This window comes from Salvelinus fontinalis, chromosome 15, assembly GCF_029448725.1.
Source record: "Salvelinus fontinalis isolate EN_2023a chromosome 15, ASM2944872v1, whole genome shotgun sequence".
Lineage (NCBI taxonomy): Eukaryota > Metazoa > Chordata > Actinopteri > Salmoniformes > Salmonidae > Salvelinus > Salvelinus fontinalis.
Genome location: NC_074679.1, coordinates 38,875,578 through 39,119,370, shown reverse-complemented (window position 1 = coordinate 39,119,370; position 243,793 = coordinate 38,875,578). Strand labels below are relative to the sequence as shown.

At 42.4% G+C, this 243,793-nt stretch overlaps 8 protein-coding genes, 2 long non-coding RNA genes and 1 other non-coding gene across 27 annotated transcripts in view; 6 read left to right on the top strand and 5 right to left on the bottom strand.

Annotated features, from left to right (window-relative positions):
* Window positions 1–11,169: 11,169 nt before the first annotated feature.
* LOC129811950 (syntaxin-binding protein 5-like) lies at window positions 11,170–58,619 on the top strand. 7 transcript variants are annotated; one of them, XM_055863750.1, is made up of 29 exons: window positions 11,170–11,640; window positions 12,362–12,459; window positions 19,855–19,936; window positions 21,587–21,687; window positions 22,702–22,836; window positions 25,404–25,467; window positions 25,569–25,652; window positions 26,059–26,182; window positions 27,734–27,812; window positions 27,962–28,116; window positions 34,893–34,965; window positions 35,190–35,337; window positions 35,536–35,603; window positions 35,798–35,838; window positions 36,008–36,234; window positions 38,300–38,472; window positions 38,743–38,868; window positions 39,287–39,438; window positions 43,153–43,242; window positions 46,871–46,936; window positions 47,116–47,175; window positions 47,289–47,336; window positions 48,226–48,276; window positions 50,036–50,275; window positions 52,502–52,859; window positions 53,047–53,212; window positions 53,318–53,429; window positions 53,676–53,896; window positions 55,804–58,619. In XM_055863750.1, the coding sequence occupies exons 1-29, from the start codon at window positions 11,506–11,508 to the stop codon at window positions 55,843–55,845; spliced, it is 3,519 nt and encodes a 1,172-aa protein (XP_055719725.1). In that variant the 5' UTR covers window positions 11,170–11,505; the 3' UTR covers window positions 55,846–58,619. The 7 variants fall into 7 exon arrangements, with proteins under 7 accessions (XP_055719725.1, XP_055719719.1, XP_055719721.1 ...); XM_055863744.1 differs by lacking the exon at window positions 43,153–43,242 and adding an exon at window positions 48,625–48,744 and having other exon boundaries at window positions 11,173–11,640; XM_055863747.1 differs by lacking the exon at window positions 43,153–43,242 and adding an exon at window positions 48,625–48,744 and having other exon boundaries at window positions 11,548–11,635.
* Window positions 58,620–61,024: 2,405 nt separating this feature from the next.
* LOC129811949 (SAM and SH3 domain-containing protein 1-like) lies at window positions 61,025–148,528 on the top strand. 3 transcript variants are annotated; one of them, XM_055863740.1, is made up of 21 exons: window positions 61,025–62,270; window positions 126,361–126,495; window positions 126,763–126,813; window positions 127,233–127,288; window positions 131,218–131,258; window positions 131,601–131,690; window positions 137,787–137,899; window positions 138,157–138,258; window positions 139,879–140,011; window positions 140,484–140,762; window positions 140,969–141,159; window positions 141,599–141,673; window positions 141,771–141,917; window positions 142,100–142,238; window positions 142,457–142,626; window positions 142,732–142,938; window positions 144,685–144,835; window positions 145,014–145,145; window positions 146,625–147,631; window positions 148,021–148,152; window positions 148,279–148,528. In XM_055863740.1, the coding sequence occupies exons 1-21, from the start codon at window positions 61,749–61,751 to the stop codon at window positions 148,333–148,335; spliced, it is 3,930 nt and encodes a 1,309-aa protein (XP_055719715.1). In that variant the 5' UTR covers window positions 61,025–61,748; the 3' UTR covers window positions 148,336–148,528. The 3 variants fall into 3 exon arrangements, with proteins under 3 accessions (XP_055719715.1, XP_055719716.1, XP_055719717.1); XM_055863742.1 differs by lacking the exon at window positions 61,025–62,270 and adding an exon at window positions 113,571–113,738; XM_055863741.1 differs by lacking the exon at window positions 126,763–126,813.
* Window positions 148,529–166,111: 17,583 nt separating this feature from the next.
* Window positions 166,112–173,146, top strand: zbtb24 (zinc finger and BTB domain containing 24). 2 transcript variants are annotated; one of them, XM_055863739.1, is made up of 9 exons: window positions 166,112–166,154; window positions 166,785–167,130; window positions 168,737–169,436; window positions 169,637–169,804; window positions 169,997–170,164; window positions 170,242–170,323; window positions 170,600–170,864; window positions 171,055–171,312; window positions 171,658–173,146. In XM_055863739.1, the coding sequence occupies exons 2-9, from the start codon at window positions 166,834–166,836 to the stop codon at window positions 172,135–172,137; spliced, it is 2,418 nt and encodes an 805-aa protein (XP_055719714.1). In that variant the 5' UTR covers window positions 166,112–166,154; window positions 166,785–166,833; the 3' UTR covers window positions 172,138–173,146. The 2 variants fall into 2 exon arrangements, with proteins under 2 accessions (XP_055719714.1, XP_055719713.1); XM_055863738.1 differs by lacking the exon at window positions 166,112–166,154 and adding an exon at window positions 166,161–166,641.
* Window positions 173,147–177,281: 4,135 nt separating this feature from the next.
* On the top strand, window positions 177,282–179,690 carry LOC129811946 (uncharacterized). The gene is made up of 2 exons (XR_008752960.1): window positions 177,282–177,586; window positions 178,927–179,690. It is a non-coding gene; the product is annotated as an uncharacterized LOC129811946 (long non-coding RNA).
* Window positions 177,450–177,532, bottom strand: trnal-uaa (transfer RNA leucine (anticodon UAA)). Its single transcript has one exon. It is a non-coding gene; the product is annotated as a tRNA-Leu (tRNA).
* On the bottom strand, window positions 178,806–184,755 carry LOC129811945 (syntaxin-11-like). Its single transcript, XM_055863737.1, has 2 exons — window positions 184,586–184,755; window positions 178,806–181,436 (listed from the first exon to the last, which is right to left on the bottom strand). The coding sequence occupies exon 2, from the start codon at window positions 181,429–181,431 to the stop codon at window positions 180,556–180,558; it is 876 nt and encodes a 291-aa protein (XP_055719712.1). The 5' UTR covers window positions 181,432–181,436; window positions 184,586–184,755; the 3' UTR covers window positions 178,806–180,555.
* An 11,836-nt stretch (window positions 184,756–196,591) lies between these two features.
* Window positions 196,592–199,278, bottom strand: LOC129811944 (syntaxin-11-like). Its single transcript, XM_055863736.1, has one exon. The coding sequence runs from the start codon at window positions 199,276–199,278 to the stop codon at window positions 198,373–198,375; it is 906 nt and encodes a 301-aa protein (XP_055719711.1). The 3' UTR covers window positions 196,592–198,372.
* Window positions 199,279–212,349: 13,071 nt separating this feature from the next.
* Window positions 212,350–226,287, top strand: LOC129811940 (A-kinase anchor protein 12-like). Its single transcript, XM_055863732.1, has 4 exons — window positions 212,350–212,642; window positions 217,885–217,984; window positions 218,238–224,341; window positions 224,449–226,287. The coding sequence occupies exon 3, from the start codon at window positions 218,930–218,932 to the stop codon at window positions 224,297–224,299; it is 5,370 nt and encodes a 1,789-aa protein (XP_055719707.1). The 5' UTR covers window positions 212,350–212,642; window positions 217,885–217,984; window positions 218,238–218,929; the 3' UTR covers window positions 224,300–224,341; window positions 224,449–226,287.
* A 99-nt stretch (window positions 226,288–226,386) lies between these two features.
* LOC129811943 (uncharacterized) lies at window positions 226,387–228,273 on the bottom strand. The gene is made up of 2 exons (XR_008752958.1): window positions 228,038–228,273; window positions 226,387–227,479 (listed from the first exon to the last, which is right to left on the bottom strand). It is a non-coding gene; the product is annotated as an uncharacterized LOC129811943 (long non-coding RNA).
* On the top strand, window positions 228,239–234,346 carry ccdc170 (coiled-coil domain containing 170). 3 transcript variants are annotated; one of them, XM_055863734.1, is made up of 10 exons: window positions 228,239–228,425; window positions 229,216–229,398; window positions 229,648–229,833; window positions 229,911–230,036; window positions 230,284–230,484; window positions 232,213–232,386; window positions 232,687–232,836; window positions 233,155–233,244; window positions 233,496–233,699; window positions 233,835–234,346. In XM_055863734.1, exons 1-10 carry the CDS (start codon window positions 228,381–228,383, stop codon window positions 234,090–234,092), a joined length of 1,617 nt encoding a protein of 538 aa, XP_055719709.1. In that variant the 5' UTR covers window positions 228,239–228,380; the 3' UTR covers window positions 234,093–234,346. The 3 variants fall into 3 exon arrangements, with proteins under 3 accessions (XP_055719709.1, XP_055719708.1, XP_055719710.1); XM_055863733.1 differs by having other exon boundaries at window positions 228,241–228,425; window positions 233,152–233,244; XM_055863735.1 differs by lacking the exon at window positions 233,155–233,244 and having other exon boundaries at window positions 228,241–228,425.
* Window positions 234,341–243,793, bottom strand: part of syne1b (spectrin repeat containing, nuclear envelope 1b) — a 145,967-nt gene continuing 136,514 nt past the window's right edge. For all 6 annotated transcript variants that reach the window (XM_055863726.1, XM_055863731.1, XM_055863727.1 and 3 more), the window contains 7 exons: window positions 242,814–243,025; window positions 242,288–242,488; window positions 239,327–239,455; window positions 238,819–239,031; window positions 238,473–238,568; window positions 237,353–237,423; window positions 234,341–235,640 (listed from right to left, as the gene is read on the bottom strand). In XM_055863726.1, coding sequence (XP_055719701.1) covers window positions 235,400–235,640; window positions 237,353–237,423; window positions 238,473–238,568; window positions 238,819–239,031; window positions 239,327–239,455; window positions 242,288–242,488; window positions 242,814–243,025 — 1,163 coding nt within the window. In that variant the 3' untranslated portion in view covers window positions 234,341–235,399. The remainder of the gene's footprint in view (window positions 235,641–237,352; window positions 237,424–238,472; window positions 238,569–238,818; window positions 239,032–239,326; window positions 239,456–242,287; window positions 242,489–242,813; window positions 243,026–243,793) is intronic.

Sequence of the window (243,793 nt, the reverse complement as noted above, 5' to 3'; positions counted from 1 at the left end):
TGGGATGAGGAGAGAGGGGTGGGATAAGGAGAGAGGGATGGGATGAGGAGAGGGGTGGGATGAGGAGAGAGGGGTGGAAAGAGGAGAGAGGGGTGGGATGAGGAGAGGGGTGGGATGAGGAGAGAGGGGTGGGATGAGGAGAGAGGGGTGGGAAGGGGAGAGAGGGAAGGCAGAGGAGAGAAGGATGAGAAGAGGAGAGAGGGATGTGAAGGGGAGAGAAGGAATGAAAGGGGAGAGAGGGAGGAGAAAGGGATGGGATGAGGAGAGAGAGATGGAAAGAGGAGAGAGGGATGGGATGAGGGGAGAGGGGTGGGATGAGGAGAGATGGATGGGAAGGGGAGAGAGGGAAGGCGATGTGGTCAAATGCAGCTGAAAGTGTAAGAACTATTGCTATGAAGAGCTAAATTAAAAGGGTCACTCGGGTGGGAGGGGTAAGATGGGGTGGGTTTTATTTAGGGTTTATTTTCATATTGTTTTTGGTTTTACTTGTAATGGTGAATCAATTAGCATAGCATACAGTTTTACTTGGTAGTAGGTCTGTGCATGTACATGAATTATCATGTGATATGCACATGCACTGACAATGCATTTGTCATTTGTCCAATGCTGTTTATTAGGCCTATTGATTGTACCACATAATATTAATAATAATAATAATCAAAAAAGAAAGGGAGAAAGGAGGAGAAACTGTAAATGACATGTTATAGCACTCGTCTAACATAATACATCTGTAACTCTATTGAACCACCATGTTGAATATTTCTGATGGATATTTCCAATTCCCATCAACATCACCGATGTCTCCTCTTCAGTTTCATTTGATCATTTCTATTTTATACATCACTGGAGCCGAGCTCCCTGCCAACCAGGACCTCTATATCAGGCGGTGTCAGAGAAACCCGAAAAATTGGCAAAGACTTCAGCCACCAAAGCCATAGAGTGTTCACTTTGTGACCATACGGCAAACGGTACCGGGGCATCGGCTCTCGGACCAACAGGCTCAGAGAGCAGCTTCTACCCACAAGCCGCTAAATAGCCATAAGGCTGTTAAATAGTTAATGAAATGGTTACCCGGAGTATCTGCATTGACCCTATCTTGAACTGATTCTATGCATAATCACAAGACTATACTGTATGTACACTCACTTACACACACTACACTGACACTCTCACACAAAACCTACATACATTCACATACACTACATACGCATACACACACATAACACAAACACACATACAGAGACATTACACACACGTACCCCTGCACATTGATCTACATTGATCTGGTACTGGCACTCCCTGTATATAGCTTCATTCTTACGTATTTCATTCCTCGTGTTATTATTTTTTATTACTCTTTTTAAATCTGCATCGTTGTGAAGCAAGCATTTCACGGTAAAGTCTACGCCGTTGTATTCAGCTCAAAACATTTGATTTGATTTGTCCCTTCCTAGTGTATGACTGAGAGTGACTGCTGGGTAGCAATGTTGATAAATTGTGCCATCTAGTGTCTCTTTTTCACAGCCTATCATGCCAACTCCTTGTCCCTCATTTTCATGTTAAACATTTGCGTGAGCAATGGAGTTGGCAAGAGCACATACAGATCTGGGCCAGGTTATCTTTTTCATACTCTCTGAGTAGCTATATTTGACCAATGCATTTAAAAAGTCTCGAATGAATTCCTTGGTGTGTAATTCTTTGTTTTTATATGAAATAGTGTTTCATATGTATGAACAACGCACATAAGAATGAAACAGTACTTAATCAACATATCTGTAACAATGAACATACTTCCACTGCATGCCTCTGAACATCAGTGAAATGGTCTATTGGTCATGCGATAAATGATTTCACAGATAAAAAGTGATGGTCAAGTGGCCACATACAGTGCTTTGCAAAATATTAATCCTCCTTGGCGTTTTTCCTATTTTGTTGCATTACAACCTGCAATTTAAATAGATTTTTATTTGGATTTCATGTAATGGACATACACAAAATAGTTGAAATTGGTGAAGTGAAATGAAAAAAATTACTTGTTTCAAAAAATGCTAAAAAAATAAATAACAGAAAATTGGTGTGTGCATATATATTCACCCCCTTTGCTATGAAATCCCAAAATAAGATCTGGTTCAACCAATTACCTAAAGAAGTCACATAATTAGATAAATAAAGTCCACCTGTGTGCGCTCTAAGTGTCACATGATCTCAGTATATTACATCTGTTCTGAAAGGCCCCAGAGTTTGCAACACCACTAAGCAAGGGGCACCACCAAGCAACGGATTTAATTGTGCTCCATGGGATGTCACCATGGAGACCAAGGAGCTCTCCAAACAGGTCAGGGACAAAGTTGTGGAGAATTACAGATCAGGGTTGGGTTATAAAAAAGATCCAAAACTTTGAACATCCCATGGAGCACAATTAAAACCGTTATAAAAAAATGGAAAGAATATGGCACCACAACAAACCTGCCAAGAGAGGGCTGCCCACCAAAACTCACAGACCAGGCAAGGAGGGCATTAATCAGAGAGGCAACAAAGAGACCAAAGATAACCCAGACGGAGCTGCAAAGCTCCACAGCGGAAATTGGAGTATCTGTCCATAGGACCACTTTAAGCCGTACACACCATAGAACTGGGCTTTATGGAAGAGTGTCCAGAAAAAAGCCATTGCTTAAAGAAAAGAACAAGCAAACACGTTTGGTGTTCGCCAAAAGGCATGTGGGAGACTCCCCAAACATATGGAAGAAGGTACTCTGGTCAGATGAGGCTAAAATTGAGCTTTTTGGCAATCATGGAAAACGCTATGTCTGGCGCAATCCCAACACCTCTCATCACCCCGAGAACACCACCCCACCATCGGTAGTGAGTGTTGCAACCGAGGACAGACGATTTGTACACGCTACCCGCCGCGGCACTCGGCGATCCAGTTCTGTGAGCTTGTGTGGCGTACCACTTTGCAGCTGAGGCATTGTTGCTCCTAGACGTTTCCACATCACAATAACAGCACTAACAGTTGACCACTTTGCAGCTGAGGCATTGTTGCTCCTAGACGTTTTTATTTATTTCACCTTTATTTAACCAGGTAGGCAAGTTGAGAACAAGTTCTCATTTACAATTGCGACCTGGCCAAGATAAAGCAAAGCAGTTCGACACATACAACAACACAGAGTTACACATGGAGTAAAACAAACATACAGTCAATAATACAGTAGAAAAATAAGTCTATATACAATGTGAGCAAGTGAGGTGAGATAAGGGAGGTGAAGGCAAAAAAAAAAAAAACAGCCATAGTGGCGAAGTAAATACAATATAGCAAGTAAAACACTGGAATGGTAGATTTGCAGTGGAAGAATGTGCAAATTAGAGATAGAAATAATGGGGTGCAAGGGAGCAAAATAAATAAATAAATACAGTAGTGAAAGAGGTAGTTGTTTGGGCTAAATTATAGATGGGCTATGTACAGGTGCAGGTGTTTCCACATCACAATATCAGCACTACCAGCTCTAGCAGGGCAGAAATTTGATGAACTGACTTGTTGGAAAGGTAGCATCCTATGATGGTGCCAAGTTGAAAGTCACTGAGCACTTTAGTAAGGCCATTCTACTGCCAATGTTCTCCTATGGAGATTGCATGGCTGTGTGCTCGATTTTATACACCTGTCAGCAACGTGTGTGACTGAAATATCCAAATCCAATCATTTGAAGGGGTCTCCACATACTTTTGTATACAGTTGAAGTCGGAAGTTTACATACACTTAGGTTGGAGTCATTAAAACTTGTGTTTCAACCACTCCACTAATTTCTTGTTAACAAACTATAGTTTTGGCAAGTCGGTTAGGACATCTACTTTGTGCATGACAAAAGTAATTTTTCCAACAATTGTTTAAAGAAAGATTATTTCACTTGTAATTCACTGTATCACAATTCCGCTGGGTCAGAAGTTTACATACACTAAGTTGTCTGTCCCTTTAAACAGCTTGGAAAATTCCAGAAAATTATGTCATGGCTTTAGAAACTCTGATAGGCTAATTGACATCATTTGAGTCAATTGGAGGTGTACTTGTGGATGTATTTCAAGGCCTACCTTCAAACTCAGTGCCTCTTTAATTGACGTAATGGGAAAATCAAAAGAAGTCAACCAAGACCTCAGAAAAACAATTGTAGACCTCCACAAGTCTGGTTCATCCTTGGGAGAAATTTCCAAACGCCTGAAGGTACCACGTTCATCTGTACAAACAATAGTACGCAAGTATAAACACCATGGGACCACGCAGCCATCATACCACTCAGGAAGGAGACGCGTTCTGTCTCCTAGAGATGAACGTACTTTAGTGTGAAAAGTGCAAATCAATCCCAGAACAACAGCAAAGGACCTTGTGAAGATGCTGGAGGAAACAGGTACAAAAGTATCTATATCCACAGTAAAACGAGTCCTATATCGACATAACCTGAAAGGCCGCTCAGCAAGGAATAATCCACTGCTCTAAAACCACCATAAAAAAAAACAGACTACAGTTTGCAACTGAACATGGGGACAAAGATTGTACAAAAATAGAACTGTTTGACCATAATGACCATCGTTATGCTTGGAGGAAAAAAGGGGATGCTTGCAAGCGGAAGAACACCATCCCAACCATGAAGTACGGGGATGGCAGCATCATGTTGTGGGGTTGCTTTGCTGCAGGAAGGACTGGTGCACTTCACAAAATAGATGGCATCATGAGGGAGGAGAACTATGTGGATATATTGAAGCAACATCTCAAGACATCCGTCAGGAAGTTAAAGCATGGTGGCAAATGAGTCTTCCAAATGGACAATGACCCCAAGCATACTTCCAAAGTTGTGGAAAAATGTCTTAAGGACAACAAAGTCAAGGTATTGGAGTGGCCATCACAAAGCCCTGACCTCAATCCCATAGAAAGTTGGTGGGCAGAACTGAAACAGCTTGTGCGAGCAAGGAGGCCTACAAACCTGACACAGTTATACCATCTCTGTCAGGAGGAATGGGCCAAAATTCACTCAGCTTATTGTGGGAAGCTTGTGGAAGGCTACCCAAGATTTTTGACCCAAGTTAAAACCTCTACCGAGCACCTACCCCGGGTCCGGGAGCACCCCCCACCCCCCCCACACTGATTAGCATCGCTAGCATAGCGTCACAATTAAATAGTAGCATCTAAATATCATTAAATCACAAGTCCAAGACACCTAATGAAAGATACAGATCCTGTGAATAAAGCCACCATTTCAGATTTTTATAATGTTTTACAGGGAAGACACAATATGTAAATCTATTAGCTAGACACGTTAGCAAAAGACACAATTTTTTTACTCCAACAGTTTTTTCCTGCGTCAGTAGCTATCACTAATTCGACTAAATAAAAATATATATAGCCACTAACCAAGAAACAACTTCATAAGATGACAGTCTGATAACATATTTATGGTATAGCATAGTTTTTTTTTGAAAAATGTGCATTTTTCAGGTATAAATCACAGTTCTACATTGCAGCTGCAATCTGAAATAGTGCCGACGCAGCCAGAACAATTACAGAGACCAACGTCATATAACTAATTACTTGTCTTAAAACATTTCAGAAAAAATACACAGCGTACAGATATTGAAAGCCCAACATCTGGTGAATCCAAACAATATTTCAGATTTATTAAATGTTTTATAGCGAAAACAAAATGTAGCGCTAAATTAGCATAGCCACGCCAGCCAGAACCAGCTGGGCGCCCCCGACCAGTTCACATGCACGACAGATATATGAAATAACATCGTAAATTGGGTCTTACTATTGCTGATCTTTCATCAGAATGTTGATCAAGGTGTCCTTAGTCCTGATGAGTCGTTCAATCCATTCATAATGGCAACTTTCCCTCTTCATTTAGCATAGGTACTGGTCGACTAGCACGGTTCTGTCCAAAGTAAAAAAACTCACAGAACGGAACACGGCAAAACTCCCGAAAAAATTCAAATAATCTGATTAAACTATATTGAAAAAACATACATTAAGATGATATGGTCACATGTATCAAACAAACTTCGAGACGGAGATAGTTTTCATCCGTAACGGCAGCAAAACAGTAGACAATCGCACCTCCAAAACGCGCGATTCAGAGAACCGGAAGTTGTCGGTCACGCCAAAGAAATAGGTCTTATTTCACGTCAGTACAAGATAAACAAAAAATTTCTCCTCTGACGTCCTCTTGACACCCAGAGGAAGACGAATGAAGTGTGTTTTGGGTCATAGGTGGCGTGACCATATATAGGCAGAGCGTTGAAGCGAGCATACACATCTTGCATTCTTCTTCTTGGTCAGGGAAAGTGCTGTCAAATGACTTCTGTTTCACTCAGAGACAAAATTGAAACGGTTTTAGAAACTATAGATTGTTTTCTATCCAATGGTATTAATTATATGCATATAGTAAGAGCAATAATTGAATAAGAGGCAGTTTAATCTGTAGAGGAAAATATGCTAATGCGAAAACAGCACCCCCTGTATTCTCAAGAAGTTAAACAATTTAAAGGCAATGCTACCAAATATTAATTGAGTGTATGTAAACTTCTGGCCCATTGGGAATGTGATGAAAGAAATAAAAGCTGAAATAAATGATTCTCTCTACTATTATTCTGACATTTCACATTCTTAAAATAAAGTGGTGATCCTAACTGATTTAAGCCGGGGAATTTTTACTAGGATTAAATGTCAGGAATTGTGAAAAACGGAGTTTAAATGTATTTGGCTAAGGTGTATGTAAACTTCCGACTTCAACTGTACATACGGTCTTTGTGGGGACGCCGTTGTCGATGCACTGATGAAGCCGGTGACTGAGGTGGTATACTCCTCAATGCCATTGGATGAATCCCGGAACATATTTCAGTCTGTGCTAGCAAAACAGTCCCATAGCGTAGCAGCTGCGTCATCTGACCACTTCTGTATTGAGCGAGTTACTGGTACTTCCTACTTTCATTGTTGCTTGTAAGCAGAAACCAGGAGGATGGATTTTTGTTCAGATTTTCTAAATGGAGGGCGAGGGAAAGCTTTGTATGAGTCTCTGTGTGTGGAGTAAAGGTGGTCTAAAGTTTGGTTGCACATGTGATGTATATGTAAACTCAGCAAAAAAAGAAACATCCTCTCACATCAACTGCGTTTATTTTCAGAAAACTTAACATGTGTAAATATTTGTATGACCATAACAAGATTCAACAACAGAGACATAAACTATAAATCCACTATAATTGAGAATTTCAATAAGCATTTTTCTACGGCTGGCCATGCTTTCCACCTGGCTGCCCCTACCCCGGTCAACAGCACTGCCCTCCCCTCTGCTACTCGCCCAAGCCTTCCCCATTTCTCTTTCTCCCAAATACAGTCAGCTGATGTTCTGAAAGAGCTGCAAAATCTGGACCCTTACAAATCAGCCGGGCTAGATAATCTGGACCCTTTCTTTCTAAAACTATCTGCTGAAATTGTTGCCACCCCTATTACTAGCCTTTTCAACCTCTCTTTCGTGTCGTCTGAGATTCCCAAAGATTGGAAAGCAGCTGCGGTTATCCCCCTCTTCAAAGGGGGGGACACTCTTGACCCTAACAGCTACAGACCTATATCTATCCTACCCTGCCTTTCTAAGGTCTTCGAAAGCCAAGTCAACAAACAGATTACCGACCATTTCGAATCCCACCATACCTTCTCCACTATGCAATCTGGTTTCAGAGCTGGCCATGGGTGCACCTCAGCCACGCTCAAGGTCATAAACGATATCTTAACCGCCATCGATAGGAAACAATACTGTGCAGCCGTATTCATTGACCTGGCCAAGGCTTTTGACTCTGTCAATCACCACATCCTCATCGGCAGACTCGACAGCCTTGGTTTCTCTAATGATTGCCTCGCCTGGTTCACCAACTACTTCTCTGATCGAGTTCAGTGTGTCAAATCGGAGGGTCTGTTGTCCGGGCCTCTGGCAGTCTCTATGGGGGTGCCACAGGGTTCAATTCTTGGACCGACTCTCTTCTCTGTATAAATCAATGATGTCGCTCTTGCTGCTGGTGATTCTCTGATCCATCTCTACGCAGACGACACTATTCTGTATACTTCTGGCCCTTCTTTTGACACTGTGTTAACAACCCTCCAGGCGAGCTTCAATGCCATACAACTCTCCTTCCGTGGCCTCCATTTGCTCTTAAATACAAGTAAAACTAAATGCATGCTCTTCAACCGATCGCTGCCTGCACCTGCCCGCCTGTCCAACATCACTACTCTGGACGGCTCTGACTTAGAATATGTGGACAACTACAAATACCTAGGTGTCTGGTTAGACTGTAAACTCTCCTTCCAGACTCACATCAAACATCTCCAATCCAAAGTTAAATCTAGAATTGGCTTCCTATTCCGCAACAAAGCATCCTTCACTCATGCTGCCAAACATACCCTTGTAAAACTGACCATCCTACCAATCCTCGACTTCGGTGATGTCATTTACAAAATAGCCTCCAAAACCCTACTCAATAAATTGGATGCAGTCTATCACAGTGCCATCCGTTTTGTCACCAAAGCCCCATATACTACCCACCACTGCGACCTGTACACTCTCGTTGGCTGGCCCTCGCTTCATACTCGTCGTCAAACCCACTGGCTCCAGGTCATCTACAAGACCCTGCTAGGTAAAGTCCCCCCTTATCTCAGCTCGCTGGTCACCATAGCAGCACCTACCTGTAGCACGCGCTCCAGCAGGTATATCTCTCTGGTCACCCCCAAAACCAATTCTTCCTTTGGCCGCCTCTCCTTCCAGTTCTCCTGCCAATGACTGGAACGAACTACAAAAATCTCTGAAACTGGAAACACTTATCTCCCTCACTAGCTTTAAGCACCAGCTGTCAGAGCAGCTCATAGATTACTGCACCTGTACATAGCCCATCTATAATTTAGCCCAAACAACTACCTCTTTACCCACTGTATTTATTTATTTATTTATTTTGCTCCTTTGCACCCCATTATTTCTATCTCTACTTTTTTCTATCTCTACTATCTCTACTTTTTTTAAACTTTTTTTTACTTGCTATATTGTATTTACTTCGCCACCATGGCCTTTTTATATTTTTATTTATTTATATATATATTTTGTTTGCCTTCACCTCCCTTATCTCACCTCACTTGCTCATATTGTATATAGACTTATTTTTCACTGTATTATTGACTGTATGTTTGTTTTACTCCATGTGTAACTATGTGTTGTTGTATGTGTCGAACTGCTTTGCTTTATCTTGGCCAGGTCGCAATTGTAAATGAGAACGTGTTCTCAATTTGCCTACCTGGTTAAATAAAGGTGAAATAAATAAAAACTGAACAGGTTCCACAGACATGTGACTAACATAAATGGAATTATGTGTCCCTGAACAAAATCAAAAGTAACAGTCAGTATCTGGTGTGGCCACCAGTTGCATTAAGTACTGCAGTGCATCTCCTCCTCATGGACTGCACCAGATTTGCCAGTTCTTGCTGTGAGATGTTACCCCACTCTTCCACCAAGGTACCTGCAAGTTCCCAGACATTTCTGGGGGGAATGGCCCTAGCCCTCACCCTCCGATCCAACAGGTTCCAGACCTGCTCAATGGGATTGAGATCCGGGCTCTTTGCTGGCCATGGCAGAACACTGACATTCCTGTCTTGCAGGAAATCACGCACAGAACGAGCAGTATGGCTGGTGGCATTGCCATGCTGGAGGGTCATGTTAGGATGATCCTGCAGGACGGGTACCACATGAGGGAGGAGGATGTCTTCCCTGTAATGCACAGCGTTGAGATTGCCTCCAATGACAACAAGCTCAGTCCGATGATGCTGTGACACACCGCCCCAGACCACAACGGACCCTCCACCTCCAAATCGATCCCGCTCCAGAGTACAGGCCTCGGTGTAACGCTGATTCCTTCGACGATAAACGCAAATCCAACCATCACCCCTGGTGAGACAAAACCACGACTCGTCAGTGAAGAGCAGTTTTTGCCAGTCCTGTCTGGTCCAGCGACGGTGGGTTTGTGCCCATAGGCGACTTTGTTGCCGGTGATGTCTGGTGAGGACCTGCCTTACAACAGGCTTACAAGCCCTCAGTCCAGCCTCTCTCAGCCTATTGCCGTCAGTCTGAGCACTGATTTAGTGATTGTGCATTCCTGGTGTAACTCGGACAGTTGTTGTTGCCATCCTGTACCTGTCCCGCAGGTGTGATGTTCGGATGTACCGATCCTGTGCAGGTGTTGTTACACGTAGTCTGCCACTGCGAGGACAATCATCTGTCCGCCTTGTCTCCCAGTAGCGCTGCCTTAGGCGTCTCACAGTACGGACATAGCAATTTATTGCCCTGGCCACATCTGCAGTCCTCATGCTTCTTTGCAGCATGCCTAAGGCACGTTCACGCAGATGAGCAGGGACCCTGGGCATCTTTCTTTTGGTGTTTTTCAGAGTCAGTAGAAAGGCCTCTTTAGTGTTCTAAGTTATCATAACTGTGACCTTAATTGCCTACCCTCTGTAAGCTGTTAGTGTCTTAACGACCGTTCCACAGGTGCATGCATGGTCATTAATTGTTTATGGTTCATTGAACAATGGGAAACAGTATTTAAATCCTTTATAATGAAGATCTGTGAAGTTATTTGGATTTTTACGAAATATATTTGAAAGACAGGGTCCTGAAAAAGGGATGTTTCTTTTTTTGCTGAGTTTATATAACGTTTTTTTAATTGTTTTTTATCAAAGTTGCCCGGATGTCACGTGTTCTACTTATATCAGTACACTCGTAACAACGTAAGCATTACGAACCTCACATTTAACAAATAAGCCATTACATGTTTTTGTTGACCAAATTCGACACTTTTGTTGACCTTCATACAAAACTCCTCGCTTTGTGAGTGGAAAAAGAACCGAAACAACCCCACCTGCTGGAGAAAACATATTATTGGTCCAGTTGTCCATGTAGCTTCGCCTCTATTTTCAATGAGTGCTAGCATTGTGACTAAGTCAACTCGCTGGATAGGAAAATTAATGTATAGTGCATAATGTGGAAGGTTCTTATCTTATTCAGTGATTCGTAATTTGTTTAACAACAGTTTCCAAAAAGAATGATTGAACGTTATTTACGTTTACATACTGGATCCAATGTGTAACTTTACATCCGGCGTGTTGCTGCCTCTACCGCGCAGACTCGTCTCTGCGTTTCCGTGTTAGCTAGGCTGGCTAACAGTAGCCTAGCTAGCTGGCTGCCGTCGACTCCAACTGGATACATGCAATATCGATGGATACAAATAGATTTTCGACATGCTTAAACTGTGTACATGTGAAGTGTACTGTTGAGAGTGCAGTGACAAAACAGTCCGTAACATGCGAGCGAGATTAAGAACAAGATATTAGCAAAGTGTGCGTCTTTAACATCAAGCTAGGAAGTGCACTATCCAATTTATGGTGGCTTTGTTGATCCATTTAGTGTGTTTCGTCCTCGTCTGTATTGAGGGAAAATGAAGAAGTTCAATATCAGAAAGGTGCTGGACGGCTTGGGTGCTTCATTTTCCGCTGCATCTCCACAACCGGGAACTAGTCAAAACGATGTGATCCAAGAGACACTACAGTCGGAGCATTTTCAGCTCTGTAAGGTGGGCTACTAACTAGTTAGTTGTTTTGCTGGGAATTATTGAAGTTTACCGCGAGTTAGCAGGAGCTGTGTTGACATATTGACAGCGCGTTATTTTTAAATCTTTAGTGTCTAAGTTATTTGTGTCTATGCTGACATTGCATTGATGCGGGTCTTGTAACTAGCTATAGAATTGCTAGTTGTCAAGATAATCAACTGACTGCCTCTCACAGTCCCAATTTCTGGTATTGCCATTGGCCAAAGCATCACGTAAGCAAGGTTATATCATTTTTGTCTTTAATGTCCTCAACCAAACAGTCATAAATGAAATCTGAATAATCCTCTGGATTATGTAGTGGACTAAACTGCACTCCATGGTCAAGGAATTCTATTCTATAATAAAGTGATAATGTCATTCAGTGTTGGCTAACTAGCAAGCTACAGCAGCTATCCAATGATCTGACAGGGAACACCTGGCTTGTCAAATGGGATAGCTACTTTCCTAGAAATATTTTTGAAATATTTTCTTCTGTGGAAAAGACACTCATCTAGATATGGATTTAAACTGATCATACATCTTTTGTATTTAGACGAAAACAAATGCCTCTGAAATAATGTCACACAGTTTCCTGGATACAACAAAACATGAGATGACATAAGAGTACTTGATTGTATGTCTGTAAAATGTTGAATCTGGATGTGATCTAACAGCTAATGCAGAATGTGTTCTTTGGCTCCTTCAGACTGTGCGACATGGCTTCCCTTACCAGCCCTCCTCCATGGCCTTTGACCCTGTGCAGAAGATTCTGGCTGTCGGGACTCAGAGCGGAGCTGTGAGACTGTATCTTTTTTGTCTTTAAATAGGGACCTCAACAAACAGTATTAGCAATCCCAGTGCAATTAGACCTATCTCTGAGATTATTCATTTATGACCAGTTTCCCAGACAGGGTTAAGCCTTGTCCAGGATTAAAAAGCATGCTCAATGGAGATTCTCTGTTGATAGTTATATGGGACCTTATATTGGCGTCAGTATAAGATCCTCAAGTACAGTAAATTAGGAAATCGTGGTTATAAAGGATTACCCAGTAGTATCACGTGTTTCTCTGAGCAGCAGAGTCAGGTTCACTATATAGGGAATAGGATGCCGTTTGGGATGCACCCTCAGACTCATTAGTAATATCTCTACCATGACATGATGAGCTGTTCAGCTCTGCTCTGCTGCCATATCCTGGGGAGCCAACCTGGCCCAAGTTCCTCCACTGTGCTGCCTGGTGTGTGCCAGCATGCCAGCCCAGTTCCACCTCGTGGCCTAGGCTATGTGCTTTGAACATCACTGGTCCTGCTGTGCATGTCTGTCAGACCATGTGAGAGCGCACACAGCCAAGCTGCTGGCTACATTCTGCAGGCCAGGCAGGGTCCCAGTCCTCATTGGTGAAACATACGCCTGGAGAATAAAATAGCTGTTGGATTTGTACAACTCCCTAAAGGCTCAGTCAGTTAAACTCGGCTTGGGTAAACATATTGCTTTGAAGGTCATTCAATGGCATGGCACCAGTTTATATTGTTCTCAGAGAGTCTTTTTTTTTGGCATCATGTCATGCTCTAGTTTAGAGAATGTTTGCTTTGCGCAGCCCAAAGTAACACAATCTAATGTATGTCATCAGGAGCATCTCATTGCTCCTTGGTCAGGTCGTTATTGTAAAAGATAACGTGTTCTCAATGACTTACCTGATTTAAACAAAGCCAATATATGAGCAGCCATTTACCATATGTTTGTTATTTATAGAGATGGGTCGCTCTATTCCTTTATCAATCCCAGTCTGTATCCTAGGACCATTGTTTGGTTATAATCCACCTCCTAAAGAACGTAAACACACACTCCTCCATGTCTTAGTGGTCTAAAATGGTCTACATTTTATAGATCTGTCTCTACTACCACAGTGTTTTTATCTCTATATTTTATGGACATTTACACTACTTATGTAATACCTTTATTTCTATGGCTCTTGGCGACAGGTAGCCTAGAGGTTAGAGTTTTGGGCCGGTAACCGAAAGGCTGCGGGTGTCAATAGCCAAACCGACAAGGTGACAAATCTGTCGACGTGTCCTTGAGGAAGACACTTAACCCTAATTTTCTCCAGGGGCACCTTACTACTGTGTGTGTGTGTGTATGTATGAAAACTGCAGTAGTAGTCTAATTAAGAAATAAGGCCCAAGGTGGTGTGGTACAGTGCATTCAGAAAGTATTAAGACCCCCTTGACTTTTTCCACATTTTGTTATGTTAGCCTTATTCTAAAATAGTTTTTTCCCCTTCAATCTACACACAGTACCCCATAATGACAAAGCAAAAACAGGTTTAGTCATTTTTTGCAAATGTATTAAAAATAAAAAACTGAAATAAACTTTACGTAAGTATTCAGACCCTTTACTCAGTACTTGGTTGAAACACCTTTGCCAGCGATTACAGCCCCGAGTCTTCTTTGGTATGACGCTACAAGCTTGGCACACCTGTATTTGGGGAGTTTCTCCCATTGTTATCTGCAGATCCTCTCAAGCTCTGCCAGGTTGGATGGGAAGTGTCGCTACACGGCTATTTTCAGGTCTCCCCAGAGATGTTTGATCGGGTTCAAGTCCGGGCTCTGGCTGGGCCACTCAAGGACATTCAGAGACTCGTCCCAAAGCCACTCCTGCGTTGTCTTGACTGTGTGCTTAGGGTTGTTGTCCTGCTGGAAGGTGAACCTTCGCCCCAGTCTGAGGTCCTGAGCGCGGGTGCATGTGCAGGTTTTCATCAAGTATCTCTCTATTTTGCTCCGTTCATCTTTCCCTCTATCCTGAATCTTCTCCCAGTCCCTGCCGCTGAAAAACATTCCCACAGCATGATGCTGCCACCACCATGCTTCACCGTAGGGATGGTGCCAGGTTTCCTCCAGACATGATGCTTGGCATTCAGGCCAATGAGTTCAATCTTTTTTTCTCCTGGTCTGAGAGTCCTTTAGGTGCCTTTTGGCAAACTTCAAGTGTGCTGTCATGTGCCTTTTACTGAGGAGTGTGTTCTGTCTGGCCACTCTACCATAAAGGCCTGATTGGTGAAGTGCTGCAGAGATAGCTGTCCTTCTGGAAGGTTCTCCCGTCTTCACAGAGGAACTGTGGAGCTCTGTCAGTGACCATCTGGTTCTTGGTCACTTGCCTGACCAAGGCCTTCTCCCCCGATTGCTCAGTTTGGCGGCCAGCTCTAGGAAGAGTCTTGGTGGTTCCAAGCTTCTTCCATTTAAGACTGATGGAGGCCACTGTGTTCTTGGGGGACCTTCAATGGTGCAGACATTTTTTGGTCCCCGTCCCCAGATCTGTGCCTCGACACAATCCTATCTCGGCGCTCTACGGACAATTCCTTCAACCTCATGGCTTGGTTTTTGCTCTGACATGCACTGTCAACTGTGGGACATTATATCGACAGGTGTGTGCCTTTCCAAATCATGTCCAATCAATTGAATTTACCACAGGTAGACTCCAATCAAGTTGTAGAAACATCTCAAGGATGATCAATGGAAACAGGATGCACCTGAGCTCAATTTTGAATCTCATAGGAAAGGGTCAGAATACTTATTTAATTAATTAATTTTATTTTGTATACATTTTCCCCAAAAATCTAAACCTGTTTTCGCTTTGTCACTATGGGGTATTGTGTACATTGATGATGAAAATGTTGTATTTAATAAATTACAGTAAGGCTGTAACGAAACAAGATGTGGAAAAAGTCAAGAGGTCTGAATACTATACGAATGCACTGTATATGGCCAATATACCATGGCCAAGGGCTGTTCTTGGGCACGCTGTTGCGGCGCGATATAATGGCCGTATATCAAAAACTCCTGAGGTGCCTTATTGCCTTATAAACTGGTTACCAACGTAAATGAAGCACAAAAAAGACATGTTTTGTCATGTCCATTATCAGGCAATCAGCATTCAGGGCTCAAACCACCCAGTTTATAATACAGTAGTGTTACCGGTTACAGAATCTGAGGCGTTTGACACTAGTTCCTACTTCACAAATGTCAAATAGCAGAAGAGCAAGTTATTTGCGTGTTGTGTTATATTGTAAGCTGTTTGGTTTTCTCTTGAAACACATTGTCTGTACATTTCCATGTGATTGAGATATGCAGGTTCTTGTCTTATGATGATTGTCATCATGTTGTCATCTGATATGAACCCTCTTGCTGTTGTGAAATGCTGCAAGGCGAACCACTGCGGTTTACCAATGAGGAAGTGTCTCTATCTGTCAGTTGGTGGAATAGCCTTTCTCTCTCTGTGGTGTAGTTGTGCTTAGCATACCTGGGTTAAAATATACTGAACAAAAAATATAAACACAACATGTAAAGTGTTGGTTTCATGAGCTAAAATAAATCCAATAAAGCTCATTTGCATGCTCTTCGTCCTCACCAGGGTCTGACTGCAGTTTGGCGTCGTAACTGACTTCAGTGGGCAAATGCTCACCTTTGCTGGCATGCTGGAGAAGTGTGCTCTTCACGGATTAACCCCGGTTTCAACTGTACAGGGCAGACCGCATGTGTGTTGTGAAAAGAGTTCCCCATTGTGGAATTGATGGCAATTTTATTGATGGCAATTTGAATGCACAGAGATACCGTGACGAGATCCTGAAGCGTATTGTCGTGCCATTCATCCACCGCCATCAACTTATGTTTCAGCATGAAAATGCACGGCCCCATGGCGCAAGGATCTGTACGCAATTCCTGGAAGCTGAAATGTCCCAGTTCTTCCATGGCCTGCATACTCACCGCCCATTGAGCATATTTGGGATGCTCTGAATCAACGTGTACGTCAGCGTGTTCCAGTTCCTGCCAATATCCAGAAACTTTGCACAGCCATTGAAGAGGTGTGAGACAACATGCCACAATCAACAGCCTGATCAACTCTATACGAAGGAGATGTGCTGTGCTGCATGATGCTGATGCTGGTCACACCAGGTACTGACTGGTTCTCTGATCTACGCCCTTACCTTTTTTTGTAAGGTGTCTGTGACCAACAGATGCATATCTGTATTCCCAGTCAAGTGAAATCCATAGATTAGGGCCTAATGAATTTATTTCAAATGACTGATTTCCTTATATGAACTGTAACTCAGTAAAATCTTTGAAATTGTTCCACATTGCGTTTTTATATTTTTGTTCAGTGTACTATTTGAAATCTTAAATACTTTGAGAGTTTGTTCGAGCCTACCTGAAGTGTCAGATGGGTGGGGTTTACAGTTTTGGGACTATTCTATTGGTCTAATTGAGCCGGGCAGACTCAATCAATTACAGATCAAGTATTTGAACTGATATCAAATAGTATTGGAACCCAAGTCTGCTACTAAGAACAGTGCCTCTCAACTAGAAAGGAGATGCTGATGTTATCATAGGGACCACATGTGACTACTTCCTGTGCCATGACATTCCAAAAGCATGTGTATTGGCTTTTCATGAGAAGTGGAAAACGTTAGCGCTACAATATTCTTGTAATTGATTGCGTGGTGGTGATTAGTGAATCCTGTACTCTGTCAGTAGCCTAGCAGCAGCTATGTAAAACTGTAGGAGTCTTGGTGTTAAGGCTGCTGCACAATCAACATGAACTCAACTGCTTTTTGGACTTGGGAGAAAGAGCTCTACTCACTTGATCACAGTCATTGTTCAGATGACGTATGCGGAGTGATCACTGACATTACACTCATCGTCAAGTGACTCTTTATAGCCCTCTGATCAGATGATATTGTGATGCCTACAGTGGAGGCTGCCTGGTTAATGGCACTCTGTTGGGCTGTAGTGTAACCCCACCTTAGTTTGTTCAAGGCATTCAGGGGTTGTTTGATTATAGCTGTTGTTAATCCTGTTCAAACAGACATTATTTCAGTGTGTCTGTCAGATCCAAGCTAATGACACAGTAGCAAGTACATTGAGTGTACAAAACATTAGGAACAGCATCCTTATGTTGCGTTGCACTCCCCTTTGCCCGCAGAACAGCCTCAATTCGTTGGTGTCGAAAGCATTCCTCAGGGATGCTGGCCCATGTTGACTCCAGTGCTTCCCACAGTTGTGTCAAGTTGGCCTGTTAGTGGCATTATCTTGCTGAAAATATAAATTCTGCAGATCGATACACTGCTGCCATGAACGGATGCACATGATTGGCAATGATGTCCGGTGGCATTCAAAACGTTGCTCCACTTTTATCAAGGGGCCCAATGTCTGCCATGAAAACAGACCCCACACCACCACCAGCCTGCAATGTTGACACGCAGCATGTTGGATGTATGTACTCATGGTTTTCTCCATAGCCTAGTCCTCCCATTGGCGTGAAACAGCAGGAACCGGGATTCATCAGACCAGGCAATGTTTTCCCACTTCAGTGTTTTAGTTCCTTAGCCCACCGCAACCACAGTTTCTTGTTTTTTGCTGAAATAAATGGAACTCTAAGGTCGTCGGCTGCCATACCACATTCATGTCAAGGTACGATGAGTTGTGCATTGCATTCTTTTCTGGGGCTTTGGACACCAATGTTGTACTGGACTGTCAGTTGACTAACTGGCACGTAAATCTTTTGTCTTGCCCATCCACCCTCTGAATGGCACACATGCACAGTCTATGTCTTAATTGTCTTAAGGCTTGAAAATTGCTATTTAACCTGAATTCCTCCGCTTCATCTACACTGATTTAACAGGTGACATCATTAAGGGATCATAGCTTTCACCTGGAATCACGTGGTCAGTCTGTCATACACTCAGTGTATACAGTACAGCAGGCCTTATCTCTGAGCATGTCTGTCATCTGGTGCTCTTTTCATTTTCACGACCAGGTACATTAAGGAGGCTGGCAGTTGCCCCCCCCCCCCCACACACATACACACACACACGTGTTGCGAGCAAAACATTTTAGTGGCCCTCCTCTAGACAGCGGCCGGCCTGTAATTCGACCATGATAACAAGTTTAGTGGCCAGCTAACTTAGCAATCAATCGAAGAAATGTTAGCTAACATGGGTGAATTGACTATCGGTGACTGACATAACAAGAGAGAAACAACCAAATTTCGAAATTGCACCTTGTGTATTCTAACTCGCAACAAACAGTAAGTTGAGACTCTGACTGAGTTTCAATGCTTTTTGTATTTTTTATGATCCGAGGATCATGGAAAGAGCAGGTGTTCCTGATGTTTTGTACACTCAGTTTATTTCCATTGATTCTTGAAGAATATAACTTATAAATGCCGCCCTAGCTTTCTAACCCCATTAGAAATTAACATATAAGCTTGTTTTATCCCTTTGTTTGTAGACAATGTAATTGTCAACAAACTACAGATTGGCCCTAAGTATTTTTAAGCTAAATCTAATTTAATCTACACTCATTTTAAGACTGCTATTGGCTCAATTCCACTGTGAATTATTTCTCACATGACTGTTCCCATGGTTGCTTGGCAGTTATGTACAGTATATCCGTGGCCTTGGGGTCATAGTTTCACAGTGTCAGCAGACAGGAAACCTCTGACTTGAATTACCCCACAGGATGCATCCCAAATGGCACCTTATTCCCTATATAGTGTACTACTTTTGACCAGAGCCCTAGTCATAGGTAGTGCATTAGGGAATAGGGTGCCATTTGGGACACAGAGAGAGAGCTGAGACTCCGCAGTAGCCCTGTGCTGCCTGTCTAATTGGCTTCCATACTGATTGATGCATAGAGTTATGAATAAGTAACACTGTCATGGTCTACTGGTTTTTATTTATAACTCCCTCACTTGTATTTAGTCAGTCATATGAACAGATATAGTTGTTGTGTGGAGCGGAGTCAGTCAGTGTTGTTTTAAAAGCGAAGGGAGGGAAGCAAAGAGTCTTGACTTTCTGTGGTTGGGATCTCCAAGCTCATTCAACTGCTCTTGGGCTCAGGGAAAATACATCATACAGACCAGACCCATTGCTGAAGTTGAATGCAACATGGTCTAAGCATAGGAGGATCCCCATGTGCCAGTCGGATACAGTACTACCATGCCTCCCTTTTTAATTACTATACATCTGTATTGTTTTCCTCATTGTTTCCTTGAACCCTGCAAATATGTACATGATGTCTGGTGCTGTATGTGTCTTGCTGGTGACATATCTAATTTCCCCTGGGGATGTCTATGAACCCAGATGCTGATGATGAATACATAGTCCATCTCTCCTGTATGGTCTGTTCCTTGACTGAGCTGTTTAGTTTTGGCCGTGCGGGCGTGGAGTGTTACTGTCAACATGAGAGTGGTGCAGCTGTCATTCAGCTCCAGTTCCTGGTCAACGAGGTGAGTCCCGCTCATAGAGTTGGGTACAGGGCACATCTTTGCATTTTTGTTCCCCCTCCATCCAACTCTATTGTCCCGCTCCCCAGCAGCACTCCCTAGGGCTCTGTCTCAATTCCTTGTGTCCTCTCTGCTCTCACCTTCTCGAAATACATTTGAGAAGAAGGTCCGAGGGACAGAACCTCCAATGCCTTTTGAGAAGGAATAGAGGAGGAAGGACATTATGGAATCGACGAAATGCTATTGATAAAGTCCTGGATTGAATCATTGCCTTATCCCTTCAGCCCTAGTTAGTCATCCATTCAGCCCCATTCCTCTCCCATTATATAATCTGTTTTATCTGCTCATTAGCGTGCACTAGTCAGTTAGACAGTATGTAACTAGCCTAGTGGTTCTTACCCAATGTTTAAAGGATAGGGAGCATAAACGTAACCACATTTAACACATGGATTTGTGTCAAAAGTCCCAATGCAAAGTTACAGCTCACTTTTCTATTTTGGGATTTATTACTAAAACCAATCAAAATTTTGGAAGGACCCGACAGGCCAGCCTATTCCCTATAATGTAAACTCCAACAGAAAATAACATACAATGTATCACTTCAAGTTAAATCAAAGCGGTTTCACTCATGACTACCGGTTTCAATTAAATGTCCGGCCAACTTACAAACAAATACTTTTTGAATGTATTCTTACAAATCGACTTCCAAACTTGCTAGCCAACTAGCCTGCTAACGTTAGCCCTAGCAGCCTGCTAACGTTACATTAGCACTGAATGAGTCAGCCAGTTGCTATCAACACCTAGCTTGGTTACATTAAAGTAAGCACATTGGAAATAATGCCATCTAACTAAACATCAAAGCATGTTAGCTATATGCAGTTATCTTAGACAGCAAGCTAGCCAGCCAGCCAGCAAAAAGGAGAACAGATGAGGTACCACCGTTACACAATTAGAGCAAGCCGGTATGATTTTCTTTTTCGTTTTGAGCCCACAGCAAGAAGGCACCGGAGCCTGCAGTGCTAACGGGTTCCACCTAGATAACACAGCCACAAAGTCTGTGGAGCGCATGAGGTGTGGCTTACGTTAGCCTGCTTGAGTTAGCTGCCGTGCTAGTATACGAGCTCGGTAGCACAGAGTAGATCCTCCATATGACGTTGAGAAATAGTGTATTGTGGGTAGTTCCGGAAATAAGTTAATAAATGTTAAAACCCGAAAACATAACTATGTTTGTAGTTATAGGTAACCAGACCGTGACTACAACTAAGTTACTAAATCTTTGACCACACTGTGTTGTTACTTTGGTGACTCATGCTTCCTACCCTTTAATGGACCATGAATCTTTACTAGTGAACACATTAAGTAAACAGTAATGTAGGCTTTGTGGAGGCAAAACTCTATAATGGGTTCTTTATTGTATGGACAAGATATTATCTTATTCAGCCCTACCTCTGACTCAGCCCTGTCCTGTTAGCATGTTCACTGAAGTTGTGTTCAGTAGGCAGGCAAAAACGAAGGAAAATGTGTACTTGTCGAATAAGAAACACACATTTTTGTCAAACTTTTTGCAACCATGTGCCATTATGAACATGAACCTGTTGGTTCTTTATTAGATGTGTGGAGGTATTATAACCCCTTTATAACCACTATCAACAGGGGGCGCTAGTCAGTGCCTTAGCTGATGACAGCGTTCATCTGTGGAACCTGAGGCAGAAGCAGCCAGCTATCTTGCACACTCTCAAATTCAACAGGGAGAGGTACGTAGGTATATCATGAACAGTGGTCATATTTGAATAGAGCTAAAGATGTAGCTACATTCAAGTAGGCTAACTTAGACCCATGAGTCATCATATGAAATATTCCCTTTTTAAGTCTTTTCTCTTGTCTTGATTCACCCTCATTGTGTCTACGTCCAAAATGGCACCCTATTCCCAATATAGTGCACTATGTTTGACCAAGGCCCATCAAAAGTAGTGTGCAATCTAGGAAATAGGGTGCAAAGCTGGGATGTACTGTGTGTCCAAAATTACTCCTGCTGCTTGTTGAATCTCCCGCTTTTCTGTCTGGCCAATAGCCCCTGAACCTGCTTGATACCATAGTAACCAATTTCCGTCTACTTTTAGTGATATATCATGTTTTGTTCTAATGAAAGACTTCTCAAGGCCCAGTGGGTGTGTCTGAAATGGCACCGTCTTCATTTTATAGTGCACTACTTTTGACCAGGGCCCATAGGGCAATAGTGTATCATTTTGGACACAGCCAGTCAGTTGCTTGCTACCAGATAGGAATTCACGCTGCTGTCTGTATGTAAATATTACACTGTGTATTTATTATGGACCCTTTTTGTCACATGAGAGTGTAGGTTCACCTGTTAAATACTGTAGATTATTTGATATGACCCTTGCTAAGATAGGTTATTAGGTCCCCCTTTCCAATGTGTTTTAATGTGTATATTTTATTGCTTCAGAGAAAGCTATCAGATTGACAGTATTTGACAGGTGAACCTACACTTGATGTAGTTATGTTTGTTGAAGTAACTAAGAAATAATATACTCTTTCTCATTCACCTTTTTACATTATTCTCTCCCATTTTGACAGGATCATGATCAAATAATCATAATGTCTGCATCCGAAATGACACCCTATTCCATATATAGTGCACTACTTTTGACCAGAACCTTATGGGCCCAGGTCAAAATTAGTACACTATATACGGAATAGCATGCCATTTGCGATTCACCTCTTGATTAGTTTTGCCTTTGCCACTACAGGATCACATTTTGTCACCTGCCCTTCCAGAGTAAATGGCTGTACATTGGCACAGAGAAAGGAAACATCCACATCGTCAACATTGAGTCCTTCACACTCTCAGGCTACGTTATCATGTGGAACAAAGCCATCGAACTGTGAGTTTGTCTGTGTATTATGCTGTTATCTGCTTAGGTTTCTACGTCCCAAATGACATCCTATTCCCTACGTGCTCTAATCAAAAATAGTACACCATACAGGAAATATGGTGCCATTTGGGACGCAACCTGTGTGTTAGTTAGAAGTCTGTCAAAGACTGTGTTTATTCTTTTGCGCCATTTCTGCCGTGTTTTTTGTACTTAGACCAAGGGTTTGAAACCAAGGATCCGTAGCCCCTAGGGGTACGCGGAGGTAGTGCAGCGGGACCATAAAAATGTATATTTAAAAAATATATCTTCTTTCTAATGATGTCAACTTTATTTTTCAACTCCTAATATTGAGCAAATTACACTCTTTGGAGCCAATCACACTCACTGGAGTATCTGACATATGCTTTGAAAAAGTACCTGCAAATACTGTAGGCTACCAGTGCGGCAAGTGCTGCTGGTAAGCTTTTTTGACTTGGACATACTTTTTTGCCAACACATGGCTAACCTGTGTTAAACCAACTAAACAGATGCTCTTAGCGAAAATGTGTTAGTAGTTACCTTTCTACCGCATAGGCTAAGTTAGAGTTTACACGTACTCTTTCAAAATAATGTAAAACGACCTACCAAATGTCCAAAAGGACTAATTCGAGGCAGAAATGAGTTGGAACACTCAAGAAAAAAAGCAGAGAGTAATAACTTTGTTCAGGATGAGTACAGTTGACTGACATTTCGACGTCAAGCTGACGTGCTCTTTAGTGTCAAAGTCAGTCACCTGTACTCATCAAATCAAATCAAGTTTATTTTATATAGCCCTTCGTACATCAGCTAATATCTCGAAGTGCTGTACAGAAACCCAGCCTAAAACCCCAAACAGCAAGCAATGCAGGTGTAGAAGCACGGTGGCTAGGAAAAACTCCCTAGAAAGGCCAAAACCTAGGAAGAAACCTAGAGAGGAACCAGGCTATGAGGGGTAGCCAGTCCTCTTCTGGCTGTGCCGGGTGGAGATTATAACAGAACATGGCCAAGATGTTCAAAATGTTCATAAGTGACAAGCATAGTCAAATAATAATCAGGAATAAATGTCAGTTGGCTTTTCATAGCCGATCATTAAGAGTTGAAAACAGCAGGTCTGGGACAGGAAGGGGTTCCATAACCGCAGGCAGAACAGTTGAAACTGGAATAGCAGCAAGGCCAGGTGGACTGGGGACAGCAAGGAGTCATCATGCCCGGTAGTCCTGACGTATGGTCCTAGGGCTCAGGTCCTCCGAGAGAGAGAAAGAAAGAGAGAAGGAGAGAATTAGAGAGAGCCAAGATTTTCAAAATGTTCATAAATGACAAGCATGGTCAAATAATAATCAGGAATAAATGTCAGTTGGCTTTTCATAGCCGATCATTAAGAGTTGAAAGCAGCAGGTCTGGGACAGGTAGGGGTTCCATAACCGCAGGCAGAACAGTTGAAACTGGAACAGCAGCAAGGTCAGGTGGACTGGGGACAGCAAGGAGTCATCATGCCCGGTAGTCCTGACGTATGGTCCTAGGGCTCAGGTTCTCCGAGAGAGAGAAAGAAAGAGAGAAGGAGAGAATTAGAGAGAGCATACTTAAATTCACACAGGACTCTGGATAAGACAGGAGAAGTACTCCAGATATAACCAACTGACCCTAGCCCCCCGACACATAAACTACTGCAGCATAAATACTGGAGGCTGAGACAGGAGGGGTAGGAGACAGTGGCCCCATCCGATGATACCCCCGGACAGGGCCAAACAGGAAGGATATAACCCCACCCACTTTGCCAAAGCACAGCCCCCGCACCACTAGAGGGATATCTTCAACCACCAACTTACAATCTTGAGACAAGGCCGAGTATAGCCCACAAAGATCTCCACCACAGCACAACCCAAGGGGGGGCGCCAACCCAGACAGGAAGATCACGTCAGTAACTCAACCCACTCAAGTGACGCACCCCTCCTAGGGACGGCATGAAAGAGCACCAGTAAGCCAGTGACTCAGCCCCTGTAATAGGGTTAGAGGCAGAGAATCACAGTGGAGAGAGGGGAACCGGCCAGGCAAAGACAGCAAGGGCGGTCATCCTGAACAATGGATTAAAGTGAGTTAAAGTTAATTATTCTCTGCCTTTTTTTCTTGACTGCTCCAACTCCTTTCTGCCTCGAATTAGTCATTTTGGAAGTTTTTCTTGGTAAGCCCTTTTCATGATTTTGGTCATTGTTGTCGAGCACCCCTCTTTGTTTGGTGAGGTGTGAAAGCCCACCTGAACTCTTATCTCCCAAATCTATTCATTTTAAAATGTTGTCATTCACCTGATGGTAAGACAAGACGTGGTATTTTTCCCCCCACTAACGTACAATGGGGGTCCCTGGGTTTGCCTGGGAGGGGGTTGAAGACCCCTGACTTAGACTATTAATTTCCTTGACGGCCTGGGAAGTTGGAATGTAAACCAGGAAGAAGAATTTAATTGGATAAGAATGTTACATTCATCGTTTGAATCAAACAGACAGTATAAGCCAAGCATGTTAGGAGTGAGCATGTTCCTTCCATCTCCCCTTGTTCCTCCTTAGGTCCTCCAAGTCACACCCTGGGCCTGTGGTCCACATCAGTGATAACCCTATAGACGAGGGAAAGGTAGGAACTTTCCAAAGAACATTAATTTATTCATTCCAGAGATTCATTCATCAACATTCTACTAAAAATCTAATTTTCTAAATGCTTTGATGTTTTGGCAGATTTTGATTGGATTTGAATGTGGGAGTGTTGTGTTGTGGGACCTGAAATGCAAAAAAGCTGACTACCGCTACAATTATGATGAGGTAAGGCATCTTCCTGTGGCTGTTGGTTCCTGTGGGAACTGACTGGGGAGAGGGGAAGTTCCATTTAAATATGAAATACACAGTGAACAATGTTGTTCATGATTTGTCGTACTACATTATTGGTCTTCATTGCTTAAGTTTGTATTGGGGCTTTATGTTGATGCTCAATTCAACATAATTATTGGAAAGTATCAATGGATTTGTAAGAAATGTATATTTTTGTGGATTCTGACTGATTATGTAACAATATTTTGGAAAAATAGCATGTTAGATATAGCCTTTTCTAAAAGTCATGAGTCATCCACACCACAACATGCTGTTATTATTTCCCTCAAAGTTAATATACACTATGAAGCAGCCACTCTGTGTGTTTATTCCTCTCTCTATATTTTCTCTTCTCCTCCAGGCTATCCACTCAGTAGCCTGGCACCATGAGGGCAAACAGTTCACCTGCAGCCACTCAGATGGAACTCTGACTACATGGAACGTACGCGTCCCTGCCAAGCCTACAATCACCATCACACCACACGGTACGTTCTGTTGTACACACAGACATACCACCAAGGGTATCAATGCACCTTAGGGGGGGGGGGGGGGGGGAGATGGATGGAAACAGCACAACATAGGGAAGCCGATGTGCGTTAGACCTTTAAACAAGTTAGCATTCACAAGGCTGCAGGGCCAGACGGATTGCCAGGACGCATACTCCGAGCGTGTGCTGACCAGCCAGTGTCTACACTGACATTTTCAACCTCTCCCTGACCCAGTCCGTAATATCTACATGTTTCATGCAGACCACCATAGTTCCTGTGCACAAGAACGCCAGGGTAACCTGCCTAAATGACTACAGCCCCATAGTACTCACATCTGTAGCCATGAAATGCTTTGAAAGGCTGGTCATGGCTCGCATCAATACCATCATCCCAGAAACCCTGGACCCACTTCTATTCACAGAGCTCCCCAACAGATCCACAGTTGACGCAATCTCTATTGCACTTTTACACTGCCCTTTTCCACCTGGACAAACGAAGCATCTACATGAGAATGCTGTTCTTTGACTGCAGCTCAGCATTCAACACCATAGTGCCCTCCAAGCTCATCACTAAGCTAATTACCCTGGGACTGAACATCTCCCTCTGCAACTGGATCCTGGACTACCTGACAGGCAGCCCCCAGGTGGTGAGGGTAGGCAACAACATATCCGCCACGCTGACCCTCAAAACGGGGGCCCCTCAGGGCTGCGTGCTTAGTTCCCTCCTGTACTCCCTGTTCATCCACGACTGTGTGGCCATGCACGACTCCAACGCCATCATTAAATTTGCCGACGACACAATGGCGCTAGGCCTGATCACTGAAGACGATGAGACTGCCTATAGGGTGGAGGTCAGCGACCTGACAGTGTGGTGCCATGACAACAACCTCTCCCTCAACGTGAGCAAGAAAACGGAGCTGATCGTGGACTACAGGAAAGGGAGGGCCGAGCACACTCACATTGACAGCGCAAGTAGTGGAGCAGGTCGAGAGCTTTAAGTTCCTTGGTGTCCACATCACTAGGAACCTATCATGGTCCAAACACACCAACACAGTTGTGAAGAGGGCATGATAACGCATATTCCCCCTCAGGAGAATGAAAAGGTTTGGCATGGAACCTCAGATCCTCAAAAAGCGCTACAGCTGCACCATCGAGAGTATTCGGCTTCTGATCGCAAGGCGCTATAGAGAGTAGTGCGTATGGCCCAGTACATGACTCAGTACCGGTACCTCTTGTATATAGCCTTGTTAAAATTATTTTGTGTTACTATTTTTTCTTTAGTTTATTTAGCAACTTTTAACTTTTCATCTTTGCAATGTTGGTTAAGGGCTTGTAAGTAAGTATTTCACGGTGAGGTCTACACCTGTTGTATTCAGCGCATGTGACAAACACATTTTCCAGCGCGTGTGACAAATACAATTTCATTTGAGCACGCCTAAATGAGTTATGATAGACTATATGTTTATGTGGGCATTTAAATACATGTTTACTAGTTCTATTAATCAGTGTACAGAAAAAAAAACATTTTGTGTGCAAAATGACATCTCAGGTAAGCAGCCCAAGGATGGAAAGAAGCCAGAACCATGCAAACCTATCCTTAAAGTGGAGTACAAAACGACAAGAGCTGGGTGAGTGATTGGTTGTCCTAATAAGCAATAATAAATATAAGCTAGACCAGGGACCCACCCGTGGTGCCATCTGGGGCCCTGTCCTGCGACACACTTAACCATGTGATAGGTCTTGTATTGTTTATTTAATTGACTTGTTTATTATCTAGGAATGCCTTCGTGATCATGTCTGGAGGCCTGTCCTATGACACAGGGTGCAGGAGAGCCTGTCTGACAGTGATGCATGGGAAGAGTACTGCCCTCCTGGAGATGGACTATCCCATCGTGGACTTCCTCACGCTCTGCGAAACACCATATCCAAATGGTGAGTTCGAGTTTTATACTACGGAAGCATATAGCTGTACAAAATCCTTTTGAAATTGGATAATGATACATTTTGAGACCCACCGTGTCTTCGGAAAGTATTTATAACCGTTGACTTATTCCACATTTTGTTGTGTTACAGCCTGAATTCAAAATAGATTCGATTTTTTTTTCTCTCACCCATGTACACACAATACCCCATAATGACAAAGGGAAAAGTTATTTTTTGACATTTTTTGAAAATTAAATTGAAATATCTCATTTACTTAAGTATTTGCACCCCTGAGACCATACTTTATAGATTACAGCTGTGAGTCTCTAAGAGCTTTCCACACCTGGATTCTGCAACATTTGCCAATTTATTATTTTCAAAATTCTTCAAGCTCTGTCAAATTGGTTGTTGATCATTGCTAGACAACCATTTTCAGTTCTTGCCATATATTTTCAAGTAAATTTAAGTCAAAGCTGTAATTCGGCCACTCCGGAACATTCACTTTCTTCTCGGTAAGCAACTCCAGTGTATATTTGGCCTTGTGTTTTAGGTTATTTTCCTGCTGAAAGGTGAATTCATCTCCCAGTGTCTGGTGGAAAGCTAGTTTTTTTCCTGTGCTTAACTCCATTTTGTTTCTTTTTTTTTATCCTGAAAAACTTCCCAGTCCTTAACGATTGCCCATAGCATGATGCAGCCACCACTATGCTTGAAAATATAAGGAGAGGTAATCAGTAACGTGTTGTATTAGATTTGCCCCAAACATAACACTTTTTGTTCCGGACTAAAAGTGAATTGCTTTGCCACATTTTTTTTTGTATTATTTTAGTGCCTTGCTGAAAACAGGATGCATGTTTTGGATAATTTTTATTCTGTACAGGCTTCCTTCTTTTCACTCTGTCAATTAGATTAGTATTGTGGAGTAACTTCAATGTTGTTGATCCAGCCTCAGTTTTCTCCTATCACAGCCATTAACCTCTGTAACCATTTTAAAGTCACTGTTGGCCTCATGGTGAAATCCCTGAGTGATTTCCTTCCTCTCCGACCACTGAGTTATGAAGGATGCCTGTATCTTTGTAGTGACTTCACCGTGCTCAAAGGGATATTCCATTTTTTTTTTTTCCCCCATCTACAAATAGGTGCCCATCTTTGCGAGGCATTGATTAACCTCCCTGGTCTTTTTTATTGAATTTGTGTTTGAAATTCACTGCTTGACTGAGGGACCTTACAGATAATTGTATGTGTGGGGTGCAAAGATGAGGTAGTCATTCATAAATCATGTTCAACACAATTATTGCACACACAGTCCATTCAACTTATGTGACTTGTTAAGCACATTTTTACTCCTAAACTTATTTAGGTTTGCAATAATAAAGGGGTTAAATACTTATTGACTCAAGACATTTCAGGACATTTTTTTTTTTTTTTTAAACATTGTGGTGGTGTCGGGGTCCAAGTGTTTTTTTTTTCAACCTCTCCAGAGTGCCTGAACGTTTAGCCTAGGCATATCCAATGTATTGGTCCCACATACAAATGAACTGTTTACAAAAAAACAATATAAAAGCAACAGATATACATAAAATATATATAAAAATGTTTTATCAAACACAGACTTGGTTAGACATGTGTCCTTCACTAAAAAAAGGTGCAAAAATATAAATAAGCTGAACTATTTACAAATGGCATTCGTGTTGGTTTTACATCCCAGGTGTAGGTGATTAGATTTCACTTTCACCGTAGCTTGTGCATGTCATGATAGTCTTTGAAGCAGTCCCTCTGCCAGGAAACAAAAAGCAAACTGGCATTTCAGACAGAAGATCTGGCATTTCCCCCTTTTTCCCACTGTGTTTTTTTGCAATGCTTGCAGTTCTTCCTTTTGTCTTTTGGCATGTGTGTTGGATAGTGGCGTTCACCTTGAGTGGGGGTCTTGTGATGGTTGTGAGGTTGCTTTTGGCCCCCAATTCGGCCATTTCAAACACCAGCTGCTCTCGAAGGCCAACTGGGAGAGAGGGGTTTGACCTTTTGCTTTGGCCATTTGCTTGTGGAGAATGAAAGCGTTTACTGTAGCAAACCTCTCTTATACCACTTCCTGGTCTTGTGGAGGACCTGGTAGTAGCCTATCAGAGCATCAGATAAGTCGACACCACCCATGCTGGCATTGTAGTCCTTCACAGGAATGAGGACTTTCTTCCTTTTTCACCCTCCTTGAGACATGGTTGTTATTGAATGCCTTATGCTGTGTGGTGAGTATGGTTACTTCCCTAGTGTCTTTCTATTTCACAAAACGCACCTTGTTCCAATCAAATTCTATTGGTTACATACACGTATTTAGCAGATGTTATTGAGGGTCTAGCGAAATGCTTGTGTTTCTAGCTCCAACAATGCAGTACTATCTAACAATTTCACAACATACACACAAGTCTAAGTTAAGGAATGGAATTATGAATATATAAATATATTGGCGAGCAATGTCAGAGCGGCATAGACTAAGATACAGTACACTCCCAGGGCCCTCACCTCCTCCCTGTAGGCTGTCTCGTCATTGTTGGTAATTAAGCCTACTACTGTTGTCGTCTGCAAACTTAATGAGTTGGAGGCGTCCGTGGCCACGCAGTCATGGGTGAACAGGGAGTACAGCAGGAGGCTGAGCACACACCCTTGTGGGGCCCCAGTGTTGAGGATCAGTGAAGTGGAGGTGGTGTTTCCTACCTTCACCACCTGGGGGCGGCCCGTCAGGAAGTCCAGGACCCAGTTGCACAGGGCAGGGTTCAGACCCAGGGCCTCAAGCTGAATGATGCGCTTGGATGCGACAATTGTGTTGAAGGCTGAGCTATAGTCAATGAACAGCATTCTTACATAGGTATTCCTCTTGTCCAGATGGGATAGGGCAGTGTGATTGCGATTGCATCGTCTGTGGACCTGTTGGGGCGGAAAGCAAATTGAAGTGGGTCTAGGGTGACAGGTAAGGTAGAGGTGATATGATCCTTGACTAGTCTCTCAAAGCACTTCATGATGACAGAAGTGATTGCTACAGGGCGATAGGCAGTTCATTTCCCTTTGCTTTCTTGGGTACAGGAACAAAGGTGGCCATCTTGAAGCATGTGGGGACAGCAGACTGGGATAGGGAGAGATTGAATATGCCCGTAAACACACCAGCCAGTTGGTCTGCGCATGCTCTGAGGACGCAGCTAAGGATGCCGTCTGGGCCAGTAGCCTTGCGAGGGTTAACACGCTTAAATGTCTTACTCACGTCGGCCACGGAGAAGGAGAGCCCACAGTCCTTCGTAGTGTGCCTCGTTGGTGGCACTGTTATCCTCAAAGCGGGCAAAGAAGGTGTTTAACTTGTCCAGAAGCAATATGTCGGTGTCCGCGACGTGGCTGGTTTTCCTTTTGTAGTCCGTGATTGTCTGTAGACCCTACCACATACGTCTTGAGTTGGTAAATTGTGACTCCACTTTGTCTCTATACTGATGTTTTGCCTGTTTGATTGCCTTACGAAGGGAATAACTACAATCTTTGTATTCTGCCATATTCCCAGTCATCTTGCCATGGTTAAATTCGGTGGTACGCGCTTTCAGTTTCGCGCGAATGCTGCCATCTATCCACGGTTTCTGGTTAGGGTAGGTTTTAATTGTCACCGTGGGTACAACATCTCCTATAGACTTCCTGATAAACTCAGTCACCGTATCAGTATATTCGTTAATATTATTCTCGGAGGCTACCCGGAACATATCCAGGTCCGTGTGTGAAAAACAATCTTGAAGCGTGGATTCCGATTGGTCAGACAAGCGTTGAATTGTCCTTAGCACGGGTACTTCCTGTTTGAGTTTCTGCCTATAGCAATGGAGGAGCAAACTGGAGTCATGGTCAGATTTGCTGACAGGAGGGCGCGGGAGGGCATTGTAGGCATCCCGTAAGTTGGACTAACAGTGGTCCAGTGTTTTAGCAGCGTGAGTACAAGAGTCAATGTGTTGATAGAGCTTCGGCAGGCTTGATCTCAAATTTGCTTTGTTAAAATCCCCAGCTGCAATAAATGCTGCCTCGGGATATGTAGTTTCTAGTTTGCATGGAGTCCAGGGAAGTTCCTTGAGGGCCGTCGTGGTATCGGCTTGAGGGGGGATATACACGACTGTGACTATAACCGAATAGAATTCTCTTGGGAGATTATATGGTCTGCGTTTGATTGTGAGGTATTCTTGGTCGGGTGAACAAAAGGACTTGTTCCTGTATGTTATCACAATCACACCATTAGTCATTAATCATGAAATATACACCCCCTTCTTCTTCTTGCCGGAGAGGTATTTATTTCTGTCTGTGCGATGAGCTGAGAATCCAACTGGCTAGATGGACTCAGACAGTATATCCCGAGAGAGCTGTTTGAAACAGAGTATGTTACAATCCCTGATGTCTCTCTGGAAAGAAATCCCCACCCTGAGTTTGAACTTTATTATCCAGAGACTGAACATTAGCGAGTAATATACTCAGAAGCGGTGGGTGGTGTGTGTGCCTCCTAAGTCGGACTAGAAGTCCACTCAGAGTACCACTCCTCCGCCGGCGGTGTTTTTGGGTCAGCCTCTGGAATCAGTTAAATTGCCATGGGGGGTACGAACAAAGGATCCGATTCGGGAAAGTCGTGTTCCTGGTCGTAATGCTGGTAGTGCTGGTGAGTTACAGCCACTCTGATATCCAATAGTTCTTCCCGGCTGTATGTAATAACACCATAAAAATTCTGGGCTACTAATGTAAGAAATAATACATAAAAAAACAAAATACTGCAAAGTTCCCTAAGAGCTAGAAGCACAGCTGCCCGTCAGACGGGGTGATTGACATATCTGTGGGGGGTGAAGACCTTGACCGGTGGGGGCAATTGCTGGGGAGGGGTGGCTCTCAAATGTTATCATCATAATCTCGGCATCCTACCACTTTGGTGAATGAAATAAATGGATATATTGTTCTAAGACCCACAGAATTACAGTTGACTAAATTTAGAAAATGACATTAGTGTAGGATGCTGATGTCAAGCCTAAACTTTATCTGTAAAGTGACTCACATAGAAGGTGTGACGAGCACACACACAATGCAACCAGTAACACTTTGGGGACAAAGGAATAGGTGAGAACCACAAATTAACAATGGCCATGAGAGTTTAGTGATTTCTCCAAAGGATGAAACTTAGAACAGCAAACAGTGAACTAATATGAATCATAGACAATAACTACTTTGGAATTATATAACATTGAAATGACTTTTTACATAGTCTTATGTAAACTAAACCCAATGCACAAAAAGCAGACAACTTATAATAAACTAAATAGATATAGTAAATTATCTATGTCAAGTCATGAAAATAATTTACTTACAGATCTAAAAGTGGATCCAATCCTTCTAGAAAGCAATCTTTGTCGGCCGAGTCGAAATCCTCGCTGTCCAAATCGCTCCCCTGATCCGAGTCCGACTAGTATTTTATTAAAAGCTTCTGTTTTGGTATGCTTATTTATAGCTGCCTTCTTTTTAGCTTCCTGTTTGATATTCTTCGTTTTTACCTTTCTTTCCCCCTTAAGAAGCCATCTTTTATTCTAAACGATGAAATCTGTTTACAATGTAATGTAGCGTGCTTTGTGCGTCTTGTCTCTGGGCCAGGTAGCAATAGTTCGCAATATACATAAAAGGTTCTAGGCCTTGCTTTCTCCCACCCAGGTCAACTGCATATCCCTAGAAAATGTATCTCATTGGCTACAGGACTATCAAGGTGCCATAGTAGCCATCCCCTGTGTAATAATGGATGCCTACGGCACATAAGCAGCAGACGTCATATTTTTGATGCGCAAAGATATAGTCACTCGGTGGACATTCACATGTTGCCATTAAGTCATACATCACCAGACAACATTGGCAATAGGCTAGATTTGTTCCTACCAACCTAAGGATTCATTTCCTACCCCCCATGTATCTATAATTCAAACACAAACCAAATGGAAGCTTACTTTGTAAGATGTTTGGTGAAAACGTTGTGTAAAGTAAACATTTTGACTCTCGGGGGGTGGTGGTCAATAACGGTAGGTCACAGGCAGCCAAATAAGACATCTTCATTTTATTTTTTGATTTAACCGTTATTTAACTAGGCAAGACAGTCAAATTCTTATTTTACAAAGACGGCCTACCCCGGCCAAACCCTCCCCTAACCCGGACGACACTGGGCCAATTGTGCCCCGCCCTATGGGACTCCCGATCACGGCCGGGTTGTGATACCTGATCAAACCAGGGTCTATAGCGACGCCTCTAGCACTGAGATGCAGTGCCTTAGACCGTTGCGCCACTCGGGAGTCCCGGATTTCAGTGTGTATTGACGTGTTCTGTGTTTATTTAGTTTATGCTTCACAACGCTAACCGGAATGTAGGTAGCAGCCATCTTGAAATTAGGTTTTCGGCACAGCCTGCCCTTATACATTCGTATGCCCATATATGATAGTAAGTCACACCAAAGATTTTAAGGCACAGATCAATAGCCAAGATACTCAGCATTCCGCAGACACCCTGCTTTTGCAGATAAGTGCTACCGTCCTCATACCAGACTGAATTGAATAAAAAAAATATTTACATTTTAAGAGATTAAACAACAAAATGTGGAAAAAGTCAAGGGGTGTGAATAATTTATGAAGGCACTGCATATTAAACTTCAATATCTAACGCTGTGATTATGATTTCTTTATCAATACTTTTCTGTCGTTTTCCTCACGGTTTAACTCTATTTAACATGTTTTATCTTTTTTTTTCCTGCGTCCTCACAGATTTCCAGGATCCTTATGCCGTAGTTGTCCTTTTGGAAAAGGATTTAGTTGTCATCGACCTTAGACAAATTGGGTGAGTTTTGTAGTTACAGTAGGCTACTGTGTGCTTACTTGCATGTTTACCTATGGTGGCACGATACATGGAACGATGGCCTGCTGTTTGAAGACTTGACATATAGTAGGGGGGGAGGGGCTGGAATGAAAGCAGACGACAAGTTTCCATTGGACACTAAAGTAATATTCTTCTTTTAGTCTTAGTGTCTTACAACCACAGCCTTTTCCCTTTTTGATTGACAGATACCCAATATTTGAGAACCCATACTCTCTGTCGATCCACAAGTCTCCAGTGACGTGCGTAGAATATTTTGCTGACTGCCCTCCTGAACTCATACCTGCACTTTACTCTGTTGCCTCCTGGCAAAAGAGACCGGGTTACAGTAAGAAGGTAACTTAAAAAATAAATTAATTTTTTTTTAGAAAATAGGCTTTATCCCACTTAAGAAATGTGTTATGTGCTTACAATTTTTTTTAAATATTGGAACAGAACTTACAGAATTGTTTTATATTGGAATAGGGCTTTGACTGTATTTATGTGGTCACAAGGTTATATTTGTGTAATAAATGCCTTTTTTTGTATTTCCAGGAATGGCCCATAAGTGGTGGTAACTGGGGCCAAGGCACACTAAGCTACCCTGAGATCATTGTCACTGGGTGAGTACCTACCGAACACCTGAAGGCTGAGACAGAAACACAACCATAGAGATCCTATAATTCCCCTCTATAAGTAATTCTTTATACTTCTATGTGCGCAACACTTACCTAACACAAACTGGATTTCGATTATGTATTTACGGTATGTATTTACAAACAAAACTGTTCTCATTTTCCTTCTTTGCAATGAACAGACATGCTGATGGATCAATCAATTTTTGGGATGCTTCTGCAAGTGAGTGGCGATTCATTTGATTCCTTCGATTATGTAATTGGATGAAATAAGAATACCACAGTGGTTCGTCCCTTTTGTAAAGCAATAAAATACATTTGTATGTAGTCCCAATGACACCTGTAGGTCATTGCTCATAGCTCATTATAATATCCCCCATCCTTTGTCCTAGTAATGCTCCAAGTACTGTACAAGCTGAAGACTGCCAAGGTGTTTGAGAAGGCTCTAAAGGGCGGTAAGGAGGAGAAGCCGAGCACGGAGATAGTGGATGAGGATCCCTACGCCATCCAGACCTTGTCGTGGTGCCCAGAGAGCAGGATGCTGTGTGTGGCTGGAGTCTCCGCCCACGTCATCATCTATAGGTTCAGCAAACAGGAAATAACCACTGAGGTGGTGCAGGTAACTGTAGCAACCAGTTTCTCAATATCATACCAATGCAGCGTTTTGAATATACAGTTGAAGTCGGAAGTTTACGTACACATTCGCCAAATACATTTAAACTCAGTTTTTCACAATTCCTGACATTTAATCAAAGTAAAAATTCCCTGTCTTAGGTCAGTTAGGATCACCACTTTATTGTAAGAATGTGAAATGTCAGAATAATAGTAGAGAGAAAGATATATTTCAGCTTTTATTTCTTTCATCACATTCCCAGTGGGTCAGAAGTTGGGTGAATTTTGGCCCATTCCTCCCGACAGAGCTGGTGTAACTGAGTCAGGTTTGTAGGCCTCCTTGCTCGCACACGCTGTTTCAGTTCTGCCTACATATTCTCTATAGGATTGAGGTCAGGGCTTTGTGCTGACCACTCCAATACCTTGAATTTGTTGTCCTTAAGCCATTTTGCTATAACTTTGGAAGTATGCTTGGGGTCATTGTCCATTTGGAAGACCCATTTGCAACCAAGTTTTAACTTCCTGACTAATACCTTGATGTTGCTTCAACATATCCACACATCCACATATATCCACACTCCTCATGATGTTATCTATTTTGTGAAGTGCACCAGTCCCTCCTGCAGCAAAGCACCCCCACAACATGATGCTGCCACCCCCGTGCTTCACGGTTGGGATGGTGTTCTTCAGCTTGCAAGCATCCCCCTTTTTCCTCCAAACATAACGATGGTCATTATGGCCAAACAGTTCTATTTTTATTTCATCAGACCAGAGGACATTTCTCCAAAAAGTACGATCTTTGTCCCCATGTGCAGTTGCAAACCGCAGTCTGGCTTTTTTATGGCGGTTTTGGAGCAGTGGCTTCTTCCTTGCTGAGCTTCCTTTCAGGTTATGTCAATATAGGACTCATTTTACTGTGGATATAGCTACTTTTGTACCGGTTCCCTCCAGCATCTTCACAAGGTCCTTTGCTGTTGTTCTAGGATTGATTTGCACTTTTCGCACCAAAGTACGTTCACCTCTAGGAGACAGAACGCGTCTCTTTCCTGAGCGGTATGACGGCTGGGTGGTCCCATGGTGTTTATACTTGCGTACTATTGTTTGTACAGATGAACGTGGTACCTTCAGGCATTTGGAAATTGCTCCCAAGGATGAACCAGACTTGTGAAGGTCTACAATTTTCTTTCCGAAGTCTTGGCTGATTTCTTTTGATTTTCCCATGATGTCAAGCAAAGAGGCACTGAGTTTGAAGGTAGGCCTTGAAATATATCCATACGTACATCTCCAATTGACTCGAATGATGTCAATTCGCCTATCAGAAGCTTCTAAAGCCATGATATAATTTTCTGGAGTTTTCCAAGCTGTTTAAAGGCACAGTCAACTGTGTGTAAACTTCTGACCCAGTGGAATTGTGATACAGTGAATTATAAATTAAATAATCTGTCTGTAAACAATTGTTGGAAAAATGACTTGTGTCATGCACAAAGTAGATGTCCTAACCGACTTGCCAAAACTATAGTTTGTTAACAAGAACTTTGTGGAGTGGTTGAGCAACGAGTTTTAATGACTCCAACCTAAGTGTATGTAAACTTCCGACTTCAACTTTATATTAGGATGTGTGAGTGTATTACAGGGATGTTTTTTTTTACCTGACTAATCTGGAATTCCTGCTTTTCTGACATAATTCTCCATTCATAAAATCGTTGAACTTGACCTATTTCCAAAATCAGTATTTCCCCCTGATTTCCCATTCCACCTGCTATCAGTGTTCATGTTTATGACTAGATATTATCACTAGGGCCCTGTGTTTTGGGCATTCATGTCACATGACCTGGATTTTAACCTTTTAAATAAAGCTTTTCCATCAAACTTTCCCCTTTTTTTATTTTAATATCAGATGGTCCAGCACCCTCCTCAATTGCTTTCATTTTTGGTTTTCTTCTCATTTTTAAACTCTGGGTCATGTGATATGATACTCCAAAACATAGGGCCCTCATGACTGTAAATAGCTCTGGATAAGAGTGTCTGCTAAATTACTAAAATAAAAAAAAAAGTAACATTTGTTGACTCAGCTGTTGGAGGTGCGTATGCAGTGTGAGCTGGATGTTGTGGATTCTCCAGACACTGCAGGAGAGCGTCCTCCTACCCCAGTACACTACTCCTGCCCAACCCAGGAGGGAGACCCCCCTGAGACTCAGCCCTCCACAACTGATGACGGGCCCCGGGATAATGTACCATGCCTCAAGTACGAACCAAACAGTTCAGTTTTCCTGCTTAGCATTGACATTTTACAAAATTTACGCCAAAAGCGTTTTACAAAAAGCGCCATCCAATTTACAAAAAGCGCCATCCATGAAGATAAGATAATAATAAGTAGGCTATTTGCATATAGGATTAATGCAGATACAAATGCATGTGAACAATAAGTGGTAGTGTAGATGTGTAGCTAGGTACACCACAGTATGCACTTTTAACACCACAAGGCATCTAATCCTGGTGTGGTGTTTCACTGCAGGGTCCGGAGCTCCCCTCTGAAGCAGTCTCCTGGTTACCAGGTGGAGCTGGTCATTCAGCTGGTCTGGGTTTGTGGGGAGCCGCCCCAGCAGATCACCAGCCTGGCTGTCAACTCCTTATACGGACTGTAAGTCTACGTCTGCCTGCCTGTCTGGCTGTGTCAGCACGAACCACTGCACTCTTGATGGTCAAGATGTACATTAGACACATCACCTGCAGTTGTATTCATGCAGAGATCATACACAAAGGGCTTTATTGGTTGCCTTAGGGCACATGTGTCAAACTCATTCCGTGGAGGGCTGAGTGTCTGCGGGTTTGCGCTCCTCCCTTTTACTTGATTGATGAATTAAGGTCACTAATTAGTAAGGAACTCCCCACACCTGGTTGTCTAAGTTTTTTAAAATTGAAATTAAAAAACTAAAACCTGCAGACAGTAGGCCCTCCATGGAATGAGTTTGACACCCCTGCCTTAGGGGCTGAAAACCTTTGTGTTGTTTATAAAACTGCAGATGACATCAGTTAAAAAATGACCGCATTCCCCTCAGTGTGGTGTTTGGCAACAGCAATGGTCTGGCTGTAGTGGACTACCTTCAGAAGAGCCTCCTCCTGAACATGGGCACGTCAGAGCTGTACAGTCCCTCAGACCCCTACCAGAGACAGCCTCGGTCGCCTCGCAAGAAACGACATCCATCTGGAGGTGAGGGGCTCCCTGAATGTTGACTAGGCTAAGGCATGTATGTTCCCAGAAATGAGAAATGGAGTATATTTCTGGACAAAAAGTAGAATCAGAAAGACTACAATATCTTCCTTTTGCGATTTTAGTTTTTCATGCAGCAGCAGGGGATAATCACTTAAGTATGTTCCCTAGAGCCCCCGCCTGATGGTGTCATGAAAGGGATTAGTATAGTGATGGATGTCAAGTGAGTTGTAGTCCGGACTGAAAGGTATTGATAGTCAAAGCCAGGGGATCGAATGAGAACACAACTACTGTATATTCAGTGAGGTCCAAAGGAATTTGGACCGTGGCAATTTCTGTTGTTGTTTTGGCTCTCTACTCCAGCACTTTGAAATGACACAATGGCTGAGGTTAACCTGTGGCCCAGTGCAATCAAAAATAGGTTTTCCTGTGTTTAAATATATTTCCACTGTATAAGGTTAGAATAATATTGTGAAAATGATAATGCCCTTTTAGTGTATGAGCTTTTTGAAAAGAATGCCTGAATTTTCTGCCTGTTTTGGGGGGATAGAGTTTTGGCCTGTCTGGTGACACCACCAGGTAAATTTTTTTATAGAGCAATAAGAAAGAGTTCCAAGCCTCTCTGCCAATAACAGCTAGTTTTCAGATTTCCCCTCCCCACTCAGACCCCTCCCAGACATTCCTAGCAGATTTCTTGCTTGAGAAATTGCTCTTGTTTGTTTTCAATTCAAATGGTCAAAAACAATCACAGTTAGGTACTTACTTGTTACATAAAAATGGCCACATTGGGCCTTTTATTTTAATTTGAGGGTATTTTCCTCCATATCGGGTGAACCATTTAGAAATTACAGCACTTTCTGTATATAGTCTTTTCATTTTAGAGGACCAAAGGTGTTGGGACAATTTACTTGTGTATTAACTTACTGTAGTCAAAAGTTTAGTATTTGGTCCTATATTCCTAGCACGCAATGACTACATCACGCTTGTGACTCTACAAACTTGTTGGAAGCATTTGCAGTTTGTTTTGGTTGTGTTTCTGATTTTATTTGGTGCCCAATTTAGAAATTAATGGTTAATAATGTGTTGTGTAATTTGAGTCACTTTTATTGTAAATAAGAATAGAATTTGTTTCTGAACACTTTTATATGCATGTGGATGCTAGTTTGTAGCCAGAAGTTTGATGTAGTCATTGCATGCTAGGAATATTGAACCAAATACTAAACTTGACTACTTTAATACACATAAGTGAATTTGTACAAATACTTTTGGTTCCCTAAAAATGGGCTGGCTATGTAGAAAAAGTGCTGTAACTTCGAAACGGTTCACCCGACATGGATGACAATACCCTCAAATTAAAACTTAAACCACATTTTAACCTCATAGTCATTGTATCATTTCAATTCCAAAGTGCTGAGTACAGAGCCAAAACAACCAAACACGTCACTGTTCAAATACTTTTGGGCTCGTCTGTCTATGACTCTTAAAGCCAGTCACTGAGCTGGCTAGAGGTGCAGGCCTCACACTCTTGGCAGCCAGTTTGGCTTCACACCCTAAGTGCTCCACCCCCTGCAGTAGCATCTCTCTGTCATCACTGGTGGACTGTCCCATCTGTTCAGTGGCTCAGTAGAAACTCGGAGAAACATGCTCATCATGAGTGGGATCTGTCTGTGCCGCGGAGGTAATGCAGGGGGTCCGCGGAGAGAGAAAAATATATATATATATATCTCTTTTCTTTTTTTATTACTAACAACAGATTCAACAAATTTTGGCCAAGGGATCCGTGGCATAAGTTTAAAACTTTTAATGCAATACAATGTAATAATGTTAAAGGTGCTATATGTAATATTTTTCCATTGTAATTTCAGAAAATGTCTTTAAAATATCTACAATAATAGTGTAATGATATTGTTTCGCAATATTTTTCCCCCCAAAATGTTTTATTTTGCACACACAAAATTGCATTTAATGGTGCAGCCTTCTTATTGGTCAACAAGAGACGCACCATCTCTATTCCACACCACCATGAGAGCCATGAGAAAACTAGTGATCAGTCGTGGAAATAAAAGTGCTGAAAACAACTCGGCTTCCTATTTTTAAAAAGAAGATTAATAAGCTATGAAATAAAAATACTGGAGTTTTGGTGCAAAAACGATATATCCTAAAAAAAGAATATCCCTATGTAAATATCATTATTTAAAATAAATTGTATCACTATTTTACATGTGATAAGGCCGCACAGAAGGTCAGAGATAATCACAGACCGTTGTAAAAATCTGAAGGAACCAAAAAGGCCGCTAGATTTCTTGTGATACCAATATTTTAAGATACCAAAATTCTGGTACTGTAGTTTATTGGTGAACTTATAAAGTTTCTAGTAGTATACCCTCTCTTTGCAACCCTAGTCCTGTCATTCCCCCACTCATGTTCTCTTGCTTTCTCTCCCCTCTCTCTGTCCTCTCTGTCTGTCTCTGTCCTCCTTCCACTCGTGCTCTTCTATATACGTTCATTCATCTTCTGCTCAGTTCGGCTTCAGAGGTTCAGCACTGGATTCAACACTCTGTATTACACCTTTATTGACTACAGTCGGATCCGTAACTTTCAATTTCATTCACAAATCTATTCTAACGTCTTGATTGGATTTATAGAAAAAGACCATTTACAAATCTATAAACGGTGCCATTGTTTGAAAACAGTCAATTTAATTAGGGAATGCAGATGGGTCATTCCACGAAAGAGTGCCTTTTGCGTCCCTTTTGATATTTTAAGTAGACACTGTGCACCAATATAGCATTTTAAAAGCCTGTTATATTTAATGACGTGCCCTTCGATATAGACCACATCGTGAATTCAATAAATCTGCAAAATTCTGCGTTTTGACATGTTCCTCCGTGCACTTCTGACTTCTAGGAAGATTTTAACCCACTTAACCTCCAAATGTCTCCAAGTTATATCATCATTGTAAAGCCCTGGTTATTTTGTTGCTTCGACAAATAAATTTCTTCAGATTATTATTTATTTCGTGTAATTAGTGATTCATTTACGTCTCTCCCTCATTTCGAGATCAACCCTGTTACGTGAGGTGAACTCTTGTTTAAATATGGTGAAGCTATTCCTTTGAAAAAATATTTTCTTCAGAAGAAACATTGAACATCTTCTGGCCAAATCACAAAGCAGGTGAGCTGGTTCTACTCTTGTTGGCCATGTTCTCTTTTGTGGTGGAAAATTGAGCGGGTCGAGCATAACCCATAGATAGACAGGCTAGACGTGTTTTAACAATTTACATTTTGCTGGGGAAGCTTTCATTCAATTGCCACTTGCTGTTGCACACAACAAGCTTCCATTTCCCCCTGTCAAAAAAGGGGATTTATGGCTGATTTAAGATGAAATCGTCAACCCTGTCACTTTTTATTTGGCACTTAGTAGGCACTTACGATAGTATATTTTATTTATTTAACCTCTTGATAGAAAAACATGTTTTTTAGGAAATTGAACATGTGCTCTTTATGATTATTTTTATTTTTTTGTGGAAATCAAACGTTTTTTTGGGACAAAGTTATACTTATCAAACGGTACCAAATTGGTGGAACGACCAGTTGCTAGCCTCTGAGTTCCTTGGATTTGTTCTATTCTTATGATTTTTTTATCAATGTTTTGTCTTACCTTTTTCTTACTGTTGTTCTCCCTCTGTTGCTCTCTCTCTTTGGCCTTGTAAAGACAAAGGCATTCCGCCTGTGACGTCTTGCATGGCCCGCCTTTATATCTTTTATAAGTCTGTGAAACAGACTTATCGTTCTTCTAACGCCCGTAAGTCATCTCATGTTTATCATACTCGGTTGTCTTCTCTCTCCATCTCTCTCTTTCTCTTCAATCAGTTTCAATCACCATTTGTTTTCATGCACTCAGACAACTTATTTTAGCTGACACTTATGTAAAAGTGTATGGATAAGTAGCTTAACTGGACAGGGAATATGATTTTCATACGATAGTCACATGGAGGAATGGGGAAGATATTGCAATTACTTAGTCTTTGTTTATCTATCAGCTCAGTTAAAAAGCTCCTAACATAGTTACTTGCCTCCGATTTTTCCCAACTATGAACATCTTAAGCCCACTTTGAAGCTAGTTGATGGTCAGCAGCAGTCTTCACTGTAGAGAACACGTTGGTCTTTGTCATGTCTGTTCTCCACAGCTCTCAGTGATAACACCACGTTGGTCTAAGACATGTCTGTTCTCCACAGCTCTGTGATAACAACACATGTCTGTTCTCCACAGCTCTCAGTGATAACAACACATGTCTGTTCTCCACAGCTCTGTTGGTCTAAGACATGTCCGTTCTCCACAGCTCTCAGTGATAACAACACATGTCTGTTCTCCACAGCTCTCAGTGATAACAACATGTTGTTCTAAGACATGTCTGTTCTCCACAGCTCTCAGTGATAACAACATGTTGTTCTAAGACATGTCTGTTCTCCACAGCTCTCAGTGATAACAACACATGTCTGTTCTCCACAGCTCTCAGTGATAACAACATGTTGTTCTAAGACATGTCTGTTCTCCACAGCTCTCAGTGATAACAACATGTTGGTCTAAGACATGTCTGTTCTCCACAGCTCTCAGTGATAACAACATGTTGGTCTAAGACATGTCTGTTCTCCACAGCTCTGTGATAACAACACATGTCTGTTCTCCACAGCTCTGTGATAATACGTTGGTCTAAGACATGTCCGTTCTCCACAGCTCTCAGTGATAACAACATGTTGGTCTAAGACATGTCTGTTCTCCACAGCTCTGTGATTACAACACATGTCTGTTCTCCACAGCTCTGTGATAATACGTTGGTCTAAGACATGTCCGTTCTCCACAGCTCTCAGTGATAACAACATGTTGGTCTAAGACATGTCTGTTCTCCACAGCTCTGTGATAACAACACATGTCTGTTCTCCACAGCTCTGTGATAATACGTTGGTCTAAGACATGTCCGTTCTCCACAGCTCTCAGTGATAACAACACATGTCTGTTCTCCACAGCTCTCAGTGATAACAACACGTTGGTCTAAGACATGTCTGTTCTCCACAGCTCCGTTGGTCAAAGACATGTCTGTTCTCCACAGCTCTGTGATAACAACACGTTGGTCTAAGACATGTCTGTTCTCCACAGCTCCGTTGGTCAAAGACATGTCTGTTCTCCACAGCTCTGTGATAACAACACGTTGGTCTAAGACATGTCTGTTCTCCACAGCTCCGTTGGTCAAAGACATGTCTGTTCTCTACAGCTCTGTGATAACAACACGTTGGTCTAAGACATGTCTGTTCTCCACAGCTCTCAGTGATAACAACACATGTCTGTTCTCCACAGCTCCGTTGGTCAAAGACATGTCTGTTCTCCACAGCTCTGTGATAACAACACATTGGTCTAAGACATGTCTGTTCTCCACAGCTCTCAGTGATAACAACACATGTCTGTTCTCCACAGTTCTGTTGGTCTAAGACATGTCTGTTCTCCACAGCTCTGTTGGTCTAAGACATGTCTGTTCTCCACAGCTCTGTGATAACAACACATGTCTGTTCTCCACAACTCTGTGATAATACGTTGGTCTAAGACATGTCCGTTCTCCACAGCTCTCAGTGATAACAACATGTTGTTCTAAGACATGTCTGTTCTCCACAGCTCTGTGATAACAACACATGTCTGTTCTCCACAGCTCTCAGTGATAACATGTTGTTCTAAGACATGTCTGTTCTACACAGCTCTGTGATAACAACACATGTCTGTTCTCCACAGCTCTGTGATAATACGTTGGTCTAAGACATGTCTGTTCTCCACAGCTCTGTGATAATACGTTGGTCTAAGACATGTCCGTTCTCCACAGCTCTCAGTGATAACAACATGTTGTTCTAAGACATGTCTGTTCTCCACAGCTCTGTGATAACAACACATGTCTGTTCTCCACAGCTCTCAGTGATAACAACACATGTCTGTTCTCCACAGCTCTCAGTGATAACAACACATGTCTGTTCTCCACAGCTCTGTGATAATACGTTGGTCTAAGACATGTCCGTTCTCCACAGCTCTCAGTGATAACAACACATGTCTGTTCTCCACAGCTCTCAGTGATAACAACACATGTCTGTTCTCCACAGCTCTGTGATAATACGTTGGTCTAAGACATGTCCGTTCTCCACAGCTCTCGGTGATAACAACACATGTCTGTTCTCCACAGCTCTCAGTGATAACAACACGTTGGTCTAAGACATGTCTGTTCTCCACAGCTCTCAGTGATAACAACACGTTGGTCTTTGTCATGTCCGTTCTCCACAGCTCTCAGTGATAACAACACGTTGGTCTAAGACATGTCTGTTCTCCACAGCTCTGTGATAACAACACATGTCTGTTCTCCACAGCTCTCAGTGATAACAACACATGTCTGTTCTCCACAGCTCTCAGTGATAACAACACATGTCTGTTCTCCACAGCTCTCAGTGATAACAACACATGTCTGTTCTCCACAGCTCTGTGATAACAACACATGTCTGTTCTCCACAGCTCTGTGATAATACGTTGGTCTAAGACATGTCCGTTCTCCACAGCTCTCAGTGATAACAACACATGTCTGTTCTCCACAGCTCTCAGTGATAACAACACGTTGGTCTAAGACATGTCTGTTCTCCACAGCTCTGTGATAACAACACGTTGGTCTAAGACATGTCTGTTCTCCACAGCTCTCAGTGATAACAACACATGTCTGTTCTCCACAGCTCTGTTGGTCTAAGACATGTCTGTTCTCCACAGCTCTCAGTGATAACACCACGTTGTTCTAAGACATGTCTGTTCTCCACAGCTCTGTTGGTCTAAGACATGTCTGTTCTCCACAGCTCTCAGTGATAACAACACGTTGTTCTAAGACATGTCTGTTCTCCACAGCTCTGTGATAACAACACATGTCTGTTCTCCACAGCTCTCAGTGATAACAACACGTTGGTCGAAGACATGTCTGTTCTCCACAGCTCTCAGTGATAACAACACGTTGGTCTAACACATGTCTGTTCTCCACAGCTCAGTGATAACAACACGTTGGTCAAAGACATGTCTGTTCTCCACAGCTCAGTGATAACAACACGTTGGTCTAAGACATGTCTGTTCTCCACAGCTCTGTTGGTCTAAGACATGTCTGTTCTCCACAGCTCTGTGATAACACCACATGTCTGTTCTCCACAGCTCTCGGTGATAACAACACATGTCTGTTCTCCACAGCTCTCGGTGATAACAACACGTTGGTCTAAGACATGTCTGTTCTCCACAGCTCTCGGTGATAACAACACGTTGGTCTAAGACATGTCTGTTCTCCACAGCTCTCAGTGATAACAACACGTTGGTCTAAGACATGTCTGTTCTCTACAGCTCTGTTGGTCTAAGACATGTCTGTTCTCCACAGCTCTCAGTGATAACAACAATGGAAACAACGCTTTGGAAGAGAAAAGCAACAAATCACCAACGTCAGGTAAAATGTCATTCTCAATTACTGTATAATACAAAACGCAATCTACCTTTTTCTTGAAGACGTACAAATTACACATGTTTGACATGTCTATTTACTAGCTGCTTTTGGGTTTCGACTCAGTAAGGGAGTGTTAAAAGGGTTGATGTCCACTGAAGTGTTGTTGTCGCCGTATACATTAGGCTCTACGTCACCCACCAATTCAGACGATGAACACAAACAGAAAAGGTTCATACAGAAGGGTACTGTATTACATTGATGAATCAACAACATCTACTGAGCTTCATTCTTCCCGTATGTTCTGGCCATCGGCGATTTTACATTTGCCTTTTGTCTTTTTAAAACACATTTGCAGTGAAGTCCAAAAGCAGGCGGTTTTCCAAGACGGTTGCCAATGACTTTGGTAGTGTATGATCCCTGTGTTTATAAACTCTACTGCTTTCTCTCTTACCAACTTCACTGGGCTTCTAACCAAGGCTGTGCCTTAATCCAACGTGCTGATGATGATGATGATGATGAAGATGCATGCACTCAATCTGCGGGTTGATCTATCGAAGTGATCCGCTGCACTTTGTCAAGTGCATGACAGATACAGGGGCCTCCACATTTCTCTCTAAGGATGAAATGTACTATGCTTTTTGCACTGGAGTAAAATCATTGTAGCACATGTTCTCTCTAAAGAGGATAGAATGTGAAATAAAGATCACAAAAACTTTACAAAATCACTCAAATCTAAAAGCGTTGCAATTTTTCGCTGGTTCAAACGTATAGTAATTCTGTAATCTCTTACTAATTTCTAACTAATTTGAGGTATTGGGAATGTTCATCAATAGAATAACTGAAGTTTTGGTTTGACAAAAATATATAAATATTTATATTACAGGACCTTGGTACTTGATTATTCCCTTGAATGATTTTTCCTCTCTCTCCTTTCCAGTCTTCCATTGTAACAATAACCAGAATTCAATCTCTTTTTCTTGTCTACCTCTTGCTTTTTTTGACGTTACAGGCTGTGTGTGTGTAATAATGCTAGGCTCGCGTTGACTGTGTGAGAGAGGGTACTTCTCCTCATAGCCTGGCTGTTCGGCATGATGCACTCAATAACCAGCTGCCTCTGAGGATCATTGCTAATTCTACATTCTCCTCTCATGCTTTTTGCCAATGAATGGCGGATGACAAATTTGCCAAGAGTGATCAAAACAAGCGTCATTTTATATGGCCAGTTAAAAATGTTTTATTCGTTTGTTAAGAGGGTATGTTTTATTGTATTTATACTTTTTTTTTTCTTGCAGCCAAGATGTCAAGGAAAATTTGCTCACCTACAGAGCAAAAGACAGACCTGGGTAAGCCCTTATAACTTTGTGTTGTTTACATTCCCTAGTAGCTCTTCTACTTTTCAGGTGCTGTTCCATTCCCACTTCTTAAGTACCCCAAACGTTCCTTACATTTTCAATGTTCATAAATGTTGTTTTGTGAGAGTGTAGCCCTAGCCTGGTGGAACCAGCCTGACGGCTGCGTTTACCATTTCAACAGAGTTGTGTGCTGTCGCACGATCAGGCTGGTTCCACCAGGCTAAGCTTAGCCTAACCTGTAAGAAAGACACTAATGTGCAAAATTCAAATGCTGTTATCTTGTAATCTGGTAAACTGAGACACGTACTCTCTGTTTGCCCTCGTCCTCTCTGTGAGCAGAGAAGAGGGTACGACGCCAGCACTCTCTCCCGTATAAGAAGCGCTTTTGTTGTGTGAAGGAGGGCAAGGAGCCCAGGAAGTCTCTCTCCCAACAAAGGACTCTCTCAGTCCCTTACCTCAGTGAGTGGACCAGGCATGTGGTCTGCATCTGAAATGGCACCCTATTCCCTATATAGTGCACTACTTTTGACCAGGTCCCACATAGGGCTCAGGTCAAACGTAGTGCACTGTATAGGGAATAGGGTGCCATTGACTTGGGCTGCAGTGGGATAACTGGTACTAACCCCCACCACTTCTGCTAAGGCCTACTGTTAGCTGGTTCTGAACTTTGAACTTTAATACTAACTCTCTCACTGACTGGCTTGTTGGTTCCCTTGTTTTGTTTTTGAGGACGTTCTTCAGTTACCGTCTGCATTGTGTTGAAAATCCTTCTTTTCTTGTTTACTTCTCTGAAACACGTGTGTTGATTGCAGCGATGTGTTTGACACAGAGATGGATAGTGATCACTAATTGGAAATAACCTGTTTTTGCATGGACATTGCCATTGAGGGCTTTCACCATTTTGAAGCAGTCAACTGGGTGAGACTTCCTATGGGTTAAGGAAGGATCACATAATTCCATCCGGGGTCACCAGAAGGGATGAGCCATTATACTCGTGAGCAAACATTCTATAACCAGCACGTGGCAGTAAATCACCAACCTTGGCTTCATATCTGTTTAAACAACGCACTCCAGGTGGCACAGTATACCACATTTTAGCCAGACAGCCAGTTGGTTTACCAACTCCTAGAAGTAATAGAAGAGAATGGACTACTTCAAGATGGAGATGGCCTCAATGGGGCTGCCCCTGCTCTCACAGGCACCATCATGGTACAGACACAAAGATGAGCCATCTATGTTTTTCCCATGCTATTCAAACTGCCACTCATATTGTAGTAAAGTAATCCCCTTGTCTCAAGTGTGGTACTGCATGAGGTAGTTTTTTGGGGGGGGACATTCCACATTGAGAATAGACTTTATTTGGGCAAATGGCCAGGGTGTTACTGTAGGTGAATTAGGAACTGAACTTATTTGTCAAAAATGGTTTTTAACATATTTGTCGTTTTGGAAAATTAACAATTAACACGATCTCCGGTCATCTCTCTATGATGAAAGGCCATGTGGATTCTCTGGAATTGCCTTTATTTTGAGCTACTGTAGTTGGGTGGGTGTTTCATGCGCTGTTCCTTGTGTGCACTGTGAAGAAATGTGATGTTTTCTTCTCATTCTCTCTAGCTTGGATGTACCTCTGTCCCTGGGTTAATAACCACTCCTATTTTCCTATTCCTACTAAATCAAAGTATCCACTTTCATATTATCCCTCGCTTCCCCTCTCTCTCTCTCTATTTGTCCTCTGTGGGCCACCATCCAGATGCCAAGGACAGTTTGTTCAGCCGCTCGAGGAGCTCCAGTGTGACCAGTATAGAGCGGGAGTCCCGCGAGGCCATCTCCTCCTTCCACTTCAGTGAGAGTTTCCCCAGGAAGACAGACAGCAGTGGCAGCCCCAGCCTGTGGGTGGGCACTACCCAGGGCACTGTTCTGGGTCTGGCTCTAAGCCTGCCACCCACAGGGGACCTGAGGCTTCAGCAACCTGTCAGAGTATCATCTTGTGGTCAGTGTGTTTTCACCCTATTCCATGTAGTGCACTACTTTTGACCATGGCCTATAGGGCAGCCACGGTACGTTTTAATGACAAAGACGATGAATGCTACTCAGGGAGCCAGTCCAACTTTTCAGTTCTCAGAGAAGGTTAGTTAGTCACACGAGCCGGTTCACTGAACCATCTCTGTGGCAGAAGCATTACCACCACCGTCATTGTGGTGGCCGAATCTGGATGTAACCGGAAGGAATAGCTTGCGGCCACAAATGTTTCTTTGCATTAAAGCAGTGGTTCCCATACTGTGGTTTGGGGCCAATTAGTGGTGTACAAGGTTACTGCAGATTGTCAGCAAACTATATATTAGCACAAATATATACAGTGCATTCGGAAAGTATTCAGACCCCTTCTACATTTTGTTACATTACAGCCTTATTCTAAAATGGATTAAATAAAACATTTTCCTCATCGATCTACACACAATACCCATAATGACAAAGCGAAAAAAGGTTTTTAGAAATGTTTGCAAATGTATTAAATATAAAAACATACCTTATTTACGTAAATATTCATACTGCTTGCTATGAGACTAGAAACTGAGCACAGGTGCATCCTGTTTCCATTGATCATACTTGAGATGTTTCTACAACTTTGATTGGAGTCCACCTATGGTAAATTCAATTGATTGGACATGATTTGGAAAGGCACAATCCTGTCTATGTAAGGTCCCACAGTTGACAGTGCATGTCAGAGCAAAACCCAAGCCATGAGGACGAAGGAATTGTTCGTAGAACTCCGAGACAGGATTGTGTCGAGGCACAGATCTGGGGAAGGGTACCAAAAAATGTCTGCAGCGTTGAAGGGCCCCAAGAACACAGTGGCCTCCGTCATTCTTAAATGGAAGAAGTTTGGAATCACCAAGACTCTTCCTAGAGCTGGCCGCCTGGCCAAACTGAGCAATCGAGGGAGTAGGGCCTTGGTCAGGAAGGTGACCAAGAACCTGATGGTCACTCTGACAGAGCTCCAGAGTTCCTCTGTGTTCCTCAATCATGCTTTTATGGTAGAGTGGCCAGCCCGCTTGGAGTTTGACTAAAGGCACCTAAAGGACTCTCAGACCATGAGAAACAACATTCTCTGGTCTGATGAAACCAAGAATGAAATCTTTGGCCTGAATGCCAAGCATCATGTCTGGAGGAAACCTGGCACCATCCCTACGGTGAAGCATGGTGGTGGCAGCATCATGCTGTGGGGATGTTTTTCAGCGGCAGGGACTGGGAGACTACTCAGGATCGAGGGAAAGATGAACGGAGCAGAGTGCAGAGAGATCCTTGATGAAAACCTGCTCCAGAGCGTTCAGGATCTCAGACTGGGGCGACGGTTCACCTTCCAACAGCACACAGCCAAGACAATGCAGGAGTGGCTTCAGGACAAGTCTCAGAATGTGCTTGAGTAGCCCAGCCAGAGCCCGGACTTGAACCCGATCGAACATCTCTGGAGAGACCTGAAAATAGCTGTGTAGCGACGCTCCCCATCCAACCTGACAGAGCTTGAGAGGATCTGCAGGGAAGACTGAGAGAAACTCCCCAAATACAGGTGTGCCATGCTTGTAGCGTCATACTCAAGAAGACTCGAGGCTGTAATCGCTCCCAACGGTGCTTCAACAAAGTACTGAGTAGGGTGTCTGAATACTTATTTAAATGTGAAATATATTTTTTAATGAATTTATAAAAACCCGTTTTTGCTTTGTCATTATGGGATATTGTGTGTAGATTGAGCGGAGAAAAATGTAATACGTTTTAGAATAAGGCTGTAACGTAACAAAATGTGTAAAAAGTCAAGGGGTCTGAATACCGTACTTTCCGAATATACTGTAATATATTTACATTTACATTTAAGTTATTTAGCAGACGCTCTTATCCAGAGCGACTTACAAATTGGAAAGTTCATACATATTCATCCTGGTCACCCCGTGGGAATTGAACCCTGGTCCCCCTGTGGGAATTGAACCCACAACCCTGGCGTTGCAAGCGCCATGCTCTACCAACTGAGCCACACGGGACCATATGTCTTTTGCATTTGTTTGTTTGCATTAGAGAAGGAGGGAGTGAGAAACTTCCTCAGAGGTCTAACCTGTCTCTATTTTCCAGGTTCAGACTATGGCGCAGCATAGCTCATAAAGCATTATAAATGTGCTTGTAATGCATTATGAATGGAAATATATAACTTGCCTCTCTATCCCAGGTACTCTGGTCAGACTTAAAGGAGGTATCCTGACCATGGCTTTCCTTGACTCCCTTGGGGCGGTCCTCCCCCCTTCCTACGAGCCGTGGTCGGAGCCCAACCCTCCGGACGAGGAGAAGGAGAAGGCGAGGCGGCGCAGGCCGGCCTCTCCACCCCCCACCCAGGAGGGTCAGGACAGCCAGTACGCTGTGGTGTGCTCAGAGAAACAGGCCAAGGTGGTGGGCCTGCCCTCCCAGTCCTGCTTCTTCAAACACAACATCACAGAGAGCTCCTTTGTGCTGAGAGCTGACGTGGTGCAGATGGCTGCAGGACTCTGCCTCGCCTGCTTCTGTGCTAACGGACACATCATGGCTCTGAGGTACTCTTAAAGGCCCAGTCTGTGTGTATGTACTCTGAGGTACTCTTACTGTAACACAGACCTCTGGTGCTGATTGTGGCAGATGTTGTATACTACAATGCCTACTTCAGTGCATTCATACTGTTTGTGTCTCTTGCTCAATCTTTGCCTTTCTCCCTGTCTTTCTCGCTCCTTCTCTCCCTTCCAGTCTACCCAGTCTCAGACCACTCCTGGATGTGAACTACCTTCCCCTGACAGACATGAGGATAGCCCGGACCTTCTGCTTCTCCAACCTGGGCCAGGCCATGTACCTCACCTCCCCCACCGAGATACAGAGAATCACATACAGCCAGGAGACCTGCGACAATCTACAGGTACGTGTGTGTGAGTGACGGAGAGATATCACGTTTTGTGTTTGTGGGTATGATAAATACTGAGGTTCTCTTTGACACGTACTGTTACATCGGCATCTTCTCTAGGAAATGATGGGAGAGTTGTTTACACCGATCGAGACACCTGAGGCTCCTAACAGAGGTTTCTTCAAGGGCTTGTTTGGGGGAGGAGCTCAGTCCCTGGATAGAGAAGACCTGTGTAAGTATCATCCCCACAGTACACTTCACCGTCAATATAAAACTGGCTTCTCATTTAACTGTGACTGACATTCTAGAGCATTTTGATTGATTGATCGGATTGATTTGGACATAGATTATGCCATACAATATGTTTGGCATGTGTTTATTAATGGCACATTCTTATTGGACATAGAGCTAATGGCATTGCAATGATGAAGCCTGTTTTGTTGGCACACCTTGTTTTCTCTCCTTTTCTCCTCGACAGTTGGTGAGACGGCGGCGGGTAAGGCGTCTCGTAGCCTGGCACAGCACATTCCTGGGCCCCAGGGCATGGAGGGTATGAAGGGAGCAGCCTCTGGGGTGGTGGGGGACCTGGCCCGTGCCCGGATAGCCCTGGACGAGAGGGGGCAGAAACTGGGAGAGCTGGAGGACAGAACCGCAGCCATGATGTCCAGCGCGGACTCCTTCTCTAAACACGCTCACGATGTAGGGAATATCCACCTGGTCATCTGTGAGGTGCAAACCTGGTGTCAGCTAGTATTTGTTCTCTTTCAAATACTTTGAGCGTTTTGATTGATTCTGCCTGGAGTGCAGGATGGACAGGGTTTTCACTTTCGAGAACAATGAAGCTCAGCTAAAATATTTGAAAGAAAATGAATACTACCTGAACCCAGGTTTGATTAGAAGCCTGCCTTCTGTGACAGTGTTGTCAATATATATATATATACACTGCTCAAAAAATAAAGGGAACACTTAAACAACACAATGTAACTCCAAGTCAATCACACTTCTGTGAAATCAAACTGTCCACTTAGGAAGCAACACCGATTGACAATAAATGTCACATGCTGTTGTGCAAATGGAATAGACAACAGGTGGAAATTATAGGCAATTAGCAAGACACCCCCTATAAAGGAGTGGTTCTGCAGGTGGTGACCACAGACCACTTCTCAGTTCCTATGCTTCCTGGCTGATGTTTTGGTCACTTTTGAATGCTGGTGGTGCTCTCACTCTAGTGGTAGCATGAGACGGAGTCTACAACCCACACAAGTGGCTCAGGTAGTGCAGCTCATCCAGGATGGCACATCAATGCGAGCTGTGGCAAGAAGGTTTGCTGTGTCTGTCAGCGTAGTGTCCAGAGCATGGAGGCGCTACCAGGAGACAGGCCAGTACATCAGGAGACGTGGAGGAGGCCGTAGGAGGGCAACAACCCAGCAGCAGGACCGCTACCTCCGCCTTTGTGCAAGGAGGAGCAGGAGGAGCACTGCCAGAGCCCTGCAAAATGACCTCCAGCAGGCCACAAATGTGCATGTGTCTGCTCAAACGGTCAGAAACAGACTCCATGAGGGTGGTATGAGGGCCCGACGTCCACAGGTGGGGGTTGTGCTTACAGCCCAACACCGTGCAGGACGTTTGGCATTTGCCAGAGAACACCAAGATTGGCAAATTCGCCACTGGCGCCCTGTGCTCTTCACAGATGAAAGCAGGTTCACACTGAGCACATGTGACAGACGTGACAGTCTGGAGACGCCGTGGAGAACGTTCTGCTGCCTGCAACATCCTCCAGCATGACCGGTTTGGCGGTGGGTCAGTCATGGTGTGGGGTGGCATTTCTTTCGGGGGCCGCACAGCCCTCCATGGGCTCGCCAGAGGTAGCCTGACTGCCATTAGGTACCGAGATGAGATCCTCAGACCCCTTGTGAGACCATATGCTGGTGCGGTTGGCCCTGGGTTCCTCCTAATGTAAGACAATGCTAGACCTCATGTGGCTGGAGTGTGTCAGCAGTTCCTGCAGGAGGAAGGCATTGATGCTATGGACTGGCCCGCCCGTTCCCCAGACCTGAATCCAATTGAGCACATCTGGGACATCATGTCTCGCTCCATCCACCAACGCCACGTTGCACCACAGACTGTCCAGGAGTTGGCGGATGCTTTAGTCCAGGTCTGGGAGGAGATCCCTCAGGAGACCATCCGCCACCTCATCAGGAGCATGCCCAGGCGTTGTAGGGAGGTCATACAGGCACGTGGAGGCCACACACACTACTGAGCCTCATTTTGACTTGTTTTAAGGACATTACATCAAAGTTGGATCAGCCTGTAGTGTGGTTTTCCACTTTAATTTTGAGTGTGACTCCAAATCCAGACCTCCATGGGTTGATAAATTTGATTTCCATTTATAATTTTGGTGTGATTTTGTTGTCAGCACATTCAACTATGTAAAGAAAAAAGTATTTAATAAGAATATTTCATTCATTCAGATCTAGGATGTGTTATTTTAGTGTTCCCTTTATTTTTTTTGACCAGTGTGTATATATATATATATATATATATATATATATTTACCTTTTATTTTATGAGTCTCGTACTCTCTCATCCTCTTCTTTTTCTCTCAGATGAAGCTGAAGTACAAAGATAAGAAGTGGTATCAGCTCTGATTGCAGCGAGAGGAGAGAGTGGGACTCAGTTGTCTGCTCGCACCACTTCATCTACAGGAGATGCAGCTCCTCCTCTTCTTCATCTCTCTGCAGGAGGAAGTGTTATCTAACAGACTGATGCCTTCCTCCTAGCAGCACAATAAAACACTCTGCATTACCTCAGTCACCTGGTTACCAATGAGGAGGAGTAGACTAACAGACAGACTTAGAAGGAACAGAGGAGGAAAGTTATTCTGAATGTTTCTATGTCATCTGAAAGAGATCATGTTCATTTCCTTAACACACCAGAGGAGACTAAATGTATGGGGGCTGCTCCTGTGTTTTATCAGTCATGTTCTCAGCTGCTTTGTTGTCCATGAGGTAAGATAATTCTACTCAAAATGAGCACCGTTAGGTTGCCTGTGATTACCTGTGCAGTGTCCAGGTGAGGTGATGCCTGCTCTTCAGTGTCAACCAATCGCAATGGACCTCTAAGGGGATTCTCCTGTGTGTGGAGGAAGCTCCATGGAAACCACAGTCAGTGGAGCCAGCTCTGCTCTTGAAGTCTCAATATCTATAGCAATGGTTATGAAAGGATGAATCAGTGATTGATTCACCCCCTCTGTGTTTCGTCTCAAGTCCTCTTTTTCTACTGATTTGTGTCGTCTTTCATGCAAGTCTTCATTTGTCATCTTTATTTGAGACTGTTTTTGTTTTTCAGGAGTCCATCCAAGCACTTAATTAACCATGAGTTTATTGACCAATTTATTTACCATGAGTTCTTATCACACCATCATTATAACTTATCTTTTCTCCTACTTACAGTAGGCCTGGTTATACGTTATTATCACGGTTAGTTTTCCAATCAGATTTGTTTTGAAGCAGGAAGTAATACTATACAGTTCCCATGTTTGTTTGCTGAAAGGTAAAAGTTGAACTGGTTATCATGGAGAGTAAGTTATCAGCTGTTGCGTGTGCCTAGTGAAAATATTACAGGCTCTTACTGAACCCACTAGACAAAATTAAGTCGACATTAATATGACCAAAACGGGAAGGATTAGTATGTTGAAAACACTTTGCAGCTGATACTGTATATAGTATGATATAACTAATAGAGGTATGGCCATAGAATGATGTCAGTGCCAGCTTTGTATTTTTGTTCTGGACTCATGATTGGCTGAGACAGAGTTGAGGTTAATGTTCTGGGCTTTTGATTGGCTGAGAGATAGAGTTGAGAGTAATGTACAACGGAATAGGGTGAAGTTGCACCTAGATGCTGATCTTGGGTCAGTTTAGCATTTTCCTCACTAATGGTTAGGATTGGGGGAGGGGTTCTAGCTGATCCTAAGTCTGTACCTAGGGGAAAACTAAAGGCCTACAACTCTTCCTCAGCATACTAAACAATGTGGTGATATTGCAGTACTGTATACAGGTTGGATTACTCTCTGAGTCGTCTCACAATCCTTTGAGATACTGATTCTAAATCTGACAATTTGATTCATTCCACTCATGGCTTATTCATTTTAAATAGTTTTCCATGTTTAGAAAAGAAAGCATGTCTGTTCCATCCCAAGGATACAGATATAAGATGGCTGTCTTTGTATTCGTAGCGTCAGTTGAAGAAGTGACCAAGTACCACTTGATGTGTGGTCAAACATTCATTGGTCATTATTCTCTGAATCAACCGCTATCTTACAGACAACTCTCTTCCGCCTTTGCTTATCATGACGCGTATATGCTAACCTCTACCTATGTATGTGTATATCTGTGTTTGTGAACGTACATATATACAGATATGTGTATGGGCACATATTTATACTTACAGTATATATTTTTCCATAATGGTGTTTTTCAGCGCGATTTTTTTTTTGCCCCGTGCAAGGAGATGCTGCCATTTGAGTTGAGGTAGACGCGTTTATCTTATGTTCTTTATTTTCCAAATGATTTTCCAAATAAAAGACTACAGATTGTTTTCACAACAGCCAAAAGCTGTAAATAAATGAGTAGTGCGACAAGACAACTGGAGACACATCTGATAGTGTTGGTTCGGGGAAAATGACACAACATCTGTCCCAAATGGCACCCTATTCAAAAGTAGTGCACTACATAGGGAAAAGGGTGCCATTTGGGACTCAAAGACAGGTCAGCAGCCATTTTATTTTCTGACGCCAAAGAGTTGCTTAATTATACACTGTTGTCTTGTTTGTCCAAACTCCAACAGTCTGTCTGGATGTGTTAAGTCTATAGACCATACTGTTTGGAAAATGGTGGAGCAGCTTCTCCATGCTTGCCACTCCCTAACCTTGTAACTTGCCACATTACATCATGTACCTGTGTGCAAAAGACCCAGGAAAAGTAGATTTTCATTTGACCGGATGTGTTATTTCTCGTACTACTGAGCTACATATATTGTAAAGAGCTGTTGTGTGGTTTTGCACTGTTTCGTACCTTGAACCACTTGTTTGTTTGTTTGTTTTGTTTATATTTTTCCTTTTTCTTGTTTATTTCTCTGAGGGACCAAAACATGATGGAAACGTTAACCGTGTCATTTCCAAGTAATATACAGACTTGCTTCACTTTCGGATTTGTTTTCATTGCCAGTTAATGATGTTCTAATAGATTTATATATTTGAAAAAATATTATTTTAATTTCAATATTCCATATTAATACTTTTAATATAATTTAAGAAGAATAGAATGGTGCATTTTAAGACGACACATTTTTCTCAAACAATGGTTGTACATATTGCCCAATATTCAAACATGAAAATAAACATTTCTGTTGATCTATTAAATGTGTGCATCTCAGAATCTGATAGATCCAGTTTTTGGAAGATTGTCTGAGGGTGATTTCTCTGGATGGGTTCCCAGTATATTTTAATCCACTAAAAGCCATTCAGTCAGGTCACAATATATTTGAGGTCCTTGTTCTCTTGCACTTAGGAGGATGCATGAACTTTTAATGTTTACAGACTTGAAAGAACCATGTATTCGATCTACGGTCTATTGCAACCTATCTTGATTGACCACAAATTCATGAAGTTTCTTATCAGAAATATCCATCAGTTGAGTTGAGTGTGGTAAATGTTTGTTTTTCCTCTGGAGTGTGAAAGACTATATTTATTTGCTCCTTGATATCTGTGATCCTTGGGACATCCCTACCCCATTTGAAGTTGACATTTTAAAATGGTAGGGGTTAGGGTTTAGGTTAGGGATGTCCCAATGATTCCAGATAGCAATAATCCTATTTATTTGATGAGATCCATGATTTTGTTTTCCTGTGTTCCCCATACTCCCTTGTCTTACCTAACAGATCTATTGCAACTGGAACAATACTGTACACAAACGGCAACCAGGAGAGGCCAAAAGGTTTCTCAACTAACCAACCGCCATACTCGTATGGGATAAAATAGCTGTGTAGTTACAATTTATTGTACAGTTTTATAAAGCTGCAATTTCACATGGATGTCTGAGTCTGAATTCATCTGCTGCCACAAATGATGTAGGAAGTATGTAGCTATATAGATATTTTTGGCCATGTAGTGTATGTAGACACCCCTTCTAATTTCAGCTACCGAGACACGCAATCTCCAAAGACAAACATTGGCAGTAGAATGGCCCGTACTGAAGAGCTCTGTGACTTTCAACGTGGCACCGTCATAGGATGCCACCTTTCCAACAAGTCAGTTTGTCAAATTTCTGCACTGCTAGAGATGCCCTGGGCAACTGTAAGTGCTGTTATTGTGAAGTGGAAACGTCTATGAGCAACAACGGCTCAGACGCAAAGTGGTAGACCACACAAGCTCACAGAACGGGACCGCCGAATGCTGAAGCTCGTAAAAATAATCTGTCCTCGGTTGCAACACTCACTACCAAGTTCCAAACTGCCTCCGGAAGACACATCAACACAAGAACTGTTCGTCAGTAGCTTCATGAAATGGGTTTCCATGGCCAAGCAGCTGCACACAAGCCTAAGATCACCATGCGCAATGCCAAGTGTCGGCTGGAGCGATGTAAAGCTCACCGCCATTGGAGTCTGGAGCAGTGGAAACACTTTCTCTGGACTGATGAATCACCCTTCCAACATCTGGCAGTCCGACGGACGAATCTGGGTTTTTGGCGGATGCCAGGAGAACGATACCTTCCCCAATGCATAGTCCCAACTGTAAAGTTTGGTGGAGGAGGATTAATGGTCTGGGGCTGTTTATCATGGTTTGGGCTAAGCCCCTTAGTTCCAGTGAAGGGAAATCTTAATGCTACAGCATACAATGACATTCTAGATGTTTCTGTGCTTCCAACATTGTGGTAATAGTTTGGGGAAGACCCTTTCCTGTTTCAACATGACAATACCCCCGTGCACAAAGCGAGGTCCATACAGAAATGGTTTGTCAAGATCTGTGTGGAAGAACTTGACTGGCCTGCTCAGAGCCCTGACCTCAACCCCATCGAAAACCTTCGGGATGACTTGGAACGCCGACTGCAATCCAGGCCTATTCACCCCAAATCATTGCCCGACCTCATTAATGCTCTTGTGGCTGAATGGAAGCAAGTCCCCCAGCAAAGTTTAAACATATAGTGGAAATTCTTCCCAGAAGAGTATAGGCTGTTACAGCAGCAAAGGGGAACCAACTCTATATTAATGCCCATTATTTTGGAATGAGATGTGTGATGAGCCACACACATTTGGCCATGTAGTGTATTATTGTGTAATTGAAAAATAAATGGAAAACAAATCCTACGAACCCATTTGTCTCAAGTTGTCTTTGTGGCTGTTAACTGATTGAAAATAAATGCCAAATATTTATGCAAGCTGGAATCAAATGTTAAATAACATGAAGGCTATAATTGGTGGGTCAAGTAAATCAAAACAAATTATAAGTTGATGGTTTCAATCAGGTGTGTCATCAGAGCAGTGCTGGAGCGAATGCCTGCACCCGTATGCTCATTAAAAGTTATGGGAAGATAAAACGTCTCTTGACAGGAATCATAAATCAGGCGTGGTACAACTTATAAAAAAATATATATTTGTAGCCTACTGATTTACCTCGACAATTATTGCCTTAATTTTGGGTAATTGATCCCAACTTGCATACAATACTGCTAGGCTATGATTTACTTATATTCAATCAGTCAACGGTGTGTGTCGGACAGGGGCCGCTAGAGTACAGATAATTCTCACTGGTCATAAAACAACACAGGCAGGCGCAAAGCGTATGCGTTTTGATTGAATGGAACTTTGGAGTCGAAAGCATACTTGACCGAAGAGAAAGTTCAATCGGGAGAGAGGATGCATTGAGCCATGTGCTACAACAAATGTATTGGTATCTGTTGATAAGAAGCAGTGATAAATGAAAACCTTTTTAGCTCACATTTAGGTTACCGTCTCGGATCCTCCTGAAGTATAACTATGTCGCGACTGCCATTGGAAACTGATGCAAAGAAACGAACATAAGGTTGAGGAATAGAAACCGACTGAAATTCAGCCTGTGTAGGCGTTTGCACAATTCCTTTATTTGTCCTTTGAAACCCATTGTGTTTTGCTTGGATATCATGCCACGCTTTCTCGTTCTCGCTTGCTTGGATTAATTGATAACCACATGCACCTGCTTGGTTGGATTTTTGGAACCTGCACAACATGTAGGCCTATGAAACATTTAGGCAAAAATGTGTCTATTCTGAATCGTGAATGCACACGTCTCGGTCATTATTGTAACACTAGTTGACTTGATTTCTTGGATCTTTCATAAGTGGAATCATCTTTGCATGAGCCTGGAACGTTGGACCACTGATGGCGATGACACAGCGGCCGCGGCATATGTAATGTCTCAAGGATACCGCGCGCCCCTGAAGTTTACGTTTTGGAGATAATACTATTTCTAACAGCATATGCATGGCATACATTGCTCATCATATCGAATATCAAAATGATGCGCACCGGCCCAGGCCTTGTCTACGAGTGGCTACAGACTTTTCAGCTGCCTCAATACTTGGAGGCGTTTGTGGACAATGGATACGATGATCTGGAAGTTTGTAAACAAATTGGGGACCCCGATCTTGACGCCATAGGGGTACACTCGCAGCACCACCGACAAAAAGTACTCAACGCGGTGAAGAAGTTAAGAGAGGAGGACAAGAAAAAAGCTCCCGGTCTTTACTTCACCCTCGAGCCTCTGAACCCCTCTCCCCTTAGCCCCTTGTTGGGCACCAGCACCACGCTCATCACAGATGGCGAGAATGATTTCCAGTGGTCAAGGTCATGGACAGAATCCAATCAGGAGGAAGTTGGAAATGGAGGTCACCAACAATCACCTTGTCCAACAAACCACAATCTAAGTTTAACTGATGATTGTAAAGAGTTGGTGACCAATCCCAAACTGAAGGTCTTGATCAGGGATAAACTTGTGAAAGATAGCGTCAACCTCAATGAGTCGCCATGCACCTATAAGGTAGGCTCCTATTTCTCATTCATGATGTTGATTACTATAAGGATTTGTTCAGAGACTGTCACATACAATTACACACTCTTCACTCTGGGCTTGCTGTGATGAATAGTATGGCCAATTTCTTTGATGGTGCTGTCGACCATCAATTCTGCTCATTCTTTCAGTCAGGATGACTCTCACTTGTTTGAGGTCTGTGACAGGCTGTCAGAGGACTTAAATATGCATATATTTAAAAATATATTTACTCAGAAATTATCTTGGTCCTATAGGTCTGACCGACACCTGCTAAAGCAACCGTCCGTTGTCTGAGTGCATTTCATTTAAGTCCTACGGTAAAACGGTATTGCCCTGGCCGGGATAATAAGCTCATACCCTTCAGACTCTGACAGCTGTCAATGTTACCTAACAGTATTTTACTGTGGGTGGAACTAATGGCTTCCATTGTGGAGGAGTCTGCCTCCATAGAGAAATGCAATGCCTAAAGACTTTTTCCACATTTTGATGTTACAGCCTAAATTTAAAATGTAATACATGTAGATTTTTTTTGTCACTGGCCTACACACAATAACCCAGCATTTGTTTTTGAAATGTATACAAATGAATTACAAATGATAAACTGAAATGTCTTTAGTCAATAAGTATTCAACCCCTTTTGTTATGGCAAGCCTAAATAAGTTCAGGAGTAAGAAAGTGCTTAACAAGTCACATAAGTAGCATGGACTCACTCTGTGTGCAATAATAGAGTTTAACATTATTTATGAATGACTACCTCATCTCTGCACCCCACACATACAATTATCTGTAAGGTCCCTCAGTCGAGCACTGAATTTCAAACAGATACAACCACAAAGACCAGGGAGGTTTTGCAATGCCTCGCAAAGAAGGGCACCTATTGGTTGATGGGTAAAAAATAAAATAGCAGACATTGAATATCTCTTTGAGCATGGTGAAGTTATTAATTACTTTTTGAATGGTGTATCGATACACCCAGTCACTACAAAGATACAGGAGTCCTTCCTAACTTGGTTGTCGGAGAGGAAGGAACCCGATCAGGGATTTCACCATGAGGCCAATAATGACTTTAAAACAGTTACTGAGTTTAATGGCTGTGATAGAAAACTGAGGATGGATCAACATTGTAGTTGCTCCACAATCATAATGTAATTGACAGAGTGAAAAGGAAGCCTGTTCAGAATAAAAATATTTCAAAACATGCATCCTGTTTGAGATAAGGCACTGAAGTAAAACTACAAAAAAATATAACGAGTGTGATTTCCTGGATCGGTGAGCCAGGCACGGCTGTCCAATGTCTCTTCTCCTCCAAAAAGTCCTATTGGAGCTGAGCTGTGTCACAACAGATTAAGAAGACATGCTTAGACTACAGTCTCAGGCAGCATTCTATAGAATGTTGAGAGAACACAAAGCATCAGCTACTTTGTTGGTTTATTTTTTTACTGTCTTTAGCTCCTCTCTGAAAAGATTACTTTTTTTTATTAAAAAAAAAAACTTATTTACTATGGCTCAGAGTTTTCACATTGCAATCTGTATTATGTAACATGTTATAACGCCACCACACGCAAGTAAAATTAAAGTCCTTCCAAATCCGACTTGGATCATCAGTGTTTTCCAAGCTACAGTGCCACTGATAAGTGACTTGATTATTATCCATAGAATGAGTAGATGCGATGCATGCAGAACTGTGCAGAGCTCTCATGGCTGCTCTGCACGCATTTTAAGACAATGTTGTACTTTTGTGCTCCGATTCTCTGCTACATGGCCATAATGTTCATGAAAGATTCAGGGCCTACAAACTGCTAAGTGCAGAGAGGCACTTTGTGACTCACTACTGACCTTTTGTATGGAAGCACAGGCAAACAGATTCAGGTTTATCTGACTGAAAATATACTGAGCAAAAATATAAACGCAACATGTAAAGTGTTGGTCCCATGATTCATGAGCTGAAATGAAAGAGCCCCGAAATGTTCTATACACACAAAAAGCTTATTTCTCAACTTTTTCACAAATTTGTTTACATTCCTGTTCGTGATAATTTCCCCTTTGCCATTGTAACAGTATAACTTTAGACAGCTAACTAGCTAGCCATTTCACATCCGTTACACTATGATAATCCATCCACCAGACAGGTGTGGCATATCAAGAAACGGATTAAACGGCATGATCATTATACAGGTGCACTTTGTGCTGTGGACAATGAAAGGCCACTGTAAAATGTGCAGTTTTGTCACAACACAATACCGCAATTGGCATGCTGACTGCAGGAATGTCCACCTGAGCTGTTGCCAGAGAATTGAATGTTAATTTCTCTACCATAAGCCATCTGAACGTCGTTTTAGAGAATTTGGCAGTATGTCCAACCGGCCTCACAACTGCAGACCACGTGTGACTAGATCAGGACCTCCACATCCCTTTTGTGGGGAATAACTCATTCTGATTGGCTGGGCCTGGCTCCCCAGTGGCTGGGCCTATGCCCTCCTAGGTCCACCCATGTCTGCGTGCCTGCCCAGTCATGTGAAATCCATAGATTAGGGCCTAATGAATTTACTGTACTATAACTCAGTAAAATTGTTGCATGTTGCGTTTCATATTTTTGTTCAATATAGTTATTTTTGGTCCTTTAGTCGTTTCAAAGCAGCACAGACAGTTTAGTTAGACTAATCATTGGTTGACCTGATCACTTCCGCAGAGGGTTTTATAACAATACATTAAAAGGGAGCAAACAGGAAAATAGTGGAGAAATGGAAGAGCCAGAGATGATAGGAACCAGAGGCTATGGCAAAAATATGTTTTCCATGTCTGCCATAATCACAGCATCTGTGGGAATTTGATTGTGATACCCTAATTGATTAGATTGAACAGTGGTGTGCTATACAATGTTTGTTTTTGACCTACAGTATTTACATTGCTGATATAACCATTAACTCTGGCATTGTTTGCTCTTTCATATATCTGCCGATGTCAAACTGGGTTTTGGAAAAGGACAACCACAGCCAGATGTTTCAAATGGGCTGTTGATAGCTTTTTGGAACCGAGTCCTTTCAGGTCAGCAGTTTAATACCATTAAGTTGAATGATGCCGATATAGGCTATAGGCCAGTTAGAATGATTCATGCTTTCTACAACCAGAGGAGGAACCTTAGCATTGTAGAAATAGAATCATTCTATGTAAGGGGCTGTGTTAGGGATAAAGGGATCAATCAGAACTGTTTTACCTGAGTAATAGCACATGCGATTAGTGTTATAGTTATGCATGGTAATAGCGTTGTTATTACAGTGAGAATGGATCTTATTACAAGCCGATCTGACAGCATTATAAAGTAAATGCTGCTGATTTGGACACTGTCCTAATTTGATCATGGAAAAATGGGTCTGTATGCTGTAATTGCCTAAAACCTTGGCCTTGTTTCGATGCATGTTCCATAGCAGCACTGCACGATCAATCCTAACTGAGCCCTACAGTTTTTTTGCCTGCCTGGCTATGTTCCAAATGGCACCCTATTCCCTTTTTCTAGTGCACAAATTTTGACCAACGCGTCTGGGGGGGGGGGACAATTTAATACAATTAGGCCCTCATTAACGACTTAACTACTGCCTGGGGCCTGGAATAGACACTGTGTCTTTATAGAAAATGACAAGCATTAGAGGCTATTTAAAGGATAGCTGTAATCTATGTCCATATAATACAATTGCAGCCTCAGGCTCGACTTTCTCACAGCGAAGTTAAACTATGCTGGAATACTTAGCTGCTGTAGGTATTTCTCTCTTACTATATTGACAAAGACAAGATTTAGAGAAATAAGAACTCATGAGTCATGAAATGTAGCTCGCACAGTTGAGGTTTGAGCAGAACTGTATAATGTGGCCTAGTTGGTTAAGTCTGTTTTTAACTGATTTTCTTCTTTGTTTTTCGGCTGGTGTTTTACAAGGATCCAACAAAGTACATCATGAGATTTCTTTGAGTTCACGTAGAAAAATGTGCCTTTTGTCATTCTAATGTGAGGCAGCATATGGTAAGTTTTGTCCCACCAGACTCCTGGTGGGACATATTCCCCCTTTCTCTCTGTCACAACAATGGGGCACATTACCCCAGAACCCCTCTGCTCCACTGGACTAGCAGTCTGACACATTCTTAGAACAGAATGGCTAACAACAGTTCTACTACCATAGAATTAGAATGAGTTCTATAACTTCTAAAGCCCTGCTCCGGAAGGGTTGGCCTGGTTTGCCCTTTGAGGCTCGCAGGACAAGCAGAACCAGCAGGCTCTTTTGGGCAGTCTGGCCCAAGATAAAGCCAAGCTGAATAGGACCTCAAACGGACAAAGCTCTATAGAAACAGACAGATGTCTCTGTCTTTGTTACAGAAAATACAGTATTAAATGGACTGTTTGTCTTTCATGCGTTTCTTAAAACAATTGACTACTTGGCAATACTGTGCTAAATGTGAGAGTTGGGCGGTATCCAGATTTCCATAACTTCATACAGTGCCTGCGCCATCCCAGGCTATACACTGGGGTCACTTAGAAATGTCCTTGTTTTTGAAAGAAAAGCACATTTTTTGTCTATTTTAAAATGACATCAAATTGATCAGAAATACAGTGTAGACATGGTTAATGTTGTAAATGGCTATTGTAGCTTGAAACGGCTGATTTTAATGGAATATCTTCTTGCAATTATGTTAGCACAGCTGAAAATGGTTGTTCCGATTTTAAAGAAGCAATAAAACTGGCCTCCTTTAGACTAGTTGAGTATCTGGAGCATCAGCATTTGTCGGTTCGATTACAGGCTCCAAATGGCCAGAAACAAAGAACTTTCTTCTGAAACTCGTCAGTTTAGTCTTCTTCTGAGAAATTAAGGCTATTCCATGTGAGAAATTGCCTCTTCACTGCTGATGTTGAGACGGGTGTTTTGCGGGTACTATTTCATGAAGCTGCCAGTTGAGGACTTGTGGGGCGTCTGTTTCTCAAACTAGACACTCTAATGTAGTTGTCCTCTTGCTCAGTTGTGCACCGGGGCCTCCCACTCCTCTTTCTATTCTGGTTAGAGACAGTTTGAGCTGTTCTGTGATGGGAGTAGTACACAGCGTTGTACGAGATCTTCAGTTTCTTGGTAATTTCTCCAATGCAATAGCCTTCACCCCAAGTGGGTCTTGGAGTCTACAGCACAATAAGCTTCCCGCTGGGTCTCTAATGCAGTAACGTTAAGGAAATGTATAAATAAAGACTTTTCACCTGTTAAGTCCACGGATACATTGGTCCCTTCCCTCTGCAAGCGATGTTTTGAATTACAGCGTATGTGTTTTAAAAGCCCAAATACTTTAAGAACTGTACATTCATGTCTGCTTTAATCCTCTAGAGTGGTCGCCTGGTCAGTCTGTAACATTGCCTCACTACCCTGCAGACACATCAGTGCAATAAATCTTGATCTTAATGGCCTTGCACAGGGACTGACTGGTATTTAGTATCCCTAGTAGTACTTCACTCTCCCTTTACTGACATTAACAGCTATAAATAGACCTACTGTATATGATAAATACAAATACATTAATGCATATTTCTGTCAGACTAGAGTACACTGAAGGTCAGGTCAACTATATAATGTAGGTCATAGTCAGTGCCTTATGGAAGTCAGGTGTTCAATAGACTACTATCTGTCTAAATATAACTTAGCTCAGTCTTGTTAATTGCAATCCACTTTTCTGAATCGGTAGTGAACAATTTAGGGAATAGGGTGCCATTTGAGATGCAGTCTTTGTTTTCAGTTAGTTGTATGCTCCTGCTGGCTGTTAAGTCTACCCATAGTTGGCAACCTGTTGGCCACCAGCTGTTTAGTCCCAAAGAGCTATCCCCCTGTCTTCACATCCTCTCCTCCTATAGTTGAGGGTTATACCCAGGCTGGTCCCAAGGAGCTAGACCCTCCCCTCTTCACATCCTCCTCTCCTTCTCTTATAGGTGAGGGTCATAGCTAGCCACCCTCTTCACCTCCCTCTCTATAGTCTAGTCTCCAAGGCCCAGACTACAACCTATTGCCCACCAGCTGCCAGCCCCAGTGTGGTTCCAGGGATGTTGCTCTCCTTACTTCTCCCTCTATAGTGGAGGGTCACAGCCAGGCCACCGCTGTAATAGTGCATTTGAAGCCTGCTACAATGACCTTGCTTAAGTTACACAACTGACTTACAGTTTTTCTCTCCCTCCCCCAAAACAATTTGTACTAGATTTTAAGATTGGACATTTTCAGGGCGGGTTAGAGTTAATTTATTTTATTTAATCAGGGAGTCACCGTTGAGACCAGTGTCTCTCTTACGAAGGAGCCCTGCATAAACAATTTCATAAAATACATAAAAAATCTAATACAATATAACACAAGTCAAATACAGTACAACAAAAATAAATGTACACAACAGTCAACTAAAGTTCATATAGAGGGAATTACTTTTTTTCAGTCAGTGGAGCAGAGGCGAACAGCCTCTACTGCAGCCTAGAGTCCACACTGCAGACCAAGCACCATTACTCTAGCGCCGACTGCACTCATTCGTTTCCACACATTAGTCTTGTTTTCATTTATACTGTGCATATTTTGTAAGGTTTTACATTATTGGGGAGTTGGCGTGCATTTTTTTTTATAATGTATAACAAAAATAGAAGGTTTAAGTGGATAGATGAGTCACGGAATGTATATGTAGGAAGTAACAAAAATGTAAACGTTTTACTGGGATAGCCTGGGATGGCTTACTTGACACTTCACCCATTCTTCTTGAACCTTATCCAGTGGTCTCCATCTGTTTCTGTTCAAGCCCCTGGGAAGATGGTGATTTCCAATGTGCAAATTTAATTTGCACTTCTAAATTAACTTCCGAGTTGTCTTTGCATGCATCCCTCTATGCTTCTAGTTACCCACCCAAGGTGAAATGGAATTATGCTGTTACCGTGTGTGTACTATATTGGTGGAAAAGAAAATGGGGAAAGTCGGAAGTAACCCTGTCACACACAAGACAAGATCATCCGTACCTATGTTTCCTTCCAATTGGCTACATATTCTCATGCGAATATTCTATCATCCGCATAAAGAAAATATGCGAATATTCCCACCAGTGGTGTTTCCGCCAAACTCACTTAGGATAAAAATCAGTGCGTGGTGAAATAGAGTGCGCAAAATGTACTTTTTTTGCTTAAGTTTTCATTTACCGAATAGATGGGTTTTCCGCACTTTTTCAACTCTACGGAAAGTTTTGTCACATACTGTTAAATTAATAAATAGCAAATGTGCATACTCTGGTCTTGGCATGCGCGCTCTAACCAACAGCTTGCAGATGCAGTGCGGGTATACAAGTCTCAAAAGGATGTCTTACTTTCAGGATTATCTGCATGTCTTCGGGTTATGATATTTGTGCGTCTAACTTTCTCACTCATCATTACTCACAATTCATTCAGTATCATCTGTAATCATGGTAACATCCACATAGTGTAGAAGGGATTAGAAACACGTTACATTCTTATTTACAATAAAAGTGACTCAAATGACAGAATACATTATTTACCATTCATTTCTATTGTGCACAAAATAATGAAACGCAACCAAAACAAACAGCAAATGCATCCAACAATTTTGTAAAGCTCAGAAGCTTGCTATGAATGAGACAAATGCTTAACTTTGTATTACTTTAATACACAAGTAAATTTATCCCAATACTTTTGGTCCCCCAAAATGGGGGAGGGGAGGACTATGTACATAAAGTGGTGTAATTTCTAAATGGTTCACCTAATACGGATAAAAATACCCTCTCACTAAAATACGACAGTCTGCACTTCAACTTCAGTCATTGTGTCATTTCAAACCCAAAGTGCTAGATTTTAAGTCTTCTCCAACTTTTTGTTTTTTATTGCCTCTTCACTGTTTAACAGGGAAAATCCATATTTATGAACAGAACACAAATATTTTTCTGAGGTTTGCCATAGTACATTATATTGAAAACGTGTTTTAATGACTAGAATACTAATCTACTACCTTCCCGGAAAATCCCACCCACAATAATTAATTGACCCTACCAACTCTGACTAATTCATCCAAAAGTGAAAATGTCACCCCCCTATCCTAGAGAAGTTAAACCTCTCCCTGACTGAGTCTGTAATACCTACATGTTTCAAGCAGACCACCATAGTCCCTGTGCCCAAGGATGCAAAGGTAACCTGCCTAAATGATTACCACCCCGTAGCACTCACGTCGGTAGCCATGAAGTGCTATGAAAGGTTGGTCATGGCTCACATCAACAGCATCCTCCCGTATACCCTAGACCCACTCCAAATCGCATACTGCCCCAACAGATCCACAGATGGCACAATCTCAATCGCACTCCACACTGCCCTTTCCCACCTGGACAAAAGGAACGCCTATGTGAGAATGCTGTTCATTGACTACAGCTCAGCGTTCAACATCATCGTGCACACAAAGCTCATCACTAAGCTAAGGACCCTGTGACTAAACACCTTCTGCAACTGGATCCTGGACTTCCTGACGGGCCGCCCCCAAGTGTTGTTGCCTACCCTTACCACATCTGCCATGCTGAATCTCAAAGCTGGGACCCCTCAGGGGTGTGTACTTAGTCCCCTCCTGTACTCTCGGTTCACCCATGACTGCGTGGCCAAACAACTCCAACACCATCATTAAGTTTGCTGACGACACAACAGTGGTAGGCCTGATCACCAACAACGATGAGATGGCCTATAAGGACGAGGTCAGAGAACTGGCAGTGTGGTGCCAGGACAAGAACCTCTCCCTCAATGTGAGCAAGACAAAGGAGCTGATCGTGGACTACAGGAAAAGTAGGGCCGAACAGGCCCCCATTTAACATCAACGGGCTGTAGTGGAGGGGGTTGAGTTTCAAGTTCCTTGGTGTCCAGATCGTTGGTGATGTGATCATGGTCCAAACTCACCAAGAGTCGTGAAGACGGCACGACAAAACCTTTTTGCATGGGTCCCCAGATCCTCAAAGTTTTACAGCTGCACCATTGAGCGCATCCTGACCGGTCGCATCACCGCCTGGTAATGCAACTGCTCAGCATCTGGCCGTAAGGCGCTACAGAGGGTAGTGCGTACGGCCCAGTACATCACTGGGGCCAAGCTTCCTGCAATCCAGCTTCTTGAAATGTTCCTCATTGACTGACCTTTATGCCATAAACCAGTGGTTCAAACTTTTTTATAGTCCCGTACCACTTCAAACATCAACCTCCAGCTGCGTACCCCCTCAAGCACCAGGGTCAGCACACTTTCAAATGTTGTTTTTTGCCATTATTATAAGCCTGCCACAACATTTACATTTACATTTAAGTCATTTAGCAGACGCTCTTATCCAGAGCGACTTACAAATTGGTGCATTCACCTAATGACATCCAGTGGAACAGCCACTTTACAATAGTGCATCTAAATCTTTTAAGGGGGGGGGGGGGGGGCAGAAGGATTGCTTTATCCTAGGTATTCCTTGAAGAGGTGGGGTTTCAGGTGTCTCCGGAAGGTGGTGATTGACTCCGCTGTCCTGGCGTCGTGAGGGAGTTTGTTCCACCATTGGGGTGCCAGAGCAGCGAACAGTTTTGACTGGGCTGAGCGGGAACTGTACTTCCTCAGTGGTAGGGAGGCGAGCAGGCCAGAGGTGGATGAACGCAGTGCCCTTGTTTGGGTGTAGGGCCTGATCAGAGCCTGAAGGTACTGAGGTGCCGTTCCCCTCACAGCTCCGTAGGCAAGCACCATGGTCTTGTAGCGGATGCGAGCTTCAACTGGAAGCCAGTGGAGAGAGCGGAGGAGCGGGGTGACGTGAGAGAACTTGGGAAGGTTGAACACCAGACGGGCTGCGGCGTTCTGGATGAGTTGTAGGGGTTTAATGGCACAGGCAGGGAGCCCAGCCAACAGCGAGTTGCAGTAATCCAGACGGGAGATGACAAGTGCCTGGATTAGGACCTGCGCCGCTTCCTGTGTGAGGCAGGGTCGTACTCTGCGGATGTTGTAGAGCATGAACCTACAGGAACGGGCCACCGCCTTGATGTTAGTTGAGAACGACAGGGTGTTGTCCAGGATCACGCCAAGGTTCTTAGCGCTCTGGGAGGAGGACACAATGGAGTTGTCAACCGTGATGGCGAGATCATGGAACGGGCAGTCCTTCCCCGGGAGGAAGAGCAGCTCTGTCTTGCCGAGGTTCAGCTTGAGGTGGTGATCCGTCATCCACACTGATATGTCTGCCAGACATGCAGAGATGCGATTCGCCACCTGGTCATCAGAAGGGGGAAAGGAGAAGATTAATTGTGTGTCGTCTGCATAGCAGTGATAGGAGAGACCATGTGAGGTTATGACAGAGCCAAGTGACTTGGTGTATAGCGAGAATAGGAGAGGGCCTAGAACAGAGCCCTGGGGGACACCAGTGGTGAGAGCGCGTGGTGAGGAGACAGATTCTCGCCACACCACCTGGTAGGAGCGACCTGTCAGGTAGGACGCAATCCAAGCGTGGGCCGCGCCGGAGATGCCCAACTCGGAGAGGGTGGAGAGGAGGATCTGATGGTTCACAGTATCGAAGGCAGCCGATGGGTCTAGAAGGATGAGAGCAGAGGAGAGAGAGTTAGCTTTAGCAGTGCGGAGCGCCTCCGTGATACAGAGAAGAGCAGTCTCAGTTGAGTGACTAGTCTTGAAACCTGACTGATTTGGATCAAGAAGGTCATTCTGAGAGAGATAGCAGGAGAGCTGGCCAAGGACGGCACGTTCAAGAGTTTTGGAGAGAAAAGAAAGAAGGGATACTGGTCTGTAGTTGTTGACATCGGAGGGATCGAGTGTAGGTTTTTTCAGAAGGGGTGCAACTCTCGCTCTCTTGAAGACGGAAGGGACGTAGCCAGCGGTCAAGGATGAGTTGATGAGCGAGGTGAGGTAAGGGAGAAGGTCTCCGGAAATGGTCTGGAGAAGAGAGGAGGGGATAGGGTCAAGCGGGCAGGTTGTTGGGCGGCCGGCCGTCACAAGACGCGAGATTTCATCTGGAGAGAGAGGGGAGAAAGAGGTCAAAGCACAGGGTAGGGCAGTGTGAGCAGAACCAGCGGTGTCGTTTGACTTAGCAAACGAGGATCGGATGTCGTCGACCTTCTTTTCAAAATGGTTGACGAAGTCGTCTGCAGAGAGGGAGGAGGGGGGGGGGAGGGGGAGGAGGATTCAGGAGGGAGGAGAAGGTGGCAAAGAGCTTCCTAGGGTTAGAGGCAGATGCTTGGAATTTAGAGTGGTAGAAAGTGGCTTTAGCAGCAGAGACAGAAGAGGAAAATGTAGAGAGGAGGGAGTGAAAGGATGCCAGGTCCGCAGGGAGGCGAGTTTTCCTCCATTTCCGCTCGGCTGCCCGGAGCCCTGTTCTGTGAGCTCGCAATGAGTCGTCGAGCCACGGAGCGGGAGGGGAGGACCGAGCCGGCCTGGAGGATAGGGGACATAGAGAGTCAAAGGATGCAGAAAGGGAGGAGAGGAGGGTTGAGGAGGCAGAATCAGGAGATAGGTTGGAGAAGGTTTGGGCAGAGGGAAGAGATGATAGGATGGAAGAGGAGAGAGTAGCGGGGGAGAGAGAGCGAAGGTTGGGACGGCGCGATACCATCCGAGTAGGGGCAGTGTGGGAAGTGTTGGATGAGAGCGAGAGGGAAAAGGATACAAGGTAGTGGTCGGAGACTTGGAGGGGAGTTGCAATGAGGTTAGTGGAAGAACAGCATCTAGTAAAGATGAGGTCAAGCGTATTGCCTGCCTTGTGAGTAGGGGGGGAAGGTGAGAGGGTGAGGTCAAAAGAGGAGAGGAGTGGAAAGAAGGAGGCAGAGAGGAATGAGTCAAAGGTAGACGTGGGGAGGTTAAAGTCACCCAGAACTGTGAGAGGTGAGCCGTCCTCAGGAAAGGAGCTTATCAAGGCATCAAGCTCATTGATGAACTCTCCAAGGGAACCTGGAGGGCGATAAAAGATAAGGATGTTAAGCTTGAAAGGGCTGGTAACTGTGACAGCATGGAATTCAAAGGAGGCGATAGACAGATGGGTAAGGGGAGAAAGAGAGAATGACCACTTGGGAGAGATGAGGATCCCGGTGCCACCACCCCGCTGACCAGAAGCTCTCGGGGTGTGCGAGAACACGTGGGCAGACGAAGAGAGAGCAGTAGGAGTAGCAGTGTTATCTGTGGTGAGCCATGTTTCCGTCAGTGCCAAGAAGTCGAGGGACTGGAGGGACGCATAGGCTGAGATGAGCTCTGCCTTGTTGGCCGCGGATCGGCAGTTCCAGAGGCTACCGGAGACCTGGAACTCCACGTGGGTCGTGCGGGCTGGGACCACCAGGTTAGGGTGGGCGCGGCCACGCGGTGTGAAGCGTTTGTATGGTCTGTGCAGAGAGGAGAGAACAGGGATAGACAGACACATAGTTGACAGGCTACAGAAGAGGCTACGCTAAAGCAAAGGAGATTAGAATGACAAGTGGGCTACACGTCTCGAATGTTCAGAAAGTTAAGCTTACGTTGCAAAAAATAAAAGTAAAATAAAAGATCTGATTGACTAAAATGATATAGTACTGCTGGCTGGTGAAGTAGCCTGGCTAGCAGTGGCTGCGTTGTTGAAAGTGAAGCTGGCTAGGTGACCTCGACAATTTCTCTAAATTTCTCTAAACTACACAATTATCATGGATACAAGGACAGCAAAGACAACTAGCTAACACTACGCTAATCAAGTCGTTCCGTTGTAATGTACGTTTCTACAGTGCTGCTATTCGGTAGAAGTTGGCTAGCTAGCAGTGTTAGCTAGCAGTGTTGGCTAGGTAGGAGGACGGCAGCGCGGCAGGCGAAAATAGCTGGCTAGCTAACCGATAATTACTCAAAGCTACACAATTATCTTAGATACAAAAATAGCAAAGAAAACTATGTAGCTAGCTAACACTACACAAATCAAGTCGTTCCGTTGTAATGTAATCGTTTCTACAGTGCTGCTAATCGGTGGCTAGCTGGCTAGCTAGCAGGGTTGACTACGTTACGTTACGTTAGGACGAGAATACCTGGCTAGCGAACCTCAGCGAACCTCGATAACTACACAATTATCTTTGATACAAAGACGGCTATGTAGCCAGCTAAGTAGCTAGCTAAGATCAAACAAATCAAAGATAGCAAAGACAACTGTGTAGCCAGCCAACACTACACTAATCAAGTCGTTCCGTTGTAATGCACTCGTTTCTACAATGCTGCTATTCGGTGGCAAGCTGGCTAGCTAGCAGTGTTGGCTACGCTGCGTTACGTTAGGACGAAAATAGCTGGCTAGCGAACCTCAATAACTACACAATTATGTTTGATACAAAGACGGCTATGTAGCTAGCTAAGATCAAACAAATCAAACCGTTGTACTGTAATGAAATGACACAACATGAAACAACATGATACGACACATAAGAATGAGTGTGAGTTCGTCCCAACCTGACTCGTGGGAAGTGACAAAGAGCTCTTATAGGACCAGGGCACAAATAATAAAATACATCATTTTGCTCTGTATTTAGCAATCTTACATAAAACCTTATTCATAATTTTTGATTTACAAATAACTCGCCACAGGCTAATGCAATGTTGTATTGGTGAGTCTGTCTTAAATCATTTTCCACACACAGTCTGTGCTTTCACTCTAGTGGTAGCATGAGACGGAGTCTACAACCCACACAAGTGGCTCAGGTAGTGCAGCTCATCCAGGATGGCACATCAATGCGAGCTGTGGCAAGAAGGTTTGCTGTGTCTGTCAGCGTAGTGTCCAGAGCATGGAGGCGCTACCAGGAGACAGGCCAGTACATCAGGAGACGTGGAGGAGGCCGTAGGAGGGCAACAACCCAGCAGCAGGACCGCTACCTCCGCCTTTGTGCAAGGAGGTGCACTGCCAGCGCCCTGCAAAATGACCTCCAGCAGGCCACAAATGTGCACAATGCACTAAGTTAAACAAGTGGTTACGAGATTTAAAAAATATCTAAAAGTACTCTACTAATGAGCTGAGTGGATGTTTTATCTCCCGAGAGAGGACAAGGTCACAAAGTGACGGATGTTGTCTTCCCGAGGAGGAGAGCGAACGGATCCGAGCGAGAGGTAAACTCGCTAGCAATGAACGTCACGGCCGCAACGAGTAGATAGGGAAATCGAGTAATGGCTGGATACATTGGGAAAATGTATGCATTTGATGGCACTACAGAAGATTGGAATATGCACTGTGAATGGATTGAGATGTACTTTGAAGCCAATGGCTAGCCAGAAATGATTTGTTTTAAAAGTTGGATCATCTTATCCTTTTGAGGCTTTCAAAGTGTTCTTACACTATGATTTTGAACATTCACAGCAACTAGGGAACGTCCATGGCAGGCAATATCGCCATGGCATGCTTGCTACGTAACTTCTGAGCGAGAGCACACGCCCAGTGTTACTATGACAACTAGTGTAGCCGTGTCAGCAAATGACTGTTTGAACACACACATCCGATTTCGTCACTTGTAACATGCTGTTTGGGCAGTCCAAAACGAATATGAGAAACACAACTGATTTGAGCATTACGGCATGCGGTGTGAACCAGGCTTAAGTGTATAATCCCTTCCATCTCTCCCACAACACATAGCCATACTCTACTAACCCATACATCCCACCCCCACAACATTCATACAGTATTAACCCTTCCATCCCATCAACATACCTTCATACAGTATAAACCCTTCCACCCCATCAACATACCTTCATACAGTATACACCCTTCCATACCATCAACATACCTTCATACAGTATAAACCCTTCCACCCCATCAATATACCTTCATACAGTATAAACCCTTCCACCCCATCAATATACCTTCATACAGTATAAACCCTTCCACCCCATCAACATACCTTCATACAGTATTAACCCTTCCACCCCATCAACATACCTTCATACAGTATAAACCCTTCCACCCCATCAACATACCTTCATACAGTATAAACCCTTCCACCCCATCAACATACCTTCATACAGTATAAACCCTTCCATCCCATCAACATACCTTCATACAGTATTAACCCTTCCACCCCATCAATATACCTTCATACAGTATTAACCCTTCCACCCCATCAACATACCTTCATACAGTATAAACCCTTCCACCCCATCAACATACCTTCATACAGTATAAACCCTTCCACCCCATCAACATACCTTCATACAGTATAAACCCTTCCACCCCATCAACATACCTTCATACAGTATAAACCCTTCCATCCCATCTTTTACACATCTCCATTCTCTACCCAGCTGTATCTGGTAGTTTTGGATACTGGCTGAATAATGAATGACTACTGTATGTTACCTCTCGCCTCACAGAGACTGTATATAAGATGACCCCTCTCAAAGAGCTTCTAGGGTACAGGCTGAGCCAATTGGGGCCAGTAGATGTGAATCTGTGTTGGAGATGCTGGGAGTAGTGCTATGGTACCATCTATATCCCAAAGGCTAACAGGGAAGTGCAACTTCGGGATCGTGTAAGTGAACTGTTAATGCTGTACATCAGATTAGATGGGAAAGGTCAACAGAGGTTTACTGATGCACTTAGTGGAGTCAGACCGTATGGGGAAATCCACAGGAAACTGGCTTGCCCAGACTGCCTGCTGTCTGTATATACCTAAGTCACTCTCTGCTCCATTCAACTCTGCAGTTGATCCATAGCCGTTAAACTTTAATGGTTTAAACTATACAATAGAGCAAACGGGAAAAGTATACATTCGTCACTGCATGCTTTATATTTCCTTAAATTGTATTTTTTTCACCGGGGGGGTTAGATGGGTAAAAAATAATATTTATTTAAATGGTTTACAATACTTCGACAAAATCATACAAAGCTGATCTAAGAACTTGTCAGTCCATTTCTATACATCTGACAGCATGTATATTGTGCACCATCTCCCATCCTCTTTATTAGTCTGCCTGACAACAGGGAAGAACAATCTTTTTAGCTTTGTCCTGGACAGCTGGAAAAGGGACTGGTACGATTTGATTTAAGTTGGAGCTGTAACTGAACACTCAGGAAACTGAACACTGTCAGTCAATGAGCATTAACTTACAAATGGCTGAAACATTGCACAGCTGGAAGGACAATTAGGTGTGTGGGGTATGGATGAGTGCATGCTGAGCCAAGTACACCTAAACATGCTATCCAGTCCTTAGGAGAATCATGCAATTGCCATCTTAGAAAACCACTACTGTCTTGGCAAGACATTCAACCTTATCCAAGCAAGTAAGAGCATTTATTTCACTGCGCCAACTCTCCATACTCACTCTGGTGTCAAATCTATTGGTGATTCCCCAGATACTGCAATACGAGGTAGCATATGGAGGTGGGAAGGGGAAACTTTGCTCCGTCCCAGCACAGATGGACAGACTGGATAATGTAGTCACAAACGCCAAACGCAGAGTGTCTGTCTATTGACAGACATTGAAGTGGAATGCAGCCTATGGCTGTGTCCCAAAATAGCTCCCTATATAGTACACTCCTTTTGACCAGAGCTCTATGGATCCTGGTTAAATGTAGTGTGCCATATAGTAAATAGGGTGCCATTTAGGACACACGCTATGTTTTAAAGTATAGGGCTGGAACCACTTGACCTTTCCTTCTTAAGTGGCCATGGCTCGCCTCTTTAATGCTTCTATATCTCCGCTGCCAACACTGTTCCGCTGTGGAATGATAATGTATTAGTAGTCAATATGCAATGAAAGTATTCATACCCCTTAACTTATTCCAAATGTTTTAGACAGTTTTACAAATGCATTGAAAATGAAATGCAGAAATATCTCATGGACATACAGTACCAATTGAGTTTGGATGCACCTACTCATTCAAGGGATTTTCTTTATTTTTACTATTTTCTACGTTGTAGAATAAGTGAAGACATCAAAACTATGAAATGTATTAGTGGCCAGTGATTTGGGTCTGTATGTTGGCAGCAGCCTCTCTCTTAGTGATGGCTGTTTAACAGTCTGATGGCCTTGAGATAGAAGCGTTTTTTCAGTCTCTCGGTCACAGCTTTGTTGCACCTGTACTAACCTCGTCTTCTGAATGATAGCGGGGTGAACAGGCAGTGGCTCGGGTGGTTGTTGTCCTTGATGATCTTTTTGGCTTTCCTGTGACATTGGGTGCTGTAGGTGTCCTGAAGGGCAGATAGTTTGCCTCCGGCAATGCATTGTGCAGACCGCACCACCCTCTGGAGAGCCTTGCAGTTGAGGGCAGTGCAGTTGCTGTACCAGGCGGTGATACAGCCCGACAGGATGCTCTCGATTGTGCATCTGTAAAAGTTTGAGGTGACAAGCCAAATTTGTTAATTGCCTCGAAGCGAGCATAGAAGTAATTTAGCTTGTCTTGTAGGCTTGTGTCACTGGGCAGCTCGCAGCTGTGCATCCCTTTTGTAGTCTAATAGTTTGCAAGCCCTGCCACATCCGACTAACGTTGGAGCCGGTGTAGTACGATTCGATCTTAGTCCTGTATTGATGCTTTGCCTGTTGATGGTTCGTCGATGGGCATAGCGGGATTTCTGACAAGCTTCCGGGTTAGTCCTGCTCCTTGAAAGCGGCAGCTTTAGTCTTTAGTTCAGTGCGAATGTTGTCTGTAATCCCTGGCTTCTGGTTGGGGTATGTACGTACGGTCACTGTGGACGATGTCATCGACGCACTTATTGATGACGCCAGTGACTGATGTGGTGTACTCCTCAATGCCATCGGAAGAATCCCGGAACATATTCCAGTCTGTGCTAGCAAAACAGTCCTGTAGCTTTAGCATCTGCTTCATCTGACCACTTTCTTATTGTTTTTGCTTGTAAGCAGGAATAAGGATAGAATTATGGTCAGATTTGCCAAATGGAGGGCGAGCGAGAGCTTTGTATGCGTCTCTGTGTGTGGAATAAAGGTGGTCTAAAGGTGTGTGTCCCCCTCCCCCCCCCTCCCCTTCTGGTTGCATATTTAACATGGTCATAGAAATGAGTTAAACAGATTTGTTTCCCTGCATTAAAGTCCCCGGCCACTAGGAGCGCCGCCTCTGGATGAGCATTTTCCTGTTTGTTTATGGCCGTATACAGCTCATTGAGTGCGGTCTTAGTGCCAGCATCGGTTTGTGGTGGTAAATAGACGGCTACATTTACACAGGTCACATAAGGTTAGCTAACAAGCCAGCCAGCTAATGTTAGCTAGTTAACAACAATGAACACAGTGCCAAATCATGTTACTACCCTGCATGAATACGGCTATGGGATACAAATAATGTCAGCTAGGGAGCCAGCCAGCTAACGTTAGCTAGCTAGGTAACTACACTTTAGCTTGAAATGAGACCACTTTCTGTCAAAATCAGAAATGTGTAATATCTGAAAATGTAGCTAGCTATCTTACCTGTGTGCATCATCATGCGTCTCCTTGTCAGGAATGCCATACCACGGTTTCACTTAGTTTGAAGATGTAATCCGGAGACAGGTGTTTTCTCCATCTCTTTACCTATCATACTCTAATTCCACTGATTTCAAAATTTGATCCTCCAGAAATTGGAGAGCAACTCTTATGCAGCTCCACTACACAATAAAAAAAATTAAAAGCTGCGTTCGACAGGATTACCAACACAGACTGATGAGCTCAAATAGACAGAAGCCTTCTGTATGGCAGACCAATCGAAACTCATCTCTCGGCATGTCCAGCCCACTCATTATCTCAGCCAATCATGGCTAGTGGGAAGGTTTACTTTTTCTGTGGCTTAATCAACAGGGCTCAAAATTTAACAATTATATTTACAGATGACATAAAAGTTTGTTATTAAGGCACATGAAAGTTCACATGTTTGAGAAGGCATTTCTGCCCCAAAACGCATTTTGATAAACAACATTTTTTTTACGTTTGAAGGGCTCTCCTGTGAGGTCGTGACTTGCGACCATATGCCTATTTTCCTGAATCGGGTCACAAATTAACTTTTAAAAAGGCAAACCTGTTAATTGAAATGCATTCCAAGTGACTACCTCCATGAATCTGGTTGAGAGAATGCCAAGAGTGTGCAAAGCTGTCATCAAAGCTACTTTGAAGAATCTCAAATACAAAATAATCTGAAACACAACCAAAACAAAAAGCAAATGCATCCAAGAAATGTGTAGTTACAAGCTTGACGTAGCTATTACATGCTATGAATATGGGAGCAAATACTTTTTTTACTACTTTCATACCAGTGGCGGTCGGTACCATTTTAAGTTGAGGGAGGACCGTTTTATTTTTATGAGCATGGCCTTATTTCTATTAATATTCCATTCACCCAGCTCAATGTAAAATCAATAGGTTAAGGCTACTACATGATACTCAAATTTTCGCTATACCCATCATGAAGTTGCTACAACTTAGCCTACGAATTAAAGTTTACAACGTAAGTGCACAGGTAGAGAGAAATTTGAGTAAGGTGATAGTGACTCATTCAATACCGACTTGCACACTCTTGCAAACAAGACTCATTAAATTCTATCCGCATATCGGTTGTGCAACCAGAGCTGGTAAAACCCTAGACCACTTCCGCGACGCATATAAGGCCCTCCCCTGCCCTCCTTTCAGAAAAGCTGACCACGACTCCATTTTGTTGCTCCCTGCTTATAGACAGAAACTAAAACGGGAAGCACCCGCGCTCAGGTCTGTTCAACGCTGGTACGACCAATCTGATTCCACGCTTCAAGATTGCTTCGATCACGTGGACTGGGATATGTTCCGCATTGCGTCAAACAACATTTTGACGAATACGCTGATTCGGTGAGCGAGTTTATTAGCAAGTGCATCGGCGACGTCGTAACTGACGCATCGGCGACGACGGACAAACTGAATTGGTCCACCCACATAGACAGCGTGGTGAAGAAGGCGCAGCAGCGCCTCTTCAACCTCAGGAGGAAATGAAGAAATCCGGCTTGTCACCAAAAGCACTCACAAACTTTTACAGATGCACAATTGAGAGCATCCTGTCGGGCTGTATCAACGCCTGGTACGGCAACTGCTCCGCCCACAACCGTAAGGCTCTCCAGAGGATAGTGAGGTCTGCACAACGCATCACTGGGGGCAAACTACCTGCGATCCAGGACACCAATAGGACCCGATGTCACAGGAAGGCCATAAAGATCATCAAGGACAATAACTACCCGAGCCACTGCCTGTTCACCCCGCTATCATTCAGAAGGCGGGGATCAGTACAGGTGCATCAAAGCAGGGACCGAGAGACTGAAAAACAGCTTCTATCTCAAGGCCATCAGACTGTTAAACAGCCACCACTAAAATTGAGTGGCTGCTGCCAACATACTGACTCAACTCCAGCCACTTTAATAATGTAAAAATGTATGAAAAATGTATCATTAGCCCCTTTAAACAATGCCACTTCATATAATGTTTACATACCCTACATTACTCATCTCATATGTATATACTGTACTCGATACCATCTACTGCATCTTGCCTATGCTGTTCTGTACCATCACTCATTCATATATTTTTATGTACATATTACTGCATTGTCGGAACTAGAAGCACAAGCATTTCGCTACACTTGCATTAACATCTGCTAACCATGTGTATGTGACAAATAAAAATTGATTTGAAGTTTCTGTTGGACAAATTCAAGTATGTTTATCCCCATTTTGTTCAGTTCGCTACTGTTTTAAGAAATATTTTTCAACAAAATGAATACACGCCTGATCACCGCAAACAGTTCACTTTCATGGCAGCCACATACAAACAGCATGATCAGCCACCTTAGTCATAGACTGTTCTCTCTGCTACCGCACGGCAAGCAGTACCGGAGCGCCAAGTCTAGGTCCAAAAGGCTTCTAAACAGCTGCTACCCCCAAGCCATAAGACTCCTGAACATCTAATCAAATGGCTATTTGCATTGCCCAACCCTCCCCTCTTTCACGCTGATGCTACTCTGTTTATTATCTATGAATATTCACTTTAACTCTACTCTACCTCCAGAGGGGCAGCAGATAGCCTAGTGGTTAGTGTTGGGCCAGTAACTGAAAGGTTGCAGGATCGAATCCCCGAGCTGACAAGGTAAAAATATGTACCCCCTGTATATAGCCTCGCTAGTGTTATTTTAATTTAGATTTTTTTACTTAACCAACAATGTAGTTAAGAAAAATAAGTGTTAAGGGCTTGTAAGTAAGCATTTCACTAAGGTTGTATTCGTTGTATCTGTTGTATTCGGCGCATGTGACAAATTAAAATTTGATTTGATCATTTGCTTGTATTATTCCTTCTCACATTTACACGCTGTCCTCCTCTTACTTTTTCCTCTCACCTTTTCCTTTCGCTTGTGGACAATGCAACAGCTATCTGTGACCAGGCAAAATCTTTCCAAGCCAAACCTTCAAACCGTAACCGCTACACACAGCCTACATTGTTGTCACCATGTTAGCTGACATCAGTCGACATAGCTACTAGAACTAATTTGTTAATAAACCCGCTACAGTCATGCAGTACAGTGTACAACAAGCAGTTTAGGAGATACACCGACGGGCCCCGGTGGCAATAAATTAATGAAACTAACAGCTTACCTTGACTTGGAAGAGTGCCAGTGTTGGATAGCCAGGTACCTAACACAGTATCCCTCTCTGTTTGAGTAGGCCAAACTAACCACTAGCTAGGTAAGTGAAAGTGAAAAAAATACTACAAAATCTCTGCTTCTACATTTAAAAAAAATATATATATTTGTTCAACTGTTGTCGTTCTCATACTTTGAGTCAACTACTCACCACATTTTGTACACTGCAGTGCTAGCTTAGCTGTAGCTTTTGCTTTCAGTACTATATTCATTTTCTGATCCCTTGATTGAGTCAACATGTCAGTCACATACTGCAAGAGGTCTGATTGGTTGGAGGATGTCCTCTCGAAGTTGTCATAATTACTGTGTAAGTCTATGGAAGGGGGTGAGAACCATGAGCCTCCTAGGTTTTGTATTGAAGTCCATGTACCCATTTGAGGACGGAAACTAGCTGACCTCCGATTACACCATGGTGCTACCCCAGAGAGTGCTGTTGAGGCTACTGTTGACCTTCATTGCAACCGTGCGTTTTAATCGTTTTATTTGATGACGTGAGTATATTTAGTAGTTTAATCAAAAACAATTATTTTATATTTCACAATTTTTCTGAAATTCACTGAGGAGGATGGTCCTCCCCTTCCTTCTCTTTCAATGTTTAATACACGTGCATTTGTCCCAATACTTTTGGTCCCTTAAAATGGGGGGACTATGAACAAAGCGTGCAATTTCTAAACAGTTCACCCGATATGGATTTACCCTCCAATTAAAGCTCAGTCTGCACTTTAACCACTGTCCCAATAAGTACAGAGTGCACTGGACATCATTTACACACAGAAACAGAAGTCAGCCTGGAGAGGCCCAGCTCATGAGATCCATCAGCAGCAGATTTTCATTTCAAATGGAAAATGAATGTGCAACATTTTAATGTATCAACTTAAACCAAATTGCATCGATTTGTTCTCTAATCAAATTGAATCGCACCAAATTGTATCTTTATGCATATTGAATCGTCTTGAATGGGAATGATGCACATCCCTAAATAATATTGATGGCTAGTCTCTCTGGTTAGATTCTGAAGCATTGAGTAGTATTCTGAAACCCACTTCACTGCTCCTCTGGTGTGTGACTGATGCATTGTTGGTAGTCATTAGCTCAGCGACACAGCGGGGAGGTGCTGTGGGTTGAGCCGGCAGACCCCGGGCTCTGGGCCCCGTGCTGTGTCCTTTCACTCTCCTGTCACCAGGAGGCAGGAGCAGCTATGTGTGGCCAGGCTGACACTGGCCTCAATGGACCGTGCTACTGGTTGCCTACTGGGCTGAGATGTTAGCGACTTGTCTGGCCTGAACCTGACAGCTGCTGTAGCCAGGGCTGCCTGCCTGGTTTAACCCTAACCCGGCCTGGGGCTTACCTCTTCACCAGCAGTTAAGGGTTGGTACACCCAGGGCTCACACTGTACTGTAATTAGTCTAGATGAGCAGACAAACTCCATATTGCACAATGAGGCCGACGTGCTGAGACATTACCCACGTGGTGCCTCCTATACAGGCTGAATCTCCTGTGTGAGGCCTCCAACACACACCGACGTCTCTAGCCTCATATATGGGCTAACAGACTCACTTGTCCAAGCGCCTTTAGCTCAGGCACCAGCCAGTCTCCTTTTGAGGTAAAGTGAAGTGAATGTTGGGGTTTATAAATATTCCATTGGCATGTTATGGGTTCAGAGGTTAAACAGGGACTGACTCATCCATGTCGTTTTTGGTGCTACAGTGAAAAGTACACCCGTGAACGTCATTAAACTGGAAGGCTTCTTTCTCACAGGGAATTTCTTAAATGTCACAGAATGAAAAGAGCACTGTTATCATTTCAGCATCAGTCTAGGAGCTTTGGTGGTGAAGGTTGGAGCTAACACTTAATTCTTTCTCCACTCTGGCAATTATATGATTTTCGACTGGATAGACAGCCTTGGTTTTTAATGAGCTTTTTTTCCATGGGATAACGGCAGACCTGAGTTCAAACACTATTTGAAATCATTTTCAATGATTGAGCTTGCCTGGCATAGTGGAACCAATTGAATAGAATAGTCTCAAAACAGCTGGGGTCTCACAACTGTTGTGTAAATTGCACATTTCTGCGTGGGCCATTTCTGAAGTCATACATACGCATGTTTCCCGTTATAAATCAGACCTGTCATAAAACTGCGGGCGTAAACGAACATTTAAAACTCAGCCTGGAAAACGCCTTTAATGGTGACAGCACCATTTTATTTTCTGTATAATTTGGAACCATTTGCATTATGCCGTGGCATGCAGAAGACAAATTGTTCAATATTTTGATTATTGGGTTTCTATGTCCGGCCTTGGAATAGGCTCTGAGATTAAATGGGCAATGATGTCGCGCTCCTATCACACAGTAATACTGTAGCCCACTCATAATGTCAAATATTGTATATAAGCTACTGGTCTATGTGAATTTTGTTGCATTTCTGAAGGAGAAAACAATGGCACATTTTGTTGTGGACCTGTCAGCAGGACATTTTGAATTCGACAAGGTTTTGCATCGGCTTTTCCCCCAACCTAAATAAGATGCACTGCCTGCAAATGCGGAAGCATTGTCTAAGGCAGGCTACTCAAAATATGCAATTACAGTAGCATACACTGGCCTACTTCAATGAAAAATATTAACTGTTCAACAGTTAAATTCGACTGGATATTATAAACCGTGCTGCCTATTGGATTGCAAAACTTACATTTACATTTTAGTCATTTAGCAGACGCTCTTATCCAGAGCGACTTACAGTAGAGTGCATACATTTTATTACATTTTACATACTGAGACAAGATTATCCCTACCGGCCAAACCCTCCCTAACCCGGACGACGCTATGCCAATTGTGCGTCGCCCCACGGACCTCCCGGTTGCGGCCGGCTGCGACAGAGCCTGGGCGAGAACCCAGCCCAGCCTGGGCGCGAACCCAGAGACTCTGGTGGCGCAGCTAGCACTGTGATGCAGTGCCCTAGACCACTGCGCCACCCGGGAGGCATAGCGGGAGGCATAGAACATCTCATTCCAATATCATGGGCATTAATATGTCATTGTTCCCCCATTTGCTGCTACAACAGCCTGCACTCTTCTGGGAAGGTTTTCCACTAGATGTTGGAACTGCAGGGACTTGCTTCCATTTCAGCCACAAAAGCATTAGTGGGGTCAGCGTTCCAATTCATCCCAGGACTCTGTGCAGGCCAGTTAAGTTCTTCCACACCGATCTCGACAAACCATTTCTCTATGGACCTCGCTTTGTGCAAAAGGGGAGCAATGTAATGCTGAAACAGGAAAGGCCTTCCCCAAACTATTGACACAATGTTGGAAGCACAGAATCATCTAGAATGTCATTGTATGCTGTAGCGTTAAGATTTCCCTTCACTGGAACTAAGGGGCCCGAACCATGAAAAAACATGATTCCTCCTCCACCAAACTTTACACTATGCATTTGGGCAGGTACCATGGAAACCCATTTCATGAAGCTCCCGATGAACAGTTCTTGTGCTGACGTTGCTTCCAGAGGCAGTTTGGAACTCGGTAGTGAGTGTTGCAACCGAGGACAGACAATGTGTACACACTATGCACTTCAGCAGTCCCATTCTGTGGACTTGTGGCCTAACACTTCCCAGGTGTCACTGAACTCGCAGAATCCAGTCATTTGAAGGGGTGTCCACATACTTTTGTATATATAATGTACATGATTACATTGTGAATGTTTTATTTATATAGTAATTCATAGTCAACATGTCCTCACTCCTTGAAATACTTGAAACTTGAAATACAAATACGTGGCCTATCAATTTTCTAGGTCATTTTTGTGTTTCTTAAAGGAGCATGAGAACCCATCACCACCAGGAAAAAGTGAGGGATTTATTCGGCAAGAGTTATGACAATCACATAAATAGGAAAAAGACTAAGTCTATTTTAGATTCTAGGAAAAAAAACGCATACATTTTTGCTCTTCTCACAAACGGAAAATTCTTGTTAATGTTTTCCTCCCATTTTATTTTTATGAATAAGCTTTATCATGTCTCCCATTTTCACAAAATACTTACTTACCCACTTTCAATGCAATATTTCAACCACCAGCAGAGAGATGCGTACGCAAAACTAAAGTTTGCTGGGAGGTGAGCACATTCTCCAGTTAAGTTACATTTACAGTGCATTTGGAAAGTATTCAGACCCCTTGACTTTTTCCACATTTGTTACGTTACAGCCTTATTCTAAAATGATGAGAAACTAATTGTATCCAGTCTACACAATACTCCATAATGACAAAGCAAAAACATATTTTATAAAAAATATATAACTGATATCACATTTAGATAAGTGTTCAGACCCTTGACTCAGTACTTTGTTGAAGCAACTTTGGCAGCTATTATAGTCTTCTTGCCTTGTCTTCTTGGGTATGACTTAACAAGTTTGACAGCTGTATTTGGGGAGTTTCTCCCATTCGGTTCTGGCTGGGCCACTCAGAGACTTGTCCCGAAGCCACTGCGTTGTCTTGGTTGTTGGAAGGTGAACCTTCACCCCAGTCTGAGGTCCTGAGCACTCTGGAGCAAGTTTTCATCAAGGGTTTCTGTACTTTTCTCCATTCATCTTTCCCTCGATCCTGACTAGTCACCCAGTCACTGCTGCTGAAAACATCCCCACAGCATGATGCTGCCACCCATGCTTCACCATAAGGATAGTTCCTCCAGACATGACCCTTGGCATTGAGAGTTCAGTCTTGGTTGCATCAGACCCGAGAATCTTGTTTCTCATGGACTGAGTCCTTTAGGTGCCTTTTGGCAAACTCCAAGTGAGCTGTCATGTTCCTTTTACTGAAGAGTGGCTTCTATCTGGCCACTCTACCATAAAGGCCTGATTGGTAGAGTGCTGCAGAGATGGTTGTCCTTCCGGAAGGTTCTCCATCTCCACAGAGGAACTTTGGAGCTCTGTCAGAGTGAACATCGGGTTCTTGGTCACCACCCTTCTCCTCCGATTGCTCAGTTTGGCCAGGCGGCCAGCTCTTGGAAGAGTCTTGGTGGTTCCAAACTTCTTTCATTTTTGAATAATGGAGGCCACTGTGTTCTAGGGGACCTTCAATACTGCAGACATTTTTTAGTACCCTTCCCCAGATCTGTGCCTCGACACAAGCTTGTCTTGGAGCTCTACGGACAATTCCTTCGACCTCGTGGCTTGGTTTTTGCTCTGACGTGCTCTGTAAACTGTGAGACCTTATATAGACAGGTGTGTGCCTTTCCAAATCATGTCCAATCAATTGGATTTACCACAGGTGAAGCATCTCAAGGATGATCAGTGGGAACAGGATGCGCCTGAGCTCAATTTCAAGTCTCATAGCGAAGGGTCTGAATACTTATTTACATAAGGTTTTCACTTTTTCATTATGGGGTATTGTGTGTAGATTTATGCAATGTTTTATTTAATCCATTTTAGAATAAGGCTGTAACGTAACAAAATGTGGGAAAATGTAAGGGGTCTGAATACTTCTAAATGCCAACTTTGCGCGTGAACTGCCACATGCACCTTTTGGGGAATATTGTGTACGTACGCACGGTTTGTAAATGAGGCCCCTGAGAACAATGTAGCATCCTCTTGTATTTGTCAGGAGTTCTTTCTACCGTGTGTGACATTGTTAAACATCCATATCGAAATTCTTAATGCGCTTTAAAATCAGTCGGAGAGCAGAGATTCCTTGAACAGCTGATGTTTACTGGAGCGTTGTTTGTCATCATGCCCAATGATTCCCATGTAAGTGACTCGCTCGATCTCTTTCTCGCGTGTTCTCCTTTTCTCTCTCGCCCCCCCCCCCCCCCTCTCCTTCTCGCTCTCCGTCTATATTTCCGTCTATATTTCCGTCTATATTTCCGTCTATATTTCCGTCTTTATTTCCGTCTTTATTTCCGTCTTTATTTCCGTCTTTATTTCCGTCTCTATTTCCGTCTCTCTTTATTTCCATCTCTGTCTCTTTTCCATCTCGCTCTCTCGGCAGGTTGTGTCACCCCCTGGCTGCTCCACATACAACATGTTAATATGCATGGCACAGATGGGAATATAATGTAAATTAGAATACTGTATAATGTATTGGTGTCCCTGGTCTCTGAGTATGTTAGTGGTGTTAAGAGAGAGACAGGTCTGTATAATCCTGTGAAATGTTTTTGACATTTGTGCCTAAAACATTTATCAGGACACAATTAATTGAAAAATAGTTTTATGAAATTGTTGGCCTTTGCATTATACCTCGGGAAGAAATTTGGAAAACGGATACAGAACATTCTTCTTTCAACAACAACAACATAAGTCTACCGTGAATAAGGGGGAGCCCTGAAGAGGATAGCAGATCCGTTGACATTTAGCTTTTTAAAGTTCCTGTCACTAGATTCAACCATGCAAAAACATTGATACAAAGGATACGGGTGGAGGGCATTTACAGGGTAGACAGTTAATTGATTCAAACATGAGAGTTAGAGATTTCTACACTGGTTTTGTTACGGTACAAATGTTCAAGCATTCTAGACAGTTTTAGGATGTACTTCTTTCAAAACTCTGCAAAAGAGGATGACTTTCTTCATGAGACGATCAATCATTTATACCCACTATGCTACATCAGTTGGGTTACAGGTGATAATGCTTCCTTCTAATAGTATACCTGAAAGTATGGATCATGCATAGGCTAAATTCATTGTCCAATATGTTATAATCAGTGCCTTCCGAAAGTATTCATTCCCCTCAACGTATTACACAATTTGTTACAACCTGAATACAAAATTGATAAAATGTCTTTTTTTCTTACCCATCTACACACAATACCCCCATAATTACAAAGTGAAAACATGTTTTTGGAATATTTTACAAGTGTATAGCTTTGCACACCTGGATTCTACAATTTCTTTCACATTCTTTTAATATTTCTTTAAGCTCTGTCAAGTTGTTTGTTGATCACTGCTAGACAGCCATTTTCATGTCTCGCCATAGATTTTCAAGCCGATTTATGTCAAAACTGTAGCTAGGCCACTCAGGAACATTCAATGTTATCTTGGTAACATTGTCCTGCTGGATGGTGAATTTGTCTCCGTCTGTTGGAAAGCATACTGAACCAGGTTTTTGTCTTAAGATTTTGCCTGTGTAAACTATCACAGCCATTAAAATAAGAATTTCTTATCTGACTTGCCTAGTTAAATAACTAAAACAATTAAACTCTGTTAGTCACCACTGGCCTCGTGAGGAAATCCCTGAGGGGTTTATTTCCTCTCCGACAACAGAGTTAGGAAGGATGCCTGTACCTTTTTGTAGTGACTTGTTGTATTGATACACCATCCAAAGTGCAATTAATAACTTCAACATACTCAAAAGGATATTCAATGTCTGCTTTTTACATTTCTACCCATCTATCAATAGGTGCCCTTCTTAGTGAGGCATTGGAAAACCTGCCTGGTCTTTGTGGTTGAATCTGTGTTTGGGATTCATTGCTTGAACGAGGGATCTTGCAGATATTTGTAGGTTCAAGAGATGATGTAGTCATTCAAATTATGTTAAGCACTTACTGCATACACTGAGTCCATAGAAATTAGTATGTGACTTGGTAAGCACATTTGTATTCCTTAACTTATTTAGGCTCGCCATAACACAAGAGATGAATACTTATTGACTTATGACATTTCAGCATTTCATTTTCTAAATGAATTTGTAAAAGATTATGTAAGCATAATTACACTTTGAAGTTATGGGGTCTTGTGTGGAGGCCAGTGACACACAATCTCAATTGAATCCATTTAGGGGTGGATGGTGGACTGTGATGTCAGGTTTAGTACGCCGTGGAGTGTGTGTGGTAGATCACGAAGATCCTGTGAATGAACACAATCCAAACTCGTGCTCTACTACTCGTGCTATACTGTACAAGCAACCAGCTCTTGCTGTTTTCAAACATATGGAGTACCATAGAAGAGCCTGTGCGTCTCTTGTGGAATTTTTTTCCTGAAGTGGCATTCAGTAGGCTGTTTCTAGGTGAAGTAATCTCTATGTGGTGTTTTTGTGTTTCAGTATGTGTGGGTTAGGTGCTCATCATACATCACTGAAGTCATCGGAGCGGAAAAAAAAGTCCAAATAACAAAGCTGTGTCCACTTTCCTCAAATGGAGTCTCTCCGGTTTTGTGATCATTGTGCCCGAACCTGATTCTGCTCTCCTGTATCTAACCTAATTTGTATCTTCCTTAGGACTCTGTCATCAAGCTTGCCTTGCCAGTGAGTGTCAATTGGGTTCCCATGCTAGAGTTGGTCAATTTAGATGTATGGGAGTAGTGTTAATCCCAATCTGCTGCTTTGATGGCTTTCGGTCAGTGAGTGAGATGCCTTCCCACATGTTCTGTGATATATGTCCTCTATGGGAGCAGTGGAGCGCAGCTGTGTCCTTGTCTGGCTCATTCACATGTTGCATGTGCACTCTCCCCATGTGCACTCTCCCCATGTGCACTCTCCCCAGAATGTAAAGCTCTACTAATCATACACCGGTTAACAAAAACTGTACTTCTTTTTTTTAGTGATTCCTTTGCTTTGGCCTCAGTAGTTTGTCCATTGAACATGTTACAGGATTTGGTTTTTCCATTTAAATGTTGAGGTTGGACTTGAGCACGTGGGGCGCACCAACGCGTCACCTCTTAAGTAGGTGTTACACCTGTGCTGGTTGGTCATCTCGTTAGTGGGATGGTGTTTCACCTGTGCTGGCCCAGGTGCTATTTAAGAGTGGCAGGCTCCAGTTGGTCTTGAGATGTGGAGGGTTAACACCTTTTTTTAGTTGACTCTCCCTATTTGATTTCTAGACACACAATCTGATCTTCCCTGTTTGTTCATTTTGCTCTAATATTTTGGTTTGCTTCCTTTTTACTTTTGGTGTGGGTTTTTCTTTTGTTTGCCTCTTAGTGGACAAATTTAGTGGGTGCTCATGGTGGGTGTCTTTTTAGTCCTAGTTGTTGTTAAGCAACCTTCAGTGGCCACCCCAATGAGTGTCTTTTTAGAAACCCTCCTAAACCCCAGCTGTTTAGTTTTGGTTGTTGTCACTGACTTTGTTAGTTCCCCCTTCTGTTTGAGTGACATTTCTTGCTGGGGAACGTAACAATCAGCATAAGGACTATCTACCTTTATCTCAATCCTCTCACCATTGTTTTTATTTCTATACTTATTAGAACTACAAAGCCACAATCAGCCAGTCAGCAAATAGGCCTAAACAGGAAGCAGTAGGTGGGTGTCGTGGCGATAGCTCAGATAGAAATAATGCACATTTGGCATTTCCTGTATGAGGAATGAGAAGAAGCAGGTTGACAGGTACAGTGTTAACCTCAATAACATGTCCTTCCCTGCAGAATGGGGCACCACTCATAAATCCTTAAATTCCTCCTTTAATCTGTTCTGGGCAATTCCACGGTAGAGTGATGCGAAGATAGATTTTTCACTTTAAAATGTATAGCATAATTCAGTTACCAAACTTTGCGTCTGCACTGTTCAAGTAAATGTGTTTTTGTAAAATGTTCAGTGGAAATTGTTGACCGTAGTCCTTGTGCATGGTTTGTTTTAACTTTGCAATCATTGGTTTTTGTTTGACATTTGAAAGTGAATAATCTCGAGTCTCAGCGTCACTTTAGTGGAATTGCCAGTGTCCTTTAAAGCTACAGTCTGTGACTTTGTTTTTAGAGAAACTGTATCCCTGTCACTTTCTTTGCTGTAAACCTGAGTGATATTGCAGATTGCACCTTTACGGCTAGAGCACAGGGATTTCTCCTGTCTGCTCCTCTCCTGCATGTTCCTTTACAGGATGGGGCACAGCAAATAAATCTGCAGTTTCTTTTAATCTGGTGTGCTTTGATAAAACTGGGGGGATTTGTACCTGACCCTCTAAATGTATGTCACTGAATGAAGTAGGCCTAATCAGAAATTGTAAATCTTGAAATGTGTAATAACCTCCAATAAGTGTTTTAAAATAATTGTCCTGTCTCTGACTTGCATATACCTGGGCCTCTATTTCTCTCTCTGTGGTCCTGTTTGGTTCAGTTGGTAAGACCATGGCTCTAGCTATGTGAAGGATGTAGATTCAATTTCTGCAGAGATCACCTGCTCATAACGAAAATGTGTACACTCACCGTACCTTGATCTAAATTCTTTCTGACGGAGATACTTTTGGTCAAATGTTGCCATATCTCTTAAGACATAATCTCCACATTTAGACGCACTAAATTTAGAATAGAGGAGTTATTCATGCATCCCATTTTTTTTGTATGTGGCTTGTGTTTCCAGATATAATGGACTTTTTGTGTACAATTTATATGCTTCCTGTTCAAGTTATGTTTTTGCGTCTTTTACCAGCTTCAAACAGCTGAAAACACAATATTTTTGGTTATAGCAAAGATATTTCACAGCGGTTTAAATGGCTCTGTACACTATACTTGCTTGTTTTGTCACACCAACTGAAATTAGGCAAACTATTAGAATTTTTGCATACAGGAAATGGCAGAGCGATATCTGCGTAGTGCATCTTTAAAGGCCCAGTGCAGTCAAACAAACAAAATTGTTGCCTGAGAATTTGCTCTTTGTTAAGAAACAATTTTTGTTTCTTTTGACCATTTTATTCAAAACAATCACAGTAAGGTACTTAATTGTTACCCAGAAATGATAAAACCTCTTAAGGATCCACCCCTTCTTTCAATTTTCACATAAAATGACATACCCAAATCTAACTGCCTGTAGCTCAGGACCTGAAGCAAGGATATGCATATTCTTGATACAGTTTGAAAGGAAACACTTTGAAGTTTGTGGAAATGTTAAATGTGGGAGAATATGACACAGATCTGGTAACAGCTAATACAAATATAAAAACATGCAGATTTTTTTTAGCATCTTTGAAATGCAAGAGAAATGCCATAATGTATTATTCCAACCCAGGTGCAATTTAGATTTTGGCCATTTAAATGGCAGCAGTGTACAGTTGAAGTCGGAAGTTTACATACACTTAGGTTGGAGTCACAGACTCCTTTTTCAACCACTCTACAAATTTCTTGTTAACAAACTATCGTTTTGGCAAGTCGGTTAGGACATCTACTTTGTGCATGACACACGTAATTTTTCCAACAATTGTTTACAGACAGATTTATTTAACTTGTCATTCACTGTATCACAATTCCAGTGGGTCAGAAGTTTACATACACTAAGTTGACTGTGTCTTTAAACAGCTTGGAAAATTCCAGAAAATTGTCATGGCTTTAGAAGCTTCTGATAGGTTACTTGACATCATTTGAGTCAATTGGAGGTGTACCTGTGGATGTATTTCAAGACCTACCTTCAAACTCAGTGCCTCTTTGCTTGACATCATGGGAAAATCAAAAGAAATCAGCCAAGACCTCAGAAAAAAATTGTAGACCTCCACAAGACTGGTTCATCCTTGGGAGCAATTTCCAAATGCCTGAAGGTACCACGTTCATTTGTACAATAGTACGCAAGTATAAACACCATGGGACCATGCAGCTGTCATACCGCTCAGGAAGGACAGGCGTTCTGTCTCCTAGAGATGAACGTACTTTGGTGCGAAAAGTGCAAATCAATCCCAGAACAACAGCAAAGGACCTTGTGAAGATGCTGGAGGAAACAGGTACAAAAGTATCTATATCCACAGTAAAACGAGTCCTATATCAACATAATCTGAAAGGCTGCTCAGCAAGGACCGCCACACAAAAAGACAGACTACGGTTTGCAACTCCACATGGGGACAAAGATTGTACTTTTTGGAGAAATGTCCTCTGGTCTGATGAACCAAAAATAGAACTGTTTGGCCATAATGACCATCGTTATGTTTGGAGGAAAAAGGGTGAGGCTTGCAAATCGAAGAACAACATCCCGACCGTGAAGCACGAGGGTGGCAGCATCATGTTGTGGGGGTGCTTTGCTGCAAGAGGGATTGGTGCACTTCACAAAGTAGATGGCATCATGAGGATATATCGAAGCAACATCTCAAGACATCAGTCAGGAAGTTAAAGCTTGGTCGCAAATGGGTCTTCCAAATGGACAATGACCTCAAGCATACTTCCAAAGTTGTGGCAAAATGGCTTAAGGACAACAAACTCAAAGTATTGGAGTGGCCATCACAAAGCCCTGACCTCAATCCTATAGAAAATGTGTAGGCAGAACTGAAAAAGCGTGCGCGAGCAAGGAGGCCTACAACCCTGACTCAGTTACACCAGCTCTGTCAGGTGGAATGGGCCAAAATTCACCCAACTTATTGTGGGAAGCTTGTGGAAGGCTACTCAAAACGTTTGACCAAAGTTAAGCAATTTTAAAGGCAATGCTACCAAATACTAATTAAGTGTATGTAGACTTCTGGCCCACTGGGAATGTGATGAAAGAAGTAAAAGCTGAAAAATCATTCTCTCTACTATTATTCTGACATTTCACATTCTTAAAATAAAGTGGTGATCCTAACTGACCTAAGACAGGGAATTTGTACTAGGATTAAATGTCAGGAATTGTGAAAAACTGAGTTTAAATGTATTTGGCTAAGGTGTATGTACGCTTCCGACTTACACTGTATGTGCAAAATTTTATACTGATCCAATGAACCATTGCATACAAATGTTGTATCAATACTAGAGGTCAACCGTTTATGATTTTAACACCGATACCGATTATTGATGTGTGTGTGTGTGTGTGTGTGTATATATATATATATATATATATATATATACACTGCTCAAAAAAATTAAGGGAACACTTAAACAACACAATGTAACTCCAAGTCAATCACACTTCTGTGAAATCAAACTGTCCACTTAGGAAGCAACACTGATTGACAATAAATTTCACATGCTGTTGTGCAAATGGAATAGACAACAGGTGGAAATTATAGACAATTAGCAAGACACCCCCAATAAAGGAATGGTTCTGCAGGTGGTGACCACAGACCACGTCTCAGTTCCTATGCTTGCTGGCTGATGTTTTGGTCACTTTTGAATGCTGGCGGTGCTTTTTTTTTTTTTTTGGATCAGCTTAATATTGCGGAAAGAATGTTGCTTCCAATGTAATTGTCTGCATCATTTCCAATCCCCCATATGTTTTTGGGTAAATATATATATCCATTCACGTATGCATACATATACACATATATACATACACATACCTACATAGACATACATACTTTTTTTAAAGAGTATACCTTTATTATTATTCCCCGCAAACCCTACCACCGATCCCCCAATTGGAGTAAACTGATAAACATTTCTGTTTTTACCTTCAATTTATACATCTTATACACATTTTACAGACACAGTCTACTTTATAATAGTTCTCTCTTGTTTGTTCTTAGTCCTTCCTCTTTCTGTTGTCCATCCAGTTTAATTTCCACTTGTAACTGTGCTATTTCACAATAGCTCCGCACCTATACACATTTCACAGATCCCGTATGCCCTACATTGTTTATCTTGTTATTAGTCCCACCCTTCAGCTCCACTCAACCTTTCCCATCTATCTTCCAACATCATCCATTTCGGATTTTTATTTGCCATATATTTTTCAACTGTGCTGTGAAGCTTCACAAAGGATTTGAATCTTCCTATTCTCATAGCTTCCACGGATTGTAAATTAAAAATAAAAATTTTTGCTAAAATAATTATTATATTATTGATTGACTATGGCTTTTCAAATCCCCCAGTATTGCGATCTGTAGCGTTAGTTCTACACAAATGTTGCAATTCTTCAACCATTCCTGGACCTGTGACCAAAAACGAGCTACATGCGGACAATACCAAAATAAATGGTCTAATGACTCTGCCTCCTCACAGCAGAATCTACAGAGCTGGGAAGATTGTATCCCCCATATATATAACATTCTATTAGTTGCAAGAATTTTGTACAATAATTGAAATTGAAAAATTCGAAGTTTTGAATCCGGCGTTGTATTGCGTATCAATTCATAAACCATGTGCCATGGAATGGGTACATCGAAAATCTCTTCCCAACTATTTTGCAATTTATATGGCACAGCTGTAAGTTTTTTGGTCCTTAAATGAAATTGGTATATGTTTTTATTTATCACACTTTTCTTTAACCATTTATGTTCTTTAATATAAGGCCGACATACAAGTTCCTTACTTTTATCCCCTTCCACCTGCCTCTTCCATTTTTGTGGTAATGCTGCAATTAATTGGTTGTAATTTTGGGTAGAGCAGACATTTCCATATGTCTGTGTTAGCTGCATGTGTGACAATGCCGGCGGTGCTTTCACTCTAGTGGTAGCATGAGACGGAGTCTACAACCCACACAAGTGGCTCAGGTAGTGCAGCTCACCCAGGATGGCACATCAATGCGAGCTGTGGCAAGAAGGTTTGCTGTGTCTATCAGCGTAGTGTCCAGAGCATGGAGGCGCTACCAGGAGACAGGCCAGTACATCAGGAGACGTGGAGGAGGCCGTAGGAGGGCAACAACCCAGCAGCAGGACCGCTACCTCCGCCTTTGTGCAAGGAGGAGCAGGAGGAGCACTGCCAGAGCCCTGCAAAATGACCTCCAGCAGACCACAAATGTGCATGTGTCTGCTCAAACGGTCAGAAACAGACTCCATGAGGGTGGTATGAGGGCCCGACGTCCACAGGTGGGGGTTGTGCTTACAGCCCAACACAGTGCAGGACGTTTGGCATTTGCCAGAGAACACCAAGATTGGCAAATTCGCCACTGGCGCCCTGTGCTCTTCACAGATGAAAGCGGGTTCACACTGAGCACATGTGACAGTCTGGAGACGCCGTGGAGAACGTTCTGCTGCCTGCAACATCCTCCAGCATGACCGGTTTGGCGGTGGGTCAGTCATGGTGTGGGGTGGCATTTCTTTGGGGGGCCGCACAGCCCTCCATGGGCTCGCCAGAGGTAGCCTGGCTGCTATTAGGTACCGAGATGAGATTCTCAGACCCCTTGTGAGACCATATGCTGGTGCGGTTGGCCCTGGGTTCCTCCTAATGCAAGACAATGCTAGACCTCATGTGGCTGGAGTGTGTCAGCAGTTCCTGCAAGAGGGAGGCATTGATGCTATGGACTGGCCCGCCCGTTCCCCAGACCGGAATCCAATTGAGCACATCTGGGACATCATGTCTCGCTCCATCCACCAACGCCACGTTGCACCACAGACTGTCCAGGAGTTGGAGGATGCTTTAGTCCAGGTCTGGGAGGAGATCCCTCAGGAGACCATCCGCCACCTCATCAGGAGCATGCCCAGGCGTTGTAGGGAGGTCATACAGGCACGTGGAGGCCACACACACTACTGAGCCTCATTTTGACTTGTTTTAAGGACATTACATCAAAGTTGGATCAGCCTGTAGTGTGGTTTTCCACTTTAATTTTGAGTGTGACTCCAAATCCAGACCTCCATGGGTTGATAAATTTGATTTCCATTGATAATTTTGGTGTGATTTTGTTGTCAGCACATTCAACTATGTAAAGAAAAAAGTATTTAATAAGAATATTTCATTCATTCAGATCTAGGATGTGTTATTTTAGTGTTCCCTTTATTTTTTTTGAGCAGTGTATATACATACATACATACATACATACATACATACATACATACATACATACATACATACAAATTGTAATAATGACAATTACAACAATACTGAATGAACACTTATTTTACCTTAATATAATACATAAATAATCTATTTAGTTTCAAATAAATAATTAAACATGTTCAATTTGGTTTAAATAATGCAAAACCACAGTGTTGGAGAAGAAAGTAAAAGTGCAATAGGTGCCATGTAAAAAAAAAAAAAACTACTAGCATTTAAGTTCCTTGCTCATAACATAGAACATATGAAAGCTGGTGGTTCAATATACCCAGTTAAGAAGTTTTAGGTTGTAGTTATTATAGGAATTATGACCCGTCTACTATTTCTCTCTATAACATTTGTATTTCATATACATTTGACTATTGGTTGTTCTTATATGCACTGTAGTATTGCCAGCCTAATCTCGGGAGTTGATGGGCTTGAAGTCATAAACCGCACTGTGCACCAAGCATTGTTAAGAGCTGCTCGCAAACGCAGTAAAGTGCTGTTTGAATGAATGCCTACGAGCCTGCTGCTGCCTACCACCGCTCAACCTGCTCTATCAAATCATAGACCTAATTATAATGATCACCGAAATACGAGCCTTTGGTCATTAACATGGTCAAATCCAGTAACTATAATTTCGAAAACAAAACGTTTAATCTTTCAGTGAAATATGGAACCATTCCGTATTTTGTCGAACGGGTGGCAACCTTAAGTGTAAATATTGCTGTTACATTGAAGGTTGTGCAATGTTATGTTATAATTATGTAACATTCTGGCAAATGAATTACGGTCTTTGTTAGGAAGAAACACAGTTCGCAATGAGCCAGGCGGCCCAAACTGTTGCATATACCCGGACTCTGCTTGTACTGAACGCAAGAGAAGTGACACAATTTCCCTAGTTAATATTGCCAAGCTAACATGCATTTATTTTAACTAAATATGCAGGTTTTAAAAAATATACTTGTGTGTATTGATTTTAAGAAAGGCATTGATGTTTATGGTTAGGTACATTTGTGAATCGAATGTGCTCTTTTCGCAAATGCGCTTTTGTTAAATCATCACCCGTTTGGTGAAGTTGAAGTAGGCTGTGATTCGATGATAAATGAACAGGCAGCGCATTGATTATATGCAACGCAGGACAAGCTAGTTAACCTAGTAATATCATCAACCATGTGTAGTTAACTAGTGATTATGTGAAGATTGATAATTTTTTAATGATAGCTAGCAATTTACCTTGACTCCCTGCAGCCACAAGGTCCTTTTGGTCAGCCTGCCACGCAGTTTCCTCTTGGATTGCAATGTAATCGGCGTCGAAAAATGCAGATTACCGATTTATGGAAACTTGAAATCGGCCCTAATTAATCGGCCATGCCAATTCATCTGTCAACATCTAATCAAGACTGCCCAAATGTGCCTAATTGGTTTATTCATACATTTAAGTTAAAAATTGTGCACTCTCCTCACACAATAGCATGGTATTATTTAACTGTAATAGCTACTGTAAATTGGACAGTGCAGTTGGTTTAACAAGAATTTAAGCTTTCTGTCAATATCAGATATGTCTATGTCCTGGGAAATGTTCTTGTTACTTACAACCTCATGCTAATCGCATTAGCCTACGTTAGCTCAACCATCCCGCGGGGGATTAAAATCTTGTAGAGGTTTTAATAGAGCCCCACAGTGGAGGTGTCATAAAATCTAGTGGTCAAATAACCGTGTAAATCTCTTGGACAAGGTAATTAGCTTTTATCAATATCTGGCTCTGATTCAAAAATGCAAATTAGCATCAAAGTAGACGACATGCAAAACTACAAATCCCTGCAAGCTCAATTTTAAAACTTGCACAAGACAAATTGACAATTATGTGAACTAAGGAAATGTAGCCAATTTAGCTAACATTCGATAGTTCATCCAGATATTTGTAACTTTGCCTTGATTCGCTAGCCTCGTCCAGATCATCATGGTATTTGTAGTTCTTTGATAGCCACATTAGCAGCTAATTAGCATTTCATTTTGGGGGGGTAAATACAGCTGTGAATGCATGCACGCATATACACATACGTCACCTTGTCCTAGAGAGATTTAATCGGTTATCAAAACATCAGGCCAGGGGAGGCCTAAACAAAACACAGCCCTCATTTTAAAATGTTTCTAAAATCCCTTAAGGGGAAAACTAATGGTGGAAAACGATTTGAAACATTTCCCTGTTTTAACCGCTAGCGTTTATGGGTATTATGACTTATACTGTGGTACTCTGTTGGACCTTTTTAAGAGACACGGTAGCACACGAAGACAAACTGGCTGGTGTGCAGTGATTGAGATAATGAAGATCTCAATCTAGATGAGATTAAAAACTGTGGCCCATTTTGAGGCTCTGGTCAAAAGTATTGCAATATTTTTGGGAATTGGGTGTCATTTGTGACGCAGCTAATGTGCTGAGAACTAGAGGCTCTGTTTGAAAGGCTCACGGCACCAGAGACTAAAGGACTTTAATTTCAACAGAGCCCTCGTCACTAAAATAAGTATCATCGAACTGACTGAAGTAGAAGAATGTGAACTCGATGCTTTTGGCTGTGCTGTGAAAGAGAATGAGCAAGCATGGCGCTCGTAGTTATTGAAAAGGAGCTCATTCACATTAAGACTCTCTCTCTCTCTCCTCTTTCTGTCCCTCTTTCACAGTCACTCATTCTCTCTTCTGTGGTAGTGTTCTTAGCTGTTGTAGAGTCCTAAGTGAAAGCCTGTCTCTTCCCTCTGGGAGATATATTTTTCAGGAGATGGAACCTAACGCCCCGCTAATGTACTTAAAATGTTCCTACATACCCTTTCTACACACACTTTTTTGACAACTACAAGCTCCCACAGACCTCACTACAGCGCTGGTAACATTGTCTCCTAAGTGTGTGTGTGGTAGTGACGTCGAACGTTCAGGCTGCTGCTCAGACACTGTGGGAGCTCTAGCCTAGAGTGCCTGGTTAAATTGAGTGCATTTTTAAACTCTCTAAATTATTAAATAGAATTAGATGTAATTGTTGCAATAGCTTGTGAGTGGGCAACCTATTATCCTAAATCGACATGTTAAATTATTTTGCCATATTAAATTATTTTATATTGCACCAATTTTCCTAATGTGGACACTGTGTTACTACCTATACACAAGCTTGCATTTTCACCACAGAGTGGAATTACACATACTTTTTACCTGATTGGTGATGTAAATATAAACATTTAGTCATCAAGATTATACTAAATTGACGCTTTAAAACCTCTACCGCTTCTCTCTCCCGGATCCGAGATCCTCCTCATCAAAAATTCTGACTAGCATAGCCTAGCGCGACAGGGATATCATATAGTATAATTTTCATGAAATCACAAGTCCAATACAGCAAATGAAAGATAAACATTTTGTGAATCCAGCCATCATTTCAGATTTAAAATGTTTTACAGCGAAAACGCTATGTATTTCTATTAGCTAACCACAATAGCAAAAGACTCAACCGCATATTTTCACCATTTTTCTACCGCATAGGTAGCTATCATAAAACCGACCAAATAGAGATATAATTAGTCACTAACCAAGAAACAACTTCATCAGATGACAGTCTTATAACATGTTATACAAAACATAAATTTATTGTTAGAAAATGTGCATATTTGAGGTATAAATCATAGTTTTACATTGCAGCTAACATCAAAAATATCACCAAAGCAGCCAGATTAATTAGAGAGCAACGTGAAATACCTAAATACTCATCATAAAACATTTATGAAAAATACATGGTGTACAGCAAATGAAAGATTAACATCTTGTGAATCCAGCCAATATTTCCAATTTTTTTTGTTTGTGTTTTACAGCGAAAACACAATATAGCATTATATTAGCTTACCACAATAGCCAAACACACAACCGCATTTATTCACCGCATAGATACCATTCGCAAAAACCAGCAAAAGATATAAAATGAATCACTAACCTTGACCAACTTCATCAGATGACAGTCTTATAACATCAGGTTATACAATACACTTATGTTTTGTTCGAAAATGTGCATATTTAGAGCTGCAAACCGTGGTTATACATTGTGAATATGTAGCATCGATTCACCAAATTGTCCGGAGATATTTTGGACACTCACCTAATCTGACCAAAGAACTCATCATAAACTTTACTAAAAAATACATGTTGGACAGCAAATGAAAGATACACTAGTTCTTAATGCAACCGCCGTGTTAGATTTTTAAAAATAACTTTACCATAACAAACAGCTTACGTTATAGCGAGACAGCGTCCGCAAAAAGGGCGAATAATAGGACTCAACATTTTCCACAGAAATACGAAATAACATCATAAATTGTTCTTACTTTTGCTGAGCTTCCATCAGAATCTTGTACAAGGAGACCTAGGTCCAGAATAAATTGTTGTTTGGTTTTAGAATGTCCTTCTCTCCTGTCGAATTCGCTCCACAAGGCTAGCCAATGTTGATGACGTTCCCAATTTCTCTCGACGCAGAGAACGGAAAACTCCAAAAGTCCCATTAAACGTTGAATAAACTGATGAAACTCGGTTGAAAAAAACTACTTTATGATGTTTTTCTAATATCTATCAAATAAAAACAGAGCCGGAGATATTAGCCGTGTAACCGAACGCTTATCATAAGACAACATGGAGGCACTGCCCGCGCCTAGGTAGAGAAAGGAAATTCTGGTCACGTCATTCCAAGAGCTCTTGTTCGACCTCAGATCAAGCTAGACACCCCATTCCACCTTCCACTGCCTGTTGACATCTAGTGGAAGGCGTATGCAGTGCATGCATATTCATAAATATTAGGCAATTGAATAGGCATTTGGAACAGAGCATCGTTTTCAGATTTTTCACTTCCTGTCTGGAAGTTTGCTGCAAAATGAGTTCTGTTTTACTCACAGATATAATTCAAACAGTTTTAGAAACTTGAGTGTTTTCTATCCAATAGTAATAATAATATGCATATTGTACGATCTAGAATAGAGTACGAAGCCGTTTAAATTGGGCACGATTTTTTTCCCAAAGTGAAAACAGCGCCCCCTATTCACAAGAAGTTTTAAACCGATTATTTTGTTGAGTTTCGTTGCTTTTATCATAAGTGCCTGTGTGTCCCAGGACTTAGAAAGCAGTTGTCATTTTCAAACTCAAATGGCACAGATAATTGAGTGCTCTTTGTATAAAAGTCGCTGGTCACAAACAGACAGATTTGACGGTCAAGCTACTGTATCACTTAAATGAAAGCCAACCCCTGTCGCTATATAGAATTACCTGTGAGGTGATAAGTCATAAAAAATGATCCAGTTAATTGTTGCGTTTCCTTTTTTCGTGTTGGCCATCTACCGTAAACATTGTGGGCACAAGGAGATGAGTTGATAAATGGCTACTACAGGTTCTCATCAATCGACAGGTACGGCGCCTTCAGGAAGTATTCATACCCCTTGACTTATTCCACATTTTGTTACAGCCTGAATACAAATGTTCGTGCATCTACATACAATACCCCATAATGACAAAGTGAAAACATGTTTTTAGAAAGTTTAGCAAATTTGTTGAAAATGAAATACTTCTCATTTTATAGAAGTATTCACACCCCTGAGTCAGATTTTCTCAAGCTCTTAAATTAGATGGGGAGCGGCGGTGAACAGCAACCTTCAAGTCTTTCCACAGATTTTCCATGGGATTCAAGTCTGGGCTGTGGCTGGGCTACTTTGAAGGACTTTCACATTCTTGTTCTGAAGCTATTCCAGTGTTGCTTTGGCTGTATGCTTGGGGTCGTTGTCCTGGTGAAATGGAAATCTCAGTCTAAGTTTGTTTGCACTCTGAAGCAGGTTCTTATCAAGGATTTGCAAAAGAAATGGAGAGCCGTACACTAGGAGCTCAGATGCAATAATTTAATAATCTAATATCCAACGTTTCGACAGGCAAGCTGTCTTCATCAGGGTATAATGACAAACACCGCAGGTCACTAGTTTTATAGTGTCAAAGGACACACACAGGTGTCTGTAATCATGGCCGGGTGTGGCCTGATATCATTGGTTAATTCTCAGATATAAAAAATAACATACAAAAAACATGAATGATGGCATATGATCATAGATACAATTTGGCTACATAGGCCTACAAAACATAAAAAATTAATAGTTAAAGATATAGATAAAGATAGACAAAATATATGTTGAGACCGAAGGGATCAAGGGTCTTTTTAAAATGAAAGATCCAGGCAGCCTCTCGTTTTAACAATAAATTGTCAAGGTCCCCCCCTCTCCTAGGGAGGGTGACATGTTCAATGCCGACGGGACGAAATCGAGTGGTTCGCTTCCAAAAAGTGGGCCGCAACTGGCTTAAGTCACCCCGGTGTCCTGGCTAAATTCCCAATCTGGCCCTCAAACCATCATGGTCACCTAATAATCCCCAGTTTACAATTGGCTCATTCATCCCCCTCCTCTCCCCTGTAACTATTCCCCAGGTCGTTGCTGCAAATGAGAATGTGTTCTCAGTCAACTTACCTGGTAAAATAACGGTAAAATAAAAAAATAAAAAGTCGAGTTCCTGCACCTAATGGTGCTACATTGCTCCGAGGTTCGCACTTTTAATTCGCGCTTTGTTTTATCCACGTACGGAAAAGTTAAGACAAATACCTTAGTGGAGCACGTGATAACACCATTTGATTGGGATCGGTGTCCTTTTTTTGAAGGATCTACATTTGTAAGTGCCATTGCATTGAAAGCAGCCATTACACTTGTAGTTTCCATTCGGTAGAGGCACAAATAAATGTTGTGCAGGGATATTTTGGGGCGCTAAATCAGAGTTGACCAAATGAGCTCCGATTTCTGCCCAGTGAGAATACGACCAAGGGAGGGTCCGAAAACACATTACCGATAGTGTCATCGGATCTTAGAATGTGTCAATGTTTGAACTATTCCCTTAATTTGTTCAGAGCACTTTGAATAGCGGGTAGTTAGAACGCAAGAATGCTTATTTTTGCGAGACTGTCCTTGAAAGAGATCATGTCTAGATTTGTTTTGAATGGTCTCAATGGCAGTATTAATTTGACAATTTTTGTACCCCCTCCTTATTTTCTTTGTTTCTCAGACATATTTCTGTCAATCTGAATGGTTTTTGCTAATTCTTTTGATTAGACAGAATTGGCTGTAGGCCAAACTGTTTTTCAAGGGAAGTGGGTGACCACTATCAGCCCTCAAACTGTTACGATCAGTAGGTTTCCTGTAAAGGTCAGTGAATAGAACATTATCCTCACCCAAAATCAGAAGATCAAGGAAACTGATTTGACGTGTGTCAGACTACATAGTAAATCTCAGGTGCTCAGAACAAGAGTTAAGAAAAGCATGGAATTCCTGGAGCTGTTTTGCATCACCCTTCCATAGAACAAAACATATAATCAATGTACCTTTTCCAAATGTTAGGCAAGAAAACGTTTGAGAGGGTTGAATGTACTGTTTCTCAATGTAACCCACATACAAATGAGCATAGTTAAGAGCCATAGGGGATCCCATAGCAGTACCCTTCGTCTGAATAAAGAAATCATTTAGAAACATGAAGTAGTGTGAGTACTATTTCAGCCAATGTTATAATGCATCACGTTACAGGGTCACGTTGCAGAACAAAATGTTCCATGGCTTCAATAATGCCCTTGTGTGGAATATTCGTGTAGAACGACTCAACGTCATCAAAAGTAACTAACAAGGTATCATCCGGGAGAGGATCAAGAGATTCAATAATGGAGATCATACTGCTGGTGTCCTTTACAAAGGAGGAGAGCTGTTCTGCGAGGGGTCTAGGGAAGTCAACGAAAGCCGATAAAGGGGTCATTACTGCATCAATGCCCGCTACAATAGGGCGCCCTGGAGGTTTTGCTTCTTTCGCCTCCAGATCTCAAAGGATTTGCCTGTATTTGGTTCCATGAATTGTTCACTCTATCCTTCCCAGTCTCTCAGTCCCTGCCGCTGAAAAGCATCCCCATAGCATGATGCTTCACGGTAGGTATGGTGTTAGACGGGTGATGAGCCTTTTTTCTCAGGACAGGCTTCCATCTGGCCACTTCCATAAAGCCCAGATTGGTGAGGTGCTGTAGATACTATTGTCCTTCTGGCAGGTTCTCCCATCTCAGCCAAGGACCTCTGTAGTTCAGTCAGTGGTAATTGGGTTCTTGGTCACCTTCTTAACCGGTTTCTCAGTTTGGTCTGGGTAGTTCCATATTTTCTTCAATTTCCCAGTGATGGAGACCACTGTGCTCTTGGAAACTTTCAACACTCTTGAAATTGTTCTATACCCTTCCCCAGATATGTCCCATCACAATTCTCTCTCGGAGATCTACGGACAGTTCCTTGGACTTCATGGTATAGTGTCTGCTTTGGCATGCACTGTCAACTGTGGGATCTTCTGTAAACGGGTGTGTTTCTTTTCTAAATCATGTCCAAACAATTGAATTGGCCACAGGTGGACTCCAAGTTGTAGTGACGTCTCAAGGATGATCGAAGGAAGTTGGATGCACCTGAGCTCAATTTTGAGTGTCGTATCAAAAGGGTGTGAATACTTATTTCAATGAGATATTTCTGTGTTTCTTTTACAAGTAATGTGCGAACGTTTTCACTTTCATTGTAAGGTATAGTGTGCGTGTAGATGGTTGAAAATGTATATTTAGGGCCTCCCGGGTGGCGCAGTGGTCTAGGGCACTGCATCGCAGTGCTAACTGCGCCACCAGAGTCTCTGGGTTCGCGCCCAGGCTCTGTCGCAGCCGGCCGCGACCGGGAGGTCCATGGGGCGACGCACAATTGGCATAGCGTCGTCCGGGGTAGGGAGGGTTTGGCCGGTAGGGATATCCTTGTCTCATCGCGCTCCAGCGACTCCTGTGGCGGGCCGGGCGCAGTGCGCGCCAACCAAGGGGGGCCAGGTACACGGTGTTTCCTCCGACACATTGGTGCGGCTGGCTTCCGGGTTGGAGGCGCGCTGTGTTAAGAAGCAGTACGGCTGGTTGGGTTGTGCTTCGGAGGACGCATGGCTTTCGACCTTCGTCTCTCCCGTGCCCGTACGGGAGTTGTAGCGATGAGACAGGGTAGTAATTACTAGCGATTGGATACCACGAGAAATTGGGGAGAAAATGGGATAAAATTAAAAATAAAAATAAAATAAAAATGTATATTTAATCCATTTTGAATTCAGGCTGTAACACGTGGAATAATTTAAGGGGTATGAATACTTGCTGAAGGCATGTAGTATACTCAAGTACATTGTGGTTTGTCTTTGAGAAGAGTGCAAACGGTACATGTCGCAGAAGTTGTCCTAGTCACATAAATATTGTATGAAAAATATATTTGAGTGAATTAATTTGCACGGGCTATTGATTTATAGTAGAACAAGCTAATGAATTCCAAGTTTGGAGTGGCCACTTTGTGAATGTTGGTGAGTGTGCTGTTTTTAAGGTTCTAATTTAGCCCGATTTTAAGTCACATTATCACACTTGTGTTCAGATATGTGTAGGGAGTCATTTTTATGTTTTGGTCTTTAAAATATCACAATCTATTTCAGCATTTGATTATGAATTTGGACATTTTAAAACCGGTGTTTTTGACTCCTGGCTAGAAATCAAATATTTGACAAGAGCAAGCAGCAACAGTATAAATTTCAATATATGTTTTAGGAATATAAATTATACTTAAAGAAAAAAATATATATATTAAACCCGGTTTCTGCTTAATCAGGTGAAAACGTGCTTTGATTTAATGATTTTGATAAAATAACTAATGGTTGAAATAAGTTTCGCGCCTAGGACTCTTCGTATAGATCTTCAGTAGACTGACTCTCAGCCTTCCCATCTCCGTTTTCCGTCTGTCCTCCCAAGGACGACATCCTCCACAGCTACACTGAACAAAAAATATAAACGCCACACGCCACAATTTTAAAGATTTGACTAATTTACAGTTCATATAAGGAAATCAGTCAATTGAACTAAATTAATTTAGGCTCTAATCTATGGATGTCACATGACTGGGAATACAGCTGGATAAGATCTATGACCAGGTTACTAAAAAAACAATTATTTTATTCAATATCTAGCATAGGCCTCTGTGTGAGCGACTCACATTTGGCTGGTTTAAACCTGTCAATGTGTGTTCAGTCACTTCAATGCATAGACCACCAGTCACCACCAGTCTCCTGCTATGTTTCCGGCTAGTGTTGGTTGAGATTGTGAGGCTGAAAGAAAGATACAGTAACATGCATTCCATTTCATATTTCCAATCAAATGAGACCGTTTCCAATCGAAATGGATAAGATCCAACTGAGTGACAAACTAATGAAAATATCATCTCATCCTGAATAATGTAGAATAGTTCAACCAAAAGGATTCACGCAGAAAAGATGGGGAAATGAACAATTAATGGTTGTGAATTCTAAATATTTCTCTAAGTGGAACCTCAGGTCGTATTAAACACACTTTTAATAGCTCTAAAATGAAAGTAAGGTCTTGATGAGAAATGGTCAATGTCATATTTCAACGTTTGAGGATTTATGAGCAATATCTCTGAGTCTTTGTAGCTAATAGATAAACTATGAAATTATAAACTGTGAAATTGTACACCGGCCAAATACACTCTGCATCATTTCAGGAAGGTAGAAATCTTTTCACTGGATTGTAATCACAATGTAGGCACATTTTTACAACAGAAAAAGGGAACAAATGTACAACATGTTGATTGTAGGTTTCATTGAATCTTAATGAATGTTTTATTTTCTGTTCCATTGGTTTGCAGCCTTATCTAGCATGTTATAACAAGATTGACAGATTCCCTGTCTCTCCTGGGAGCTCTTTCTTTGCCTCTCCCAAGGTGTGTTGGTCTAGTAGAGAAGTTAATTCCCACAAATATTAACACTGCGAACCAAAGTGTTGTGCATGGCCTGCTGAAATCTCAGGGGACTCACTGGATTTGTCCCAAATGGGAATAGGGTACCATTTGGGACACAGACACCATGTGGGTTGATTACCATTGCATGAAGCCAGATGAAATGATTTCTGCACCTCTGAATTTAACATTGTTTAGGGCCAGGAACAATCCACTGGCAGGCTCCTTAACCATACAGTGGGACAACTACCCCCTCTATTTCTGTGTGTCTCTCGCTCTCTCTCGTTGAATTTTTTTGCCTCGCTCTCTTGTCTGTGGAGATATTTTTGGGACATTCTGTCCGCTTGTTAGAAATGCTCAGCGTTTGTTCCACTTATTCCCCATCTTCTTTTAGGGTTTCGTTCAGGCCCTTTTCAACAGTTCTGATTTATCCGTGATTCTTTTAAAGAAATTATATTAGATAATAAATGTATTAGCAGCCACCCGCTGTGGGCTGTTCTTCCAGGGGCATCAGTGGCTGATATGCATAACATTATGACAATGACTAACGTACTTGATTTTTCTGTGTGGTAATGCTGGTCTATTGTCTCTTATTGTATTGTAAACAGTCCATGTCTGTGTGGATGGGAGAATGGTGATGTTAAGAGAGAGGGAAGGAAGGGAAGATAGAGGGAAACTGTTAATGTGATTTCAGACGAGGTCAGAATGAATAAGCACTCTTTTCAAAATGCAGTATGTTGCTGTGACTGAGTGACAGCGTGTCACAGTGGTCCCTCATCGGCCTCATTTGGGTCAAAATCCACTTAGAGCAGCTAGCCTCTACAGGTTCTCCTGTTCTCTTGTTGGGGGGGCCATCCACATACTGTGCACCTCTCTCTCACACTAAAACGGTTAACGTGGAAGTCTTCTTGCTCTCAATCTGCATCTTTCAGTCTTTTCAAATGTATTTAATAGACGTTTTAAGACATTCTTGTACCCCTTTACAGACAGACTGAGCTCCTAAGGCTTCGTCGCTAAGGTAAACAGACACCTACCAACCCGGTGCAGATGAAGTCAGGGGAGTTTATGATCATATTCAGTGGGAACTGGCAGACCCAGACAGACAGCATACCTCCGCCTGTCCATCCCCGGTCCCCTGGTGCACTGAGGTGACACCCTGCGCTGTGTATCCAGGCGGAAAACTGCCCTCTGGCACAAGCTGCCTAGCGTTGCCGTGTGCGTATGTGTGTGGTGGGGGGTGTAGGCAGCTTGTACCTGCCTCACCCCATCTGCCCCTGCACTATAGTCTCTGGTACCAATCTAATGACTGTGTTCCTGGCTACCCTGCCATAGCTCCTGAGTGGCGCAGCGGTCTAAGGCACTGCAACTCAGTGCTAGAGGTGTCACTACAGACACCCTGGTTTGAATCCAGGCTGTATCACAACCGGCCATGATTGGGAGTCCCAAAGGGCAGTGGCCAGCGTCGTCCGGTTTTGGCCGGTGTAGGCCATCATTGTAAATAAGAATTTGTTCTTAACTGACTTGCCTAGTTAAATAAAGGTTCAATAATGTTTATTTTTTATTTTTTAAATAGCTATGATGTACGCTGGAGATACTGGGGTTAATATTAGAAGACAGACACAGGATTTTCCCACCCTTTGTCTCATACAGTAGGCGTAAGTAGGCTTATATTGGGGCCAGTCACAGAAGGTCAAACAAAGATATGCATATTTGTTGTGGATATCAAAAATTTTGAATTTAGTCCTTGAGGGGGGAAAGGCATCATACTGTTAATCTCCAGAGTCTTACTGTGGTGATTTTATTAGTGTTCTATACCTGTAAATCGGACTTTGTTGATTTTACCTGTAGATGTTTATTGATTGTGATTTGATTTTTGTTTTATGAGGATTAAGAGATTCTCACCACAGGCTGTTGAGATTGGCACCCTTTGTCCATAAATAGTTGTTCGATCTCATAAATACGTTATGCTTTGTCATCTTGAATAGTATGTATTTCTTTAGAATACTTTTTAGAAAGGCTTCCCACTGATGGCCGACCGTTGTTTTCAAGGTAATCTACTCGCGTTCACGTACACCGTTCCGGTGGTCGTTGACATCTGCTTTACAGAGACGATAACGCTTTGCGCACTATCAGCCACGATTTAAAGTCATCCAGAAGCATGGCAGACATTGGATGATCATATAAAATGTTAATACCTTCGGCTGTCCGTGATGGAGAAAGAAAATCGGCCTCGAAGACAATTACTGGAAAAATGATATGACCAAGGTGTCTTTTTAGGATTTTTTTTATTGAACTTCTCTATGTGAATGATACTTTTTGGGCTCAACCAGCTAAACCGCAGTACCAAAAGTACTCTGAGCACAGTGGAACACGTCCTACCCGACCAGAAGCCTGGCCCCCTGATCTCTCCTCAGTTTCCTTCACCCTCTGTGAACCAAGAAGGGGAGAATCTCTGGATGGGTTAGTTGTTGCCTTTTGCTGCCCTCTGCTGGTGGTCAGTGAGACGTTGAGTTGAATGAGCATCACTAAATCTTGTCCCTTTTCTGCTTGTTTCTAAGTTCATTTTGCACCATACTCATTTAGCGTCAAATATTTATTGTAGGAAGTCCTCATCCGTGCTTGAATAACCTTTTTGTGGTTAAAACTCGTAAAACGGCAGGAGTTTGTTGGGAGGATACATGTGTTACACACAGCAGGCAGGTCACTCCAGATCCAATGCAATATTCAACATTCGTCCAGGTATTCAGTACTGGCCTCTAGGGGCAAAGGTGAGCACTTGCTAGGGATGGTGGATGGGTGTAAGCCACGAGCTCCGTCTCCGAGGATCACGGGTTCAATCCCAGTGCCTGGCACTCTTTATTTTTTTTACCCGAGCCTTAACCCTTACCTTAATCATTTGGAATGAATGCCTAAACTTAGCGGTCGAGTTGTTTCTGTTTTAACCCTATCCTAAAACGTAACCCTTAACCAATCGGAATGAATGCCTACATATAATTTGACCCCCCCCCCCCCGACAAACGTTGAATAATGAAGTCAGACAGTGTCAAACCGTGAGATCTTGTTACACACCGAAGATATCCTAACACTCAGAGAGTGGTGTATGTTATCGAGCAGTGAGTCAGTGTGCATGGTAGTGTGCTGTCCTTGCAGCTGGGGCAGCGAGCTCCACCCCGTTCCTTACAGCAGCCACACACACAGAGCCACACACGGAGCCCCACCCTCACTGCAGCTCCAGCGTCATTCTGAGGTCGTCCCCTGGCTATATTTCATGTGTGCTGGACACTGCTCTGAGTTGCATTGTTCTCCCCCTGACTGTTCTGAGTGGTGACTCAGTCAAGTTTGAAAAGAGAAAGAGGAGACTGACTGTCGTTCCAGCTGTGTAGCACAACTGGAGAACATAACAAACAGGCTGCCAACTTGTGGTGAGTTTAGAATTTAAGGATCCCTTTTCTTTTCCCATTACTCTCTCTTTCTCTCAGCTGGAAAATAAGTTTTAATTTTTGTTAGGTTTTTGCAGATAACTTCCAATTGTAAGTTAAACTAAGGCTGTTCATTTAGTGTTGGTTTGCCGATGGTAGCCTTAAGAGTCATGAAGTTCTTTAATGATGTAAACTTCTTTCGTGGCTGTGGAGAAGTTTGAGCTAACCTCTTATTTGCTGTATCTGTGGTTCCTTCCCTTAGTTGTGTCCTGTTTCGCCAAGTTGTGTATGGTGTGTATGACCCTGCTTAAAGACTGTGTTGTGGTATACATGATAGCTATGATGTATGGTATGACCCAGTCCCCTGTTATTAGACTGTGTTGATACATGACACAAAGGGATATGGAGAATTATACGGTATCAGAGGGACTGCGGTAAAATGTATGCCAAACAAAAAAAACAATGATTGCTAAGTTAAACTATACAAGTCTGTGCACAAGTGCGACTTTTAACAATTTTCCACAGAATTTTTTTACAAAAACACGTTTTCTTGAACAATGCAGATGCGAAGTTTGGTAACAGAATGACAGCGGCACAAACCGCCATTCTGTTTCCAAACGTTGCATCTGCACTGCTCTTCAAGTAAATGTTTTTGTAAAATGTTCTGTTGAAATTAAATTTGCCCTTGTGCATCGGGTCATTTTCCATCTGAAAGGACCCATGAGCACCAACATGGGAAGTTCATAGGCGCTTGTCAAATCTGGAGTCAAACGAGAGCGAAGAATCTGTTTTTGAGAAATTTAAGGCACACACTACCGGTCAAAAGTTTTAGGACACCTACTACACTCATTAAAGGGTTTTTCTTAATTTCTTACTATTTTCTACATTGTAGCATAATAATGAAGACATCAACACTATGAAATAACACATATGGAGTCATGTAGTAACCAAAAACGTTTTAAACAAATCAAAATATATTTCAGATTCTTCAAATAGCCACCCTTTGCCTTGATGACAGATTTGCACACTCTTGGCATTTTCTCAACCAGCTTCATGAGGTAGTCACCCGGAATGCTTTTCAATTAACAGGCGTGCCTTGTTAATTTGTGGAATTTCTTTCCTCCTTAATGCGTTTGAGCCAATCAGTTGTGTTGTGACAAGGTAGAGGTGGTATACAGAAGATAGCCCTATTTGGTAAAAGACCAAACTATATTATGTCAAGAACAGCTCAAATAAGCAGGCGTTCTAAAACTTTTGACCGGCAGTGTGTGTATATACATTTGTCAACCATTGTATAGCCTAAATATTAGAGAAACGCAAAGGCTTTGATTTCTGTTCAGATGAAAAAGGGGTCTTTTTAGAAAACATCAACCAAAAAAAGTCTAAAGGAATTAGAAATTCATCAAAACACAGAAATGTTGAAGTAAAGACCCCTGCCAACTAATATCAACACTTATAAATTATTAAGTGATTAAAACATGAAATTCTGTTACCAAATTGTTAACAACATTTCAGAAAATCAGTAGCAGAATTACTGCAATTGATTTGGCTACAATTCACAGTTGGGTCACCTGCTACAGTCCTCCCTTCCACTGGCGTACTGTTACGTTCAACTCATAACTGTTCTTTCTCTTTCTGTCGTCTGGACAACCCCTCCCTTTCTCTCTCTGCCTCGATCTCGTTAAAATATCACCTATCCCGGCTCTTACCGACATCTACCATAACACCTACCCTCAGGACACGAGTCAAGGAAGATCGTTTTGTCTTCACAGAGATGTTCCATACCCAATCGTTGTCAGCCGGTAACGTGACACCCAATACTCTCCTTTTAACTCCTCTGATCTGACGAGACCCTGTTACAAGGGGCTGCCTCAATTACTGCTTTGTTATAAAGAGAGTTAGTTTAGAGATGTAAGGAAGCCCTGATGCTTTTGTTAAGTAGGTTCTATTGGGTTTCCACCTGTCAGGACATGCACAGGGCATTTGCAACCCATCCATACTGTGGCCTACTGTTTGTCTGAGTGTCATAACAAAGGTGCCAGGTGATGGCTTTCCCTCTACTCTCTGGACTGACAAGCGTCAGACTGTTGTATACACAACAAAGTATTGAGCATGATCTTGAATGAGAGATCTAACCATGAACGTTACATTCACAAGAGCATAATGTAAGAAGTGAAGACAACTAGACAGTTATTTTTTTAGATACATTTTAGTAGACACTCTTATCCAGAGCAACATACATTTTCATACTGGTCCCCTGTGGGGATCGAACTCACAACCCTGGCATTGCAAGTGCCGTTCTCTACTAACAGCCACATGGGACCATATAGTACAGTACCAGTCAAAAGTTTGGACAGACTCATTCAAGGGTTTTTCTTTACTTTTTATCTATTTTCTACATCGTAGAATAATAGTGAAGACATCAAAACTATGAAATAACACATATGGAATCATGTAGTAACCAAAAAAGTGTTAAACATATCAAAATATATTTGAGATTCTTCAAAGTAGCCACCCTTTGCCTTGACAGCTTTGCACACTCTTGGCATTCTCTCAACCAGCTTCATGAGGAATGCTTTTCCAACAGACTTGAAGGAGTTCCCACATATGCTGAGCACTTGATGGCTGCTTTTCTCTGCGGTCACTCTGCGGTCCAACTTATCCCAAATCATCTCAATTGAGTTGGTCGGGGGATTCTGACGGCCAGGTCATCTGATGCAGCACTCCATCACCCTCCTTCTTGGTCAAATAGCCCTTACACAGCCAGGAGGTGTGTTGAGTCATTGTCCAGTTGAAAAACAAATGATAGTCCCACTAAGCGCAAACCAGATGGGATGGCGTAGCACTGCTGGTTAAGTGTGCCTTGAATTCGAAATAAATCACAACAGTGTCACCAGCAAAGCACCATCACACCTCCATGCTTCACAGTGGGAACTACACATGCAGAGCTCACACATTTAACATACTCTGCGTCTCAAATTTGGACTCATCTGACCAAAGGACAGATTTCCCGAAAGCCTATGTCCATTGCTCGGGTTTCTTGGCCCAAGCAAGTCTCTTCTTTTTCTTATTGGTGTCCTTTTAAGTAGTGGTTTCTTTGCAGCAATTTGACCATGAAGGCCTGATTCACACAGTCTCTGAACAGTTGTTGAGATGTGTGTGTTACTTGAACTCTGAAGAATTTATTTGGCCTGCGTTTTCTGAGGCTGATTACTCAAATGAACTTATCCTCTGCAGCAGAGGTAACTCTGGGTTTTCCTTTCTTGTGGTGGTCCTCATGAGAGCCAGTTTCATCATATCGCTTGATGGTTTTTGCGACTGCACTTGAATAAACTTTCAAAGTTCTAGACATTTTCCGCATTGACTGACCTTCATGTCTTAAAGTAATGATGAACTGTCGTTTTATTATTTGAGCTGTTCTTGCCATAATATGGACTTAGCCTTATTTGGTATAATACCATCTTCTGTCTACCACCCCTACCTTGTCACAACACAACTGATTGGCTCAAACGCATTAAGAAGGAAAGAAATTCCACAAATGAACTTTTACCAAGGCACACCTGTTAATTGAAATGCATTCCAGGTGACTACCTCAAGACGCTTGTTGAGAGACTGCCAAGTGTGCGCAAAGCTGTCATCAAGGCAAACGGTGGCTACTTTGAAGAATCTCAAATATAAAATGTAATTTGATTTGTTTAACACTTTCTTTTGGTTACTACATGATTCCATGTGTTATTTCACAGTGTTGATGTCTTCACTGTTATTCTACAATGTAGTAAAATGGTACAAATAAAGAAAAACCCTGGTGTGTCAACTTTTGACTGGTACTGTATACTAGCTATGATGATGTAGGACATGTTGTTTTGAACAGAAACATGCATACCGTGCCAAATAAGCACTGGGGGACATGAGATATAAAGTGGTCAGACCACAATGGACTGGTTATGAGAAGCATGCAGTGGCGATCTGTCTGGGATCTAACAGTACTATGCCTCTCGCTGGACCACAGCCTATTCATTCATTCCTCAACTCAACTGTTGAAAAGAAAAGCCCTGCGTCCCAAATGGCACCTTATTCCCTATATTAGACCAGAGCCTTATGGGCCATTATAGGGTCTCATTTGGTATGCAGCTGGATTACAGGCTGTTTCTGACCTCATGGCATCATGTCATTTAAGCAAATCAATGAATGGTTCTCTTTTCTGGACAGTTGAGCCAGTCAGTCACACAGTACCATACCACGAGAAGGAGACAAGTCAGCCTACAGTATTGGTAGTCACAACACAGGACTGTTCGGGAGGGTTTTGAATTACCAAGGCCCTCACGATACAATATTATTACGATACTTAGGTGCCGATATATGTATTGCGATTCTCACAATTCTATATGTATTGCGATTCCTTGTTCCAAACATATTGCTCACCATATGTCTGCTGCAGAGGTACAAGAGAGCCATGAGAACACATTCAGTAAAAGTGCTGAAAACAAATTGGCTCCCTGTTTAGAAAGATGGAGAACAAGCTATGAAGGGGTTTTGTCAATACAATATATCATCAAAACTAATATCCCGATGTATAACTATATATTTTTTTCACCCATCACTACTGTTTGTGGCAAACTATTAGCATGCGAACCCCTTGAAATTCCCCCTTTTTTTTAAATGAAAATAAACAGATTAATCTTTTCTGAGTTTACACCTTGCCACAACCTCAGATCTAGACACATTTGCATACACACAAGGGAGTGGTGTGAGGGATGAATACCCTTTTTAAATGTACTCATAAGATTTCATAAACAGATTTTAATATTTCAGATGTATTCATGTCGTCTTTATACTTTTATCTAGTTGTAGGTAAATTCCATTTCAATTCAGGAATTTAAAACGGATGAATTGGAATGGAATTGACCCCAATCATGTGTTTTAAATCACCCCTTAAATGTGTCTGCATGCTTTATGTGGTTGGGGTTGGGGTGAATTCCATTTGAACTTTGTCAGTTCAGTTGACTGCCTGTGTGTTTGTACTGGAAGCCTGTAGTCTGACGAGACGGGGCATATAATGAGGTAGTGTTTATTTCTCTGTTCTGACTGATGACAGTAATAGCCTCATTCGAGTGCTCACAACAACCCCTGTCATGTGCTGTATCAGGCTAAAGAGGACATACTGTAGCCTACGTACAGTGCAGTTAGGAACCACAGCTAACGGCATGAAATATTAAATCGAAGGGCATTTTGAGCTACAGTTTGAATCCGAGTTCGATTATTTGATACATCCAACGTTTACTGGACAAAAATGCTCAAGTTAAATCCATTTCTGATTATCATGAAGCATCACTTGTGTGTACAAATCATCATATTATTTACGCTTTGGTCTTCTTACATGCGAGAGGAAACAATAGCCGCTCTAACTGCGACGTGAATAGGCTATATTCAGTAGCCTATATCCCTCCCCTAATCTACATTTGGATGAGCTCATACATGCGCTGCTACTCACAATTTTTCAAAGATATAAAATTGTATTTGTCACATGCTTCATAAACAACCGGCGTAGACCGACGGTGAAATGCTTACGTGTGTCCTTTTTCAACAATGCAGAGCTAAAGATTGAAGCAACTATATAAAAAAATTGTGATACGAGGAATAAATACACAGTGAATAACAATAATGAATAAAAATAAAATTGTATTAGCTATAGATATAGCTATTTAGATATAGCTATTTACAGAGTACCAGTACCGAGTCGATGTGCAGGGGTATGAGGTAATTGAGGCAGCTAAGTACATATAAGCAGGGGTAAAGTGACTAGGTAACAGGATAGATATTAGACTGAGCTGTAGCAGCAACGTATGTGGAGCAGTAGGCGCAGCGTATGTGGTGAGTGTAAAAGTGTGTGTGTGTGGCGTCAGATGCATGTGTGCGCATGTTATGTGTGTATGGGCAGACAGAGTGTTGTGAGTGTGTGGGTTGAGTCCTTTGTGTGTGCATAGTCAGTGCAAGAGTTAGTTGAAAAAATGGGTTGATGCAGGTAGTCCAGGTAGCCATTTGATTAGTCATTTAGCAGTCTTGTTTAGCATTCGGAAAGTATTCAGACCACTTACCCTTTTCCACATTTTGTTACTTTAGACTCATTCTAAAATTGATTTTTAAAAAAAATTCTTCGATCTGCACGCAATACCTCATAATGACAAAGCAAATACAGATTTCTAGAAATGTTTGCAAATGTAAACAAATAAAACCTTATTTACACAAGTATTCAGACCCTTTACTGTGAGACTTAAAATTTTAGTTAACATCCTGTTTCCATTGATAATCTGCAGCAAGGTCCCTAAGAATACAATGGCCTCCATCATTCTGAACAGGAAGAAGTTTGGAACCTCCAAGACTCTTCCTAGAGCTGGCCGCCCAGCCAAATTGGTCAGGGAGGTGACCAAGAACTCGTTGGTTCCTCTGTGGAGATGAGAGAACCTTCCAGAAGGACAACCATCTCTGCAGCACTCCACCAATCAGGCCTTTATGGTAGAGTTGCCAGAAGGAACCCACTCCTCAGTAAAAGGAACATGGCAAACTCCAAGTGGGCTGTCAAAGGGCACCTAAAAGTCTCTGACCATGAGAAACAAGATTCTCTGGTCTGATGAAACCAAGATTGAACTATTTGGCCTGAATGCCAAGTGTCACATCTGGAGGAAACATGGCACCATCCCTACGGTGAAGGCTGGCTGTGGCAGCATCATGCTGTGGGGATGTTTTTCAGCAGCAGGGACTGGGAGACTGGTCAGGATTCAGGGAAAGATGAACGGAGCAAAGTACAGAGATCCTTGATGAAAACCTGCTCCAGAGCGCTCAGTACCTCAGACTGGGGTGAAGGTTCACCTTCCATCAAGACAACAACCCTAAGCACACAGCCAAGACAATGCAGGAGTGGCTTCGGGACAAGTCTCTGAATGTCCTTGAGTGGCCCAGCCAGAGCCCGGACTTGAACCCGATCGAACATCTCTGGAGAGACCTGAAAATAGCTGTGCAGCGACGCTCCCCATCCAACCTGACGGAGCGTGGGAGGATCTGCAGAGAAGAATAGGGGAAACTCCACAAATACAGGTGTGCCAAGCTTGTAGCGTCATACCCAAGAACACCCGGCTGTAAATGCGGCCAAAGGTGCTTCAACAAAGTACTGAGTAAAGGGTCTGAATACTTATTTAAATGTGTTTTTTTTATTTTTTTTATACATCGTTGCTTTTTCGTTATGGTATAATGTGCGTAGATTGAGGGGGAAAAAACAGCTTTAAGCAATTTTAAGAATAATGCTGTAATGTAACAAAATGTGGAAAGTCAAGGGGTCTGAATACTTTCAGATTGCACTATAGCTTTGGGGTAAAAGCTGTTCAGGGTCCTGTTGTTTCCAGACTTGGTACACTGGTACTGCTTGCCTTGAGGTAGCGGAGAGTACAGTATGGTTTGGGTGGCTGGAATCTTTGACAATTTTTGGGGGGCTTCCTCTGACACCGCCTGGTATAGATGTCCTGGATGGCAGGGAGCTTGGCCCCAGTGACGTACTGTGCCGTACTCACCACTTTCTGTAGCGCCTTGCGGTCGGTTGCTTTACAGTCAAGATGCTCTCAATGGTCCAGCTGTAGAACAGCTTCATACTATTTGTCAAACATAGAGAATTGATACTGTATACTGGTTGTTGTGGTTGGATTAGCATGAGGTGTGGGGAGTCCGTGGGTGGCTTGACTTTTTCTGTGTCTTACTCATTCATAGAAAAAGGTTATGTCCAAATCGGATGTTGGGTACTATATTTATTGAATATTATCTGAATCCTATGACTTAAAATGGCCAATTTAGGTGCAATCAATTAGCTTAATTTCTCAGAGATTATGAAATGTTTCAGGAATGCCAGTCTTACCCGTTTCTAACAACAGAAACCATTTCAGAACAATTTGAGATGGTGGGTGTCATGAGTAACAACTTAAACATGAACTCATAAAAACAGCAGCACTTTGCTGTATTCATTGAGTGTCTCTCTAGTTATGGTTTTAAACGTTTTGAAATCTCACAAATAAACTTTGCTGTAGCTTTCTTTTATGCCTGCTACATTACTGCAGACACGGTTATCTGAGCCATCCGATTGGCTAGTGGTAGGTCTATAGTGCACTCTCCGGGCCCACTGGGAAGGCAAAATTTGTACCTTAAGACATATGAAATAGTTAAAAATGGCAAAATGTGTCTACCCGGCACGCAGGGCAGCTGAATTGGTTGCACCTACCGTCAACAGCCCAAGACTAATATATATATATATTTATTTATTTATTTATTTAGAACCCAAATAGCACGCAGCTTAGAGGGCACATTGGTGTGGAGTGCAATAGATTGCGTCATTGTGGATCTGTTGGTGGTATGCGAATTGGAGTGGGTCCAGGGGTGGCTGCGACAGTGTTGTGAGCCATGACCAGCCTTTAAAAGCATTTCATGGCTATAGAAATGAGCACTACAGGCTGGTAGTCATTTAGGCAGGTTACCTTGGCATTCTTGGGCACGAGGACTATGGTGGTCTGCTTGAAACAAGTTTTGGTATTACAGACCTTGTCTGTTGAAAATATCAATGAAGACACTTGCCAGCTGGTCAGCGCATGCTCTGAGTATGTGTCCTGGTATTCCACCTGGCCCCGCGGCCTTGCTAATGTTAACCAGTTTAAAGGTCTTACTCGCATCAGCTACGGAGAGCGAGATCACACAGTTCGGAACAGCAGGTGCTCTCATGCATGGTTCAGTGTTGCTCGCCTCGAAGCGAGACTAGAAGGCCTTTAGCTCGTCTGGTAGGCTTGCATTGCTGGGCAGCTCACGTTGCTTGGTTTCCCTTTGTAATCCTTGATAGTTTGCAAGCCCTGCCACATCCGTCAAGCGTCAGAGCCAGCGTAGTGGGATTTGATTTTGGTCCAATATTGACGCTTTTCCCGTTTGATGGCTTGTCGGAGGTCGTATTGGGATTTCTTATAAGCGTCTGTGAAAGTGTCAACTCTAGCGTTTAGCTCAGTGTGGATGTTACCTGTAATCCATGGCTTCTGGTTGGGGTAATTCCTACTGACAGAGCTAGTGTAACTGAGTCAGGTTTGTAGGCCCCCTTGCTCGCACACGCTTTTTCAGTTCTGCCTACAAATTTTCTATGAGATTGAGGTCAGGACTTTATGATGGCCACTCCAATACCTTGACTTTTTTGTCCTTAAGCCATTTTGCCACAACTTTGGAAGTATGCTTGGGTCATTGTCCAGTTGGAAGACCCATTTGCGACCCAAGCTTTAACTTCCTGACTGATACCTTGAGAGGTTTCTCCGATATATCCACATAATTTTCCATCCTCATTTCCATGTCATCTATTTTGTGAAGTGCACCAGTCCCTCCTGCAGCAAACGACCCTCACAACCTGATGCTGCCACCCCTGTGCTTCACGGTTGGGATGGTGTTCTTCGGGCTTGCAAGCGTCCCCTTTTTCCTCCAAACATAACGATGGTCATTATGGTCAAACAGTTCTATTTTTCTTTCATCAGACCAGAGAACATTTCTCCAGAAAGTACAATCTTTGTCCCCATGTGCAGTTGCAAACGGAATTTTTTTTAGGGCGGTTTTGGAGCAGTGGCTTCTTCCTTGCTGAGAGGCCTTTCAGGTTATGTCGATTATATAGGACTCGTTTTACTGTGGATATAGATACTTTTGTACCTGTTTCCTCCAGCATCTTCACAAGGTAAGGATGTTCTGTTCTGGGATTGATTTGCACTTTTCTCGCCCAAGTACGTTTATCTCTAGGAGACAGAACGCGTCTCCTTCCTGAGCGGTATGATGGCTGCGTGGTCCGATGGTGTTTGTACTTGCATACTATTGTTTGTACAGATGAACGTGCTACCTTCAGGCGTTTGGAAATTGCTCCCAAGGATGAACCAGACTTGTGGAGGTCTACAATTCTTTTTCTGAGGTCGTGGCTGATTTCTTTTGATTTTTCCCATGATGTCAAGCAAAGAGGCACTGCGTTTGAAGGTAGGCCTTGAAATACATCCACAGGTACACATCCAATTGACTCAAATGATGTCAATTAGCCTATCAGAAGCTTCTAAAGCCATGACATTTTCTATAATTTTCCAAGCTGTCAATTTTCCTAGCTGTCCAAGCACAGTCAACTTAGTGTATGGTAACTTCTGACCCACTGGAATTGTGATACAGTGAATTCTAAGTGAAATGATCTGTCTGTAAACAATTGTTGGGAAAATGATTTGTGTCATGCACAAAGTAGATGTCCTAACCGACTTGCCAAAACTATAGTTTGTTAACAAGAAATTTGTGGTGGTTGAAAAAGGAGTTTTAATGACTCCAACCTAAGTGTTCGTCAACTTCCGACTTCAACTGTATTAAGGGAATAGGGTGCCATTTGGAAGAAGTTGCAGTATCAATATGGGGATATCAAACTGTGATTCAGCAGTATAGTCTCTGTCAATTATGCCATCTCCTAGTCTCTGTTATGCAGTGTAAGCTTAACGATAGAATACAATGCCAATTCGACTACAAAGACATTGACACATGGTTATTCCACTGAACAAAAATTTTAACACAACATGCAACAATTTCAAAGATTTTACTGAGTCGTTAACTACGGTTAATATGGAAATCAGTCAGTTGAAATAAATTCAACAGGCCCTAATCTATGGATTTCACATGACTGGGAATACAAATATGCATCTATTAATCACAGATACCTTAAAATAAATGGTAGGCGCGTGGATCAGAAAACCTGTCAGTATTTGGTGTGATGCCATATGCGCTATCTGTCCGGTATAGTTGAAACGGCGATTCATCTGAGAAGTGCACACTTCTGTAGCGTGCCAGTGGCCGTCGAAGATGAGCATTTGCCCACCTGAAGTTGATTACGACGCCAAACTGCAGTCAGGTTAAGACCCTGGTGAGGACGATGAGCATGCAGATGTGCTTCCCTGAGATGGTTTCTGACAGTTTTTGCAGAAATTATTTGGTTGCGCAAACCCACAGTTTAATCAGCTGTCTGGGTGGCTGGTCTCAGACGATCTCGCAGGTGAAGAAGCCGGATGTGGTCCTGGGCTGGCATGGTTACACGTGGTCTGTGATTGTGAGCCCGGTTGGTCATACTCCCAAATTCTCTGAAACAACGTTGGAGGCGGCTTATGGTAGAGAAATTCTGGCAACAGCCCTAGTGGAAATTCCTGCAGTCAGCATGCCAATTGCATGCCTGCTTAACTTGAGACATCTGTGGCATTGTGTTGTAACAAAACTGCACATTTTAGTGGCCTTTTATCGCCCCCAGCACAAGGTGCACCTGTGTAATGATCATGCTGTTTATTCAGCTTCTTGATATGCGCCACAGTAACAAGGACGTATGCAAATTTGTTTACAAAATTTGAGAGAGATAATATTTTTGTGCATATTGAAAATGTCTGGGATCTTTTCTTTCAGCTCATGAAACTTGGGACCAACACTGTGTTGCGTTTTTTTTTGTGTTTTTTTTTTCAGTGTATATACTGTACATTAAGGCCGGGCTGTTTTATCTTAATCATATCACAATCAACTTTGACCAGTTGATTGTAGACACAAATACAATATTTTTTTGTATACTTAAAAAAAACAATATTTTATAAAAATATGCAAATTAGGTGCTATCTGATAAATGCACATCTTATGCATATTTTTCCGGTATAGTGAAGACATCAAAACTATGAAATAACACACATGGAATCATGTAGTAACCAAAAAAGTGTTAAACAAATCTAAATATATTTGAGATTCTTCAAAGTAGCCACCCTTTGCCTTGACGACAGCGTTGCACACTTGGCATTCTCTCAACCAGCTTCATGAGGTAGATGCAAAAATGTAATTTCAGCCTGTGGTGCCTGGCCTTAAATGATTTCAGCCAGGCTCTGTTGGACAGTGAACCGATATCACTATATTATTAATTTTATAAATCCATTTTGGGAGATGAAAATCCCAAAAGACATTTGCAGGAGATGAGTCTGCAAAAGTCCTAAAATTTCCCCCATCTTTTTCTTCAGCCAATACAACAAAGGGCACTAAGGAACACAATAGTAGGAAGTCTCTGCAGAGTCATGTGTAGGTCTGGAGGTCCTGGGTTTCTGTCAAGGAAAAGTCGCTTCTACTGTTCCTGATAATTTATGGTACACTGAGACGTGTCTATGATCCCGCAGCGGCTCAACTTGATCCTGTTGACTGTGGTGAGGTCAAAGAGAACTGTAGCTGCGTCACAATGCTTCTCCCCCCTCGCTATGCCTCTGGGGTCACAGCTGAGGAGGTCTGGAGAGTGTAGGGGTCATGGGCAACTGGGGAGAGGCAAGGACAGTAGCTCAGAGACGCACACGTTCGCTCTGGCCGCTGGTCACAAACACACTTTGCTGGTTCTCTACCACTGCACATTCCTATGGCTTCTGATGTTGATGTTGAGGAAAACAATGGTCAGTTTACGTGTCTTCTGTTGTACTGAATGCACTGAATGTGAGTAATGTGATGGCTTGTGCTGACTCTCTGTAACATGTAGATCCTTACTATGTGGCGAGGTAGGACTTCCTCGCTGCTCTTACGGACTATGTCTTCTCTGTTTTAGGATGGCTCCTTTGGAACCTTTGAGGACTTGGCTCAGGAGTACTCAGAGTATTACAGCACTTCTCTCACTGACGTCCAAGACAGAATGGAGGAGATCTGCAAACGCAAACTTGTACAAGTTGCAGAATCAGAGATGGTACGATCATATATTACATGTTCAGTGTGATACAGAATACGTTTTTTCTCCATCTGTGGATACCCGCTTTGCACAGACTTCATTCGAATTAAAAGGATGTGGAGGAAGCCTTTAGAAATGTGGTTTTCTTTTAAATCCTCTAATATGTGTGTGAGTTTAGGGTGACATGTTACAATTTTGTCCGTTTCATTTATCAAGATATTTATGTTTTGAAATGCTGATTGAATCAGATGTTGTCATTCCTTAATTTGCCTCTGTGCGTTTCAGGAAAAGGTTGAGTTAGTGCCCACATCACTGCAGCTTCGCTCACCAATCCAGGTGACGGACTCCTATTCCCCCTATTGGTTTTGACCCTATTGTATGTTAACCCTCTGGGAGGAGGGATTTCCTCAGCCCTGATCCTGCAGACATAAGAGCTGCTATGAACCAGATCACAGCCCTGTCATTGTAGCATTATAACATCTTGGTTTTCCTCGATCACAAATTCCCGTTTCACTGTCTATAATGGAAACTCTGTGGCTTTGTTTTTTGTAATGCATACTGTTAATGTGTCCGGAAATAACGTTTAAAAAAATGTACCCGAGGAATGTGCACTGTAGCCTTTTTGTGGCCAATGAGATACACATTAAGAGTTCCAAACCAATATTCCGGCCAGTGAGCTAGACTGTGGTTCCTCTAAGTTTGTCAGTTTCCATTGCCTGTCTGCCTGTCTGACTGCAGTGTTCTGTTCTCTACAGGATTCGCTAGGGCTGAGTAGCATTAGCGCTGTGTACACTCCCGAGACAGAGAGAAGGTAAGACCATAGAGATACTGAAGCTGTTATTCTGTGGTCGTCAACGGTATTGTCTCCCCTTTGTGTGGAGTGTATCGTGCGTTATATTGTGATGTCCTTATACTGTATGTTGTTAAATTGGTGTTGTTGATCAGTGAAGTAGGAAAGTCTTTCTATAAATTGACAAACTCCAGGGAGGTATTTGGGCGACTCTACAGAAGTGGTGTATATTGCAGACCCACCCCAAAGAAACTAAAATGGTTAAGTCTCCAGACTTACTTCATGATATATGTTCTAATTAATTCCAAGGCAATAACAAACATATTTTTAAATGAATATAGTACAAAGTCATTGTTTATACACCCATTTCTATTGAGGTGGAGGTCCCAAACCCTGATTTCCTAAACACAATTCATGATTTTAGACGTAAAAGTAATTACACTAATTTCAATAGAACATCTTGAATTGTTATTTTATTACATTTGAAAGAAAACTGACCTAATAATAATTTGTTTTGTATATTTTTAAGCATGTGAAAAGAAAAAAGATATGCTATCCTACCTTTTTGATGGCACTACCAAAACACACCCATTAAAACACTGCATAATCAATGTGCCTTAAGCCACACCCATACAAATATCACCAGGTGATGGGATTGCACCACTCTCCAGCATGGCCACATGGTGAGTAGTCTTACCTGCAAACATTGTGGAGAGAATTTGTGAGCAAGTTGCTAAATCTTCATGTCTTTGTAAGAGGTGTCCCCACCGAACATCTAATATTTCAAGAAATATGTAAAGTACGTTTTTGAGATACACATCCCAGCAAACATATTTTTATCTGATACATTTAAAGCTAGCCAGGCATATGCTCGCTATGGGGATTCATTAAATGGATGCTTCAGGATTTTGGCAATGAAGCCCTTTTATTTAAGAAACGTGTTGGAAATTCCAAATGGTTTGCATAGTCAACTTACACACAGCACTGACACACACCCTTACCCCACCAGACATGCCACCAGGGGTCTTTTCACAGTCCCCAGGCCCAGAACACATTCACGTAAACGTACAGTATTATTCAGAGCCATGAGTGCATGGAACTCCCTTACATCTTATATAGCAACGTGAACAGCAAACCTGGTTTCAAAACAATAAAGCAACACCTCACGGCACAACGCCTCTCCCCCACGTGACTTACGTGTGTGTGTGTGTGTGTGTGTCCTGACGTGTGTTAACTGATAGATGCGCACACACACTACATCTTGATGTTTTTAAATGTATGCAAATTGTAAAGTCTTTTGTCAATGTCTTTTTGGTTATATGTCTGACCCCAGTAAGAATAGCTGTCACTAATGGGGATCCTAATAAATCCAAATCCAATCTACTTCCCCTGAGAAAGACCAACTTGTGGATACGATTTTTATGTCTCTGCGTACAGTTTGAAGGAAGTTGCTAGTTTTTTTGTTTTTTTTAGGTACATGGGAATTTAACCGCAAAAGGTATTTTTGTGTACTATGTCATCATGCATATCCTTTTATCTGCAACAAGTGAATTTGATGGAAACACAGCTATGGTGGAAAAATGCGCATATTGTTTTTATGCAGATTTGAGAATATTTTCATTAAAATCTGTCGCCAATTGGATGGAAACCTAGCTTATGATTGACTCTTGTTAGTCCACTGTATTATTTTACATTTGTTTCTTTATCTTAAATGTTCTACATTTAAACACACAGATAATTATTTATATGTTTGATTATGTTTAGAATTATTGAAGGACAGGGACATCCATAAGGTGCCAACATGTCAAAGTACAGCAGACAGTCAGAGAGGACAGAGTTTAAAAACGGACCCTGTGCAATATCAAGAATATCTGATATAGAAATAGATGCTAGAAGGAAGGAAGCGGGAAAGTAAGTCAAATTTCGTGAAATATTTATCCGAGAGGGACAAGAGGTATACGAGCAAGAGGGCAGGAGTGAAAAGGCAGAGACGCAGACAGAAAGACGTGTCTTTTAATGATTGTGATAATGATGTGAATCACATGTGCCCCATTCGATATGGAAGCAATTAAATTCGAAATGTTTACGACAGGTCACAACTGAACAAAATGTCACTACCAACGCGCCTGATATTTTGCCACAAATAAGATGGGAAAAGTGACCATTTTAAAAATTTAACAACATAATTAGATGTGAAGTCATTCAATCCATACGTTGCGGATTCATTCATAAAATCGACATTGAACATTTTACAGAGAAAAATAGAGACAGTATTTCTCTAAATTTCAGTTTAAGATTTTTAAAGTCAGTTTAAAAGTCCTGTTTTTACTATTTGGTAAATGTTGTATGCTAATAAAAATGAATCTGTAATCAAAAATGTATCAAAATTCGCTAATGTGCATGGTTCTCCCTTTATTGCAACTTTTCACTATGTTTCGGTAGTGACACATTTAGTGGGATGGTAAGGAATTCAGGACAAGATTTCACATATGCAAAGTTTTAGTATTTAACACGTACTGTATGTTTCCACCACTTCTGTACAATGAGCCTCATAGGACAGGACAGTCAGTAAGACAGTCATTCCCTTTCATACATTATCCCCGTAGGTCCTGTCTCAAATGGCACCCTATTCACTATTTAATGGCACCCTATTCACTATTTAGTGCACTTCTTTTGACCAAGGCCCATAGGGTTCTGTCTGGTCAATAGGGTGCCATTTGGCACGCAGGCCCTAGTCAGCGTGAGGAAATGTTTCATACTTCCTGTCCTGATGACCTCCAGCCACCTTTTATGAAGTGTTCCTCTGCTAGTATACCAACAGGAAACGTCCTGTTCTTCCCCCTATTGTGTGTTTGGAGATGGTCATATTGTGAACGCAGGAGAATTAGTGAGAGAAATAAGGGAGGAAAGGAGGAATCTGGGTAATGAGTAATAACATAGTACTATACACTGAGTCAGCGGGGTGTCTGCAACACCAGATTTAAGTTTGTTTACTTGGCTAGCTTTAGCATTGTTCAGTGCAAAACAATGAGAGAAGTAGTAACTCCTGTTAGCATGCTCTAAAATGTAAGCCCAAATCACCTCAAAGTAACATGACTTTATACAGTATGCTGGTTTTGAGTAGTCACCTCTGAGAAGTGGTTCCCTTCATAAACTACCAGAACACAAGAGCCTTGATTTCTACTAATCTTGCTGAGGGAAAGGTTGTACAGTACTGGGCTTGCTGTGACTTTAGGCAAGGCACCCTCTTGTGATCACCTATAGAACTGTGTCGATGGGGAATGATAGTTGTTGCTGATGCTAGAGACTGTCAGCTGATGTCAGAGGAGAGAGATCGGGAGAGAGAAAGAGTGAGGAGACAGACCGACAGGTAGACGGAGAAAGAGCAAGTGTGAGAGAGTTGGATAGCGAGACCGAACAGCGATAGAGAGAGAGAAATATGAGAGCGAGAGGGCAATGTGGAGGCCACGTGAAGAGCTGTAGTGTTGAAGTGAGTGCAGTCAGTAAAACCCAGGCAGTCGGGGTGTGAAAAGCCTCTATTGTTGTTGAGAGAGCCTCGGTGATCTGACCTCTGTCCAGCAGACTGACAGCGTGATGTTTTCAGATCTGGACTGACCGCTGGGAACGGCCCCCACTAACACTGCACTGTACTGGCCGGGTCCAGTGGCACGAGGGACAGTGCACGTTTGTGAGGGATACGGTAGTGCATATTTGTTAGGGACAGTGCACGCGTCTGTAATTCTTGAACGGGGACAGAGAACTCAGTGGATAAAGGGGTGTTTTGTTCGAAGACGGTACAGTAGGATAGCAGCAGTTACAATGAAGAAAATTGCATTGGAGAACAGGTGAGATGATGATGTCTGTGACCGGACTGCATCTTTTTATTTCTTGGATAGTTTTTTTTGTTTGTGCCTTCTCTTGTTTTTGATTCAATCTTGGTTTATTTTTAGGTTGTCCATGCATAAATCAAGTTCTGAGGATGCGTCAGAGGGTATGCTTATATTTTTCATCATCAGTTCTGTAGTTTGATGTGTCTTGGTCAAATATCATGTAATTACTTGACATTTTAAATTGTAACTACAAACACAACTGTTGTCATTTTGTCTGACTACACATTTACTACAATAGTACCTCATATGAAGATTGAACTTGGACAGTTTTGTTTTTATCACAATTGAGACACAATTTAATGTGTTATATTTTGGAATGACTACATATGCATAACTTAAAAAACCATCTACATATTTTGAAAGTTTGCTAGGGGTAGCCATTGTATGGGGCAGTGTGTTTAAAAAAAAATCTGTTTTAAACCCTACTGTACCTCCTTGTTTAGGAAAATGGGACGGAAAGAGACAGAAAAACAAGTCATTCTGGCAGAATTTCCGGAAGTCGCAGAAAGGTGTCGTGCGGCAGACCACAAGAAGTATGTTTTGGATCCATCCTCCGTCTTTACCCAACATATTTCTGATCACACAAGTCAGGGAACTGTGTCCCATTCTCACTGCATCTGTTTAGTTTGGATCTCATTTTGTATTTTTCATGTGTTTATTGAAAGGGACTGCACTGAAATGAAGGAAAAACTGGTAAGGGGGATAGTGTATAGGAGAGAGTTGGGACTGGTATTCGATCCCACACGGCATGTGCCGGGGGCGGCGGTAAACATGAATATAAACAAAACGTATTTGCAGATCTCCTGATATACCTGACCATTATTGAAAACTCAATGACCCCTTTGCTAAAAAATCTTTTCAGAATACAAAAAAATCTCAGTATATAACATTTACGAATAAAAAAACAAAATGATGACAATACGATTTTTTTTTAAGAGCTCACTATCTACAGCAATCATTTAAGTGGACCACAAAAAATATAAAATACTTGCGATGCATAATAAGTGACGGTATGGATGACTGTATTCCATTACTCATCCATATGAAAGCAGATCTAATTAAATGGAATAATCGTTCCATAAATCTTACAGGTAGAATAAACCTCTTTTAAAATAGCTTTGCGCCCACAGTTTTTGTATTCATTTTCGGTAATACAAATTACCCCATAAAATACAGTCTTTTTAAAAAAGTATACTCGGTCATAAGACTTTATGGGCAAATGAAATTCATAGGATTAAAAAGGAATTAAAAAGTTTTACATCTTCCTAAATCTGAGGGTGGTTTTAACCTTCCAGACTTGAAATTGTATCAACTCGCCACAGAAGGCTTTTACTTACGACATATAGTTAAATGTATTAAAGAGGAACAATGGGTACACATTGAAGATGCACCTGCTCATCCCCAGAATCTTTTTACATGTGTTTTTTCAAGATTGAGATTCCAAGAACACAGGATGAGATGTTACTATCCTTTGTGCAAGCACTTCCAAGAGTTCATGAACAGTGAGACTGGTGAAATTTGGGGAGCGCATCGTCAGTAGTGTACCTTTGGTTCCTAGGGTGTTTCGGCCTTTCACACTATACACACTCCCCAAAGGCGGCCAGCGACAGGGTGATCAATCCTACGCTTGCGTCCCATTCCCAATTAGTCATAGGAGTTGCGTTGTTGTTGATAGCCAACATCCCATGGGACTATGCATGGCAGGGGCGTCTTCCTCCCTGAGTCAAGCATTGTTGACCGCATACCTCCTGGCCCTCTCACTTCGGGGCCCAGCTGGGGTCTTTCCTCTTCATCCAGAGCCATTGACTGCTGCCTTCTGCTGCCTCTGATACAGCTTTGATTGCCGAACGCTGGCTCTGGCCCTTAATTCCCAGGTCTCTAAGCAGTCTGGTTGTAGATGTCGCCACAAAACCTCTGCAGCCCACCTCCACTGGTCGGACTTCTGTGTTCCAGCCATGATGCCGTGCTTCGGCAGCTAGATTGGCATAGCGCAGATGTTTCCGCTCATAAGCCTCATCTACTGAGTCCTCCCAGGGTACTGTGAGCTCAATGATGAAGACCTTCTTGAGCGAATGGGACCAGAGCACCATGTCAGGTCTTAGGGTGGTGGTTGCGATCTCCGGAGGAAACACAAGTTGCCGGCCAATGTCAGCTAGCATTTTCCAGTCGCGGGCCAAGCGCAGCTGGTCTCGCTCTAATGGTGTAGAGCCGCTCTTCGGTGGTTTAGCCCCTTCGCGGACAAAGGTCGTCCGTAAGGGGTGTGATGCTGCTGGGGGTGGTAGGGAGTTGGTGGCAGCTCGCTTGTCCTCCAGGGCGGACGCAAGGTTTTTAAGGACTTGGTTGTGACGCCAAGTGTAGCGTCCTTGGGTGAGGCTTGTTTTACACCCTGTGAGAATGTGCCTGAGGTTGGCTGGCATGGAACAGAGGGCACAGTCCGGATCTTCACCATACCATTGGTGAAGATTAACTGGTGTTGGAAGGACGTCATATGTTGCTCTGATGGAAAAGCTCAACCGCCTCGCTTCCATGGCTGACAGATCCTTCCAGCTGATCTTCCTCTTCTCCACACTGTCCCATCGAGTCCACTGTCCCTGTTTGGCAAGAGAGACTGCCTTGGCCCACCTTGCAGCCTCCTCCTGATGGCGTACTTCCTGCACTACCATCTTCCGCCGCTCTGGTGCAGTGGCCTTACTCCAAGCAGCACGGCTAGTTAGCCCAAGGCCTCCTCTCCCTTGCTGAACATGACCCACAATGTCAGCATGTCTGAGGGCTGCTGTTGCCTCCTGGACTGCTTTTCCTGGCCTCCATTTGCGCCCAGTTGCCAAGGTCGGCGCCTTGTTGCTCACCACTGGGTCTCGAGATTCATTCAGTGTCATCTGGAGCCTGGTTTTTGCACACTTGAATTCCTCTGTTAGACTGGTGAGGGGCAGCTTGAGGACACCATCTCCATAGAGGCCTATGGTGGTAAGGCATCGTGGAACTCCGAGCCACTTCTTTAAGTAGCCTGTGACTCCTCTTTCCATCTTCTCCACTGTTGAGATTGGAACCTCATACACTGCTAGGCGCCACAACACCCGGGGTAGGAGACCAAACTGCAGACACCAGGCCTTTAACTTTCCAGGTAGCTGGGTGTTGTCGATGGACTGTAGGCTACTACTGATGTCTTTGCGCAGCTGTTGCACCTGGTCTTTGTCCTTCAGGCTTGCATCATACCACCTTCCAAGGCTTTTTACCGGCTGCTCAGACACTGTTGGGATTTGGTCATCTCCGATGAAGAATTTCAGGTCAGAGAGTACTCCCTTCACAATCGAGATGCTGCGTGACTTGGATGGTTTAATCTTCATACGGGCCCAGCTGATGTTCTCCTCGAGTTTTCTGAGCAGTCTCCTGGTGCATGGGACAGTGGTGGTCAATGTTGTAATGTCGTCCATGTAGGCTCTGAGTGGAGGGAGGCGGAAACCAGAGTCGACTCGCTGTCCACCAGCAACCCATTTTGAGGATCTGATGATAACCTCCATTGCCATTATGAATGCCAACGGAGAAATGGTACATCCCGCCATTATACCTACATTCAGGCACTGCCATGAGGTGGTAAACTCTGAGGTGGTGAAGCAGAACTGCAGATCCTTGAAGTACGACTTCACCAGCGTTGTGATGGTGTCCGGTATGTGGAAAAATCTGAAGGCAGACCACAGGAGTTAATGGGGCACAGAGCCAAATGCATTGGCGAGGTCGAGGAAGACTACGTGGAGGTCCCTTTTCTCCACCTTGGCCATTTGGATCTGGTGCCAGATCATGCTGGAGTGTTCCAAGCAGCCAGAGAACCCTGATATTCCTGCCTTCTGTACAGATGTATCGACGTACGCATTCCTTTGCAGGTACTCGGACATCCTCTGGGCAATGACCCTAAAGAAGATTTTACCCTCGACATTCAGTAAGGAGATTGGGCGGAATTGGCTGATGTTCACTGCATCCTTCTCCTTAGGGATCAGGACCCCGCCTGCCCTACGCCACACTTTGGGTATTATCTTCTTCTGCCAAGCTGTTCTCATAAGCCTCCAGAGGACCCTCAGGACGTCTGGTGCGTTCTTATACACTTTGTACGGGACTCCATTTGGCCCCGGGGCTGATGCTGTTCTTGCCCGTCGAACTGTGTTTTCCACCTCTTTCCATGTCGGAGGGCTGGTCTCAATATGATGTTCCGGGGGTTCAATGGGTGGGATATCTGATGGGATGGCCAGATGTTCATGTCGCTTTGAGTCAAAGTTTGTTGTTATCAGGTGCTCCTCTAGGTCTTTCTTTGTTGTTTTTAGAGCTCCACTTTTTTCCTTCGTGAAGAGACTTTTAAGGAACTTGAAGGGATCTTTATAGAATCGAGTTCTAGTTTGTTCTTTCTTCCTTCTGCGTTTCCGTAGGTTCTCTGCTCTACGGAGGGATGCCAACCGGGTTTTAATGTCAGCCTGAAGTGCCTCTATGCCCTCCTTTTCCACTTCCGAGGCCTTCTTCCACTGTTTCTTAAGCTGTCTCCTTTCTTGAACGAGGCGCTTGATTTCTTGTTGCCTCCTGGAAACTGGTGGGGTTGGAACCTTTCTCCCGCCTTTTGCCTCTTGCACTCCAAAGCTTTCTGCCCCGTACTCATAGATGATGTCCCCCATCCTCTCCAACTTCTTCTCCACTGTGCCTCGAAGTTTCTCGAGGGTCAAGGTAAGGTCAGTATTCACTGCTTCCCACAACTTCTTGTCACTGGCGCCAGGCCACTTCACATACGGTCTGTGCCCTGGTAGTCTCCTCTCGACTGCAGGTCTGGGAGGCTGGGTGAGTTCCACTCCTGTTGTTGGTTCCACCTCAGTTGTTACTTCGGTGCTTGAGTTTACGTCCTCCATGACAGTGGTACTGATGCACTGCAAACTATGGTTTGCGTCCAGTTGCTGTGCTTCATTCGACGGATTTGATCGCTTTCGCAGAAAGTGATCAATGCGAGGCCTCTGTCTCTCTTTACCCAGACACCCCTTCTTCCCCTGGTGGATCCTCAACCCATGGTGTGATGTAACTTTCCTCCAACCACAGACACATACCTGCATCTGTTTGTGGCCTGCTGTTGCAGCGGAACTTGTGACAGTTGCTGTGGTGATCTCTTGTGCTGTGCTCTCATTACTCGTAGTCGTTTCCGGTCCAGTCGTTACCATGTTACCATGTCAGCCGAAGGATAAAGCTAAGAACATTAACTTCATAGTTAAGAACACTATAACAATATGGAAGAAAATGAAAAATACTCTACAAGAACCAATATCACATCCCTAAAAACACATCCTTATGGAACAATAAGTTGGTAGTGTTTCAGAATTCACAGGTACATTGGTCCAAATGGAAAACTAAACGCATAGAAATCGTAAATGACTTGGTAACAGGAAATACATTTATTTCCGTGACAGAATTAAAAAGGAATTTTGAACTGACCAGTTTCAAATACATGCGACTTAAGTTACGTATCACGAAATGTCCGAGCAACCTTGAGAGAATCTTATTTGAGTCAGAAAAAGATGTTCATATGACAGGCAAGATATACAAAACCTTGCAGAGAGCCTATCCAACTGACAATCTCTTAGTTTATATTTTCTATTGGAACCAAGAACTATTGTTGGCATAAAATGAAGGGAAAGTTGGCGCTTAACTAACAAAATTACAGTTAACAAAAATGCACCCTTAATACAGTATAAACTAATGTATAGAATGTATTACAGAAAATTCACATTCTACAGCACAATGTCAGAGTCATGTTGTAAGTGTAAAACTAATAAGACTCAATAATCCATGCTTTCTGGGAATGCTATGAAGTCTGGAAGTTGTGGGCGGAGTATTACATAACTATTACAATCTAAATGTACTTTTAATCTGTCTGCGTACTTCAAGACATGTCATATGGGGGTGTAGTGAGATACCCGATGGGTGGGACGATTCTCTTCTAACCGCTCGTCTTGAGAAAACCTTTACTAAAAACGTAGAATTCAATGAAACCGCCATCATTAACACAATGGAAAAATCAAACGATTTATTATTTAACTATTGAAAGTGCGTGGGCAACGGAGAGAAAGAAAATGGTGCAGTTTCAGGCCATGTGGAGGACAATGCAGGCACTAGGGATGGCGTGTGAGCATGTGGGTCTGGGCAGAAGAGATGTAGTCGTTGTTGTTCATATATGTTTGTTTGGTGTGGGGGGTGGGGGGGGGGGGGGGGGGGGGGGGATAATACATTTAAATGTGATTTAAAAAATAAATACGTTTTGAGATGCGCCATCTCATTTTCAATAGTGTAAAAAAAAATATGTAAAAAAATGCACACTATACTTAGTAACAATAATAATATGGCAACTACTGTCTATTAACAATGGAATAATAATACAGATTTTAAACTTACATTAACAAAAAAGTTGTCCGACTACTAATAGGCCGACGACTAACAAAAACAACTGCTACAACTACTAATACAACTGAGTACCAATAATATATATATACAGTACATACATATTTACAAATATCTACACATGTTGATGTTTCTATTAGTTAAAGACACAGTTTGTTCCTAACATTTGAAAAAGGCTTTTCTTCAATTCCCCGTGTTCTATTTACCAGGTGAGGACATAGGTTTTGTAGCCAGTGACATCACTATGAGTGATGAAGAGCGCATCCAGCTGATGATGATGGTCAAGGAGAAGATGATAAGCGTGGAGGAGGCCTTGGCAAGGGTACGATGATGTCACTTCCGGGTCTTCCTACTGTATGTAGTTTCCTCCAGATACTGTACTGGATCTCTCTTCTAAGGATGTACTGTAGGAGTCCTCTGCAATTACTGGAAATTGAGCACCTCAGTAGGATTTATAACGAGGGAATACAAGTCTGATTGGATCACGTATTTATTGTGCTTCTTTAGCTCTTATAGTGCCATATTTGGATACTTATGGAGTCTCCTTCTCCTCTCTTCTCTCCCCTCTCCTCCTCACAGCTGAAAGAGTTTGAGAGCCAGAGCCGACAGAACTGCAGCACTGATCTTACAGAATGGCCTGATGCTCCCAGTCCAACCGTGAACGAGTCCTCCAACTGCAACGTGAGTGTCGCTGACAACTCACGGATATAAGTGGTGTCACTCTGTATGGATTCGGTGTGTTTGGTGTATACCCTATGAGCTCATCGTTCTGCCATCTAACAAGGCTAGTGAGGTGTTTATGCCCCCCTCTGTCTCTCTCTGTGTGTGTGGAACCTGCAACCTGCCCACTCCAGGCCCTTTCCCCAACAGGCAGTCCTCTATTCATCCCAGTCAAAGCACCTGCTAACCCCCTATTGTGTTGCTGTGAGTGGGTAGATTCAGCACTGTGCTGTGTTATGCAGGCCACAGCTCTTTTCTGCATGGTCGGGGTGATTAGGGGGCTCAGGTCCAGCCCACATATTTCAGATTCATCTGGATGGCCTCACTCTGTTTCTCGCTCTGTCATCTCTTCGCACGGCCGTTTTCTCTATCCTCCCACTGTCACTTAAAAATAATAATGATAATTGTAAACCTAATTCTCTGTTTGTATTGTCTCCCCATCAAAACCAAAGTGTTTGCGCTTTTGAGCTTTAAATTGATGCACATTTTCCTGGAGACTTCACCCGTTTTCCTGCTAGTTCTTGGCTCCATGTCGTAGCTACAGCTTCTGACTTCAACTTTATCTTCCAATTATTACGAAAAATACTTTGAGCTGTTCTTTATCATTCTTTGAGTTTGCTCAAGAAGAATTTACAACTATAGTTCTGTAAATAATAGACTACTCTCTCAAATACTTTTAATCTCATCTCTTTTTTTTGCCAAGATGAAACCTACTCTAGACAGGCAGAATAAGCATTCTATTTAATGGTTCAAGATGCTATGCGTACTGTGATATAGCCTGTATGAAAGCCCCTGTATATTTGTACGGTGGACATTTTATCTCACTAAGATGAGATGATCTGTGACAAGACGACAAGATGAGCCCATGTGGTCAGATGTCTGCTAGGCTATATTTTAAGAAATGATAACCGTGGTTTCTGTTTCTCCTCTGGTCCACAGCTGTAGCTTTCACACATGGTTTCTTTCTCACTAACTCTGGTGAGCTGTAGCCCATTCAGTATGTCATCATAAGCGTATAAAAAGGCGTGGGAAAGCGTCTGATTTTATAGCTGTGGCGTGCTGAACTATTAATCCACTGTGAATAAACTGATGGGTTTTTTTTCTGACCACTGTCCCAGGCACTACATATGAGATGGTATTTTGGTCTGACACTTCTAACTGCTCTGACCTTTTTTCATGTAGATGGGGTATTCCAGCTTGCAAACATTTTAGTTTTCTAGCACAAACCCCTGAGTCAAACAGGCCGACCACAGTGCCTATACATAGACTGCAGGTCTACACTCTTGTTAGATACTTCATTATTTATATTGAGGTCATATGCTGTATGCAGTCTCTACCTTAACAATAATAGAGCTACGTTCTCATTATGCATTTCTCGGAAAGGGTGAAGAATCGTACTAATACTAACTTCACTTATAAACAGGTCAAATAAACATTCAAATGTACATTATTGTCACAGTACATTAGTGTCCATTTTCCTAGTTTTAAGGCATCAGAGCTACCGACCTGAGTCTTTATCATCCTTACCCACTTTTAACTGGGTCTCCTCTCCTTCCAACCCGGTTCGTCTGTTCTCTTCAGTCATGTGAGCAGTCGGATGGTGAACAGGAGGAGTCCGGGACGTTCAGACGGCTCCATAAGCTGGTCAGCTCCAGTCGTAGGGTCCGCAGGAAACTCCTCAGGATCGACGAGTCCAAGAAGCCTGGGTCTGACGGTGAGACGGGTCACTGCAGGAGTCTTATGACAAGCCCAAACACTCTTAGTCCCCATAGGAGAACTCTATTGAGAACCCTATGTGGAAAGGGTTCTACCTGGAACTATAAGGGTTCTACCTGGAACCAAAAGGGGTTCTTCAAAGGGTTCTCCTATAGGGACAGCCAAAGAACCTTTTTTGGTTCTAGATAGCACCTTTGTTTCAACAAGTGTAGGGTGAAGACCATAGTGCACCAGATATGATTTGGACAAGTAACATTAGGGTCCAGATGTGAACCTTTAAATAGTCTGTAGTCTATAGCCAACAAACTGTTGTTGTTCTCTAGAGGTCTTCACTTGGCTTGTTTAAAAAAAAAGACTACTACTACTAATCCAAGTTGAGTTGTCATCCATTACACATCACATTGTCTTGCGATTCCCTGACTCTGCCACAAACCTGTCCTTACTCCTGTCACCTCCCCTGTCCCTCCCAGAGTCTCTGAGTATGGTCGGGCCTGTCCCGGGTGATGCCATGTCCTCTCTGTCCCTGTACTCTGGGGTTCAGAAGAAGCAGTCTGGCGGGTTTCACCACGATGACTCCCTGGCCTCCGCCTTGCGCGACCAGCTGACTTATGACCTCCGAGACTCGGACAGCCTGACCACCTCCCCCTCCTCCTCCTCCTTGGACACCTGCAGCAGCAACACACACACCCACAGCCTGGATACAGTCTCCAGCACCAGCCAGCGACTGTCCACAGCCTTCAGTAAGACAGGTGAAGAAAGTCACACAATTTTCTTCAGGACAATAACCCTTTCTATTAAGATGTGTTGCTATGACAAAATTGAAACTAAGCTTCAATTGCTACTTATATCCCAGTTATTTTTTATGTGATCTTTTTTTGGTTCCAAGCACCCTTCATTTGTTTTAAGCAAGATGATAAGAGTTGAGCACATTCTCTCCTTTTACCTGATGATGTAGGAGGATCCAGCCCAACCTGTAGCCCAGGGAGATACCCGGACACAGGCCCCAGCGGCGACGTGAGGGCCGGGGGTAGTGGTTCCTCCCTGTCAGAGATAGAGGTTGGTGGTGGAGAGGATGGACCCAGGATGGCCCGGTCAGTCACGGATGGAGAGATCAGGAGAGTAATCGGCCCACTCAGCTACCATGGGGTGAGTAATGTTTGGCCGGATCCCAAATGGCAACCTATTCTCTATATAGTGCACTACCAACATGGCTCTTGTCAAAAGCAGAACACTATATAGGGAATAGGGTGCCGTTTAGGAATTAGTGTATACACTGTGTAGTTTCTATATCTTTAGTCAGGGACAGTTTAGCCTGGGTGCCAGTCTGTTTCTGCTCCCTTGCCATCTCCTTATGGAATTGTAATGTTTGGCTTGACAATGACAGCAATTGAGTTGGCATGAGCACAAACAGATCTGGGAACAGGCTAGGACCGGTTGGATGTTCACTCAGTCCAAAACTATCGTCAAAACTATCGTCACAATGAACCACACTGTTGCATGTGCTTGGTTTGATGAACCTGTCAATGTCTCCGTTTGGAAGTGATGGTTTTAAGGGGGTTTATTGATTTCCTCCTTTGTGTCACAGAGAACCTGTAGCTTTGGTGGGTTTGATCTGACCAACCGGTCTCTGCACATGGTCACCGGAGATCAAGAACTCACTGTAAGTAGTTTAACAATCAGTTGAATCATTGAGTTGGGATTTTTTTGTTTTCCAATGCTTTTGTTTCCAGACCTCCCATACTTCATACTAATTTTAGAACAAAGATGGGGATGCCAGTGTGAAAGGCGTAGTCAAGTCTCCACAGACGAACCATCGAATCTCTTTGGGCAAGAAAGTGAAGTCCGTGAAAGAAACCATGAGAAAACGCATCTCCAAGAGATACCACTGCGCTCTCTCTGAACAGGTACATCAGACTTGATGCAAATCGTACGCAAAATGACCCAGTGGTCAAACCGTACTTACAATCTAGCTCGTGTCCCTGGTGGCAATTCGTTGGAGTTGGTTCATGACGATTGAGAGATTAAGCTGGAGGGAACGTGTAGTAACCATGTAATAAATCTGTAGTTTCGTCTTCTTGCCTTCCAGTTAAGCCCAGACCGTATGTCCAGCGGGCCCCAGTCCCCCCACAGCCACTCAGACACAGACTCACTGGAGAAACCCAAGCTGAAGGCTGGAGGGTCAGTGGAGAGCCTGAGGAGCTCCCTCAGCGGACAGAGCTCCATGAGTAAGTACCACCTGTGTTTTTGGGGTAGGTGTTGGGGGTCTGTCTGGGTCCACATTTATTTGTCTTGTATGTGGCCTATACTCAGCTTAATTCCAAAGTGTAGCTGTTATTTACAGTGACCAGCAGGCAGAACAGACAACTCTTGCATGTTCATTTTCCAGAGATCTCGATGTGGTTTAGATCCTTTGAGTGACCCTCTCATCTCTTGTTGTCTGCAGGTGGTCAGACAGTGGGCACCACAGACTCCTCCAACAGCAACCGAGAGAGTGTGAAGTCTGAGGATGGAGAGGAGGATGAACTTCCCTACAGAGGACCCTTCTGTGGTCGAGCTATGGTGCACACTGACTTCACCCCCAGCCCCTACGACACTGACTCTCTCAAACTGAAGGTAATGCACACACACACACACACACACACACACACACACACACACACACACGTATATTATCATTATCCAAATGGACCAATCACAGTGTTTGTTCTTGTTTTGCAGAGAGGTGATGTGATTGACATCATCAGCAAGCCTCCAATGGGGACGTGGATGGGCCTGCTGAACAGTAAGGTGGGAACATTTAAGTTCATCTACGTGGACGTTCTGGCTGAGGAGGAAGACAAACCTAAACACACCCGACGGAGGAGGAAGGGACGGCAGCCCAAACCCACCTCTGTAGAGGAACTCCTGGAACGCATCAACCTCAAAGTAATGACTAGACTTGTACAGTATAAACACAGACAAACTCACACACTCAACCTCATAGTAACAACCCTACAGTAATTGTAGACACTCACACACTTGAATGCTGTTAATGTCCTCCTCTTGTGATATATAGAGTTGAAGTCGGAAATTTACATACACTTAGGTTGTAGTCATTAAAACTCCTTTTTCAACCACTCCACAAATTTCTTGTTAACAAACTATTGTTTTTGCAAGTCAGTTAGGACATCTACTTTGTGCATGACACAAGTAATGTTTCCAACAATTATTTACAGACAGAATATATCAGTTATAATTCACTTTATCACAATTCCAGTGGGTCAGAAGTTTACATACACTAAGTTGACTGTGCCTTTAAACAGCTTGGAAGATTCCAGGAAACGATGTCATGGCTTTAGAAGCTTCTGATAGGTTAATTGAAATAATTTGAGTCAATTGGAGGTGTACCTGTGGATGTAGTTCAGGACCTACCTTCAAACTCAATGCCTCTTTGCTTGACATCATAGGAAAATCAAAAGAAATCAGCCAAATAATTTTTTTGTAGACCTCCAATCAATCAAGTTTATTTTATATAGCCCTTCGTACATCAGCTAATATCTCGAAGTGCTGTACAGAAACCCAGCCTAAAACCCCAAACGGCAAGCAATGCCGGTGTATAAGCACCGGTACAAAAGTATCTATATCCACAGTAATACGAGTCCTATATCGACATAACCTGAAAGGCCGCTCAGCAAGGAAGAAGCCACTGCTCCAAAACCACCATAAAAAAGCCAAACTACAGTTTGTAACTGCACATGGGGACAAAGATCATACTTTTTGGAGAAATGTCCTCTGGTCTGATGAAACAAAAATAGAACTGCTTGGCCATAATGACCATTGTTATGTTTGGAGGATAAAGTGGGAGGCTTGCAAGCTGAAGAACCATCCCAACCATGAAGCACGGGGGTGGCAGCATCATGTTGTGAGGGTGCTTTGCTGCAGGAGGATCTGGTGCACTTCACAAAATAGACGGCATCATGAGGGGAAATTATGTGGAGCAACATCTCCAGACATCAGTCAGGAAGTTAAAGCTTGGTCGCAAATGGGTCTTCCAAATGGACAATGACCCCAAGCATACTTCCAGAGTTGTGGCAAAATGGCTAAAGGACAACAAAGTCAAGGTATTGGAGTGCCCATCACAAAGCCCTGACCTCAATCCTACAGAAAATTTGTGGGAAGAACTGAAAAGGCGTGTGCGAGCAAGGAGGCCTACAAACCTGACTCAGTTACACCAGCTCTGTCAGGAGGAATGGGCCAAAATCCACCCAACTTATTGTGGAAGGCTACCCGAAACGTTTGACCAAAGTTAAGCAATTTTAAAGGAAATGCTACCAAATACTAATTGAGTGTATGTGAACTTCTGACCCACTGGGAATGTGATGAAAGAAATAATTCTCTCTACTATTATTCTGACATTTCACATTCTTAAAATAAAGTGGTGATACTAACTGACCGAAGACAGGGAATTGTTTCTAGGATTAAATGTCAGGAATTGTGGAAAACTGAGTTTAAATGTATTTGGCTTAGGTGTATGCAAACTTCCGACTTCAACTGTAGGTATTGAAATAAATCCACAGGTACACCTCCAATTGACTCAAATTATGTCAATTAGCCTATCAGAAGCTTCTAAAGCCATGACTGTGTGTGTGTGTTGACTACGTGACCAAAGCCTTCCCCCATCCTTTGCCACAGGAGCACCTGCCCACTTTCCTCTTCAACGGCTATGAGGACCTGGATACCTTTAAGCTTCTGGAAGAGGAGGATCTAGACGAGCTTGACATCGGAGATCCTCAACAAAGGGCTGTGCTGCTCACCGCTGTGGAGCTTCTGCAGGAGTACGACGGTTAGTACACACGCACAGAAACAAACATAGACACCAGAGGATGCTGGTGGGAGGAGTTATAAGAGGACTGGCTCATTGTAATGGCTGGAGTGGAATAAATGGAACGTTTTCAAACATGGAAACCACGTTTGACTCCGTTCCGTTGACGTCCCTTTGCTGGTGTTGCTGTGTCCTACAGGTAGCAGCGACCCGGACCGTAGCAGCCAGACAGGGGGTTCTCAGGAGAAGCTGTTACTGGACCGCCGGGGCCTCCTGGGGGACTCCCCACGAGACTCTGGCTGCTACGAGAGCAACGAGAATCTGGAGAACGGTAATGACAGCCTGACTCGACTCTGACTCTCCTCTTCTTCATCCTCTTCTTGCTGCCATGGGTCTTCTCCAACCACCTCATTCTCTATCTAAAAGCTATGGGCTCCTAATTTTGGACTGATTTTGGATCAGTTTTGCGTTTTAGATCTAATGAATACGATTATATAGACAGCAGGGGGACCTGATCCTAGATCAGCACTCTTACGCAGAGCTTTTTGAATACAGGCACTGATCTTCTGACTTAGTTTTTTTGTTGCAACAATGTATTTTCCCTTCATTGAAAATAGGGAAGAACTGAACTGATGGGATGGTATATATCTCTGCCTGTGTGGAGAAGACAGCTAACTCTTTTACACTTACTCAGTAACTAAATTATTTTCAGAGACCTGTAGTACTGTATGTGTTCCGTAGGACTGTTTTTAGACCTATACAGGAAGAGTTTTGTCTTCGTGTACTGCGTGATGGTGGTTTTGCATTTGCTGAAAATGGTGACTGTTGAACCAAAGGTGTGACGATAAGCTGTAGTTTAAAAAAGAAATTCTTTGTCAGTACTACTTACATATTTACTGTGAAAGCTTGCTTATATATCATTCTTATTGTGGTTGTTTGCTTTGGGTTTAGTCTTTAAAATCATGTATAGCATAAGGAATGGTGCTGATTTTTGTAGGCTGTTGTGAATGTCAACAGCCTCTGTGGAGAGTTTGACGTCAAGACTATTTTCCACACTTGTATATTTCTCTCTCGATTTTTGCTGTTTTTGTGTGTATATTTTTCTAGTTCAGAACCATATGTTGCACAATATTTTATGATGTGCTTAAATACAGACCTGCATTATGCAAATAATTTTAGGATTTACTAAATGGTTCAATTATACTTGGAAAAATGGGGGCGCAGCATTTTTGTTGTGCAATTATTGTGGGCGCATCAAAATGCATAGTTGTGACTGAAACAAATGATTCAAATGTCTAAGATATAAGCTGTGTATTAGAGTTGAGGAAACCTTCAAATCGGTGTTAAATACAGCTCATTGCAATCTTCCCATAGCACTTCTGATGCTAGGAGCAATACTGGCTGAGATATATTAGGTCAAGTCCCAAATGGCACCTTTTTCCTTTTGACCAAGGCCCATAGTGCACTACATAGGTAATAGGGTGCCCATTGGGACATAACGACAGTCTTTGAGCAGTTCTGAAGTGTGCTACTGTCCGAGTGAGAGCCCGGGGATGGAATAAAATACTCAGTGATGTACTATACCGGCCTGTCTACCTGCTTATTTCTGCCTCCTTTCATTTCACTCACTATCAATTCCTACCTGACAACCATTGTATACCAGTCAACTTTCACAATACAATAAATACTCTTCTTTTTTTTAATTTTCTGTTCCTCATGTATTTCTATTTTCCTCTGGAAAGAGCTTCATATAATAAAAGAAGTAACAAATTATGTGCATTATGCACACACCTGTACCTGTTTGTTTCAGGAGGGAGGGGCAAAAAGACGTCTTCTTCCATGAGCAGGTCCTCGTCCGGTTTTCAATCCAGTCACCTCCCATCCCCAGAGTCCCCCGGTCTCCCCCTCACCCCGACCCACCCCAGCCTCCCCCTGATCCACCCCAGCAAGACCACCTTACAGACCAGACCAGAGCACCAGTCCACTACCTTACCGTCTCTAGGGGCCTCCGTGAACAGCTGCAACCTTCTGAGCCCAGGCAGAAGCCAGAGCCAGAGCCATCGCAGTCACACCCACAGAGCCATGCCACTGAGGAGCTGGAGCTGTGGTAACCTAGGCCTGGCAGGTAAGCCTACTCCCACAGCCCTGGGGCTGCTCCCCCTGGGGGAGCTTCACTCAGACCAGGGCCTCTACACCACTGAGCTCCACACCCTGGAAGACATGACGCCAGCTCATAACACCATGTCCAAAGCTAAGGGACAGGGCTACCCTACACAAGAGGAGGCCCTACAGCAGTTGTCGACACACTCTGAAGGATCTTTCCTGTCCTCACAACCACTGCTCACCTCACCTTGTAGTGTTCTGTCTGATACGTTAGAGTTGGACATGGGAGTTCCCAGGTTAACAGACCTCCTTCCATACACACACCTCAAAATATCCACTCCAGCACCAGGACGTAGGCCCAAGCATCGTTCAGCCAAGCCTTTCCTGTCAAACCCATGTATACCATCATCACCCCCAGCAATGACCAGTGACGGTGGTAGTGCCTATAGGCTCTTCTCTTTAGATGGCACCTCTTTAAAGGATGAAGTTATTACAGAGGCAACAACCCAACCGTGCAGCTCAGACCCGGCAACCCAAACCTGTATCTCAGACTGTGACCTTGCAGACTGTCCTCTCCAGTCTGAAGTCCACATGACGCAGCCTGCTGGGGGAATGGAAACTATGCCTGTCAGGTCAGTCAACCTGGGACCCCTCTTGGAGGAAAGACTGGAGTCAGAGGGGATAGATCTGACAGCGGAGCCCTTCTCTGACAAGGTACGCCCTCGCCACAATTATACACTACTGGTAGTAGTACTATGCTCATGCAGTACTAAGTACTATGGGGGCTAAGTAGCACTATGTTCACTCAGGATTAAGCAGCAGTACTATGCTCATACATTTCAATGTGTGTCAATGTAAGTACTGTGTTCAGTTACATAAGGTATCCACAGTGCTGTCTACATGCAAAAGGGTACACAACACATTCACTGGCTTCCTCACAAATGGCACCCTATTCCCTATATAGTGCACTACTTTTGGCCAGGGCCCATAGGGCTCTAGTCAAAAGTAGTGCACTATATAGGGAATAGGGTCTAATTTGGGACGGACCCACAATGTTGCCCCTTTAAGCCCAGTGTTTCACTCTGACCCATCTCCACCTGCAGTATGGTCGCTATGGAATCCCCCAGTCTCTGGTCCAGAGGTACGCCACTGACCTGAACCAGCCTCTAACAGAGACCATGTATGCCATGGACCTGCTCAGACTCACACAGCTCCGCAAGCAGCAGCGCATGGCAGTGAGTGACTTTCTATACTACTACAGTCTTAATTTATTCCTTCTTTAGAACATTACAATAGGTTCAGGGTAGCATTATCTTAATGACAATGCTCTAAATGTTTTTTCCTATCCTCCATACCCCCAGGTGTGTCAAAAGCCACAGACCCTAGCGCTTGGACTAACAGCAGTGACTGACAACTGACAATTTACTGCAGCTTACTGGGTTTCCTATCAAGGTTTCATATCAAGTCATTTACCTTTGATTCTAAGCTATTATGACCATTTCTAAGCTATCATGTGAATACATGAAATACTGACTGACTACTGATTTTATTATTTTTTTTCTTCATTTAAATATTGTATAAGGTTGAGTGCCATTAAAGCAATACAAAACATTTTCTTTCAATGTACCTTTTCTGGAAAGTTAAAATGTTTTAAAGAAATCTGAGACATCTGAACACGTGTAGCCTTAACATTCTGTATACTCCCCTTGTCCTAAGGGTCAAAAATGGCCTGCCTTCACTAAACCCCTAAAATAAAGCAGCTTAATTGAATTTTAAACCCCAAATCTATTTTGCATGAAGAAACAACCTGTCATTCATCACAAACTTTAAATATCTGGGTTTTCCCTCTTCACAATGTAGACAGACTGCATTTAATCAGTGGACACCACTCGTTTTTATTACAACACACCTGTCATAATTGTTTTCTTTACTAAAGTAGAGGTTTATTATCATTATTATTGCTAAAGGTACTGCATAGGTGTAAACAATTTAGCAAGAGATGGCACTTGTATAGCCTAAGAAAGTAGCAGAAATGTGCAGAAAGTAGTTTTGAATGCATTTTATTGAAGGGAAACAATAGCAGTCTTGAACTTTTTTTGGCAATATAGTGAGATATTCTTATATATACTGTACAATGAGGAATTCAGCTACAAAATACTAATCCTCTCCCATTTTTTTAACATTGCACATGTAGAACCGTATGCAAGTGTGTGTGCATCGACTCACATGTGCAGCACATAGTATTTGTTTTACAGTCCTTCTTTGGGGGGCAGAATTGGAATCTCTTGCCTGCCCTATCTGCAGCCTCAGATGGATCAGGGCAAGACTCAGCCCCCTGAACAGCTTTCACAAGCGCTGCAGAGGCTGCTGTCCGGGGGAGGCGCTCCCTCCTTTGAATATGTGGAGTTACAAGTGCCTTTCCCAGCTGCTCCAGGAACACCCTCCTCCCATTTATCAGGCATCCAGGTAGGGTTGATCTTGTTCTATATCACAAAGGCATTGTATGAGGAAACATCAATGATGTTATGGAAGATGACCACGAGCCTGCTGGCAGTCATAATCCTGCAGCTGTAAATTCCAATCACCTTGTCCAGGTTGTCCACGCCTCCTTTGTTGTGGTTGTAGTCCAGGATGATGGCTGACTTCCTGTCCTCACAATCACTGATCTCAGCCATTTTGTGCAGTGTGCTCAGGAGGACCACATTCTTGTTCCTCTTTGGGAGTTAAGAAACTAGAGTGGGGGTGAAGGCAAACTTTGATGAGAAGGCCTCTCTCCCCTTGTTGCGAGGAGTGCAGGGGGGAGCTCAGGCTTGTTCTTTCTAACTGTGCCAACCATGGTGATCTTCTTCCACAGGAGCTGCTGGCTGAGTTCATAAGAGGTGAAGAACTTGTCACATGTGACTTTGTGCCCCCTCAGTCCATCTGTCACATCCCGAATCTCCGGGCCTCCACTGGTCAGATTCCCTGTGTAGACTTGCATCTTCCAAGCATAGCTGGATTGTGCGTCACAGGCATATACTGCAGGAAAGGACGGTGACCTTTAGACGAAAGAGATTACTATCCGTAATTAGTATCAGTGTCACAGAAAACAATCACACAAATCAATGATATTACAACAATACATAATAAAATTAACAGTGAAAATTACATTACAGATATGATATACCTCTGAATGGACCTCTCCATACCTCTGAATGGAACCAGATGCTCATCCACTGTTACCTCAGGCCCAGGGTTGTAGAGGTATGGCAGACACTCCACCCACTTCTCCCAGACCTCTCTTATGGCCGCCAGTTTGTCTCTCACACGTCTTGCAGGTCTTGACTCACGGTTATCAAATCGTATCATTCTTGAGAAAGTGTGAAAGACTTTCAGTGGCATCGTGGCACGGAAAATCGCCCTTCCACTCTCTGCATCCCAGAGACTACATGTAGCCTCGCCTAAGGACCTATGCACACCCGCTAAGATTAGCAGCCCTATGTAGGCACGCAGGTCAGTCTTATCCATCCTTTTCCAGTTGTCTCCATATTTACCGAAACACTCCAAATTTGTCATCTCCAGGATGATTTATTCGATGGCTGATGTGATGAACATGTAGAATGTTGAGGGGATGTCCTGGGCATGGGCAACTGCATGTCTTGTGTCCTATGACATTTTGTGCTGCCATCCTGCTCTGGTTGTCATATTGTGACAAGGGCCATGTTATTTGACAAAAATGTCTCTTTCAGTTTGGGTGATTTCTTTTTCACCTGAAGATGATGCCTCGTGCTCTGGGTTGTATTCTTCCTCATCTTCTTCATATACCTCCTCCTCTTCTAAATCATTGTTCTCTTGTTCCTCCTGGACATCTGAAAAAATCTGATCTACAACCTGTTGGGCACTGAAACGTGCACTCATGGCTACAGCAAAGAGAGAACTGGGGGGACTGTCATCTGCAGCACCTTTATAGTCTCTGACTGCATTCCCCATTAGTAGACAATGCCTTCAATAAATGTTTATTTTGTCTGAAATAGTTTTTGTTTTGTCTGTGAACTTGTGTGGGGTCGTGGAGGGGAGATGCTGCACATGCACAAGAAAGTTTTTGTTTTGTCTGAGTTCAATCAGTAGCACACATCATCTCCATTTCCGTGTGTGTCTTTGTGTCTTTGTGGTTTTTGTGTCTTTGTGGTTTTTGTGGTGTGTAAATTATTTTAGAACTGCCAGGTCAAAAATGACCGTAGGACAATCTTGGTTCCCCTGGTGGTGTACAGCTTTCATGGAAATATGAACAAAGGTGATGTTTCACTTTTTCTAATGTTGGGGTCACTCTAGGAAATGTCCTCAAATTTCAAGTTGAAAAAATGTCATTCAGGGAGTTTTCTTTGCTGTTAAACATAGTGGCGGGTCATTTTAGACCCTTAAGAAACACAAGGGTTAAAACAATACTAACTGAAATGTCAAGCCCCTGTGCCATACTATTCTACTACAGCGATTTATTGATTGCTTGTCTAAAATATCCTTCTCCCTGAGGGGTTTTGGCTATGTTTAAATGGCATAAGTACTGTTCAGTAGAATCCAGAAATGCACTTTAAACAATGCCACTTAATATAATGTTTACATACCCTACATTACTCATCTCATATGTATATACTGTACTCTATATCATCTACTGCATCTTGCCATCTTTATGTAATACATGTATCACTAGCCACTTTAAACTATGCCACTTAATATAATGTTTACATACCCTACATTACTCATCTCATATGTATATACTGTACTCTATACCATCTACTGCATCTTGCCTATGCCGTTCTGTACCATCACTCATTCATATATCTTTATGTACATATTCTTTATCCCTTTACACTTGTGTGTATAAGGTAGTAGTTGTGGAATTGTTAGGTTAGATTACTTGTTGGTTATTACTGCATTGTCGGAACTAGAAGCACAAGCATTTCGCTACACTTGCATTAACATCTGCTAACCATGTGTATGTGACAAATAACATTTGATTTGATTTGAATTCAATGTCATTAGTCTTGGTAGCTTTCAAAACATTCAAATGACTTCTAACACTATTTCACAGTAGAGATTAAATTCATAAAATCAATTGCATTTTATATCAAGCCGGCAAAATCTCAATTCTTGCATTCATTTAATTCATGTGCAATGGCAGGTTTCACTAACTGTGCCCAAAAAAAGGGGCATACCGAGTGAATAGATCATATTGTTTCATGATTTATCTCTAGCAGAGCATCTGTTTACATCCTGGTCCTGAAGGGCCTCTGTTCAGAAATCATTCGCATTTTATTTCAAGACCGCTAAATCTCTGCTTTCTATTCAGGAATTCATTGCTTTCTTTTCATTTATAGCAGCAAATGTATCACTCATTGTTTTAATAGAAAATGGTGCAGAGTGAGTGATTTTATTACTATATCCTGGTACCTGTGGTGCATAACTATGTTCCTGGGGGGCGTCTCATGGAGACACTTCCCGACCAGCACCAGTGGCCATAGTTATGCATCACAGGTACCTGTCGGCTCCCTGGAGGACAAGCGCTCTCTCCACCTGGACATTCTTCCTACCCTGTCTCAGCCCCACAGACACCCCCGGGACCCTGGCCCTGCTCAGGGACGGCTCTAGCCTGCTTACAGCACTCCAGGATGCCCTGGCTGTCCCCTGGATCCACCTTCAAGTGCCAGTCGTCCGCCTGCCTACGGTACCAATCAGCCAAACAGTCGCATAAAGACATCAACTTTCTTTCCTCCAAAGAGCATACAGATTTAACTTGTAGTGAACATGTGGAAAGTTGTTATAGTTCTTAGTGGTAGAACCTGGGCATCCCCCTTTCTATTTTATCATCATGTCATTTTGTTTATTTCAGAGTATTCCTCATCTTCATGTAAAGAGCATCTCATTTTATGATGCAATGATGTTTTCTAATAAAGTTGAACTGGACATGCCTGGTGTGCCGCCCATCGTCACGCTGTGCATCCTTGGGTAGATGTAGAACTGCCCTTAACCATTCCAGATGAAGTGTTGGAGCCAGGGGGTTTGTGCCTTTTAAATCAAAGTTTGTCATCTACAGCATAGTGTACACAGCACAATGAAATGCTTATTTACAAGCTCTCGTCTCAGGTATGTGTGTATAAACACCATCAGGACCTGTCCCCTAACAGGGTAGACCTGAGAGTCCCCTACTAAAGACAATGACATCATATCCCTGGCTGCTTAGTTCCTGGAGATTTTGTTTACTTTCTGCTTCACAACCAGGTGTCCTGCTTTTCTAAACCTAAAAGTCACAAAAGACAAAGATTTGTGATTTAAATTCAAAGTCAAAAAAGATTTGGAAACAAAAAAAAACGTGTCATCCATATTCAACTTCCTGAAGTACGTACAGTGCCTTCAGAAAGTATTCACACACCTTTACTTTTGCCACAATTTTATCTTACAGCCTGAATGAAAATGTCATTCAATTGAGATGTCACTGATCTACACACAATAATGTTATTTTGTTGGTTAAACATGTGAGAAATGTATAGAGTCAATAACTATTCTTACTATTCAATACCATAGTCTTGAGTCAATAACTATTCAACCCCTTTGTTATGGCAAGCCAAAAGAAGTCCATGAGTGAAAATGTGCTTAACAAATTGCATAATAAGTTGCATGGACTCATTCCGTGTAAAATAATACCCCGTCTCTCTACCACACACACACAATTATCTCTAAGGGCCCGCAATCGAGTAGTGAATTTCAAGAACAGATTCCACTACAAAGAACAGGAAAGTTGTTCAATGCCTCAGGGGGGAAAAAAGGAAGCCTGTACAGAATTAAACTAAATCCAAAACACACATCCTGTTTGCAACAAAGCACTTAAGTAATACTGCAAAAAACTTTTGTCCTGAATACAAAGCGTTATGTTTGAGGCAAATCCAACACAGCTCGTCATATTTTCAAGTTTGGTGATGGCTGCATAATGTTATGGCTATGCTTGTCATCGGCAACTACTAGGGATAAAAAATAAACTTAATACAGGTATAATCCTGAAGGGAAAATGGCTGTCAAGCAATGATCAACAATCAACTTGACAGAGATGGAAGAATTTCTTTAAGAATGGGCAAATATTTTCAGATGTGCAAATCTCTTACAGATGTACCCAAAAAATACTCTTTAATTGTCGCCAAAGGTGCTTTTTACAAAGTATTGACTCAGGGGTGTGAATACGTATGTACATTTGATTTCTGTATTTTATTTTCAATACATTTACATTTCTAAAAACATGTTTTCACTTTGTCATTATGAGGTGTTGTGTGTAGATGGGTGAGAAAAAAACGTTTTTATCAATTTTGAATTCTGACTAACATAGCAAAATGTGGAATGAGTATGAATATTTTCTGAAGGCGCTGTACAGTAGCCTTTACAATGTTTATGATAGCTGTTAATCAAACACGTGACGACAGTACAGCATAGAAGTAAAACTATATAACCAATCCACTTTAGGTTTGTTATCATTTTTAACCAGAAGGACTTCCAAATGAATGAATACATGTCGAGAACTAATTGAACTGGGTTTAACACATTATGTGCTTCGAAATGGCACCTTATTCACTATACATAGTGTACTCTTCTGGCTCTGGTCAAAAGTAGTGCACTATATAAGTAATAGGGTGTCATTTTGGACGCATCCATTCCCTCATGGTTGAGTATCATTACCCTGAGCTGAGCAACGCCCAAGCCTCTGATGCTTCTTCTGATTGGTCGATGGCAAGCAGGTGATCTATCGTCTTCTTGAATCGAATCAAATCAAAGATTATTGGTTGCATACACAGATTTGGAGATGTTGTCGCAGGTGCAGCAAAATGCTTGTTTCTAACTCCAACAGTGCAACCTAGCAATAAAAATAAAACACAATCCCCAAACATACAGTACCGTTAAAGTTTGGGGTCACTTAGAAATGTCCTTGTTTTTAAAAGAAAAGCAAATGTTGTCCATTAAAACATCAAATTGATCAGAAATACAGTGTAGACATTGCTAATGTTGTAAATTAATATTGTAGCAGGAAACTGCTGATTTTCTTTATGGAATATCTACAGAGGCCCATTTTCAGAAACCGTCACTCCTGTGTTCCAATGGCACGTTGTGTTAGCTAATCCAGGTATATCTTTATAAAAGGCTAATTGATCATTAGAAAACCCTTTTGAAATTGTTAGCAATGCTGAAAACGGTTCTGATTAAAGAAGCAATAAAACTGGCCTTCTTTAGACTAGTTGAGTATCTGGAACGTCAGCATTTGTGGGTTCGATTACAGGCTCAAAATGACCAGAAACAAATCATTTTCTTCTGAAACTCATCAGTCTAGTCTTGTTCTGAGAACTGAAGGCTGTTCCATGTGAGAAATTGCCAAGAAACTGAAGATCTCATACAACGCTGTGTACTACTCCCTTCACAGAATGGTGCAAACTGGCTCTAACCAGAATAGAAAGAGGAGTGGTGCAGCGGGGCCTCCAACTGAGCAAGAGGACAACTACAGTAGAATGTCAGCTTCATTAAATAGTACCTGCAAAACACCAGTCTCAATGTCAACAGTGAAGAGAATTTCTCGCATGGAATAGCCTTGATTTCTGGTGCCAGGTTTCCTCAAGACATGACGCTTGGCATTCAGGACAAAGAATTCAATCTTGTTTTCATCCGAACAGAGAATCTAGTTTCTCATGGTCTGAGTGTCCTTTGGGTGCCTTGAGGCAAATTCCAAGCGGGCTGTCGTGCCTTTTTTACTGAGGAGTGGCTTCTGTCTGACCACTCTACCATACAGGCCTGATTGGTGGAGTGCTGCAGAGATGGTTGTTCTTCTGGAAGGTTCTCCCATCTCCACAGAGGAACTCTAGAGCTCTGTCAGAGTGTCCATTGGGTTCTCGGTACCTTCCTGACCAAGTCCCTTCTCCCCCGATTGCTCCATTTGGCCGGGCGGCCAGCTCTAGGAAGAGTCTTGGTGGTTCAAAAACTTCTTCCATTTAAGAATGATGGAGGCCACATTGTTCTTGGGGACCTTCAATGCTGCAGAAATGTTGTGGTACCCTTCCCCTTATCTAGACAGGTGTGTGCCTTTCCAAATATGTTAAATCGATTGAATTTACCTCAGGTGGACTCTGTAGAAACATCTCAAGGATGATCAATGGAAACAGGATGTACCTGAGCTAAATTTCGAGTCTCATAGCAAAGGGTCTGAATACTGACGTAAATAAGGTATTTCAGATTTTAATATTTTTTATAAATGTGCATATTTTTCTAAAAACCTGTTTTTGCCTTGTTTAGATTGCTGAGGATTTTAAAAAAAACTTGAGGTTGTAACGTAACAAAATGTGGAAAAAGTCAATGGGTCGGAATACTTTCCGAATGCACAGTTGGTGTTTTTTGCTTTTTATTGTTATCCTGGGGTCCACATGAAACATGACACATATTACAGAACATTAATAGAGAAGAACAGCTCAGGGAACTAGATACATTTTTGTTTTTAAAGGCACACACAGCCTGCATATCAATACATACAAACTAAGTAGGTCAAATAGGGGAGAGGCGTTGTGATGTGTTGCTTAATCAGTTTTTTTAAAACCAGGTTTGCTGTTTACTTGAGCAATATGAGATGGAACGGAGTTCCATGTAATAATGGCTCTATATAATACTATACGCTTTCTTGAATTTGTTCTGGATTTGGGGACTGTGAAAAGACCCCTGGTGGCATGTCTGGTGGGGTAAGTGTGTGGTGTCAGAGCTGTGTGTAAGTTGACTATGCAAACAATTTGGGATTTTCAATGCAATGTTTCTTATAAAAAAGTGATGCAAACAGTCTCAACTCTTAGCCAAGAGAAACTGGCATGCATAGTGTTAATATCAGCACTCTTATTGCAATATAGAGCAAGACGTGCCCCTCTGTTCTGGGCCAGCTGCAGCTTAACTAGATCTTTCCTTGCAGCACTCGACCACACGACTGGACAATAATCAAGATAAGACTAAACTAGAGCCTGCAGATCTTGCTATTTGGAGTGTGCTGTCAAAAAAGCAAGTCATCTTTTTATTACGGCCAGACCTCTCCCCATCTTTACAACCATTGAATCTATATGTTTTGACCATAACAGTTTACAATCTAAGGTAACGCCAAGTAATTTAGTCTCCTCAACTTGTTCAACAGCCACACCATTCTTTACAAGATTCAGCTGAGGCCTAGAACTTAAGGAATGATTTGTACCAAATACAATGCTCTTAGATTTAGAGATGTTCCGAACCAGTTTATTACTGGCCACCCATTCCAAAACAGACTGCAACTATTTGTTAAGGGTTTCAGTGACTTCATTAGCTGTGGTTGCTGATGCGTATATATTTGAATCAGCAGCATACATGGACACACATGCTTTGTGTAATGCCAGTGGCAGGTCATTGGTAAAAATAGAAAAGAGTAGAGGGCCTAGAGAGCTGCCCTGTGGTACACCACACTTTACATGTTTGACATTAGAGAAGCTTCCATTAAAGAAAACCCTTTGAGTTCTATTAGATAGCTCTGAATCCATGATATGGCAGAGGTTGAAAAGCCATAACACAAGATTTTTTCAACAGGTTATGGTTAATATTAAAGGCTGCAATGAAATCTAACAGTACAGCTCCCACAATCTTATTATCAATTTCTTTAAACCAATCATCAGTCATGTTGAGTGCCCTTCTCTATAAGCATGCTGTAAGTCTGTTGTTGATTTGTTTTCAGAGAAATAGCATTGTATTTGGTCAAACACCATTTTTTCCCAGAGGTTTTCTAAAAGCTGGCAGCAAGCTTATATGTCTGCTTTTAAACCAGTAAAGGCCGTTTTACCACTCTTGGGTAGCAGAATTACTTTGACTTTCCTCTAAACTCAGATTAAAGACATGACAGGAGTGGCTATAGAGTCAGCTACCATCCTCAGTAACTTTCCATCGAAGTTGTCAATTCCAGGAGGTTTGTCATTATTGATTGATAACAATAATTTTCCAACTGACTTTACAAAATTCAAACGTGCAATGCTTTTCTTTCATTATTTGCATGAATACGATTGTTCGTTGTTGGCATTTCTTGCCTACGTTTGACCACTTTGCCAATGAAGTAATCATTAAAATAACTGGCAACATCAAATGGTTTTGTAATGAAAAAGCCATCCGATGCGATGAAAGTTGAATTTGTCTTTCTGCCCATAATTTCATTTGAAGTACTCCTAAGTTTTTTTCCCATCATTCTTTATATCTTTTATCTTGGTTTCATAATACCGTTTATTCTTGTTTTTGTTGAGTTTAGTCACAATTTCTAAATGTTCAGTAAGTCAGCCAGTAAGATGTGCAGCCAGATTTATTAGCCACTCCTTTTGCCCCATCTGTTTCAACCATAACAGTTTTTCAATTCCTCATCAATCCATGGAGCCTTAACAGTTCTAACAGTCAGTTTCTTAACAGGTGCATGTTTATCAATAATTGGAAGAAGCAATTTAATAAATTTATCAAGTGCAGTGTCTGGATGCTCCTTATTAATGACATCAAACCAACAAATATTTTTTAACATCATCCACATTAGAGTCACAGAAAAATAAGTTGTATGATCTCTTCTATACTATTTTAGGTCCAGCTTTTGGAACTTTGGCTTTCCTGGATATTTCCTGGATCACTGCATCCAATGGGTACGGATACAGCTTTAGAACAAATTTCTACAGTATTAGTAAAAATGTGATCGACACATGTGGATGATCTTGTTCCTGTAGTGTTTGTAAACACCCTGGTACGTTGATTAATAACCTGAACCAGATTACAGACACTGGTTACAGTGAGAAGCTTTCCCTTGAGCGGACAGCTTGATGAAAACCAGTCAAAATTCATGTCCCCAAGAAAGTAGACCTCTGTTTACATCACATACACCACATCACAAAATGTACACTATCAAGGATTTCACACACATTATTTAGATACTTACTGCCATCACTTGGTGGCCTATAGCAACACCCCAAAAGAAAAGGCTTTAGGCTTCAATAACACTTGACATAAGATCTTCTCTAAGCATTACAGGGATATGGCTCTGAATATATAAAGCAACACCTACACCATAATTATTGATGTATTTTCTATAGATGTTATGTCCTTGTATTGCTACTGTTGTATCATCAAATTAATTATCTAAGTAAGTCTCAGAAATGGCTAATATTTGAATGTTATCTGACGTGAGCAAGTTATTGATTTCACAAACCTTATTTCTAAGGCTACATATATTAATATGGGCTATTTTCAGCCCTTTCCTGGGTAGCTTATCAGAGATAGACATAATACTGAAAAGAGCAAACAAAGCAAGAGAAAAACATATACATTCAGCAGTCCATTAATAAATTCTGTGTGTGTGTGCTGCAGGGTTGAAGCTACTAACCCATAGGCTTGGCGCTCTCATCCCTTCCAGGCTTCTGGGAGGGAGGGTGGACAATGAGTCTGTCATATCGGATGTAAGCTATGTACATATGAAGTGGGTAAAACAGTATGCAAACATTATTAAAGTGACCAGTGTTCAATGACTATGCACATAGCGCGGCAATCTATAAGGTGCTGGGTTGTGTACCGGGTGGTAGTCGGCTAGTAACAGTGACTAAGGTTCAGGGCAGGGCATTGGGCAGAGGCCAGCTAGTGGTAACTGTTTAACAGTCTGATGACCTGGAGATAGAATCTGTTTATCAGTTTCAGTCCCAGCTTTGGTGCACCTGTACTGTCTTCGCCTTATAGATGGTTGTGGGATGAAGAGGCCGTGGCACGGGTGGCTAAGGTCCTTGATGATCTTCTTGTCCTTTCGGTGACACCGGGTGCTGTAGATGTCCTGGAGGAACGAAGGTTCACCTTCCAACAGGACAACAACCCTAATCACACAAGCAAGACAACGCAGGAGTGGCTTCAGAACAAGTCTCTGAATGTCCTTGAGTGGCCCAGCCAGAAACCGGATTTGAACCCGATCGAACATCTCTGGAGAGACCTGAAAATAGTTGTGCAGTGACGCTCCCCATCCAACCTGAGAGAGCTTGAGAGGATCTGCAGAGAAGAATAGGGAAAAACTCCCCAAATGAAGGTGTGCCAAACTTGTAGCGTCACACCCAAGAAGACTCAAGGCTGTAATCGCTGCCAAAGATACTTCAACAGAGTACTGAGTAAAGGGTCTGAATACTTATGTAAATGTGATATTTCAGTTTTTTTATTTTTAATAGATTTGCAAAAATGTCTAAACCTGTTTTTGCTTTGTCATCATGGGGTATTGTGTGTAGATTGAGGGGGGGAAACAATTTAATTTATTTTAGAATAAGGCTGTAACGTAACAAAATGTGGGGGAAAAAATATGGAAAATAGAAATCAAACTGGATGGACATCAGAAATAGATGGAAGAGGTTGAGGCTAAAGGAAGGACAGGACTAAAAACAAACAAAATATACCTATTGTAAAATAGTGTCCTTAAAATGTATACAGTATGTAGAAGCTGAACGTAGAAGCCTAAGTGTTGCTGTTCATTAGTTTACTCCAATTAGGCGAAGGCTGGTAGGGTTAGTGTAAAATAATAAAGGGTAAATATATCTTAAAAAGATTTGTGTGTGTATATATATATATGTGTGTATATATTTTTATTTTATTTTTTATTTATTTTACCAGGTAAGTTGACTGAGAACACGTTCTCATTTGCAGCAACGACCTGGGGAATAGTTACAGGGGAGAGGAGGGGGATGAATGAGCCAATTGTAAACTGGTGATTATTAGGTGACCATGATGGTTTGAGGGCCAGATTGGGAATTTAGCCAGGACACCGGGGTTAACACCCCTACTCTTACGATAAGTGCCATGGGATCTTTAATGACCTCAGAGAGTCAGGACACCCGTTTAACGTCCCATCCGAAAGACGGCACCCTACACAGGGCAGTGTCCCCAATCACTGCCCTGGGGCATTGGGATTTTTTTTTTTTTAGACCAGAGGAAAGAGTGCCTCCTACTGGCCCTCCAACACCACTTCCAGCAGCATCTGGTCTCCTATCCAGGGCATGTCCAGGACCAACCCTGCTTAGCTTCAGAAGCAAGCCAGTAGTGGTATGCAGGGTGGTATGCTGCTGGCTATATATACCGCACCAGTCAAAAGTTTGGACACACCTACTCATTCAAAGGTTTTTCTTTAGTTTTACAATTTTGTGTTATGAAATAACACACATGGAATCATGTAGTAACCAAAAAAGTGTTAAACAAATCAAAATATATTTTAGATTTGAGATTCTTCAAAGTAGCCACCCTTTGCCTTGATGACAGCTTTGCACACGCTTGGCATTCTCTCAACCAGCTTCACCTGGAATGCTTTTCCAATAGTCTTGAAGGAGTTCCCACATATGCTGAGCACTTGTTGGCTGCTTTTCCTTCACTCTGCGGTCCAACTCATCCCAAACCATCTCAACTGGGTTGAGGCCGGGTATTGTGGAGGCCAGGTCATCTGATGCAGCACTCCATCACTCTCCTTCTTGGTCAAATAGCCCTTACACAGCCTGGATGTGTCATTGTCCTGTTGAAAAACAACTTATAGTCCCACTAAGCACAAACCAGATGGGATGGCTGCAATCTGAGGTGCAGATAATGAACACATCCTCTGCAGCAGAGGTAACTCGGGGTCTTCTTTTCCTGTGGCCGTCCTCATGAGAGCCAGTTTCATCATAGTGTTTGATGGTTTTTGCGACTGCACTTGAAGAAAATGTAAAAGTACTTGACATTTTCCAGATTGACTGACCTGCATGTTTTTAAGTAATGATGGACTGTCATTTCTCTTTGCTTATTTGAGCTGTTCTTGCCATAATATGGACTTGGTCTTTTACCAAATAGGGCTATCTTCTCTATATCAACCCTTCCTTGACACAACTGATTGGCTCAAATGCATTAAGAAGGAAAGAAATTCCACAAATTAACTTAACAAGGAACACCTGTTAATTGAAATGCATTCCAGGTGACTACCTCATGAAGCTGGTTGAGAGAATGCCAAGAGTGTGCAAAGCTGTCATCAAGGCAAAGAGTGGCTACTTTGAAGAATCTCAAACAAATCAAAATATATTTAATGTTTAACACTTTTTTGGTTACTACATGATTCCATATGTGTTATTTCATAGTTTTCATGTCTATACTATTATTTTACAATGCAGAAAATAGTAAAAATTAAGAAAACCCCTTGAATGAGTAGGTGTGTCCAAACTTTTGACTTGTACTATATATATACCAGTCAAAAGTTTGGACACACCTACTCATTCAAGCATTTTTCTTATGTATAATATATATAATCTTATTTTGCTCTTCTAGTTTCTGCATTTCTGACACTACATGGGGGATTGGAAATTATGCAAAAAATTACACTGATGGAAGCTAGAATCTATCTGCAATATTAAAGCTGATCTACCCCTAAATAAAACATTTGTTAAAGTACTGAGTAAAGGGTCTGAATACTTATGTAAATGTATTTTCATTTTTCAAAAAACCTTTTACTTTGTCAGTATGGGGTATTGTGTGTAGATTGAGGGGAAAACGATTTAATCCATTTTAGAATAAGGCTAATAAGGCATGTTCCCAGTCACCTTGCCATGGTTTAATGCAGTGGTGCGTGAAAGCTGCCATCTATCCACATTTTTGGGTTTTGATCAATTCTGATCATCACAGTGGGAACAGCATCCTCTATGCAGTTCCTGATGAACCCAGTCACTGCGTCAGTATATAAGTCTGAGGCGACCTGGGAATATTTTGTAGTCCGATCTTGAAGCATAGATTTCGATTGTTCAGACCACCGTTGAACAGTCCTTACCCCGGGAGCTTCCTGCTTAAGTTTCTGCCTATAGGTGGAGAGGAGCTGAATGGAGGCGTGATCTGATTTGCAGAAGGGAGAGCGGGGGAGGAGTAATGGGCCCATCAACTGGAGATGATTTTTTTGTGATTGAATTTACTTTAATTCATAGTGAATTTATTATTGTAATTTACTTTAATCAACCTAGAGCAGTGACACATACCGTTGAAGTAGAAAGTTTGGAGTCATTAAACTCATTTTTCAACCACTCCACAAATTTCTTGTTATCAAACTATCGTTTTGGCAAGTCGGTTTGGACATCTACTTTGTGCCTGACACAAGTAATTTTTCCAACAATTGCTAACAGACAGATTATTTAACTTATAATTCTCTGTCACAATTCCAGTGGGTCAGAAGTTTACATACACTAAGTTGACTGTGCCTTTAAACAGCTTGGAAAATTCCAAAAAATCATGGCTTTAGAAGCTCTGATAGGCTAATTGACATAATTTGAGTCAATTGGAGGTGTACCTGTGGATGTATTTCAAGGCCTACCTTCAAACGCAGTGCCTCTTTGCTTGACATCATGGGAAAATCAAAAGAAATCACCAAAGACCTCAGAAAGAAATTGTAGACCTCCACAAGTCTGGTTCATCCTTGGGAGCAATTTCCAAATGCCTGAAGGTGCCACGTTCATCTGTACAAACAATAGTATGCAAGTGTAAACACCATGGGACCACGCAGCCGTCATGCTGCTTAGGAAGGAGACACGTTCTGTCTCCTAGAGATGAACGTACTTTGGTGCGAAAGGTACAAATCAATCCCAGAACAACAGCAAAGGACCTTGTGAAGATGCTGGAGGAAACGGGTACAAAAGTATCTATATCTACAGTAAAATGAGTCCTATATCGACATAACCTGAAAGGCCCGCTCAGCAAGGAAGAAGCCACTGCTCCAAAACTGACATAAAGCCAGACTACGGTTTGCAACTGCACATGGGGACAACGATTGTACTTTTTGAGACATGTCCTCTGGTCTGATGAAACAAAAATAGAACTGTTTGGCCATAATGACCATCGTTACATTTGGAGGAAAAAGAGGGACGCTTGCAAGCCGAAGAACACCATCCTAACCGTGAAGCACGGGGGTGGCAGCATAATGTTGTGGGGGTCCTTTGCTGCAGGAGGGACTGGTGCACTTCACAAAATAGATTTACATTACATTTTAGTCATTTAGCAGACGCTCTTATCCAGAGCGACTTACAGTAGAGTGCATACATTTTTATTACATTTTTTTTTACATTTCATTACATTTTACATACTGAGACAAGGATATCCCTACCGGCCAAACCCTCCCTAACCCGGATGACGCTATGCCAATTGTGCGTCGCCCCACGGACCTCCCGGTTGCGGCCGGCTGCGACAGAGCCTGGGCGCGAACCCAGCCCAGCCTGGGCGCGAACCCAGAGACTCTGGTGGCGCAGCTAGCACTGCGATGCAGTGCCCTAGACCACTGCGCCACCCGGGAGGCCATAGATGGTATCCTGAGGAAGGAAAATTATGTGGATATATTGAAGCAACATCTCAAGACATCAGTCAGGAAGTTAAAGCTTGGTCACAAATGGGTCTTCCAAATGGACAATGACCCCAAGCATACTTCCAAAGTTGTGGCAAAATGGCTTAAGGACAACAAACTCAAAGTATTGGAGTGGCCATTACAAAGCCCTGACCTTAATCCTATAGAACATTTGTGGGCAGAACTGAAAAAGCGTGTGCGAGCAGAGGCCTACAAACCTGACTCAGTTACACTAGCTCTGTCAGGAGGAATGGGCCGAAATTCACCCAACTTATTGTGGGAAGCTTGTGGAAGGCAACCCGAAACAATTTAAAGGCAATGCTACCAAATACTAATTGAGTGTATGTAAATGTCTGACCCACTGGGAATGTTATGAAAGAAATAAAAGCTGAAATAATTCTCTCTACTATTATTCTGACATTTCACATTCTTAAAATAAAGTGGTGATCATAACTGACCTAAGACATGACATTTTTACTAGGATTAAATGTCAGGAATTGTGAAACTGAGTTTAAATGTATTTGGCTAAGGTGCATGTAAACGTTTGACTTCAACTGTAGTTAGCCTAGTACACCTCTTATAGCATAGCAAAGTTCTATATCTTATTGTCTACCCATTCACATTAAGTTAATAAACAATCAATAAATTGGATGAAAACAAGACTGTGCCTCACCTGGTTTCAGGAGTAAACCTGTCTGCTATGAGGGTCACAGAGCAGTAGGTGAGGGCCTCAGCGACGCACACAGCTATGGCGAAACCCACCCCACCCACCACCATACCTTCAGACACTCAGGATAATTCTGCTGGGAGAAAAACTACAAAATAAGTTGAACTTGTACTACCTAGCTATTTAAATTGTGTTATACTGTGTATACCTGATATTTGCTAACACCTTTAGGTTACACATTAATGTGAGTATGATCAACTGTAAATCCATATCAAAACAGCAGGACAGTGTTCCAGACATCGCTATGTTGGCTAAAGGTTAAGGATAAGTGGGTTGGTTAAGGTTGATTACACAGCAATTACAATATGCTATTTGTAAAACCACAGCCCGTCCACTTGACTCAATTAAGTGCACAACATTCAAATATTAATTTTAAAAGATGTTAATGTACAGATAAAACACTTATTTGCCCATAGTCTTATGATCCATAAGATAACTTCAACAAATTGTTGACCTATCTGCAGGCTGTGCGAGGTTATCAACTCATTTATTACTCTGTATAATGAACACCCGAATCATTGCATAGAAGTCCTGCTTTATACGCCTCTGGTGGAACGCTCTGACAGTGCAGGGGGAAAGTCCTGAAAAGAAACCAGGGATCCTATTTTTAAACGATTTTAGTTTAGTTTTGAAACATTTATTTTGTTGATCAAAAAAATCTGTTAAATAACCATATGTGCTCCAAAGCGCCCCGTAGAATAACTACCATAGTTATGACAGAAAAGGCTAGGATACTGACCAATGATTTATATGTATATCATTGATACTGGAAGAATGTCCCACAAATTGTTCCAGTTGACCTTTGTCAGACAACAGGCATGACTAGAGTTTGGAGATCGATAAAGATTCGCCTCAACATTTATAGTAATCATGTGAAAGATTCGACCACACGGAGGTATAATACTGTTTTTTTCTACTCCCTCCTTTCAACTATTTCACTCCCATAAACAAACATTTCCTTGCTCCTTGGCATAGATATAACAACCCAGTGGATAGATTAATGCAGTGAAAATTTATACCAACCAAAGTTTATAAAGATCGTGGATTCAAACTGCGAGAACATGAAACACCCGTGAACAACCACCACATCTCGCGATAATCTGAACAACTGCGAAGAAGAGACGGTAAGGTCCTGAAAGCTTGATATCTTTTTTTTTTTTTTAGGCATTGCGGTGTTTGCAGCAATCATAGAAACGCGGAGAAAGTTTCTTAGTCTCTTTATTGAACATTGTTGTTTTGTTTACATTTTGGGTTTCACTTGAAGTGCATTCATTGTGTATAATGTAAAAGGCTTACATGGCGCCCGCCCGTGTTGTGTCGCTGTTTGAAACGATGCAAAAATGTATGCGTACACCTCCCTGTGACTTTGTGACCAGTGATCGCTAAATTGATCTGTCCTATGGCTCTTCAACAGTTCTTACTAAGGTCACAAACAGCTGTTGATCGACAAATGTGTGTATATATATGTGAAATATCGCAAAAGAAAATCGAGAGTAATGTTTTCTATAGTGAGAGCCTGGAGCACTCATTGTTCTGTAAGCTGCAGTAGCAAATTCTGTGTGAAGTCAAGAGCCCTGAAAAGTTCAGATGGATGAGATGGATGGGCTATAGGTACATTTCAAGCAGTTTCACGATTATGAACTGTGAATTATAATGATCACGCCACAGCTTTGCTCCAATCTCAACATATTCCATACAATTTATTGCACCTTAATTGGCCTATTTCTTTCCAATTATGTTTCACTTTGTTGCAGGTGGTGAGGTTCATAGTAGAATCATACTTCACAATCCATCCTCAAGAATATGTCTGAGAAGACCCTAATCACACCCACCTCCCTCACAGCCATTCATTCAACAACACACAAGGACACCATCCTCTGCAAATTTGACAAGCTGAGAAAACGAGAGCTTCTGTGTGACATCACCCTTATCGTAGAAGATGTGCACTTCAAAGCACATAAGGCCCTGTTGGCTGCCAGCAGTGACTACTTCTCCCTCATGTTCACTGCTGAGGAGCAGATCAGCCAGTCTACCTACAGGCTGGACGGCATGGCGGCGGAGACCTTTGGAGCTGTACTAGAGTTCATCTACAGTGCCCAGGTATCTAGGGGTGGAAATGGGGGATGGAAACTGGGTTCCGTGGAGTGAAAACCAAAATAATTTTGACATTTACATCCAGTGGGAAGAAAAGTATGTGAACCCTTTAGAATTACCTGGATTTCTGTATAAATTGGTCATACAATTTGATTTGATCTTCATCTAAGTCACGACAATAGACAAACAGTCTGCTTAAACTAATAACACACAAAAAAATATATTTTTCATGTCTTTATTGAACACACTGTGTAAACATTCATAGTGCAGGTTGGGAAAAGTACACTGCTCAAAAAAATAAAGGGAACACTTAAACAACACAATGTAACTCCAAGTCAATCACACTTCTGTGAAATCAAACTGTCCACTTAGGAAGCAACACTGATTGACAATACATTTCACATGCTGTTGTGCAAATGGAATAGACAAAAGGTGGAAATTATAGGCAATTAGCAAGACACCCCCAATAAAGGAATGGTTCTGCAGGTGGTGACCACAGGCCACTTCTCAGTTCCTATGCTTCCTGGCTGATGTTTTGGTCACTTTTGAATGCTGGCGGTGCTTTCACTCTAGTGGTAGCATGAGACGGAGTCTACAACCCACACAAGTGGCTCAGGTAGTGCAGTTCATCCAGGATGGCACATCAATGCGAGCTGTGGCAAAAAGGTTTGCTGTGTCTGTCAGCGTAGTGTCCAGAGCATGGAGGCGCTACCAGGAGACAGGCCAGTACATCAGGAGACGTGGAGGAGGCCGTAGGAGGGCAACAACCCAGCAGCAGGACCTGCTACCTCCGCCTTTGTGCAAGGAGGTGCACTGCCAGAGCCCTGCAAAATGACCTCCAGCAGGCCACAAAGATGTTAGTATCTTCCAGAGATTTCTGTAAGTCTTTAGCTGACACTCTAGGATTCTTCTTAACCTCATTGAGCATTCTGCACTGTGCTCTTGCAGTCATCTTTGCAGGACAGCCAATCCTAGGGAGAGTAGCAACAGCTGAAATTTCTCAATTTATAGGCAATTTGTCTAACCGTGTGCTGACTTTTAGAGCTACTTTTGTAACCCTTTCCAGCTTTATACAAGGCAACAAATCTTAATCTTAGGTTTTCTGAGATCTCTTTTGTTCGAGGCATGGTTCACATCAGGCAATGCTTCTTGTGAATAGCAAACTCAAATTTTGTGAGTGTTTTTTTATGGGGCAGTGCAGCTCTAACCAAAATCTCCAATTTTGTCTCATTGATTCGACTCCAGGTTAGTTGACTCCTGACTCCAATTAACTTTTGGAGAAGTAATTAGCCCAGGGGTTCACATACTTTTTCCAACTTACACTGTGAATGTTTAAATTATGTATTCAATATAGACAAGAAAAATACAATCATTTGTGTGTTAGTTTAAGCACACTGAGTTTGTCTATTGTGACTTAGATGAAGATCAGATCAAATTTTATGTCAAATTTATGCGTAATTCCAGGTAATTCCAAAGGGTTCACATACTTTTTCTTGCCACTGTAAATGTGCATTTTACATTGAAATCAAGAAGTGTGATCATTTTGACGTGCACTGAAAATTAAAGGATCTTGCATCCAAGGGTGATTTTTCTTCCATTTCTATCCCTGCAGGTATCTGTGGAGGAGAGTGTTACTGAGCAGCTACTAGACCTGGCCAGACTCCTAGAGGTTAGTGACCTCGTGAAAGCCCACGCGGACCATAACCTGAACATTACCTATCCAGGTGTAGAGGGGAGGGGCCTTAGTAACATCACCTGTCCTGGTTTCGAGGTGAGACCGGAAGTGAACACAGACAGCGGAGAAGGTAAAGGACTGGGAGAAGGGACATCGGCAGCGATGCAGCCGAAACGGAAAAGGGGTCGTCCCAGGAAGAATGAAGTGGACATGTCTGTGAAGACGTTGGAAGAGTCCAACAAACAGGAAGTAAGAAGTGATATCATCAATATCCAGGATGCAGCCAATGAAAAGCAGCAGGTTACAGTTGATGATGTCACAGTAGACTGTGTAGACCCTGAAGAATGTCTGGTTGAGTCACATGATACACTGGATTCTCCAATAAGAGACTCTGATGATGCAGACTATGATCCTAGATCAGCCCGTACTAGGCGGCAGAGTAAGAGGAAGATCAGACCACCGGTGAAATTTAAGGGCTACCGGGTGGGGGACCGGGACGACACTACGTCTGAATGCAGAGAACCAGGGAAGAGGGGCAGGAAGAGAAAATACCCCAACACAGAGGCACGGTGTGACGACTGTGGGAAAGTGTTCAAAAACCACCTGTTCTTAAAGATACACCAAAGGACTCATACAGGTGAGGCCTGGGACCTCTACTACTTCCAGGATTGTTTTTATTGGCTAATTTCATTTCATTATAGACAGAATTACTAGAACACATTTATTTCTGACAAGTTCCTCACAGGTGAGGCCTGTGACTATATCCCTCCAATTAAATTAAAGCATATTATTTCATAGGCCTGAGTGATAATAATGTTTTTTATATGTTCCCACCAGGTGAAAAGCCTTTCAAGTGTTTTGCGTGTGGGAAGAGTTTCACACAGAAGCACACCCTCCTGGTTCACCAGCGGATGCACACCGGAGAGAAACCCTTCGTCTGTACCGTCTGCTCTAAAGCCCTGTCCACCAAACACTCGCTAGTGGATCACATGAACTTACACACAGGTTGCCTACTTGACTGACTTCTAGCGAGTGATAATGCTTTAGTGTGTTTCTTGGGGTATACAACTTCAATCAAAACGTATATAAAGTGTATCCCTTTTTCAATTCGGCTTTCATATTCGGGAATAACTCGAGGTATAAGGTTTGCCTTTAATGAATTGTACTTGGACTCTTATTCTCTCTTTTAAATCCTAGAGGAGAAAACATTCAGCTGTGACAAATGTGAAAAGTCGTTCAGCCAGAAGAGACAACTGAAGAGCCATCACAGGGTCCATACGGGTAAATCTTTACCAGAATGTGCACACTGTCAACGCAGGTTCATGGATACAGCGCAACTGAAGAAGCACATGAGAACTCACACAGGTAGAGTGAGACGAGGTTTAATTTCCACAAATTCGAGTGTGTTACTATGTAATAAGTTGTTGCTGATCTTGTGACAGGTGAGAAGCCTTTCACTTGTGAGATCTGTGGAAAGTGTTTTACAGCCAAGAGCACACTACAGACGCACATCAGGATTCACAGGTGAGATATGACTCATACAAGGTTGTGCTATTCCACCATGTCTTGTCATAGAAAGGATTTAGGCCAATCCTGAGAGATGGTGGGGAAAAAACTCCCTACCGTATGTTATTATTTTTTTTTTCACACCAAAAATATGATGTCATTTATGTGAGGATCACAAACTCAAAAGGGGCTTATAACGAATGTGTTCGACACACGAAGGCTCCACAACAAACATGAATGAAAATGTGATCCGGTCCGTATCCATTTACCAGTGTGAACATGTTTGTATTCCAGAGGGGAGAAGCCATATGTCTGTAACGTCTGCAACAAGTCATTCTCTGATGCCAGTGCCAGGCGACGTCACGTAGCCTCCCATACCGGAAAGAAGCCATTCACCTGCTCCTTTTGCAACCTGTCCTTCGCCCGCCTGGACAACTTGAAGACCCACACCAAAACGCACAACAAGGAGAGCGTAGTCACCATCACCACCGAGGAGACCCAGTGCGGAGCTGGGGTGGTGGAAGAGGAGGCTGGGGTCACCACAGGGGCAACGGAGGAGGTAGAGTTAGGACATTTTGTTTCGTGCCACGCCACAATATTACAGTCTAATTGACAATACAAATTACAGATTTCAAAACCACACTATGGTCCACTCAGAGCTTTGTGACACTGTAGGCAGTCATAGTAGACAACCATCGTGAAGTATGTCATTGATATCAGCTATAATACATGACATCATCTATACACAGGTACGCAGCATCCTACAGCTCCAGCAGTACCAGCTACCTGGTCACCCAGAGCAGGAGATACAGCTGGTTGTGACTGGAGATGTGGATCATCTCAACAACCTCAACTTTGTGCCCAGTCACTGTGGGCATGATCAGGGCATCAGCATTATTACTACAACAGAGGGCGGTGTCTCTGAGGCGGCAGACCAGGCCCACTCCAGACTGACCCTCCTCACCCAGCCGTCAGGACACATGCAAAACGTGGCCTTGGTCACACAGGTAAAGTGAGCCAATAATGGTCTTGTCCCAAATGGCACCCTATTCCCTATACTGCACTACTATTGACTAGGGCCCATTGGGAATGGGGTGCCGTTTGGGACACAGACAATATATTGTACAGTCCCTTGCTTTTATGCAGTGTTTATTATTTTGTTTATATGTATTGTATTTGGACACACCAGCCATCAGTACTCAGGTCTATGTGTGCTGATGTACAGTATGTCTATGTATCTGTATTGTCCTATGCTGGGTTTCCCCTCTAGGGCTCAATAAAGGGCTAGGGCCTTGTCCTTTTGTTTTTTTGACATGTTAAATCCAATTTATTATTATTATTATTCAATTCAGGGCAGCGTGGACCATCACAACCAGCAGATCCAGACTATCAGCGTGCTGCAGGACGGACACATGACCAACGGGGTTGGGGTCGCAGGGCAGCCTGAACAGATGCATGTCATCACTCTATCCAAGGAGGACATGGAGCACCTTCAGGCCCACCACGGGCCGCCCCAGCCCCTGCACATAGCACCCAGGCCTGGCTCCCTCCCTGGCCCTGGCTCTGTACAGCAGCTCCACGTCATGCACCAGCAGCACCAGACCCTCTCTCAGCTGGCTGTGACCCAGGACCAGAGCACCATCCTGGGGCAGATGAGCAGAGAGCAGCAGGGTGAGGCCCAGGCTATCCACATCAACAGCCAGAGCAGCCAGCCCATCTCAATCAGTCAGACCAGTGAACAGATCCCAAGCCACCATATCCAGGGCCAGACCTTCCAGATACAGGCTGGTACTGTCTCCTACCTCTACACCACCAGCCTAGCCCCGCCATAGACTGTATAGGCCCAGCACAACTGACTGAAGGACTGGAGAACCAATCTGCCCTAACAGAACTGACTGAATGGGCGGGAACTGTCTCCTAGCTCTATACCACCAGTCTAGCCCAGCCATAGCCCTGATACATGGCCGTAGACGCCGCAAAGGAGTCAACAGCCATGTATCAGGACAAGCCCAGCCATAGACTGTATGTGCACAGCAGAACTGACTGAGGAACCAGTCTGGCCCAACACAATTGACTTTGCCTTAGTTCACACTCAGGTTGGACAATGGATGTAAAATGCATTTGTCACGATGGTTGTAAATTGAATTTAGTTATGCAGTAATGCCAGGATATTGAAATGACACGGAGGTAGAGAAAATGTGATTCCAACTAGGTTATTCTGTGTGGCACTGACATCATCTGGCTGAAGTGATGTAAAAGCTCTGAGCCAATAGCTGTTATTTCAGGCCTCAACAAAAGGGCTATTTAGAAGCAGATAAAAGGTATTATTTGCATGTCAAGTCACAATGTAAAATTATTATTTTTTTTTAAATGCGTATTTATATTGTGAGGTGGAACAAATGCATTGTTTATATTATGAAGGTAAAAGACTGGCATTTGTGGTCCTGCAATAGCAAGGCAAGAGTGGAAAGTATTGATGCCAGGGATGTTGTTGGTGTCTGCGTGCTACTGAAGTGCTGTGGCCCTGTGTGCTCTTTCATTAGTTTGGTTTTATTCATTTATTTCTGGTACCCTCCTACCTGAGAGGAATGAGGCCTGCGTGATGTTGCGCTGTTAAAACTGCAAACCCACATGCTGTAAGTCCTCTGCTCTACCTAGGGGTTTTAAATGGCTGATGTGGGTAATACTAACACAGAAATAACCATTGTACATGTATTCTCTCCTCTGTACTGCTTTTAAGCCTTTTTATGCCATTGTTTCCCACTTCAGTGTCCTTAAATCTGTAGTTTGAAGCATATAAAACATTTTGTTTCACTATATTAAATATCACTCAATACTTTACACGGTTGTCTGTGATGATTCTTCTGTTTGCTTGTCCACTATCTCCCCTGGTAAATGCAGTTTTATATGTATAATTTCACACAACTTTTATTTAAAGGGTAGTTGACATTTACAGGTAATAGTCTATCCCAAAACGAATGACTGTTTCACATGTACAAAATAACAATACATTATCTTAGCGAAGATTTAAAAAGACAACCTAAAATACTCAAAGTGACTGACTATATATTTTAAAACATTACATTATACTATAAACCTGCTAAATTAATCCCATCCACCATAAAGAAAGAGAATGAAAAAAGTGTTTATGTATTTATTTTAGATGCAGCAATTGTTCACGAAGCAATCATTGGGTGACTTGGTGAAGTAAAGCTGTTTCCCCTCCTTCATCCATGATGCTCGTTCAACGTTGCATTTGGAGAGTCCTGTGAACATCAACTGTCATGAACTTGTCATTCTGAACAGCACCATCTTCCTAATTGACAACCTTGACATTGGCATAAGATGAAATTTGATGGGAAACAGCAGCACCCCCATAACCTCCATAAAGTCTAAAGATATGTTCAAAGATTTGTTTCAGTCAAGCATGTTGCTATGTGTACAATCTGTTATTGACAAAAGGGGATATTAATCAAATATATAGAAAACTTTATTGTTCCATGTACAATAGATTGAGGTGTGTTTATTAGAAAAGTGGTGGTGGATTGCATGTGAATGGTAGTCATGGATAATGATGGATGTTTGTCATCCTGCAGTCGGAACGGCAGCATGACCAGGGGCTCAGGTCCTCTGGGAGATGAGACAAAGAAAAGAGGGGGGCTGTTAGTGGGAGCATGCCTAAGATCACACATTTCACCAGGGCCCATATTCACAAAGTATCCAATGCTGCTTTTTTTTTACTAACATCAGTGTTACACTAGTGTATACACCCTTTTGTTATACTAGTGAAATTGTTTCCATAGCTAGGGCTGTGAGGACTTGTGAAGAGCAGAATCAACAGCCTCTGCATAATCAAAACAGTTGCTTCGTGAGAAGATCATATTCACAGTTAGCCAATGTTATGTAAATGCCAGCTGAAAAGTACCAGTGGCCTGGTTTTGGCCCCAAGTGAGAGCAGGTCCGCCGGAGCCATGGCCCAGTGAGACACGGGTGACGGACCGAGTAGACGGAAACAGAAAAGTCTCAGCCTTTTGGGTAAAACACTGAGGTAAATCCTGCAATCAAACAGGCTAAACATCAGTACAGAGACAAAGTGGAGTCGCAATTCAACGGCTCAGACACAAGATAAATGTGGCAGGGTCTACAGACAATCACGGATTACAAAGGGAAAACCAGCCACGTCGTGGACACCGACGTCGGGCTTCTGGACAAGCTAAACACCTTTGCCCCCTTTGAGGATAACACAGTGCCACCGAAGCGGTCCGCTCCCAAGGACTGTGGGCTCTCGTTCTGTGGCCGACTTGAGTAAGACGTTTACGCGTGTTAACCCTTGCAAGGCTGCCGCTCCAGACGGTATCCCTAGCCGTGTCCTTAGAGCATACACAGACCAACTGGCTGGAGTGTTTACAGACATATTCAATCTCCCCCTATCCTAGTCTGCTGTCCCCACTTGCTTCAAGATGTCCACCTTAGTTCCTGTACCCAAGAAAGCAAAGGTAACTGAACTGAATGACTATCGCCCCGTAGCACTCACTTCTGTCATCATGAAGTGATTTGAGAGGCCAGTTAAGGATCATATCACCTCTCCATCTTACCTGACACTCTAGACCCACTTCAGTTTGCATACCGCTCTAATAGATCCACAGATCTATCTGCCATTTCACTGCACACTGCCCTATCCCATCTGGACAAGAGGAATACCTATGTAAGAATGCTGTTCATTGACTATAGCTCAGCCTTCATCCCCATAGTACCATCCAAGCTCATCATTAAGCTCGAGGCCCTGGGTCTGAACCCAGCACTGTGCAACTGGGTCCTGGACTTCCTGAGGGGCCGCCCCCAGGTGGTGAAGGTAGGAAACAACACCTGCACTACACTGATCCTCAACACAGGGGCTCCTCATGGGTGTATGCTCAGCCCCCTCCTGTACTCCCTGTTCACCCATGACTGCGTGGCCACGCACGCCTCTAACTCAATCATCAAGTTTGCAGACGACATGACAGTAGTAGGCCTGATTACCGACAATGACGAGACGGACTACAGAGTGGAGGTGAGGGCCCTGGAGTGGTGCCAGGAAAATAACCTCTCTCTCAACGTCAACAAAACAAAGGAGCTGATCGTGGACTTCAGGAGACGACAGAGCGAGCACGCCCCTATTCACATCGACGCGACCGCAGTGGAGAAGGTGAAAAGCTTCAAGCTTCTCAGCATACACATCACTGACAATCTGAAATGGTCCACCCACACAGACAGTGTGGTGAAGAAGGCACAACAGGAGGCTAAAGAACTTTGTCTTGGCCCCTAAGGCCCTCACAAACTTTTACAGATATGAGAGCATCCTGGTACGGCAACTACACTGCCCGCAACCGTAGGGCTCTCCAGAGGGTGCGGTCTGCACAACGCATCACCGGGGGCACACTGCCTGCCCTCCAGGACACCTACAGTCACTGATATCACAGAAAGGCCAAAAAGATCATCAAGGACATCAACCACCCGAGCCACCTCCTCAAATTTGCTTTGCTAAAGTCACCAGCTACAATAAATCCGGCCTCAGGATATGTGGTTTCCAGTTTGCACAAAGTCCAGTGTAGTTCCTTGAGGGCTGTCCTCGTATCAGCTTGAGGGGGAATATACATGGCTGTGACTATAACCGGAGAGAATTCTCTTGGGAGGTAATAAGGTCGATTGTGAGGTATTCTAGATCGGGTGACCAAAATGACTTTAGTTTCTGTACGTTATCACAATCACACCATGAATAGTTAATCACAAAACATACACTAACGCCTTTATTCTTCCCAGAGAGTTCAATATTCCTGTCTGCACAATGTACTGAGAACCCAGCTGGCTGTATGGACGAGGACAGTATATCCGGAGAGAGCTATGATTCCATGAAACAGAGTATGATACAGTCCCTGATGTCTCTCTGGAAGGAGATCCTCGCCCTGAGCTCGTGTACTTTATTGTCCAGAGACTGAACATTCGCGAGTGAAATATACTCGGAAGCGGGGGATGGAGTGCACACCTCCTGAATCGGACTAGAAGTCCACTCCGAATAACTCTTCTCAGCTGGCGGCGTCTTGGAGCAGCCTCTGGGATAAGTTCAATTGCCCTGGTGGGCACGAACAAAGGATCCAATTCGGGAAAGTTGTATTCCTGGTTGTAATGCTGGGGAGTTATCGCCGCTCAGATATCCAAAAGTTATTTCCAGCTGTATGTAATAACACAAAAAAACGTTCTGGGCTAATAATGTAAGAAATAATAAACAAAAAATATATATACTGCAAAGTTGCAAAGGAGCTAGCAGCAGGACTGCCATGTCTGTCGGCGCGAGCCTCTTTCCATTGAATACAGGCGGTTGACTTCAACAACCTTCATCAAATATTTTAAAAACGATTACAATAATGATTACAATACTAATTTATCTACAAATATAAAGAAAGGGTAGGCGGGAGCTAGACAACCTGCCATGAGGCTTTGTGGGCAACGACTCTCATTGTTAGGGTCAGTGTATCCATCATCTTTGGTTTTACTATGTTTTACTCAGACCAAAATATGTATGGAGATTAGTGAGAGAGGCTCGAATTTGGTCAACAAAAAATGTAATTGGTAATTTGATCTAATAGCAGTTTCATAATGTTTAGGTTGTTCTGAAGTCACTGATGCAAGTTGACACACGTGGCATTTCGGCAACTTTGAAAAAACAACTTTATATCTGAGTTGTGCCTGTTGTCATAGAGATAGATAGAGGACTCAATTGATATAACCTTTTTTAGGGACATTGCCATGGAGGGCTTTCACCATTTTTGTTTTGGGAGACTCATTCAGCCTCAATGGCGCTGCCCATGCTGTCACAGATACAATAGCACCGATACAAAGAGGAGTTCTCTATCTAATCTCTATGTCCTGTTGTTCGCGTATCTGCCCTCTCATTGGCTAGAATGGTCCCACCTGATCTCCGCCTGCCTTCCATCTTTGAGGACATGTATTTCAATTGTTATTGCGGTCACTTGACAATATAATAGACAGTGGTAGCGCTGTAACTCTTTCAGGTTGTGAATATATTTTCCGCATATCTTTAGTAGTAGTATTAACATTACCAATGACATCAGGAACTCGGAACTATTAACAAAAGATGTGCAGTGATTACCAGGAGTGGGGTTCGAACCCACGCGGACATATGTCCATTGGATCTTAAGTCCAACGCCTTAACCACTCGGCCATCCTGGTTGGCGTCAAAAACAGTTCCAATAATTGATCATGGATATCAATATATACTGAAAGGTATATTTTCTTGTACGCTACTCGCAAAAATTTAACATTCCAATGTAAAAACAATCTTGATCAAACGGCATTATATGTCGTTGCAGCGGGTGCTACTGTGATTATCAAAGCAGATAGCTACTCTGACATTCATTCTATTGTAACGATTTTGCAAGACAACTGTCAATTGACCATAATGACTTCAGCCTGATCAACAAATACAAATCAAACGCTTGATAATGTGTTCTATCAAATGAACACATTCCCTTGATGACGATACGGCATAAATTGGGCAGTCAATTGTACAGTTATTTGAATGATGTGCTTTGTATTGTTTTCCCTTGATGTCTATAGGCAATCATTTCATTGGGGAGAACTTTGTGACCAGTGGTAGAAGACGTACCCAATTGTGATACTTGAGTAAAAGTATAGATACCTTAATTAACACAAAGTTACTCATGTAAAAGTTAGTCACCCAGTAAAATAATACTTGAGTAAAAGTCTAAAAGTATTTGGTTCTAAATGTATTTAAGTATCAAAAGTAAACGTAATTGCTAAAATATACTTAAGTATCAAAAGTATAAATAATTTGGTATAGGCAAAGCTTGATTGCCCAATGACCGACCGACCATATGCCGCAAACTTCCTGTAGCCTAAGTGATTGACTCACATTCTAAAACATCGGACACACAGTACCTTCTATACTATAGGTTGAGGCCCAATTATGTAATACCAACTGACTTGTGGAAGTATGACTATATAGTTTGCACATCCAATCCTTTCAGATCTACACAGCAGGATCATTAGATATCTTCCGGGAAGGGGCAGTGGTCGATTTAGGATTGAGCGATTGTCAAACAGAGATAGGTACCTCACTTTGCTGGTGGGGTTACTGACGTTGAAAGTCAGCCTACATGTCACAGCAATCTGATGAGGATTCTATGAGTCTGTTTTTGACTCATGCTGCACACTAAAAATAGCAATGGTCTCTTGGATATCTGCATGTGATGTGCACGAAATAATGGAAAGATCAAGGTACATTCTTGTTTTCTTAACAATGTAAAATCCTGCTGAGTCATTTTGAGGTTGCCTTCAGTTGCAATATCAGTCAGTGTAGCAATAACGGTTGTCTCCAAGAAAAGAACTCTAATGTATCACAATTATAAGTTTAGAATGATTCATCATGATCAAGTAATTGTGTACATCAAAAAGGGATGCTCAAATGAAACACAGAAACAACTGCAAATTGATTACTTCTACTTCTTTACATACATTGTCACGGCCATGAAAACACTTTTGAGAGGATCTTGAGATAAAACAATAACACTGATATTGGTCTCTGTCTGTCTCACTTGTTGCAGCATGGGAAACAGCAACAGAACAACTTCCTACAGGGGTTGTTCTTCTTGTACTTCACCGCCAGCTTGATCTGAGCCTGGGCCTTGCCCACAAAGTCTGTTGTTGCGACTACGTTGGCCACCATGGCCCTCTGTTCCTCCACCCACCAGCAGAGCCATCTGGAAGAACAGCTCATGGATGTCCATATAGTGGAAGTATTACTATATAGTTTACGCATCCAATCCTTTCAGATCTACACAGCGGGGTCATTAGATATCTGTGGGGAAGGAGCAGTGAGTGGTTGATTTAGGATTGGGCGATTGTCGAACAGAGAGATGGGTACCTCACTTGCTGGTGGGGTTATGGAACACAGACGTTGAAAGTTAGCCTTCACGTCACAGCAATCTGATGAGGATTCTCTGAGTCTGTTTTTGACTCATGATGGACACTAGAAATAGCAATGGTCTCTTGGATATCTGCATGTGATGTGTACTATACAATGGAAAAATTGAGGCACAGTCTTGTTTTCGTAACAATGTCAAATCCAGTTGAGTCATTTTGAGGTTGCCTTCAGTTGCAATATCAGTCAGTGTAGCAATAACGGTTGTGTCTCCAAGAAAGGAACTCAAATGTATCACAATGATAACAGTTGAGAATGATGCATCATGATCAAGTAATTGTGTACATCAAAAATGAATGCTCAAATGAAACACAAAGGGCCATTCTACAGCATTTGTGTTCATAAAATTCCCAATATCCTGTTATGAAACATAAATAATATAAAATATATATTTTTTTAATTATTTTACAAACATTCAATACAGCTGAAAGTTAAAGGAATAGTGGGAGAAGGAAACATTTGAACTGCACTCAAGTAAACATTCTTGATTGACTAATCAAGTACTCTTTTAACTGCCAGCCTGGAGCACCGAACAAATGTTTTCTTTTTACAACATTAAAGAAATGGAACACCCCATATCACACTATTGCATGTTAGCTTCTGCGGTTTGACATCAAGATACTTGGTCTTCTCTCCTAACACCAGCTAGGCAAGGGTGTTAATATAAAATGTATCTTCTACGGTAAGAGGCAGAAATAGCTGCATGACATTCAAAATGGCACATTCTCATTCAAACGGCATAAATCATTTTAAACAAACATACCACGGAGTGTACAAAACATTAGGAACACCTTCTCTTTCCATGATATAGACTGACCAGGTGAATCAGTTGAAAGCTATGATCCCTTATTAATGTCACCTGTTAAATCCAGTTCAATCAGTGTAGATGAAGGAGAGGAGACAGGTTAAAGAAGGATGTTTAAACCTGGAAACATGGATTGTGTCTGTGTGCCATTCAGATGGTGAATGGGCAAGGTGGGCAAAGATGGTGAATGGGCAAGACAAAATATAAGTGCCTTTCAAAGGGGAATGGTAGCAGGTTTAACTCAATATTAAGGTGTTCTTAATGTTTTGTACACTCAGTGTACATTGGAACACCCATACTGTACATCTTAAAATATTCAGGATCAAGTGCATACGTGTGTAAACAACTGCAAATTGATTACTTCTACTTCTTTACATACATTGTCATGGCCATGAAAACACTTTTGAGAGGATCTTGACTTGAGATAAAACAAAAACACAATCGGTCTCACTTGTTGCAGCATGGGAAACAGCAACAGAACAACTTCCTACAGGGGTTGTTCTTCTTGTACTTCACCGCCAGCTTGATCTGAGCCTGGGCCTTGCCCACAAAGTCTGTTGTTGCGACTACGTTGGCCTCTATGTTGTCCACCATGGCCCCCTGTTCCTCCACTAGCAGAGCCATCTGGAAGAACAGCTCATGGATGTCCTTGATCCGACTCTCCAGCTCAACCAGCTCCTTGTGCCGGTTCTCGATCTCCGTAAGCGCTGATCGCGCCGTCCGCCCGTCCGCCAGGAGGTTGTCGGAGAACACGTTCCACTTACCCGTCTCAACCATCTCCTCAATCTGATCTCCGGTCACCTCCTTGCCCATTATCTTTGCCTGGCGCTGGATCCGGGTTTTGCAGTTCTCCCTCTGGCCCATCTCCGCTTGGTTGTACTCAGACATGGCCTCATGGAAGGCCCCGGTGAGAGAAACATACTGTGAGCGTACCATGCGAACCAGAGCAGAATGGGCACCATGCTCTTCTTCCAGCCGTTTGTGCTGCATGCCGATCTTCTCCAGCCGTGTGTAGATGCCCTCCCCCCGGGTCTTGATGCCCTTGGCCAGGGCATTGGAGTCTCGTTTGATGGAGCTGATCCGACGGACAGAGGTGAGGAATCGGGTGTTCTGCTTGCCCAGGCGCTTCACATCCATCCGGAGCAGAGTGATCTCCTTCCTCATCGAATGGACCTCTCTGAAGATGCTGTCCATCATGTCTTCGCCTTCGAACACCACTGACTGGTGCTCCAGCTGTTCCTCGTCATCAGTGCCCCGACCCTGACCTCCCTCGTCTGAAGAAGCGGGGGCCACCCCCTTCAGGTCAACCAGTCTGTCTTTCATCCTACCTGGAATGGGAGGAAAGTATTGAGGGTTACTGTATGATCTCCTTATCATCTCCTCTCTTTCATCCTACTTCCTGTATATTGTAGAGCAGAACCCTGCTAGAGCAGTGCAATTTTCATTCTTTATGGTCATGCAAGAAATTTCAGCAAATGTTGACTTTTTCATGCCTTAAAGAAGTTAGCGAGCTGCATAAACCGTATTAAGTGCAGCATATCTGATTTAAACAGATAACAGATAACAGCCACAAGCCGGGGCTGTGCTTTGGCAAAGTGGGTGGGGTTATATCCTTCCTGTTTGGCCCTGTCCGGGGGTATCATCGGATGGGGCCACAGTGTCTCCTGACCCCTCCTGTCTCAGCCTCCAGTATTTATGCTGCAGTAGTTTATGTGTCGGGGGGCTAGGGTCAGTTGGTTATATCTGAAGTACTTCTCCTGTCTTATCCAGTGTCCTGTGTGAATTTAAGTATGCTCTCTCTAATTCTCTCCTTCTCTCTTTCTTTCTCTCTCTCGGAGGACCTGAGCCCTAGGACCATGCGTCAGGACTACCGGGCATGATGACTCCTTGCTGTGCCCAGTCCACCTGGCCTTGCTGCTGTTCCAGTTTCAACTGTTCTGCCTGCGGTTATGGAACCCTGACCTGTCCACCGGACGTGCTACCTGTCCCAGACCTGCTGTTTTCAACTCTTAATGGTCGGCTATGAAAAGCCAACTGACATTTATTCCTGATTATTATTTGACCATGCTGGTCATTTATGAACATTTTGAACATCTTAGCCATGTTCTGTTATAATCTCCACCCGGCACAGCCAGAAGAGGACTGGCCACCCCTCATAGCCTGGTTCCTCTCTAGGTTTCTTCCTAGGTTTTGGCCTTTCTAGGGAGTTTTTCCTAGCCGCTGTGCTTCTACACCTGCATTGCTTGCTGTTTGGGGTTTAAGGCTGGGTTTCTGTACAGCACTTCGAGATATTAGATGATGTACGAAGGGCTATATAAAATAAACTTGATTGATTGAAGCCCTCTTTCTATTAAGGCAATTTAACGCCATTCTATAAGAGGAAATTAAATTACACCTATTAGCGCTACAGACGAGGCGCTAAAGGCCCAGTGCACTACTTTTGTGAAGATTCCCCCCCCCCAATGTTTTAATCAATATGTTGGGTTTTTTCAGCACCCCTACATGTTGCGGTGGTGACTTTATTTTTTTAGAGACATCAGTTATTAGATTCCCGGCCATTGACTCATATGACATCTATAACAAAAGTTACGATTTTAACAACAATTTGATCACTGAAAGACATAGATGTTCAAATCTGTGGTGTGTTTCTTTACCACTCTTTAACACACCTCAAACCTTTTCCAAACATTTAATTATAGGCTTAGGTTATGACTTATCGTCTCTCTATAATCTCTTTCATGAGGCTACATGTATTTTACTGTTACAGTAGGCTACACAAGAGAATGCAATATGACAAGTTTCTTTCTGTGCACCAACTGAACACCATGACAAAAGTATCAGGCCAAAACACAAACACGTACACACCTACTGTACAGTACCAGTCAAAAGTTTGGACACACGTGCTCATTCAAGGGTTTTTCTTTATTTGTACTATTTTCTACATTGTAGAATAGTAGTGAAGACATCAACACTATGAAATAACACATAAGGAATCATGTAGAAACCATAAAAGTGTTAAAGAAATCAAAATATATTTTATATTTGAGATTCTTCAAAGTATTCTTCCTTTGCCATGATGCCAGCTTTGCACACTCTTGGCATTCTCTCAACCAGCTTCATGAGGTAGTCACCTGGAATGCATTTCAATTAACAGGTGTGCCTTGTTAAAAGTTATTTTGTGGAATTTATTTCCTTCTTAATGCGTTTGAGCCAATCAGTTGTGTTGTGACAAGGTAGGGGTGGTATACAGAAGATAGCCCTATTTGGTAAAAGACCAAGTCCATATTATGGCAATAACAGCTCAAATAAGCAAAGAGAAATAACAGTCCATCATTACTTTAAGGCATGAAGGTCAGTCAAAAACGGAAAATGTCAAGAACTTTGAAGGTTTCTTCAAGTGCTGTCCAAAAACCATCAAGCGCTATGATGAAACTGGCTCTCATGAGGTCCGCCACAGGAATGGAAGACCCAGAGTTACCTCTGCTGCAGAGGATAAGTTTATTAGAGTTAACTGCACCTCAGATTGCAACCCAAATAAAATGCTTCACAGAGTTCAAGTGGTCTAATGAGTCCAACCGCCATGTCTTTGTGAGACGCAGAGTATGTGAACGGATGATCTCAGCATGTGTAATTCCCACCGTGAAGCATCGAGGAGGAGGTGTGATGGTGTGGGGGTGCTTTGCTGGTGACACTGTCTGTATTTTATTTAGAATTCAAGGCATACACAATATTCTGCAGCGATACGCCATCCCACCTGGTTTGCGCATAGTGGGACTATCATTTGTTTTTCAACAAGAAAATGACCCAAAACACACCTCCAGACTGTGCAAGGGCTATTTGACCAAGGAGAGTGATTGAGTGCTGCATCAGATGACCTGGCCTCCACAATCACCCGACCCCAACCCAATTGAGATGGTTTTTTGATGAGATGGACCGCAGAGTGAAGGAAAAGCAGCCAACAAGTGCTCAGCATATGTGGGAATTCCTTCAAAACTGTTGGAAAAGCATTCCTCATGAAGGTGGTTGAGAGAACACCAAGAGTGTGCAAAGCTGTCATCAAGGCAAAGGGTGGCTACTTTCAAGAATCTAAAGTATATTTTGATTTGTTTAACACTTTTTTGATTACTACATGATTCCATATTTGTTATTTCAAAGTTTTGATGACTTCACTATTATTCTACAATGTAGAAAATAGTTAAAAAAATAAAGAAAAACCCTTGAATAAGTAGTTGTGCCCAAACTTTTGACTGGTACTGTATATTGGCGACATTATTTATTGTAACAGAAAACAGGCGCAACACATTACATTTAAGGAATAATTAACATTCAAATTAAATAAAGCAACTCAAAATTTCACTCGCCCAACAACCCAAACTCAACTTGATGAGCAACACGCATCTCATCACAACCTAGCGTACAGTAGGCTAAATTAAATAACAGGACTGAAATAACTCCAAAATTAATTAGAAACATTTACCTGATATCGTGCTCCGTAGACTATCCTAGAACACCAAAATCATTAAAACAGAACAGACAAATGCTCGAAGAATCATTTCCCCTTTCTGCTCCGTTTAGTCATCTAGCTGTGTCTGCCAGGAACCAGCCCACCACCTACTTTATTGCGTATATTCATTAGTGCAAACTGTAGCAAATCGTAACAAAACGTTTCGTATTGGGTAAATTCAGATTGAGCCCTCCCGTGTCTGCACGTTTGGTTCCGTTTGGTTCCTATTGAAGACACCCCTGGCAGGGAGTTTCCCCATGGCTGCTCTGACTTTTCTCATCCACAGCAACAGTGAAGGTGAAAAGCGGAAGCAAGGACAACAACCATGTTCCCGTTTTCATATTTTAAACTCATAAAACATTGTTGACAGTAATAATTTATATTGTGGTTGTTTTATGTTACTGGAAACAGATATTTAATCAATGTTGTTGTACATTATACTTCTGGTATATTTGAATGAGCATGATGGAACATATTGTGCCTATGGGGCGGATTCCGACCTGAGTTAAGCGTGCGTAAATGGAACACAATTCCCGTTTTATGCACTTTTTCTCTCTATGCATATTCTGAATTTGAACATAGGCATGAGAACAGCATGGTATTCTGACCTTGATTTAATTCCATGGTACGAATTAATAGGGAGTCGGCGGGGTTTAGCTCCCCTAAATGCAACAAAAGTCTAAATTTGCCGTGTCTCCACATAATGCTAATTTAGCCATTCTCATATTTCTTTAAAATGCAGTGGTAAATATATTTTACAGTGGTCAATATGAAAATAAAATATTCCAAGGAAACGGACACCTCTCTGTCACCTCTCACCTCTCTGTCTATTTTTCTACTGTATTATTGACTGTATGTTTGTTTTACTCCATGTGTAACTCTGTGTTGTTGTATGTTTCGAACTGCTTTGCTTTATCTTGGCCAGGTCTCAATTGTAAATGAGAACTTGTTCTCAACTTGCCTACCTGGTTAAATAAAGGTGAAATAAAAAAATATATATAATAAACATTTTTTTTTCTATGTGGGAAAGCTGCCCAGCTGGTAGGCCAAGTGCTGAATTTCAGCCTCAGCTGAGCTCCTTTATGCATATTTGTTTGCCAGGCGACCTTGATAAAAAACTAGCCATTATTCCAATGAATTATATTTATCCGTTCATTTCTCATCGTTTGCTTTAGTCATTCAGCTGTTTAGAGCGCTCATTGCTTTGTTATTCAGGTGCGCGGGTACTGGTGTTATCCGTGCCATCTGTGGCCAGAAGGGGTAGACCATTTATTTATCTTCATTATTTTCTATCTGTTTTCTTTACTGGATCACCTTTGGTATTTGGTATTTATTAGGATTCACATTAGCCGCTGCAAAAGCATCAGCTACTCTTCCTGGGGTCCTTATGAAACATAACATAATACATTGTACAGAACATTATTAGTCAAGGACTGAAATACATACTGTAACGACCCTGGGGTTATAAGCGCGGAAATCGACTCTGCCGCACGAGAATGCTTTTGCGGCACAGTCGATAGCGCGCCGGACCTCGGGCTAGAAGGTCGAGGGTTCGAGACCTGCTCCCTGCCTGTTTCATTACAATACATTTAAAACGTCACACATAGGCTATATATCAATACATACACACAATATCTAGGTCTAATACATAATACATGGCAAATTACAATAATATATATATATATAATGACTGTCTCTTCACAGTCCCCTTTGTGCAGTAAGGTGTTCTTTTAACTGTTTAAAAAAAAAAAAACTATTTTTATTCCTACCTTGAGTTATCTGGGGTGGCAGAGCGTCCCATGTAGTCATAGCTCTATTTAATACTGTGCGTTTCCCAGCCTCTGTTCTGGACCTGGGGACTGTGAAGAGACCTCTAGTTGCATGTCTTGTGTTGTACCGATCGATGAGTGTCTAAACTGTAGACACTTCGGTACCTTCAACAATACCTCGCACAAAGACCAATAGTGAGGCAGTTAATCTCTTCACAACTTTGAGCCAGGAGAGACTGACATGCGTGTTACCGGAACTTTCCCTCCGTGTACATCTAAGTGCAATATGTGCTGCTTTGTTCTTGACCAACTGCAATTTACCTATGTCCCTCTTTGCCGCACATGACCACACAACTGGGCAGTAATCCAGGTGCGAAAAAAACTAGGGCATGTAGTCTGGTCGACTGAGTCTGGTCGACTGAGATGTCAAGAAGGCAGAGCAGCACCCTATCATGGACAGACCTCTTCCCATCAAGGACAGACATCTTCCCATTTTAGCAACCATTGAGTCTATATGTTTTGACCATGTGATGATGTTCGATAATTTCACTAGACTAGCCTACAGCTAGATAACAATGCGCATCGATTCCATCCAACAAGTATATGTTAATGACAATAAGCCTATGGTTGACTCTTTCGGTTAGAAGCATTCGATTTTGCAACGGCATAGGCCTATATTATTTTGGATTTGTGTGCCCATGAGAACTGTTTCACGACAAAACATAATAAAATGAAACGTATGCATAGTTACACATACAGTGCATTTTCCCGAGATCTCCAAGATCTATTATTCGTACAGGGTTTAAAAATGAAAAATAACACTTTCATACATGTCATTCATGTAAGGAAAGAAAGGTAGTGTTTTATGTCACACGATCTGTGAAGACTCCAAACATTAACTCATGAATTATGGACAACTCATGAACTAGGGTGTAGAACATGTTTTGTTTTTAACTAATGTATTATATTGAATGTAGGCTAACTAGTCTGCGTGTGTTCATGTGTTTAAAATTGCCTTGGTTGAGAGGGTAGGCTTCCGCAGTGGTGTAGGCCAGGAGGAGGGTAAATGCAAGTAAACGCTGTTCACCCACCTTTAAAAAAATGCATTGAAAGCATAGGGATCGGTACTTTTTTCACCGCCACCGGCAATCAGAGTTTACACACCTATTTTTTTAAACACTATACCACTGGCTACCGATAGGCCTATTTGAAGCTCATGGTAATACACATTGTATCCTAGTCTAGTAAATTGAGTATGTGTGTTAGGTTGACCATCCTGTTTTTCCCAAGACAGTTTCAGCCCCATTTCAGGTGTCCTGACGTTTCAGGCTACAAAAAAGGTACATTTGGCACCAAGACACATCAAGTAATGTAGGCCTAGTCAATGGGAATGGCGAACTGTCATTAGGCACACTTCTTGTTGTTTTGTAACAGATGTTTATTTCCATTAATCAAATGGTGCGAATATACAGTCGTGGCCAAAAGTTTTGAGAATGACACAAATATTAATTTTCACAATGTCTGCTGCTTCAGTGTCTTTAGATATTTTTGTCAGATGTTACTATGGAATACTGAAGTGTAATTAGAAGTGTCAGAGGCTTTTATTGACAATTACATGAAGTTGATGTAAAGAGTCAATATTTCCAGTGTTGACCCTTCTTTTTCAAGACCTCTGCAATCCGCACTGGCATGCTGTCAATTAACTTCTGGGCCACATCCTGACTGATGGCAGCCCATTCTTGCATAATCACTGCTTGGAGTTTGTCAGAATTTGTGGGTTTTGTTTGTCCACCCGCCTCTTGAGGATTGACCACAAATTCTCAATGGGATTAAGGTCTGGGGAGTTTCCTGGCCATGGACCCAAAATATCGATGTTTTGTTCCCCGAGCCACTTAGTTATCACTTTTGCCTTATGGCAAGGTGCTCCATCATGCTGGAAAAGGCGTTGTTCGTCACCAAACTGTTCCTGAATGGTTGGGAGAAGTTGCTCTCGGAGGATGTGTTGGTACCATTCTTTATTCATGGCTGTGTTCTTAGGCAAAATTGTGAGTGAGCCCACTCCCTTGGCTGAGAAGCAACCCCACACATGAATGGTCTCAGGATGCTTTACTGTTGGCATGACACAGGATTGATGGTAGCGCTCACCTTGTCTTCTCCGGACAAGCTTTTTTCCGGATGCACCAAACAATCGGTAAGAGGATTCATCAGAGAAAATGACTTTACCCCAGTCCTCAGCAGTCCAATCCCTGTACCTTTTGCAGAATATCAGTCTGTCCTGTGTTATGTGTTATTTCTTACATTGGTACCCCAGGTGATCTTAGATTTCATTACATACAGTCGGGAGGAACTACTGAATATACGAGTAACGTCAACTAACCACCGTTCCTACCAGGAATATGACTTTCCCGAAACGGATCCAGTGTTTTGCCTTCCACCCAATACAATGGACCTGATCCCAGCCGGGGAGCCCACGCGACGCCGTAAAAGGGGCAAACGTAGCGGTCTCCTGGTCAGGCTTCGGAGACGGGCACATCGCGCTCCACTCCCTAGCATACCACTCGCCAATGTCCAGTCTCTTGACAATAAGGTCGATGAAATCCGAGCACGGGTAACATTCCAGAGAGACATCAGGGATTGCAACGTGCTCTGCTTCACGGAAACATGGCTAACTCAAAAGACGCTAACGGAGTCGGTGCAGCCAACTGGTTTCTTCACGCATCGCGCAGACAGAAACAAACAACTTTCTGGTAAGAAGAGGGGCGGGGGGGTATGCCTCATGATTAACGAGACGTGGTGTGATGATCATAACAACACTCAGGAACTCAAGTCATTCTGTTCACCTGATCTAGAACTCCTCACAATCAAATGTCGACCGCATTATCTACCAAGGGAATTCTCTTCGGTCATAATCACAGCCGTATATATTCCCCCCCAAGCAGACACATCGATGGCCCTGAACGAACTCTATCTGACTCTCTGTAAACTGGAAACCACACACCCTGAGGCTGCATTCATCGTAGCTGGAGATTTTAACAAGGCTAATCTAAAAACAAAACTCCCTAAATTCTATCAGCACATCGATTGTCCTACCAGGGCTGGCAAAACTCTGGATCACTGTTATACTAACTTCCGCGACGCATATAAGGCCCTCCCCCGCCCCCCTTTCGGAAAAGCTGACCACGACTCCATTTTGTTGATTCCAGCCTACAAACAGAAATTAAAACAACAAGCTCCCGCACTCAGGTCTGTTCAACGCTGGTCCGACCAATCTGATTCCACGCTTCAAGACTGCTTCGATCACGCGGATTGGAATATGTTCCGCATTGCGTCCAACAACAACATTGAAGAATATGCTGATTCGGTGAGCGAGTTCATTAGGAAGTGCATTGACGATGTCGTACCCACAGCAACGATTAAAACATTCCCAAACCAGAAACCGTGGATTGACGGCAGCATTCGCGTGAAACTGAAAGCGCGAACCACTGCTTTTAACCAGGGCAAGGTGACCGGAAACATGACCGAATACACACAGTGTAGCTATTCTCTCCGCAAGGCTATCAAACAGGCAAAGTCCCAGTACAGAGACAAAATAGAATCGCAATTCAACAGCTCAGACACAAGAGGTATGTGGCAGGGTCTACAGTCTATCACGGATTACAAAAAGAAAACCAGCCCCGTCGCGGACCAGGATGTCTTGCTCCCAGACAGGCTAAATATATTTTTTGCCCGCTTTGAGGACAATACAGTGCCACTGACACGGCCCGCTACCAAAACCTGCGGGCTCTCCTTCACTGCAGCCGAGGTGAGTAAAACATTTAAACGTGTTAACCCTCGCAAGGCTGCAGGCCCAGACGGCATTCCCAGCCGCGTCCTCAGAGCATGCGCAGACCAGCTGGCTGGTGTGTTTACGGACATATTCAATCAATCCTTATCCCAGTCTGCTGTTCCCACATGCTTCAAGAGGGCCACCATTGTTCCTGTTCCCAAGAAAGCTAAGGTAACTGAGCTAAACGACTACCGCCCCGTAGCACTCACTTCCGTCATCATGAAGTGCTTTGAGAGACTAGTCAAGGACCATATCACCTCCACCCTACCGGACACCCTAGACCCACTCCAAATTGCTTACCGACCCAATAGGTCCACAGACGACGCAATCGCAACCACACTGCACACTGCCCTAACCCATCTGGACAAGAGGAATACCTATGTGAGAATGCTGTTCATCGACTACAGCTCAGCATTTAACACCATAGTACCCTCCAAACTCGTCATCAAGCTCGAGACCCTGGGTCTCGACCCCGCCCTGTGCAACTGGGTCCTGGACTTCCTGACGGGCCGCCCCCAGGTGGTGAGGGTAGGTAACAACATCTCCACCCCGCTGATCCTCAACACTGGGGCCCCACAAGGGTGCGTTCTGAGCCCTCTCCTGTACTCCCTGTTCACCCACGACTGCGTGGCCATGCACGCCTCCAACTCAATCATCAAGTTTGCGGACGACACTACAGTGGTAGGCTTGATTACCAACAACGACGAGACGGCCTACAGGGAGGAGGTGAGGGCCCTCGGAGTGTGGTGTCAGGAAAATAACCTCACACTCAACGTCAACAAAACAAAGGAGATGATTGTGGACTTCAGGAAACAGCAGAGGGAGCACCCCCCTATCCACATCGACGGGTCAGTAGTGGAGAAGGTGGAAAGTTTTAAGTTCCTCGGTGTACACATCACGGACAAACTGAATTGGTCCACCCACACAGACAGCGTTGTGAAGAAGGCGCAGCAGCGCCTCTTCAACCTCAGGAGGCTGAAGAAATTCGGCTTGTCACCAAAAGCACTCACAAACTTCTACAGATGCACAATCGAGAGCATCCTGTCGGGCTGTATCACCGCCTGGTACGGCAACTGCTCCGCCCACAACCGTAAGGCTCTCCAGAGGGTAGTGAGGTCTGCAGAACGCATCACCCGGGGCAAACTACCTGCCCTCCAGGACACCTACACCACCCGATGTCACAGGAAGGCCATAAAGATCATCAAGGACAACAACCACCCAAGCCACTGCCTGTTCACCCCGCTATCATCCAGAAGGCGAGGTCAGTACAGGTGCATCAATGCAGGGACCGAGAGACTGAAAAACAGCTTCTATCTCAAGGCCATCAGACTGTTAAACAGCCACCACTAACATTTAGCGGCCGCTGCCAACATACTGACTCAACTCCAGCCACTTTAAAAATGGGAATTGATGGAAATTATGTAATAACGTACCACCAGCCACTTTAAACAATGCCACCTAATATAATGTTTACATACCCTGCATTACACATCTCTTATGTATATGTATATACTGTACTCTATATCATCTACTGCATCTTGCCATCTTATGTAATACATGGACCACTAGCCACTTTATACTATGCCACTTTATGTTTACATACCCTACAGTACTCATCTCATAGGTATATACCGTACTCTATACCATGTACTGCATCTTGCCTATGCCGTTCTGTACCATCACTCATTCATATATCTTTATGTACATATTCTTTATCCCTTTACACTTGCGTGTATAAGGTAGTAGTTGTGGAATTGTTAGGTTAGATTACTTGTTGTTATTACTGCATTGTCGGAACTAGAAGCACAAGCATTTCGCTACACTCGCATTAACATCTGCTAACCATGTGTATGTGACTAATAAAATTTGATTTGATTTGATTTGTCCCTGATGTTTTTCCTGGAGAGAAGTGGCTTATTTGCTGCCCTTCTTGACACCAGGCCATCCTCTAAAAGTCTTCACCTCACTGTGCATGCAGATGCACTCACACCTGCCTGCTGCCATTCCTGAGCAAGCTCTGTACTGGTGGTGCCCCGATCCCGCAGCTGAATCAACTTTAGGAGACGGTCCTGGCACTTGCTGGACTTTCTTAGGCGCCCTGAAGCCTTCTTCACAACAATTGAACCGCTCTCCTTGAAGTTCTTGATGATCTGATAAATGGTTAATTTAGGTGCAATCTTACTGGCAGCAATATCCTTGCCTGTGAAGCCCTTTTTGTGCAAATCAATGATGACGGCACGTGTTTCCTTGCAGGTAACCATGGTTGCCAGAGGAAGAACAATGATTCCAAGCACCACCCTCCTTTTGAAGCTTCCAGTCTGTTATTCAAACTCAATCAGCATGACAGAGTGATCTCCATCCTTGTCCTCGTCAACACTCACACCTGTGTTAACGAGAGAATCACTGACATGATGACAGCTGGTCCTTTTGTGGTAGTGCTGAAATGCAGTGGAAATGTTTTTGTGGGATTCAGTTCATTTGCATGGCAAAGAGGGACTTTGCAATTAATTGCAATGTCACGTTCGTTGTAATGAGGAGACCAAGGCGCAGCGTGATATGCATACATTCTTCTTTTAATGAAGCAAGAACACTAAACAAACGTGAAGCTGTGTAACACGAGTGCTGACAGGCAATTACACATAGACAAGAACCCACAAAACCAAAAAGGAAAATGGCAACCTAAATAGGATCCCCAATCAGAGACAACGATAAACAGCTGCCTCTGATTGGGAACCAATTCAGGTCACCATAGACCTACAATTACCTAGACTTACAAAACCCTTAGATCTACAATAACCCTAGACAAGACAAAAGCAAGCATACCCACCCTCGTCACACCCTGACCTGACCAAAATAATACAGAAAACATAGATAACTAAGGTCACGGCGTGACATGCAGTTCATCTGATCACTCTTCAAAACATTCTGGAGTATATGCAAATTGCCATCATTCAAACTGAGGCAGCAGACTTTGTGAAAATTAATATTTGTGTCATTCTCAAAAGTTTTGGCCACGACTGTACATACAGTTTGGATGTTGGAATAATGTCGTGGAAGAACATGCCTACTTTTTAAAGTGATTTGTTTGACAATCAGATGACAATATCATGACTGGTTGTGTTCATGCCACATTAAAAGGTCATATTTTTTTTACTGTTTAAATGAATGTCATAGTGTAATTCACACTGCTTAATGCCCTCATAATTACACCACCTTTACGTGCAAGGAAACCATGAATAAGGTTGAGCGAACCTGCCTGTTCCAAGTGGAAAAAGCATCTACTTCCTTTTTTCCTGATAGAAATAACAGCATTCGCCATGATCTGTAATTTATAAATTGATCAGGTCTATGGATAAGAGCTAGGTAAATAAGTCATACGTTTGGAGGAGGGGATTATAAAAACACATAGCAATTGTTTTAGATGATGTTTCCTTATGATCCCTGGAGACGAATGTGAAACCAGTCATCGAAGCAAACTGAAAATCACATCATTATGACGTGTGCTCCTTTTCCACAGTGAAGTAGGCTATGCATAGCAGTACCGTGATTCAGAATTATAGTTGTGTGCCCTTATAATTAGCGATGATGAAATTTGGAGACCCAAGTTATAGGCTTCTATAGGGCTGAACCTGCCGAGTTGATGTGTGCTCTATAGAATGTTTTAATTATATGCCTGGGCTTTTCTTTTTCATTTTATTTAATCATTTTTAGTATGTTAAATATTAGCCACTATCGGGATCCACCATCAGTAATACCCACAACACTTTAGTGTTAGTTTTCATAAATCTCTAGTTTACGTTTTGCATCATTCCATTCCGTTTACCTTTCTTTCTTCAGTCACGTGCATGTAGTTGTTCATGAGGGTCACTAGCATTAGTGGAACATATTAGGTTAACGTTGTGCAATCATTTGGGACATGCAGCCTATTTGAACCGTTATGGAACTCAGACCACACGCAGCAGGTTAAACTTGGAGCCTGGCGCACGGTTCACCACGACTGGGCCGTTGTCATACAGTTCCATGATTAGTGAGGGTAGATTAGGTAGATCATGGACTATTGTTCAACCCTTATCGTACACTTTTTTTCCACCTTCCAATATTTAATGGATTGACCTTGAATATGACAACTTAGAGGATAAATCAATATATTTTGTGCGCAAAGGATCTCCAAACCTGTTTTGATTCATGTATACTTTCCTGACCCTAAAATTAGCCTAAAATCAGAGTATTTTTTTATTTACCAGTTGGTGCTGAAACGGAGACGAATATGCATTAGATGGATTTCTTTCATTGATCCCTATATTCTGAACCCGTTCTTTCGATGTATTCTAGTGAGTCAGCCAACAAAAGTCTAATTAAAGGTACACCATATTTAAGATACATGTACTGAAAAACCAATTGAATGAAAACTAGAGGGGAAAATCTGTTGGCCAGCAGTGGGAGGGTTTTCAGAGGTTGAATTAAATGTATTGAGCGCACACGAGGGAACCATGCCTCCAAAGCCCGTTATGCACCTGCATAAGGTAAATCTGACTACGAACTACTGAGAAGTGCGTAGGGACGCTCGTACATTTCATAAATCGGAAACGGACCCTATTATACTAGTGCATGGCAATTGCCCATTTTCAATGAAGGTAGGCCTACTTTTCATACAAATCAGTGTGATTTCCAGAGTCACTTCCAGTCTCTGAATAAGTGCTGTTTGTTTCCAATAAATGCTTCTGCTATGGGTGATAGTGTCTTCAGAAAGTATTCATACCCCCTGACTTATTTCCCGTTTTCTTGTGTTACAGCCTGAATATACAGTGGGGAGAACAAGTATTTGATACACTGCCGATTTTGCAAGTTTTCCTACTTACAAAACATGTAGAGGTCTGTAATTTTTTATCATAGGTACACTTCAACTGTGAGAGACGGAATCTAAAACAAAAATCCAGAAAATCACATTGTATGATTTTTAAGTAATTCATTTGCATTTTATTGCATGATATAAGTATTTGATCACCTACCAACCAGTAAGAATTCCAGCTCTCACAGACCTGTTAGTTTTTCTTTAAGAAGCCCTCCTGTTCTCCACTGTTCTCCTGTATTAACTGCACCTGTTTGAACTCATTACCTGAATAAAAGACACCTGTCCACACACTCAATCAAACAGACTCCAACCTCTCCACAATGGCCAAGACCAGAGAGCTGTGTAAGGACATCAGGGATACAATTGTAGACCTGCACAAGGCTGGGATGGGCTACATGACAATAGGCAAGCAGCTTAGTGAGAAGGCGACAACTGTTGGCGCAATTATCAGAAAATGGAAGAAGTTCAAGATGACGGTCAATCACCCTCGGTCTGGGGCTCCATGCAAGATCTCACCTTGTGGGGCATCAATGATCATGAGGAAGGTGAGGGATCAGCCCAGAACTACACGGCAGGACCTGGTCAATGACCTGAAGAGAGCTGGGACCACAGTCTCAAAGAAAAGCATTAGTAACACACTACGCCGTCATGGATTAAAATCCTGCAGCGCACGCAAGGTCCCCCTGCTCAAGCCAGCGCATGTCTAGGCCCGTCTGAAGTTTACCAATGACCATCTGGATCATCCAGAGGAGGAATGGGAGAAGGTCATGTGGTCTGATGAGACAAAAATAGAGCTTTTTGGTCTAAACTCCACTCGCCGTGTTTGGAGGAAGAAGAAGGATGAGTACAACCCCAAGAACACCATCCCAACCGTGAAGCATGGAGGTGGAAACATCATTCTTTGCGGATGCTTTTCTGCAAAGGGGACAGGACGACTGCACCGTATTGAGGGGAGGATGGATGGGGCCATGTATTGCGAGATCTTGGCCAACAACCTCCTTCCCTCAGTAAGAGCATTGAAGATGGGTCGTGGCTGGGTCTTCCAGCATGACAACGACCCAAAACACACAGCCAGGGCAACTAAGGAGTGGCTCCGTAAGAAGTATCTCAAGGTCCCGGAGTGGCCTAGCCAGTCTCCAGACCTGAACCCAATAGAAAATCTTTGGAGGGAGCTGAAAGTCCGTATTGCCCAGCGACAGCCCCGAAACCTGAAGGATCTGGAGAAGGTCTGTATGGAGGAGTGGGCCAAAATCCCTGCTGCAGTATGTGCAAAGCTGATCAAGAACTACAGGAAACGTATGATCTCTGTAATTTCAAACAAAGGTTTCTGTACCAAATATTAAGTTCTGCTTTTCTGATGTATCAAATACTTATGTCTTGCAATAAAATGCAAATTAATTACTTAAAAATCATACAATGTGATTTTCTGGATTTTTGTTTTAGATTCCGTCTCTCACAGTTGAAGTGTACCTATGATAAAAATTACAGACCTCTACATGCTTTGTAAGTAGGAAAACCTGCAAAATCGGCAGTGTCTCAAATACTTGTTCATCCCACTGTATATGTATTTTTTAAATTGGGTGTTTTTCTCACCCATCTACACATAATACCCCATAATGACAATATGAAAACAGATTTTTTTTAAACATTAGCAAATGTATTAAAAATGTAATAGACATATATCTTATTTACATAAGTATTCACACATTTGACAGTGATTACAGCTTTGAGTCTTTCTGGGTAAGTCTCTAAGCTTTGCACACCTGGACTGTACAATATTTGCACATTATTCTTTAAAAGATTATTCAAGCTCTGTCAAGTTGGTTGTTGATCATTGCTAAACAGCCATTTTCATGTCTCGTCATAGATTTTCAAGACGATTTATGTCAAAACTGTAACTAGGCTACTCAGGAACATTCAATGTCGTTTTGGGAGGCAACGCCAGTGTATATTTGGCCTTTTGTTTTAGGTTATTGTCCTGCTGAAAGGTAAATTGTCTGTTGGAAAGCAGGATGAACCAGGTTTTCCTCTAGGATTTTTCCTGTGCTTAGCTCTATTCCTTTTCTTTTTATAAAAAAATTAAACTGCCTAGACCTTGCCAATGACAAACCTATCCATAACATGATGCAGCCACCATCATGCTTGAAAATATGAAGCTTTGTACTCAGTGATGTGTTGTGTTGGATTTGATCTAAACATAACACTTAGTATTCAGGACATGAAGTTAAAATCTTTGCCACATTTTTTGCAGTTTTACTTTAGTTTTGGGATATTTCATTCTGTACAAGCTTCCTTCTTTTCACTTTGTCAATTAGGTTAGTATTGTGGAGTAACTACAATGTTGTTGATCCATCCTCAGTTTTGTCTTTTTTTCACAGCCATTGAACTCTAACTTTTTTAAAGTCACCATTAGCCTCATGGTGAAATGCCTGAGAGCTTTCTTTCCTCTCCGGCAACTGAGTTAGGAATGACACCTGTATCTTTGTAGTGACTGGGTGTATTGTTGCACCATCCAAAGTGTAATTAATAACATCACCATGCTCAAAGGGATATTCAATGTCTGTTTTTTTACCCATCTAACAATAGGTGCCCTTCTTTGCGAGGCGTTTGAAAACCTCATTGGTCTTTGTGGTTGAATCTGTGATTGAAATTCACTGCTCAACTGAGGGACCTTACAGATACTGTAATTGTGTGTGTGGAGTAGAGATGAGGTAGTCATTCAAAAAGCACTATTATTGCATAGAGAGTAAGTCCATGCAACTTATTATTTGACTTGATAAGCACATTCTTACTCCTGAACTTATTTAGGCTTGACATAACAAAAGGGTTGCAAACGTATTGACTCAAGACATTTCAGCTTTTCATTTTTGAAAAAGCTATTACTATTATTTGGTGACTGTTTACTGCTATTCATTTTAAACCCCTATCAACATCTGCTTCCTCTATTACCAAATCAGCTTCCCATTGTGCTAATGATAAGAGTTCACACATCAGCTCATCCTTCTCAGTACTAAAGTCCAGATTATCACACCTAGAATAGAAAGAGTTCAGACTCTCTGCAAACTCAATGCAATGTTCTTTTGATTGAAAGTGTCGTTGGTTGGTAGTCCAGAGAGAGTTTTTAGGCCCTTCTATGCATCCCTCATACAGTATGTTTTTCCTGGAAATGGTTATCAATCGTTACCTGGCCTTATTGTATCAATCGTTACCTGGCCTCCCAGTCCCACTGCTTTCTTTAAAAAATCATATTATTTACATTAATATCAAGATCATGAATGTATCACATACACAAAGTATCAGATGAGATATACAATCATTTGCAACATGGGGAGCAGCAACAGAACAGTTTCTTGATGGGGTTGTTCTTGTCATATCTTTTGGCTTCGTTCAGTTGAACCCTGGCACACGCGATAGGTGCCTCCGTCTTTTGTACGTTGGTCTCGATGTTGTTGAGCACCGCTCCCTGTTCCTCTGTCAGCACAGCCACATCCAGAAACAGCTCTTGAACCCCCTGGAGCCTCTTCTCCAGGTCCTGCAGCTCTTTGTGTCTACTAGCGATCTGCGTCAGTGCCGACTGGGCCGTCCCATTGGCCAGGGCGTTGAAGATATTCAACTGCTGCCCGCTCTCCATCATCTCCTCAACCTCCTCAGACGTGACGTCTCTGCCCACAATCGCCATCTGTCTCTGGATCAGTTTCTTACAGTTCTCCCTGTGTCCCAGCTCTGTCTCGCTGTAGTTGAACATCACTTCCCTGAAGGTGGTGCTCAGGTTGGTGTACTGCGTCCGGGCGATGCGTACCACGTGGTCAGTGCTACCTCGCTGAACCTCCAGCTTCCTGGTCTCCCTGTTCATCCTGTGTAGCCTCTGCAACACAGCCCCTCCTCTGGTCTTGATGTCTGTTGCAATGTTGTTGGCATCCCTGATCACATCACTGGTGTCGTCCATAAATGTATTGTTCAAGGCGTGGTAGTTCTGGTCCCGGAGCTGTGCATGGTCTTCCTGGATCTGTTGGATCTCCTGACGAACATTTTGGGCCTCCTGGAGGATCCTGTTCAGCTCAGGGCCGTTGTCAGGCGCCACTGTTGCACGGTTCCTGCCTGAATGGGCAGACAGGTCATCTAGGTCCAGGTCCACATTGGTGAAGGCCTCATTGGTATAACCTCCGCCTCCTCCAGGCTCGTCCAACGCATCCTGAAGTTGGCCAAATCTGTCTTTCATCTGGAGAGAGAGAGAGAGAGAGTCAGTGCTAACCAGTGACCCAGCCACCATACCATACCACCAGGCTACCCATCTCCTACCTGTGTTGTCCCTCCTGCCTTGCTGGATTCCAATGGCCCATTCAGGCTAAGGAAATCTATTTATTTTTCACACATTTAGATTGAAGCACTTCTTCAGTAGTTGGTATTTTGACTTACTGTATGCAGGTGCATAAGGGGCTTTCAGGTGTGGCTCCATTGCGCACACCGAATACATTTAAAACTTCTTCGGGATCAGTGTCCCTTCCACGGTACGGTTGAGCTAACGTAGGCTAATGCGATTAGCATGAGGTTGTAATTTCACCTCCTGCATATGAGGACATATTTACAGAACTCAGTCAGGGTCTCAACTTACTTTTGAGAGTTAGAATAGTAGAATACACAAGGGGCAATTTCAAAACTTAATTAGTTGTGCATCCGCAGTCTTCCTGTTGTTACATGTCACTCACTGACTGTCACTCAATTATCCCATGTGAGTTATAACATTTTAGATTGGTAAATTAGTCTAGTTAGTCTATCCAGTTTTTAAACTTGTAGTAATCTCGCAGTAAAAATGATTCTGAACCCCATGGTAAAATGTGTAGAATTGCAGGAAATTAGCTGTACAACAGCTGTAAAACAAACTCATTTGTTTACTTTTTGTTAATGAAATCTTTTTTCTGCTAACAGATCCCTCTGTACGTATTACAATCTAGTTTTTAATCCCAGCTATTTTAGTAAATGAAGGCACAGCAACCAATGTGATAATGGCTGGGGTCAATCGCCCCCAGTTTTTTAAACGTTACTGTGGAAATGAGGCCGAAATACGTGTCATGTTGACATGCTTTTCGGTTGCTGAAATACAACTGGTTTCACAATTGTCTCCAGCGATCATAAAGTCAAATAGATCTAAAACAATTGTCATTTATATTTACAATACCCTTAACTAAATGGATTGCTTATTTACCTAGGTCTTATCAATAGATCTTATCGATGTATCAATTCCAGTGCTTTGAGAGCGGTGTTATTTCGAAAGGAAAAAAACAAGTAAATGTTTTTCCACTTGGAACCGACAGGTTGCTCGAACATATTCATGGTTTCCTCGCATGTAAATGTGGTGGAATAATGAGGGAATTAAGTCAAAGCAGAGATGAATAGGCGAAGTGATAGGCGAGCGAGGCGAAGAGCGAGGCGAAGAGCGAGGCGAAGAGCGAGGCGAAGAGCGAGGCGAAGAGCGAGGCGAAGAGCGAGGCGAAGAGCGAGGCGAAGAGCGAGGCGAAGAGCGAGGCGAAGAGCGAGGCGAAGAGATTTTTGTATGGAGGCCTATGAGTGTTGGATTTGGGCAACAAAAAAATGTGATTGCTAATTTTCTAAATGAGGCTTATTTGAACAAATATAAGTTTTGTGATATTTAGGTTGTTCCGAATATACTTATATAAGTGTACACACGTGGGAACTTTAGGGAAAACAATTTTATATCTATCTCTATGGCCTATTGTTTAAACGTATATCTGCCCTCGCATTGGCTAGAATGTTCCCACCTGATCTCGCCTCCTGCCACCTGCCTTACCACTTTTGTGACAATGACTCCTGTTGTTAGGGCGGAGACAAGACCATCTCGTCCTTATATAGAGTATCTCTGGTCATGGAAAGAATATGGCGTATCTGTAGACAACCTCTGCCACACCTCCATCTCTATGATCTCCACCCCAAACGAATAGCTGGCTGTCACATGTGTTTTCTTATGCTTAAAGGTAGATGCACAGTAAACAGCATAGTGGGTCAAATTGCGCAACAACAAAGAGCGTTGAAGCGTGAGGCTCAACTTCTCCTTCGTTTTAGTCCCATGGGTAGCATGCTGTAACAGCATGAAGCTAACCTGTAGCTAAGTTAATTGTCAGAATACCCAATACGTGCAGAGAGAAAAGTGGAAGAAAAAGTGAATAAAGTTCAATTTATGCGCGCATAACTCGGGTCTGAATTCCCCCCATACTGCCTAGTTTCCTACATGCTCTGCCTGTTGTCATGAATCCCATGATTGTCTGGTGTTTTATCCTGTTTTGCCCTTGCCCTTTCCTGTCCTTTACCTGCTTATTTACACACTGATATCTGAGATCTTCAACCAGTTCATCCAATTCATGTTTTAGTTCTTAAAATCAACATGTCATGCAACTAAAGTCACCAAACAAGTTTGTTCTTAATGCAAAGATCTGGTAATAAAGATAATTTTTTAAAGCATGCTTGAGCTTGTCTTTTTTTACATGGAAAACTGTGTTTGTTTTTGATTAAATGAGAGTGACTTGGCAAATTAACCCAATAATTTACCAAAATCTTTGACAACATTTTTTGCTCTTACCCAATATGAGCATGAAAAGTACCTTAAACAAGACACAAGATAAGCTATTTGTCAAAGATTATTATCACATGCCTTTTCACACAGTAGTCTAATATGTAGAGAGTGGAAGGAAAAGAGATCACATGTAATCATTGAATAAAAGCAATGATTGCGCTCATTTAACTCTATGACACAACAGTCACAATATTCAAAATCTACATATTTCAATCAGAATGAGATTGGTTTGGTTACCCTTCCAATGTGATGAATGTTGGTCGTCCAAATATGTTACATTTCTTCTTCTCTTTTACTCTAAAGTGACCTCAAGAACACAGAAAATGCAGGTAGTGACTAAATATGTCCAATGATGAAAGTGGATGGAACAGGTGAGTTATTCTGAACTGTAAGCCACTGTCGCTTATTGGCCAGGTTAAGTTCTTACAACATTCCAGTCACGTCACAATCTCATGTCACATGGGCCTATGGAATGTCTGGAAGCTATTGTTTTTAAAAACAACATGTCTATTACAGGACGCGTAGTGCCTTTTTGAAACCAGTCTGCCCGTATCACCCTGATTTCAACTGGATCTCAATAAACATATGACTTGTGTCCAAAACAGTGCTTTATAGACCTATTCCAGTAGGCCTCAAGTCAATAGCACTTTACCTGACCTTGAAAACAAATACGTCTTCCTGTAATACCACGATTGTACATGGCGTTTAAAAAAAAATACTATTTTCATTAAAACACTAGGCATACAAATGCTTTGTTATGGGGTTGTGGCGGGTAGACTGCATAGGGATGATTACCCAAACAACTAAAGGCAAATCATGTAGCCTACACTAGGCCAAAGATGCACAAGATAACACCTACAAAGTTTGCGTCACTGTACACTGACAATGCACACCAAAATAATGTGAGAAATAAGAAGGAAGTATTCTAGATATTTAATCTACCAAGTGGGTGTAGTCGTCAGAGGAAGTGAAACGTTAATGTGAGACAAGATCACCAAAGTGTTACTGTCAGGGCTCCATCCCATCCTCCGCTTTACTAAAACCACGGTCATACTGTATACATGCTGAACTGCTGAATTATTTCTCATACCTACAAATATGTTACTCAATATAATGAATCGTGTTGCGGTTCAACCAATGATATATATATATATATATAGTGCCGTGAAAAAGTATTCGCCCCCTTTCAAATTTTCCATACTTTTGCATATTTTTAATGCTGAATGTTATCCGATCTTCAACCAAAACCTAATTTTAGATAAAGGGAACCCGAGTGAAGAAATAACACATACTTATTTCATTTATTTCATAAACAAAGTTATGCAACACCCAATGCCCCTGTGTGAAACAGTAATTGCCCCCTTACACTCAATAACTGGTTGTGCCACCTTAAGCTGCAATGACTCCAACCAAACGCTTCCTGTAGTTGTTGATCAGTCTCTCACGTTGCTGGGGAGGAATCTTGGCCCACTCGTCCATGCAGAACTGCTGTAACTCAGAAACATTTGAGGGTTTTCAAGCATGAACTGCTCGTTTCATGTCCTGCCACATCTCAATTGGGATTAGGTCTGGACTTTGAATAGGCCATTCCAAAACTTCAAAATTGTTGCTTTTTGGCCATTTTCATGTAGACTTGTGTGTTTTGGATAATTGTGTTGCTGCATGACCCAGCTGCGCTTCAGCTTAAGCTCACAGATGGATGGCCTGACATTCTCCTGTAGAATTATCTGATACAGAGCAGAATTCATGGTTCCTTCTATTAAGGCAAGTCGTCCGGGTCCTGAGGCAGCAAAGCATCCCCAAACCATCACACTACCACCACCATAGACACACATAGACAAATACGGTTGAGACGGTAATCTATCTATCCTCCCTAAACAAATACTGTAATTTCTTCACTGCAGATCAGGGTCATTAGTGTGTGCTTTCTATCCCAGTTCGCTCCTTTTCCTGTGGGTTTTACAGACACTCCCCACCTCTTGGCTGCAACCCTTCTAATTTAGTGTACCCTGCAAGCACAGCCCATGTCGTGCTTGCAGGAAACATCCGATGGTGCTTCAGGAAACAGCAGAGGGTGCACCCCCCTATCTACATCGACGGGACAGCAGTGGAGAAGGTGGAAGCTTCAAGTTCCTTGGTGTACACATCACTGACAAACTGAAATGGACAACCCACACAGACAGTATGGTGAAGAATGCGCAACAGAGCCTCTACAACCTCAGGAGGCTAAAGAAATTTGGCTTGTCACCTAAAATCCTCACAAATTTGTACAGATGCACAGTTGAAAGCATCCTGTCGGGCTGTATCACCGCCTGGTACGGCAACTGCGCTGCTCGCAACCGCAAGGCTCTCCAGAGGGTGGTGCGGTCTGCCCAACGCATTACCGGGGGTAAACTACCCACCCTCCAGGACACCTACAGCACCCGATGTCACAGGAAGGCCAAAAAGATCAACTACCCGAGCCATTGCCTGTTCACCCCGCTATCATCCAGAAGGCGAGGTCAGTACAGGTGCATCAAAGCTGGGACTGAGAGACTGAAAAATAGCTTCTATCTCGAGGCCATCAGACTGTTAAACAGCAATCACTAGCACATTAGAGGCTGCTGCCTATAGGAATAGACTAGGAATCACTCACCATTTTAAGGAACGGAACACTAGTCACTTTAATAATGTTTACATATCTGGCATTACTCATCTCATATGTATATACTGTATTCTATACTATTCTACGGTATCTTAGTCACTTAATGTTTACATCTGGCATTACTCGTCTCATGTGTATATTCTGTTTTCTATACAATTCTACGGTATCTCATTAATTTAATAATGCTTACATATCTTGCATTACTTATCTCATATGTATATACTGTTTTTCTATACTATTCTACTGTATCTTAGTCTGTTCCGCTCTGACATCGCTCGTCCATATGTATATAGTCTTAATCCATTCCTACTTAGATTAGTGTGTGTTGGTTATATGCTGTGTAATTTGCTAGATATTACTGCACTGTCGGAGATAGAAGCACAAGCATTTCACTTCACCCGCAATAACATCTGCTAATCACATGTATGTGACCAATAACATTTTATTTGAACTTTATGTGCAATTCCTGGTCTACGGCAGCATTTGGAACTGTCGATCAATGTTAAGCTTGGAACTTAAGCTTAACATTGTTGTCATGTATCGCCCGCCTGGTGCCCTCTGAGAGTTACTCAATGAGATTGACACCTTGATACGCTCATTTCCTGACGATGGCTCACTGCTCTTCGTATTGGGCAACTTCAACCTCCCGATGTCTGCCTTTGATTCATTTGTTTCCAACTCTTTCTTTCTCCTCCTTGCCTCTTTGGACCTCACCCTTTCCCAGTCCCCTCCCACTCACAAGGCATACACTTGACTTCATCTTTACTAGAGGCTGTTCGCCTACTAATCTGACGGCAACCCCCCCTCCAGGTCTCTGATCACTACTTTGTTTCCTTTTCTGTCTCCCTTTTCTCCAACCCTAGCCGCTCAGCCTCTACCCAGATGGTCATGCGCTGTCACAATCTTCACTCTCTCCTCTTCTATCCTATCCTCTCTCCCTTCTGCTAAATCCTTCTCCCGCTTGTCTCCTTGTTCTGCCTCTTCGACCCTACTATCTTCCATTTCCCGCATCCTATGAGTCGCACTGTCCCCTTTCCTCCCGGCCAACTCGGCTCTCCCCTTCTGCTCCGTGGCTAAGGGACTCATTGCAAGCTTACAGAACAGGGCTGGGAAAATGGAGGAAAACTGAACTTCCGGAGGACCCTCAATCACTCAGCCTATTTAGTCCACTGGTCCCACTCACACAGAACTACCCTACGCCTTAACCTCTTTCTCCCTTCTCTCTCCAGTTGAAATTCTGCAACTAGTGAGGTCCGGACGACTGACAACCTGCCTGCTCTACCCAATCCCCTCCTCCAGACCATCTTTGGAGACCTTCTCCAAATTCCTCAACTCATCCCTGACCACTGGCTATGTCCCCTCTGACTACAAAATGGACCAAGTTGCTCCCCTCCTCAAGAAACCAACACTCAACCCCTCTGACATAAAAAACTACAGACCATTATCCCTTCTTTATTTTCTTTCTAAAACACTTGAGGGTGCTGTCTCTGATCAGCTCTCTCACTATCTTTCTCAGAATTACCTTCTTGACCCTAACCAGTCAGGCTCCAATATGGGTCACTCAACCGAGAATGACTCTCCTCTGTTCTCATCCTCCTAGATCACAAAAACTGTTCTTGGCTGATTTCTTTAGATTTTCCCATGATGTCAAGCAAAGAGGCACTGAGTTTGAAGGTAGGCCTTGAAATACATCCACAGGTACACCTCCAATTGACACAAATGATGTCAATTAGCCTATCAGAAGCTTCTAAAGCCATGACATCATTTTCTGGAATTTTCCAAGCTGTTTAAAGGCACAGTCAACTTAGTGTATGTAAACTTCTGACCCACTGGAATTGTGATACAGTGAATTATACTGAAATAATCTGTCTGTAAACAATTGTTGCAAAAATTACTTGTGTCATGCACAAAGTAGATGTCCTAACCAACTTGCCAAAACTATAGTTTGTTAACAAGAAATTTGTGGAGTGGTTGAAAAACGAGTTTTAATGACTCCAACATAAGTGTATGTAAACTTCCGTCTTTATTTCATAGTTTTGATGTCTTCACTATTATTCTACAATATAGAAAATAGTAAAATACAGAAAAACCCTTGAATGAGAAGGTGTTCTAAAACTTTTAACTTGTAGTGTAGGTGTTCCTTTTGTCCACTTGGGAAAGGGCAGCCTGGAGTGCAATAGAGATTGCATCATCCGTGGATCTGTTGGGGCGGTATGCAAATTGGAGTGGGTCTAGGGTTCCTGGGATAATGGTGTTGATGTGAGCCATGACCTGCCTTTCAAAGCACTTCATAGCTACAGATGTTTGTGCTATGGGTCAGTAGACATTTAGGCAGGTTACCTTGGTGTTCTTGGACACAGGGACTATGGTGGTCTGCTTGAAACATGTTGGTATTACAGACTTGGTCAGGGACAGGTTGAAAATGTCAGTGAAGACACTTGCCAGTTGATCAGCGCATGCTCGAAGTACACGTCCTGGTAATCCGTCTGGCCCTGCGGCCTTATGAATGTTGACCTGTTTAAAGGTCTTACTCACATCGGCTACAGAGAGCGTGATCACACAGTCGTCCAGAACAGCTGATGCTCTCATGCATGCTTCAGTGTTGCTTGCCTCGAAGCGAGCATATAAGTTATTTAGCTCGTCTGGTAGGCTTGTGTCACTGGGCAGCTCGCCGCTGTGTATCCCTTTGTAGTCCGTAATAGTTTGCAAGCCCTGCCACATCCGACGAGTGTTGGAGTCAGTGTAGTACAATTCAATCTTAGTCCTGTATTGACAGTTTGCCTGTTTGATGGTTCGTTGGAGGGCATATCGGGATTTCTTATAAGCGTTCGGGTTAGAGTCCCGCTCCTTGAATGCGGCAGCTCTACCCTTTAGCTCAGTGTGGATGTTGCCTGTAATCAATGGCTTCTGTTTGGGATATTTACGTACGGTTACTGTGGGGACGACGTCATCGATGCACTTATTGATGAAGCCAGTGACTGATGTGGTTTACTCCTCAATGCCATCGGAAGAATCCCGGAACATATTCCAGTCTGTGTTAGCAAAACAGTCCTGTAGCTTAGCATCTGCGTCATCTGACCACTTCCTTATTGAGCGAGTCACTGGTACTTCCTGCTTTAGTTTTTGCAGGAATCAGGAGGATAGAGATATGGTCAGATTTGCCAAATGGAGGGCGAGGGAGAGTATTGTGCTAGAGTTGCACATTTAACATGCTGGTAGAAATTAGGTAAAACCGATTTAAGTTTGCCTGCATTAAAGAAGTCCCTGGCCACTAGGAGCGCCACCTCTGGATGAGCATTTTCTTTTTTTCTTATGGTCTTATACAGCTTGTTGAGTGCCGCCTTAGTGCCAGGTTTGTGGTGGAAAATAAATAATAAATAAATAAACATCTTTGTCCGGTACGTGGTGAGTAATCGCTGTCCTGATATCCAGAAGCTCTTTTCGGTCATAAGAGACGGTGGCAGAAACATTGTGTACAAAACAAGTTACAAATAACGCAAAAAAACACACAATAGCACAATTGGTTAGGAGCCCGTAAAACGGCAGCCAGCTCCACCGGCGCCATCTACAATATACATGTGTAGATTGAGGAGAAAAAAATACAATTTCATCCATTTTGAAATCAGGCTGTAATCTAAAACAATGTGTAAAAAGTCAAGGGGTCTGGATACTTTCTGAATACACTCTATGTAAACAGATAAATACAGTGCCTTCAGAGAGTATTCATACATACATTCATACACTTTTTCCACATTTTGTTGTGTTACAGCCTGATTTCAAAATGGATGAAAAAAAAAAAATCTCTCTCAGCCAGCTATACACAATACCCCACAATGACAAAGTGAAGAAAAAAACTCTAAATGTTTGCACATTTATTGAAAATGAAATAAAGAAATATCTAATTTACATAAGTATTCACACCCCTGAGTCAATACATGTTAGAAACACCTTTGGCAGTGATTACAGCTGAGACACTTTCTGGTTAAGTCTCTAAGAGCTTTGCACACCTGGATTGTACAATATTTGCACATTATTCTTCTTTAAATTCTTCAAGCTCTGTCAAGTTGGTTGTTGATCATTACAAGACAGCCATTTTGAAGTCTTTCCATAGATTTTCAACCAGATTTAAGTCAAAACTGTAACTAAGCCTCTCAGGAACATTAAACATCGTCTTGGTAACCAACTCCAGTTTATATTTGGCCTTGTGTTTTAGGTTATTGCCCTGCTGAAAGGTGAATTTGTCTCAGTGTCTGTTGAAAAGAAGACTGAACCAGGTTTTACTATAGAATTTCACTTGTCCTTAGCTCTATTCCATTTCTTTTAATCCTAAAAAACTCCCTAGTCCTTGCCGATGACAATCATACCCATAACATGATGCAGCCACCACCATGCTTGAAAATATGAAGAGTGGTACTCAGTGATGTGTTGTGTTGAATTTGCCCCAAACAACACTTTGTATTCGGGACAAAAAGTTAATTGCTTTGCCACATTTATTTGCAAACAAGATGCATATTTTGGAATGTTTATATTCAGTACAGCCTTCCTATTCAGTCTGTCATTTAGGTTAGTATTGTGGAGTAACTACACAGTTTTTCTTACCCCCTTTTTCTCCCCAATTTCGTGATCTTGTTTCATCACTGTAACTCCCCAACGGGCTCTGGAGAGGCGAAGGTCAGGTCATGCGACCTCCGAAACATGATCCGCCAAGACGTGCTTCTTAACACCCGCTCGCTTATCCCGGAAGCCAGCTGCATCAATGTGTCGGAGGAAATACTGTTCAACTGACGACTGAAGTCAGCCTGCAGGTGCCCGGTCCGCCACAAGGAGTAGCTAGAGTGCGATGAGCCAAGTAAAGTTTGTTCTGGAGTGTCTGCCATATTGTATATCTGAGAGATAAAAGATCAGGTATTTATTGTGTATATTATGTATTTAACCCCTTATTTTTGGCACTGAACAGTCTCCATATATACTTCCATAAATTTTTTCAACTGGTACCAGGGGACCTTCAGACAAGTCTTGTGAGGCCTGTGTACGTGTTCATCACCTTTCCACAGAGTGTGTAGCTCAAACCGTTCGGACGCTACAGGCAGAAGTTGGCAGATCAGCTGCACCAACTCCAGATGAGTCACAAGACACTTGCGGGGGGACCTTTAGACAAGTCTGGTGAGGCCTGTGTACGTGTTCGTGAGAGTTTCATCTTTCCATATGGGTCGTAATAGTTTGTAGGCCAAACATTTCGGACGCGACAGACAATTTTGTGAGAAGACCAATTTTCGGGATGTCTCATGGTCCGACAAACACCACTCTAGCTCTGACACCTTCCACCGCATATGTGGAAGTGCGGCATCGTGGGATGCGGTGGATTGAGACGCATCCAATGCAAAAAAAACAGATATACTGACAGATTGTTATGGGGATTTTCTTTATTATGCTCATTTGATTTCTGCGGGGGCGCGGACATCGACTACAGGGGTTTTAACTTGTCGACAAGTTAACAAATTATATGTTGGATTCACGTCTACGAAAAGTTAAAGAATGAACGGGATTAAGCCAGTTGCTCAGGTGGAAGCGGTAAATACATTTCCTTTTTAAAATGTTGATATTGGGTTGCGTTGTAAACCAAACACAATTCAATAATACTTTTGTAATGCAGTAAATAGCCTAAAGTTAAGGCTATCTTACAAACTATTGTAGCATTCAACATTAAAATGTGTGACACATCCATGGTCACATTTTGAGGTTACTGTAACTATACATGTCTTCTTATGTAATCATATAAAGCATGCATGTTCAAGATAGTTGTTGCAGGTCTGTGGAGATGTTCACAATTGCTGTAATCATCTATGCAGAATCTCGAATGGTTTTGATCACTCGCACCATGTACTTTTAATGTAATCTCAACTGCAATCCAGGCCATTTGGTTCTGCTATTCGAAGAAGCACAGTGATAACATATTAATCTGTTTTATCTATTAACAGAATATCTGACTTGTATTCCCATTTGAACTTTGCTGTGCTTTTAAATGGTTGAAAACCCAGTGATAGACATTGGGATGACAAAAATCAGATATTATTTTTCCATTGGAATTTGGTTGGGCTTTTAGATGGTTGAAAGCATAGTGATATTGGACATTCAACAAACTTTAGTTTTTTTGACTGGGTGAATATAGGTGGTAATCTCATTGATCAACGTCTCAACCAAATATGACCAAATAATCCACAGTGAAATGATGTGGTGTTCTCAATGAGCAATAGTTGGTTGCAGGCGATGACTTGTTCCTTTAGGACTCGGACATTCCACTGAAGTAGCCACTCAGACAAGACCACAACATAATAAGATTTGGTCAATCAAGTGTGGGGTCGGGAGTCAATTGCATAGCTTCCTCTGGATAAAGGTCATGGGGAGGTTATGGGATCACACATTCAAATGAATCAGGGGTTACTGAACCATATAGACTACCTCTGCACATACTGTGTGGCCTCACAATTTCTGTAAAAAAAAGTTTACCCCCTTTTCTCCCCAATTTTTGTGGTATCCAATTGTTAGTAGTTACTATCATCGCTACAACTCCTGTACGGGCTCAGGAGAGACGAAGGTCGAAAGCCATGCGTCCTCCGAAACACAACCCAACCAAGCTGCACTGCTTCTTAACACAGCGCGCATCCAACCCGGAAGCCAGCCGCACCAATGTGTCGGAGGAAACACCGTGCACCTGGCGACCTGGTTAGCGCGCACTGCGCCCGGCCCGCCACAGGAGTCGCTAGTGTGCGATGAGACAAGGATATCCCTACCGGCCAAACCCTCCCTAACCCGGACGACGCTAGGCCAATTGTGCGTCGCCCCAGCGGCCGGCTGCGACAGAGCCTGGGAGCGAACCCAGAGTCTCTGGTGGCACAGCTGGCACTGCGATGCAGTGCCCTAGACAACTGCGCCACCGGGGAGGCCCGGCCTCACAATTTATGGGTGATTAGTTTCATGGTATGTTAAAAATGGCTCTGTCAACATGTTTTATGAAATATGGAAAATCAAATTGAGGGAGACTGCAAACTTAAGTTATGTCCTTCCTTTTAAAATATACTGTCTATGGTCCATTCTGGCATCATTGGGATGGTTTTTAACACATTCATTCTATTCATTCAGGGTAGAATGTTAGAGGTTGACAGTAAAATTCCTGTGTATTAAAGTTATTAAATATAGAAAATAATAATCAAGTAGACAAATGCTTCAAACAGTTCTTGAATGCAAAAAGATGCTATCACAAGTCACCATCAGGTCCAGCTCCATAGGTGAAAATGTCAACTACTTCTTCTAATAATGTTGAAAATTCCACCATAATAACTTCATCGAGATTTGGAAGTTAAGATCACATAGCACTTTCCAAACAGCAAATGAATACAATTATTTAAATAATATCTACATGACTACGACGGTCATTATCATGTCATTTACGACGCCAGGTCAGCGGAGTCAATCACCACCTTCCGGAGACACCTGAAACCCCACCTCTTTAAGGAATACCTAGGATAGGATAAAGTAATCCTTCTAACCCCCCCCTTAAAAGAGTTAGATGCACTATTGTAGAGTGGTTGTTCCACTGGATATCATAAGGTGAATGCACCAATTTGTAAGTCGCTCTGGATAAGAGCGTCTGCTAAATGACTTAAATGTAAAATGTAAAATTTACAAAAAGACTGCTTGCGACTGGCCACCTCTGCTATATGTGCCTGAGATAGTGAGATGCTTGTTGCAATAGTCATCCCAGGACAGGTTCTCAGTCTCCCTGCACTCTGAAGTCTTGATGCAGCAGGGCAAGGTGTGCCATAGGCAATACTGTAACGGGGAGGCGTTTTTCTAAAAGAGTTTGCAGGAGGACCATACTGCACCAATTTAAAGCCTTTCGGTTCCGGAGCTATCCTACCCATAGCCATGGAAAGTAGGGGTGCTTCTTTTTGTTAAAATCATATGAAGTAAAAATATATATCCCCAAAGTTTTTTTTTTTTTAATTATATGAAGAAAAAATAAATATCCCAAAAAGTTGTGCACTGGGCCTTTACTAGCCCTGTATTAGCTGACCGATATAGCCGTCTAGCGCGGGCAAATTATTTACTTTTCTGCTCCCATACCCAATGGATTTTGCTGCTGTTTTCATTTTGGGGGGAAATTCTGTGCCATTGAAGTCGGTATCTGTTTACACAGTACCGGACAGGACCGGCAGCCGCTACAGTTCTGTTCACCGGGTCAACTGAATCTGCGCAGCAGCGGGAAGATAGCCGCAAGTGCGACGACGAGGAAGCAAAAGCAGATGAGGAGAGTGCGAACAACCTACAGGATGGCGGGACTCCTGATGTCAAGGTAACACTAAATAGCAGATTGATGTATTGACAATTAACCCAACAGGAAACACATTTATATATCTACAGCATCATCAAGGGGATGCTGTCCTTAAATAGCTGAAGTGAAATTTAGGGGACGTTTTAAATATGGACAGAGGAGTGCATAAACAATCACCACACTGTTACAGTAATTATACATGTATCCTATTATGTATTATTATCAAATGGTAGGTTTTTATTCGCCTGTGTTAATAAGAAAACCGATGTATGTCTCCTGACATTCAAGTGAAAGGCTTATATGGCCAATTTAAAGCCCCACAATATGAGACGATGCTTCTCAACTGTCTGTGAAGTGTTGTTTTTGTCGGGATGCAGAGATAAGGTTGGTCATTCAGTTGATTGACGTGAGCACCCGTGCCAGATACCGACCCCATTTAACAACAATACATTTAATACAGTATCTATTTTTCACTGCTTCACAAAGTATTCCACTTCATTCCAAAAGTATTTCAATGAATTCAATGGCACTGGAAATAGGCTAGGTATAAAATCAAAGGGTTACATTTTCACCATTGGAAATTGTCCAACTATTATCTTTCCAGGATATATATTAGCCATATCTATGACTAAAATGAGAAGACGTTTTACAATCTGAAATGATACAATATCTCTGATGTAAAACATGGAATATTACATTGACCCCCCCCCCCCCCCCCCCCCCCCCCCCCCCCCTCCATTTGTTTTGTACACTGCTGCTACTCGCTGTTTATTATCTATGCATAGTCACTTCATCCCTACCTACATGTACAAATTAATTAACTAACCTGTAACCCCGCACACTGACTCGGTACCGGTAACCCCTGTATATAGCCTCGTCATTGTTATGTTATTGTGTTACTTGTATTTTTTTAACTTTAGTTTATTTGGTAAATATTTTCTTAACTCTTCTTGAACTGCACTGTTGGTTAAGGGCTTGTAAGTAAGCATTTCCCTGAAAGGTCTACACTTCTAGTATTCGGCGCATGTGACAAATAAAGCATGATTTGATGTTCTCTTTTTAGTCATAGTTATGGCCTGATACATATAGGCTATTCTTCTGTTTATTCCTATTGACTTGCTTTACCAAGCATCCCCTTCGGTGCTCGGTTGTCTCCACCAAGTCTGTCCCCAAATAATTTGATTTGCTGGCTCTAAGCATTAAACTTTCAAACAGATCTTTGTTGATTGTTGCTGGGTGCTATCGTCCTCCATCAGCACCGGCCTGTACCCTACCTGCCCTAAACGCTCTCCTGGCCCCTTACACTAAGTCTGAATTTGTCCTGCTAGGTGACCTAAACTGGGACATGTTTGAACCACCTGACCAAGTCCTAATTCTGTCTAGCCTTTTAATCATTATATGTGTCATTGTTTTTACCATCGAGGACCACTTTGGAAACAAGTGTTTTAATGAATACTTTCAAGTGATATCCTCTGGGTCCACATTGTACATTTTGTTGTATATGTCTGTTACCCAAAATAAATTCAATTCAAAGCAATGGGACTCCCTACATTTTTCTCAGAGTATTACCAATCCCACAAGGTATGACTCCAAACACCCAGAAAAGGCTACTCTCCTCGATGTTATCCTCACAAATAATCCTGATAGGTATCAGTCCGGTCTTTTCTGTCTTGACCTTAGTGATCACTGTTTTACAGCCCGTGCTCATAATGGCTGCTCAGTGAAACGACCTGTCCTGATTTGTCATAGACGCTTGCTAAAAAAACTTTAATGAGCAAGCCTTCCTTCATGAACTGGCCTCTGCCAAATTGTATAGAATCAGCTTGATCCCTTCTGTCGAAGACGCTTGGACTTTATTTAAAAAAATATTTTCAGTGGTATTGTTAACAAACACATCCCCATAGGGAAAATAAGAAATTAAAACAGGTTCAGCCCCTGGTTCGACCGTGATCTTGCAGAGTTACTCCACCTCAAGAATCGCATTAGGCAAAAGGCTCGGCACACGCATACTCAGGCTGGCTCTCGTTCAGGCAAATGAGAAATAAGTGCACTCAGGGTATCCAGAAGGCCAAAGTTAGTTACTTTAAGGAGCAGTTCTCTCTCTGTGGGTCTAACACCAAGAAGTTCTGGAAAATGGTTAAAGATCTGGAGAATAAACCCTCCTCACAGCTGCCCATATCCCTTAATGTTGATGATGTGGTTGTTACTGACAAGAAGCACAAGGCTGAGCTCTTTAATCACCACTTCATTAAGTCAGGATTCCTATTTGACTCAGCCATGCCTCCTAGCCCGTCCAACATTTCCTCATGGGAAATAGCAATAAGGCACCTTGGGGGTTTGTGGTATATGTCCAATATACCACGGCTAAGGGCTGTATCCAGAGACTCCGCTTTGAGTCGTGCAAAAGAACAGCCCTTAGCCGTGGTATATTGGCCCATATATCACACCTTGTGCCTTATTGCTTAAGTATACTACAGTTCACTACACAATTCTATAGTAAGTACTGTAGTATTCTATGGTAAACTGTAATATTCTTTCATGTGAGATTAGGCTACATATTTTACAGGCATGGTCAAAGGGCAATAGATCTACAGCTCTGTAAGGGACCTGACTGTTCATATTCAATTACACATTGTGTCACTGTCATTTTTGACACTTCTCTGCGAGTCAATGTTTGGCTTTTGATTGTGTGTTGCTATTATTATGCTGCCTCTTAGCCAGGTCTTCCCTGAGAATAATATGTAGTCCTCAATGGGACTAACCTTAAAGAGATACCATCTTCTTGTGTCCATTCATTATTTGCACTATCATGGTCCATGTTTGACTTTTCAGTTGTTGGAGATCGTAGAATACCAGTGGAAACTGGTACTAGTGGAATGGTGACCTTCCACTCTTAGATGTATCTAAGGGCTTGATTCAATCCGTATAGACCAAGTTCAGCGCTATAGTGCGATTGAAGTTTAAAGACAATGTTGCCACGTTTGCGGAGACTGCATTCACGGTAAACGCTGACTGCATTCACGGTAAACGCTGCATAAGTCGGCCCAATCGGTAATTACCTTTACATTTTAACTGAGCTATAGTGCTGAACTTTGGCGATACGGATTGAATCTAGCCCTAAATTAAGTGTGTGGAGAGAGAGAGAGAGAGAGAGAGAGAGAGATGGAATTTCACCTTGTCTGCACTCTTTATAAAGCATTGATTATCTTTGCACTGTAAGACATCATGAGCTCAGCTGTGGGTGAGCAGGAAGTCTGTTAGCTGTGTCTGACTCAAATTCTTCATTAAATACTTAGGTTACACATTATAATAACTTTCCAGATTAAGCCATTATGCATGCTTTTAACATGTGTAGGTGCTTACAAAGGCTTTACAAATGTTGACAAATACTAACTTTTTTTTGTCGTTGTTTATAAATAGATAATAGATAGAGAATTAAATTAAATAGATTAATTAAAAGCTTATTCATGATAATTTATTACCAAATGTTACCACTTGATTAGCAATTTTGATATTCAAGGGATTAAAAGGAAACAACTACAATGGCTTTGTTGCTGAGGGTTTGTGTGTGTGTGTGCTCTGTTTTAGAGGACCACTCCACAGCAGGGATGGATAGAATCATGAGTCAGCAGCCGCTATGGTCCAGCCAACTGAGCCAAGTCTTTGTACATGGATGCTACCCAATTGGCACCCTATTTAGTTGTTGCCATTTAAGACAGACAGCAAAACAGGGAAAGTACATGTGGGTTGTTGAGTCCGTCACTAAAAGTCACGAGAATGTGTCACAACGTAAACGCGATGTAATGACATGAGGAACCATTGTGCAATGTTTATTTTGCACCTTGTCTCATGCATATTGGTCCAAAAACTGTGTAGAAAACATTGAACATTATCACATTATAGAAATAAATGAAGACGTGTACTTTGCTGTGTGTTTTGGTCAGCATTTCTCTTGCAATGTTATTAGAGATGAACTATCTTCAGAGTAATGACTCGAGACGTCGGTTATAAGGCGAAAGCTTTTTTGCTGTTGTTGGATAAAACGTGTTCACGTTACATTTGACCACTTTAGATTCTACAAAACAATAAAAGCAAGTTGCTAGCGCAAGCCACGCTAATCCCTTGTTGGATTCTTAAGTGGACCATGAGTGAAACATTGACATGTTTAAGATGAGACAGAGGCCCATTTGCTATTGTTCTTTGTTGTCTAGTAGTCATAGAATGACAAGCATCATCTTTGTCTCCTTGTAATATATTTCAACACAGCAGAAACACTACTGTTAATCATTTGTGCCTGAGATTCCTTTTAGTAACCCAAGTTCTACAAATCTTCCAAGCTTATTTGTCTGAGGTGGCAAATTCTCAGATTATTTTGCATGCAAAATGATCATAACTTCATAGAGGACATCCTGGTTCCTGATAAATTGAAAGCAATAAATAACATTACAGGATAACATGACTCATGCACTAGTACTACTATTGCAGTCTTAAAAGCTATCCCCCCTTTCTCCTAAAGGGAAAGTATGATTCTGGGGGGAAAAAAGTGCATTTACATGTATTTAATCCTTAAAGAGTTTATTGGCACATCCATGGGTCAATCTAATTAACATAATACAAACATTCCCATAAAAAAATTAAGCTGGAGATATCATCTGCTTATGTTGGCCTTCCGCATCTGCAGTGGAAGGTGGCCAAGCTACAGCTGTGTTTGTCAGACCATGAGACCGAAAATTGGCCTACAAACTATTATGCTATTACTCTCACGAACTTGATGGTGTTCTCCATTTTGCTTTATGACCCCCACTAGTGTCATGTCTGAAGGTAACCCATACACACGAATGAAAGTAGGTAGTTTTGTGCCAACAAAAATAAGGGCTTAAATATATATACAAATATATATATATATATATATATATATATCTCCTAGATATAGGACAGACACTTCAAAACAGTTATTCCTTATTATAAATTGTTTTACTGTCTTTTTTGCCATTTACGAATGTGTTATTCAATGCGTTTATATGGGCTAAATTCAATATTTTATAAAAAAAATGTATATATATATATATAAATAAAAGAAGATACTTAAAAGAGGTCCTAAAATTATAAATCAAATAGCTAAATGATCCATGTTATCTCACAACAATTCCATATGCTAGTTTAGTACCCGCCCCACCCCACCCCACCCCAGAGGTCATGCTATGTTTTATGTATGTGTATGTATATATATATATATCTCAAAATGTTCCCTTCTCCGTTTTAGTTACTCCAAAAGAATGGACAGATCTCCGGGCTGAGTGAAAAAGCAGCGGGCAAGACTGAGGAGGTCAACGGACTGTGTGAAGACAGGGTCGTTGCAGACGGTGAGTCATCACAGTGTGGACGAGAGTTAATTTGTGTGTGTATGAGAAATGATTTACTTTTGGTTTCTTTGAAAAAGAGTTCAGTTGTTTCCTCAAGTTCTTACAATGTTACGATCATGGTGAACACTTCACATTAAGCTACAGTATATATGTGGTTGTAAAGAGTTTATTTGTAATTTCTAATTATAGGTTATTTGTATGAATCAGGTAATTTAACAGTTTTGGGTAATACATATTTGTTTTTTCATTGCAGTTGGTGAGACAAATTCAGTTATCATTTCTCAGAATAAGGACATTCCGGAGACGATAGAGACTCTCACAGAGAAGATACCACCTCTGGAAAACGTGATGGGAAGGAATCACCAGATGCAGACGATGAGGCATCAACAAATGAGACTGAAACAGAAGTGAAATTAAATGAAGTCAATGAATGTTTAAAAAAAAATCTTCAGTTCAATTGGTTTAAAATTCACATTGAAAAAAGACTGACACAACACAAGAAGAAGTGAGCCCTAAGAAAGTAGAGAGCGAAGCAAGAACTCCTTAGGATATCAAGGACACAGAAGAGACCACTATAGATAATGCTGAGGAGAATACCGAGCAGAGCAGATCTGACTGATGATACAATTAAATAAATTGTTGGTGATACACCAAAAGAGTCTGTTGGCGATACACTAAAAGAGCTTGTAGATGATACACTAGAAAAACTGGTTGACGAAATACTAAAAGAGCCTGCTGATGATACACCAGATGAGCCTCCTGATGATACACAAAAAGAGCTTGTAGATGGTACACTAGAAGAAGGGCATATCGACGATGCACCGAATGAGGTTGTTGATGACACAACAAAGGAGCCTGCTGATGATTGTACCTCTTGCCATATGATGACAGACCTCACATTTGTGAAATTTTCTCAATAAAACTACCAAGGAACATACCACAGAAATGATAGAACCTAAGGAGGAAGTCACACCTGAAGAAGTGGCAAAAGTAGAGAGAGAGGCAGAGGCACCAGCCCCACTGGTTCCGGTAGTTGACGAAATGTCTCCATTGAAACGTTTTTTCCTGACAGGTAAAATACACAAGCAGGTCAAGCAAGAACCCACACAAGAATACAAGGTGGAACCTCAGGATGAAGTCAAGGAGGAACCTACGGAAGAACCCAAGACAGAACCCAAGGATGAACCCAAAGAGGAACCAAAGGAAGAAGTCAATGAGAAACCTAAGGACAAAGTCAAGGAGAAAGTAGAGGAGGAAGTCTTCCCAACCGAAGAGACAGAGGCACCAGCACCAACCATTCTGGATGTTGAAGAAGAAATTATATCCCCGATTAAGAAGTTTTTCACTACTGGAATCTTTGCCGGTTTAAAGAAAAATAAAAAGCTTATAGAAGAGGAAACGGCCGAATATGAGACCGTTGAGAAGGAACAGGAACTGCAAAGCATTGAAAAACAGGAGGACGTAAACACACCAGAGGAAGCTGGACTTGAGCAAGAACAAACAAAAGAGGAGATCAGTCCAGGTGTTGAGGGGGAACAAAATGAGAAAGAACTTCAATTTGAAATTGCAGCCACAATGTTAGCGGGAGTAACAGATTCCCTAATGGCTGAGACATCCAATGTCCCTGAACTCACCGAACTCATTAAGAGTAATGTTCCTAAAACTAGTGGAAACAGAGAGGATGTTCTTGAAGAGCAGACAGCTACTAATATATTACAGACAATTATCTTAAATGAAGCTGAACTTCTTAGTTCAGGAAGTTCAGTCCAGGATATTCTTGAAGACCAGTGTCCTTCTTGGAGTTTCGTAACCGTTATAACAAATAAAGCTGAAACAAATGAAGCCAAACTTCTTAGCTCTCAAAACAAAGTTAAAACCCAGGAAAGTCTTGAAGAGCAGTCTCATTCTTGGGGATTTGTCACCGTCACAGAGGATGTTCCTGAAGAGGAGCCAGCTCCTGTGGTATTACTGACAGTTACCTCAAATGAGACTAAACTTCTTAACTCTCAAGAGAAAGCTAAAAGCCAAGGAAGTCTAGTCCAGGATATTATTGACAAGCAGTCTTCTTCTTGGGGATTCCACACAGTTATCCCAAATGAAGCTGAACTTCTTATCTCACAAGAGAAAGCTAAAAATCAAGGAAGTCCACTCAGAAAGCTCTTGTCTGGGGCTGGTTTGAAGAAGCTTACTAGGAAGCGGAGAGGTAGTAAACCAGACAAGTTGACCGGATCTGGTGAGCATGTAGCTGAGGATCTACTGTCATCCACAGATTCAGTGGAGTACCAGAAAGGAGAAAGTACTGCCTCTCTGCCAGAAGAATTAGCAGCAGAGCAGGTAAACGTGTCTGCTCAGGCTGGGTTGAGCCACGAATCAGATGATGTAACCTCTGACAGTGAAAGGAAGAAGGATGGTACCTGGACTTCCTTCAAAAAACGAATGACGCCCAAAAGACATCCCAAAAGATCCTCTGAGAGTGAGGATGAGTCAGCATTTGTAGGCTTACATGAGGAGCCAAAGCAAAGTGAAGGGGAGCAGGTACTAGAACATATCACAGAAGAGTCCAAAAAGAAGGTTGATATATCTGTTTCTTGGGAGGCTCTCCTATGTGGATCTGCAAAGAGGAGGGGAAGAAAAACATCGGACTCAGAGGAGGAAGCACCCATGAATGAAGGTAAAATACTAAGTGAAGCAGGAAACACTGCAGAGTCGCCATTGGACAGTTCTCAGGAGGGAGGTTATGAACATTTGACCTCTTCCCCTGAGCAAGTTGGAAGTCCCTCGGGGAATGAAGGGGGGTCTACATGGAAATACCTTAAAAAGCTGATCACCTCAAAAACAAAGGCAAAAACCAAGGAGGCCGTCAAAGTTAGCTCACCAGAGCAGATGCAATCTGGCATCGAAATCACCAAAGAAAAGTCTTATTTTTCTCTAAAGAAACTCATCCCTGGACGCAAAAAGGGAAAGCATGGAGAAAAGCAGGAACCAATATCTTCTGACGAGGCAGATAAGGGTGTTGGATCGGATGATGAGGAGGACTCTGAAACGCCAGCAGTGGTCCCCATGTCAGAGTTTGATGCAGAAGAGCTAGGAGAGAAACACACCATATCAACTGAGGCTGTTATAGAAACTCTATTACACATAACAGAAGAAGAAACCCAGCCAGACGTCTCTAGTACGTTCACCGAATCGACCATACCCAAAGACACCCTGCCCACTGAAGCAGAGAAGGCTCAAGCCAAATATACTGTGGAACAGTTGGACCCATCAACATCCCCCACTGCTATGGAAAACTTTGAGGACCTTACCGAATTCAGTAAACATCAGCAACTCAGTGATATACCTGAAGAAGGTTTAATAGAGGAGACCAATGCCACACAAGTGTCTACTCCTGAAGAAGCCACTCAAGACGACACCATAGCCGAGGACCTAATAGAGTTGACATCTGAAGCAGTCACTGCCCCAGAACCTCTAGATGAAGAAACAACAGAAATGGTTTCAGCAGTGTCACAGCTGACAGATGAGTCCCCCAAAACATCAGGCAGCACAACACCTGTCCCACTAGAATACGAGTTAAAGGATACAGAGTTACTTCTGCATGAGACTGTTGATACCATTAGCAGAACCCAAACTCTCTCATTGGTAGATACAAAAGACCCACATCTGGAAGCCATTTCAGTTTCTCCACAAATATTACACACAGCAAAAGAGAATGAGGCAACAGTTTTGATAGCTCATGAAAAATCAGATGCATTTGAAATCCGCACAGGTGAAGAGTCTCAACAAATTGATCTTGTTGATAAAAGCCCAGTGACTCCTATGGTAGAGTGTCCATCTGAGGTCACCGAGGTAGTACCCACAGAGTTGGCACCTGAGGACACTGAAGAGTCTGATGCTGCAAGAATCACTACAGATGATTTACACAAAGCTGAAGATGAATCAATTCCAATCATGCACATAGAAACTGAAAAGGACCCACAAACAGAATTGGTAAATGAGTTAGAAGAGGCAAGACCAGAACTTGTAGCCTACATTAATTCAGAAGAAGGTGTAGCTCAGGTTGACGAAAATGTGGTAGCAGAAGAAACCCCACAGCCTGATACAGAGAGTCTGGATGTGTCAGTCACAGACAAACTTATCTCCCTACAACCTCTCACGGAGTTCACTCTTGAAGAAGAGAAAGCGGAATTCCTGGATGTTGCGGAGGATGCTGCAGACAATGAGAATGCACCAGTTATAGAAACAATCACATGTGAGGTTCAAGATGTCACAGCTGCAATGCATGACGTTTCAATGTCGGAACCATCTGACGTTCTGGAATGTTTGATTGCCATAGTGACACCTGAAGTCGAATCCCCAGAGAAAAGGGATCCTGTGGGTTCTCTAAGACCACTTGAAGAGGCAAGACCAGTACTTGTCGCCACCGTTAATTCAGAAGAAGCTCAGGTGGAAGGAAAGGACGTTCTGAAAACGTTGATTGCCGTAGTGGCACCTGAAGTAGAATCCCCAGAGAAGAAAGATCCTTTGGGTGTTCTAAGACCACTCATATGCTCTGCGATGGTTCAGACACTGAAGGTAGAGGACGTGGTTGTGATGAAGGATGTGCCTTCAGCACAGTTTGTTGATGGCCATGTGATCCAAGTACAAGTGACGGATGCAGAGCTAAAGTCAGCTGAAGAAATTGACGAGATAGTGCTTGAAGTGGGCTCATCTGATGCAAATGATCACAAGATTCTATTACCACAGGTGAACACTGAGATTGAATCAGATGAAGCAAATGTTAAGACAACCCTTGAGGCGGGCTCAACTGATGATCACGAGATTATAGTACAAGTGGCGGATGCAGCGTTAAAGTCTGCTCAAGTAATTGTTGATAAAGTGCTTGAAATGGACTCAACCAATGTCACTGATCACGAGATCCAATTAAAAGGGTTGGATGTAGAGATTGAATCAGATGAAACAATTGTTGACACAGTTCTTGAGGTTGTCTTAACTGATGTCAAGGGTCATGAGATCCAAGTACAAGTAACAGAGGTAAATGCTGAGAAGGGTTCAGCTGAAGCTATTGTGGAGACAGCACTTGAGGTGGTTTCCTCAACCGATACTAAAGAGGTCATAGACGTTTGTGACAAAATGGAGGACGAAGGAGAGGGTGAGAATGCCACTGAGAAGATTGAGGACAACATGTTTGAAGAGGCCAGCAGTATTCTAACTCAGGGAGTTGTCCAACATGTAAATCAGAACTCATCAGAAGACCCCAATGTTGTACCACAATCAAGTGAAAAGGCTGAAGTTGAATTATCGAGTGAAGCAGACGTTTCGAAATCACCAGATAGTACACCAGCGGTCGCAGTTATAGATAGTCAAGGACATCCACATGTAACTGCACAGGTGCAAAAGACAATCCATTTATTTGAAAACGACTTAGATCTTAATACTCAGGGAAATGCACAAGAACCTTCAGAAAAAGAAACTGAGCCCTCGATTGCTCTCGAAGTTGATACAGTATATGAGGATAAAAAAATTCCTGAGGCATTTGTAGAGCCCACTTTTGAATTCACCAGCATACCTGACGACACAGTTCCCACTACATTTGCAGAGTCTTGTTCACAGGCAGATGTGCAAGATGTTTTTGGAACAGAGGCTGAATTCATTATTGATGTTTCAGACTCTACTAGCGGGCATGAGAAGGAACTAGTGGGAATGGTAGTAGAATCAGCAAAGGAATCAGTGGAGTCGTTTGAAAAGAGACTATCTATTGAATCCCATGTCCATATCCATCTCCACATTAAACCCAGAGATGCTGGAGTTGTGTCCGCGGGATTAGAGTCACCACCACTTGCTATTTGGCCACCTCCAAGTACTACTGCAGAAGTTGCAGTGAATACTGACAGCCTTCGAACAGAATCAATAGAAAGTGCAAGTACTATTGCAAAAAGTTCCGTGAATACTGACTGCGTTCTAACAGAATCAATGGAAAGTGCTCAACTTTGTGAAGTCAGTCAAATTGAGCAAACCAGTGACACTACACCTCATGTGCCACTGCATACCCCACCTGCAACAGTGCTGTACACCCTAAACCCTGAAACAGAACAGGTCATGACCAATGCAGTAGGGTCTAACCCACACATAGAGGAAGAGAATGACCTAGAACTGTGGCTGGATGCTGAGGAAGATATTGGCACAGTAAAATCCCATATCTTGGAAGTTCTATACAAAAAAACAGATAGAGGAGTAGAGAAGACGCTGCAGGACAGTGAAGATATATTTGATATTGCACTTGAGCCTCAAAGCTTTCTGTCTAGAGGTGATACCTAATAAGACTGAAGCCATTCCACCAAACTGACGTATCATGAACTGGTAAGTCAGTCCTTTACATTTCTTGGTATTCTACTTTGTATTTAAGTAAGAAGAAGTACACAAATATAATGTCTCCTGAACTTGTCTCCTGGACTTTCTTCTCTTAGGTTTAACGAGCTAAAGGAGTGCTGGACTACCTGAAAGAGAAGATAGAAGTCCACACATGAAGGATGGCCCACCACAACGGAGCTAATGGAGACATTCTTCAGATCGTTGAATACATTAAATGTTAGTTTCAATGTTATTATATCAAAGTTTAACTGTATGTGTAATTACGTCTACTTATTTAAATACAATTCGTGTTCCTTTTCAAGGAACCATGTCATTTTATCAGAACTTGCAGGTACAATAATGTATATTATATAATATTTATGTTAACATTTTTGAAAATGTTTGTCCTGTTTGTCCTTCTATTACACAGAGTATATTTATCTGAGTTTAGTGTTCTTTAGCGTTAATGTAATTTGTGGATTGAACAGAAACCTTCCATTTATCAACATATAATACACTTACATTCAACACAGGACATATGTACCCCACTGCTCACCAAAACAATGCAAAGACAAACTGTGATTAGATATACAGGTATGTAGATTTGTTCGCGATGTTACTGTATTATCACTGTCTTCTGTCAGACACTAAATGTTTGCTCGACTCAGCACATACCGGTAATAGAACATTTGCTCTAGTCATGTGTAGTGACTGGAATTTGTATTATATTTATCATCATTCCTATGAATATTGCCATCCATCTTCATTATCTCACAATTATAGTTGAATTGCCAAGTTTTCAAACTATGCACTGCAATGGTTAGCTGACACAGACCAAAATACTACTTCAAAATGTGTATTTTATCACGAGTTACGTGATGTATCGGTCACAGACAAACTTATCAACAGAACTATATTTGTGTATTCATTTTTTTTGCCTGTGAATATACACGGAGTATACAAAACATTAAGAACATGACATAGACTGAGGTGAATCCAGGTGAAAGCTATGACCCCTTATTGATGTAATTTGTTAGATCCACTTCAAATTCAGTGTAGATGGGCAGGGTGGGGGGTGTGGGTAGGTTAAAGAAGGATTTTTAAGCCTTGAGAAAATTGAGACATGGACAAAATATTTAAAGATGCTATGCAGAAATCGCTCTGCTATTTCCTGGTTGCTAAATTTCTAATAGTTCGCTTAATTTAAGTTTATGTGACAAAACAAGCAAGTATAGTGTAGAGAATCATTGTACCATCTAAAATATATTTTCCATAATCAAACATATTGTATTTTCAGCTGTTTGAAGCTGGTGTACAAAACTGAAAGTAAAAGACGCAAAAACTAAACTTAAGAATGGGAAGCAGAGAAATAGTGCACATGTAACAGATCTACCACTTCTTCAACTTTCTTTCAATGACAATGACAGATCTATAACACACATTTCTATATGAATTTGGTCAGGTAGTGAAAAAAGTGACATAATGCAGCTTTAAGTGCCTTTGAACGGGGTATAGTAGTAGGTGCCAGGTGCACCAGTTTAAATGCGTGTCAAGAACTGCAACGCTGCTGGGTTTTTTACACTCAACAGTTTCCCATGTGTATCAAGAATGCTCCACCACCCAAAGGACATCTAGCCAACTTGAAACAACTGTGGGAAGCTTTGGAGTCAACATGGTCCAGCATCCCTATGGGATGCCTTGCCTTGACACCTTGTAGAGTCCTTGCCCTGACGAATTGAAGCTGTTCTGAGGGCAAAAGGGGGTGCAACTCAATATTAAGGTGTTCCTAATGTTTTGTACACTCAGTATATATATATATATATTCCTCTTTATCTTTAAATGTAATATTAACTAATAACTAAATGCAAAACATAAAAGAGTTGCATGAACATTTTTATATTTCAAAGCTGTGAATGAAATAAATGAAAACTATTTACATCCGGCTTGAAGGACCACTCTGAGCCTCTCGGGGTCTTTCTTACAGATGAGTTAAGGTTCTATCACTATGCTTCTACCTATACTAAATACAGCAAGACGTGATGACAATACGCAAGTTAGTTCAGTCTACTTTATTTTATCAAATCAAACACACAACAAACTTCATAAAAGGAGATGACAGCTGTCACCAAATGTATGTGCTGTAGATCTTCATGGCTCATATGAATGTGAATAACATTTGACATGGCAAGACCACAGACAATTGGCATCTTCTAAATGACCTGCGGCTCCAAGCATATAAAGCTAAAACACCTGCTGCTCCAAGCATATAAAGCCCCAAAAAACATGCATATATTAATGATGGGGATGTAATGACTCACCGATACGCATCAGTCCCTTATTAAAATGTTTAAAATAGGACTGCGTCGGTCCACGGACCCCAAACCCATCCAAATGTAGCATGCATCAGTCAGAAAACCGATTCAAACGTGACGAATCGCACATTCGCAATTCTTTCTACCTTCCCGAAAATGCCTCATATTTGTGACAACTGATGCGTCATCTCCTTCAGTGTCGAACCAAGCATGTAACTGTGTTGACAGTCATTGAGCTACAAATCATTTTGATTGTTGAATAACCCTAGGGAATATTATTATTATAATAATTTTTTTATTACAAAAAATACAAATAGATACATCCATTAGGCATCTCCCAGTCCTCTAATCTGATTGGTGGACGGCATCACCTTGTCCTCCTTTGGGGTCGGCTGATTGGTTCTGGATGGTTGTTTGGTCCTAGGGCCTTTAGGAAGTTTCTTCCCACTTCCAGGCATGGTCACTGATTTAATAGGGGCCGTTGAATAGAGCCTCCTCTGTATACTGACACCCAACTGTCTGGTGGAGGTGGAATGACCAATGATAGCTGACAGCGATACAACACCGGCGCTGAAACATGGTGACACATTACGAAACATCTCGCTTCCTGTCTCCTCTGATAGTCCTCTGACGCTGTTGGGAGTGTGTGTTTGAATGACAGGTCCCACGATGAACATATAGATAGAATAGAGTTCTAGGTGGAGTCACATGCAGCTGGACAGGGTCTGACAGATTGACAGGGGTGAAGCCATAGGAACATGTTCTACTCCTCAAAAGGCTGCTGTATCCTCAGACCGCACAACAGAGTCCGGAGCATGTTATCTGCATGGATGGACTGTACACAAATGCAAAGAGAAGAGAAAACATAAGCATACTGACTAGCTAAATCAATACATGTGAAATATTGAATAATGATTGGAACAACATATCTATGGGTTTTATTATATTCAAAAGGACCCCATTATAAAACCTTCACATATAGAAATGCATTTTGGCAATGTACTGTACATTCATATGGCTAGCTATACTGCAGGGCAGGAAGATTGACCTTGGTTGAATGGCAATGCAGGGCAGGAAGATTGACCTTGGTTGAATGGCAATGCATGCAATAGCTAGCTAGGTAGATTACAATAAACGTTCTGGGCAACATTAGCTATGGTCATAGGTCACTATATTGTGGCTGTTCATGAACCTCACAATAAAGCACGAGAGTATCACTATCCCAAAATCAAACCTTCCATGACGTAGCTAAGGTTCGTGCACTAGCACTTGCAAGGTACTATAGCTAAATAGCGAGCTTCAAATGAATGAGGATGTAACCAGACAGAAGGGCTTAGTTATAAATATCTTTGATGTAACGTTAACGTTAGCTAACCTAAAGAAAATAACTCACCAAATCAGGCTTTGCAAACAAGAAGATGTTTCAATGGCTGTCATGTTAACATAACTACAGTATCTACGTTTAGTCACACTAGATCCGCTTGTTGTGCATAAAGTTTCATTTGAACAGCTATACTGTATTTTCTGGTTGCAGTGACGCGTCGTAGCGTCATCCTGAAGCAAGGGATTCTGAACGACAGTACCCCCTGTGGTGAAACGAGAGACAATGTTTTCTGTTGCCTGGAGACTCCTGGAAACAGCACTGTATAGCACTTGGTTGAAATCCCAACCCCAAACTCTCACCTATATCTATTCTATTATATTTAAGGCGACCTACAGTAACACAGAGAAATACAATGGAAAGTATTGATACAGCAACCGAAGGCAGACAACTGGATAAGGTAAAATAGAAATGTCATGAATAGAGCTGACCTTATTCTACATGTCAGGGAAGCATGTTTGTTCTACACTTAAAAGGACAATTTTCTTGCTCCCCACGTCACCGCAAATCGCATAGTGTTTGAAAATCACTGTTGTTAAACTGTTTTTGATGATGTCATCTGGTATAACTTTTTTACTTTCTATTTTTTTTCATAAAAAACGTAATTTGCCGTTTTCACACACAGGTAATGAAAATGAGGTTGAAAAGTGGTGGAGTTGTCCTTTTTCTCCCTAATTTCGTGATATCCAATTGCGATCTTGTCTCATCGCTGCAACTCCCCAACAGGCTTTGGGAGAGGCGAAGGTCGAGTCATGCGTCCCCCGAAACACGACCTGCCAAACTGTGTCCCTTAACACCCACCCGTTTAACCCGGAAGCCAGCTGCACCAATATGTCGGCGGAAACCGAGTTTAACTGACAACCAAAGTCAGCCTGCAGGCGCCCGGCCCGCCACAAGGAGTCGCCAGAGCGCGCTGAGCCAAGTAAAGCCCCCCCCCCCCCCCCCCCCCCCCCCCCCCCCCCCCCGGCCAAACCCTACCCTAACCCGGACGAAGCTGGGCCAATTGTGCGCCACCCTATGGGTCTCACGGTCATGGCCAGTTGTCACACAGCCTGGGATCGAACCAGGGTCTGCAGTGATGCCTCAAGCACTGTGATGCAGTGCCTTAGACCGCTGCGCCACTCGGAGGCCACTAACATAACATATTTAACTTGTTCCACAACATTGTGCCCTGCTTAATGTGTCCCCAGGTGGAGCCCTGCCTTGAGAGGGACAGACTGAGGATGAGGGTCTCTGTGTTGGAGGAGAGTGTGAGGTCCTACGAGGTAGAGTGTAAAGCCAGCAGAGAGACGGTGATGAGACTGGTGGCAGAGGTGGCCCGGGAGAGGAGGAACACAGCAGGCAGTGCAGAGGCTCTTGATCTGCTAAGACTGGTATGTATCCATATGTGCATCTTTTTAAAACACATACACTTTTCACTTTGTGCTGATACGAGCTGCACTTTGCTGGCTCTGATATATATTTTTCCAGGGCAGTACAGCCTGGAATTGGCTCGTCTCAGTAGTGTACTACTGTCATCTTTGTTGTGTATAAGCATCAATTAAATCTTTATACATGTATTATGTACAGTAAATGGTTATCTGTTGCAACTTTACATTTCCTTGTCAAAATATGTCTTCCAGGATTTAGATAGTGCCTTGCTGACCAAGAGGAGCACAGATATGGAGAACCAGAGTCTAGCAGAGAGGCTGGAGGCCAGTCAGCGTGTGGTTGAGGCAGCCAAGCAGGAGGCAGGGTGCCTGGAGAGGCAGATCCAGGAGCTGGAAGGGAAACTCCAGACCAGCCAGGGAAAAAACCAGGCTACACAGGTAGGATTGCAATATTTCCAGGTTTTCCCAGAAATCCAGTTTGAAGGATTCAAAACCATTTGAGACCCCATTCACAGGGGAGACTGCAGGCCCTCCTGGGGAAGGTAGGAGCTCTTCTGCAGCTGGGTCTCTCCATGCCAACTGAGGAGGAAATACTACAGAGACTCGGGGACCTCTGCACCAGGCAGGAACGTATGAAAGCGGTAAGTAGGGTTTTTTCTGTTCTTATACTACTACGTTGTTATTACATTGTGTGACAGTTTCAATAGGCAAGAACATAATATATTGATAGATAATGAATCAGGATTTTCAATAATTTTATAGCTGGAGATACAATGTTTGAACGATAGCCTAAAGTGGATGCGCATTGCAATAACCTTGAGTAGTTATTCTTTATCAGTAGTTATGTAGTTATGTTTTTAAGTTGTATCTGCCAATATTTCCTGTCAGATCATGGAGGAGATGGAGAGGAGGCTGTCCCAGGTCACTGAGGATGTGTCCAGGCAGACAGAGCTCCACCACAGTGCCCTGCAGAGAGCCCAGCTGGCTGAGCAACAGGTCACAGACCTCAGCGACAGGCTGCAGGGTTTGGAAGCTGAGCTGATGACTTCAGACGTGCACCGGGATGGGCTGAGTCATAACAGTCAGCTTGTGAGTGAGCACACTGGCAACCATGTAGAGTGTGCAGTAGGTGAACATCACACATTTCTCCACTGGTGCTGGGCCCCCCCAAAAATGATAATAACAGTCTTTATAACTAACGTTAGACACAGTATATAGAACATATAACTACAGTAGTATATAACACTGTTGATAACTCCATGCTATAGTACGCTATGGTAAATAATCCCACAGCACCCAATCCCCCTCCGAAAAAAATTATCTAAACAACTATAGCCTTGCCTTTCGTGAACCAACTCCCACTTGACTTTTTCCTACTAGCACTGGCTTTGCTACTTTATTGAGGAAAAATGTACTTACTATAACTGAGATGTGGTTGTCCCACCTAGCTATCTTAAGATGAATGCACTAACTGTAAGATGCTCTGGATAAAAGCGTCTGCTAAATGACGAAAATGTAAAACGTACACTGGGTGTACGAAACAATACGAACACCTGCTCTTACCATGACACAGACTGACCAGGTGAATCCATGCGAAAGCTATGATCCCTTATTGATGTCATTAGTTAAATCCACTTCAAATCAGTCCTCAGGTCCAGAACAAATTCAAGGAAACACACAGTATTATACAGAGCCATGAGTGGATGGAACTCAGTAAGCCTGGTTTAAAAAACAACGAATAAAGCGACACCTCACGGCACAACGCCTCTCCCCCATGTGACCTACTTGTTGTGTGTATGTACTGACGGGTGTTAACTGATAGATGCACACACACACTACATGTTAATGTTTTTAAACGTATGTAAATTGTAAAGTCTTTTTTGTTGTTGTCTGTAATGTCTTTCTCGTTATGTGTCTGACCCCAGTAAGACTAGCTGACGCTAATGGGGAGCCTAATAATTCAAAGCAAATCAGAGTAGATGAAGGGGAGGAGACAGGTTAAAGAAGGACTTTGATGCCTTGAGACAACTGAGACATGGATTGTGTATGTGTGCCATTCAAAGGGTGAATGGGAAAGGCAAAATATTTGAGTGCCTTTGAACGGGCTATGGTAGTAGGTACCAGGCACATTGGTTTGAGTGTGTCAAGAAATGCAACACTGCTATGTTTTTCACACTCAACAGTTTCCTGTGTGTGTGTGTAAAGAATGGTCCACCACCCACAGGACATCCAGTCAACTTGACACAACTGTGGGAAGCATTGGAGTCAACATCGGCCAGCATCCCTGTGGAAGGTTTTCAACACTTTGTAGAGTCCATTCCCCGCCTAATTGAGGCTGTCCTGAGGGCAAAAGGGGTTGCAACTCAATATTAGGAAGGTGTTCCTAATGTTTTGTACACTCAGTTTATAGGGTGCAGTAATGGAGCACGGGAGCAGTATACTATGTGTGGAAGCTTTTCTTTTTTTATGACCAAATCTGGAAAGGGACCTTAATAGGTCCAGGACTACTACCATCCTCATACTAAAATCATAATGGTACATTTACTGTAAATGGATTTGGATGTTTCTGGATTAGCAGAGATATTACTGCCCTGGCCTGTATTCACAAAGTGTCCCCAGAGTAGGAGTACTCATCTAAGAACAGGCTACCCTCCTCTTATTCGTTATGACCACCCGTACGTAAAATGTATGCATGTATGACTAAGTCTCTTTGGATAAAAGCGTCTACTAAATGGCATGTATTATTTAAAAGGCTAAATTGCAGCACTCCAACTCCGAGACACTATGGAAATATGGGCCTTGTGTTTTCCCATGCAGCATGAGCAGTTCCTGGGACAGTTGTCCGAGAGGATGAAAGTAGACAGCATCGCCACTGACCTGGGCTACGACATGAGGCTACAGCTCATTCTGTCTCGGGCAGAGCAGCTTGTCAAACTAGAAGGGACGGCTTTGGTGGAGAGCAAGACCCTGGCCCACAACCAACAGCGAAAGGTACACAACATGAAACTAGTAGCCACTGAACCTACAACTTAAGAGTGTACATATCCTTTGTTTATAGTCAGAGGGTTGTTTGCACACCTTACATCGTTGTCGGTGCATATATAAAACAAAACTCAAGCACACTGGTATTTTTGTATGATCCACATTCCACAATGTACAGTATTTAATGGATCGCACGCCAACATTTATGTCAATCTAGTTACTATCATTACTGTTCCATCTACTAGTATCATTGTATGTTGTGCTTAAACACCTGTTTACCATGTTTACCGTATACCATGTTACCTGCAGTTGAAGATCCAGAAGGAGCGGTTGGAGAGTAAGGAGCTCCACATGGAGCTGTTGAGGAGGAAGGTGTCTGAGCTAGAGGAGGAGAAGAAGAGTCGCTCAGCCCTGGCCATGCAGCGAGACGACGCCAATGTGACCGCCCGGAAGATGCAGGTAGCCTAGAGGTTAGAGGGGTGGGCTAGTAGCCAGAAGGTTGCTGGTTCAAGCCCCAGGGAGGGTGTAAAAAGTGGAAACTGAACCGGCAACTGAAGGGCTGCTGGTCTGTGATCCCAGGTACCATCTCCTGCCATTGTGCCCTTTAGCATGGCACTTACCTCCTAAAACTGAACCCCTAAAGCTCCACATCCAGGGGTGAGGTTAAGAGAGGCAGAAGCCAAATTTCTGTTTCTTACTAAACGGACGATAAAGTATGTATTCTACTGTATCTAAAGAATCTATTCTATCTTAAGTATCTATTCTATTCTAAAGAAGAAGGTGGAGCGACTACAGGAGGAACTGGGATCCAGTAAGGTCTCGATCACAGAGCTCAAGGCCCAGCTGTCACACACCAACGAGCTGAAGGTAGAGGGCAGGACAGCTCAGGCCCACACATCCTCTAGAGGCAGAGTCATATAACTTCATTTCCTGGCGACTTCCTGTAGCTACAAGATTACATATTGAGTTTGAATAAAAGTTGGTTATTAATACCCTAAGCACTGTCTTATATGTAAATTAGGAATAATTGTTTAAAGACTATACTTTCTAATGTTATGTTGTTGTTGAGTAACATGATCAAAATACATTCATTTCCAATTTGGAATGATGTGTCTAAGCTCAAAGTCCTGGAGCAGAGTCAGACCAATGCTGAGCAGAGTAAGAGTCTGGAGGACCTGGAGAAGGGCAAGGCCAAGGTGGAGAAGAAGTTCAGCACAGCCAGGACAGACCTACAGAGCCAGGAGCATCTGGCCAGGGAGGCCCAGCAGCAGTTGACCAGCCTTAGACAGACCCTGGCTCAGCTCACGGACAGAGAGAGAGAGGTGGGGAGGATGGATGGATGGATACATAGTCGTATTAACATGCACACACACACACACACCATATAATTTGATTGAGGAGTACAGAAAAAGAACATCCGAAACCTGACTGGAAGTATGTTTCCTCTGTTGTTTCAGTTGGTAGACTTCCGTATGGTGGTCTCTCAGATGTTAGGTCTGGATATCTCAGCCCTGGCCCTTCCAAACTATGAGATCATCAAATCTCTGGAGAGCCTGCTTCACCCCCACCATCACCTCCAGCATGACCTCCACCACCACTCCCTGGCCCTGTCCTGGCACTGCCCTACCCACCACCAAAACCACCATCTCCTACAGCTCCGGGACCAAGATACCTCTGGGTCTGTCACATCCCTCTCAGAGGTCCACGGGCCCTGAGGCTCTCCTGTGAATGAAGCGTATATCTGCTCATCCCGAGGACTCTGCTCAGGACAGGCACCTGTATGATATGAATGATTTATTTAAATGATCAAAATCAAAATGTATTCATTTGAGATGCATCATATATCTTTTTGCCCATTGAAATTGGATTTGACATGAGTTTATGACGTATCCAAAGTCAGATCCACATACTGTCAAGTCAATAGCACTGAATCAGCCATTTTGAATAAAAGACAGAATCAAAATGAGAATTTGGCATTCAATATTTGTGATTTAGGCTCAGATATACATTATATATATATACATTTATATTATGTACAGAACATGTTAAGTAATCCTGGACTGGTATACATGTAATACTGAATGCACAGAGCCATAGAAAATACACAGTTGTTTTATAATTCGTTATAGTTTTGATTAATAGTATGTAGATAGTTTCCATATTTTCAATTAGAAAAATAACAACAAATTGTGTTAGGTACATTATTTCCATACGGTGAATGTTTTTAAAAGTTTCTTATACAGTCAAACAGTTTAGCGCAAACAACTCTCATTATTTCATTTGTTTTACATACACATTCAAAACACAATTCAGATTAAATAGATTCTTACACACAGTTACAGTATAGTTCATATTAAAAATTCAACTATTCAACACATATCAAGTAAAAGCAAAGATTATAACTGCATGCCAAAATACACGTAAAAAATAAACGCAATTGTAAGTCATCTTAAAATGTTATTTTACAAATCTCTATTGTTACAACAGGCAAATTCACAGGTTACATGTTCTGTATTGAACTAGGTGTCAAATGGCAGCTGTGTTTCAACTCAACAGTTCCAGCATCCAGTTGATATCCACTGACCGCAGTCAGAAACATTTTTTGGTTCTTACATGTGCTGCTCCAAAAATGCTTTCTCCGTCTATACATGACAGACAACTAAAAGATGACATGAGGGATTCTATCAGCCACAAAAGACAAGTTAAGACAGCTGCTGTACTCCGTCCACACAAAGAAGACACGTCCGAGATCAGCTTGAGATTTGGGTTCCTATGTTTCTTGCTCATAGTGGCACAAGGAGCCGAATGACGGCATTCCTTTATCTCGCTATTCTTCATGGAAGCTGCAAAGTAGTGGAGCATTGAAACAGTTCCAATACAATTCAAAAACCCAGACTGTGATGATGTTCAAAAACCCCAACTGTCCTCCTCAGGTTCGTCTCCATACCAGGGCCAGGCTGGAACATACCGGAAGTAATCTCGCTCGGCACCCAGAACCAAATGTTTGGTCTGTCATGATAGACTATACAGGAGGGGGCCCGTTGGTGTATTTGAGCATGGGGTAGAAGGAACGGGCAAAGTTATTGGACTGGCTGCAGCTGAAATCCCACTCATACATTGGCACCAGGCAGGCCATGCCCACCAGCAGCAGGAGGAGGAGCAACTGGAGGGGCACCGCCACCCACAGGACGCGGTACAAGAATGACGATGGTATCACCTCGGCCTCAGAAGGGGAGGAAGCGGACCCAGCGACGTTGGGAGACCTGATTAAACACGATACGGGGAGCACACAACAACACCAAGCCAAGTAGATTTAGGTTATGACACCTGTAAAGCTACGGATCTGCATCCAGACCACACATCCATCCATGTTTACCTTATGCACTGTAATTAGGATCATTAGAATCAAAAAATAAAATAAATAAACTATTTAGTTATAAGATATAAACTATCCCAAATGATCTTGAGGAACTACAGCATGGTAGTTCTTGAACTACGATTACGATGACAAACTGTGCATCTCCACAAACATGATCGAATAACCAAACGATATCTGTGATCAATACACTGACTGAGTCATTTGAATATCACTTGACACACATTTTCAAGAAACACAATCCTTTCAAACCCATGAAGTAAATATGTGGAGCTGACATTCCTTTCTCAAGGATGCGAGGTGTTAGGGTGCGAGACAAAAAGTAGCAGTTGAACATTTAGATAGTCCTACAAGGTCTCTCTGATGAGTTCATATCCTGTTAAAAAGCATGCCAAGACAGGAGCATAGCAGCATAGAGCAGTCTGTTTTAAAGGGGGTAGCTGTAGCTCTGCTCTTCTTTTAGCATTAGTCAGCAGCAGAAGCATCGTAATACACCCTCATCTGACTGTGAAAGACATTGGCTGCTGTCAAACTGAGAGGACCCGAATCAGTCAATTCAGGAAGTAAACTCAAAACTGAAAAGCAATGATACTTCTTGAATTTGCTCAATTGATCCCAGCTCTGACAGTAACACTAAATTGCTACTAAATACGTTAAATGACCTGTTTGGACAACGACAAGGGATGTCAAGTAACAAAACAACAGCTGAGAAGAGTTACAGTACAGTGACTTTGCGGCATGTAAATATGTGATACCTGATGTTGATCTGTTTTACGTAGCTCTGAGGTCTATTTTATAACTGTGAAATTAGCTTACTCTAAAATTATTAATAATAATATGTGTTTAGATAACAGTGACGTCTGTTTTACCCTCAGGTTCGACTGTCTAGACTGTGACCAAAATGCCCCCTAACACTTCACAAATGGAGACCTGAGAGGCGAGACCCACAGATGGCAGATTGAGGGGAGCGAGGGGGAGATGGTGGATTAGTTATGTGAAATAGAAGAAGAGATGTCACACACAAGAGAAAGAAAGAGAAAGGAAGAGAGAGATAGACTTGCTGCCATCATATTGTTCATTGCAGACACTTGCTGGCTTGGCAATTCAAAAGAAAAACTGTGTGCGCCCATCAGCAGTAGAAAAAGGAGCGTTAAGGGCCCTGTATTAGAGAAACTGTTTACAGTATGTTAAGCACTCGCGGTGCATTCTGGGTAGCGTAGTTAATCAAGCAGCCGAGGACATTGGCGGCGAAGAGGCTTGCAAGTCTCATTATATTTTGCGGAACTGTAGTGTAAAGGATTTGTGGGATATAACCACCACCTACTGTAAACCCCTAGCCTCTACATAGTATCTAGAATGGTAGAAGATGATGGAATTCATTTTTCATTAACCTTTTATGAACCTTTGGTAGTAAGTAAAAAACAGCACTCAGGGTTTTCTATCCCTGTATCGTACATTTTTTGTTGTTGTTGCACTGTAGCGTTGCCCTGTACTGTATGTGCGCAGTGCAGCACAACGGACTGCGGTTTCAGAACAGGTGTAACATGTTCCATGAGTTCCATTATCTTCCGGGTGTTCTAGAAACCAGGAGAAAGGTACCTGTGTGGTCTGTGTGGACTGCTCACAGAGGGTCCAGAGGTCTGCTGTGACAGACTACATTTGCCCCGTTGCTGTTTGCAATGAACAGGGGGGGTAAAAGAAAGAAAGTATGTTTCAGTCCCAGGCAAATAAAGAACAAAGCTACCGATGAAAAGGAATTACCCAAAATGAAAGAATAGAAAGGCAGCAACAAAATCAGATGTGTGAAGGAAGGTGACAATAAGAGAGATAATTCAATGGAAAACAAGGAAACGCTTTTTTCAAAGTGTACAGCTACTTTGAACCGCTACAGCTGAATGGCCATGCTGTTATTTTGAACAGAGTGAATTCATACGCTGCTGAAGCACAATTTGTACTATGTCCTATATTATAGGATGAATGACTTGCTATGTGGGAGACAGACGTAAGACATTTAAGATATACATGTGCTGTATCTTAAAATCATTGAGATCAATCATCGGGATTGACTTAAAAAAAACAAGTCATTACTTCAGAGAAAAACATAAAAGAAATTGGAGAATTGGATTGATAAAAACCAAGCAGGATTAAATGTTCTACTTTGTGTTTTCAGCAGTATCAAAGAGCCAGTATTCCTTGAGCACTACACTACAGGGACCTACAACTACAGAACACGAAAGAACAAAACAAGAAAGAGTCAGTCAGGTAGAAGTAGAAGTTTAGGGGGAAGAATTTGGGATGTAAAGACATGTTGACTTCAAATGTTCAAATTTGGGTAGAAATTGAAGTCAAGTCAATCAAGAAGAGAAAGGGGGAAAGAAAAAAGGGGGAAAGAAAAAAGAATGAAAAAAGAGCGGGAATAACCATGTCTCCAAAACTCTGGTAGGTTTGGCTCGGGGAAAAGAAGACATGCAAGGTGTAAAGGTGTGGAAACAGGATCAGAGTGTGGAGGGAAAAGTATATAAAGTCGGTGTACAGATCAGAGGTGAGAAGGAGAGGTCCTGGGATGGTGGGAGGGAGTGACTCTGCATGGGCTTAAACTGGAGAAAACTGAGCGTTGCATTCGGGGGCACAAGTGATGCACTGTCTGGGCCTTTCGGGGAGTACCAAAACACCTTCTGGTAGGGCACCATGTTACGTCAGGAGGACTACTATACGTTACCGATCGACGGCGACTTGGCGTGCTCCTGCCCGACACCGGGCTGATGGAACCAGAGGTGGTGTCCAGCTCATCAGCCGACGACCATGAAGACAGGTCCTGAGAGGAGAGAGAGACAGGACCGAAGGAAGAGAGCGAGAGTAGGGGGAGGGAGAGACAGAAAGGCAGAGACACACACACTCACACACAGAGGGAGGGAGGGGCCGAGCATGAGAAATTGTGTTAGATACAGTAAAGAAAGGCTCCAAACTTTCCTCCTGTACTATTTTTTATTGTGTAATTTGTACTGCATTAGAGGTGCATTCATTTGCTCTATTTAATTGTACAGTACAAGCGCTGCTGTTCTGACCTGTTGGCTGCTGGTGATGTTCAGAATCTTCTCCAGCTCTCTGAGGTCTCTGGTCACCTCCTTGAAGAGCAGTTTGAGGCGGTTCCCGATGACGTGCACCTTCTCTTTGGCCTCCAGACAGTCGCTGCCATCGCTGTTGACCAGCAGCTGCAGGGACATGTCCTGCAAGGACGACACTTTCCTCTGGGAGTCCAGCAACTCACCACGGATTTGCTGTAAAAGGAGAGGAGTGGAGATAAAATGGTGGCTCAGGATCACTTTCATAGTGCAAGGAGTCAGTGATTCACAGAATATGGTTTTTGCATGTTCAAGATTGACTACATTGCAGTCAGATCTCTGATCAATAAATTACCTTGCATTCCAAACAACTAATCATAAAGGAATCAATATTAGAGATTCTGGGTCAAACGGATCCCTAAAAAAAAACAGTTTAACTAGCCTCTCGTGACAAACAAGATTTGGTTCTGAGTTTCAGGATTACACATCAACATAAGGCTTCTCTACCGACCATGAGTGTTTTGTGGTGATCGTGGAGGGTGTCGCTGTCCTGGATGGGGTCAATGGGAACGATCTCGTTCCTCCTGCGGTCAATGTTCTCCAGCCACAGTAGCAGGCCGTGACTCATCTCATGGAAGTCCTACAGGAGACGAGATGTGAATACAAATGCGAAGACGATGGAGTACTCAGCACTCTACGCCACCTTCTATCAAAAGTCATGGCTTCTACCAAAAGTAACATATTTAATATGTCTAACTATTGATAAACCTTGTTTTTGATGTCCAGGACATTGAGACTGTCTCAGTTGTCAAACATGCAAACAATATCTGTCCAGTTTTGGATCTTTGATTAAGTCAACAGTAGACTGGTCTACTTCTTAATCTTCATCATGGAAATGCTATCAACAATAATTTACTGAAATTTGTTACAAATGACGTGAGTCACCCATCATTCACCAAACAACATTTTTAAAGAGGGAGCAAAGTACTTTGAGCATATGTTTTCATTTCAGTCTCCTCCATCTCCACTAACCGAAGTTAATTGCTAGGATTTTTTTATTTTCATAATTTTAAATTAACAGCTGTGCCAAATTACAGAGGAGGAATTTCTTGATGCAGTTAAAGCCTTTAAAATCAGGGAAACTCAAGCACTGGATGGCATACCAGTTGAGGTATATTATACTTGTTATGTACTCAGAGGACTGCTTTTAGCATGTTTTAACCACTCCAGATACTCAACAACAAGGTCTGATTTCACAATTACTGAAACAAAACCCAGGTGTTAAATATAAAGATCCAGTCCATAAAAAAAATTGGAGGCCCCTTACACTTCAGTGTTGTGTCACGCCCTGACCTTAGAGAGCCTTTTTATTTCTCTATTTGGTTAGGTCAGGTTGTGATTTGGGTGGGCATTCTAGTTTTTCTATTTCTTTGTTGGCCGGTTATGGTTCCCAATCAGAGGCAGCTGTCTATCGTTGTCTCTGATTGGGGATCATACTTAGGCAGCCTTTTCCCACCTTTAGTTTGTGGGATCTTGTTTTTGTGTCGCTGCCTGTATGCAGCACAGAACGTCACTTTGTGCTTGTTTGGTGAGTTTCGATTTATTAAAATATGTGGAACTCTACGCACGCTGCGCCTTGGTCCATTCATTTTGATGAGCGTGACATGTTGCGATGCAAAAATTAAATCAAGATGCATAGCACATAGAATTAAAGGTATTGTTGGATATTATTCATCCTAATCAGATATGTTTTTTTCATGATACATTGGAGATAATAACAAACACGATTTGAGAAAATTAACTGCAATTTTTAAAGGAACCGGTTCACTTTGCCTTTTAGCTAGCTAGGTCTTTTTAATTTGTTTAAATTTGCACTAAGAATCAATGCCGGATTCAACAACAGAACACTATGAAACATCTGGGAAACCAGGCCTAGTATTCATAGCTGATTTTAAAAAGGCTTTTGATAAAGTATGACTGGAATTTATATATAAATGCCAGGAATATTACAATTATGGAGAATCTCTTACGCAATGGGTTAAAGTTATGTATAGTAACCCTAGGTGTAAAATCGTAAATAATGGCTACTTCTCAGAAAGTATTAAACTGTCAAGAGGAGTAAAACAAGGTTGTCCACTATCAGCATATCTATTTATTATGGCCATCGAAATGTAAAAATCAGATCCAACAATAATATCAAGGGACTAGAAATCCAGGGCTTAAAAACAAAGGTGTCATTGTACGCTGATTCATGTTTACTTTTAAATCCACAATTTGGATAACATATAAAACAGCATCATCTTTGTAAATTATATCATAAATAGGACTGGTGGAGTTGTCACACGTATCTTACAAAAATATATAGACATTTCTGCTCTGTTTCAAAATGATAACCAACTAATTGCAGCATTGCCACAAGTGGAAGGGGGAAAAGGTAAGGAACTTGTCTGTTGGCCCTGCATTTAAGACCAAAATTGGTTAAAGAAAATGGTGATTAATAAAAAGTATACCAGTTTAATTTAAGGACACCAAAATTGGCAGCTGTGCCATACAGGTTGCAAAATAGTTGGGAAGAGATTTTCGATGTACTGATTCCATGGCACATGGTTTATGAACTGACGAAAAAAACGACACCGGATTCAAAATGTAAGAGTTTTTCAATTTAAATTATTATATCAAATTCTTGCAACCAATAGAATGTTATATATATATATATATATATATGGTGGAAACAACCATCCCAGCTCTGCAGATTTTGCTGCGAAGAGACAGAATCATTAGATCACTTGTTTTGGTACTGCCCTTAAATGTAGTTTGTTTTTGGTTGCAGGTTCAGGGAAAGTCATAGTCAATCGATCAATAATATAATACTCTCAGCAAAACATTTTATCTTTAATTTACAATCTGTAGAAACTATGAGAATAGAAATGTTGGGGACTTTTGTGAAACATCCCAGCACAGTTGAAAAATATATGGCTAATAGAAATCAAAATGTATGGTATTCAGAGATAGATGGGAGGGGTTAAGAGGAGCTGTGAAGGGTGGGACATAAAAAATAAACACAAATACATTTAAAAAAATGAACGTAAAATATACTGTGTCTGTAAAATGTATATATAAGCTGGAAGTAGAAGCCTAAGTATTGTTGTCCATTAGTTTACTCCAAATAAGAGAGGGATGATAGGGTTAAGGGAAAATAATAAGGAAGGAAAATATATAGAAATTATATATTTCTCCAAAAATACTGTATATGGGGGATAAAAAAAATATGCAGACAATTACATTGATAGAAGCCACTATCTACATGCAATATTATAGCTGATCTACCCCATAAAAGCAAAACAAACAAAAAAACTGTAGCCTGGTCCTAAATCTGTTTGTGCTATCTTGCCAACTCCTCAACGGCCATTTGAGTTGGCAAGACAGCACAGATCTGGGACCAAGCTAGCTATATAGACAGCTGGACACCTACGTGACACTGCATGAGGGCATTCTGTAGTGCTGCCCTCCACTCCCCTAGAGAGGTGCCAAGTCTGTCCCAGCGGTTGTTCATCTCTTTCAGCCTGGCCTGCAGGTCCTGGCATTCCTCTGTGGCAGACTGTACAAACTCTGCACTGCACAGGTTAATGGATAGCACAATGGCCTTACGCTTGTCGACAGCCTTCTGCAGCTCCTGCAGAAAGACATTATGGAAAGAGATGATTGGAGATTGTGTATAATATCAGCATAGAATCTTTAAAAAAAAGTGACATGAGAATTAGGGTTGCAAAATTTCAGAAACTTTCCCTAAGATCCCAGGTTTAAGAAATCCCAGTTAAAGGATTCCCGATAACTAAGAGGGAATAAGCAAGGAGGGAATCCTCCAACTAGGAACCAGCCAACCAGGATTTCTGAAAACCCGGGAACTTTGGGAAAACCTTGCAAGCTTTAATCTTAGTGAGGATGCTAAACACCCATTTCAGGACTCCGAGGGCAAAAAGCCAATAGTCAGAGATCACCTTGAATTTCTTGATGCGCATCTCGATGGTCTGGATGTCGGTGCTGAGGTCCAGGCTCCGCTGCTGCTCTAGCTCCGCCGCCGCCTGGTCCAGCCACAACCACACGGCATTGAGGTCAGAGTTGAACTGCTGCCACTGCTGAAGGTTCTGCTTCAGACGCATCTCTTTACTGAGGGCCTGGGCCTGCAGCAACTCCCAACGTTCTATCACACCTACACCCCAGGGGTGGAAGAAAGGGGTATTACAATGTATAAACGGCATTATATAATATAGCTATACTAGATTTATCCATCTCTTTACTGAGGGCCTGGGAATGGGCAGCAACTCCCAGTGTTCTATCACACCTACACCGCAGCGGGAATGAAGGAGTATTTTATTATTTATTTGGTAATGGGATATATACGTAGTTATTATTATATCTATGTCTATCTATCTCTTTACTCAGGGCCTGAGACTGCAGTAACTATCCTACAGTATAGAAGGAAGGAAAGAAAGTGTATGAAATTATTAATTTGGTAACGGGATATATGTGTAGTTTATCTATTATTTATGTCTATGGCTAGTTATATATTCGATTATCGGCTTTGAGTAAAGCCAGTGTGTCTATGTATGCGTGTGACTCAACGTCAGCTACTACAGCAAGTGAAATCACTTCAACACTTAAAAGAGATGCCGTTAGTTTCAGAATGGGTGGCAAGGAATAAGTTAGTCCTAAATGTTTCAAAAACTTAAAAGCATTGTATTTGGGACAAATAATTCACTAAACCCTAAACTTCAACTAAATCTTGTCATAAATCATGTGGAAATTGAGCAAGTTGAGGTGACTAAACTGCTTGGAGTAACCATGATTTGTAAACTGATGGTCAAAACATGTTGATACAACAGTAGCTAAGATGGGAAGAAGTCCGTCCATAATAAAGCACTGCTCAGCCTTCTTAAAAACACTATCAACAAGGCAGGTCCTACAGGCCCTAGTTTTG

Coding starts and splice junctions, on each gene's coding strand:
- LOC129811944 (XM_055863736.1), bottom strand. CDS start 199,278: ATGAAAGACAGATTTGGCCAACTTCAGGATGCGTTGGACGAGCCTGGA.
- ccdc170 (XM_055863733.1), top strand. CDS start 228,381: ATGGAAAGTATTGATACAGCAACCGAAGGCAGACAACTGGATAAG. Junction 229,399..229,647: donor CTCTTGATCTGCTAAGACTG/GTATGTATCCAT, acceptor TATGTCTTCCAG/GATTTAGATAGTGCCTTGCT. Junction 230,485..232,212: donor TGAGTCATAACAGTCAGCTT/GTGAGTGAGCAC, acceptor TTTCCCATGCAG/CATGAGCAGTTCCTGGGACA.
- LOC129811945 (XM_055863737.1), bottom strand. CDS start 181,431: ATGAAAGACAGACTGGTTGACCTGAAGGGGGTGGCCCCCGCTTCTTCA.
- zbtb24 (XM_055863739.1), top strand. CDS start 166,834: ATGTCTGAGAAGACCCTAATCACACCCACCTCCCTCACAGCCATTCAT. Junction 169,437..169,636: donor ACACCAAAGGACTCATACAG/GTGAGGCCTGGG, acceptor TGTTCCCACCAG/GTGAAAAGCCTTTCAAGTGT. Junction 170,165..170,241: donor GCACATGAGAACTCACACAG/GTAGAGTGAGAC, acceptor ATCTTGTGACAG/GTGAGAAGCCTTTCACTTGT.
- LOC129811950 (XM_055863744.1), top strand. CDS start 11,506: ATGAAGAAGTTCAATATCAGAAAGGTGCTGGACGGCTTGGGTGCTTCA. Junction 19,937..21,586: donor TCCAGTTCCTGGTCAACGAG/GTGAGTCCCGCT, acceptor CACTATCAACAG/GGGGCGCTAGTCAGTGCCTT. Junction 36,235..38,299: donor TAACCACTGAGGTGGTGCAG/GTAACTGTAGCA, acceptor TTGTTGACTCAG/CTGTTGGAGGTGCGTATGCA.
- LOC129811940 (XM_055863732.1), top strand. CDS start 218,930: ATGATAGAACCTAAGGAGGAAGTCACACCTGAAGAAGTGGCAAAAGTA.
- LOC129811949 (XM_055863740.1), top strand. CDS start 61,749: ATGATGCGCACCGGCCCAGGCCTTGTCTACGAGTGGCTACAGACTTTT. Junction 131,691..137,786: donor CGTGCGGCAGACCACAAGAA/GTATGTTTTGGA, acceptor TCTATTTACCAG/GTGAGGACATAGGTTTTGTA. Junction 145,146..146,624: donor CAACGAGAATCTGGAGAACG/GTAATGACAGCC, acceptor TGTTTGTTTCAG/GAGGGAGGGGCAAAAAGACG.